Consider the following 288358-nt stretch of genomic DNA (forward strand, 5'->3'; position numbering starts at 1 on the left):
ACCCTGGAGTCCTGCGCATGCAGTTAATTGGTTGTTTGTTCTTCTTTTTTTCCAGCGTTTTCTTTTTGCAGCGTCTTCATCAGTAAACTTATATGTTAGACAATGCTCGTCCTGCGCCCTCTCTGCACCTTCGTCTCTTCTTTCGTTCTCTGAGCTGATTCAAACGCACGCGACCTTTCAGATTCACCCAGCCTTCTATACTCTACTATAATTTTTAAAAAAATGTAAGCTTCAAATTTTGGGGGTATGTCGTTGGCATCTTGATTTGGGAGCCAGCAGTGAAAACGTTTCGATTTGATATTTCGCCGCTTATGAGCGATGTCGTTTGCTCCCAGCGAACTCCGTAACTTCGCGAGTATTTCGAAATCAACTCTCGCCGGTTTCACTGCGCCCATTTGATGCTATTTGAACGTTAGCCAGAGAGGCACGGTTCTTATAATACTACGATTACTTCTTTATGTTTCGGACTCAAGGTTTACGACTCTTTATATATGAGTAATTCCCCCAAAGGAGCAATCAGGAGCCCGGCAATATTCATCGACAGAAAAAAGGAAAAAAAAAAGAGAAGGAAATTCGTACCTTGAAAACTCCATGCACGGGGCCGATGTGCGTGAAGGCATTCCTGCCCAACTTTGAATATTACCACACCTTTGCGTAAATTCCCGCTGAAACGGCCGCGAGGAACCAAAACAGGCTCGGGGAGCGATGTTGCGTGTCGCTGCGCGCCTATTTAAAAAGAACGGGAGAGGATACAGCGTCGCCTCCGACCACGTTCTCTACGTCCCACGTGTAAACTTTATTTAGGCGCGCTTTTGCTTTTTATCCTAAGCATTTAATCTCTCACAAAGTTACTCCGCATTCAGCGCGTCATCAACGTTGACGTGTTTACAAACGTAGCTTGGAGCGCGGCCAGCTATTAGAGTAACAAGGGAGCGAACAGAAGGAAGCGCGCAAGGTTGTCACTGCGTGGCTGTAACAACTGCCGATTATATCACGACTTTGCTGAAGCGGCATGCGACAGAAGAACGCGGCTCGAAGATGTTTACATATAAAAACGAAGCTTAGTCACCTAAACGAATGGGCCCTTCCCTTCCCATCGAAAAGTGGTACAGTGCGACCTCCGTTTGTAAATAGACACACGTGCCGTCCTTTAGACGTGCGTGAGCGTTTAAGCAAAGAACCATCCCGTTTTACTTTCAGCGCAGAATGATCGTCGTTGCGACCGGTATGCGAGTCGTACGGCTGCAACTTACAAGAAAGTGTACCGGCACTTATGATGAAGTGCCGGTGCCAAATTAGTGGCGGAGAAAAGAAGGTGGGTGAGAGTTCGCTCACAGCAGGTCTTCGGAAATGGAACAAAAGCAATCGTTCATTTGAGTGAGCCATAATCTAGAGAAGGAACACTCGTAGGGTTAGTTGTAAAAGCAAATTGTCATTTGATTTCTTAAACCAAGCTAGACTCTGTAGTTGATGCTGGGGACGCATCGCTAGGTATCATCGCAATTGTGAATCAGAGTAGGTCTGCAAATGTGTACAACTTTGAAACCTTCATTAAACATAAAGGGGACAACATACTTCTAGACCATGGACCACGGGATAAGATTACGTTATTCTCGGGCTAATGAGAAAGAAAGAAATCTCGAGACCTGAGCAGAACAACATTTAGCATTTATACAGCGCTCGGTGTTAAACAGAAAAAGCGAAATGAAATAGATTCGATTCAATAACGAAAAATGGTGTGGTCTAATTAGGTGTGTATCCCTGGCAGCGAGCATATTTGGGTGCACCGTTTGTGACGGTGGTAACAACTTTATTGAGAACCCCGGCAAATTCGTGGCCTAGGCCTAGGCCGCCCCCGAGTAGGTCCGATGTGTCGAGGCTGAATTCAGTAGACGAGAAAGGTGGTGACAGGAACATCTGTAATGGTTGTGCAGGGGGCCGTGCGATACGCCGACACGTTCTACGTTTGCTGTTCTCCGCTGAGCTATGTGCCGAATGATGACGTAGTTACTCTGCAACAGAAATCGACTGATATCCTAATATGGCCAGCGGCCGGCTTACACAATGTACAACGAAATGCGTATGTACAGGACAGCTATAAAAGCACACAACGCATACATACATACATACATACATACATACATACATACATACATACATACATACATACATACATACATACATACATACATACATACATACATACATACATACATACATACATACATACATACATACATACATACATACATACATACATACATACATACATACATACATAAATACATACATCTTCTCAAGATCCCCCCGCCCCCCTCGAAATCTCTGCTCCTAACGTGGTTTTGCACTGCTTCCAGGATCGGAGGCTTTGCAAGCTTTCTGCACCTCACCTGGCTTTGCACTGCGTCCGTGACTGGTCTACCTTTGACCAAGCGACGGTGTCATGTGGTGACGTCACTAAGTGACGTGACAGTGGCGTCGTGTGGCCTTTATGTTGACGTCAGAATTGTTCGCGACTTGTGACGTCATGACGACGTCATATGGGGAAGTCATCACGTCATGATGATTTTTTGCATCACTCCTGTTGACGCCGACACCGCGGGACGCCGACGGCCAATTTTCGCGTTTCACGAGGCATGTGAGGCTTTCGCCTTAATATATTTCATTAATCCACCCTGTATCGGCCTTTGGCTAACAGTATTAAATATTAAAATATATTCATGGAGCCCAACCTTACCACAACCTTTATAAATGCATCCCGTTTCCTCGTAATCAGCAAGACTGCGCTGTACGTTTGTCGAGTGCGTGTGGCCGACGTATTTGCGTCAGCATTGTAACGCACAGGTTAGGTTCGGCGGCGATTTGCGGAAGGCAAGCGTTGATGGAATATCAACGACGTACGTACAGTGCAACACGAAGATCTTACTGTCTTTTTAATCCTCGCACCTATTAACGCTGCATTACGAAGTCCCTATATAGGCTTCGACCAAGCAGTCTGATAAGAAGCGGGGACAGGGATCACGTCACAGCAGTCTGTCGACTGTTGCGCTATAGAAGGATGCCACGTGTAAGTGGAATAAGGGGAAAAGCCGGTTGTGAGGAAATCACCAACTGCACAATCAACCGCAAAATACCAGAATGAGAGAGAGAGAGAGAGAGAGAGAGAGAGAGAGAGATCTATATGTTCAGGTATATAGGCCGAAGTAAGATGGTGTCCTTGAATTATTAGAAATTCAAGGACACCGTCTAAACAGTGTTCGCGCAACGAAAGTCCACGTTATCTGCTGAAAACACGGTAGTTGCGACATTCAAGGCAGGTAGACTGAAGTGTTGAGGGGAAAAACAAGGACCTTCGAGACGTCGAGCGCTCAATTAACGATGTGTGATTTCGTGCACGCACGCATGTCGATTTCTCTGCTCAGAGACGTCCATTCGTGAGTGAGTGAGTGAGTGAGTGAGTGAGTGAGTGAGTGAGTGAGTGAGTGAGTGAGTGAGTGAGTGAGTGAGTGAGTGAGTGAGTGAGTGAGTGAGTGAGTGAGTGAGTGAGTGAGTGAGTGAGTGAGTGAGTGAGTGAGTGAGTGAGTGAGTGAGTGAGTGAGTGAGTGAGTGAGTGAGTGAGTGAGTGAGCGAGCGAGCGAGCGAGCGAGCGAGCGAGCGAGCGAGCGTGCGAAAATTTATTTGAATATAGTGGGATTTTTGTCACTTCGGTCACCATGCGTGCGTTGATAGCTTTTATCGGACCGTAGTAGTACCTACATGACTCGCAGAGACAATACGAGCCGCTTTGCTGGTAGAGACGCACGCCAAAGCAGAAAATTATTGCTTGAATGTAACCAGGAGGAGGAGGAAGAAGAGGAAGCAAAGGTAGGAAGGTCAACCAGACGCGCAAGTCCAGTTTGTTATCCTACGCCTGATATCCCGAAACCGATCCTGAAATCGGTCAGGACGTCAGCTGGCTCGAGCGACTGCGAAAGAAGCTAAGAGGTGGAGGCCAAATGATCCAATAAGCCTATTTACTATAAATTAGCACAAGTATCAAACAGTCCTCTTCACCGGCGCGCGAAGCTTCGGAAGGCGCGATTTTCCTTGAAGGCAAGGAAGTTGACACGCGTCATATATATATGCCGGGCAACGGAGCTTCCAGTGGATGCATTCTTCCTGCTTGACCCGGCTAGAGCGTGCGCGTAGCCTCAATCCTTTGGTCACGTAGCCAGCATACGCCGATTCATGAAGGTCAGTGATCAAGATATCACTGATCTGCTAGAGAAAATACGCGTGGGACACTCTTCATACGCTTTCCAGCGTGTAACATACGTATAGGTTATGCGTGGCCGAAACCTGGCAACGGTGACCCTCTTTGATGTTTACACATCAGACGAAGGCACGTGCCTCACTGCGTTTTGACTGTGCGTATACGCAGCGCACCTGCACACAATGGTAGGTGTTGTTGGTAGATTTTAATCCCTACTCGCAGTTCGTAGTCAAATGACAACCCTCCATCGGTCACTGGCTGAAGAAAGCAGTGAAGGTGCTCTTGTGCTTGTTGAAATAGACTGAAATTGGAAGGGCGCATTCGCATTGGTGGAATCATCGGATGCGGCTCTTGTTTGGATCGTGAAAGGGGGCGCTAATTTTCTACAGCTCATAACACCACGCGGCTCGGCACACGTGCGCGCCGTCGCCACCTTCCTCTTTCTGTATGCTTTTTGAACCATTGTTTTCCTCTTCCAGCCTTTGGTAGCCAAGCACCCGCCCCTCTGATTAATATACCTACATTTTTTTCTCTCTCTTCATACTTTCAAATAGCTGTTTTTAAGTGTTATTTTAAAAAAATATCACATTTGGAACTTACTGTGCCTGCTCACCTGTGTGTAACAAAAACACTCTGCAATATTTATTCGCATATAATGAGGCATGCCGTAATGAAGGGCTCCGGGAATTTCGACCATTTGGTGCTCTTTAACGTGCACTGATACCGCACAGTACACGGGCCTCTAAGCAGTCGAACTTTATCGAAATGCAACCGCCGTGGCTGAACCCGCGACTTTCGTGTTAGCAGCCGAGCACCGCAACCCCTATACCACCGAGGCGGACTGAGCCGCTTTACGGGAGAGAAACACATGTCAAATCGCCAGTGCGATACTGTCGCAACGGACACATTTACCGTGGGTCTTTTTTTCTTATTGCGTGGCTCGGCGCACTGATTAAGTCGCTGCTTTGACGAAGCTGCGTTCTAGAGAAAGGGTGGAGGGAGATGGGGAAGGTTCTGAGTTCGCGAGGGCACCGTGAGCGCTAAGATGAGACTCTTATGCCCGTAATCTTAAGTCCTATTTCTCTTCGACACAATCTGCCGCACAATCGACGTGCTTGTAACGTTCGTATGCCGGCGCCGAAAAGACGACCGGTCACTTATCATCTCCTACGTCACAGTATCCCCTGAGGCAACATGTATGTTTTGGTCACAGGTGCGCTAAACCAGCTGTGCTTACGTGTGGTGAGAAACGTGTGCGGCTGTGTAGTTTCACCTTGAACCGGTGCTATTGCAACGATAGCTCAGAGCGTTCAACTCATCTGACCCCAACAGAACCCGCATTCTCGCATAACTAGATTCCGTTACTTCCAGCGGTCACCGTTTATTTAATGTAGAGTGACTGCATGCTGCGAAAGCAAGACGCGAATTGCCCGTCGATGAAGGACGCGACCTTAGCTGAGCATAGAGGCAGAGATATCAACGCCCATTCGCCGTCTTATGCGTACACATTTCGCCATCTGACCACAATCCGTGTATTGCGTACAACCAGGGGCCACGCGGGAGCTTTCTTTCATGGTTCTACTCTTCTTTCAGTACCCTCATACTTCTCTACCAGTACAAGGTGGAAAACAGCGCCCCATTGGTTGACCGTTATCACTTTTTCTTGATAAGTATAAGAAGTCGTCGAACATCAAATGTCCCTGGAGCCAACGTTCAGACACGTGGACTAGTCTTCGTCAGGGAGGACACTGCTCTTCTTCGCAACATCTTTTTATGAACCCCTTGCTCAACCTCCTCAATCTTTACGGGGAACGAAGAGAAGAACCTGACCAAAACAACTCCCCTTGTCCAAACGCCGGCTCCAGTAACACTCCTAGTTCGACTATTTTTTATCTCTACACGCCTCCATCTTCCCCTGAATTTCTCGAGCTGTTTGCCTTTCGCTTATCACGTATCTCTCGAGAAACACTCATTTTTAGACACAGCTTGTTTGCTTGTTGCTGTTTTTTCGTTCGTCTCGTCAAAAGCAACGGTCTGCTTAGCATAACCGTCCTGTCTCCGATGTTCACCAAACAGCGCGCAAATCGGGTCGTTTATCACTCGCATTATTTTTGCGTAGCTCGGAGGCCATGCATAGCGCTCGCCCAGTCCTTGAGCGTGAAAGAGAAACTTCTCTCGTCGGACTAGTTCGCCTTCGTCTAAATATACACTACGGTCTTGACCTCGCACGGGCCCGTACCTCCATATATTTGCATCCCCCTGATGCCGCCGCGGATAAGAACGGCGACCGCGCATAACACTCTGCTCACTCGTAAAAGCATTTCCTATACCAACCTTCGCTTTCCTTTCTTCAGTTATCGTGGTGGCACACCATTGCAGTCACATGAGTGTTGTCTGCCGGCTTCGAAGAACTCCTGAAAAGAACACCTTCATTTTCTATGTAACCTTGTGTCACCAATATGGTCGCCATCGACGTAATACGTCCTAAATGATTCCCTCCCATTACCTAAAACAAAAAAAAAGGCTATGGCCCTAACGAGGGCAGTCATATACTTGTGCTTCGTCACAGGGCTGCGCCTGTAGCTGCTGCTCGTTCTCTTCACGATCCTTAGATGCTTATCTGGCGACCTTATAGCGCGCCGATCGTCGACGAGGTCTATCGGAAAGTACACACTGAATATGTATTCGCTCCTCGTTTACAAACGCAGACCCTGGGACATTTCCGGTAGGATCTTGCGGTCACAGCATCCTCCGTTCTTTAGGGCTACCGCGCGGTAAATAATCATATCTTTACCGTTATGCCATTGCATTTGTCACTTCACAGCCTCCCGCGACGTGCATAGCCGACCTAGTTAGATGACCAGATATTTTTGTAATACCTAATAAGCCATACCTACATACATATACGTCCGCAAGTTATCTCTTGAAGGAGCACGGACACAAAAATTTCGCTTCCTAATTTTTACAGCGAAAGCTGTTATGAGATCATTTCACCGGCCGTTTTTGGCGCCGTAGTTGTCCGCCGCCGCCGCCGCCGGTGTCCGTAACCAGTATCGCTCGAAATAAGAAAAAAAACTAAATAAGAAAAAAATTCCAGGATGGAATGAGGTTCGAACCTGGGCCCTCTGCGTGGGAGCCCAGTATTCAACCTCTGAGCCATGCCGGTGCTTGAAACTGCTTTGCAAAAAGGTGCTATACAGGCTTTATGTCGGGAAGGAATCACATTAGCATATGCAATATAGCGTGGTCGAAGAGTAAAATAAACACCAAGCGTCGCACAACGCGAATTCTGTAACCAGGCGTCACACAATGCGAATTGCGCAACGAGTAGGTTGTTGAATGCTTCCAACCCATTACAAAGGGCTCTGTCATAATTCTTCGTCGTCATCAGGCACAGCATCAACAAAGTGCGCATAATGCCATACATGCGTTTAGCAGGTACCACGGCTCTCCGTAGAATGACGAAAAATGGCACAGTGCCTGCTGCCCTACTTCTAAAAGATTACAATGATTTATAGCGTAGTGGGTTCCTCGCAAGTGCACTTGTATTGGTTGCCAAGGAAGCCCATAAGCGCATGATCCATTTCCTCGGGGTCTCAGTAAAATTACAATGATTTAGAGCATAGTGGGTTCCTCGCAAGTTGACTTGTATTGGTTGCCAAGGAAGCCCATAAGCGCATGATTCATTTCCTCGGGATGGATGGATGGATGGATGGATGGATGGATGGATGGATGGATGGATGGATGGATGGATGGATGGATGGATGGATGGATGGATGGATGGATGGATGGATGGATGGACGGATGGATGGACGGATGGACGGATGGATGGACGGACGGACGGACGGACGGACGGATGGACGGACGGATGGATGGATGGATGGATGGATGGATGGATGGATGGATGGATGGATGGATGGATGGATGGATGGATGGATGGATGGATGGATGGATGGATGGATGGATGGATGGATGGATGGATGGATGGATAAACTTTATTTCGGTCTCAGTAAAATTGCAATGATTTACAGCGTAGTGGGTTCCTCGCAAGTGAACTTGTATGGGTTGCCAAGGAAGCCCGTAAGCGCATGATCTATTTCCTCGGGGTCCCAGTAACGTTCTTCGCCCCCCCTCCGTATCTCTCCCACGTCAGCCTATGTTATACAGCATGACGGGAAAGGGAAATAGCGAGCGGGCGTCACCTAATGCAAATTACATAACTGGTGGGCCGTTTAAAGCTTCCAACCCATTAGAAAGGGCTGAGCCATAATTCTTCATCGTCATCAGTCGTCGCGTCAACAAAGTGCACATAATACCTTACAGACGTGTAGCTGGTGCCTCGCTTCTCTGCAGAATGACGAATAATGGCTTAGTAAGTGCTCTCCAACTTCACAAAAATTGTGATTTATGGCGTAGTGGGTACCTTTCTAGTGTACTTGTATTGTAGCCCCAAGAGAGCTTACAACGGGCTCTAGAAACGCCGCTCTTCCAGCTTTCGCTGTGACTGTGCTGCGATTTCAGCGCAGGCCTGGCGTTTTTTGTTGTCTCTTTTTTGTGTGTGATAGATAGCTAACGACCCACTTATCACGGCTGAAAAGCTCGTTTGCTGGATCGCGCGACGGTTAATTATTTGGAGACAGTTTTGTAGCGCTCAGTCGAAGTCTCGGTTTCAGAGAGCGCCGAATGAGGCGGGACCCAGAGTGGTTTTCGTGTAAACATAGCTGGCTACGTGAGCACACAAAACCGCTTGCACATGAGCACCGCGTTGACAACTCTTTTCAACGAAGGCCTCCTGGGTGCTGCTATAATCCCCTCCAAGGCGTTGTGACCCCCCAAAAATCCACTGCCGAGGCCAGGCCACTGCCGAGGCCACTGCCGAGGCCAGGCCAAATCCACAGCCGAGGCCTTTCTACCCCCGTGCAAGTGTGCCCCCATTTTCCGTTGAAAAGGTCTGCTAGGAGAGAGGGATCGTGGCAGCCAACACAAACCGTGACGGAGGGGGCGGTTGGTTGTTTACACAAAAACCACGGGCGCGTTGAGCGTGCAGTGGCGCGACACGGGCTTTAACATTGATTGTAAATATGTTCTAGGCTATGTTATCCGTTTATATTTCGTAGATGATGCGTGTGCATCCACACAAATCTATCCCACAAGATATCTCGTCTTCAAAATTTTGTGTCAGTACTCCTTTAACTGCTGACTCGAAGGTTGCGGGATCGAATACCGGTCGCGGCGGCCGCATTCCGAAAGCCGCATTCCGGTTCATGTGCGAGTTCCACAAAGGCGGCGATTCAGAGTGTGACGTCTTGCCATAAAGTTATTGCTGCGAGTCATTCATAGAGAGATAAAGCGAAGCAATGGGCACAGCTTTCTGATGCTATATGTATATTGCGGCAGTGCTGAATCGAGAGCAGCGAAGATGCATGCTTAATTGAGATGCATATAATATACAGGGTGTTTTAAGCTTTATGGTTTTCTTAAAATTCAGCACTGGGAAGAACGCAGAAACCACCTTTGAAGATAAGTTGTGTATCCATGGAGATACAAAGTGAAACAATAATTATCGCTGTCAGCCTCCCAGTTAACTAAGAATAAATAGTGAATTTTTTAGTGACTGCAGCAAGCGGGCATGTTTCTATTGAAAAGTTGGAGGCAGTCGCGCTTCTACACATTTCCGCTTGGAAGAATTCTTCCAGCATGGCTGTGCTCCGAGATGTACCGCTGCAAAGTTTAACTGCAGTTTGCATGATTACGCATGCAAGTCATTGAGCACTGGCGCCTTTGTGGAACTCGCATATGAACCAGAAGTTTTCGATTTGCCGTCGTATACCACTGGGTCAACAAATCTCAGTGTGGCATCGAAGCTGTAAAACCAGCAAGCACCAGCGGCTTACCGGAAGTTATCTGAGAGCGAGGAGAAGACAGTCGATACCACCGTGAGTGAAAGGGCCGCAGTGTGAGTGGGCGTGACTTGCATCTCATTACACATTGAACGCTATCGACTGATCACAATACGCGAGGCCCATTATTTTTGTGCTTCTATCGCAGATAATGCGATGCGGTAATTGTCGTAACTTATGTAATCGATTGCCAGCCAAGGTGAGGTACATTTTGAGTTGTGGCGCGGAAAAGCCCTTAGGAATATTCGACGTCCAACCTGCATACGAATAGTGACCCTGAGATGAAAATCTGAAAGGTCATATACGCAGCGCTCGCGTGGCCTCCGAACAGCGAACTTTCTCTCACACTTTCCAGAAACGTCAATGTTCAAAAGCGACGAAAGTGGGAACGCACGAACGATAACGTATAAGATAACGCGAGCGAACTAAACTTTAGGGTAGACGGTTCGGCCTTGTTGGTAACGCGTGGTCATGAACACTTAGCGCAGAAGCAACAGAAGGACGAAAAAGGAGTTCTGTCCCTCCTTTTTCGTCCTTCTGTTGCTCCTGCGCTACATATTCACGACTCAATTTCGCCACACTTCGAGATCCTTAGCGCGAGGAACGGATTACGAATCCTGGTGTCTATTCCAGCATCCCCCGCGCAGTCGTATAACCCGGCACAGAGCAATCTGTGTTAAATTATGTTAACCAACGAGGCATTAACAGTCATGGAGGAAGTGGAAAAGTAAGGAGAAACCATTACGCGACGGCGCTCGAAGCATGCTGTGTCATTCCAAGCAGGTGATCGAAACGCCAGAGCGCACGGTAGGCTTTAGTACGCCTGGTTTTGCTTCGTTTTCGAACCTCCTCCGTAAGCCGGCCGAACAAGCGCGCTTCGATTACTATATACCGAACACCAAACCCCAAAATCTCGTTAAATCTCGTCCACATGCCAAGGCTGCATGCGTGACGTAATGGTCCCTCATAAGTTTTTTTTTTCTTCCTCTATGACAACCGTACACCGTGAAACCATCAATTGGCTTGAAACGTTTCCGTGCGTTGATCAGTGGATACGGTCATGTAATTTTATACAGGGCTTCTTTTTCTCGACTGCGAAGCATCCGAACGCCGACTAGCGAGGTAACCCTGCGCGTGCGTGCGTGCGTGCGTGCGTGCGTGCGTGCGTGCGTGCGTGCGTGCGTGCGTGCGTGCGTGCTCTTTACAGCCTGTCTCCACGTCGAACGAAGGAGGCTCTTAGAGGAAGCAGCTGCGTCTGCTGTAACCAATTTAAGACGAAGGTGCGCCCATTATATAAGCTTATTTTTAATTTCTTTCTGGTGGAGTGCGAAGAGGAACTCAAACTACAAGAGCTCGGTGTATTAGTTCCTGCTTGCTACGCGGCGATGCAGCCGTTAAACGTAGCCCAACGAAGGTTCATTGCGAAACACTGTGTCCGCTGCAACGGAGAGACTGGAAACTAACTTTCCTGATCGCGGTTTTTTTTACGAGCCAGCATGCCGTGTCGGGTGAAGATATAAAAAGCAAGTCGTTAAATCAGGTTTGCGTCACAAGATGTTCAGAATTTATTCACGCCTCTTGCCCACACTATTATCAAACGAGAGGCCAAAATTTATTCTCAGCTCAATTTCAGCGGCTGATGAGCATTCATTCTCGCCTGTGCAAGGATCTACTGCCAGGTTTCTTCCCCCTCCGAAAGCTCCGAGTATTTAATAAATAACCACAGCGCAGCACTGAGTATTTAATAGTTTCATTCGTTCATTCATTGTTGCGTGCCACAAGCACAAAGTATTGTTATTTTCCTAGAACGCTAACCTTCTCCTTTCGTCAATCTCTTTACCAATTTTCCCCTTACAGCGTAATTAATCCGTCTAGTTATCCTCTCTTCTTTATAGCTTTCCCTATCTCCTTGGTCCTATGATGCAACACTTTCTGGCACGCAATTTTTAGGAGCTGGCTCGCCAGGTTCTTCAGCTGGGGCAAAGTCCCGCGCCGCACGCGTAACCTTAGTTCCATAGGCGACCGCTACAGGCGCAGCTCGCTCGAAAGAGAAGTTTTCTTCCTCTTGTTCTTCGGACGCCTTGCTGATGATATTAACGCAGGCAAAACCACATATAGCAGAGCCAACTGTAGCGTGCGCACTCTCGCGCGAAAAAGAAGTTTTCTTCCTCTTGTTCTTCGAGCGCCTTGATGATGACCTTAACGCAGGCAAAACTACATATAGCATAGCCAACTGTAGCATGCGGCGCTCGCTCCACTCCGGCAGTGCGCTTCGATACTAATAACATGAACGAAGAAGACAAGGCGGCGGATCGGAGGGCTCGCAAGGTAGCAGCAGTGCGGGCTCGCCGCCAAGACCCTGCGATGAAAGCTTGTGAGGCCGCGGAGAGACGTCAGCGTCGTGCGGACCCCGAGATACAAGCCCGCGAAGCCAAAACAGCGCGGAAGCGGCGAAGCGGTGGCTATCTGAAGTTGGTGGCACCACAATAGCTACTGCAACAACGTCTGACGTCTTTATATGACAATAGAGGAATTGCGGGGAACATTCATGGTTTACCAGATTATCTCTGAGCCAGCTTCTCAATCATCATTCACTTCGTGGATATGACGTGATTTTTTAAATAATGTTTTGTTTATTTTGCTACAGTGCCAGTCATAACGAGAACAATGTTGATGTTGTGTAAACATTTTTTTAAAGAAAATAAAGTTCTCGCGCAACACAGTATAGGAGAAATAAGAGCGCCTTATGTACTGAAACGATGACAATGTAACCCTTTTGGTGGCATAACAATTCTATAGTAGAGTGAAAATGTAGTACATTACTGATATTATACAGACAACGGCTTGCAAAGGGACCATAGCTGCTTCTGGAGGTGCGTGACTAATACACATAAAAAGGACGGCAGGGCATTAATGCAGGGTAATGCGGGTGTCGTACGGGGCGTCATCTGCGGTTTGCATTTCGAGAAGGTTAATAAAGGATCCTCGCATTGAAAGGTTCAGAAGAAATTGTAGGTCTTCGCCGAAGGTTAGAGCACGGGTCAGGCACATTTTCCTTGTATAGTTTCATTCATTTCAGCACTGAATGTCCTATAGAGCACGCTATACCTAAATTCAGCATCACTTCGATGATCACGAATGGGTCACGAATCCAAAAAATGCCATCGCAGTTGTTTCGAACATTAAGATTCAAGTCTGCTTTTCTCTATCCCCCAAAAATTTGGTTATCGCTTTTGTTTTTAACCAACAGTAAGCAATTCAGCCCCTCCTCTGCAGAAAGCGAACGTTGGGATGCGTTCAAGAATTTCGTGCTTTGTTCATATAAGATAACATGATGCTGTATCCCCAATATGTTCTATCGCTGAAGTTCTTCATAACGAGAGAGTTTCAGCCAGACCTGATGTTACAGAAAGGTGTAGGTGTGGGGGAATAAAGGAAAGGGAGGTTTACTAGATTTTGCCCAGTTTGCTACTTCGCACGTGGGAGCAAGAACGGGGGAATACGAACGGGGCAATAGGAGGGAGAAGACATGATTCTAGATAATTCACAATCATGGTTCGGCGCACTCCTAAAGAGTGGCACGTATGTGGAAGCTGAGATCACTTGAAAATTACTCTCAGTTGGCGACCAAAGTCAATGAAGCGTGTCATTGTGCTGTTAAAGAGGACGTGATAAAGTTTTACAAGGTCTACCGTGATACCGCGTAATCGTTGGTAACAATGTCACCGATGACGCAGCGCCCACGATGAAGCGATGACACTGCATGCTTATACCTTTATCAAGAGTAGACGCGGCAAGAAAATTTCGCCATATCACGCGCGATGTCTCGGGGAATCACTGAAATACTCCGCCGAACTCCAACCGTCGTCTATATAGCCTCCGTCCGTCATTACAGCTGCAATTGCCTATATTCCGCGTCATGAGCCAACACTTCTCTGTCGGCTGTGGGTAGGGGTGGCTTTCACCAACTCATGCGGCTGTCGCATGGGAATGGCTGATTTACCCGTGTGCTCTAACTGCAAATATGTAGATACCATCGGTCACACCTTGTTCCACTGTTCCCGCGTGGACAAACAACGCCAGATTCTCCAGTCTGACTGAGTATACCTGGTGATCAGCCTTTTAACTAATTAACCTCACGTGAGCTTGGCCTCACAGCTCATCAGCTAAGTAAGTCATACGAACCTTTCTGCAATACTTGAAGGCAACTGACTTGAGGGCTCGTCTGTATACCTACCCTGCACTGTGAATAATCTAGGCTATACGCTTTCGGTCTCATGCCCCACGTTCTACTCCCCATTTGTAGGGTAGCAAACTGAGCAAATTGATGTGGTCATTGGGAATAAGAGATGCAACCTCGCTGACTTCGTTCCACCTGTCTCTTTCTGGCAGCAAGGCCTAATATTCGATTGGTCGTGTACCATGTCTTCACGAATATGCCTGAACAAACCTCAGTGGCCTGAACTCATCAGCCCTCGAAGCTAAACAGCATTGGGCTTCCTCAGTCTTTGAGACAACAAGCTCGGGAGCGCTTGATACTAATGGATCGATCGATTTCACTCGCGAAATGTTCAGCATCAATCTTGAACGTGGCCCTTACGCTGTAAATATAGGGTGATGTTCTTGAAAATTTTCTTGCAAAGTGGTGGGTAATATGCAGGGGTGTGCGAATAGTGAAATTTCATCTCGAATCGCATTCGAATCGAATAGTGCCCAATAGTGGTCAAAAATGTCGAATGTCGAATCGAATATCGAATAGTATATTTACACGAAATGTGTACCGCCAGTTACGGCAAGACAAAGGAAAAATCAGGGACGCTACGGCGTGCTGACAGCTTCATTACGCACTTGTTCGGGAGTGGCTTCTGTTTCAGCTTTTATGGGCGCGTAAGCGTGTTGATAGGAGGAGGAGGAATAAATTTTATTGACAATAAATGGGAGCGGGAATGTTGGTTATAGAAGAGCCGCCACTCCAGTCAGCAGCGCCACTCCTAACCTCCTAACAGAGGGGCGCACGGCAGCTAGTTTTCTTTCCCTATGATCGCGCAATACGGCTCATCTGACAACGGTAATGTTGTGCTACTTCGCCATGTGTGCTCCGGGACCAAAAGTCTTCGGACGCCCGTTCACAGCAGCGTTTTAACTGCGCGCCGGAACGATGGGATTTTCTGAACTAGTGGTGCGGTGCGGCAGTGGCGAATGCCCAGCGTGAATAAATTTTTACATGCAAAGCCAATCACCGAGGGTTTCGCAGGCCAAAGTTAGGTCGTTTTACGGCGCTTGCGGGCATAGATGACCGATCTACGCAAGAAGTCCGTGCCTTCGTTTTTCGAGCGATGTTGTGAAGGATTTAACAGTTTTCTCATGTGTTTTTCTGCGTGCGAAAATGACATAATCTCCTTTAAGATCAGCATGCGCTCACTTTTGAACCAGGATGTCGGTGAAAGCTTAACAAACGGCGACGTAAGCGTTAGTTTTAGTCACCCCAGCCTAACCAAGATGCACCATTGGCCTTTGTCGCGTTTTAGATATTCGTCCTGTCGAATTATTCGAAACTTCGAATACTATCTATTCAAAAGTCCAATCGAATTATTCGATTAGGAACTATTCGATTCGAATTCGAAACTCGAATATTCGCACACCCCTAGTAATATGGCTTCACAAGAGCAAAAAAAAAAGAAAAAAGAAACAAGTACAGGTCGTTCTGTGCACTCCTTCTATAATTGTACTCGTGCCCCGAGCTTGCTGGAACCTTCTTACGTAGATTTTTTACAGCGAAAGCTGTTATCAGATCGCAACGGCAGTGGGGTAGTTGTCCGCCGCCGCCGCCGCCGCCGGTGTCCGTAACTACTATCGCGCGAAATAAGGAAAACTGAAATACATAAAAATATCCAGAATCGGATGGGATTTAAACCCGGGCCCTTTGCGTTGCAGTCGAGTATTCTATACCACAGAGGCACGCTAGTTTTTCTTACTTTATTTCCGTTCGTACGTCACACAAACGGGGACAACAGAATTATGTTACCAGACACAACAAACATGTAAGCACTCATCTGCCGTTAACCACTGCATGAACAACATTGCGATTTAAACTTTCATGGTAAGCAGGGGTTCTATCCCAGCCAACCATGAAGGAACACGCTCTTTTGTTTTTTATACCTCGATAAACCTGGCCATACTTTCTTGAAAATACTGTCTTGCTGGTCTTCTATCCGGGTCACAGTAAAATCAAGCCATTCGTGAGCGCCATATATATACTATACAAACCAATTATCATGATTAGGTCATATGATAATCCGTACTCATAGTACCTAATTCCATGAGGGTATAACGGAAATTATTTTCTTATTGTCCTCTGCAACACGTCGCGAAAGTATACTCCCTCCGAACAGTGCCAATTGCAAAGGAGTTTCAAGCACCAGCGTGGCTCTGTAACCAACCTGAAGCAATTGACCTCAGAACCACGCTGGTGCTTGAAACTTCTTTGCAAAATGACCCTATACAGGTGTCATATCGGGCTAGGAATCGCGTTAACATGGGTAATATACCGTGTCAGAAGAGTAAAATAACAACCAGGCGTCACACAATTGCACAACGAATGCGTGGTTTAAAGCTTCCCAACCACTACAAAGTGCTCACCCATAATTCTTCATCGTCATCGGCCACATGCAGCATCAACAAAGGGCGCATAATGCCTCACATATATGTAGCGGGTACCTGGCTTATCCGCAGAAAGACGAAGAGTGGCATAGTGCGTGCTTCCCTACTTCGCAAAAATTATGATTTATGGTGTAGTGGATACCTTGCACGCGTATTAGATGCCCCAAGAGAGTTTGAAACGGGCTCTAGAAAGGCCACTCTTCGAGCTTTCGCTGTGACTGTGCTGCGGGTTGTGCGCAGGCCTGGCATTTTTTGTTTGTCACTTTGATATCTACGTAACAGAAAACTTCGCAAAACTCGTTATACTGCAGGGGATTTCCACTCATCATCAGTAACCACTCATCTTTCCCACGTTTCGTCCAGGATGGGCATCTTACACGTGCCTTCAACCAACGCGACCGCATTGGCTGGAGTATGATGGCGTTTGGAAAGATGCCAATCCACGTGAGCGCATACGTCAGCATTTGCCGCATTTTCTGTCTGCTCTTTCTTTTTGTCTCTTTTAGCTTTTATGTAGCGCGTCTAAACACCATCTTCCGGTCGCGAAAAGTTCCCGCGACCTTCGTTGCGTTGCCTTAGCTTCTCGTGTGCAGACTTTTCACGGGGCAGCAGGCGCAACGAAACTGAAACTGTGGCTAGTTATAAAGAGTATGATTCGAGAAGAGAGTAAAACAAAACAAAAAGGGAGAATAAACGATTGGCGAAGAACTTCGCTTAGTATCATCTACATCGACTAATACAATGCACTCATTACCTAAGTTATCGAACATTTGCGCTATATATATTAAATATATTTCAAGTAAATATAGTTTAAGTTATTTTTGTGCCGCTGTATGCAAGATAAGCCCGATCCCCTGTTGTTTACACTCAGCCGTGATCATCTACATCCGTATTTCATGGCCTTTTTTTTTAGTGGGGCGGGGGGGGGGGGGGGGAGGTTATTGTCAGGACTGTAGGGCTCTTATTAATTGCTTAAGAAGTACCAAGCTTCCGAGACTGGTTTGGTTAGTTAGCTTAACGTTATATTTGGATAATTTAGGTTACAGTAGGCATACGCCTGAAAGGTGGTTGCTTTGTGCTACGAGGTAGTGGAGATTGGAAGTGGGTAATATTTTGCGCGCTTGTCGCCAAACGTATAGACAGTGGTAGAGTTACTAATAGGTGTACCAACTTCGGTTTTGTTTCAATAACGCAATTTTATACCATACTTTAAGTTTCTAGAGTTACCATTAGAACAAAATCGCAAGGAATCTGTGCATCGTGGTTACCACGAATCACGAGAAAGAAGCCAGGACGCGTATTCACAAAGGCATCTTACGCTCTAATCTTTCGTAAGTGAAAATTTCAGCCAATTCCTATGCTGCGCAAGTCGTTATGGAACTTCACAGACAATTTTATCGGGCTGGCATGTGCTTTGTCTTTCTTGTATCCGTCCTTCATAAAGTTTTGCGCTACCAATAACGACTGATCAGTATGGAAGCCGGCTGACCAATGGCAAATGTCACTTGCAAACAAAAACATTTGTGAATACTACTCCAGGCTAGCCAAACAAATAGTTTGCGTATACAAATATGATAAGAAGTAGTTCGTTGGTAGGTAAGTCGGTTTGCTTTATTTTCTCGAATCAGCCTTTCAATGTCTGTACATCGGTGGTTACCAGGAAAAGGACCAAAAATGAAGGCAACTGGAGGACCTTCTACGGGAAATTTCTATTGAAAACACGAACAACAACATAATTACGCTAAACAAGATTCCATTTCGAAAAGTACATGCGAGCCATGTACTTACACACGCGCGCGCCGAAGTGTGTGGCATTCTTTTTGAATCAGGCAAGAAATAATGTTTTTTTTTGTTTCTTCTATCACCATAGGCGTGCGCGGCAAGCACACCGACGGCAAGCACTCCGAAACACCTTGAGCAGACAGAGAGCGAAAGCGCAATGCAAGGTCAGTCGCGTGACCTTGGAGCTCGTGAGAGCCATCGGAGCGACAGACCGACCCGTGATCGAAGAAGTGGGCGGGCACAACCTGGCCGGAAGCCCGGTTCTCACGGCGCACGCTTATTAGTTCCTAGAAGGTTTGTCGCGCGTGTTCGACGGGACAGCGGCAACGTTTTCTCGGATAAGTCGAGTCTCACGACCTACCCGCGTCAGCATCCCGGGCTCCACACGTGTGAATCCTTTCCCCCTCCAAAACTGTTTCCACTTCTTTTCCTTCTCCTGTGCCTCGGTGTTGATTTTAGTCAATGCATCAGCAGCACAGAGCATTCAGAGCTTCAAGTACCTTCCTGTTAACTTCTTTATGGCGTGTATTCGATATCTTGCCAGTCAAGTTTGGTCCGATGAAATGCGTGTTCTGTTCGTTGGCTGCTGACCGGAGAGACTGCTAATCGGCCAGCGGCCCTTTTATGTCTGATTTCAGCGCTTACGAAGCTCGGAAAAGAGGCATCTCTTGCCGGCCTCGTCGAAAATATTGCAGTCTGCTTTGTTGTCCAAACAACATGGGGGCTGACCTTTTTCAAGCGAAGCTTGTTTTGAGCCAGTGGCGGCGTTGTCGTATGCGAAAACCCCGGCGCCGGCCCGGTACAGAAATTCGGCCCTCGAAATTTCGTCAGCCGGTCACATGCGTATATGTAGACGCCGTTTTCCAATAACTGATTCTCTCTCGATTGTAGGCTTGTCGGCGATCGGCCGTTTCTCACATGGCAATCTGATCTTTAATCGAAGTAACTTGCCAATTCGCGTTACCATATTTCATTCATTTCATTGTTGCCTGGATATAAAAGCATGACCTCACGTTCCGGCGCCGGCGCCGGACGGGAGGCATTGGGCACGATGCCAACCGCGTGGGCGCGCGTTGGCGCCACGCCCGCAACCAATCAGAGCCGTTCCGCTTCTGCCGGGGATGGAAAGAAAGAAAGAAAGAAAGAAAGAAAGAAAGAAAGAAAGAAAGAAAGAAAGAAAGAAAGAAAGAAAGAAAGAAAGAAATATAGTACGTCTAGCGCGCAGTACGTCTAGCGCCCATTTTCCAGATAGCAGGAGGGATCCTGATTTCAAAGACGATAGTCTTTCTTCGGGAACTTACACGCAGAAATTTTTGGCTGTCTGTCTGCCTGTCTGTATTTCACCCGATTCAGCCACCCGGCCGAAGTTTAAGCACTTGCTGAACGCCCAGCCATCTTGAACTGGTAGTTGCGTTCATACTTGTGAACATTGTCGATCAAAAAGCAAATATTACGCATATCTGAGGCGCAACGTCAATGCGAAAGTATTAGGTGGTGTGTTCCTTTACTAGAAAATGCATAGGTACGTAACTCTAAAGACCCTAGTGTTTCTTAGGTTGCGCTGAAACGGTGCAGAAACGACCGGCAGAAGGCTATCGTCTTTCGAAGACATTTCCAGCGTAGCACGCAGATACGCGGGCAATTTTTTTGTTGGCTTTCCTTATCTTGGAAACTCGACAGTATGATCGTCAGCTCACACGAAGACGTAGTCATACTTTCTTATACGATTAGCGCACGTAAACTAAACTGCATTGAGTTTTTCATAGGCTCGAACATGAGAGAAGGTAAAAGACAGTTAAAGCGCGTCTTTCTATTAGCTTTCTCTTGTCGACGTGGCATCGCGCTGCACACACGTCTACCAGATGTGTTTGATTCTCCGAGCTGTATTCAAAGATGCTAGCGCAGAGTGTCTTTGTTGATCGCCAGAGCTGGAACACACCCATTAAAGGAGCACTGACACAAAATTTAGCGACCGAGATAGCCGGCGGGATCGATTCCCGCGAACATGCGCATATCATTTACCAAATCTCAACAGCGAATATAGCTTGGGAGGTAATTTATATGAATTTTAAAGTTCATGTTCCACGATCCAGTGCTATACGCCGCATCTGGCGACATGGACATCATCTAATGTAACCTGGGGGTGACCCCCAACTTCCGAGACGTCATCACTGCTGCCGAGTTCCGAGCTGACGCAGCTAGTATGATGACGCCATAGTCGCTGCGCTTTTGGCGCGCTTGCGCCAGCAGGCAACTATTCGGCCGCAGCTTGCGAGCCCGTGCCTGCGGCGAACGTGCGGAAAGTGCGGAAGCCTCAAGAAAGTCGTTGCCAAGATACGACAATTATAACAATGACGGTGACGGCGCTGTACATGCGGCAGGCGAAGGAACGCTAGCAGACGATGCAGACAGCAAGGAAGTGCGTCACAGTTTCGTGTGCCATCTCACAGTCTAGATGGCGGTAGTATGCGCCCGGCGGCTTGTCGTTCTCTGAGCTTTCACAAACTGAAAGTGAGACTGGTCGATAACAAACAGACCGTAATTAATTATCTGTCACGCGCTGCAGCAAGCGATGTGCCTTGTTATGACTAACAGGCCCCCAGCAACGCATTGCAGCAAAAAAAAAAGACAGAAAAGAAAAGCGCCAAACCAAAATGTTTGTGTCAGTACCACTTTAAAGCGCCAATATGCATAGAATGTCAACCAGTCAGGAGTATGACCATTAGGATCTTCAGTACGTGACCCTCTGCGTCGAACTGTCGCTAGCGCAGTCCGTCCAAGTCTACGTCATCTTACATTCAGCTCATAAACCGTGGCGGCTTAGCGGTTGTGGTGTTTCGTTGCTAAACGCGAGGTCGTAGGATCAAATCCTTGCCGCGGCGGCCGCATTTTGATGGGGCCTAAAGGTAGAAACCGTTGTGTTAAATAACGCCGGGTGTCTAAAATTAATTCGGAGTCTCCTGCTAATGCGCGACTCACAATGAGTTTGTATAGTTCTGGCGCGCAAAACCATATAATTTAACGTTTCCCGGAAGTGCCACAGGCCCACTCGCGAAATCTCGATGATTAAACTTCCCTCTCGCGTATCGCATGTTCCATTGTCGACGTTTGAAAGCAACATATGATGTGCACAGTTTTTTACGTGTATACGTGTCTACATATTTATTTCTTTTTATTATCGGGTAGCTAAAGGGACTCGATGTCATTTCGAAGCGACGCCGCCGGCTACCCCCCTTTTTCCTCATGCTTTCACAACGCGAAAGAGAGACAACTCGAAAGGCGCGCATTCGCAAGGCACTACGCTTCCGGGTTAGAATTCACGACGTCACACCCGTTTACACATAGAGCAAAAGTGTAAAAATGCCTTCTGACGCAAACATCGCGTAAAAACTTAATTTATAGGAAAGGCAAGGGAGTGGGGACGTTACTCCAGTGGCCGTCGCTGCACGCTCAGCATGGTCTAACACACCCTTCTGGGCCTTCAGGGCAGCTTAAGCGATGACGGCCTCCCAATATCGAACACTCGTCGATTGCTGCAATGTGAACACCGCGGAAGCTGATGCTAATGCGTGCATTACATATACGGCAGCATGATCTTTCAAAATCCGGCGGAGGGCGCCTATATCTTCCAAACGTTCGGGCGTCAAAGCCGCCCTCACACCATTTGTTACCCGACCCCGAGGTCGAGAGTACTCCGCGAAGCGTAAAGATTCTATAGCTAGGCATCTGCAATCTTTGGACGAAATACAAAAGTACACCATCCAACAGGAAGTGCTCATGCGTGCTTAACTCGGACAGGCGATCGCTGAAAACTGCGTTCGGTCGAATTCACGAACGGCAAGACCTGCCGTAATTAAAACTGCGCACTGAATTAAGCAGACCGCGTAACGCCTCTGTTTAACCCCGTGTGGAAACCTGCATCACCCATTAAAAAACTTGGCAGACTCGACTGCTGCTCGGATCTGCGTAATCCGAAGTATTGCGAAAAAAATGGTTGCAGCACGAGACGCGCGTACAACTGGTGGGGCAGGCGACACTCGCTTTGTCATTTTCTTATTGCGTATAGACACGAAGGTACGCGCCCGCGGCCTAATCGAAAAACGCGCCATGCGTCTCAATGCGCTTGCTTGTACGCGGGAAATTCCTAAGGGTGTCCTATTCGTTCTGCTGAGGAATGCAACAGTGGCTCCAAGTCTTCAGTTAGATATATGTTTCTCTATCTATATATGTTTTTTACGGCGAAGAAGTATATGGCTAGGTTCTGGCGGATCGTGTCCGCGGACAAAATACGCGTGAACAACAATCTTTGACCAACCAATTAACTCGAAAAATTAGCGCAGATTGCACTAAGTCGAGCGAGGCTGGGTCGCCTCAGAGCTCGTAGGCACCTAGCTGGTCCTGGCTTGGCTAGGCTTCTACGCTCCCGCCTCTCTTTCCCACTGCTTGCTATTCTCTACTGTACATGGCTATGCGTGCTCTCTTTTTTATTTCTATTTTTTTGTTTCTTTCTATCTCTTTCTCTCTCTCTCTCTCCTTCTATCTTTTTCTCTACCTATTTCTCTCTTTTTCCTTCTATCTATCTCTTATTTCTCTCTGTACACATTCTCTCTTCCTCCTTTCCCTCCTTCTCACCCTCAAATTTGTCGTCCTCACCCTCGCTTCCCTTTTTCGCCATCTTGTTATGCTATACTATACTATACAAGGCTGTGCTATGCTCTGCTAGTGTGCCTGGATAGCCGAGTGGTTAAGGCGCTCGCCGTCGGATCGTGGGTAGGCGGGTGCGAATCTCGCCTCGCCAAGAAATTTTCTTCCTCAAGAATTTCTCTCGTTCTCTGTCTTGACCTTCCTTTCTCTCTCTCTCTCTCTGTGTACTCGTTCTCTCGCCCATCAATGTTACTGCGTCCCGCGCCAGAGAAATCGGCGTACGTGTTCTGGGAGCGAAACAGAAGATGAAGAAGAGGACGAAGAGAGCGCGTGTCGGTTTATGATGAAGAGAATTTCCCCGGGGCTGAGGCTTTATTCTTTTCATACCTCACAATAAAGAATGTTTGCACTACCCGGTGCAACGAAAAACTTAAACACCTCCGCTGTTAAAGTTCAGCATTTTTGCGTCGAAAAAAAAAAAGAACATGGCGTAAAAATAAACATAAAAGTGTATGATTTCACCCACATGGCAGAATGGCGTGAATAATTTTGCCTCAGAGGCAAGACCACTAGCATAACAAACGAACATCATGCCTTTTCTGTACTTTCGAAACAACGTACCCTCCAGACCGGTTCGGCCTGGGAGGAGGCCCCACTCACCGCTTGATCAGGTACAGGCTACGCTAACCACAAGAACGGGCAGTCGATTCCCAGAGTAAACTGTATTCGGGCATTAGGCTTCCTTCTTTAATGCAATGACAGAAACACACAGGTTTTGGCCCGCATCACCTCCCAGACGGAGAACATGCTTAGGCTTATTTTAAGGGTTTCAAACCGCTGGGGAGGGCAGAGGGAAAGTAATCTCCTTCGGCTCTACCACGCGTTCCTCATGAGCCACATTAATTACGTCGCATCATCTCTAAATTGGTGTAAACACGAGGAGGATAAACTCGACACTTTAATGCGGCGCAAAGTTCAGCACAGAACAAGACTGGGAGAGGGCTCTTAAAAGCCGCGAGCTCTCAGTCCAGCTGTCTTCTGTCCAGGAGGCCTGCGAACGGGCGGAGGGCAACGGTCTTCCAGCAACGGCGCGGGCGCGGTCAGCAACTGCGGTGGACCCCCCTTTGGCGGTTGTCTGATCGGGGTTCTCCAGGACCGAATAAAGTTCATTTCACCTTCGAAACAACAGGGTTTATATGTACTACAGGATTTGATATTGAGACCACCGTTGATGAGATCATATGCGTCGTGCGCAAGATAAACACCGGGATCTTTGAGCGTATGTCTCTTTATTCGCTCAATATAGTCCATAATGGTAATACATAAATTCACCATAGCAATGTTCACTACACCAGACCCACCATAGTCGCAGCTTCGCTGGCTTCCGTCTTCACAGTAGTGTAAAGGCTCTGAATTTTTTTTTTTATAGCGAAAGCTTTTATCAGATCACGACAACAGTGCGGTAGGTGTCCGCCGCCGCCGCCGCCGCTGGTATCCGTAACCACTGTCGCGCAAAATGAGAAAAAATGAAATGAGAAAAACAGATCTAGAAACGTCGGCCGCTCTTACTGACTATCATCAACCAAGCATTAGCATGGCAAGGTGCCGTGCCCTCAACCTCGCTTTTCAAGATGAAGCGCTGGCGTCAACCTGGGCGACAGATACAACCAGTGGTGGCTGTTATTCTTTGCTCCCACCCACCACCTAGCTAGCCATTCGTAAGTAGCTATTCTGTGCTCTCGGCCATGACTCTGGTGAGAGTGATGGCGTTTGAGGCCCTTATACACAACAGCGAAAGCTGTTATGAGATCACAACAAGAGCCGATTTTGGCGCCGTAGTTATACGCCGCCGCCGCTGCTGTTCTTAACCGTTATCGCGAGAAACAAGAAAAAATAAAATCAGAAAACATTCTAGGAACGGATTAGATTTGAACGCAGACCCTCTGGGTAGCACTCAAGTATTCTACCACAGAGCCACGCTGGTGCTTGAAACTCCTTTGCAAAAAATACCCTATACAGGTGTCATGTCGGTCAAGGAATCGTGTTAACGTATGTAATATAGTGTCGTAGAAGAGTAAAATCACAACCAGGCATCACACAATGCGAATTGCGCGACGAGTGGGTCGTTGAATGCTTCCGACCGATTATAAAAGACTCAGCCATAACTCCTCATCGTCTCAGCCACAGCAGGAACAAAGCGCATATAATGACTTACAGATGTGTAGCGGGTACCTCACTTATCCGCAGAAGGACGAATAATGGCATAGTGGGTGCTTCTCTACTTCATGAAAGTTACGGTGGTTTATGGCTTAGTGGGTACCTTGCATGTGTACTTGTATTAGTTGCCCCAAAAGAGTCTACAACGGACTCTGGAAAGGCCGCTCTTCCAGCCTTCGCTATGCCTGTGCTACGTATTCTGCGCAGGCCTGGTGATTTTTTTTTTTTTCAGATGAGATTAAATTGTCTTCATGGCACTTACTACTTTAATGATATTCTGCAAGGCAATTGAGGACGATATTTGACTTCTGTGTGTCTCGTGAACGCACCAAAGCGAGCAAAGAACATGTGGCGGAAAATTCATTTTAACAGAAAAAACAATGGCAGCATGACAAGAGCTTTGCAACACAGCGCACCTGCAGGAACATTATTACGATTCTCAATAAAATACACCACATACCACTTGTAGCAAAATGCTACAGGTCACTCTTATTACCATTATAATATATACAGGCGTTAGGTGTATGATTATGATGAAGGTAATAAGCTAAGCTATGCCGGCAGCAGAACATTGCTAATGTTTTTGTAAACACATAAAATGTTAAAAGACATGTCAGTTTAACAGATTTGGCGTGAGTGTTGAAGTGGCTTTGTCTTTCGGCACCTATATTTTCTGTCACGTGTACCTTGCGGTGGTTCTTGATGCTGCGCTTCCTCGTGTGGACGTTCTGTACGAGCTGGGTACTATATAGTTGGTTCCAAAGGCGTCTTCTGGCACGTGTACATTGTGCTGAGTTTTGATACAACGTTACCTCTTGTGGATGTGTACGAGTTGGCTCCAGAGGCGTATATTCCGGAACGTGCATCTCGTGCATAGTCTTGTTCCTGCGTTTGCTGAGTACTAGTTGAATCTAAAGGCGTTTTCTAGCGCGTGTACCTTGTGTTGGGTCTTGATCCTGCGTTTCCGCTTGTGGATATTTTGTACCAGTTGAATCCAAAGGTGTTTTCTAGCAGCACGTATGCCTTGTGCTGGCTCTTGATGCTGCGTTTCCTTTTGATGATGATGAGTACGAGCTGGGTTTAAAGGCGTTTTCTACCAGGTGTACCTTGTGTTGGGTCTTGATCCTGCGTTTCCGCTTGTGGATACGGTGTACGAGTTGGTTGGGACCAAAGGTGTTTTCTGGCATGTGTACCATGCTACTGAGTCGATTCTGCGTTATCTGTTGTGGATACGGGGTGCGAGTTGCGTCCATATGTGTTTGAGAGTTAGCCCGCAAGGCGCCACTCCGCCTGGGCTGCCGGCACGACAGAAAAGCCCGGATGGTATAGATCGTGTGGAAGGAAACGAGCGCGCCACCGAAGAGGCTCTCGTCCCCTTTGGTCGCAGTTTTACGTAAGCCATAGGTGTCTATAGTGCCCTTTCGAACGCTTCGCTCAACCGCAGCGATGTATTAGACTTTTGTTTGTTTTTACACTGCCTCGTCCTCCCTGCAGAACCCTTTCCGATGATCAACCTGGTTCGAGCTGTAAACAGACGCTGCTGAGGTTCGCACCTTCAGTCAGTCTGCCAGCACCTTATGCTGCGTCTTCGCTGCGTTTGACTACAGGCCGGTACTGGGTGCAAGTTGGATTCGAAGACGTTTCTCGGCTAAACTGTAAATTTTTCGTCCTTTTCTCCTAAGAATCCTAGGCCTTAAAACATGGTCTGCATCAAACTTTTGACGAGTTTCTAACTTTAGAAATGAACTTTTTTGTGTGTTTCTTCTGAACTGTCACGTTTAGATCAAATTTGTTGTGTCAGAGTAGCTGCTGATCTCTTTAAACGCACCCAATAAAAAAAATATAAAAAGTTGTTTACCGGACATGTTCTTACTGACATGACCTGTTCATGCGAGCAAATGAGAATTAATGGGCCTGTGGCGAATAGAAAACAGAGATGGAACAAATGTGGAATCGACGCTTCGCTCACGGTCAGCCACTGTTAATTCCCTAAAGTACTTGGAGATGTGCAACATTTCTTTTTAGGGTGGCCCAATGTGCCCTACAAAACTGAACGCTTTTGTTGACAGCTCAAAGCGAAAGTAGGCTCGTAACTTTTCACAATAGGAAGGTCTTAACGCGATAGCGTTAAAGAGCTCGTTTCACAGAAATTGCGGTGTCGGCGTCGGTGGCGGCGCCGTTGGTTGTGAGCGAAAAATCAGCGTTGTCCGCGAGCGAAAATTCGACATAGATGCAACTATATAAATAAAGAATCTTGGGTCCGAGTGAGAATCGAACCCAGGCCTTCTGGGTGACAAGCAGCTGTTCGACCGCGGGGCCACGCCAGTTTTTCTTTTCTTTCATGGTATTTATTATAATGCGTACTTGAAATTATCACAAACGTTATGGCGTAGTGCATCTGCGCACGCCACTTATCTGCGCACGCCCATGCAACAGGCGAACCTATCAATCCGGCAAATAGTTTTTGTGCCTTCTTTCTTTTCAGCCATTGTGCGTCTCTTCAGTTATTAGTCGGCGTCTGTGGTGTCCTGACTTCTTCCTTGTGTCCGTGTTTGCACGCCCTGTCTTTTTTTTTTTTTTTTTAGAATGAGCTATCACCATCAGCTTTAGGATTTACCACTCCACGACGTCGACAGTTGCGGAAATAGCTGCTATGCGCGCTGCACTTTGTTTGGTCAATCGGGAACCACCTCAATAATGTTCGATCTTCAGCGATTCAAAAGCAGCCCTACCATCTGTACTATCTGCTCTGCGTCGCGGACCATACGAACAGGTCGTATTCGAAATTCGATGTCTTCTCCATACTTCACATGAGAAAGGGCACCACGTGACGTTTCAGTGGCTTCCAAGTCACTGCGGCGTCATAGGGAACGAACACGCCGATACGCGCTTCGCCTGGTTTATTTTACCCCTGCTAGTATATTGGCGTTGTTCAACAGCGCGCTGTCGACTTGCATATCACGTTTTATCCTTACGCCACCTTTTGCTCCGGCTCCGTTAAGCGTTACGTTAAAGTATAACTATTGCCTACATGCCTCTTCAAGGCCTGCAGTTTCGCCTGCTGCTAACAACATCCTGTTTCTCCTCGCTCTTATTCCCTTCCTTTCTCATCAATAACAGTGACAACACCCGGTACGTGTCAAGCTTTGGCCTGCTGCAGCCTTGATTACAGCTTTTGAAGGCAACCTCTCGATGGGGCATCGTATTACAACAGAGGGCGACTGGAGGACGCCTATATATGGGAACACCGGTGAATGCAGCACCTTGCTCAGCTCATGACGCAGCAAGGTTCTCACAATGCGTGGGATCTGCTGGAGCTTTTTCTTGTCTCTATCTTAGTTACTTCGTCCCGCAGTAGCATATGACTGAGTTGCCTTGTGAGTTTTGTATGAACCGCTGCTAAACAAACAAAAAAAGAACGGCAAAGTGGCCTTGTGAAGTGGGGTGTACACTGTCACATGTATACCCCGAACGCTGAAAAAAACATGTAATTTTTATTCTTTCCTGCAATACAATGCCAAATGACGCCAGCGACGTTCCGACGGTTTATTTCGGATTCCTTGCTGCTTACTTATCCATTTTTAATTTTGATTTTGAGTGTTTGTTTTTCCGCCTTTTTAGGCGACCATGAGACGTAGCGATGTCTCATGGTTTGGAGGTCAGCTTGTAAATTTTTTAAAAATAAAGCGAAAGAAAGAAAGAAAGAAAGAAAGAAAGAAAGAAAGAAAGAAAGAAAGAAAGAAAGAAAGAAAGAAAGAAAGAAAGAAAGAAAGAAAGAAAGAAAGAAAGAAAGAAAGAAAGAAAGAAAGAAAGAAAGGAGAGCAATTCTATGCGTTGTCTTCTTGTTTTCCAAGTATCACGCTATACTGGTTGGGGAACAAAATAATTAAACGGGAAAAAAAACACGAATAGGAAACTCGCAGTTCCTCTTGTGTGTGTTGTGTGATCACAGGGCAAGCATGTGGACATCTTTATCTTCTTCATTTTTCTTTCTTTTTCATTCCAGATTTTGCGTGCGCGTTGACAAAAGCGGGGGCTAAGTAAACATCAAAGCAAAACTTAAGAGTAAGACACACCAGCGACAGAAAGTGTTCTGCTAAAATAATGATGCTATTGATGTCGTTCCTCCAAAGTGAGTCACGTAAGCTCTGTAACCTTGAAGCTAGAAGGAGATAAACAGTCTCCTAAGGCGACTCGAAGGCGAAAGCCATCTTTTTCTTCTTATTCGATATATTGATCCTGCCCCGCCACCCTCCAAAAGCTTTCTGCACCTAACGTGGTTTTGCACTGTGTACCCCCATGATCAAGGGCACCTCTCCTGGTTTTGCACTGCTTCCGTGATCGGCCCACCTTTGACCAAGTTACGATGTCATGTGATGACGTCATCATGTGACGTCACAGTGACGTCATGGTGATGTCTTAACAACGTCACAAATTTCGGCGATCTGTGACGTCACGATGACATCATCACATGATGATGATTTTTTGCATCACTCGTGCTGTCCCCGACGCCGACGGTCAATTTTCGCGTTTCATGAGGCATCAAAGCCTTTCACCTTAATTATAATGGAGCGGACTGTAATGAAGCTAAACAGTTTATTCGGGAGGAGGCATTAGGATTGCTGTCAGGCTGGAAAGAAAAAGAGAAAGAAAGAATGAGAGAAAGAAAGAAAGGAAGAGAGAAAGAAAGAAAGAAAGTGAGAAACAAAGAAAGAAAGAAAGAAGGAAGGAAAGAAAAAGAGAAAGAAAGAAGGAAGGAAAGAAAGAAAGAAAGAGAGAACGAAAGAAAGAAAGAGAGAGAAACAAAGAAAGAAAGGAAGGAAGAAAGAGAGAAAAAAGAATGAGAGAAAGAAAGAAGGAAAGAAAGGAAGAGAGAAAGAAGAATGAGAGAAAGAAAGAAAGAATGAAAGAAGCAAAGAAATAAAGAAAAGAAGGAAAGAAAGAGAAAAAAGAGAAATAAGGAAAGAAAGGAAGAAAGAAGGAAAGAAAGCAGAAGGAAGGAAAGAAAGAAAGGAAGAAGGAAAGAAAGGAAGAACGGAAGAGAGAAAGAAAGAAAGATAAAAGAAAGAAGGAAAGAAAGAAAGAGAGAAATAAGGAATGAAATAAAGAAAGAAGGAAAGAAAGAAAGGCAGAAGGAAGGAAAGAAAGAAATAAACAAAGAAAGAAAGAAGGAAAGAAAAAAGAAAGACAGAAAGAAAGGAAGGAAGAGAGAGAAAGAAAGAAATAAAGAAAGAAGGAAACAAAGAGACAAACAAAGAAAGAAAGAAAGAAGGAAAGGAAGAAAAGAGAGAAAGAGAGAGAGAAAGAAATGAATAAGGAAGGAAGGAAAGAAAGAGAGAAAAGAAGAGAGAAAGAAGGAAGGAAAGAAAAGAAGAGAGAACGAAAGAAAGGAAGAAAGAAGGAAAGAAAGAAAGAAAGAGGAAGAAAGAAGGAAAGAGAGAAAGAAAGAAAGGAAGAGAGAAAGAAGAATGAGAGAAAGAAAGAAAGAAAGAAAGTGAGAAAGAATGAATGAAAGAAAGAATGAAAGAAAGAAAGAAGGAATGAAAGAAAGAAACAAGCAAGGAAGGAAGGGAGGAAAGAAAGATAGGGTGAAAGAAAGAGAGAGAGGAAGAAAGAAGGAAATAAAGAAAGAGAGAAAGAAAGAAAGACAGATGGAAGGAAAGAAAGAAATAAACAAAGAAAGAAAGAAGAAAAGAAAAAAGAAAGACAGAAAGAAAGGAAGGAAGAGAGAGAAAGAAAGAAATAAAGAAAGAAGGAAACAAAGAGACAAACAAAGAAAGAAAGAAAGAAAGAGAGAAAGAGAGAGAGAAAGAAATGAATAAGGAAGGAAGGAAAGAAAGAAAGAGAGAAAAGAAGAGAGAAAGAAGGAAGGAAGGAAAGAAAAGAAGAGAGAGAACGAAAGAAAGGAAGAAAGAAAGAAGGAAAGTAAGAAAGAAAGAAAGAGAGAGAGAAAGAAAGAAGGAAAAAAAGAAAGAAAGTGGGAAAGAAAGAAAGAAAGGAAGAAAGAAAGAATGAAAGAAAGAAAGAAGGAAAGAAAGAAAGGGAGAGAGAAAGAAGGAAGGAAGGAAAGAGGGAAAGAAAGAAAGAAGCAAAGAAAGAAAGAAAGAAGGAAGGAAAGAAAGAAAGAAGGAAGGAAAGAAAGAAAGGAAGAAATGAATAAGGAAGGAAGGAAAGAAAGAAAAAAGGAAAACAGAGAGAAAGAAATAAAGAAAGAAAGAGAGAAAGGAAGAGATCGAAAGAAAGAAGGAAGGAAAGAAAGAGAAAGAAATAAGGAAAGGAAGGAAGAAACAAAAAAGGATGGAAGGAAAGAGAGAAAGAAAGAAAACAAGAGAGAGAGAAAGAAAGAAGGAAGAAAAGAAAGAAAGAAAGAAGGAAAGAGAGAAAGAAAGGAAGAAAGAGAGAGAGAGAAAGAAGGAAGAGAAGAAAGAAAGAAAGAAAGAAGGATGGAAAGAAAGTGAGAAAGAAAGAAGGGAGGAAGGAAAGAAAGAGTGAAAGAAAGAAAGAAGGAAGGAAAGAAGGAAAGAAGGAAGGAAAGAAAGAAGGAAGGAAAGAAAGAAAGAAAGAAAGAAAGAAAGAAAGAAAGAAAGAAAGAAAGAAGGAAGGAAAGAAAGAAAGAAAGAAATAATAGGAAAAATTCGGAAAAACTTTGGATGGTCTTTCACCCGACATCGCAAGCATTCTTCCGCTGAATTTATTGCCATTTTCCTCTTTTACGATCTTTTAGAGATGTTTTGAAGGTGCCTGTAACGGATACCTCGGAAAATGCATGCAATTAAAAGACACAAAGCCTTTCAATGTATCAATGATTCATACCCTCTCGTGGTACTCTTCCTCGTAGTATATCAATTAATCGAGCGTGTGTGGATGTTTGTTCGCCACTTCTTCACCTTCACGACCGGTTAATATTTTTCGCGCCAGTACCTTCGGCCAACGCACGATGCAGATAGGACGGCTGGACAATATCATTTCTCCAAATATTCCCCGCTTATGTTATCCGCATTTTGTTGTCGTTGCTTACTTATTTACGAGAAAATAGCCTGTTGGTTTTACTTCGTACACGAAAACTGTCACAAGATGCAGCAGTCTTATGCTGACACTGTTACGCAAGTTTTTTTGTTTTGTTTTGTTTTGTTTTTCTACAAAAAATTCAGTCGAGGGCTAAATCCACTAAACTTTTTGTTTGTTTGTAACTTGTTTTTCTCCATTTGTCGGCCACCTTCGCTACAAATTCGTCGCTCTATCAAGAATGACTGGAATTGTTTTTTGTTTTGTTTTTTTTTCCTTTCGTACTGGCAATTCTAGCTCTACAGCTTTCTGAGAATACGGCGGCACTTCAATTCTGAACCAGATTGTCATTTAAATATATAGTTCCCTTAATGATAGCGAACTAGATGAGAGGTAATAAAGCGAAGGTGAACGGGCTGCGATGTCGCAGACAGAAGACGGAATCGCGAAAGCCCCAACTGCAGCGTGGAAGAGCTGCTGCAGCTTTCATCACTCCAAAAAATTTTTTAAACATGTAGGCAAGGCATGCGCCAAAGTTAAGATTTAGCTTGGTGTCTTACAGGTCGCCGACCCGTTATAAATGGTAGGCTCACAGCATCCATCCATCCATCCATCCACCCATCCATCCATCCATCCATCTATCCATCCACCCATCCACACACCTTGCGCATCCGGATGCGCGCAGCCACACTATTCTGCATGCGGTCACTTGGACTGTTCGGCAAGCCTACAAGTGTTACGTTTTCTAGACCTTCACGGTTTTGTTTCTTAAAATTGAGCAATTCGAGCAATTTTATAGTAACGACATCCGATTTAAATGATAAGCTTCTTCACTACTACTTGAAACCCAGAGCCTCCGAAAAATGTACTTATGCATTTTCATGTATAGGTGAATGTACCGGCATTTTATTGCAACGTGCTTAGTATGCAGTTTCCGGACTTTAGTCGCAGTAGACACATGCCTCTTATCCGGTACGTATTTGCTTGTCCACATGCGCACACTAAGAAGAAAAAAAAGAAGAGTACCTGTGACTATTTTTGGTGAGACTTGACTAGTCAGTACATAACTCCCCTTAAAGATACACGTTAACTCCCTTTATGAGAGTCACGCCTCCCACGACACCCCGAATAGAGTATAATGATGTCCGAAAGAGAGTATTTTTAAATAGAGCTCTACATGTGTCAAGTCAGGGCCTACCAAGCAGAGTGAACGGACTACTTTCTTTTTTTTTTCCTTATTGTGCGGCCAGTTCGGCCTTCAAATAGCAAACAAATAGCGATGAATACTGTTCGTATAGCGAACGCAGTCAGCGCGTGAGCGCGAAGCCCTCCTTCGTCCCTTTCCTCCTAATCTGGCTCGCCTAATCTAGCTTTTCTAATCTAGTTCACTATACTTGCAGTGCACACAAGTCGCGTAGAACACAAACAACAAAACGTCACGTGTAACGTGTCAGGGCTACCAATATCGCCGTGGTTATTTCAGACGCAAAGGCAGCATTCGCCGACGGGGATAGTCTCTAATGATCAATGTTACGCGCTCATGGAGGATAGTTATACTAATGAAGCTAAATATTCCCGATGCTTGTATGAATTACTAAAGAAGTAACTGTATATGGCCACCCGGTTTACGGAAATGAGTAATGAACACGGTCGGTCCAGAGCGCTCTAAGAGAGAAAAAAATAAGAGCATGTGTTACACTTTTCAGTGAGATCCGGACTTGCCACGTATATGACTCTCTTTAGAGGGACGAGTTAACTCTCATTTGGTCCCACGACTCTCCTACGAGAGTATAACGACCTCTAAAGGGAGTTCACGTGTATCTTTAAAGGGAGTCGTATACGTGGCAAGTCAGGGCTCACAGAAACATAGTCAAAGGATTCTTCGTTTATTCTTAAAGTGAGTGTGTGTGGTGGAGGGGGGGGGGGTCCAGATGCCCTGGCCCCTCCATTAATTTTTGAATGTATGTAGGCACAGTAAGGGTGTTGACGCCCCATACTCACACAGCTTTGGCCCTCAGACTTACCATAAGCTGACCCCCGTCCACCCTCGGAAAAATCTGGTTATCTCGGAAACCCCGGTAATGAAGCGATCCTTAATTGGAGTGCGGACCCTGATCTCAAATGCAAGTTGGACGTCGACATTTCAGTGAATACAGAGGGGCTAACTTGTCGACTGTGAAGTTGGAACAGCTTTTCAGACGGCGAACGTCCTCCACGACTTGTTCTCGTGGCAACGATGCTGAGGATATTTTGCTGTCTATATCCGTCCTCGATTGCTTCGTATGAGCTAAGGAAAGATTCTGCTGCTATAGAACAAAAACTACAGTCAAGGGAACGTGGCTGACCTTTTCCTTATTCGTGAAATTGCTTTGGCCATCAAAAATATAACGCCGATTAAGACACTGCACACGCTTGAACATTTCTTAGCACAGACGCGCTTAAAAATTAAAGGCACCCTGAAACGGTTGAAGTTTTGTCAGCGTTTAGGCAAGAGCATCCCCAAATCATTCGCACCAGAAGTTAAGTGACGCACCGTGTACCAAGGCCGCTACGGACAATTATATCTATACCCTCCTCCTCACCACTGCCTTGCACCCTCAACTCACAGACACGCTGGCATCGCCGACTATCGCAGCGCTCTCATGAGCGCACTCGATGGTTTGAGCTAGAGTGGCTAGAATCCAAGTTTGAGCTTCGCCCAGTCGCGGCCTCCGATATTGCACGCCGACAGGTTGCGCAATATCGGAGGCCATGATACGCGAGTGTTGCCAGACGGCGTGCCCGGCAGCACGCTGTCTGGCAACACTCACGGAGTGGTTGATATCTTGTCCGACAGGTGCCGCGACACTACCAGCCGATCTTATTTTATTCTCCCGTACGGCGACAACCTGTGAAAGCATGCGGACAAACAAAAAGAATTCGAGAACAATCATCGATAAGCGTAAACTCGGGCAATGTGGTTGTGTCTTCAGGGGTGAAGTTACAGCCGCATACACGTGGATCGTGGCGTTGAACGGATAGCGAGAGCGCGACGCTCATTGCAGCGACAAGCTGAAGGGATTCCGCTCGCCAGATGTCTCACAAACATTGCACGATGTCGCAGCTTTACAAGTCACCAGTTGCTAGATGTATGGTACACAACACGGCTGCAGGTCAATTCATTGTGTCCAAGAAAAGAAACCTCGACATAAACATTTCTCTCAGCTAACGTCAACACGGAGTGCGTTGTAACACAGGCAGACGATGCTCGCTGCCCACAGGAGGTTCAGTGGCGTGTACTGGATATATCCAATCAGATCAGCCGCCTGCGTGACGTCGCGCTTCCAATACGACGCACACTGAAAGTGGACGGTTTGAAAACGCGTTTTGCTGAGCCGCTGTGATCGGTGGCGATTCGCAGCTTTAAAGCCTTGTAATAAATTACACAGTTTACGCACAGAGCTTAAATCGGTCTGTAAATGAACCGGCCCAATGTCTTCGTACCAAATCGTCAAAACCGTTTCAGGGTCCCTTTAAATGAAGCTCCGGGATTTCACGCGCCGATACCACAATATGAATACGGCTCACGTCGTCATCCAAATTCGCGGCCGATGCAGGGAATCGACCTGCGCCCTTTCGTGCTTAGCAGCGCAAGTAGGCGCTAAGCCAAACACGCCGGGTAGCGCGTGCTAAATTACACTAAACAGAGCGATGTATCTGTCCACTGCGAAGTATCACAAGACACCTCGAGACCTGTGGTTTCTAGTTTGTCCACTCTGTGGTCGCAGTACCTGGCAGTACCGCCCGTTGAAAAATGCAATATGTTTAAGGCGTCCAGTGGCTTGAACCTAGGTATGTTTGCAACCACAGCGCTCCCGTTACAAATTCCCTTGCCAATGGCTGGGTTTCATTTCACAACAGTAAGAAAAAAAATGCATCATTTGTGGGAGCCAGCAACCCACGTGTTTATAGGTGTTGCCGCAGGAGCTGCGCATCAAGCATTCCAGCGCGTAAGGTAAAACATTAACCGAAATGAAGTTTGTTTTGCAAGACCTGCGTTGGGAGACATTACTGAACACCTTGACCGGTTTACTGAAAAACACCCGAGCTTCCCTTTTTTTTTATTGAAATAAAAAATAAATGAAGGAGTTGTTATCGCCATTTCTTGACGACGGTTACCCCTTTCCACTTGGTGGTTAACCACAGCGCTCCCGTTACAAATTCCCTTGCCAATGGCTGGGTTTCATTTCACAACAGTAAGAAAAAAAATGCATCATTTGTGGGAGCCAGCAACCCACGTGTTTATAGGTGTTGCCGCAGGAGCTGCGCATCAAGCATTCCAGCGCGTAAGGTAAAACATTAACCGAAATGAAGTTTGTTTTGCAAGACCTGCGTTGGGAGACATTACTGAACACCTTGACCGGTTTACTGAAAAACACCCGAGCTTCCCTTTTTTTTTATTGAAATAAAAAATAAATGAAGGAGTTGTTATCGCCATTTCTTGACGACGGTTACCACTTTCCACTTGGTGGTTAACCACAGCGCTCCCGTTACAAATTCCCTTGCCAATGGCTGGGTTTCATTTCACAGCAGTAAGAAAAAAAATGCATCATTTGTGGGAGCCAGCAACCCACGTGTTTATAGGTGTTGCCGCAGGAGCTGCGCATCAAGCATTCCAGCGCGTAAGGTAAAACATTGACCGAAATGAAGTTTGTTTTGCAAGACCTGCGTTAGGAGACATTAGTGAACACCTTGACCGGTTTACTGAAAAACACCCGAGCTTCCTTTTTTTTTTCATTGAAATAAAAAATAAATGAAGGAGTTGTTGTCGCCATTTCTTGGCGACGGTTACCCCTTTCCACTTGGTTGTTAGGATAAAAAAAGTGAAGACAAAAACTATATATATATATATATATATATATATATATATATATATATATATATATATATATATATATATATATATATATATATATATATATATATAGGAAAAAGGTATACGCTTCTAAAAATCTGTTTATTTGTCGACGTTTCGATCGGAGACCGATCTTCATCAGGATGAAATTTACCAGGCTTCGATGCGCTTTTATATCATCGTTCTCCGAGCCGGAGAACGATTATATAAAAGCGAAGCAACACTATCCTCCTTCTATAGTCATCGACGCCATACGTAAAGGGGCAAACCTAGATCGCCAACAACTACTTTATCAGCAGAAAGAATTAACACAAGAGGGACGGAACAACTTGGTTCTAACATTTAGAAGCAACCCCCCTAACGTAAACAAAATTCTATAGAGACACTATAACATCTTACAACAGAGTAAACGACTATCAAGAATTTTTCCTTCCCCTCCGCGAGTCGTTCATAGACGCCCCAAAAACATTAAGGATTATCTTGTGCGTTCGAAAACCGATAAGCCACCTGTAACTGGATGCCAGCCATGCGGCAAGGCTCGTTGCAAGGTGTGCAAACACATACAGACAACCAACTTTGTTGAAAGCACACATTCCAATTTCAAATACTCTCTTCACTCAAACCTTAACTGTGACAGCTCTAACGTAGTATACCTTCTCGAGTGCGGAGTATGCAGTATTCAATACATAGGTAAGACAGACACGGCCTACCGCACCCGCTTTAATAACCATCGTTCCCATGTTAATTCGCTTCCGCACCTTCCTCTGTCTCAGCATATAAATTCCGAAAACCACCCATTTGATTCGATCAAGGTTACACTCCTGCAAAGTGGTTTCTCCAGTACAAGGGAGCGTGAACAGCGCGAATCATATATGATTTATAAATTTAATACATTGAAGGCTGAACTAAACATCAATCCGGGCATACTGTCTTCAATTCGTGCTCTGGAAGATTCAAGTTAATAATCTTAACCGAAGATCTCTCTCTTTTTTATTCTTTATTTTTTCTCTTTTTTATTATAGTTTATTTTATTATTTTTTCGGACATCGCTTCAGGAGCACGCCGTCGGACATACAGCATGCTCACACGCATTCTATTCTCCATTTTCTTCATAAGCATTAACTGGAGCCACAAACCGGAGATCGTGACCACCTGTTTTTTAGTGAATGTGCCTTTGTACACTCTTTCCGGACTTTTACTAAGCTTTTTGAGTTGACTGCCTTTAAGCGCTTATCCCTTCTTGTGAAGCTTCATCCCCTCACAGTCTTCAGGAGCAAATGTGAAGGGGGGGGGGGGGAGCTGAAGACGTGAGGAGTGACAATGGGCTGGAGGAATGCACCCATGTTGTGTTGGGGCTTCAAAGCATTGGAACTCGACTAGTGACTACAGGAATGCACCTCACCTGGACGATCTTTGTATATCAGCGTAGTTTTTGTTTTCTTTTTTTTTCTTTTTTTCAGGAAACACGTGTGTTTCGTAGGCCAAAGTATGTGCACGTGGGGTAATGACGACTTTTTTTTTCTTTTTTTTTTCAAGAAACACGTGTTATTCTTATGTCAGTCAAAGTATGTGCACAAGCGTATTCGCGACTCTTTTTCGTCAGGTTTCTTACTTCTCTCTCTCCTCCCCCCCCCCTTTTTTTTTTCTTCTGTATGTACTTTTAAATGCGAAGCATTTCTTAGCGAACTTCTGCGACTTTGAGCGTATCTATCTATCTATCTATCTATCTATCTATCTATCTATCTATCTATCTATCTATCTATCTATCTATCTATCTATCTATCTATCTATCTATCTATCTATCTATCTAGCCGCCTACGACTTTGTGCTCTCCTGGCCGTTTCGTTAATCGGATGTACACCAAAATTGGTTTGGTATGGCGTAACATGACTGTATGACGAACATAAAGGACAAGTCATAACATGAAAATCATGACACGCATGTCATGTACAGCATGATTTACATGCCACGCTCATGGTGCGCTGGCGGCCGTTTCGCTAGCTTGATATACACCAACCTTGGTATCTTGCTACGTGACTGTGTAACGAACATAAATAACACGAGTTAACATGAAAATCATGACACGCATGTCATGTACAGCATGACTTACGTGCCACGCTCATGGGGCGCTGGCGGCCGTTTCGCTACCTTGATCTACCCCGGAATTGGTATTGCGCGACGTGACTGTGTGACAAACATAAAAACACGAGTTAACATGAAAATCATGACACGCATGTCATGTACAGCATGACTTACGTGCCACGCTCATGGGGCGCTGGCGGCCGTTTCGCTAGCTTGATCTACCCCGGAATTGGTATTGCGCGACGTGACTGTGTGACAAACATAAAAACACGAGTTAACATGAAAATCATGACACGCATGTCATGTACAGCATGACTTACGTGCCACGCTCATGGGGCGCTGGCGGCCGTTTCGCTAGCTTGATCTACCCCGGAATTGGTATTGCGCGACGTGACTGTGTGACAAACATAAAAACACGAGTTAACATGAAAATCATGACACGCATGTCATGTACAGCATGACTTACGTGCCACGCTCATGGGGCGCTGGCGGCCGTTTCGCTACCTTGATCTACCCCGGAATTGGTATTGCGCGACGTGACTGTGTGACAAACATAAAAACACGAGTTAACATGAAAATCATGACACGCATGTCATGTACAGCATGACTTACGTGCCACGCTCATGGGGCGCTGGCGGCCGTTTCGCTAGCTTGATCTACCCCGGAATTGGTATTGCGCGACGTGACTGTGTGACAAACATAAAAACACGAGTTAACATGAAAATCATGACACGCATGTCATGTACAGCATGACTTACGTGCCACGCTCATGGGGCGCTGGCGGCCGTTTCGCTACCTTGATCTACCCCGGAATTGGTATTGCGCGACGTGACTGTGTGACAAACATAAAAACACGAGTTAACATGAAAATCATGACACGCATGTCATGTACAGCATGACTTACGTGCCACGCTCATGGGGCGCTGGCGGCCGTTTCGCTACCTTGATCTACCCCGGAATTGGTATTGCGCGACGTGACTGTGTGACAAACATAAAAACACGAGTTAACATGAAAATCATGACACGCATGTCATGTACAGCATGACTTACGTGCCACGCTCATGGGGCGCTGGCGGCCGTTTCGCTAGCTTGATCTACCCCGGAATTGGTATTGCGCGACGTGACTGTGTGACAAACATAAAAACACGAGTTAACATGAAAATCATGACACGCATGTCATGTACAGCATGACTTACGTGCCACGCTCATGGGGCGCTGGCGGCCGTTTCGCTACCTTGATCTACCCCGGAATTGGTATTGCGCGACGTGACTGTGTGACAAACATAAAAACACGAGTTAACATGAAAATCATGACACGCATGTCATGTACAGCATGACTTACGTGCCACGCTCATGGGGCGCTGGCGGCCGTTTCGCTAGCTTGATATACACCAAAATTGGTATCTTGCGACGTGACTGTGCCACGAACATAAATAACACGAGTTAACATGAAAATCATGACACGCATGTCATGTACAGCACGACTTACGTGCCACTCTCACGGAGCGCTGGCGGCCGTTTCGCTAGCTTGATCTACCCCGAAGTTGGTATTGCGCGACGTTACTGTTTGACGAACATAAATAATAGGAATTAACATGAAAACCATGACACGCATTTTCCTCAATGACATACAAGACGATGTATGCAGGTCTTTGCTGGCTGCTTCGCATTACATCGATTCCCACAATGCGTGGGATCTGCCGGCTTTTTTCTTAACCTTTTTCTCTCTCTCTCTTGGCTCGGAGAACGATGATATAAAAGCGCATCGAAGCCTGGTAAATTTCATCCTGATGAAGATCGGTCTCCGATCGAAACGTCGACAAATAAATAGTTTTTTAGAAGCGTATACCTTTTTCCTAATTATTTTACGGCAACCGAAGACAGACTCTTCATAATCTAAATCTACGTACTATATATATATATATATATATATATATATATATATATATATATATATATATATATATATATATATATATGCGTATATAGAGTCCCGCATTTGGTAAGTTCGAAAGTTATCATTTTAACTGGGCACGCACCATCGCAGCGCGCACGTTCAATGTACGCTTACATGCGATGACCACTTTGTGAACATCTGTCGTCCTTCGAAGTTCGTGCACATGTGGAGAGAGTGGAAAAAAACACCACGTGCTTATCGGCCCTCCGCAAAAAGACACCGATCCCGTATTAGTTCAACGAGGGCACACAGAAAGCGTGCAGAACGTGTTATGGCAGTACGTAAAAACCCCCACTAACTCGAAAATAGATTCGCACCTCGATTGTGGTCTGCTGTCGTCGTACGCGAACTCGAAGATCTGATACGCTATACGAGACACTGTTGATTGCACGCGCATGCTACACGGTATACGGGCTCGACCATGCGTCTGATCGCGACACGTGCACATTTCGTTTTATACCCTCGGCAGTAGATTCGTCCACTCGACACACTCACGGTGACGTGCCCCTGGAAGCCAAGGTCACCAGAATACCACATTTAAAGGTTGCTTCAGAGCGTATTAGCGCGGAGGACGACGTTTGTTAGCAACTGAAAATTAAAAAAAAAAGAACGCAAGCAATACTTTTTACACGAATAATTACAAAATAGAAGCATGAGCGTAAAATAAAACCATAATCCTTGCTATTTATGAGGAATATTTATAATGAACTTATTATGTATGCTAGCAGATCTTATATAATCAAGCTGTACCATGCTGCTAGAACCCCTACCGTTGCGGTCAGCAGTAATAATAATACTAATAATAATAATAATAATAATAATAATAATAATAAGAAGAAGAAGAAGAAGAAGAAGAAGAAGAAGAAGAAGAAGAAGAAGAAGGGAGGGAGAGAGAGAAAGAGTAAGGGAAAGACGGAGAAGAGAGTCGAGAGTGCTCTGAAGCTTTTTGTTCTGGAGTTGTTTGACGCAAGCCGAAATAATACCGTAGGAAAATATAAATATAGGAAGACATATAAGTACTCCCACAACCTATGGATGACAGATGGTCTTCTAAAAAGCTTAAGGACGAAGGAAATCATGTACAAGAAAACTAAACGTCAGCCCTTTAACACTGCGCTGTCTAAACGATATAACAATTACTGTAAATTATCGAACGTTTTGCTTAAACAGACGAAAAAAATACGTTCTACGAACGTAAATTTGTACAGAATGAGAATAAACCCCAAAACCAGTGGCAGCTACTAAACTCTTTCCGTAATAGGTCATCTGGTGGTGCCCCCATAATTTAAATGAATTATAATAGTCAAAGCCTTTCGGAGCCGAATGAAATTGCGAATGCTTTCTCGGACTACTTTTCTTCCGTTTATTCTAATAACAACCGACATGCGCAGTTGCGTAGCACTTTACGCCGCACGACACAGTCATTCTTTTTGTTACCTGTCGCACCAAATGAAGTGTTCTTCACAATTACTAATCTTTAAAAAAAACAGGGCCTTGTTTAGATAACATCCTGTGAGACATTTAAAACTAGTCGCACATTTCATCTCAGACACGCCCTGTAATATTAGTAACCTGATGTTTAAACACGGCTCATTCCCTTCTTTCTTGAAAAACGCCAAGATTATTCCTGTTTTTAAAGAAGGTGACAAGCAAACAGTCGCTCATTACCGACCTATTGCAATTCTTTCTTGCCTTAGCAAACCCATTGAGAAATTATTTGTTAAGCGTCTCAATAACTACTTAATAAAGTTGCACTTGCTAAAGAATAACCAATTTGGTTTCCGCCCTGGAAGTTCCACTACTCTTGCTGTGCTGTCTCTGACTACATTAAAAAATGCATCGATTCAGGAAATTTAGTAGGATCTGTGTTTTAGGCTTCACTAAAGCTTTTGACACGATTAACCATGAAGTGATATTCAGTAAACTTGAGTGTTATGGTATAACTGGTCCTGCGCTAAATTCTTAAAAATCTACTTACATGACCGACAGTACAGAGTACACGTAGCAAACACAATCTCGGCAACTAAATGCCGTTAACCAGGGTGTACCACAGGGCTGTTATAGGTCCTTCGCTTTTCGTTTTATATGTTAACAATCTTCCGGATTTTCTTAACTCCTGCAATAACGATCACTGCGTTTTATACGTAGATGACACTACCATATCTTCATCCGATAAATCTATTACTGCACTTACTTCAAGATTAAATACTGCATTGAGTAGCATTATGAATTGGTGTAGCAACAATTACTTAGTTCTTAATACGCTAAAAGCAAAATATATGCTGTTTAAGAACTGCTCAAAGGCCCTTATTAACGTTTATTCCTGCACCCGGCTTGCGGCGATGTTTCTTTTCGTGGCACATATCTTGACCCTAAACTTACATTTCGCCGTCACTTCCGCCATCTCAAACAGAAGACTTCGTTTTGCACCCGCGCATTAATCAAAGCAAAAAATCGCGCGATGCTGGTAAAAGCTCTGTAGTCGGGCAGTGAAAGAGGGGGGAGGGGGGGGGGGGGAGTTTGTTGGTGGTCGCAAGATGATGTTACAGGACTAGAACGCTGTCTGCAGTGGTGCACTCAACCCACCCCCCGCCGGGGCGCCACTGCCATTGATGGACAAGCGAAGGAAAAAAAAACCGTTGCGAAAGTTGTTTGTCACTGTACAGTTTCCTATAATCCAGCTAATATGGTTGCGCAAGTGGCAAAACATCGAAGATGAAAACCAGCAAAGAAAACACGCGGACAGGACAGAGTTGGACTCAAGCTCTGTCCTGTCGCCTTCTTTTCCTGTCTCCGTTGTTTTCGATGCTGGTACAAGCTGGCACAACTCTCGACATTGTAGGCGAAAGATATTCGTACTTGCGAGTGTATGTCTCTCTTATAGAGTCGCGCAATGCTTACCTCGCAATTTTGTTTTGGTTGGTGCAAAGTTGCATCGCTACTGGGGGAGGGAGGGGAGAAGGTAGCGTTGGCCTTAGATGTGTTAACCAGCGCCACTCGTAACCGAGGCGGCGAGCGTGGAATACTCGTTCTACACTGCACTGATGAACTCAGAACTCTCTAGTTCTCCTCGTTATACACTGCACTGATTTTGATGACCTTTGTTCCATTTATAGGGAAGTTATGATCCAATGACTTTACGATATAAACATTCAGATCTGTCATATATTCTTAGAAGACATTTTGGAAATTGTAAAATGAAAAGAAATAAAAAGAGTGCTACACTCAAGCATCAGGTTTGTAACTCAACTTCCCTGTAGAAGAGACACCAAATAAAATGCCAAAAGTGTAATTTGCCATTTTTTCACTTATACTCGAGTGACGCACTCACTTAAAAATATATATGTAGTCTTGACTTAGTAATATATTTTTGTAGCGTGCGTTCTTAACGAGACCGACAACCAATTTTTATGGTGCCCATTTTCTTTAGCGCAGCGGAAAGCTTACCGGTGAGAGTGTCTAATCACGGAACGGTAACGTGGAAAACGCCGTGAAACATTTGTAATCAGAATTTTTCTATCTGTGGTGGATATAAAGTCGTAAACACAAGTGACAACCCATGCTGCAAACAGTAAGCGTGAGAGCCGTTCGTGTTTGACAAGGATGATATATAGAACTTGCTGGAGTGGAAGCCGCCTATGCGCCCCTATTGGGGAGAGTGAAGCCGCGCCGAGCGCGCGGCGGCCATCTTGCCAGAGGCAGAAAGGAGCCAAGCGCTGCCGCACGCATGCTTCTTCGCGCTGCCGATGAAGTTGCTCGCGTTTGTGAAGCAATGAAATCAAGTAGCTCTGGGTGCAAACATTTATTTCCGACTTGTAAGCAGCCAAGTGACATATATAGAAGTTAATTCACCTGCACAGGCATTAGGTGGAGACGCGCTTAAATCAGACGCACGGTGAAAAAATTTGCAGTGGCTTAGCTCGGCTATGCCAGGATATACGTAGCGTTAGCAGAGGTTCAGCTGATTATTCTGAGCTTTCCAGATTGTCTAGGATTAGCTTGATTGTCATGCTTACTGGTGCTCCAATGACACACATTCGGCCACATCGTTCAGAACCGGTAGACCTGGCGGCATGGTCGGGTAACGATACCCTTTGGTAACGCTAAAGAGCGGAATGTTCTGCTTAACGAGAAAGTTCTTGCACGTTGTACAAACCCGCGCCACGGTTTCACCCAACTCAGGCGCCGCCACTAAACTCAACGTTTCACGCATGGCCGTCAAGTCTTTCATGTGCCATAGTCTTTCACACACGTCGCACACGTATCCAAAGGGATTGTTTACGAAGTCCGTCTCGAAGGACCAAGTCGCACTGGCGCTTTCGCTTAGTTTCACAGCATAGGCAGTCGATCGGCGAGCCTTGACGTCATCGACGGCGTCTTGTTGTTGCTGCTGCAGAGGTGGTCGGGCACGTCGCTCAGCATCTTGACGACGCCGCTTTGCTAGATGTTCCTCCCTTTCCTCCAGTGTCTGCGCAGCACGTTTAGCCTTCCTCTGTTCATTCTTCGCACGCTGAACCGCTAATTGCCAGGCAACTACTTCGGGATCCGATTAGATAAGCTTCACCGCTCTTCTGCGCCGTTGAGCAGCATTTGCGCTCTCCTTCTCCGTGGCGTTACCCACCTGCAAACGCCAGTCAGAGGCGCTATCAAGCGGCACCAGCCCATTGTCAGACGCCGACTGCACAGCGAAGGCGAATAGCTGCGCGCGCCATGGCTATTACGTCACCCCTCTCGAATGCGCAGAGCAGCAGCGGCGAGTCGCGCGCGCGGGCGCCAGTCTGTCTGCCCGGCTACGACGCCACTCCTCCCGCTCTCCGTCACCAGCAGCGGCGAGCCGCGCGCGGCGGTGGCGGAGTGCGCGTGAGATGCCGGCTCCACACTTATCCTTGCGCATGCGCAGCACGGCTCATGATGACCCACGCGAAATCGGCGCCGGCTAGGCAGGTGTAGCTAACGCTACAAAACATGATGACCGGTGCCGTATTGGTGATTGAAGATAATCGCCCTTGACAGAGGTGGTCTCACCTTATTATTGATCCATTCTCGATTTCGGTCCTTCGTCATGTGGCGTATGCTCACGTTTACGTATTCAGCGATTTGCGTGCACAAAGTGTAAACGTTCAAGCGGGTCAAAGTCAAGGATGTGCTGCTCCAGTTTATGGAACCACTTTTTCTCGGAGGAAGCTACCAGGACTTTCAAGATGAGGTGTTTTGCCCTTCGTCACCGTTAAGATGACATCACATTCAGCTTGTAGCCCCCCCCCCCCCCCCCTACCAGTCCTTTCTCTACTTCTTCACACATGCCAATGACGTCTTGCGCCGGTGGAATACTTCTACCTCTGCTTTTCCGTTTAATGAAAGGTGCAACTCACCTGAGTGCAGGGCTGTGATGCACTGCTCACATGTAGTTGTTGTACGAACTTTTCGAGCATTGAAGCCTGCTATGTATATGGCACCACGAAACCGGCAAAAGCAGAGAGGCTTTCGGCTCAGTATCGGCTGCAGGGCTGATGGTCTGCGCCTGTCAATGAACGTGCTTTCTGCATCTGCTATGGCAACAGTACAGCATTATTTATTTATTTATTTATTTGGTTTGAATACATAGAAAACACGAAGACACAGAGGAAATAGGGAGGGAACAGGCTGACAACTGCCACCTAAAGGGGCACAACGCCTGCCTGCTCATTTGGGAAAGGAGCATTAGTGGCTGCATTCAAGATGGAGGCAATGTCTTGAGAGCAGTTTCCTGAACTATAACTTCCGTCTGAACCAACGGGTGCTTGTGTACAGCCATAGGGTGCAGCTGTTGCATTGTTATGTCCGCCTCATCCACGTATTAACCCAAAGAGGTTCTGCCGACAACCTCGTCAAGTATTATTTCGGTGCTTGCCATATGCATATATGAAAATGCCAACAAATCCAGTTTTTTTTTTTTTTTTTCAGTTTTTCTGTCACTGCACTTCCTGCCGGATCTCTCATTCATTTACGTATGCTCGAGTCTCAGAAAAAAAAAAGAAACAGCTTCTAGCAAGCAGTCAAAGCAATCCGGCGCGAAGTGCACGGAGCATAAAGATGATCTTCGTCGTTCGCATTCCACTTTACACGGTGAACGGCCCTCTCCCACAGGCTCCGCACTGTGGGATCTTTAGGAAAACTGTCCAAAATGTCACGGCTACTATTTGTTGCACGCTCATACCGCGTCAGTTAGCACCCCTCAGTAACGCGCGCGGAATGGCTCAATCGAAGACGTTTTCGCGCACTTACGGGCAGAATGTGAGGCCACAATCTTTCTTCAGCCTGTTTGCACATCCATAAGCGACACAAGAAGCAACCATCGTCAAACTGTTGGTGTTTACATGCCCACAGCGTCAAATAACGCACGCAAGCCGTAGCGCGCGACGGCGTGGAGCGCGCTTCCTGCCTCTGGCAAGATGGCGGCGGCCGGCTTCACTCGACGAGAGGCCCCTCCACTCCAGCAAATTCTATGTATCCTCCTTGGTGTTTGAGAGCGGCGGTTTGCTGCGCATGCGTGCACTCCGCGCGCATGCGCCGCGGCTCGACATGTTCCACTGGCTGCCGCGAAGGCAGCGCCGCTTCTCACCGTGCAACTCCTTTTACCTCTTAGGCAGCACAGAACTGAGCGGGGGTAGGTAATAACATACATACTCTAATTTTCAGGACTAATTATGACGCGCATGACAGCATAAGACTACGTGACTACGTACAGAAAAAGTGATCGACTCCATAATCCAACTTCAAGGCTTTTCCGCTAGGCTGCGCGACATACCGGTTTTGTTACTAAAAATATAAACCCTACTCACAACGCGGAAAGGATACTGGAATCTGTCACTATATTTCGCGGTATTTTCATTTTTACCAGGCTCTAATCACACGTTGTGGTCAGTTGTCGGTTAGTTTGTTCCTTTCATACATATAATGCACATTCATAGGCGTGCGCACAGGGGGGCAGGGGGGCGGCCGCCCCCGCCCCTAATCACCTAAGAGGGGGACGCAAAATCTGCCCTGTACATTGACCCTTCTAGTCACCTATAAGGGGTGGGGCGCAAAATCTACCTCATACATTGACTTAGTGGGGGGGGGGGGCGCTGTGATGAACCTTCGCCCCTCCCCCCCTGATGGGGAACCCTGCGCACGCCTATGTTCACATTTCAATGCTCTTCGTTACTATTTGCCATCTGCTCTAGCATAAAGGTTCATTTTTCTGTTTGGAAGTATTGACAGGAGTCCTCGCCCTTATGTAGTCTTTGAGACCTCCTTCTTTAGATGTCTTCTTCTCTGTATTTATACTTTTTAACACGAAAGTGTTTTATGCCGGGGTCCACCAAGACTTCAGTGACGTATTTCCGTCACGGAAATGACGTCGAAAAAATGTACACGATCAGATAGCAAAAAGTTCCGTCAACGGGGATCGAACCCACGACAGCTTGGTCCGCAGCAACAGATGCCGGGCGCGCTGTCCACTTCGCCACCGTCACAGACTCTAGAGGTTTTACAAACGCGCCTTTTATATCTACCAGACTACCACTCTACCGGTCGGCGGGGTGGTGTTGCCCTCTGGGAGCGGCAACGTAATGTAATTCATCGATACTGTAGCCTCCGCGATTGGTATACCTGCAACGCGTTACACGTTCGTCCCATTCGGCACGTTTTCAATAGAAGTGCAATTTTACCAATGCCTTAACACACCGCGAGGCGGCGAGCTTAATGCAAGCGTCGTAAAAGCGTCGGCCTCGCTCATAGCATCACGCTAATCAAACCAAAAATAGCTCTGCGACGCGCGCCTGCCTCACCTGGCTGTAACAGCGCGTTCCCCCCTACGCGCTCGCCTCGAGAAAAATTACGGCCATGCTACCGGGGCAGCACGACGCGCTTTGTGTTTCCCTCTAGTGCGGCCGTGGTGTTCAATCATATTTTAACATGCCGCAGGATGGCGACCAAGTTCTGCGTCCAATATGCGACGCTCTTCTGGCTATCACAACTCGTTCTCTGATTACGCTTTCACCGTTAACTACTACAGCTCCCACAAGGGTTTGTTTAATCGTTGAACATGGACGTTAGTCGTCGGCATGGAGGTGTACCACCAAGCATCAAGTGGGTGTACATGGGCGTCCGGAGGGGGGTGCAAGGGGGGGCAGGTGCCCCCCCTTGGAATTTTGGATAATAATTTTCTATGCAGTAGCAGTAAGCTACACAGCTTGATTAGCACACTCCAGTCCCGCATATCCGCGTGAAACATCATTCAGGATTACCAGCCAACTTTGCACGTTACATACTGTCACGACAATGAAACAAAAGCTACCTATGCTGTATGCCCCCCTCCCCCACCCTCTGCTGATGCACCACCCTGGAAAAAGTTCTGCGGACGCCCTTGTGGGTGTATCCACGTTAAACGGTGCTATAGCTGCCAGACATCAATATACATTGTGTGCGAACTCTCTTACATCAATGCACAGTAAATATTCAGTTACTTCTATAAGGGCACGTTTTACTTTCGTGTTATTCCGATTCCTATGACGGAGGGATCAACCGTGTTTTTTTTTTCGCTAGCTTGTTTGCTTCGTAAATATTTGGATCAAAATAAATGAACATATCGCGCGCGTTAATTTGGAAACGTTATTATCGAAAACAATGGGGAGCGTGGCATTTACCTGGGAACAAGACAATAACACCTTGAAATAAGTTTCAAAGTTATTTATCCAATTTTCCTTTTCTAGCCCATGTGACATAACGGTTTCCGTTGTAATATCGATGTATGTGCACACTGTAAATCCTAGCTCGTCATTCTTGTTCACGAACATGCCATTTGGCTGTATCAGACTGCACGCCTTTGTGGTACGCTGCCTTATTCGTAAACCTTTGTCCGTTAGCAAAATCAGTCGGTGAAAAACCGTGACAAACATGTCCATTTCCTCCGATGGCGATAGCGCAACTTGAATTTCGCGCGCTGAGCAAGTGCTAGTGCGAACGTTTTTTTTTTTTTTACAACCAAACTGGTTACTGAGTTTTCTAATTTTATTATTTTTATCAAATTGTTTCAATAAAATTGCGGTTTGAGTTTGTTTTGTTGCTTAGTTTCTTTTGGTTCTTGTTGTTGTTGCGCGAGCCATTTGCTGTCAAGGCAGAGTCAAGATCAGCCAAGCCTGTCTGTCTTCGTGCCTGCTGCTGTTTACAAACAGCGGGCTACGTTGTTTCGCTTCTTCAATTAAGGCGCTTATGTCCTGCGCTTCGATGTGTACTGGTAATAACCAAAATGGACGAACGTAAAGCATTTTTCCATCGGTACGGGATAACGCCTTTCCGCCTACAAACGTTCGCCCGCATTTTTCTTCAGTAATCGGGCTCGCACTTGTTATCTCCGCTCGAGCGTCATTGTTGACAATCTGTTGCAGGTTCGTTCACCTCGATCTTAAGGGAGCCGCTTTCAAAGTTTCCTATTACGAGCAGGTAAGCCCTACTTTTGCAAGTCTATCGCCTTTCCAATTCACTGCATTGTTTACGTATTCTCGCTTCACAGCTGCTGCCGCTCATAGCAAGAATCGGGGCGACTGGTGTTCTGATCGAATATGAGGACACTTTTCCCTACAACGGTGACCTCGCAGACCTCAGGCATCCGGAGGCATATTCCCAAGAATGCGTTATGCAGATTATACAGATGGCCAAGCTTTCGAACCTCCTAGTCGTACCTCTGGTCCAGACGTTCGGTCATTTGGAGGTATGCATTCTCGTGCATTTTAGAATCGACTTCTTCTAAATTCGTGCCGTCCGCTTTCCATTTCTGCTTACTTTCGAATGTAGCCACGATGGGACTGTGAACCTTAGTAGCATCGTTGCTCCTCTAAAAGAGCATAGCACTGATTTTCTCATATTGATGCGCCGCTCGCGATTGTCTTTCAGTTCGTCCTGAAGCGATCAAAGTTCTTCGAGTTCAGAGAAGTTGCTCGGTACCCGAACGTTCTCTGCCCGTCTCACCCAAGTAAGTAATGAAAACATGCAAATATCGTGCTTTGTGCCACATCAACCTGATCTGTGTGCGCTCGTATATCATGCATAGGCGTGCGCACAGGGGGGGCGGCCGCCCACCCCTAATCACCTAAGAGGGGGGGGGGGCGCAAAATCTGCCTCGTACATTGACCCTTCTAGTCACCTAAGAGGGGGGGGGGGCGCAAAATCTGCCCCATACATTGACTTAGTAGGGTGGGGGGGCGCTGCGATGAACCTTCGCCCCCCCCCCTGATGGGGAACCCTGCGCACGCCTATGATGTCATGCATTCCTTCTTTTGCCATTCCAGAGTCGTCTTCCTTAATCGAGGAAATGGTGACGCAAGTAATGCAGCTTCACACAGATGCGCAGTGGTTTCATCTAGGCGCTGATGAGGTATGTAACTGCCTTGTTGTCACTGGTTAACTATAACTAAGTCACCACAGCTACTCTCATAATTGATCTGACAAGGGCATGTTCAAGATAACCTCCAAAACCTGCTCATCGAACTCTCCCAGATTACATTTTTCCGGATGACAAAATGTGCAGCTACTTAGAGCAGTGATGATGTTGAAATGCTCCATTGCACATGACAGCTTGATAAAGAAAACATGAACCCACGAAGCCTTGCTCCTTTAACGTGGCACCCTACATGCCATACTTTGTGTTTTTATACTTGGAGCCTATATGCATGATGTCATAGCACTAAGCTGCATCGCCCCTTATTACTGACAAAGCCATCAATATTGTAGGTTGGTACTAAACATTTGGGCACTAGAGGAACATTGTTCACCTTCTTGTCATACATTGCATGGCTTCTTTGCTTCCAGGTCTGGCACCTTGGCCAATGTGAGAGGTGTCGCACAGTCATGGTGGACAAGCAGTGGGGCAAAGACCACCTGTACGTGGACTACTTGTCACGAATTGTGGGCACACTGCACAAGAAGTACCCCATGCTGAAGTTCATTGTTTGGGATGACATGATGCGTGACATGGACCCACAAATAATCACTGGTTCGTGCATGTTTTCATCAACATAATTGAACATAATTGTCTAGCAGTAATAATTAGCAGCATTTGGAACTGTGATGTGGTGGCTCCGTGATGGCTTCCTGAAAGTTGGCTGCCATGACCTCTTTCAGAGACTGTGACAGCCCGTTGGATAGCGGGAACACCGTCGAAGCGGTGACCTTTCCAGCTTTTCTTGATCTTTTGGAACAGGAAAAAGTCTGCCAGGCTCACATCAGAGCTGATGCAGCCCTGATAGTGCCTTGATGTGAGGCCCAGCAGACTTTTTGAAAGTGTTTGCTGAAACACCCGATATATCTATATCTTTTTGCACGTGTCATGTATGCATGTATGTCAAGGTACATAGTGTGAAAACTAAAAAGATAAAAACATACTGTGGGCGTTTATCAGGCACTTCATCATCATCATTTGTACATGATCATCATCACATGGGGTTCTTTGTCATCATCACTTGTAGGGACTCATCTTGTTCTGTGCCTTGAATGTGATCGGTTCACCACGTCTCCAGGCCGTATTAAAGGCGTATCAACTGATACGTCACAAGTGGTGGAGGTGCTGGGTATCAATCCCTGTACCTCTCGTTTTACATTCTGTCCATCAGGTCAAAAGTTTGAGGATGCTTGAGCTTCGCCTCAAGAGTAGAACGCAGTAGTGCAATCCGGCCCCGTTTACATCGCGTTCTCAATCAGTAGCCTTGCTTCTTGGGGTACACCTCAACCGTGTTGCAAGAAACGAACGTCTGTGCGAGTAACATTGACCGTTTAAAAGTATCCTCTAATGCCTACTGCAAGCGTAGCTGCAAAGTGCCCACTAAGCCATAATTCTTCCTTTTGTGAATCAGTGAAGTTCCCACTATGCATCGGTAAGGCAACATGCAAACCTATGCAGCTGCTCACCCTGTTGATGCTTTTGCTGCTGCTGGTGATTAAATATGTCTGAGTGCTTTGTAATGGGTGGGCCTTTAAGCCCCTTACTCATTGTGCAATTCACAAGTCTTGATGCATGGCGCGATTCTACGCTTCTGCCACGCAACATTGCATGCGTTAAGGGGATACCTTGCATTACATGACATTAGCAGAAGGTTTTTGTCCGAAGCAGCTCCAAGCAATGGCATGGCTCCGTGGTAGAACACCTACTTGCCACTGAAGGCCTGGGTCTGATTCTTGCTCAAACCGAAGTTTTTTATTATTAGGGGCGAAGCTCCTCTTAGTCTAACCTTGTCACGCGTCCGGCGTAAGGCGTAACCGCCAGTATCTCCCGAACAGTATCTCCCATCACCGATTCTTTGCAAACTGCCCACTACTTCGTCTTTGCAAATATCCCACTATGATCCATCACCGATCCATTACTTCAGCGACCATAAAGCCGTTATAATGAAGAGGGAACGAAAGCCACCTTTGCAAACTGCCCACTACTTCGTCTTTGCAAACATCCCACTACGACCCATCACCGATCCATCACTTCACCGACCATAAAGCCGTTATAATGAAGGGGGAACGGAAGCCACGTCTAGCTACCACTTACAATTAATAAAATTTCTTGTATAAATATATACAGTGTTTGTCACGTCTTTGATGATGTACTGGGCTATCGCTTTGATTACTGCTGGGCGAAACCACTGAAGATTTTACGGTGTAACCATGATTGCTTCAGGAGCTTCGCCCAAGCTCTTCATCATTCATCCGTGGATATGCTGTGAATTTTTTATTTGCATCTGTCTCAAATTTTCGCCAACAGACAACATTGATTTTTCGCTGACACCTGAATTTATGCGAAGCAAGCTCTTTAACGCTATCACATTAATAAGTTTGTAGTTGCCGTATTACTTTTTTGTGTTTGCATCCTCCCTTTGTTTATGTGTCTTCAGGCCCCACCGAGTTGCCTATGCAGTTTGATTAAGAACTGTGTATTTGCAGCATTTATGGCTTGCTTATTTGAAGAGCAAGGAAAGAGGTATTTTTTGTTGCAGTATAAAAAAAGGCAGGAAGAACGTTTGGGAGCTGCTGCTCTTAGAACGTCTGTTCATGCTAGGATAAATTACGATATGATGCTATCCCGCACTCATTATCACCGAGTCAAGAGTTGCTTTGGTTCATTAAAGTGCAGTGAGTGATTTGTAAAACTTGTATTGTTATTGTGCCTTGTCTGCTTGCTTTTCCTATGCTCAGTGTAATGCTGCTGATTAATCAAGCTGTCAAATCGAGCATCTAACTCACACAGCAGTGTCTCTTTTGGTGTTGGAGATCTGTTCGAACTTCAGTGACATATACGAGAGTGCTGGATACAAAAAGACTGGAAAAGTGGTTCACTCGCAACTCATAGTTTGTTATTCTATCGGGTAAAGCTTTCTTGATGGTGAACGAGCAGTTATTCATGCAGTGTGGTGCAGTTGTGGCATATTTGTCACAACTGAATTGAAGGACTGAAAGATTCGTGGAGGAAGCATTTCTTACTTTTGTTCTTCCTCTCTTAGGTGCAGGACTGCATCATCTTGTGGAGCCCATGGTTTGGCATTACTTCCCTCAATCGGAATTCCGGCTCAAGCAATGTAAGTCGAAAATGCGATCCTGTTAATGGTCCTGACTTATGTAGCGACCACTTCTTGATGAAACCATCTAAGCATGACTTTAGCCTCACATTCACATTGGATTTTGGTGATGAATCTTCACAGTCTGAGAAGGTGTACTGATGTTGTACTTGTTGTGTTGTCATTGCTGTCCTCTCACTTTGCAATGTTGTCTTTGCGCTTTCTAAATGTATGCCTCGTGTAATCACAAGGTCTGACTGAGATCTATTCAACACTGCTTTCCTTTGGGATCAAGCTACTTTTTACACTTTCCATATTACTCTTGTGCTGTTTGGCTACTCTTAAAGTCATTGATGAAATGAATACTGCCAAATTCAGGTTAATTGCATTTTACATAAGCTATGCTTGTCTTGTAATTTGATAATAACATGTACTTGGCTTGCACCTCATAATTAAAAAAATTATGTCACGTCATCGTTATGTTGGTTTAAAGGGCTTAAAGAGGATTTGGCAGCTCCGTGTCACCAGAGGCCACTGTCCAAGTATTTTCGCATGACGATTTGCGCTTCCCTTTTCATCGGTGCTTTGATTATTAGGGATTAGGAGCTGCAATGACTATGTCAAGTGAACCCCCGATGCCAAAGTGAACTATATGCTAATTTTTTACTCACATCCAAGTCTGCTCGTAGTAAAAGTTTACATCATGATGTCTTATTACACTGGAGCACTTCAGGTTTCAGTCTATTATTACCGGGCCACCAGCTTCCTATCACTCAACAAAAACGATCCACGATACAGTAAAAGCTCGTTAATTCGGATTTCTAGGGACCGGAAAAAATGTCCGAATAACCGAATGTCCGAATTATCGAATGGTCGAAATAAACACAATAAATGCAAGAGTTTTTTCAACATACCTTTACTTTACAAGGTAATCGCGGATGCGTCTCTGTTTTACAGCGAAAGCTGTTATGAGATCATTTCACCGGCCGTTTTTGGCGCCGTAGTTGTCCGCCGCCGCCGCTGCCGGTGTCTGTAACCAGTATCACTCGAAATAAGGAAAAAAAAAAGCAAAATAAGAAAAAAATTCCAGGATGGAACGAAGTTCGAACCTGGGCCCTCTGCGTGGGAGCCCAGTATTCAACCTCTGAGCTATGCCGGTGCTTGAAACTGCTTTGCAAAAAGGTCCTATACAGGCTTCATGTCGGGAAGGAACCACATATGCATATGCAATATAGCGTGGTAGAAGAGTAAAATAAGCACCAAGCGTCGCACAGCACGAATTCTGTAACCAGGCGTCACACAATGCGAATTGCGCAACGATTAGGTTGTTGAACGCTTCCAACCCATTACAAAGGGCTCTGCCATAATTCTTCGTCGTCATCAGGCACAGCATCAATAAAGTGCGCATAATGCCTTACATGCGTTGAGCAGGTATCACGGCTCTCCGTAGAATGACGACAAATGGCACAGTGCCTGCTGCCCTACTTCTCATAAATTGCAATGATTTATAGCGTAGTGGGTTCCTCGCAAGTGCACTTGTATTGGTTGCCAAGGAAGCCCATAAGCGCATAATCCATTTCCTCGGGGTCTCAGTAAAATTACAATGATTTAGAGCATAGTGGGTTCCTCGCAAGTGCACTTGTATTGGTTACCAAGGAAGCCCATAAGCGCATGATCCATTTCCTCGGGGTCTCAGTAAAATTACAATGATTAGAGCGCAGTGGGTTCCTCGCAAGTGCACTTGTATTGCTTGCCAAGGAAGCCCATTAGCGCATGATCCATTTCCTCGGGGTCTCAGTAAAGTTCTTCGCCCCTCCCCCATCTCTCTCCCACTTCAACGTATGTTATACAGCATGACGGGAGAGGGAAATAGTGACCGGGCGTCACCGAATGCAAATTACATAACTGGTAGGCCGTTTAAAGCTTCAAAACCATTACAAAGGGCTGAGCCATAATTCTTCATCGACATCAGTCGTCGCGTCAACAAAGTGCACATAATGCCTTACAGACGTGTAGCTGTTGCCTCGCTTCTCCGCAGAATGACAAATAATGGCTTAGTAGGTGCTTCCCAATTTCACAAAAATTGTGATTTATGGCGTAGTGGGTACCTTTCTAGTGTACTTACAGTAGACTCTCAATAAACGAAAATCTCTTAAATGAAATTGCTGCTTAAATGGAACAACTGCCTCTAACATGATTGGTTTTGTGCTTGAATTATGCACCCCTTTTCATCTCTCAGTAAACGAAACTCCTGTTAAATGAAACATATTTTCCTGGTCCCTTCAGCTTTCGTTTAACAGGAGTCTACTGTATATTGTAGCCCCAAGAGAGCTTGCAACGGGCTCTAGAAACGCCGCTCTTCCGGCTTTCGCTGTCACTGTGCTGCGATTTCAGCGCAGGCCTGGCGTTTTTCGAGCAGAAATTCGCGCGGACACAACTTTTCTGAGCCCTTCAAGGTGCTCAGCAGCTCGCATGCTGTCTGCAGTGCCAAAACAAAATTCTTTAAGGACGACGAGGGCCTCCGCGGCTTCCTTCACAGTATGAGGGGGCCTGTGTAGCTCATAGTGTGGCTGCTCCTCTGCAGGCTCTTCGTTCTCGGATTCGTCGCCATGCATCACTTCCTTGGCGATTTGCTCATCAGTCAGAGAGCCGGCAGTGGCAACGCCATCAATGCCGATATAATCGTCGAGTGTCACTGCATCAGGCATAACACTTCCAAAATCCTGCCCGTCATCGGCACCGTCGTTCGGCGACACTTCGGCCACTGTGCCTGAAACAGTTGGCAATGGCGTGCGCAGGCGTGCTCTGCCACACATATGCGAAGAATGCTAACTGCGCTCAGAAGACTCGCGTCGTGTTGTTTGCCGACGTCATGGCACAGGAGCTACTTCTTGCCGGGAGAGCCCATTTTTCAGGGCATGCAAAATTTCTACTTTGGTGGTGAAGTCCTTGGCCTCGTACTTGGGCCGCTTCGCCGGCGTTGCCATCGGCGGAGAGTGCGTTCACACGAGAAGTCAGCACAAAAGCACCAGCAACGATCAAGCTAAAGGAGCCGTACTGAATTGTTCCTCGATAAAACGGCGTTCAACGATGCAGCACACCAACGGGAACAAAGCTACAAAAATAACACAGTGCCAAACCCACATGCAGGGCTGGGCAAAGATACCTTGAAATTGTATCGCGATACGATACAAGATACTACCGTACTAATTGTATCCAATACGATACTTTCCAATTGTATCTTAAGATACTTCGATACATTAGCAAATTTGTTATTATAGATCTATATAATGTAGCAGCAAACGCCAATGTACGAAAATATCTGCTTGAAATTTCTCAACTGTGACCAACTTTGTTTCATTTGAATGAAATGTCTGTTAGCATCTTAAAAGCTTTGTCCTTCTTGCTCAAAGTACATTACTTCAATCCCGAAACTTACCGAGGTTTGTTTAAGCTGCTTAACAGGGCATCTCTGTTAGCATCTTAAAAGTATTTTCCTTCTTGCTCAAAGCACATTAGTTCAATTACGAAATAAGTTGGACATCTCTTTATAAACTTCGCTGAGCTGTTCCTGCTTGTCCTTTTGTAATTGATGCGTGTCGCTGCTTTGCTTGCCGACCAGCTAGCCGGTTGCCATCTAATCACAAGAACTTCAATAAGAAGCCTTGTCACGATGGTGCAAATGTCGGCTTAGACTTTTTCCTTGTCCGTAAACCACCGCTACGCAATACTGCATCACCGGGCAAGTGCACAGCAGCAACAAAGCTGGTAGCGACATTTTTTTGTGACGCATAGTGTATACGTAGAGGACATAAAACAGAGATCGCTGTTCATATTCTATGCCTCTTCTAGTGTAAATCGTTCGTTATCGATATACTCACTAACGTTCAATTTTTGAACAATTTTTCTTCAACGAAAGAACATGTGCAACGAGGAAACGTGTCAGATTTATTGTATTGTCATGCGGTATAGTGACGAATAAGAAGGCGGCGGTCGAACTGTAGAAACGAAACTCTCTACTGAGCTAACTTGTGCCAAGAAAACTAGGTAACTGAAAGTACAAGCAAAGTACACCGAACGGTAAAGCGGCAATCACAGTCGTCGGTAATCCGGTCATCGGCGGACCGTGTCGTCTTTCATACATCAGGGATCAATCCTTCCAGCGTTATCACTGGAGCTCGCGCAAGCTCCCGATTAAACTAGACTACTTGCGTCCTGCGCGTAATTTTAACAGAACAATTGGAAAAATTTGCGAAGCTTCCGAAACATTGCGGGCGCGGCTTGCGCCGAGTGGTGCTAGCAGTTTTCTTGCGGAATAAACTAAATCAGACCAAAATAAATAAATAAGACGGCATGGCAGTATAGTTGCACAAAGCGTCGCAGGACACCTCCGCTATTCGCGCTATTGCCACTTGCAGCTCCGATTATTTGGCGGCTAGTAATAGGAAAAAAAAACTGGGAGGCTTAAAAAGGAAAAAAAAAGAAATTATAAGTAAAATAGAAAGGGGGCCCTGTATCAAACATTCACAGTGAATAAGTATAGAAACCCGATGTAGGCGGGGCCCCTATTAGCCATGCCAGTTAAGGATGAAGGATCTTCAACTTACCTGTTAGGTAACACAATAGAAAATTAATTGCCTATGGAAAATTGCCTCAAGATACACGCTGGGACGCTCATGAGAAAAACCATGCATTTGGTATAAATGTTTCTGGAATCCCCCATCTAACATCTTTAACATGGCTTCTACTAATTTCCATTAGTAGTATAATGCAAAATTAATTTCACTATTTTATTAAGCGGTAAGCAGAATGGTTGGTACACTATACACACAGAACCCACCGCGGTGGTCTAACGTATGGTTATGGTGTTCGGCCAGGAATCGATGCTCTGACCCCAAGGTCACAGCATCGATTCCTGGCTGCGGCGGACACATTTTCGATGGAGGCAAAAATCCTTGAGGCCAGTGTATTTAGGTTTAGGTGCACGTTGAAAAAACCCAGGTGGTCGAAATTTCGGACGCCCTCCACCACGGCGTCTCTCATAATCATAACGTGATTTGGGGACGTTAAACCTCAAACGTTATTATTACTGTATAGTCAAGGCACGCCCACATAACTATGTTTTCGAAATCTCGTTGGCGGAACAGTAAATTCAAGTGAAGTATAAATGTGTAAACAGTAGCAAATATAACGCAGACATTTAAAAGTAGCAGCAAGGCAGACAGCTTCTTTTGGCAGCCCTTTACAAAAGAGATATTGCAGCGACAACACCGGAAAAACAATAAAGAGACCGAGGTAATGTATGGTATCCAAAAGAAGGGCAGCTAAGAAAGCGTTTGTGCTAACAATGAAATTATGATTTCAAAAACTCTTTGAATAAAAATAGCAGGAAGAAAGAGATACGGTACACCGAGTTATCTTTTGTTAGGTAAAGGCTTGTTCTAATAGATCGAGCATCTGTATCGGTGGAGCTATAGTTCTTAGAACCTTATTTGCATATAAGCCATGCCATCGCATGTAAGGCAAACTTTCATCCACGAAGTCCTTCAAATCGCTGGTGTGTGAAAGCCACGAGACTCGAAGCAAATCCGTTCTTGCATGCTTCAGCAGATTCTTAACGAAGCACCACGCAAGAGAATCTTCAATAACGACACGAAAGCGGCATAAGAATTTCCGTGACAGATGCTGCGCTCAATAGAGTACGCGGCGCAGGACCGTGGCTAAGAGCAAGTGTCATGGAACTGACACAATAAAACGAAAAAAAAATTGAGAAAACAAAAAAAAACGCGGGCTGAGTGTAGACGTTCGCGCGCGGGTTTGTGTCGAGACTGCGCCAGCGCTGCCACTTGACTCTGTTCCACCAATAGGGACGCACAGGCCTCATCACCTGCCCTCACTGGAGGACTCTGGCGGAAATATTTTATGTCGCTGCCCTTAGTTTTATTCAGGGGGCTTAGTGGCGCCAGTACCAGCTTCAGAAGCGGAGTTCAGCCAGCGATAATTGTTTCGCACGGTGGTGTTGCGATAGCAGTATCTTGTATCTTAAGATACACGATACATTATTGAATGTATTGGAAATACAGATACAGATACTCGTTTTTCTAGACATATCGCGATACAGATACAAGATACCCAAATAGTATCTAAGGTAGTATCTAAGATACATGTATCTTTGATACTGCCCAGCACTGCCCACACGCTATCACGCGCGAAGAAAAGGCGTTCAACCAGTCTCAAGTCAAGCCAAGCCAATAATTGATGTCCATGGCAATGCTGTGTTTGAGCTTCACTTTTGTTCCAAATGCTTTTTTCGTTTTTGAGCCTCGCCAGCGGCCCACCCGAAAGTCGCCGAATTATCCGATTTGCAGTCAAATCTGTCCGAAATAACGAGCGCCCAGTCTCATAGAGTGATGCATATATTTACTGGGACCAGATGACGTGTCCGAATTAACCGATTTTCTGAATTAACGAGAGTCTAATCAACGAGCTTTTACTCTATGTTGTTTTGCCCACTCCTCTATGCTGCTAGAGCATAAGTTCAGGCTAGCAGAGTATTCGTGAAGGCCTAATCAGTGAGTCATATAACATATTTCTGCATGCACATCTCTTCTCTGTCGTGGTCTAAATTTTGCCCATTGCTTATGCGGGTGTCAAACTTAAGTGGCACTATACTGTCGTTTGCACCATGCAGGTATGTGGGACAAGTACCTTTCCATTTTCCCAAATGTGTGGATAGCCAGTGCCTTCAAGGGGGCCACAAAGATCAATCAGATGCTGACGCCTACGTCCTTCCATATCAGCAACCACGAGGCCTGGAATAAGGTCCTCATGGATAACATACAGCATGCGGGATCCTTCAGGGGCATAGCACTCACTGGCTGGCAGAGGTAAGAGGCTTCTGCCACATTGTTTGCATTTAATGTTGCTTTTTTCAGCTTCCGTCGTGCGATGAACATCTGCCTCAACCAGGCCACATTAATCAGTCAAATTGTGCTATCTGCCAGGGGCAGTTTGTGTGAAATCGTTTGTGGTGTTTTCAGGGGCGAAGCTCCTCTTAGTCTAACCTTGTCACGCGTCCGGCGTAAGGCATAACCGGCAGTATCTCCCAAACAGTATCTCCCATCACTGATCCTTTGCAAACATCCCACTATGATCCATCACCGATCCATTACTTCACCGACCATAAAGCCGTTATAATGAAGGGGGAACGGAAGCCACCTTTGCAAACTGCCCACTACTTCGTCTTTGCAAACATCCCACTACGACCCATCACCGATTCATCACTTCACCGACCATAAAGCCGTTATAATGAAGGGGGAACGGAAGCCACGTCTAGCTACCACTTACGATTAATAAAATTTCTTGTATAAATATATACAGTGTTTGTCACATTTTTGATGATGTACTGGGCTATCGCTTTGATTACTGCTGGGCGAAACCACTGAAGATTTCACGGTGTCACCATGATTGCTTCAGGAGCTTCGCCCAAGCTCTTCATCATTCACCCGTGGATATGCTGTGAATTTTTTTCTTTTCTAAAAGAGCCAAGTCCACTAAATGAAACTGAGAAAAATGCGGTTTTTTGATACTGACAGTATGGTCGGGCCTGCTCCAACAATGTTTTGCCAGTGTGCTCATGCCACCAAAATACCAGAAATCTATATTTCGGCTAAAATCTATATACAATAGGCCACTATCCTCGATATTCAGGAGTAAAATTTGAATGTGGCTCTTATAGATTGGAGTATTTCATTTAGGGCTTGAATTAGCTCGTTAAAGAAGTCTAAATCGCAGCGAATGAACGATATAGCCATATATTGCGACAAAATTAGCACCATCCCTGTGTTTCCGTCAGTGCCGTCCTTTATTGCATGGGCGAAATGGCTATGACAAGACTTGTAGAGCGAGTGGTCCTTCGGGGCAAAAGGCGCACCATTCTGGACTCTCGGCAGCGTTGGCATCCATTGAAGGCCTTCAAAAAATGCTTCAGCTCTTCTTCTTCTTAGCTCGTTTTATGCTGCGCCGTTTCAGATGATTTCTTCTTCTTCAAAGAATAGATCGGTGCCCAATATCTTCATTTCATTTGTCTTTATGTCAAATATACCATCTTGGAGCGAAAGAAGGACATCATACTGTAGCGGAAAGGCAGAAAGAATCGGGAAAGTTGGCCTCTTGCTCTTTATATTCTACTCTTGCTCTACAACATCATGTCCTTCAGTATGTACCAACTCGCTCAGGAAAAACTAATTGGGGAACGAAAGCACAATAGGAAAGCAACTAGGACACAAATGAAACAGATGTGGCCACGTTGGTTGTTTCGGTCACAATTGTTGATGCAGCACTTGTGTAATGGATCGGGCTCTGTTTAATTCAAACAGATGCAGGATTTGGCTCATTTTTTTTATCTGAAACTGCCTTTTGGAGTCCACGTTAGTATGAGGAATATCCCCCTTTTTAATTACCACTGTTTTAAAAATGAAAGATACTTTGGCTCACTTTATTACCCCGTGAAATTTAGCCCAGTTTCGGTCTTTTCGATTTGGCTCTTTTAGAAAAAAAAAAACGCCACATTTTTCCCCCATAAGAAAAATGCGAGTACGCCTTAATGGTACCGTGCAACACTTTACGAACATGGTGAGAAAAACGCTGTCAAACGGTAGTCGAGGCCCCTTTGAACATGTGAGCCAAATATTATGGCACTGCATGTGACAAGGAATTTACAGTTACGTTACAGAGACAGCTAGAAATTGCTCACTCTTCTCTCGGCAAATTCTGTGATAGACTGGCCAGACTACATCACAGGCAGAAGGATATGGCCATTGGCTGATTTGAGCATTTGTGTGCTGTATACTAATTGCCGCGGTGACTGCAGGGTGCCACCACGTACCCATGCCGTGCTCTATAGCGCTAGGATTACACACTAAGAATTACACTAGTGCACTCGTGATCGTGCCGAAAGTGAGCCAACACATTCAAAGATAAAACAAGACTAAATGCTCAAGGTCAAGGGATGTGCTGACATAGCTTCTTGACCCTTTGTCGTCCCCCCTGTGTCAGCAAGCTTGTTGCGGCGAAGAGAAAGTGCTTAAAGCATGGGACATATCCCTGTAATTCTATTCGCACTTTATGAATTCGGAGGATTCTCGCAGAAATCGATTCGTGAGTCGATAAACTCTGATAGTGAGATCGTTTCACATTATACTTGTGAAAGTGTTGCAGGGCTCCTTTTAAAAGATGTCTAACTTCGAGGGAACATTTTTGTGCCTTGTATATTACCTCAAATACTCAATTACCGAGCAACTTAAAACTTAGCTGTACACTCAAACCTCATTATAACAAAGTCACATCTGCCACGAAAATAACTTCGTTATATCCGAAAATTCGTTATAAGCATTTATTTGTAACACTGTAGCTATGACAAGACTATTTCCTCATTTACTTCGTTATAACCGATAATTTGTTATATCCGTGTTCGTTATAACGAGGTTTGAGTGTACTAACGAAACATTCTCCCCCGTTATGGGAAATTGAGGTCATCTTATGCCTGTGCAAGCATGTTCTGTTAATATTCACCATTACATTCTTTCTCTTCTCCGTTTTCAGGTTTGATCATTTTACTGTCCTCTGCGAGCTATTGCCTGTGGCCATTCCTTGCTTGGCGTTATGCCTAAAGACAATCATGGCAAAAACAGGTGAGTGAATGTGTGTTTAGCATTGCAAAGAAGTCCGAGAAACTGAAATTTTTCTATAGCTTTACTTCCGTACCATCTTTGAACCCTCTCCCTACGAGGGAAAATTTTCGTGAAAAGTTTTATTTTTATATCTGAGCACACCATAAGAGCTCTACATACCTGAAAGCCAGAAATTCTGCTCAGGTATGTTAAGCTGCAGCTGCAAACGTACGCATGTCCATTTGCTGGAATTGCTGGCGTGGCTTTTTCCTGTACCTTCAGTTTTCGTGACTTTGACAGGGTTGTGTGCATAAAATTTTCCTATCTACGAGAGTAGTCACTTCTAATTCATCAGCTAAGTGTCGCTTTTGCAATGCGTTCACCCATGCACTCTCTCTCATAGTCTCGCTTGCCTGTCGCGCACGATTGGCTGATTTCACCTCAAATAGTAGGTCTTGCATTGCGCATGCGATGGCACTTGTGTACAGCCAAAAAAAAGAAAAAAAGTGTGATGTCCTGATAATTAGTTCAATGCATACAGTTTTCATGTAAGAGTGCTGACATGACATATGTTGTAGTATGCACATGCCCCCTAAAAAAGCATGTGGCAAGCAGGAAAGAGCATTTATGGACAAAGTACTAATGAAGGCAAACAAAAAACCATTTTCTTGCCTGTATTCTCAGAGTGGTTTTAGGGGTACCCGTTGTTATCTGCAACTTTATGCTGAACAGATGTATACAATGTGGTTAACAGTTTTATTAATGTGGCAGTGCTTGCAGGCAACATAACATGATAAGTATAGATAAGGCAGGGGTATGCAGAGATGACCATGCTATCGTGTTGCAGTGCAGTTCAATTAACACTGTATTCCTCGTGACATAAGGTCCACTACTTATCACCTATTGTGGCAGCAAGTCAGTAGCCATTTGGTGAACAGCTCCAAGGGAATTCTGTTCTATTAATTAGGCATAGTGTCTTGCAGTCCTCCAGGTGCGAGAAAGAAATCTGAGAAAGAAACAAAAGTGATTTGCTAAAAACTAAGCTTAAAGGGGTTCTGTAACGTAAATCAAGCATGTCATCTTTATCGCTTCTTCTGGCACTGTGGAATGCAGTGATACTGTAGTGCAAGTAGGAACACCGAAAACAGAGTTTTGCTAATTTTATTTCAACAGAGAATCTACCTTATCCTTGGACTACAGTGATACACTATGGCGATTTTTGTGATTGGAAGTGACGTTTGATCATGTGGTAGTGTTGTCAGTGGCTGTACATTTTCATTGTCTGGACACACCAATATGTGTGTGATATTCGTATGGTCCCAGCTAGACCACACTGTTGTGCACTAAAAAAAAATGTCGTAACACTTTTTATATTACGTCAGGCGCAAAACGATTTCTGTTCTTAGATAACGTATCTTTAAAAGAGTTTCAACACCATACTGGGCACACTGTACAATTCAAACCATGAGACAATGCTTCCGGTATATCTATAAAAGAGGCACACAGTGATTGGAAGCAACTAGTGACGTCATTGGCTGAGTCGAACGCAAAAGGAAATGTCTTTCCTCATCATCTGCTCGGATCCTGAACTTTGAAAACGAATAACTTCATTTTTCATGCACCAATATTAATCATTCTTTTTGCGCTCGTCCGGGTATTCAATACTACACACACTCCAGTGCTACACAAGGCAGTCGAAAAAACATTGCAGGGACCCTTTAAGAAACCATAGCTTTCCTTACCATTACAAGTGGGATAGCACTGAACCATACAAAATATTTGAGCATCATAATTAAAACATTGTGTATTTCTGCCGGTAATGTGCATCCACCTGCCACGGTGGTCTAGTGGTCATGGTGCTCGACTGCTGACCCGCAGGTCGCAGGATCAAATCCCGCTCGTCGCGGCTGCATTTTTGATGGAGATGAAGATACTTGAGACCTGTGTGCTTGATTTAGGTGCACGTTAAAGAACCCTAGGTGGTCAAAATTCCCGGAGCCTCTCTCATATTCATATCCTGGTTTGGGACGTTAGACCCCAACAATTATTATTATTATTATAGAATGTGCATCCATGTTGCAGTTCTCTCTGTTCCAAAGATTTCTTACAATATTCTATTTTTAGATGCTCATTGCATTCTTGATTCCTGTTTTCAATATATGTCTTAAATTTTAATATTAAAGCCAGTGCCTTTGTTTTGAGGCTTTTATGTTGTGTGTATGTGTTTTTATTTTTTACGCAGCACTAGGGTTTGTGTTTGTGTCATTCTAAAGGTTCATATACATGCTGTACCAGCCTCTAAGCTCTCAATTTTTCCTTTTGTTCCAGGCCTGACCACCGAAGCTCATACTGAGGTGTCACAATCCATAGGCTATTTTGGCAACATTGAGATGGAGGTCTTTCCAAGGTTCCACCTTTCACATTTCTAGTGATCATTGTCAGAGTAAAGTATTAATACTGTATGAAAAGCATTGTAGACTATGTTTCACATTAGGAAAATTGTATAAAATAACTTAATGCCAATTTTGCTTTTGAGCCCAATTGTAACGTGCACAAAAGTTTGAGGGTTCGATTCGGTGAAAAAAGGGGAGCGTTAGAATCATGCGATTATGGTACATGTACTGTGTACCATCTGTTGTGTGGGTGCACTATTACTGGTGCATTTATTGTTGCTGCCATTACATCTTGGTACATTTATGATGCATATCTGTATAGGCATTGCGCAGAAGTCATAATTGGTCGGTCGCTCATGCAACCAAAAGGCACCGCAGCTATGTCGTGCACAGCACGAGTCTAGGGGCACCATTAGCTTTCATACAGCAAGATTTGATATTGTAGCGGTATGTTCCTTTGCGTTCACTCATGGTGTTTTTCCCACCCACCAGCAATATCTCCTTTCAAAATGTTGCCAGCAAAAGATGATTCTCTCTCTGCCAATGTTTACTCTTTTTTTGTCATAAAAGGACCAAGTGTGGGTATGTGTGACAATTTCGTTCAATTGAAGCAGCAGCACTATGTTACTTTGGTAAATTTTTAAAAAATGATTTCAGTGGAGCTAAAACTGGGAAATGAAATTGGCCCGCTACATCGCGAACTTTGTTAAAATGAGGCGTGTTATATCGAGGTTCGACAGTATCTGTATCTTGCAAATAATATTTTTATACCTTACATTCTCCATGTTCTACATCTGGATTTGTGCGCGAAATGTCACAGCTACAAGCGTTACTGAAAATGCTGCTGTAAACATTCTGCCCGTATTTTAAGAGGCTAGAGCTGCACTGGAAAGTCAGTTAACAGATAGTATGTCGACGTAACTTGTCAACCTGCACTGTTGTTGGTTGGCTATCTTATCTCTTGCCTTTTATTGTGCATTATGTATTTAACTAAGATCTCATTATAACAAAGTTACATCTTACACGAAAATAACTTCGCTATATCCAAAAATTCGTTATAAATGTATAGTCCTAACACTATGTATTGCAAGACTATTCTTCATTTACTTTGTTATAACCGATATTTCGTTATATCCATGTTCGTTATATCAAAGTTTCAGCGTACTGCCAATTTTGCTGCAATGCACATTTCAACATGACAGACAAAGTCAGAAGGCTAACGGTTTGGTTCGCATGCCTTTACAATGCGCTTTTTCTGAAACTGGACATTTTGTGGCATCTTTTTATGACAACATTAATAGCTAAGCTCTAGGTTGAATACACAATGGCCATTATTTTTATAGTCTGTAAACTGACATTGTGCTGAAACGTGCTGTGTTTCATTTTCAGACCACAGACAGTGCCGCCTGTGCCAAACTTCCCCGGGGGAAAGTTGCACGTGTCCGTGTTGCACTTAACCAATGTGATTGCGGAACTGGAGCAAGTGCTCCTGAACCCGAGGTGAACCGTGCTGCACTCGTCACCTTGCCATTAATGGCACCTTTTCATTAGTGAGTGCAGTGCACGCTATCGGCTCTCAATGCATCCATATGCCCATCTGTAACCTTCACTGCCAAACTAACCTCCCAATTTGCTTCAAGCGTCTGCACGAACATTTATTTTCTATGACATTTGTGATAGTAGGTGTAGAAGGTTAACTGTAGAGAGATGTAAATTCTGTGCAAGAGTGTTTCTTTTAAAACAGTGCTGTTACTGCAAAGCTGCCTTCTCTGTGCAACACTGAAAACAGTGTCATTCAAACATAGTAAATGTGGTCCCAGAAGTCCCATTAAGTTAAACGGACACTAAAGAGCAAAACGATTTTTCTCACATTAGTAAAGTAGTCTTCCACGATACCAAAAACACCACACTTGCTGCGAGAAGACGCTTAATAAGCGAGAAAACGCGCAAAAAGAAAATACAGATGACGACACCACCTTTGAATTCTCGCACCATTTGCCGCGATGTCACATACCGTATTTACTCGAATCTAAGCCGATGTTTTTTTAGAAAAAACGATGTGCGAAAGTGGGGGGGGGGGGGTCGGCTAAGATTCGTGTACAATGAATAGGTTTTTTTTTTTTTCTGGCCTTGCGAATTTCGGGGGTCGGCTTAGAATCGCAGCCGGCCTAGATTCGAGTAAATATGGTATTTTTGACGGCGCCTGCTTGGGCCTTTGTAGTTCCTAATCAGTTAAATCGAAGTACATAGTCCTCTGAGGGGGCCAGAGACTTGACATAACGAGTTTGTGGAAATTTCGTCGAGCCAGTGGCGCCAAAATACGTTAAATGCTCTTTTAAATCTTTTACGTCACGAATTACAAAGTTCGGTGCGAAATTTAAGAATGAAACTTTGAACTTGGTTTTCTTCTCTAATATAATAAACCTATGGTGGTGAAATAAACTACACAAGAGTTCTCCGAGCACACTTTATCAATCTAAACCAATTCATTGTTTCTCTTTAGTGCTGTTTCCCTTTAAAGAGGCCAAAAATATTTTGGCAAAACTTGCACTAAGTCACGCAAGGCTTGAAATAGCAAAAGTGGACGATTCTGAAGTCTAGCACTTGAACATTTTTGAAACAGCGCAATGACGACGTGGACAAAGAGAATAGAAGCACAGACCACAGCACTGACTCGCTTTCAATCCTTCTGAAGTCTCATCTGGTTCCTTCTAGGTTGTTGCTAGGCTTTAGGTAGGTTAGTCACGACACGGGTGTCCAAACTCCAGAGCTGAGCGTTCGCACCTCTCATAGATTTACGGGCACGTTGTCGTTGGCGTAGGGCTTCCATCATTTCGGGCTCTTCTCATACTCACCGTTTCCTTTCCTGTTCCCTAGTATGGCAGCTTTGCACTGGTTGTGCCAAGCCTTTCTATCTATTTATGTCTTTATTGCCATTATTTCTCTCTATTTTTCTCTTTCTTTCTATAGTTTCTCTCTCAGGGAACCAGTGGTGAGTAGTGGGATTGCCTCCTCCTCACCATCACATCTCTCTCCTCGCGCCTACCTCACTTTTCCACCCCCTTGCTACACTATACTATACAAGGGTATGCTATGCTCTGTTAGCGTGCCTGGATAGCCGAGTGGTTAGGACACTCGCCTTCGAATTGAGGGTACGCGGGTTCGAATCCGGCCTCGTGAAGAATTCTTTTTCGGCAAGAATTCTTCACTTTCTCTTTCTTTATACCTTTCTTTCCTTCTCTCTGTTAGTTTTCTCTCTCTCTCTCTCTTTCTTTCGATAGCTTCCTCTCTCTCTTTCTTAGTGAACCAGTGGCGAGTAGTGGGATTTGCCCAATTTCTGTGGTGCAAACCTGTTGATGATGAGAGTTTTCTAATAGGCTGCACAAATAATGGCCAGCTTAAACAGCTTCGCTGTTAAAAAAGCAATGAACATGTGTCCACTAAAGGGGATCTAAAAGGCCTTCTAAGTGTACTAGGTACACTCATATGTATATACATCTCTATATATTAGTGTGCATAAAATGTTGCCTTTGGCCACCAGAGTAGAGTTTCATTGCCACTATTAACAACAAGAGCTGTTGCACTGCCCTCCTGCCTCAAGCATGCTTGAGCTCACCACGACAATGTAGCGATTATAGCTATAAGACGTAATAAAAGCAAGGCATTACAAAAGCCACACGGGATACAGCACCTACTGTTAAAACACTAATATTCAGTTTGAACAGCCCTGTAGTATATGTTTTTCTTTATGTCACCTTATCATTATCATAGCAAGTTGTCTGCACTTACGCCCCAGTGACGAGTTCAGACATCCAACTTTGTCACAGGGTCATCTCTTTACACTCACTGCAGCACGAAGCGCTGGAACGTTACTTCTTATGATATTGGGTTGCTCATGACATCGTGTCAAAATAGTAATACGAATCTCAAGTGTGGCTTGTGTTTCTTCTTTGCTAATTTATTTCTTGTTCTTCTACGTCTAGCGTGCAGGGCGGATTCCACGAGTTTCTAGTGGCTCACAACAGGACGAATCCACTTCATGTCGACCAGTTTGTCAACACAGCTCGAAAGTATGTATGGCCCCATTGTGAAATGTATTGATCGCTTTCTTTTTTTGTACATAATCTTAGTACTAGAACTTTGCTGGTAAATCTGTACTGCTGCTGTGTAGTATCCTGCTACACGCCGTCTGTGCAACAAGCTTTATTTAATGAGATTTCTTTTGAACTGTTGTGGTCACGGCAGCTAACATGAACAAACTGGACGGGCTTGCCACATTTTGCCGAATAATAAGGAGCTTCACTGCTAAAAGATAATTAACCAGTAAGCAGAAACCATTGAGGAAAAACGGGCCAAAATAAAAGTACTACACCATGTCGCTCAACATATTTCTACTGTCAGGTTTAAAAGCATGATTCTTAGCTATAAAAATTTCTATAGTAAAATTGTCCATTACGAGAGTTGCACTTCATGTTGTCAGCCACGCTTAAAGGTACACCATGGAGAGTGCGTGTCTCGCTCGTATTAATAAATTACCCTTCCACAGTACCATTACATGTAGCACCGCTCTTTCTGTGGGAAGACGCTTGGTGAGCCAGACAACGCTCAAAAAGAAAATACAAGTGGCGATGCAGTGTTGAAGTTTTCGCACCTACTTGCCACATCATATCTTTTGATGGAGTCTGCTAGGGCCTACATAATTATTTATCGGTAAAAATGAGTGACGTTGTGTCCCAAAAGTTCCAGAGACTGAGCGTGGCATGTGTGCAAGTTTTAGGAAACTTTCTTGATCTGGCGCGACAAAAGTGGGAAAACGCAGAAATTTGTGACATGACTTTCACTTTGAGGTTCTGGAGTGTCCGCAAGGAATTCGAAAACGAAACTTAGATGTACATTTTCTCTTCTGCTAATTAACCTCTGATAGTGAAAAACGATGATAGAGTTCTCAAGAGTATAATTTATGCCTAAACCTATTTATCGTTTCACTTTAATGTCCCTTTAAAGGGGCCCTGCGGCACTTTTTCAGCATGATCAGAAAACGCTGCCACTCAGTAGTCGAGGCTCCTGAGTACATGCGCACCAATCATTATGGCACAGCACGCGGCCTGGAATTTACAATTCTCGAAGTCAGCTAGAAATCGTTCCCTCTTCTTTCTACAAATGATGCCATATTCCCACATGACCACGCCTTATACCCAGATTCACGGCCATTAGCTGATTTCAGCATCATGAGCTGCATAGTTACCGTGGCTGCCGCAAGTGGTCGCCTCATGCCCGCGCACATGTGTGCATTCACACTGATAGCAAGCCATGCGTTCAAAGAAAAACAGAAAAAGTACTCCAAGTCATGACGTGCACGTGACGCAACTTCTTTCCCTTGTGACATCCCTCCTTGCTTAACTTCTAGCGTGCTCGTTGGGATGAGAGAAGAGAGAAAGCAGTTACAGCATGCGACAAATATCTAACTCCGCTCGTACTTGACAAATTCTAAAAATTTTTGCGGCAGTCGATTGGTGAGGCAATAAACTCCTTTAATGAAGCCATTCGATGGTTACTTGGAAAAGTGTAGCAGGGCCCCTTTAAGGTAACTTCCGCAGAGTGCAATGTATCATTATACTGTTGAGCAGTTTCCAATGCTTCCAGTGCCTCCTCTCATGTGTACATTCGCAGGCTTCTGGTCAACATCGAGTCGCTATATCGAGACATTACAAAGGAACTGTCTGACATCTACTACCAAAGCACGGTTGAAGAGTGGCTCTCTACTTACGTCAGCCCGTATCGCGAGAAGCTGAAGAAACTCGTGAGCGATGCGGACTTGCAAATAGCCGTAAATGTGCCTATGTGATTTCCAGACACAATCGTAGGCGCCAAACATATGTTTCTTTGCGTTCACGTAATATTACCATTTTGCTGTGTAAGCAGTGCACCGAGGCGAGAGAAGAACAGCGTACCAAACTTGACTTAGTCACCAGTTTGACGGGCGACCTTATGTCATCTATTTCGTGCTCATCGTTGTTGGAACTGTAAGTAGATGTAGTATTCATTCGTGCGTCTAGTAGAATAGTGAAACCTACTTATTACGTAAAACGACTAAAATGAATAGTGAGACATGTTTGTTTAGCTTTAAGCAGACTGCGACTAAAGAATTTAAATAGCATTTGCGTGTGACTTCACTTCCTGTATTCTCCTGAAAACGCATTCTCATAAGTTCTTTGAGGTATTTTCCTCCCTATCTAAGAATTCGTTCCAGTTTCAAGAGAAAAAAAAAGAATGCAGAGCAGTTTTCTGAAAACTGCTCTGCACTCTTTCTTTTTTAAGGTTTTCCAGGGTGCGTCAAGGATCCATCCTCATGGCCCGACATTTCATAAATTACAAGGCTTGTGCTGTTCTCAATACAGAATTGTAGTGGTGAGGTTTTCAGAAGCCCACTATGAACATTACTAAGCATTTCTGTCATTATTCATGAAAAATTCAGGACACATCTCCTAACACACTGCAAATGCATTGACAACAGTGACCTTTACATGAAAGAGCTGATGCAGCAATTAAACTTGCCGTAAGCACATCAGTCTTAAAAACTGTATGGCCATGTACTTGCAAACTAACGTTTCAGGATGTTCTGGCTTCTCATACGAATGTAACACAACATTCAAGGTGCATTGGGATGACAAACCAACTCTAATGGTACGGTGTATGTGGCGTTTGTAATTGCATTGCATACGCAGTACTGAAACTCGCTAATATTGCTTCTTTACAGCCATAAGGGCGCATTTAGGCATGCTCGTTGTAAAACACAGTTCCAGGACTCAAATTGTCTTCGTCAGAACGCACTGAAGCAACATGTCCAAGCTGTCAGAGTTCACCCTAAAGGTGTAACAGATGTGCAAATGCTCTGAAGAGTTCCTGGAAATTCTGAATTTGCAGGTATGGCAGTGATGAAGAACAGGAATGTGCGCGTGCACAACTTATGGCAAATGTACTACACTCAAACCTCATTATAACAGTCACATATGCCACGAAATTAACTCCGTTATATCCGAAAATTCGTTATAAATGTTTATTTGTAACACTGTATCTGACAAGACTATTCCTCAATTACAGTGAACTCCCGTTAAGACGAACTCGGTTAAGACGAATTCTCGCTTATACCGAACAACACGGGGCCATTTGTTTGGTTTCCCATAGACCCTATGCAAAAAAAAATCGCTTAAGACGAACCGCCCAACTGTACTCTTCTGTTAAGACGAACTTTCGCGGTGATCGACAACGCTAGCGATTCTGAAAAACGAACACTGCAGTCTTGGTGGGGCATTCAGGCGACCGTGAAAAAGCAAAAAAGATGCAAAAAAAAAGCGCAGACTCAAGCAAGTCGCGACGCGGAGGGCGCAAGATAAACGAAGAAGACCGGTCAGCGGATAAAGCCAGTATACCCTCTCACCCCCAGCCTGTGCGTGGGGCAGGTGTGGGCTTTATCAGCAAAGAAAGCAACAAAAAGAGTAGGGGGATTTACAACTTGGACCCCCAAGCCATTGCGTCCTTTTGTATTTCCCCCCCGTTCTTCGGTTTCGCAGCTGGAGTACAAAGGAGAACAGAAGAACACAAGAGCTTGGAGCCCCTCCGCCGTGGGCAAACGCAAGGGGAGTGGGGGAAAAAAAGCAACAACAGGAACAAAAATGGTCTGTGCATTACAATCGAGTACGAAACCGAAACCACGATCGCGGCGCGCTCCCGTCAGAGGGGTCAGGTGCATTATCATCGCCATCACACAATGGCGGCCGAGCACGTGTATTTTGTGGTCAATTGACCATTTGCAAAAATCTGCAAGGCGGCTTTCCTGCAAGGTTGTTTTCCAACCAAAAACTCTCAAACCCCGACTGCTTTTCTCGCTCATTCTGTTTTTGCTTCTCTACCCGCTCCCCCCTCCCCCTTTTTTTTTCTTACGAACGACGGCTGCCTTGTCCACCTAGCGAAGGCTGAGGGTTTTGTCGTACTCGCGTGCCTTCACTGGAATTGGGAGCGGTAAAAGTACAATGAGCGAGAAAACCAGTCTGGGACGGAGAGTTTTTGGTTGGAAAACAACCTTGCAGTAAAGCTGCCTTGCAGATTTTTGCAAATGGTCCATTTGCGTTGGTTCGCGTAGCACCTGTGCGCGTTGTATCTGTTCCCAGTGAAGTGCAAATTGTGATGAGCCACTTTGATTATGGAAGCGCACGACAAAGGAAGGCTATTTTGCACAGTGAATAAAGCTGCGTTGTGTCTTTTTCGTGTGCGCGAGGCTTGTGACCGTGAGTAGCGCGATGGGATATCTTCAGCTGCACGTCGATCAGGAAAAGTTACTACGGGCCGAAAACGGGAAAATATCTGGACCTCGAAGAAAACCTTGCAGACTTTCTTAAGCAACTCAGCGTATAATGACTTTGTCAAGGCAACAACACGCGACCGAGGCGTATCCAGAAGTGATCTTAGAGCCAGCAGAACAGGCTCACGGAAGAAAAGGAACTGCCAGGACAATAAATTTTACGTTCTTTGAAGAAAAATTGTGCTTGTCTCTTAATTTTTTTTTTCTAATCGTGAACATAGGAGCGTGTTACAGTTTTATCATGTAAATGTGGTAGCACATATCTTCATGAGCATTTTTATTTTTGAACACGCGAAATCGGGTGCTCGTAAGATTCGTCTAAATACTCTGCTTGAAGGCATAGTTTTTATCTGTATGAGCCAAATAAATGTTTTTTCTTGTCTTTTTGCCCCCATTGTAAGTCTACTGCATTCAGTGTTTTCAAGTAACATTTGGATGCACTTGGCATGTTACATGTCTCTTTTTGAGGGCACTTCTGATAAGCCGAACTCCTGATAAGACGAACAGATGACCGCGGTCCCTTCGAGTTCGTCTTAACGGGAGTCTACTGTACTTTGTTATAACCAATAATTCGTTATATCGAGGTTTGGGTGTATTGCATTTTCTATACGCAGACAATGCTTGCTAAATATAGAATGCTTTGGGCGCAGGGCACGTTCTCATGGCCTGCTCATAAACAAAACACTGCCATTGTGTATGTTCTTTGTTTTTGCATTTCTGTGTCTTTTTTTTTTGATGATTTATTGTGTAGCAGGGTCAGCGAAATGGGGAATGCGCAGTTATGAACTGAGTCCAGCATGCCTACACATTCACTTAATGTACGACAGGCTACCGCCGATGTTCTGAATCAATTTTTTGTGCTTGTTTAAATTCTGCAATCTTTTTTTTTGCAGTAGTGTCCTTGTGCTGCTGCTTACTGTGTTGAATTGCTTAGGTCTTTGCTGCACCTGGAAGTTTATTTTCGGCTTTTAGTGCTGCGTGACAGTGTAAACGCAACACAGCCGTTTTAATGAAATGGGTGCCTAGAGGCTCTGTTCTGCACTAACTGTTGTTTCAGGATACCTGTTACGTAGAAGCCGGCTTTGGTTTGGAAAAGTGCGAATTGTACATGTCATGGAAAAATTTTGTTTATGGCAGAAACAAATGAACAAGTAGGCATCTACAGATGTCACGTGGTCATAATAAGAATGTTCACTTTCTTTCATTAATTTCTAAAGCTTTTGTAAGAAAATGGAGGCCTATATAAAAATAAAATTTAAAGAACAAATTAAGACCCAGCTTCCTTTATGTAGTGGAGGACCACTTTGAGTGCTTTATGATGTTCACTCAAACTGGTTTTGTTAGCATGTTTGCATTTGGCACGTAGTACTTGAATCAGGAAATGAGACTCGACTCAGAGTTATGCTTTGCCTTAATCTCTTCACTGGGTTCGAGCATTGCAAACAAATAAGCTTGGCACATAAATCGCTTGGTGGTGATTGTGTCTGCAATGCCTGCATTCACTGTGAAGCAAAACGGAAAGAATGAAAAAAAAAAGGAGGCAAGGCTCTTCACGTGAACAGACATGATAGCCTTCCTTGCCTCTGTCACTCGGGATAATGCAAGGAAGGTATGCCACTTGTAGACAATATCTGAGTCAAGGTGCGAGACTGTCTGCTTTGGCACTGAAGCTCATTTCCTGGAGGCACGGTTACTGCACAGTTTATTATCTTCTGACTCATTCGATAACAACTAGATTCAAACATTTTCTTTTGGTGAACTCCTCCCAAGACGGCAGCTTACAGGTTCTAGCGTGCATCGAAGATTTGCCTGCGAAAGGACCCTTTAATGTGTCACTGCAGTCCCACACTCCTTCGGCTAGGGTGCTGCCTACAAGACACGTCCGATACTTGTTTGCTGAAAGCCGTATGCACATTAATTTCACTGACTGAATTAGGTAACCTGCAATTTTGTCTCCTTTGGGCAAGCATGGTAGGTATAAGCACAGCCCTTCCAAGTTTGCTGCACCTACAGTCGTGAATGACAGAGCACATAACAGCCTAGAGTCACAAGTACTGAAGAAAATAACATTTCAAGTCACGCTGTGTAGATCATAAGAGCTCTTATCAGACACGTACAGCAACATTGTATGGATTGTAGCAGAGGACAGAGTCGACGACTGTCGTTTATGTTGTTGCTTTAGGCTCCAGTACGTGGTCACGTGTTTTTTATTGCGCATAGTTCTAAAGTAGACATCCAAAATGCGTGGACGTTTTAACGGGTGCACTGCAAACGCAATACTTTGTCACTTTTAATCTTATACACGAACTTTATTTCGCATGTATGAAAGTGGAGTCCACATTTACGGATGCAATGAGACATGATCAGAAATTCAGAAATGCAGATCTTATTTTCTGTCTGCTTTTTTGGTGATAAGTATGCAGATGTGTTTGTATTTTTCGATAGAGACACCGTGCATAACAGGAGTGTGTATATGTGTGTAGTTTGTGGAAATTAGTAAATGCACAGCTTGTGTGTTTGACAGTGGCACCAATGTGAATGTAAATCGGAATGCAAAGGGGAGGAGCCACCTTTGTGTGCTGTGTGCATGCAAGAATTCACATTCCACAGGGTTGGCGAAAGGCCTGGACATTGTCAGATGTAAAAAGGCAGTGTTGAGATTGGATTGGTGAAGGTAGCAACATCAAACATTGCTTGATTATAAAAAATCACCGCTTGGACTGCCAATTGAACTGCATTTCAAATCTCGCTGATGCTAGCCAAAAAGTGTGCCATTTCTTAGTGTTCCCTTTAGTGTTCCCCTTTTTTCTGTTCCTGCAAGCTCACTGGGAGAAATGACAAGCCAATGCTTACTTATCGTGATACTAATTGGCAGTCATTTTTACTTGCGTACTGTGATTACTGTGATTTTCGCTTTACAAGAGACTGATCTCGGCATGTGAAAAATTGCAGCTATATAAAAGCACTAATACACTAAAAATGTGTGTCTGTGATGTGTCTTCTCATGCACCATATCTTGTAGGCAAGTTGGAAGCTTTTTTTTCTTGTAACTTCTATTGATGTGTGTTTACATTGACAATACTTAAAACAGCCGCAAGAAATAAATTTGAAAAAGTGTACTTGGTATGCAAGTATTCCAACTGTTTCAATAAATGAAAGGCTTTTGAATAAAACAAAGAAAACTATTCACTTCCAAGCAACTCTGCAGTTAATGCAGATTCTTATACCAACTCACTCAAAATGCCTTAACATGCAACACCTTGCAGCTTCGCAGTCGGTCGTTTGACATTTGTTCTTTAACAATCTGCTCAATCAAAAATTTCTCACTATGTCGTGAACACAAGACCTTTAAAAGATTCTTATCAGTCTTCCTCAAAACTTAAAGGAGCCCTTCAGCACTTTTTCAAGTAACCATCGAATGGCTTCATTGAACGAGTTCATTGCCTTGTGAATCGACTACCGCAAAAATTTTTAGAATCCCTCAAGTACAAGCGGAGTTACAGGGGTTCGTCACACGCTTTAATAAGCACTTTCTCTCTCCTTTTGTACCAGCGAGCATGCTGAAAGCTGTGCAGGAGGGAATGAGCAGGGGGCAAGTCCGTTCATCAGTGCATGTCACAACCTTGAGTACTTCCTTTTTTTCTTCTTCGAATGCACGGCTTACTTTCAGTGTGATCGCAAGGAAGCGCATGGGCACATCGTGCCATCCCGTGGCGGCTGCGGTAACAGCAGCTCACGATGCTCAAATCAGCCAATGGCCGTGGACTTTGCTTTTATGGCATCATTTGTCGAGACAAGAGGGAGCAGTTTCTAGCTGACTTTGAGAATTAATTGTAAATTCCGGGCCGCATGCTGCAGTATAATGTCTAGCTCACGTGTTCTCAGGAGCCTCGACTACTGATCGGCAGCGTTTTCTGACCATGTTGAAAAACTGATGATGCAGGGCCCCTTTAAGAGAAGCTTGAGTGTCCATTTATATGCATGGTCCCCTTTAGCGGGAGATGGTGTAATTTTACAATCTATTTCATTAATCCATGCTGAGAACACCTGATAGTACAGACATCATAGTGCTCATACACCTGGCATTTTAATGCAAATCACTGCACACTCTGAACACTAGAGCATAACTTCATTAATAGTTGACCCACTTGTTCATGCATAGACATGCACAGGCAGTCTATGCAAATTGCATGTAAAAAAAACTGTATTTACAAAAGCAGGAAGGGGGCAGCTTTGAGTCAGCCATCTTCCAAAAGTTTAAAGAAAGATGTTTACAGGTTTTATATGAAAATATATATTTATAAAAATGTAAAAATTTGTTTTAATAAGCAAAAAAAAAGAAAAAAAAAATGGAGCAATTTTTTTTATATCCGGATTACTTCAACTGCAGTCTTGGCAGCCATGCTTCCAGTGTACATCTCCTGGTCCACAGGATTCACTAAAACACGGGCAAAACATCCTCCGACGACACCCTTTGTCAGGTGCTCAGGGTTCACACAGATGCAGCCATCCACGTCCTGCAAAGCAACATCGCACAGGGTCAGAATGAAACTAATACTATGATTATGAGGATCATTCGTCATCACAGCTAAGCACAAGTACTTGCAGTTAGAAGAGTTCTCTATTCATTAACAAATTCCTACTTTAAGGGGAGATGCTACTCGAAAAATGCAAGGTTTTTTTAAAATTACGCATTTTTGTTTTTACTTGTTTTGTCAAGCTTAGTTTCTCTACTTTCATGTAAGAAAAAATCACTATTGTATTTAAACTGGAAATCGGTTGAAATCACTTTTAAAGAGCACAAGGTGGCTATTAAAAACTGAAAAGAGCTCATTGTCTAGAGTCCCCTGGAAAACACCACCTGGTTGCTTGACATTGCATTTCACATGAGGAGTTCACCAAAGCCACATGTTCAAAATAACCATGATTCGCAAGCTCTCATGATGGAAGAAATAATTTTAAAAAGCATATCTTTGCCACATGGATGAGCTTTCATTTCTACCTTTAAAATGCATTTTTCTCAAGATGCAATTTTGGGCAACTACTATTAAGTTTGGACACCACATTTTTGGTACTTCTGATGGCCAGATCGGAACGAAACTTTCCCCACAGATTCCTTAAAGGAACATGTGAAGAGTGCAATTATCTCCTTCAAAACCTGATATCGCTTATATAATTATTACCAACTTAGGATAAAGAATTAGTATTGGTTGAGCATTTTAAGACTTCTCATATTATTTTTCTTGTTCATTAATATGTCTTATACGCACTTTCTGCTTAGTTAATTGCATTCTACAGTTAAGGTGGAGCAATATGAGTCATTAATGGCTCTTAACCATAAAAGTTTAGTGACAGAAAAAGTGTGCACAAAAAGAGCTATATTTTACACATTGTCATGGTACAAAATGAAAACTATGCAACTTACTATAAAACTGATTACATATTTAATATCAGCATAAAAAACTATGTAAACAGCTAAAATTTCATTGCCCTAGGCTACAGATTAAAGAAACTTTTTTTTCGAGTAGCATCTCCCCTTAAAAAGAGAGATCTGTGCTTGTGGTGGTGCTAAAAACAATGAACGCTTATGATCCCATCCGGTGTGGTTAAAAGCTTCAAGCTTTAGTAAACAGTGACAATGCCTTAAAGGAGCCCTGCAACACTTTTTGAGCATGGTCAGAAAATGCTGCCGATTGGTAGTCGAGGCTCCCGAGAACTCGCGAGCCAAACATCATAGCGCAGCAGGCAACCTGGAATTTACAATAAATTCTCAGCCAGCTAAAAATTGCTCCCTCTTCTCTCGACAAATGATGGTTTATACTCAAAATCACCGCGTCATATACTCAAGTTCCACGCCATTGGCTGATTTCAACATTTTGAGCGGAATAGTTACCGTGGTTGCCACAGGACGCCACTACGTGCCCACGTGATCACACTGAAAGTCAGCCGCGCGTTTGAAGAAAAAAAAAAAAGAAAGTGGTCAAGGTCACGACGTGCGCTGACAAAGGGACGCATCTTCTTGCCCTCTTGTCACCCCCCCTTCCTGTGTAGCTTTCAGTGTGCTCGCTGGTACGAGGAGAGAGAAAGCGCTTGAAGCGTGTGGCAAATCCCTGTAACTCCACTTGTACTTGACGGATTCTAAAAATTTTTGCGGCATGCAATTCGCGAAGCATCATGCGCTAATAGTAGGGGTGTGCGAATATTCGAAATTTCGAATATTTTTCGAATAGTGTTTGCTATTCGATTCGATTCGCACTGAAATTTTACTATTCGAACTATTCGAACTTCCCAAAGACAAATGCAGTCAACGTCCGGTTGAAAGTGACCCCTTCAGATTTTCAATATGCTTCACCTCATTACACTCTCGTATTGCGGCAAAGCTGCCTTTCAAACTCCGTTACGGTCGAATTTAGCCAAGAGACAAAGTCCGGTTGGAAGTGGTCCCTAGATTTTCAATATGCTTCACCTCAACACACCCCCGTATTGCGGCAAAGCTGCCTTTCAAGCTCCGTTACGGTCGAACTTAGGCAAGAGACAGTCAACGGCTGATTGGAAGTGGTCCCTAGATTTTCAATATGCTTCACCTACTCACACTCCCGTATTGCGGCAAAGTTGCGTTTCAAGCTCCGTTACGGTCGAACTTAGCCAAGAGACAGTCAACATCTGTTTGGAAGTGGTCCCTAGCTTTTCAATATGCTTCACCTCATCACCCCCCGTATTGCGGCAAAGCTGCCTTTCAAGCTCCGCTACGGTCGCAAATGTATTAACTCAAGAAAACGCTGGTTCCAATATGGAGATGAAAGATGTGGCAGAGTTGGGGGCTCAATTAATGCTGTTTTGGACCTGAAATTTGGGCAGGAAGTCCGAAAAATCGGACGCCGAAGCTTTTTAGCATCCAAAATTTCAGATGTTCTTATGTTCAGATGTTTCAGATGTTCAGACGTTTACGAGGCAGATTTGGAACTCCGGACTTCAAGGGAGCACTCCCTTGTCCGCCACATCAGTTGGGCTTCCACAGAAGTTGAAAGAAGAGGAGAGGATGAGGAAATGGCATCTTTGCCTATCACGTGTAAAGTGTTGTCGGCAACACTTTGGTTGCACCAAATGATGTACATAAATACAATTCGGCCTCTACATTGCCTCATTCTTGATAAAAAAGACAACTATGAAATATGACCCCGCCAGTGCTTCACCAACCTCGCGAAAAGAAACACTTTCATGTTGCTATCTCACAAGAACATACTTAGGGATTCTCTGCACCTTTTTCTGTAATTTCACTTCGAATTATTCGAAAAATGTTTGAGAAATATTCGAAAATTATTCGAAATTATTCTATTCGATTCGCACTCAATCTTTATTATTCGAATTCGCTTCGTACCCAAAATTTTGCTATTCGCACAGCTCTAGCTAATAGTGAGACTATTCCATTATAACTGAGAAAAGCGTTGCAGGGCCTCTTTAATAACTTCGTAAAGACAATGGTGAAACAATAATGCATTGTTTAGCCTTTTGTTTCCCAGCACAACAGGAACAGCATGTTTAAGCAAGTTCCCAGCCCCACATGTTGAATGTGCAAACGTGGTAACAGTCGTGCATCACGAAACTAGAATGAGTGAAGGTCCACTGTCAAGCAGCCTTTGTAGAGAATGGAAGTGCAAGATACTAAGTTTTCCCTAGCTTGCATTACATCACCAGTCAAATTCCTCTGTGATAACTAGACATGGTGGAATTGAATGACACTGTGCATCCATTTAGCAAGCAGCCTGCAATTAAAGTTATAGTAGGAGATTAGGGCTGTTAAGAAAAGTATGTACTAACTACCAGTATTTTGGTTTGTGCTGGCAGACTTGGGAATGGATTCTGAGAACACCATACAATATGCTACATACAGTAGACTCACATTAAACGGAACCTGAAGGGACCAGGAAAATATGTTCCAATTAATGAGAGTTCCATTTACTGAGAGATGAACAGGCGTGCAGAATGCAAGTACGAAACCAATCGTATCAAAGGCAGAAGTTCCATTTAAGAGATTTCCGTTTACTTAGAGTCTACTGTCGTTCCAAGATTTCTGATAAACAATACAAGAATTCACTGCTACCCAGCTTCAATTATGTCTTGACATGGACACCAAGCTACTCAAGTTGAAAAAGTAAATTAGAGGATTTTGGTATTGGCTAACCACTGATTGTGATTTGTTGTGCAATAGCCACCATGGTTAGTAGTTCCGGGACACTGAACATCAAATTACAAGGCTAAGGATTCAATTTACGGCCAGAGCTCTGCATCTCGATAAGGACAGAATGCGAAGAACGCTTGTGCTTTGGTGCATGGTAAAATTTATCCAGAGGCCTGCTTCACGGCAACCCTCGTTTCCTACTGAGAGATAGCCCACCTAAAATCAAGAAAAACTGCGTGAAAATACAAGGTGGGCTAACATTCAGTGTGCAGTGGAAAAAAACGAGTTGAAAAATGTATAGCAGCTAAAAGATGAACCTACGCTTATTAGCACAATTAATTCGTCATCCAAACCATCAAGCGAACAGTTGCTCCTACTGTCAAATGAAAGGTCGACAACCTTCTCACACACAGTGCTTGATATTGTTGGCAGGGCAGCGGAAGGGGGGAAACGCCAAAGCAAGCTGCTCTGAAGCTTTTCGTCTTCTGATCCATCAAAGGCGGTTGATATACCGCACCACATGACCAAGGTTATCACCGAAAGGGGTGATGCTGCTGTCAGAGGTATGATTTGGAGCTGTGCGAATAGCAAAAGCGAATTCGAATATTGAAGTGTGAGTGCGAATCGAATCGAATATTTTTCAAATATTTCTCGAATATTTTTCGAATACTTCGAAGCGAAATTGCAGAAAAAAAAGTTGCAGAGGATTCCGAAGCATATTGTTATGAGATAGCAACATGAAAGTGTTTCTTTTCGCTAGGTTGATGAAGTATTGGCGGGATGTTGTTTCATAGTTGTCTTATCAAGGATGAGGCAATGTAGAGGCCGAATTCTATTTATGTACATGATTTGGTGCAACCAAAGTGTTGCCGACAACACTTTACACGTGATAGGCAAAGATGCCATTTCCTCAGCCTCTCCTCCTCTTTCAACTTCTGTGGAAGCCCAACTGATGTGATGGACAAGGGCGTGCTCCCTTCGAGTCCGGAGTTACAAATCTGCCACGTAGAACTCGATATATAAGAACATCTGAAATTTTAGATGCTGAAAAGCTTCCGCTCCCGATTTTTTGGACTTCCTGCCCAAATTTCAGGTCCAAAAAAGCACTAATTGAGCCCCCACCGCTGCCACATCTTTCATCTCCATGTTGGAACCAGTGTTTTCTTTAGTACATTTGCGACCGTATCGAAGCTTGAAAGGCAGCTTTGCCGCAATACAGGGGTGTGACGAGGTGAAGCATATTGAAAATCTAGGGACCACTTCCAATCGGACGTTGACTGTGTCTTGACAAAGTTCGACCATAACGGAGCTTGAAAGGCAGCTTTGCCGCATACCGGAGTATGATGAGGTGAAGCATATTGAAAATTTAGGGACCACTTCCAATCGGTCGTTGACTGTCTCTTGGCAAAGTTCGACCGTAACAAGGCTTGAAAGGCAGTTTTTCCGCAATACGAGAGTGTAATGAGGTGAAGCATATTGAAAATCTGAAGGGATCACTTTCAATTGGACGTTGACTGTATTTGTTTTTGGGAAGTTGGAATAGTTCGAATAGTAAAATTCCAGTGCGAATCTAATCGAATAGTAAACACTATTAGAAAAATATTCGAAATTCCGAATATTCGCACACCCCTAGTATTATCCAAATAGGAAATCACGCCAAAAACTGGGGTAGGTTATCTTTTGGAGGTGGGGTATCCCTTGGAGTTTTAATGTAAAGCCTTAAATAAACCTTAGGATATTTAATTCTACAATTTAACTCTGTTGTTGTATGATAATAAGCTCTTCTTTGAGTAATCTATCTGAACTAGCAAAATTTGCCCTATATGTGCTGCAAATTAGTGATCGGTTAGTCTTCATGGCTTTAAAAAAAATGTCAAAGTAACGTCGACAGTATTTTTATACTTGCCTTGGCAAAACCTCTGAGATCAGATGGCAGCACTAACAGGTGGGGAGTCATGGTCAGACGACCGCTGTCATCAAGATGAGACAGATCAACGTTGACGTCTTCAGAGGGCGGGTAGAGAGGGTAAAAACTGTACAAAGAGATAAGTCGGGCCCCGTGAATTGAAGAAAATATCCCTGTCACGTAATAAAAACCTCTGCCAATTAACTAAATTAGTTTTATTAGTCAGGCACATAAAAAACTTTTTTGCACAACATCAGAATAAGAAATCAAATGAAATGAATTGGCTGATAAAACACAGGTGTGACATGAAACAAAACAGTGTGCCACCTCTAAACAATGGTCATATCATCGGCTTTCACACTGCGGAAAGAAGAACATAAGAAATTCATTCTCTGAATGGTCTGTACTTTGTACATCTAAAAAATTCGTTTCCACAAGGACGCCTGTATCTTCTGTGGTCAGTTACAGCTGTGAGATGGCATGTGAGCATAAAAAAATGGCAATATGCACTCAACTTTTGTAGCCCTGGCTTGACATTCTTAACGTTTGAGTAAAATATGTCACGGTTGTCACTCCTGACGTTTATTATAGATGAGACCCAAAACAAATGTGTGAGTGAACACACGAAAAAAGAAAACACTTCTTGATACACAATACCAAGTTGTATAAAGGTTGCATCACTGTAAAACAAACTTTCCTACAAGCATACAATAACTTCTCAATTCAATTAGGCTCAAGGTCTGAATCTAGCAAGGTTATTTACGACTTGACCAGTTATACAAATGCATCTTTTATACACAACTGAATCTTGCATTCTCTTCTCGCATACCATTGAAACTGCAAGCATCGTGTTTAAGCAGTGAACAATTTCGGAATACTTGACAACAGAGGTTCGGTTTAGTGCAAGCAAAACTGCATCTTGTATAGTATCATGAGTTACAGCAATAAGAAGCACGAGCAACCAACCTTAAAATTTTAGGCAACTGGCCCCACATTTGGAACCTGTTAAGATAGTTAGGGTATCAATAATCATCACCATCACACCAAAGAGCTGTAATACACGCAGCACACTCAGAGTCAACTTGTGGAATTCCCTTACACGTCCCATTGTTTGAACTTTCTTACCTCTGCTGAGTCAGGATGTGTTTTGCAAGACGAGACAGCCTATCGGACAACTCTGGAGAGCTGAAATATAGACAGAGCCCATTATGATGATAATTTCACATATATTTGCCATAACATAACAGCATCATATACTGTACCTATGCAACTAACCTGAAATAGCCTGCAGCACCAAATAGTATTCAAAAAAGATATACTACAGCGTAAAATTATGTAAATTTTGCCTTCACATGTGGTTTCACTGCAGTACGGTCCACAGTGCCACGAAGCCAAGCCCGTAGAAAAAACATGCAGTTTTATTTTTTTCTGATGGAACGTACAAGTGTAAGCTATATATGTGCAAGGAACTATGGCATGTCCCGCGGCTGCCCACAAGCACCTAGAAACAGATGCTAATTTACAAAAAAAATTTTTTAGCAGCAACACCAAGGGCTGGGCAATTGGGCATTACTTTACAAACCATGCAAATTAAATAATAGATACTAATAGCACTGACAGAACAAACGTGTGAATAAAGTGGCAACAAAGCCACTGAAACAAACTAAAATTTGCACGAACTCCATTTTTTTATACAGAAAAATTTTTTTTTATATATTTGTTTCTGCAGCAGTACTTTCATTCTGTGAAGTCCACATGGAACTTCTAGCAGCATCTGAAGAAATTTTAAATTTTATGAGTGGCAGGTATCAAGCAAAAAAAAAAAGATTGGACATCACTTTGCAACATGCTAACAGGCAAAGTGCAGGCAGAAGCAGACCTACAGAAGCTTAAAAAGGCAGGCCGCCTCTTTCAGCTGATGCCAGAAAACCTACCACAGCCAATGTTGCCCTATTTATACTTTAATTCATGACACTCCCATGTAGCAGAATCTCTGCTCACTCTTAAACATTTCCTGTCTATTACTACACAAACAAATACCAAATTTCAGCTGTTCCAATATATGCTAGCTAAAAAAAAAATGCTAGTACTCACCAGGATATCTCCTCCCTTCCCAGATGCATCAGTACATCTACGCTGGTGGCCCCAACAATGTATCCACCAATGTCGAGAAGGCAGGGGTCAGGGGCGCAGATGATTTTCTGCAATCAAGCAAATATGTAGCAGTAACGGTAGCGCAGCAAATATATTTTCATGATGAGTTGAGACACAAGAATTAGGGAAACGCCAAGCCAAGGCCCACTCAATACTTAATCTGCACTTGCAGACTATTTATGTTTATATGGACCAGTCCTAATGTCTGCATTGAGCGTTCATCACACTTTCGTGCACTGAGCTGCAACAAGTTCTCAGCGCTCGGAATAATGCTGATTGTGATACGTGGTTACTTTATTCTGTGAAGTGACAGTAGGTTTTGTGCTTTGTGTATGATGTGTATCTACGGTGTGCAGTGCGTATCGTTTAATTTTTTTCATACCCTTGGGAGTAGTATGATAGGCATGCTGCCAAGCACACCTATCAAAGATTCATTAGAGAGCTCCCTTCTCTTTCTGTCCCAAAATAACTGAAAGGACCCATTTTTCTTTTTGTTATTGGTAACCACACAACAGGTTTCATGTTTAAAGCAAAAGCTTTTTAAGCACACATAAAACGTCCTGTCAAATTCTTAGTTCTGTCCTCGTTTTATGTGCGCTTAAAAAGCTTTAGCTTTAAACATGAACGTTCACCAACTAGCCCATTTCGCTGTCTTGTTACACCAGGTTTACAGGCAATGAAGGCACGAAAATTATAGGAAAATAGAAAGCAAAGACAACAAGCCACTGGTGAGGATCTAATAGACAAGCTTCACATGATATGTGTTCTGCTTCAGCGATCCAGATGACGACAGGCTAGATTTACTTTGCTACATACAAATTGTTATACGTATCTGTGTTTGTTATACTGAGGTTCAACTGCAGATGCTTTCAACATGCTTGAAGGAATGCACACACCTCGTATTTCTTTCCAAGTCTGAACGGCGGTGTTGGGAAGACGTAGTCGTGGTGTACATCTTGATTAGAGGGCACCAATACAACTTGCGTTCTTGTTCTGCAAATAAAAAAAACAAAAGAAGACATGGTAACAATGAATTGCACCACAATGCATGATGTTACAAGAAGATGGCATCATGTGATCACTCACACAGATAACGAACGGACACTCTTTGTACTTGTCACCCTTGCATATAAATTTTCTGTGCTTTTTCATATTGTTACAAGTGCAATAAAATGCGATGAAATATAGAAACAGTTTTGGTAATATATACTATGAGTTGATAACAGTGTCAAAATGATGCTCCAGAACAATGCTTAAAATGTCCATAAGACACTTGTGAGAGTGGGTTATGGTGACATATTGTACATTTGCGCACGTAAGCGTTATCTTTTTATGTCTCAAACGTTTTTATATTTAGGACATGTGAGACATCTGAAACGTTTCTAGGGTTGAATATAAGCAGAACTGCAACACGTTAGGTATTTCACTCTCGGAATTCGGTACTTATCTCATTTAGACATGCGCACCTTTCGCGTTTTTTTGGTCCTTATGGTCTGTCTGGGCTGCCTTACGTTAACACTGGTGACTGCACAGTTCAGTGGCGTAGCCAGGTTTAGGGGTTAAACCTCCCCCCCCCCCCCCCCCTTTTCTGAAAAAAGAATGCTGGCTACACCCCTGGTGTACTTGGTTCTGTATGCTCGTCCATTCTATCCTTTGTGTAGAGTGTTGCGCCACATTCGTTACACCATGAAACCATGCTAGCACGTAGTTATTGCATTCTGCTTCTACTGGAAGGACTTTGAAGACCATACATATCACACTGGCCACAGTACTTTCGGCAGCAGTACACTACATTGACTAAGCTCCTCCATAAAGTGCCGCATTAAGTGCCGCATAAAATGCCCCATAAAAGATTTTTTTTTAAAAAGGTATCTCCCTCGGGAACGGAGTAGATGCTGAAACTCAACATGGACCACAGTCACCATCAACAAAACACCATGTAATAATGGTGAATCGAGAAACCTTCCCGAACCGAAACTGATAAATGAGCACTCTTAGCTGTGTTCTTTGTTTACAGCACAAGAATTCTGCACTAATTCCCACAGCGTCGAAAGGAAGTTGCATGGTCAGCACAAAGAAAGATCTTTCTGCTCAGTAACGAAAATGATCTGTGTTTTTCTTAAAGAAAATGACTTACTTTTGTAACGCATTAGCCAGTGCATCAATCTGGTTTTGGAATATTGTTTCATATGTATCGGGCAAGTTCCCTTTCTGAAAAGAAAGGAGACTGATGTTACCACGAGAACTGTAACATGAGTTGTTAATGATGAAGGACATGCTTAATCATTTTAAACACTCACACAAAAAAACGGGTGTACCGTCGAGACAACTAGCTGCATTTATGACGTAAGCCTTGGGCCACAGTGCATTATTTAGCATCTGTGCAATTAGTGAATTCATAAAATAATCAAACCTTTTTGGTTCGAGATTTGCAGCAAGAGCTAAGGTGAGAACATAATATGCAATGAAAAGGGAAACATGCCGTGTTGATAAGAAGCTCACTTGATCTTCTTACGAACATATAATTTTAATTTTGCTCCTTAAAAAACTTAGCTGGGCATGTAGATTTCCAGAATTAGGGCACACAGCACGATGTCGCAGGATGGTAGAGTCATTAGCAAGATTTTGCACTGAGAACAAAGCATACACAATGGCAGTATACGTGAGAATGCAGCGTTTCCCATAGTGTGCATGAGCAGTAGTTCTACACATGCGCTCTATGCAAAATGTGGCATTCTTACATACACAAGGCCGTTAAGGACACTACGTATGCAGTACTAAAGCTCGCTATTGATACATATGTACAAACCTGAATCAACTCATGACGGCTATCCACAAATGGTCCCATCTGAAAATAAAGAAAATAATCGTGATCATGTAGCCAAAGTAGAGTTTTGAGATGAAGGCATTAACTTCGTCTTGAAACTGCCAGCTGCAAGAACAGTAATTTGTCTACAGAACACTACAAACACTCGCTTCATAATACGACTTCCTTCTGCATTAAACTGTTGTGCACACTGTATTTTTACATAACTGTGTACAAAAATGAACAAACATAAGCTGTTTGAATAAAAGGCAAGAAATGGAACTCTGCGCTGCAACATAAAGACAAGCAGTGATGAGCACAAAACATGCTGCTTCTGAGTTACCTCCGCAGGCTATGTTTTTTAGAGCAGCACCTTTAGAACTTGTACTACCTATTAGAAGTACTGCTACTAGAATTACACCTTACTACCCTGCTACTTACTACGCCTCACTACAAAATGAAAGAGTGCAGAGGTTGTTTTTAAGCAAGATGCAGGTTAATGAACCCCAATGCTGTAGCATGCAAGATCGGCTGATATGCTGCAAACTTAGCTCAGGCAGCCTTATTTTTGCCAATCTGTCATGAGAAAGGAATGGTTGTTCAGAGTCTTAAATCAGCAATTCAAATTATTAATGTGTGCAGTAACTGTATGCCAGAGTGGGATTGAAATTAATTAAAATTTGTATATTTTTGCATCAAAAGATTTCATGCTTATGTATTTGCAGTTCATTACTAAAAAGCAAGCACAGAGCAAAACTGAAACATATATTCTGTTCCTCTTAGTCTTAAATACTAAATTAATAACTAAATGGTAGCAGCTTTATGCCTGTACAACACATATGTATAACAATAATATTATGGAATTGCAAATGCTCTAACCTAATTCCAGTGGCTTTTCTTCTTAGCCTAAATTGTATTCAGTTGTACTAATAGACACTTTCTAAGCACTCTTATCCAAGATGTGCCTAAGCAACATGTGGTACATACGATTTAAATAACTCTACGCTCCTTTCCATGTTTCTGTGCTTTGATTCATAGACGTATCAATTACATGAAAGTCTGAATGCACAAACATTCTCAGCCCTGTCATGTTTCTGTTAGAGGATCAAGGTAAATGTAAGTAGTACTAGTATTCTTGAGAAAATGAGTACATCAACACTCAGCTGCACACCATAATGCAGACGTGAGGCTGATGCTTGATGATGTAGGCTGTGAAGTCGGCCAAAGGCTCAAAGCTGAGGGTGTCAGACGTTGTGTATGGTCCGGCAGCAATCACCAAATGCAGAGGTCCTGAAATCATGTTGTGTCAATCATGTACATCATGTTTCTTTAAGTAAAACAATTAGTCTCATAGAAAATTTCATCACACTTAAGTTCGCTACATCAACATTTAGTTGCATGTCCTCTACGACAGTGTAGTCTCCTGCTTTTGTGTCTCTGATGTGAATTTGCCAAAAGGATTTTTTTTCTTACATAAGGCATATCTTCATAGATTCACAAACATGTCTTTTAGCCATTGAATCTGTGCCAGTGTGCATGAAAGTCTGAACCAGAAGGTAAAGCTTCAGTTAATTAAGATAGAAAGGCCACACATTTGCCTTCTAAGAAGTGGCGGCAAGAGCATATTTCCAGAAACGGCATGTTGTGTTAATTGAACGTAATAAATTGGGGCATAAAACCTCTTTATGAGACACGATCAAAAAATACAGCCTCAGTTCAAAGAGAAACAACATCATTATTTTATTGTTTTAATTTAGTCCCCAAGGAAACAACAATCATTTTTAGCAGAGAAAAGAGGCCAAACTTCCAATCTTAATCTTGCTGAATGTTTTAGTCAATAGTTAAGTAATAGTAATGGTACCACAAAAAAAAAATCATGACAGCCACAAGGCATAGAAAGCCAGCAGCTTACCTTTCAGAGTTGGTGAGTGGTTAGAAAACGGCAACATTCTAACCTGAAAAGAAAAAAAAATCTTGGCAATGTACAAATTAGTCATGCGACAACACAGCTGCTGTCAAACATGCCAGATCTGTAATTTACATCATAGAAGTGATGTGTACACTGTGGACAAGGCTAAGGAAACAAACACTTACATCAAACAACTCCTTTAGGATGAGGGTCTTCTGAGTTGGATTGGTCCCTTTTCCAACAATAACCTGTACCAATATGATGAAAAAAAAAGAGATGTTACACACCACTTCTTGGCTTGCGAGTGATCATACGAAAGCAGAGAAATATCTAAAGTGTCCCTGACCCAGCCCTGCCCGTCATTCCCTCTGTTTCAATCCTTTGGACTGTTTTGTCAACATGTCTGCACCTGTATGCTAAGTGTTTCATTAAAAGAGAGAGCAGTCATTAGCTGGTCTTTATCGAGCGACAAAACGTGGCACATTCAAAAAGGCACGTGCAGAAGTGAGGATGAGTACTATTGTTAAAGGAACACTGAAAATCTAGCTAGGAAGAAAGTTGAAGTGACAGGTGACGTAAAAAAAGGAGTGTGAGCTATTGATCTGCACTAAAAGATTACTTAATCACCAAGAAGTTGCGAATGAGGATGGCTAGTGTCCTGCTCGATAGTGCAAGGTAAGGTACGACAGCGGTCTTGCATTCCACCCCCCAGTGGCACTTGGCCACTGCTGCCAGATGTTGAACCCACAACATCGTGCTCAGCAGCAAACATTACAGCCAGGAAACCAGAGCGGCAGGTGGCTGTTGGTAGTGCGATTTACTTCACCCTGGCTAGAAGAGCTTTCAGCTTCTGTGTTTATGTGAATGCTATCCATAAATTCTGTTCCTATGCCTTTAGTGATGATAGTACAGACTCACCATTTCTCATGGGCAATTCTATGTGAACACTGAAAGGGCATGACATGGGCTACACAATGCGAGGCTTCATCAAAGCTTGTTAATTCAGCACCCTACTATAATGTGTGTCAGTTTTCATGGCCTGAACTACTTATGCAACAGATATCCTAGAGAATTCAAGGCTATATTTAAGAGGCACGGGTGCAGCCAGGATTTTATTTAGGAAATAAGGGCGTCCAACCCCCAATGTACATATGTGATTATGATTGCATGAATACCGCTCCCCCCTCCTGCCACCCGAATTTTAAATACTGGGGGGGGGGGGGGGGTGAACCCCTTTCTTCCCTACTGCACCTATGTCAAGAAATCTTAAGGACCCTTGAACAACCATCGTTCTAGAGTATAAAAAATATGGAGTATTGAAAATTTCTAAGGAGGTGTACAGACCCTGCTGAAGCAGGGTGTTTACAAGAAAGAAAGGAACTAGCAGGGCACATTATGTTAGGTTAGATTCGCAAAAATGCATTACAGCTCAAGATGGTCCTACACACTCAGAGCTACAGGTCGTCCAATTCAAGACTATCCACGAAATCAATAAAAATAAATGCCCACAATCTTGCTTTCTAAACAAAAGGTACACCAAGAACCACTGAATAGTATACCGAAGGTGCACGAGAATGTGACATTACCTGACCAGGAAATAGAGAGTACTGCGTCAACTTGGAAACGTCCAGCTTGACCGACTGGCCATTGCTGGTCTCACTGCCTTCGAGGATCAGCGAACTTGCATTCATCTTCCCGCAGCTATCGCACAGTACTCTTCCCGTGACAAAGCTCTCCTCCTGCAGTGTCAAACAGCAGAGGCTACACAAAGCTGCAATGAAAAACTCGCCAAAGGTAAGAGCCTTAGGTAACTAATCTTAGTAACTCGAAATTTCCTCCATAAGTTCCCAGGAGGCATGCAGTATCCCTATTTGAAGGTGAAAGATTGTCTAACCGACAAGGTGTGGCTCACACAGAAGAAGAAAAGAAAATCTACACTCGCGTAAAGCCACACTTTTTGCGTGTGTGTGATCTTGATGAGGCACAGCATTTGAACAGATCTAGGAATTTCATACCAGTTGCTGCCACGTATAATTCTCGTAATCCTTCAGGACTGAGCGGCAAAGTCTATTGTTTCAATAATGCAGCAATTTGTTTGTACACATGCCATGCATTACTTACCCATCTATTCATCACTGCTATGGCCATCACCACTACTTAGGGTCAGGTCAGATGAAATTAGGTTTCCTCCGCACCATTATATACGTCTCTGACTTTCAAGTCTCTTCACAACGTCCAAAGACACCGCAAGCAAAGTGCACAGAATCACCGATGCCACACAGTGGGAGCGCACGCACAGCAAACTTTTGCAGGATCCAGCCGTCACACGAGAGCACTACCAGATTTCCTGGGTTCCCTTGATCTGTTTAGACTTTTCGACAAAGTGTGTGGCTTTTAGGAGCCCACTAGGCTTTTCTCGATGTCTGCTACAACAGCAAAGAATTCTGGTGTGTAGAAGACTTAACATCCTTCTATTCATATCATTGGTTCAGAGGTTTGCAACTGCAGTCATGCCACTGAAAAATCGAGCACTAAGTAACTGAGCCAAATTTTTTTCTCATTGGTCGTGTTACAATGCAACTCGTATTTTGTTGGTCGTTTGTTTTGCAACTACCGCAACAACAAAAAATGACCTCAGACACATTAGACCAATCAGGTTGGTGCAAGCATGTTCCTGCCACTCTTTGTAAAAATTGCTACTCGTGGCATGCTGACCTTTTTAATGAGTTTTTCGTGCTAGCGAAGACACACCTAATTCACACCTGCACCTGCGACTAGCACTGGTTGTGCAACCATTTGCAACTGGCAACCAAAAAGTGGCTCAAGGCGAGTGATGTTCCCACCTGCGTGCGACCTATACCCATCCCCACAAAGCATTCGCATCTGCTCACGCTGCCATTGCCCCGTAAAATAAGCTGACGTCCTCTTCCTGTGCATCTCATTGGTTCAGAGGTTTGTGACTGCAGTCACACTACTGAAAAATCAAGCAGCGAGCGACTGAGCCAAAGCAGTCGCTTCGTGACCACAGCGGCCATTTGCGACCTCTTGCGACCAAACGCTTTGTGGCTTAGTACTTGGTCATTCAACCGGTGCCAGTCGCGAGGGTGAATGAGCCTTAAGCCAAAGCAGCCGCTTTGCGACAAAAGCAGCCATTTGCGACCGGTCACATTGCGACTAACTTGGTTGCATGACCAGTGCTAGTCACAGGTATGGACGAGCCTTTACCATAGAATGCTTCAACTAGCAAGCTTGCAAAGGCAAGTAAAGTTCAGCTCACCAGAATGAGTTCAGAAATGTTGACAAAGGCTTCCTTCTCCTCCATCTCTTCCTTCTGGTAGTGCTCAGCCAGGTCAGTGGCCGAGTCACACAGACACCCAGCTTTGTCCTTCAGCTTTTCGAACATGTACTTGACGTCAGGCTTGCAAACAGACCCGGTATAGGCTAGACCAACTTGCACGTCGAGGTCGCTGCTACAAGTCCACACGGGATTTTCGTGGTTATTTAGGTGTGCAACAACACCCCCTGAGGTAGAACGAGATGAGTACTTCACTGACTGGTTTATACTGAAACAGAGGGAGGGAGATACATTAGCCGAGTGAAGCTTTCATAAACTGTAACGTCGCAAATACTTCATTCAAACTTCGAATACTGCGAAAGAACAAACTGGGCTGTATGCTTGGAAAATTACCTTCTCTTCAATCCAAAAAAAGTCGCTTCTCTGGCCTAGCTAATATATTATCAGTAGAGATGGAGTACCTTGTGTTAAAAACGAGCCAAAGATTGAATGAGGCAAGTATCAAGAACACCAATTACTGTAGTGCAAATGCACAAATACAGTATTATTTCTCCTTACTCCACCTTAGAAGCACGCAATGTTGCCACAACGTTGAAGCAACTTTCTCAATGTTGCGGCAACACTATGTCAACATTTGGTGCTACTAGGGCTGCTCCTTTGCTTTACCCCCGCTTTTTATCCTATATTTAAATATATGTAACATAAAATCTCGACTTACAATCCACTGCCTCGTCTGCATTCTTTAGCAGTCTGTACACGCTGTACTGCATATGTAAAACAGATGAAATTTCTACTTAAGGCCTTAAGCACCGAGTACCACTACCTTGCATTTATGTTAGCGTTGGCGCAAGAGACGCAATATATGTTGAGGTGCAGAAGCTTCCGATTATATTAGAAGTGAACATGAAAAACACAGGCAGCCCAGGCAGTTCACTAGTTTGACTACCTTAAAAGAGCGCTGCAGAGAAACAATAATTCAGTTGCGACTCGTAAAGTAATCCTTCAAAATAATATGTTAGCTAATTTCATGCTAACAGGCTGATTATCAGAAGAGAAAATGGACGTAAAAGTTCATTATTTTGAACTGTGGCTCGCATAAGCTTGTGTTACTGCCTGCTATGTTCACCCTCTGGCTTTTTTTTAGAAGACACTGTAATCCACCTTTGTGGATAAAGAAATTCAGAAGGATGGGATATAGAAGACACTTAAAAAGTTTGAGTGTCAAGCTGAACTGGTAAGGGAGCTTCGAGATGGCATTGCCATGTGCCTTTCACTTTTGTACGTTTTGCAGCTTGCCAAGCCTCTCCGAACAGTAAGAGTGATTTTCTGGTGTTATAATAAGGTAATTTCCTGATGCAGCTGACATTATTTTGCTGTCTATTGCTCCTTAAAACTTCAACAATGCGGCTTTATAGATATCCAAGATTTTTTCGGTGCTTCACCATTTTGGAGAGAACGATGCAGGTGAGAAGACCACTGAGGGGCTCCCACTGGACGACACGAAGCGCTTACTAGCAGCCACTTCAGGAGTTCTTTGGTGCTTCTTCAAGCTCTAGAATAAAAAAAAATACAGGAATTGATAATATTTCATTCAATCATTTGAGGAGACAAGATGCCGTGGTAAAGAAAAAAGAATGATTCACCGAACCTCTTTGCTGGCACCATAGCTTTCCAGGATTTCATCACCAGCATCATAATTATTGCTGAAAAAAATTGTTCAAAGTATATTAAAGCATTTACAAATGAAATCCACATCGCTGCTGTGATGAACACATACAGTAAAGTAATGTGAACAATAGCGTTTAAAATTCGAAGCCCATGAAATACCCTGTATTAAAGTTCTATTGTGTAATTTTGACCACACTGAGGCACTTTAACTGTTGCCAAAATCCCAGCACAGGCAAATTTTTCTACTTTTCTTGCTTGATAACACTGCAGATGGATTTGTAAATCTGTGAATAAAAGTGCAGAAGGCACCACAGCTGCTGAACCACGACTCGACACAGTTGCAAGAACAATTTGTGTCGTGGTGCCCATAACGTAAGCATAATTCCTGGTACAAAGAGTCACAGACTACATGTCACAAATTTAAGCTTTTTAGGTGTGAGTGGTTTACCTCCATGTTAGCAATGCAATTAAACATGAAATGGCAGCCAAGCTCGCCAAGACTATATGCTACATGAATTTCATAAGGCATTATTGTGTCTCTCGTTGGCTAGTGCCAATGCGTGTAGGTGAAATAAGCAAACATTTCTTTGTAGTTAATGAAGTCTTAAGCTGCGGCTATGAACGTTTTGTCTAAGATGCAGGATTTAATACAGGAGCAGCAAAGTGTTTATTCCAACTTATTATGCACCCGCTCGATGTTCACCAGTAGATAGCGGCATCTTGGTTATAAATGGCGGATGGATCGCTTGATCTATCAATACTTGCGTACCTGCTTGAGTTTGCAGTGAATATCCTTGGTGCAGTCTTCCTCGAAACCGGCGTTTTAGCAGACGATTTTGAGTTGTCTTTGGCAAGAACCTAACACAAGGTACAGCGTGAGATAAAATCCGCAAGCAACAGGCAAATACTTCCCAGCTATGTGATTAGCAAAGACGATCTCAAATCGGGCGCTTACCTCTTGTTCCATTTGATCGAGCAGTGCCACAGTCATGTCGCCGACGTGGATGCCCTTCTTAATGCTGAAAGCAATCCACGATGACGCGATCGTCTCGGGTGCCGACTCGTAAACGAGACACAGCTCGCTCACTGCATGAAATAAGCACGACACAGAAACAAGACACCAAGTTTGCCGCATCGAAGAAGGCTTGGAGGTCCCCGTAAGAACGCGAAGGAAAGAACGGAGCGTACTCACGTTTCGAGAGGCAGCTGGGTGTGATTTCCTCTACTCCGAACACTCCTAATTCGTCCAAAAACACTTCCTTGTTGTCTCCAGAGCCACCATTTCCTAACGAGCTTCCAAAATTGTCGACAGACATAGTGTCAATACAGGGTCACCAAAGCGCGCCGAAAAACGAAACCTACACAGCTTTTTCCCGCGAATAGTGTCGCTGTTCATTGGAACGACCACAGCCACCACAGTGGCATCAGCAATTTTCTGAGTAAATTAGAAGCAAGAAATGTATACGTAGTAGCGTACTTCGTAAGTCTAATGCAGTAGTGCAGTTGGTCGTCTTTGTTAACGTACGTTACAGTAGCTCAAGTAGTCACAGTAGCAGTATTCGTGATTTACGTTATGTTAAACAAGCCACAGACAAGACAAGCGGAGACAGTTCTAGCGCCCATCTCATTTGTATGGTTAGAGTGACGAGCGTTTCTTTTCTCACAGACTCCATCCGGGTAACTTGCCATCTGGGGATATTTTCCCCGTTTGCTTCTTGAAGATCTCCCTATGTCTGGGTACTACCTAGGAACACGTGCAATGCTCTTTTTATCCCTAGGAGAGCTTTGCTGCTCGTCGTTTGCGGGTTGGCGCGCGAGGTTTTTGTTGTTGACGTTGGTGGCGGACGGCGCGTCCGTGCTCGCCGGGTGTGTATGATCTACCAATGCCTCGGATCTACAGTGTTCTAGTATGATCCCATGTAGCCCTGTCGCGCTATTGTAGCCACCATAGTCGCGCTGTCACTTACCGTCCGTCCTTGTCTTTAATCCCGTCGAACGCCTCGAGATGAGTTTTCTTTGTCATTATCAGTGTAGCTGAGAATATTGTGCGTTTTTGGAAATTGGCATGAACGAAAGCACTTCGCTGATCGTTATACCGGTTTCACACGGGCAATTGATCGCGATCACGACCGATCGGGATTGGGCTCGATCCGGATCAGGTGTACCTACACGGTCATTTTTAATTGTTTAATTGCGATCTGCGCATCGATATCTGGCTCCTAGATCGCGATTTGACTGATGTCTGCGTCAAACTCGATCCGGATTAGTCTGGACCGAGCAGCAGCAATGATTGATGATCGCGATCAAGAAATCCGGTCCGGGTCAACCTTGACTGCGATCAAAAGTGCCTGCGTGTCACCGGTATTACTTGCAATAGCTATTCTGCCCGCGCATGTGATTGAGTTTTAATATAAGTTGATGCTAAAAATCTAGGGCACGTGCACTCAAAGTAATGAAAGTGTCCATGCTTCTATAAAAAAAGAGCCGAGCAGGATCCTTAGACGTCAGGTGGTAATAAGAAATAATTGCAACTGCTGGTTACATCACATTGCTAGTGTTCAATATTTGGACATACAATGACAAGGATACGTCTACATGGTGAGTAAATAAAGAGAAGCGAAATGTTTTGAGAAGCAGCATGACTGCTTTCATTCATGTTGTCGCACGGGTGTATCAGTGGTGTGAATGCACCTGCAACTTTGTTTCTACAGTTGGTGGTTGGTAAAGGTGCACCTTTTTAAGACAAGTTTTCCTTTGGTCATGAGACTTTATAACTGGCTTAATGCAAAATGTGAAGTTAAATGCACCATTATTAGATTAGATGGTACATTTAGCTTCTAGATGGGTGACACACTTCTATAGGCATGGGATACTTAATTCATTTGGTTCAGTTCAGCCCAGCACTGGAACTTTCACCATTCCACGAATGCACCCCTTCAATTGCTACTGCAGTTTCTTCTACCTACAACTGCCGTTTGCAGACTAGAGCAGATGCACACAACCAACATTTGTAGCTGCAAATGCTTGCTCCTTTGTTATACTGAAATTAGTTTTTTTTTTTTTTTTCATGTGTTGCTCTTGTACTTGACATCAAAACAACAGAAATGGAAATGTCACTTGTGTTGTTTGGTTTGTTTCCTGACTGAGAACCTGTGACCTTTGACTATTGTGTTGCTTCATCCCTTGACCTTTGCTTTTGCGATGCTCTGTCGCAAGAGTGTATCTGCCTGTCTGTTGCCGATTCTGCATATGCTGCTTTAATGGTTCACAAAGTGACACACATGAATGGTTTACCGTGTACTTTCAGCATTTTTTTTACATTCACACAAGTGGAAAAATGTAGTTGTTTTCAAATTGCAGCTGCCCACCTACCAACAAAGCCACATATACCTGTACCCTCTAAACAAGGAAGCATGACGTTTCAGTTAATGAGGCAAGGACCAATGTTAATGGAGTGTGGAAATTTTTTTCTCACCATGTCTCCTTTCTTGTTGATTTCTCTTGTCATAAATGCTTGCATCTTAGCTGTTCTCACTTTATGTGTGCTTACTGGTATGAAGTTTATTTTGTGCTATTGAGAGCTGTTTTCACTGAATTTCACCCGTTTTAAGACAGTTGCTAATATTTTCCTGTGATAGCCAGCCCGAATGAGAAGTAGGAAACCATGCAGGACATGTGGTTCTTTTTCATTTGACACTTCAGTGAGCTTCGACAGCTTTTGGGAACCCGACAGCGGTGACTGCAATAACGATTTGTGTGCAGGAGGATCACCATTTGTTTTTGACTGCCTGCACGGGAAGGTAGGACGTAGTATATGATGTCACAAACACAGGGTGGTACGCATTCAAAGGTGTAATACGGGTCTCGCTAAAGAATGTTTAACCCTTTGAGGTGCGAAGCATGAGTTGGCAGTAAGCATTCCATCTTCGTCGTCTCTCTGTACCCTGTCCTCTTCGTGCTGCACCACCTTAATGAAAAATTTTGGCCGCTGTTCAGCCGCACATTAAAAAACATGCCCGACAAGCAATTTTTGATCGGCAATGGGAAGGATATAATTACAGAGCTCGTGCAGAAGTACAAGGAATCGATCAAAAAAAAAAAAGATCGGACACAGTGTCACTGACAAAGTACTTCAGAGAAGCACCCTTTTAGTGCGAGGTAAGGAGGCACGAAGGTTGCCCTAGTGCTACCTTAACTCAAGAGAGCACCAAGGAAGGCCTCAGTGAGGGAACCTTGGTAAGAAGCATTATAGAATACATGGCAAGGCATCCTGAAGCAGTTATGGCCTCCTCGCTGAGGCAAGGAGCATTTCAAAATACGGGCCTTACTTCAACATTAAAGGCTTGCTAATCTGAAACACTGAATCAGTTTTTATTGATAAAGTAATCAAGGACTTTTACTCGCCTTGGTTTCATGGCAGTATGTTATTAAGAGGGAAAAGAATGGTACAAATTGCTTTTTTTAACTTTGCACCAAAAACTATAAGTTCTTCAGTGTTCTCAAAACCATGTGGCCTGAATAGAAATTGCCACGAGCTCATAAATTATCTTGTTTTAGTGGTGTAACAAGTGATGCACTCATTCAGTTTACCATTAATATTGCCATGCTTATCTTTCACTGCATGCATTTCGGTCTTTCCTATAGAGTTGCCTGGTAGCTGTTTCGATGTCATCACCTTTTTCACTGCTCTTTGATATCATAATTCCATATGTCACTGGGCTTATATTTATTGATAGCTTTAATAGCTAAGCAAATTCTATTATCTATGCCCACCCACTTATCTGTTGTTTCTTTATCCAGTCTTTTGTGGTTCAAGAGATGTTGCTTACTTCTTGCATTGATGCTTTACCTCCAACTTTGACTACAGATTCAGAAATCGGTCTAGTTGTGGTTTCCTCTATGTCTTTTGTTTCTTCTTGTTCTAAGGTGTCGTATTTGTTTTCTAGGGGAATTCTAAGTATTCTGTTTTTTTCCTGGCTATACCTGGGTTGGCCTGTGCATTAGTGGTTATTTTTTTGTGTGTGTTCTTCAAACTGGGGGCAAGGATTGCACTCACTAGCCTATGATCGCTGCATTTTACATATCTATACCCTGTAGCTATCAGATGAATGAGATCACTAAGACATTTAAACACTTTTTTTTTTCAACGATCAAATGACTGGGACGAACTACCACCAGTCCACAAAGAGAATGAGAACTATGAATCTTGAACTGTAATACACCTGTATGGTTCCATGTCGTACATTTGTTTATGATGTTGGTGCATGTGAATGTTTTTATTGATCATTGTTTAATCTTATTGTGTATTCGTTAGCCTTGTGCTTCATGTGTTTATTAAACCAACTATTTTTTTTCTATGTTCATTACTTATTTACACACACACAACACACATGCACACACATCCACATATACCTAACAGAATGGCTGATTGGGTGAGTTGGCAATTCATGATACTTGAAATAGGGTGTTACTACACAGGAACTTAAGTATCATATATAACTACTTCTGTTCATTTTCCCTGCTGTTCTGGGCTCAAGGCCTGCAGTAACAGATAAAACAAAACTTCTACTCCATTTTGTGATGTGTTGATATCTGCTTACCTATTGCGAAGCAAGTTTTTACGAACTCACTGGAAAGGTAAAGAGCATGCTTGATACTGGCTGTTGGGTTTGTGCCCAATTCTTGCAGATTTATATGTTGCGTTCCCCAAAGCAACTCTGCCTACGCAAAGCCCCAAACCTTGCTTGTGCTTGTCTGTAATGTCGTTTGGGTTTTTCAGTACTCCCTGCAAGTCTGCATGGGCAACTTTTATGTTACACTAATATGAAAAATATAAAAGTCCTAGTTAGAGCATGTGGTGACAGCATCATGGTGTCAAATAATTTGCAATACCGATGCCACTTGTCCATTAAAATTTGTGCATGCTAATAAATGCATCAAAAAGTGTGTGATCATGCAGGGTGGTCATTTCAACACCTGCGGTAGGGCAAGTGATTTATGACTTTTACAAACCTTTACGAGTTGTGTGTGGCATGCAGCACGACATTCAGAGTTTTTTCGCACTTTTCCCTATTTCTTACTTATTCTGTTTCTTTTGCATTGCGCATAAAAAAAATGGGACGAGCCAGTAAATTTTCATCCTTCCTGAATCTTTGACTGTAAGCTGCATTAAAATCGAATAATTTGCAGGAAAACTACAGCCCAATGAAACAGGTCAGTTCTAAAAGAATGACCATGCACATTTGAATACATGTCTAGCTGGCATGATTTCACTGCCACGGCAATAGCAGCTTTGCTGGATGCATTAGGCAGCGTTTTGAGAATATGACACCGATTTCCTCACTCAGCCTTTTCAGACAAGAGGTGAAAAACATAATACCGGTGTCACACAACCCCTTTCGATCACAATCGGGCCTGATCCACATCGAATTTCTTGATCATGATTGGGTCTTTTACTCAAGCTGAAGAAGGCGGCCATCGCTGTTCATAAATTTAATACCCATAGGGCTCAAACGCGATGTAAAGGCGGTGTCTAGCGTTACGCCCGGACGTTACGATTAACAGTTGCTAAAGTACCGTCCAGGGTGTCGCTCACGGAGCGCACTTGACTCTCACTTCGCCAGCATACGTGGATTGTCACTCGGGGAGACAGTATCGCTGAGCCCGCAGCGCATTCACTGTGAACACGCGTCCCGGACGCAACACGTGCGCTCCGCCTCTACCCACATGCAAAAAGTTCGTCGTCTACAAGATCGACACCTTCAGAAATTGCGAGGCCCTTTAACTAAAGCAGGGGGCAATCTCGAAGCGTTCGATGGGTGTAAAAACTGGAACGGACGGAAAGAAACACACCTCGGCCGCAGATCACCATCCGCGCGCGCACACACTTCGCATTCGTAGTAACACGCGCCATCAACAAGTAGCCGAGTGGCTGGGTCTCTTAGGGATAAACAGTTGCCTAGGTAGTACCCAGACGTAGAGGGATTTTCAAGGAGCAAGCGGACGAAAAGTCTCCAGATCTCAAGTTACCCGGATGGAGTCTGTGAGAAAAGAAACGCTCGTGGTTAGAGTGTACTAGAGTGTACTAGAGCTTATAGTACACTCTAGTATGGTGGCTAGAGGGGCATATCATTTGCATGCATAGACAGCCTTGTACTGAACTGTTAACAGTCAATTTAATGAATATTGCGAGCTATGTCAGCTCTGCTGAGTAATGTATTATCGTTGAACAAACCTTTAGCATACCAGTTAATACGAGCATTAAGCCCGAACGAACTGTGGAGAAGCCTACGGTCGGTAATTCCGGACACCCATCTCAGTGCAACGTTCTCGCCTACATCGGCCGATGATCTGGTGCTCGCTTTGCAGAACAGTTTCGTCTCACTCGGTGACCTCGTCAAGTGGCTGGAACTTGTCCATGCCTTCGACGCTTTGCTCCTCTTGAAGCCGGACGAGCCCGTCGTTATACGAGAGCATCCGCAGCCGCGTCTCGAACTGGAAGCTAGAGCCGACGTGGTGCTCCGGCTGACGTGCCGTGCCTCGTCCTTTCCACCGCCGAATTACCAATGGTTTTGCGACGGCCAGCCACTCTTCTGTGACGAGTCGATCTACGCAAGCCCTGTTCTCGAAATCCGCAACCCGACTCCGGCGCATTCGGGAATTTACACGTGCCGCGCTTGGAGCGTACGGGGCTCGGAAAAGTTCTCCAAACCGTGTAAAGTCATCGTGAAGTGCCCAGCTTCGCGCGACAGTGCTTCCAGGGAGTTGGCGCCTCTTTCCGCGGCCGACAAGGTAGCCTTGATTATTAGCAACTCGGCTTATTTGGGCGGTGACACGCTGCCCCTTACCGAAAACGACGCGGAAAGCTTGGGCAAGGCGCTGGCGGCACTAGAGTTCCGCATCATAGCGTTCAAGAACCTGCGCAAAGGTGACATAGCGTACGCATTAAGCATATTTAGGCAGTTCCTCAAACCCGGCACGTACAGCGTTTTCTACTACGCGGGTCACGGATTTAAAGAAGACGGCCGGGACTACATTCAGCCGGTCGATTGCGACGACAACGCACCCGCCGACGACTGCGTCTGTTTCCAGGAGATTGTCGAAGAAATTAGATCCGCGCCGTGCAGCCTCAACTTGATTATATTGGACGCTTGTAGAGACACCCGGGAGCTGCCGAGTTCGTCCGCTGTCGGGTCGACTTCGCGGATTAGTGGAATGAAAGCGCAACACGTTAGGAGAAGCACAATCGTCGTTTACGCTACATCCCCTAGCACTTCGGCTGTAGAAGTGGATGGTCATCCAAACGGCCTCTTTATGGAGCATTTCAGTAAACACGTGGGTAAGACGGCCAGTGTTCACGAGGTGATCCTCCAGAGTCTAAAGGATTTTGAAAGGCACAAGCTTGCCAGCATGCAAGTGCCCGTGGTTAAGTACGACATTCCAGGTGACCACTCCCTTAGTGACCCCATCTTGGACAGCCCAGTGTACTACGAAAACAAGCGCCTTTGGTCACGCATTAGCCGTCTTCCGCAAAACAAGAAGTTTCAGATTGGCGACACTGAGCACACCCTACACGTTGAGTTTTCGTGTGAAAAAGAGGTGTTTTGCAACAGCATGGTAGTAGCTGCATCTGTCGTACCTCATATTTCAAACATTCATGTGGACTTGCAGGTAGTGGAATGCTGTGGTGGCACTGTGCTGCGTCACTCCACTTCTGTTGTGATCTGTGACTTGCAGAGTGTAACATCACGAGTGCACTTCAATGTTGTTCTAAGAGATCTAGACTCGGGACGAACCCTGTACTACAGGAACATTAACTGCGGTTGGCCTCTGGTTTCTGCTTGGCGCTTTCACAGTGATATTGCTTGTGTTGGCTGAGATTTTTCACATAGTGGCTCACTCAGGATGACTGAAGTCATATTCGCTTGTTCTGTTGCTAGCATTTTATGGATTTTGTGCTATTGTGGAAACTTGCTTTTTTGTGTGTGTTGTTACTATATTTGTATAGCAGTGCGTGTATGTTTCTGAAAATTCCTTTATTGCCAAAATGTACTCATATCACCTCATATTACCATCCTTACTCATAAAACAACTTATTGTTTATGGGGAAGCCAATGACAAGACACTTGCCATTGTTAGCAGTTTCACCCATATTGAGCTCACAGTTAGGCATGTAGAAGTTGTTTTATTGGAACACCATATTCTTGTGTCAGGGGGACAGCAGGGTTGGTGTTTACGAAACTCTTACAACATACTGAGTCACTGCCCATATACTTCCCTCTTTATGATAAATAATTTCATAAACGGGCTCAATGAAGTGTCTGGAAGCTCAGATTCCCTTGCAGGAGCATATGTAACTACACAAGCCAAGGATTTCTACTAGTATCCACAAGTGTCCTCGAACCTGAAGGTCCTATAGGAACCCATATTATTTTTTATTAAAAACTGCATTGCCTCACAGAATGGCCCTGACATCGCAGTAAATGGGCGAAAGTTTATCGAACACTGTTGACAGATACTTGCAAAGCATCTCAGGTATTAGAAAAACCTGGCATTCCTCTAGACTCTATAAATTATTTGTGCTTTTAACACAGACATCACCTGCCCCACTCTTTGAGCAAAGTTGCAGGCTTCAGCAGTGTCGGCAATGGCTTCGATATTGTGATAACAAGACCCTTTAGGTGCTGTGCCTGAGCATACTTGTGTAGCCGCTGATGCACACTGGGACCATGCCCGAGATAATTTGTGAATATTAAACATCCATAGCCTGGTTCTGCAATCTATGGACAAAGTTGGTTAAACTAAGTATCTATGGTAGGCTTTATTTTTATAGAACAGATGACACGACAAAGCTTAGTGACTGCGGGTGTTGCTCACATGACATGACAAGAACTTTATTAGAGTCCTGAGGAACTGATATTTAGGGGAGCCGAAGGCCCCCCCAGATCAAGTCGGTGGCTCCGCCCACAATGGGACCGGAAGTCGAAGTTCCGTCGCGATGTCGCGGGCCCTCTGGGTGGCCCCTCTCAATTTCCTTTTGCACTGGGAAAGATGCAAGCCACCACTGACCATCTGCATCGGATAGAAGTGTGTTCGTTGGCACATTCAACAAAAGAAACTGAAAGTTCTTAATATGGTTGCCTATGACTGAGATCATAGCTGAGCTCATTGGGTGGGATAAGAGGTGCCATGGCCTATTGGGTAAGGAGGTGGACACAAATTGTGTCTTGTAAGTTTAATTATTTTTCAGGCACTGCATGGAAGATCTTGTATCTCAGTTGAAATGACAGTGAATAACCATAAAGATGCTCTAAGTGAAATGCCAAATGCTACTGCAAGTGGGAAATGTGCAAGTTTATAGCTTTTTATGAAAGTGTTTGTTTGGCTGCTTGTGTCCACCTGCATTTCATACCTGCTTAGGAAAACACTTGGTTGAAAATCCTAGGCGTAGCATCCCAACTGCAGTCAATTGTCTGATTTGATGATTCATGTTTCAGCAGAAATAAGTCATGCAGTTTGTAGATGTGAATATTCTCTTCTTGTGAGGACACCTTGCACAAATTTTGTTGGATTCTTTTTAGGCGCAACATTCATCGCGCTTGCAGTGGTGAGACATAGAAAAGGACATTGCATCCTTAGCGAATTAAAGCGCTTTTCACTTTGGCATGAAGCTTTGACAACAATAAGCATGCTCACTGAAATCGAAAATGTGGTGTTAGCGTACATAAGTGTAGATTTATGGTTCAATTGGCCAGTTCTTTTCGAGTAGTGGGTGTAACACAATGGAGGTGTGGTCAACAGTGATGTAAATATTTCTCAACAGTTTTTCAATATTTCTCAACTCCTACCTTCGTTGCAAAGCCTGGTGCCACCATCCGTGATGTAAGTGCCTTGCTGGACTTTGTACCACACTCCACAACCTCCACCGTAATCCTTCATGCTGGCACTAATGACTTAGCATCGAGCACAGGGTGAGTCACTTTCAAGCGTTACCGCAAGTTCTTGAACCATGTCGCACGTGAACTTGCCAGCATAAACGGGTCTACACAACTTTGATCCTTCCACAATCATCGAACCGCTAATGACCCTACGAAAGTGAAAGCCGTGGTCTTTCGCTTCATCAAGAAGGCCTGCCATTTACACAGCCTCTCGCGGAACTTTTGTCGCCGGTCAAAAAAAATTTTTAGATTGACCATGGCATTGAATGGATTTCCCTGATGCGTCTTCTGTCGCTGACAGCCTGCATCTCGATTTGAAGGCATGGCAATCGTTGCAAGCTACATCAAGTGCATTTTTTTCAAAGCCACTTCTCTTGCACTGTACTACAGTTACGAAGCAAGCACTGATCCCACTTCGTGTCAACAGCCACGATATATGTATTACCTCGCATTTGTTACATTTCTTTGTTTACTTGTTTGAAATGTTGCTAACTTGAAGTGAAATGGCATCATTTATATATAGTCTGTATATCATGCTAAGGAATTTGATGTGCCCCGCCACGGTGGTCTAGTGGTTATGGCGCTCGACTGCCGACCCGAAGGTCGCGGGATCGAATCCCGGCCGCGGCGGCTGCATTTTCGATGGAGGCGAAAATGTTTGAGGCCCGTGTACTTAGATTTAGGTGCACGTTAAAGAACCCCGGGTGGTCGAAATTTCCGGAGCCCTCCACTACGGCGTCTCTCATAATCATATCGTGGTTTTGGGACGTTAAACCCCAGATATTATTATTAAGGAATTTGATGTGTTTCGGCAAATTATAAAACAGGGCTAGAGTCACTGTTTTCAACTAAATAATTACTAGTCGAAAACTTTTTACACTTTTTGCAGCACAGCAATGAGGAAGAAGAAATGGCTGAGGGGTCAGAAAGGGAAGAGAAGGAGTTGTGACTTCCAACTGATTTTTTCTTTCTAGGATGCATGAAATATACCACGGTACTCATGCTTACATATGTTATATATGCCATGAAGTGCTTTGTGCAGAATGATGTGTTTTGGTGTGTATACAGTATGGAATCTTTTCTGTAAACAGGCCTGTCATGTTTGTTTTCTTTGAGTTGTATATATTTCATACATTCTGCAACTAGAAACCAATTTGAAGTTCATGCTCTTTCTTGTCCTTTATTGGCCCCTTGACCATTCATTCCATTATTTTTCGTGCTATAAGAAGTCTGAAAATGCAACAACTCGTCCAGTTTTAAGCTCTTGACAGCAACATTGTCAACATTTGCCTTTATGTCATTCCACACCCTAAGGGCTTTCTTTTTGCCTTATTTACTGTGTGTGTGACATAACTGGCAAGATGAAAGTTCAGGTCAGGGTAACATTGAGGCCTTCAGTGATGAGAAATCGTTGAGAAATCATTATGAATGTTGCTGGACTCATCTTTCCAAGAGGAAAGCATTTCAACGAGAAGAAAAGTCCCCTTGTTGAAATGTTGCCTCCAGAAGCATAGCCTTCCTTGTTTGGCAGTTTCTTGTAGATGTCGAAATGCAGTTTGTTAGCTCTTACCACTGCTTTGCTAGACTAAAGTGAAAATTTTTCGTATGGAATGTAACTTTTGCCCGTTTCCTGTTGTATTACAATAGGCATTGTTTTCAAGTTACAATTAATAGTTACTCCCCATATCCTTGTTAATATCTCTCTCTGCTGTTTCTAATCCTTCCCACCTGCCATTAAGTAAAGCAAGCTTTCTTTTTTTAGTGGCATGAATTCCTAGTGACACTCTTTGCTGTCTTCCAGACCACCCTGTCAAACTCCAGTGCAAGTTGGCTTAAAACCATAACAAAAACAAAAAACCGTATAAGTGGGGATGGGATGGGTTAAGCTAAGGGTTGTATAAGATAGTGCGGATATTAAGGTATGTCATAAATTAAAGTTGGAGTCATATAATTAGTAGAAATCAGTATAAAAAGCAATTAGTGTAAAACCTTTGGCAAATTGGTATGAATTGGTATGGGTGTGATTCAAGTGAAGAGTGTTAAGGCAAAAACATTAGATGCCTCATCAAATGAGAGAAGTGGCCGTCGGCGTTAACACAATGTAAAAAGTCACGTGATCAGAGGTTACTGCTTGATGACGTCGTCATAACGTCACGCATCGCGAAAATTATGACGTCATCACACGAAATTTATATACGCATGGTCAAGAGTGTGCCAGTCCCGGAAGCAGTGCAATATCAGGTGAGGTGCCGAAAGCTCCCAATGCTTCCGATCATGGAGGCCGCGCTAAACCACGTTAGGTGCAGAACGTTTTTTGTGGGTGGGGTCAGTGATCAGTACATCGACTGAGAAGGCAAAGGAGAAGATATGGCTCACAGTTATTCACAAATTTATCAGCACAGACGGTGCGAGTGCCGCTCTCAGACCCCTAAGTCTTGTATTAGGGTCGATTTACTTTTCGATTTTTTTTTATTGCCAGTGTTCATGATCCACGATATACACGTTCGGCAAGCATGGGTGAAGAGCCTAGTTTAATGAAGTAAAAGGCGTATGTAGCCTACTAGGTCTAGTGTTTAAGTACCTCGCCTACAGAGCTGGCAGCCTTAGGTTTGAAACCTAGGGCGGCAAAGTTGGTGCGCCTACTGCTTACGCATATAAAAGCACCATAAGCGTGCGCAGGGTTCAGGGGGGACGGAGGGTCATTGCGGCGCCCCGCTCCCTATTAAGTCAATGTATGGGGCAAACTTTGTGCCCCCATTTTCTTAGGTGACAAGGGGGGCCGGCTGAACAACCCCCCCCCCCCCCCCCCCCGTGCGCACGCCTATGGCCATAATCCTGGAAACTACCTCCGAGGTTTCCTTGTGGCTCACGCTGTAAACTGCACAACAACGAAATAAAACGACAGAGCTTACCGAATGTCCTCAGCGCAAAAAATGTATGTTATAATGTCGAAAAGCAGTCGAAAAAGTTTAGGCCCTTATCGCCCATGATAAGGCTCAACTTTTGTCTGACGTCACACCTTGCAGCGATGGACCTTCTCCGCGTATAAGTGTCTTCCGAGCTAGATACTCCCCTGATGCGTTGGCTTCACCGCAGTATACATGTCGAAAAGCAGTCGGAAAAGTTGAGACCCTTATCGCCTATGATAAGGCTCAACTTTTGTCTGATGTCACACCTTGCAGCGACGGACCTTCTCCGCGTATAAGTGTCTTCCGAGCTAGATACTCCCCTGATGCGTTGGCTTCACCGCAGTATACATGTCGAAAAGCAGTCGGAAAAGTTGAGACCCTTATCGCCTATGATAAGGCTCAACTTTGTCTGACGTCACACCTTGCAGCGACGGACCTTCTCCGCGTATAAGTGTCTTCCGAGCTAGATACTCCCCTGATGCGTTGGCTTCACCGCAGTATACATGTCGAAAAGCAGTCGAAAAAGTTGAGACCCTTATCGCCTATGATAAGGCTCAACTTTTGTCTGACGTCACACCTTGCAGCGACGGACCTTCTCCGCGTATAAGTGTCTTCCGAGCTAGATACTCCCCTGATGCGTTGGCTTCACCGCAGTATACATGTCGAAAAGCAGTCGAAAAAGTTGAGACCCTTATCGCCTATGATAAGGCTCAACGTTTGTCTGACGTCACACCTTGCAGCGACGGACCTTCTCCGCGTATAAGTGTCTTCCGAGCTAGATACTCCCCTGGTGCGTTGGCTTCACCGCAGTATACATGTCGAAAAGCAGTCGAAAAAGTTGAGACCTTATCGCCTATGATAAGCTCAACTTTTGTCTGACGTCACACCTTGCAGCGACGGACGTATGAGTGCCTTCCGAGCTGAATATTCCCCTGATGCGTTGGCTTCACCGCAGGTGTTGTTATATGTCAAAAGCAGTCGAAAAAGTTGAGGCCCTTATCGCCTATGATAAGGCTCAACTTTTGTCTGACGTCACACCTTGCAGCGATGGACGTATGAGTGCCTTCCGAGCTGAATAGTCCCCTGATGCGTTGGCTTCACCGCAGTATATGTCAAAAAGCAGTCGAAAAAGTTGAGGCCCTTATCGCCTATGATAAGGCTCAACTTTTGTCTGACGTCACACCTTGCAGCGACGGACGTATGAGTGCCTTCCGAGCTGAATATTCCCCTGATGCGTTGGCTTCACCGCAGTATATGTCAAAAAGCAGTCGAAAAAGTTGAGGCCCTTATCGCCTATGATAAGGCTCAACTTTTGTCTGACGTCACACCTTGCAGCGATGGACCTTCTCCGCGTATAAGTGTCTTCCGAGCTAGATACTCCCCTGATGCGTTGGCTTCACCGCAGTATACAGGTCGAAAAGCAGTCGAAAAAGTTGAGACCCTTATCGCCTATGATAAGGCTCAACTTTTGTCTGACGTCACACCTTGCAGCGACGGACCTTCTCCGCGTATAAGTGTCTTCCGAGCTAGATACTCCCCTGATGCGTTGGCTTCACCGCAGTATACATGTCGAAAAGCAGTCGAAAAAGTTGAGACCCTTATCGCCTATGATAAGGCTCAACTTTTGTCTGACGTCACACCTTGCAGCGACGGACCTTCTCCGCGTATAAGTGTCTTCCGAGCTAGATACTCCCCTGATGCGTTGGCTTCACCGCAGTATACATGTCGAAAAGCAGTCGAAAAAGTTGAGACCCTTATCGCCTATGATAAGGCTCAACTTTTGTCTGACGTCACACCTTGCAGCGACGGACCTTCTCCGCGTATAAGTGTCTTCCGGGCTAGATACTCCCCTGATGCGTTGGCTTCACCGCAGTATACATGTCGAAAAGCAGTCGAAAAAGTTGAGACCCTTATCGCCTATGATAAGGCTCAACTTTTGTCTGACGTCACACCTTGCAGCGACGGACGTATGAGTGCCTTCCGAGCTGAATATTCCCCTGATGCGTTGGCTTCACCGCAGTATATGTCAAAAAGCAGTCGAAAAAGTTGAGGCCCTTATCGCCTATGATAAGGCTCAACTTTTGTCTGACGTCACACCTTGCAGCGATGGACGTATGAGTGCCTTCCGAGCTGAATATTCCCCTGATGCGTTGGCTTCACCGCAGTATATGTCAAAAAGCAGTCGAAAAAGTTGAGGCCCTTATCGCCTATGATAAGGCTCAACTTTTGTCTGACGTCACACCTTGCAGCGACGGACGTATGAGTGCCTTCCGAGCTGAATATTCCCCTGATGCGTTGGCTTCACCGCAGTATATGTCAAAAAGCAGTCGAAAAAGTTGAGGCCCTTATCACCTGTGATAAGGCTCAACTTTTGTCTGACGTCACCCCTTCGACCATGCGTATTTGTAGTTCCACAGCTGTCAGAAATGGCCCAAAATATTTTCCCACGGTCTGTGTTGTTGGGAAGCCAACTTCTTGTTCCTAGTGGTGGAGAGGGCGTACGCAGTTGCTGTTGTGCGACAGTCTCGCCACTTTTTCGCCAGGGAGCTGTTCTGGCTGCAGATCGTGCGTTGCGCCAGCTCACAGAGAACGCAATGTTCGGTGTGACGTCAGACAAAAGTTGAGCTTTATTTTGGATAAGAATCTCAACTTTTTTCGTTATGTACTGCGGTGAAGCAAACGCATCAGGAGAACCTTTGGCACGGAAAGCTCCTATGTAAAGAGTTGGCCAAGCAGGTGCATTAAACAGGGAATATCAAGGAAGGACGTATGCATATATTTGCTTTATTATAGGAACTGTGCTGATTGTATACTCATAGCGAAATCTATTACAACGTGATAACACATTTAGAGACCGAAATATAGAAGACTTTTCAAGCTTTTTTAGCCTTGTAGGCCTACGTTATTTTGGCAGGATTGCACCCACAATCAGTTGTATTAAAATGGAATGAAGTCTTCGAAAATCGATAAATACAGAGAGAAATAGAAATAGATGAAAAGGAAACGCAGAGAGGTTAATCTGGCGCGAGTGACCGGTTTGCTACCCTGCACAGGGTTGGGGAAATAAGGGTAAGAAAGAGGACAGAGAGAGAGAGAGATCAAATGAAAACGAAACACAAGATTTGCAAGGGCAAAGATGCACCCACAATCAGATTTATTAAAATGACATGAAACTTTCAAGAACCGATAAATACAAGATTTCCAAAGTCTATGCTTGACTTTTTGGTCAAAGATACACTCAAAATCAAGTTTATTAAAATGGCACGAAGCTTTCAAGAATAAAAAAATACAAGATCACCACAGGCTACAAGGCTGGCTAATGCATAGCTACGTGTACTCCCGTGAAACAATCAACGCATTGAAAACGGGCTAGGCTCCAACATCGCTAGTAGAACGCCCTGGGCCTGAAACTTCGATGTAGGAAGAGTGGGTTGAACGGTCCGAACGCTTCGTCGGCGGCGCTCTTCCAGTCGGACGAGTCGAAGTAGCCGTACTGCGGTGCTCCGGACGGTCTCCTGAGCGCCACGAGACCGCCGGCGGCGCTGTTCACACCGGGGTCCTTCAATATATCCCAAATGGACCGTTGCTTGCTCCAGCCCTTGCTGTCTTTGGAGGCCTGGATGGCCTTATTGGCATGCCTCTGCCACGCCGCAACGCTCGCTGTGGGCTCAGCTGGCTGCGGTGCGACCGACGCGCGCCGCCTTTGGTAGAGGTAGATGAACCAGCGCACGAATATCTCCAGTATCTCGAAGATGACCAAGAAGGAGAGGCCCAAGTACATGCCCATGAAGCCGCCGACGTTGCTCAACGTGGTAGCGTCCTGCACGTTAGAAAAAAAAATCGCAACAATTAGAAAGCGTTCGTGGCAATATAGTGCCTGGATCCGCATATACGAGGGCGCGTGCCCGACGAGGCATCTTCATAGGCGTGCACAATATGTGCCGTGCGCTTCATATGCACAAAGTATCGCTGGTTCGATTCCGTTTCTCAGATATGTTAAGAGTCCTGTGAACTGGAACCACTAGAAGCACGAAGGCAAAAGAACCGGCTCAAAGCTTTCTTTAGGATACTGCATAGACAACTAAAAATTAACAAAGATATGCGTACTTGAAACTGCCAGGGAAACGAAGCAGTCGTGTTTAATCACAATTATGTTTTACTACCATACTTCACTCGCAGTGATGCGTTTCCTGATCCTTTTTTCCCAGCTGTGATTGAACTTTGGAATGCGTTACCAAGCTTTGTGGTGAATGCAAGTGATGTTTGTCAATATGAAAAATCGTTCGACATGTATTTAAATGATTACGCTGCCACTTGATACACCTGTCTGTTTGGTTAGATTGTACTTATTCCTACACTCCCTGTAAGAACCCTGAAGAGGGTAGACAGTATTATTAAATGAATGAATAAATAAAAAAAGCGGGGGGGAGGCAATATTTCACCGCAGCGCCCCCCCCCCGTCACCGTTGGCCGAGTCCCGCCCCCCCTCAAAAAAAAAAAAAACAAAACAAAAGAAAACAACGTGTCTCACAATGGATGAAACAAAATTAAAATGAAGAAATGACATCCTTCTCGCAAAGGCCTGCTTTTGGTCCCTGGCTTTCCGGGAGTAAACGGTTCTTGCAACGCAACATCAGGGGTCCTCGATTACCATTATCGTCAAAAACCTTCATGACCCTGCACACTTCGAACAATGACGGAGCAGGTACGACTTAGTAGAGGTACGGAGCAGACCTGCCCCCCCCCCCCTTCCCCTGCCCCCCTCATGCGCAAGCCTATCGGTATATCTTGGCAAGTCTTTATCGTCAACTGTGCGCTCACATTCGCAAGTAGGCGACACTTCAAATCTGTGATGTAATCCCCCGCCGAACCGTCTCGAACACGCGTCCATCCTCCAGCAGCATCTATAGATTAGGCGAGTTCATTTGTGCGTGAAATGACTCTGCCTTTCAAGTTGCACTGCACCGCCTTGATATCCCTTTTAAAGTTTTCAAGCGCCGCGGACATTCGAAAGCAGGCAGACATCCTTGATAAGTCCGATGGGCTAAATCCATCTTAATATATTAAACTCGTTCCCCCAGTGCGTGTAATTGGACCTTTGCCGCGATCATATGTGAGGTTCCTCAGCGTTGGTATACCTTCTCATTAAACTGCAGCTCACACCGCATAAATTCCCCCTGCGTCACCACCAACAGCACGTGGCAGGGACTTCCTTCTGTGCAGCAGAATATAGATTTCAAGCTCCAATCACCATTTCCGAGGTTCGTATTCTATTGAGAGCCCGACGGGCGCTATCCAGAAGTTTCACTGCGCTGTTCAGAAACGGCTACCTACGAGTTCAGCAACTTTAGACGTTTGGCATAGACATCTTCAAAAAGGCGGCAGATAAGCGCGAAAGTTTTACCCCTCACTTCATCAATAACTGGCTGCCAGGAACCTTAAATGGATAGCTAGGTGGGCTAGTTGGTATCACATTATGATATGAAACACTGAGAGCAAATAAACGATGCAGGACGAAGAAGGGAAACACACACCACGAGTGCTTGTGGTGTGTGTTTTCCTTCTTCGTCCTGCGCCGTTTATTTACGCTCAAAGTTTCATATCATAACCTTAAAGGGGCACTGACACAAATTTTCGAAGCCGACTGTATATACAGAGACGGCTCTGAGCAAGTGTGAAGCTCACTATAAGTGTTGATAAGATATTTTACTTTGATTTTCAAGTCAATTTTCGCCATACCTTCAACCATACTTTATGTATGATCTTGCGTGCGTTTGTATGTGTGCGTGTGTATATACACACGCAAAATTGACAAAATTCCGTGCAACCCCTCCTCCCCCCCTGCTGGCTACGCCACTGAACGGCACGATATATTGCTCGAGCGCGTGACGAGAAGCTCATACCATGCCATGACGTCAGGGTAAGTAGGAACCAAAACTAGCTTTTATAAAAATATGTAATTAATTTTTCAGGGCGTCCTCACGCTTATATACCAGCACATTTTCTAGGCTTTTGAGGGCATGGCCTTTCGTTTGACTCAAGAAAGTGAGCGCACAAACGTATTCATGAAATAGAGCTCGCACTTGAATTCAGTTTCGAGCACTGCTTGCATAAGGGCGCTCATATGCTTATACGCGTCGCCAACTGCTGGTGTCAGCGACCCCGATCCTCGCGACGCGTGCCTCGCTAATGAGTTCAACGGCACAGGCGGTTCGTCACGCGAGCCCCTGCACATGGCCACTTTCTTCGTTCTCGGCCTGACTTCTCCGACGGAGCGAGAGCTCGTCGTTGGTTAAGTCGCGTCTGTTCGTGGAACAGCTTGAACAAACAAATGTCGTGGATGCAATAAATAAGTTGCAAGAGCGGAACCAAGGAAGGCGGTGGATGACCTCTGCCTCTCTCCTCCGTTATAAGAGATAACGCAAGCTTGCCTCGCAGCGGTTATACGGCATATAAATTGCTGAGAATGATGGGAAGACAGTCTGATGAAGGACGCCAAGAAGTGAGCCTGTGCACTTGATGCCTTAGGTTCTCGTCCGCTTTAGTATGGTGCGAGTTCGTGCGACAAAGCTTGCGTGTGGTTAGAGCCTTCGAAACATCTTTTGTATGCGTTCATTTGCAGATGTCTTTGGGCCGTTAACGTTGTCGTTTTGTGTGTGTGACAACTAAACGAGCGAAACTAGACAGTATATACTCGTACGCTTGAAAACGGCCGCACGGACAGACTCGGAGTTTTGCCTTATGTAATCTATACACCTATCTATAAAATCTTGTTACACGGATATAAATACCTCTATCTGTCGTAGATACCCCTTCCACAACTCATTTTGAGTCCCAACTGTATAAATATGATGCACTGTAACCTATTAAATGCGAAGCATTCCTTAGCGAACCTTTGGCACTTTGAGCGTTTCTTTCTATCTATCTATCTATCTATCTATCTATCTATCTATCTATCTATCTATCTATCTATCTATCTATCTATCTATCTATCTATCTATCTATCTATCTATCTATCTATCTATCTATCTATCTATCTATCTATCTATCTATCTATCTATCTATCTATCTATCTATCTATCTATCTATCTATCTATCTATCTATCTATCTATCTATCTATCTATCTATCTATCTATCTATCTATCTATCTATCTATCTATCTATCTATCTATCTAGCAGCCTACGTCCGGGTGGTCTCATGATCGCCTCAACTTCGTGTAGACCAAAATTGGCATGGGAGGCTAAGAGGATTTGACGAATATGACTTTCGGGTCGCGACATGAATAACGCGAAAATCCTGTCGCGTACGTCGTCAAGCCCTCTCCTCCAGAGACGTGTGGCACATACCCTTTTAGCCCGGGCCGCGGTGTACGGGTATGCGCTACAGGTGATTGACAGTTTATATCTACCCAGGAACGCGAGAGCGCTAAGAAAAACCGACATCGGCAGCATTGACCCGACGAATGGAAAGAATGAAAATTAGGCTCATGATACTACATGATACTCCTACGATGTGTACTCTTAATTACGGTATACAGGCGTCATATCAGACTAACGTCTGTGGTTCCAGTGTTGGCTCCGCTTTTATAGCAGTCTAATAAACATTACATTTGTATTCCTATGATCAGCATGCGCTACTTGTTCAAAAAGAATATATATTAAAAAATTTTGAGACACAGCTCTTAACTCTTGGTATTTTTGTTGATTTCAGCAAAGCCTTCGACTGCTTAAATCACGACATTCTTTTTGCGAAATTGGAGCACTATGGTGTACGTGGACACGCCCTTAACCTAATAAAGTCATACCTGGGTTCACGGTCTCAATACGTAGTCATTAACCATTACGCCTCACAGATTCTAAGCATTGCGAATGGCGTCCCTCAGGGTAGCATTTTGGGGCCACTGCTATTCAATGTATATATAAATTATGTTCCCAACATCAGCACTCATGCGAATTACATTATATATGCAGACGACACCAGCTTATTTTTTTCTTCCAATAATATACAACACTTAGCAGAAATCGCTAACGACGCGCTCTCATCACTTGCCATGTGGTCATCAGTTAACTCTTTGAAAATAAACAAAAAGAAAACGAAAGCAGTACTTTTCCTTCCTAAAAGAAAACAAGTATTTCTACGGCCCTCCTTATACCTAGGCGACACTGTGATCAAGTACGTAGACACCTTTAAATCATTAGGGATAACGTTCAGCAATACAATGTCATGGGATGCACATGTTAATAATCTTTCTTCAACACTCTCTAGAATCATAGGAATCACTTCGCGTAACAGATATATTTTTCCAACCAAACTAAGCTTACTTTGTACTATGCATTCTTTTATTCCCACATAAGCTATTGCCTGCTAGTCTGGGGCAATACAACGTTGTCAAACATACTAAAACTACAAACCCTGCAAAAGAAAATGCTCCGCGAGATTGTAAATGGGTCCTATGATTCGCCCACTAAGCATATCTTCCTATAATATAATATTGTACCTTAAACAAATTATTTGACTACAGATTTGCATGTTTTTATAAAACAATAACAAGAACAAATGACTCTTTTTCTAAAATTGTTCCACTTACGTTTCGCCACTCATCATATGACACCAGAGTACAAAGTAGTTACGTATTACCAAAGTGTAGAACAAATTATGGTTTTTCTATGTTGAGTTATACTGTGCCAAAGTTCTTGAAAACCTCCTTTTATGACTGCCTAAATACTATGCCTCTTTCTGCCATTCGCAAGAGCATCATTCGGCAATCTGTGCCTCCGTAATATGAAATGTTTTCATGTCTTCATACATTGTATCAATCTATGTTATTGTTTTACACTCACAGTACTGTTGCCAATTATGACACAGGTCTTTTTGTCAATATTATTTTTTTATTAGTTTTTTTTTTGCACATGCACGGATACTTACACGAACTCTCTTTACAGTGGTTGTTTCTGCTCTGTGCCTACTGCTGACATGTAAGGATGGACAGCAGGGGCGTAGCCAGAAATTTTTTTCGGAGGGGGGGGGGGTTCAACCATAATTTATGTAGTTCGTGCGTGCGTTTGTATGTGCGCGTGTATATATACGCAAGCAAAACTGAAAAATTTCGGCGGGGGGAGGGGGGGTTGAACCCCCGCAACCACCCCCTGGCTACGCCCCTGACGGCCAGGCTCGTCAAGCGGCGTAAAATTCGCTGCCTTTTTCTCGCCATCCCTAGTTTGCATGTACAAACTGAAATAAAGATTTGATTTGATTTGATTTGATTTGATTTTCTGTAGACTAGGCTACGTAGGCCGCATACGCCCAGGTAGTCTACGAATTCAACAAGCACCATCCACTGATGTTGGTCTACGTAGCACTATCCAGACCTACCAGCCTCGACGGCCTATACCTCGCTAACGCGAAGGGTGACTTCAGGTTCCGACATGTCGCCGGCTCTATCGACAGACAATTTGTCGACGAAATGACCGGGGCATCCACGATTTCGAACAGCTGTACTATACCTCATACTTCACTACACATGGACCCCTCGTCACCCCGATCACGACCGGATCCAATAACAAGTCATGACCAGCTGCTGGTGCTCACTGACCACGGTGATGATGACCTTGTTCAAGAACTGTCAAGAACCTCTTCTACACATGCACACGGGTTCGTGAAACGTGCGTGCGTTCTCCATCATAACGGACAAGTGTAAGCACTACATATCAGCTTACCGCTTCTGGTGTTGGTAATACCCACGTTGCCGTTGGCAGTGTTACCCAAATTCTTCAGCATATATGTGTGCGTATAAAATTTATACAAATCTTTAGCGTCCCTTTGTAACGTTTCGCTCAGTAAAAAGATTACGCCACAGTCACCTTCCCGTCGCATGCTTCTCATAACATCGACTCCCACGGTACGTGGGATCTGCCGAATTTTTTTGTTCTTGAATGATAGATAGATAGATAGATAGATAGATAGATAGATAGATAGATAGATAGATAGATAGATAGATAGATAGATAGATAGATAGATAGATAGATAGATAGATAGATAGATAGATAGATAGATAGATAGATAGATAGATAGATAGATAGATAGATAGATAGATTTATTGATTGACATACGGCCATGTTTATTTGAAGTCAAGGCACACTAAACTAAGAAACCATTCCTGTAAAAGCCCAAAGAAGGCGGCGCCCAGGAGTAAGAAATAACGTCTTCGAACGGGCTATAGGGCACCCAGTATGTACGGACGATGCTGCCGCGAAATCACCCCCTCGCCCCCCTCAGCTTTTAACATTCTCAATAGCCCCTAATGGATGACTCTGCGGCGCAGCACACTGCGCTCGGAGGGTAGATGCGGCGTAACTGCGAGCAACAAGACAATTTAGGCACAATTAGCGCTCGAAACAGTGCGGCTGAGATACGAGCCTACATGTAGACTTCCACACCACCGCGCCACGGCTGTCATCAAGTGAGCTTAAATTGAGCTGCCTCGAAGAGAGTCGATGCTATAGGACGCAGAGTTTTCAGCGGATCACACGCCAGACCGCGTGGAAAGTTAATTGTTCCGACAGTCGGATGATCCGGCCCATTGGTCTCCAACACTCTCTGGCTATTAGGCGAAGTCCGCAGGGGAAACGACGAGATGAGCTGGTGGCTGAGCGAGCTATTAGGAAGACAACGTTAATGGCATGGAAGACAAGCGCGTCTCGTCCCACAGATAGATCGTTTAATCTAACGGTTGGGACGTGGCTTAAGGGTGATCTTTGTCTGGACAAGCCAGGTAGTCCGGGGTCAATGGTCTGTATATACGTGTAATGAAGCCACCAGCGACGCGCCGACCACTTGGAGTGCATGATAGATTACCCGCTTTCCGGAGGTGACGTATAACCATATTTAATTTCAGTTAAAGAAAAGGTGCAATTACAAAACTAGCATTAGTATACGGGATGGTACTCGACAAATATGTTTTAAATTTGAAGAACTTTAGCTGAAATTTAACACAAACAACTACATCCTGCATACGTCGAAGCGGAACGACGTTTTTGTTAGTAATTATGAAAGATAGCTTAAGTTAATGAAAAATTTAGTTTTATTGGTTTATGTAATCTTATCGAGTGAGTGAGAGTGAGTGAGTGAGTGAGTGAGTGAGTGAGTGAGTGAGTGAGTGAGTGAGTGAGTGAGTGAGTGAGTGAGTGAGTGAGTGAGTGAGTGCACAAACACTCACTCGTGCTTGTAATTGCACAGAGTCTTCAAGTATTCCCATAACTGAAAACAACATGTGCTATGTGTAGAGAGATCAGGAACCAAGTAATCCATTGCCGTTTATATTGTTCTCGTGTTAACGGCTTGTGCTGCAAGTAGCTACAGCGAGGGTTTCTGAGAGATGAGGGACGAACGCGTGGTATACGATCTAGCATTATACATTTAATCAATTCCATACTTCCACCCTTAATGAAGACCGCTGTAAAACATTTGCACGACACAAATGCAACAATGTTATTGCCGTAAACGATGGTGTAAAAGTGGTCCTCACTTTTCCTTTAAAATGTGCTACTAGAAAAGTGCTACGTATAAACAGACACAACAAGGTCGTGCATTCCGTTTTCACTATATCTTAGCTCGCTTCATTCTATACTTACGCTGAGCTCCGGAACTTGCGTGATTTTTTCCACGATGATCGACTCGAAGTAGATAACGGCCTTGACCAGTGTTCTGCAAACAAGCACGAAAAAGAAAGAAAAAGGAAGTATTCTACACTCCGCAGAATTTTGCCGCTGGAAGTGTCTTCAGATAGAATTTTTTTTTTAATCATGCGTGCAAAAGTAACGTTTCTTCCATACCTTCTTTGTAATTGGCTTTCTTTACCATGAGACCGCTGAAAAAATGAGAAGAAAACGGTCATGCCGCACTTCGTCTTGTTTCCTTTCTTTAGTGGAAAATTATCAACAGAAAAATATTGCAGTCGAAAAATATACAATTTATAGGAGCGGTAAACATGTGTGACTGGCTTGTCATGAGTGAAGCAGTTAAAGAAGTAACAATGGACTGTTCATTCTGCCGTTTTATACAGGTGTCTACGCGTTGAAAACCTCAAGTAATACCTTGTACTGAACAAATGAATTAGGCATAAAGAGCCACCCAGTGCGGAGTTTGGTGCTTCCGGGTGTCAGTAGTGCGTACTTGAGAAACACAGTATGGTGCATGTTGTCAGCGCGCCGGGCAACCCGGCCGTTAGCTTCTGAATGTCGTTTTCACAGTCGTAGCAACTGCTGCCCACTAGAACAGCCGTTTTGTCTTAGCACGAATATATAAATATACCGCATTCATGCAGACTCAGTCGCCGTTGCAGTCTGTGAAACCATACTGAACCCACGAACTGTCAAGTACACTCTAAGAAAAAAGAGAGTCAAAAGAGGGTCATGGAACCGTGACTCTCCTCGGGTGTCCATCTGACCCCTTTTGGAAGGTACAGGCAGAAAAAAAGAGTTCGCATTTGGGAAGGAGTCACTGGACCCTCCTGAAGCGCGTTTCGATTGGCTTCGGTATACGGAAGAGCCGCCGTATACGCCATACATATCGCACGCTCGCCCTTTGGCGCCGTTGTGGCGCATTGCTCGGCGACGCAGACGGGGTTGGCGCCGGGGTGGCGCGCCGCTCTCCTCTCTCAGTCGTCTCAGTCTCCTGGTCTATTGGAATGCGTTGCGTGGATGAGTTGGTTGCGCGTCTTCGGTGGTATTGACGCCGGCTCCGTGCACGAAGTGACGCTTGGAGGGCGGAATATTCATGGAGCTGTGGATACGGACAACGGGCGCCAGTTAACGGTGAGTGTACTGCTTTCGTAGGCACTAATTATACAGCTTTAGCTGGGCGTCTGCAGCAGCTCTGCGGAAGTTATCTGCCAGCCATTTCCAACAGCAGCCTGTGCCCGCGGGGCTGTTGCGGATGGCCAACTATAGCTGTCAGTTAACGAGTTCCCACCGTTATGCGCGTTGCTGTACAAGCTCCCATAAAGTGAGCGATGCAAACAATAATCGAGAGTCATTTCTTGCTGATCGCACGTCGTGTCTGCACTACTGAAGGTGCAAGATGTCGTTTTGAGAAGCACTTAAGTCTACTTCATCATAACATTTCTATCTACCTTGAGTGTGCAGCGTGCTTCCACGCGTGGGAACGTGAAAAAAAAGAGCCTGTGTACAGAACCCTTAGACGCACTATATGTAATGGTTTTTGTTGGCTTAAAGACGGTAGTTTGAGGTGCAGATATAGTACGGTGGCTTCCAGAAAGTATGCGGTAGTCATTAAAGTTGGACACGCCTCGCCGGTGAAAGTGAAAAAGCTCTAGACTTTCGACGGCGCGCGTTGTTGCGGCCGCCGGCGTGCACTCTTTTCCCTCGTTTCTGTTTGCTGTTTTCGTGGTTTGCATACAGTGCGATGACGTTGGGCGCTATAACAGAATCGAGTGAGTGTACGTGATTGTGGGAGTTATGTGCGCTAATTCTAGCATATGACATGTCTGATCTCGACGTAGACGGCGTACGCACGCGCTGGGTGTCGTTCGGGCCCTAGTACTCGCATCTGTTTATCTGAGTATTTAAGGATGGGTTACGTTTGTAAAACGTGCGGTCAATAACCGCTCACGGCATGCCTCTGGCTGCCGGAGGATGTGCTTTGTTGTTTTGTTGTTAGCCTTTATTATGTCTGTGTGAACCACTTATATTGTGTAGGTTGTGCAAACGTTTACTGCAATTTCATTTTCTCATCATAATATCACGTTCTGCTTTTCAGATACCGTTTTTCATGGTGCTCACGCTGGACAGGACAGGAGCGACAACCTAGCAAGCCACAAGTCTGATGCTTCCAGCCGTCACCACTTTTTGATTTATTCTTAATCACAAGGAATAAATATGGAAACATGATGGCGATTTCTGCTGTTCATTTAGCACCATATGACACTGTGCACATCACAGTCACACATTTATTTGGCTATACTCATAGAAGCATGTAAATGAGGAATACCCAAACTTCTTAATTGGAAATCACAGACCATCTTTTCGCGCTTTCTATATAACGTTGTTGGAAAATATGTGTTGTTTTGACGAGTTTTTTAAAAATAATTATAAAACTGAACTATTCTTTTTTTACAGTCGCTGGGCAGAACGGCAAGTATTATTGGACTTGCTTAAAATGAATACTCCACTATTTTCAACAGTAGTCGCGCAAAAATAGAGCAAGGATCAAATGAGTAGCTTAAAATACTTGTGGAGTCGCTTGATGCTTTGGTGTGGGTCCCTTGACCCCCCTAGGAGCGTTACCGGCAAGAGTCGTCTGACTCCCTATGAGTGATAACGTGATCCTCCCGATGAGAGTCTTTGCACTCTTCCTAGAGGGTCAGGGGACTCTCCTAGAGCGAGCCGACCCTGACCCACCAAGAGAGTCACCGTGACTATTTAAAGAGAGTCGTATACGTGGCAAGTCAGAACTCTCCGAAAAGAGTCACGCATACTCTTTTTTTTCTTAGAGTGTATAATCACGACGCGTACACTCTAAGAAAAAAAAGAGTCAAAAGAGGGTCACGGCCGCGTGACCCTCTTCGGGTGTCCATTTGACCCCTTTTGGAAGGTACAGGCAGAGAAAGAGAGTTCGCAATTCGACTGGAGTCACGGGACTCTCCTGAAGCGCGTTTCGATTGGCGGCGCCGCCGTATACGCCATACATATCGCGCGCTTGCCCTTTGGCGCTGTTGTGGCGCGTTGGCTCGACGACGGAGGCGAGGCAACGCGCCACAACCGCCACAACGGCGACGGGGTGGCGTGCCGCTTCTGTTTTCCTCTCTGCCTCCTCGTCTATTGGAATGCGCTGCGTGTTGGTTGCGCGGGTTGTGTGTCTGTTCATGCGCGTCTTCAGTGGTGTTGGTGTTGACGCCGGCTCCGTGCACGAAGTGACGCGGTGACGCTTGGAGGACGGAATATTCCTGGAGCTGCGGACAGGAACAACGGGCGCCAGTTAACGGTGAGTGTACTGCTTTCGTAGGTACTAATCATACAGCTTTAGCTGGGCGTCTGCAGCAGCTCTGCGGAAGTTATCTGCCAGCGATTTCCAACAGCAGCCTGTGCCCGCAGGGCTGTTGCGGATGCCCAACTGAAGCTGTCAGTTAACGTGTTGCCACCGCTATGCGCGTTGCTGTGCAAGCTCCCTTATAGTGAGCGATGCAAACAATTATCAAGGGTCATTTTTTGCTGATCGCACGTTGTGTCTGCGCTACTGAATGTCCAAGATGTCGTTTTGAGAATACTTCATAACATTTCCATCGACCTTGAGTGTGTAGCGTGCTTCGGCGCGTGGGAACGTGAAAAAAAAAATGCCTGTGTACAGAACGCTCAGACGCACTATATATAATGGTTTTTGTTGACTTAAAGACGGTAGTTTGAGGTGCAGATATAGTACGGTGCTTCCAGAACGTACGCGGTAGTCATTCAAGTTGGACAAGCTTCACCGGTAAAGTGAAAAAGCTCTAGACTTTCGACGGCGCGCGTTGGTGCGGCCGCGGCCGTGCACTCTTCCCTCGTTTCTGTTTGCTGTTTTCATGATTTGCATACACTGCGATGACGTTGGGCGTTATTACAGAATCGAGTGAGTGTGCGTGATTGTGGGATCTATGTGCGGTAATTCTAGATATGACATGTCTGATCTCGACGTTAAAAAACTTGGTTCCTGACCATGCCTGTTTGCATTTGTTGTTTTGTTATTAGCCTTTATTATGTCTGTGTGAACCACTTATTGCGTAGGTTTTGCAAACCTTTACTGCAATTTCATCTTCTCATCACAATATCGCGTTCTTATTTTCAGATACCGTTTTTCATGGCGCTCACGCTGAACAGGAGCGACAACCTATCAAGCCACAAGTCTGATGCCTCCAGCCGTCACCACTTTTTGATTTATTCTTAATCATAAGGAATAAAGATTGAAACATGATGCCCATTTCTGCAGTTTATTTTGCACCATATGACACTATGCTAATCAGTCACACATTTTAGTTGGCTATACTCATAGAAGCATGTAAATGAGGAATACCCAAACTTATTAATTGGAAATCACAGACCAACTTTTCGCGCTTTCTGTATAACTTTGCTGGAAAATATGTGTTGTTTTGACGAGTTTTATTAAAATACTGGTAAAACTGAACTATTCTTTTTTTGCAGTCGCTGGGCAGAACGGCAAGTATTATTGGACTTGCTTAAAATGAATACTCCACTATTTTCAACAGTAGCCGCGCAAAAGTAGAGCAAGGGTCAAATCAGTAGCTTAAAATACTTGTGGAGTCGCTTGACGCTTCGGTGTGGGTCACTTGACCCCCGCAGAAGTGTTACCGGCAAGAGTCGTCTGACTCCCTATAAGTGGTAACGTGATCCTTCGGATGAGAGTCTTTCCACTCTTCCTAGAGGGTCAGGGGACTCTCCTAGAGCGAGCCGACCCTGACCCACCAAGAGAGTCACCGTGACTATTTAAAGAGAGTCCTATACGTGGCAAGTCAGAACTCTCCGAAAAGAGTCACGCATACTCTTTTTTTTCTTAGAGTGTAATGCATTGTTGACTTTCACAAACATACCGTATACTCGCCATTAGTTGCGGAGGTGTTCGGCATCACCGCATGACACATATACAGTGATCCACAGATTACACGAGAGATGGGATGATGATGATTATGATGACCTTAATCGGCATTCCCTTCGAAACGTTGCGGTACCTTATAGTTAACGATAACCTGCTTGAGCTAATCGGTCTTTATACAGAGCACCGTTTAGCATATTGCATATCTTTTCACGATCTTTTATCTCTGAAACAAAGCAGTCATCTCTGTACTGTACATTTACTTGTGCATGTAGTGACCCCTGCTCCATCAATCTCTTCGCTGCTTTTTTCTCTCACCAATGCTCCAAATGTCTAAACTATTGATAATTTAAAACCCACACAGAAGTTATCACTGTGAGATATCGGTACCGAACAGCCGCCGCAGTGCGCCTGTACTGAAGTGGATGAAGACGACATGGTTCCGATAACGCGATCATTCCTCTATACCCTCGGCGTCATTCTTGACTTGCGCGTGCTAATTAGCGCGTAACCTGACATTCTGTAACAAGTGTAATTTAAAGTAATAAATTTGACCGCATATTTTACATATGTGATCATTTTGAAAGCGACACTTACGAGGATCTGAGCCCAACCTGTCCTTGATATGGACGTCTTGTAAATTTCTTGGCTGTAATAGAGAGATAGAATGAAAAAGAAAATTAGAGATTAAACAGAGTTTGGCGTTCGGACGGCCACACCACACTGGGTCATGGTAATAAAATAGGGCAGGTGATAACGTGATGAGAACGCACGGGGGGAGGAAAAGTTGTACCCATCTGAGCAATGCTTTAAAAACAAGATTTGTTTACATTGATAAATGATACAATGTGATACATGATACAATAAGATACATGAAACATGATACTTGATACCAAGTGCTTGAGCAAATGGCACGTTTTCAGTACATTGAAGAAACACGTGCGATGTCTCGAACCGTTTATGACCACATACTCTAAAGAAACTTTAGCTTGCGGTGAATTCGAGATTGAATCAACCATTTGCACTGCGCTGAATCCCGCAACGTTAAATGCTATTTGACAATGCGGTATGAAAATAAAGAAAGCATGTGTTCAAAAGCGTAACCGTATAAAAAAAATTAAAAATGAGTCTGAAATGCATTTTTGCGCGTAATGTATAGGTAATGAATTAATGAATGTTTTTCGCATTCTAAGAAAGGTAATTAGGCAACGCCAGTCAACACAAAAGGTCTGGCAAAATGAACGAAAACAATTAGAAAACAACGCGGAATAAAATCGGTGTAGTTGAAATAACCTGCACTTCAATGGGCAGTCGCATTTCTTGAGGCTTCGGTAGGATGTGTCCGCCAAAATTTCTTCGGAGCATATTCTACCTATCAAAAGAGAAGATAAAAAGAAGTTACAAAGGAACCAATCAGAAGTGACGAGTACGCCCCATCATGGATAGATACAATCAGAAACGAAGTAAAAGAGATGACAATGCAAGGACGTTTGTAACACCGCATTTTTGCATTAATTTTTAATATATATAAGTTGAACAAATCTAAGCACTTCAATTCTGAAAAGAGAATCTCGTGTAAACGGGGGAAAATAAGTGACAATTGGCGTGCGTTTCAACCGGATACGTAGATAAGCCCACATCAGTATACTGATACCGACGAGTGGCTCAACAGAGGCGTGCTACAAATTCTTGGTGAGCGCAAAATATTGCGATATCAGCGAAACGATACGCAGAACTTATTGTCCTGGCCTAACAATGGTACCAGAAAGCTGATTGCTAAACAAAAGAAAAAAAGAATAATTAGTAGGATAAATATGTGCGAAGCACACTGATGGCTTCTGCGCAGAAGCGAACGCGTATTACATCGCACACCCTCCATACTTAAGCGGCTATGTCCGTATCTGAATATTCAGTGTTAATTGGATCGGGGATTCGTGACGATTAATTATGATTTACAGCGAAACTGTACGAGGCTATAGGGAACATGACATGACATGACAAGAACTTTATTGAAGTCCTGAGGAACTCGAGGAGTTCCGTGTGTTTTTCCCGTGCATCAACAAGAACGTATGTGCCACATAAACTGGGCAAACCCCATCACCCAGTCAACTAAGAATGAAGCAGGGAAACCCGGGCGGCAAACGCCAATCCGCCTCTTTCATTTTCCTGTGCTGCCCTCTGCCGTTTTGGTAGGGTATCGGTAGGGGCCGGGACAACCGGCATTGCCAGAAGCACAGCCTCAGAGATGAAGAGACGTTTCGCGACTTTTCCGCTAGGGGAAGGGCGCATGCGCCGTGGCATCGTGAAAAAAGGTGGATCAAGATCGTGCGCGAAACGCCAACGCATACGGCAGTCTAGACAAGATGACGCATGTCGCCAAACGGAGAATGCGGCATAAAGACGAATTATACCGCGCTGCCCCAAAATGGAAAACTACAAGGGCGCAGACGCTAAATTCCAAAGGAACTTTCTGGACAAACGTTTCGGATTTAGTTGCAGGGTGTATGATCAGCTATACGCTTCGAAACTGTCACCCCTGTGCTGTGTGCTAAACTGCTTCGCTGCTCATCCCCCTCCACAGAGTGAAATGGCTTACATTTGTTTTTAAAATTTTTTTCGATGACCTTCTCTGTAAGGCGGGGTGGCGACGGGCGATGAGCTAGCCTGATGATCTAATGCAAATTTCATTCCGGCCATCAAATGTCTATAGCATTTTGACATGACATGCACAACGAAGCCCTGCAATCGTGATGAACGTGCTTACTTTGCTCTTCGTTTCTGCACATTACGTTGGCCCAACCCGTGACATTGCGAATCTGCGGAAGTTCCTCGCTCATGCATTTGCATTTTTTGAGGATGAGAACTTGCGAGCATACCGAGAAGCACATCTAGAAAGAAAGCAAGAAAGAGATGAAGTCGCTCAGCGAAAACGATCGATGGTCGAAACAAATTTATTTATTTATTTATTTATTTATTTATTTATTTATTTATTTATTTATTTATTTATTTATTTATTTATTTATTTCAAAATTACTCCCAGCCCGAATGCTAGGCTTTAGGCAGAATTGTGTGGTACAAAACACTAAGGAAAGAACTAAGGGTACGTGAAACCCAAGACTGTAATAAAGAACAGATGTATAGCGCCTACGCAAGTAAGGGACAAAAAAAGAAAACAGAAAGGCATAATTAGTCGAGGAGGTAGATGCCACGTCTACCGCTACGCAAGTGTTTATTATAATCAACTATTGTAAGTCATCTATGATGTAATAGAATATGCTATAAAAGTACACATGTTCGCATGATATGTTTAAGAAACGGCCCGCACTTCCAGAGGGGTATATACATACATCCGTGCCATGTGGGCATGACCAACTGCTAGTTCACTTTTATCTTTTTGTTCGCGATGCCTGCATTCCCGTGCATCAATATTTTCCCTTATTTTTTACTTTTGCCAGTGTTCGTCTTTGCAGGCAAAAGCGTCATGAAATTTTCACAGAGCCCAAGACACGTCCACAGCAACCGCAATTTCTTGAAAAAGTTGCTGCCAATCCTATGGAACAATGGCGACGCCGCCGTGGCCTGATCAAACTGTACGTTTCGCAAATGCTGCTGCGAGTTACAAAGAGTGCAACAGCGATCACTCTGAAATGTGCACGGTGATAGATGCATAACCAGTGAACTAACTTGGTCTGTGAGATTGGTTGAGACATATGAGGACTTAAAATAAGTAATGTCTGTCACGTAGTAATGTCACGGACGAACAAAAAGAAGAGAGGACTTCTTTGTGCGCTACAGGTTTCGCCATGTATATTCGATGTCTTCCAGCGCATATACCAAGGACGACAGAAAAATCAGCACCATGTGTGTATTTTTATTTATCAATTTTTTGTCCTTCTTTGTGCTGAAGAATATCAACCAGCCCAGTCGATTCCACTCCTGCAGAACAATTCACAAAACTCCCTCGACTGCATTGATTCGGGTGAATAATTTGAAGTCTCTATCAGTGCGACACCGGCTGTTTTATAAACTGCAATAAAATGCGAAACGGTTTACATCTTAGATTCATCAGTGCGGAAACATACGAACGCAAAGGCACTGTTTTATGCATGGAGGTTGCAATGCATCTGGGTTGCAACCTCGCGTACAGCTGCAATTCTAACTGCAATTCGAACGTATTGAACTCGAACGTATTGCCTCAGGCAATAAAAAGAAATTCAGGACGCAGGGCGTCTATGTGTGTATATATATATATATATATATATATGGCGTCGAACCCTTGTCAAATAGTTACACTGTACGGTTAAATTTCTACTTGTCTCCGATAAGGATAATAAAATTGCGGTACACTGACCTGCTGGAAATAAGTCTGGTCTGGTGCGACGTACATCTGCCACATTGCGGGCCACATGGTGACGCAACGGTCTTTGTATGGAGCAGGAAGGCGCTCCATCATCCTCTGCATGCATGAAGAGTCGATCAGGTGCATGTCGGCAACGTGCTCCTATAGATATAGACATTATCACACGTTTCACATCTTTTTACCCATATTAGTATGAGAATTGGTATTGCGACGACTATCTAACCTGTTACAACGCTCATGCAATAAGGCCGCCGCATGAAATGCGCGTATAAACCGGCGGACAATAGTAAAATTTGCACGCCTGGTCGTATTCTCGCAAACTTGAAATGGCCAGGAAGAGTAAAAGCAGTTAGCATTCACGTAATAAATTTGACCATATGTTAGAATATCACAGACAAAATTATGGTAATATACAATTTAATAATTCTTGATAACTAAATTGAATGGCTACAATCGCACTTATTGAAAATTGAACTTTCTTAGATACCTCATGCAGACGACCATGCTCTTACTTTACTTTTGTCTTGCAAAGAAACGGAGTGTTTGGGAGTACAAACTTCACACGCCGTCAGTCCATTTTTGACACTGCACTTGTACAGCGGCGTCCGCCAGATGGCCTAAATAATAACAGTGCTCTTTTTTTTATGCGGCGCATTTAATTTATGATAGCTCTAAGATACAGGCAAGAGAGCAGATTCGCAATCATTGCAACTTCACAGTGATATGCCGGCCAAACTGCCATATGCGCCCGATGAAAGTCTGAAGGATGCCATCCAAGCATCGCCCCTCAAGCTTAACAGCTGTCATAATTGACAAAGATTACATTTTTGCTACTCTGCGTTTTTCAACGTGAGCGACACATGTCTCAGCGCTGATCGTCTTTTCATTGTGTTTCCGTAACGTGGCATGGATAAGTTAGCGATATCAAACGGCCGACACCAAAGATGGCAGCACAGTTAAACAGCTCAGATGTCGGAATCAAACGTGCATCAGGGCGCAGCAATGCTATCCTAATTAATGGTTTCTCAATTTCAATGCTTGTCGGAAAATGATGCAAACTCGGGGTTCGACTACAAGCTTCTGATTGCGCAACGTAATACCCTGCTCACAATAAAGGGAATTTTCAATCGCGATCGAGCCCCGACTGGGATATAAAGAGTCCCGTGTGGCCGAGGCACAATACAGCGCGAAAATAGATAAGCATGCGACAACGGTGAATACGTCCACTACGTCTGCGTGCCCTCGTTTAGCCGTTTTACGTTGCGCGTGCTTTCTACGTGTCTTACGTTTACGCAAAACTTTCACAAGTTTTTTTTTTTCAGTTCGCTAATTTTATCTCCTTAATTTTACACGTTAGATAAGGGGCGCCACGATCATCAAGCGACGGCTGTATACAATTAAGGCTCACCATTTCGATGCCGATGTAGGTGGTCATGTATGGAGACAAGTACATGCCGTCTTCGTTGGGGTCTGGGCTTACCCCGCGCCTGTGCACCATTACGATCATGCCCATCTCGCTGCTGGAGCGCAGGTACTCTTCCCTCTCGATGTCCAGGACCAGGGTCAAGCCTGAACAGAATGTTTAAGACACCGTACATCCGTGGCATCAGCTCTATGTCCACGAGGCCACTTATGATGGCGCATTCTAACACGTGCATTACATGTAGCTCACTTTATTTTTAGGAATTCACAGTTCTTTTTTTTAATTGAAATATAGGATAGCTGGAGGTGCTAAGAGCTTGAAATGACGTCATGGCTTGCTGGTGGACTTTTCTGGCTGCCTTTTCTAATAGTGTGTGCCGCATCAGGATTGCCAGTTTTACGCTGGTATCTCGTGATTTGACGCGATCGAGGATTGTGGAGGCGTGTGCGGAAGCGCGAAAATGAAGAACGCCTGCGTGAGTATGGCGTCCTTGAAGTTCACAGGTAAAAAGCAGCCGTTTCTTGATGTAACTGCGCGAATTGTGATTACTCGGGGATCACTCACGAACGATCATAAAACGGTTTCTATGCGTATGCGTCCTGTTTTCCGGACTTGAAATCTTCCTATACTTTAGGCCAGGCCCGTAGCCAGGAAGGGAGGGGGGGGGTGGCTAGCCCCCCCCCCCTCGGAAGTTTTGGTTGAAGTAGGTGTTTTAATTTACCAAAAATAAATAATGAAAATTAGGTGCTTTTCTCAAACAGTCAAGGTTTTCAGCAAGTGCCCCCCCTCCCCCTCGAAAAAAATTTCTGGCTACGGGCCTGCTTTAGGCATGGAACTGAACTTTTATTTGTTCAAATAAGTTTAGATGTGGTTTAATTAGCTCATTTCTGAGTTCTGCATGTATTCGAATAAAGCAGCGCAGCTATATTTTTTTGCACCCGCTCTCAAGCCTTCAGCCCATATCACCTCATTAAAAAAAGCTTTCTTTTTTTTAATTATACTACTACACTGTTTGAATAGGCGGAATCGGAGTTGACCCCGAAGTAATGTTTTCTCTAAAATGCAGTAAATGTTTTCAGGCTGAAGAAATAACACCTTTATAGTTCGCGCACCTGTCAATGGATGTTCTCCAAAGCTCTATAACTTACCTGGCTGGTGCGGCTGTAGTATAAGTGTGATAATTGACCAATGTCTACATTCCACTCAGCTGTTTTCTCGATTATGCGAACAGACGCGTTATCACCGGATAGCTCGCATCACGTGTGACACCTCGAGGCCCTTCGCATTGTCAAGACAGCTGGGGTCTTTTAATTCGAGAACAGGGTTCGTATTCACAACATATTCTTAGGCTACAAATTTTCGTAGGAGAAAAATTCCAACCAATCCTGATGCTGTACAAATCATAAGCGAAAGCAATCAGCCGATATCGAAGGGCGTTTACGAACGAATACTTTTGTGAATTCCGGCCCATATTCCGAGGTGCAGTCATTCATTTGTACACCCTTCCCATCTTTTTTTAACAGTATCGCGCGAACGCTGAGCGCCGGATATGGTAGTGCCTAATATTCTCTAAAGGTAACGAGATACTGCCGACGATGCGCTAGCGCACGGAGCACACTGAACTGCGAGCGCCGTCTGCTACGCCGCTTACTCCATCCGCTATTTTATTATTTTTCTTTTCTTATGAACGCCTTTCAGAGATGAATTGCCTCAGCGCTCGTGCGAAAAAATTGCAAGGGTGTACATAATAATAATAATAATTGTTGAGTGTGTAACGTCCCAAAACCATGATACGATTATGAGGGACGCCGTAGTGGAGGGCTCCGGAAATTTCGACCACCTGGGGTTCTTTGACGTGCACCTAAATCTAGGTACACGGGCCTCAAGCATTTCCCCAGGCTCCATCGAAAATGCGGCCGCCGTGGCCGGGATTCGATCCCGCGACCTTCAGGTCGGCAGTCGAGCACCATAACCACTAGACCACCACGGCGGGTGAGGCGTATATGTATTTACTTTCCAGTAAATACTGCACAGCAAATACTACACATGTGACACATATTCTGTGTCACGTGTGTTTGCGCAGCGTAATTCATTAAGTACATATTCCGTAATTTTCCAGTTTTATACTTGTCACTTCGTTCTCTAATTGCGCAGGCGTATCGGTAAGGTATCGCCCGAGGACAGGTTTTGCTCACCGTCAACCGGCAAGTTGCTCGCTTGATAGGAGATCTTGGAGGCGTTGAAGTTTGAGCAGAAGATGCAGTAGCACAGTCCGAAGGTGGGGTTCGTTGTTGTTTCGTACATGCTGCAAAAACAAGGGCGTCAAAAGGCCAATAAGACTCTGTAATAGTAGTACTATCAACACAAACAAACAAAAATATAAAGAAAATTTACATAAGTGAAATGAAGAATTCACCCCTTAGGAGGAGACAGCTCGAAAGTCTCATATAACGCCTCAATTTCACATTGTGTCAAGATGAACAAAGAAACATTCATTTTTAGAACAAGGAATCGCATTCGCAACTGCAGTTGAAAGGAATAAATAAATATATAGAAACTTGTGCGCGCAAGAAAGGTTTAACTTCCTTGATGTATACAAAGGATATGCATTATTTCTGTTATTTCCAAAGTGCACTTCAAATCCAAATTGTATGTCTACATCTACTCCCCTATCTCCCCTAATTCGCCAATACTGCCCCCTACTACTACTCCCCTACTCCCCTATTTCGCCAATACTGAAGTATTGTTTTTCTTTCGTCCGCATTGCTGTGCAGAATACAGGCCGAGTACGGCTTTGCTGTTGTTTCGCTGGACGCCTGAAGTATGGCGTTACGTACAAGTGTCTCACTTAAGTAGATACAACAGCGAGAAATCAAAAGGGGTGAAGCTTACACCAAGCAACATCAAGTTAGCATGATAAGTTCGAAGTGCAAACTATATTAGCGGTCTTCCATATTATCTATGCCGATTTCTAAAAGCAGAGCTTCGTACGCCTCCGACATGTGCACTTAATGTTTCGCCTATCGATCCGCCATGCTTTACGTTCAAGCTGCTATTACCACGGTTAACGCATTTGACTAAACGACGTGTCACCATTGTAGTTGCGCAGTGGTACTGGTCTGTAGCAATGTTTGGTATTTGATGCAGATATTTACAAGGTTCCCTTTCTTGTGTAGAGCGCAATGATGATCTCCTTTTACGCTACTACGCTTTTATAGGCAAATACACTTTCACGGCTGAGCTGAGGACGGGCGAACTTCAAATAAGTCGCTCCCATCGCCAGAATTTTTTCTGGCGCAAGAAGTCGAACCAAACATGCCGATGTCATGCCCCCAAAAGGACCTCTCTCTCTAAACCTAGAATTCTCCCAACTGGACGCCAGAATACCACCTTTTCACCAGCGATGCGCGCGGCCCGCCTAAAAGTCGAACTGCGCGAAAGGTAAGGAAGGAGGCGTGGTTCGGATACGCCAGAAAAAAATCAACTATCCGGTGCCACTCAACACTCAAAAGTTACCCTTCTTCAAGCTCCTATATATTCTCCAAACCGTGCACGGATCGCAAGTCGGCGCTTCTTCAGATGACATCGGTCTCCGCATTCTTCTCAGCGACTGTTCTTATTTTCCTCTTTTGTTTATTCCCAAGTCTATTTCCTGACGAATAACGCCTGATATATGTGAGGGGTGTGCAGAGTTGTGAAGAATGCAGTTCGCTGGAAAACGTTTCTGCACGTTGCCTATGCGGAGATATCATGTTCCACTTGAAGAATCGGTAAAAGGTAATATATAGTAGCCGGTGCAGATGAAAGGCACAAATATACTTTGAAGAGTCTGAATTCTTCAAATAGAAGGAACAAACGACTGCTTGGAAAGCGCATGTAAGATTTCGCATGGGAAGGAAGCCGAGTTCAAAGGAACATGGTGTCAAAGGCGCGCATTTTGTAGAACGCGTTTTTTTTTTGTAATACATATATGATGCCAAAAACATTAAAAGATAACGCCAAGGAACGGTGAAAGCACTGCGGGACGCTGTGTTGCACGGATGCAAACTTTCTTTTCGAAAAGCCTGCCGCTCCTTTGCAAGATCCAGTCATATTATCTAGCCTAAAAGTATGCCTTCAACGCGCGTCATGTTACAAAAGGCGGTACACTGCATAAAGTCTTCATCAAAGCGAGCACGACTTCGAAACTTTGAAACCGAGCGTTCCGAGGTATGCGGCATGCATCCTTCGACTAGCGCTATACCTGTTTATTATTCTCGCACATTGCTGTATTACAGACCAGTAGTGGCGCAACGTTGTTCTTTTTTTCCCCCTATGACTCTGTATAATGTTCTCATCAACCGGCCGCGCTGACCGACTGCATGATAATTGTGGCAACATAGCCGGACAGGGGCGTAGCCAGAAATTTTTTTCGGGGGGGGGGGGGGGGTCAACCATACTTCGTGCGTGCGTTTGTATGTGTGCGCGTATATATACACAAGCAAAATTGCAAAATTTCGGGGGGGGGGGCTTGAACCCCCCAACCCCCCCCCCCCTTGGCTACGCCCCTGTAGCCGGATTATACGCTATAGCCAGTAAATGTAGCATGTATTAGCGCGACATATGTAATAAAAGAACGACAATGCACACGAACAGACAGATATATGAGCATCAGCGCCTATCTATCTTTTCGTGTGTGCTGTAGTTCTTTATTATTATTGTATATGTGTAGCGCCAATACATGTTACATTTAGGGAACACCCACTCGCCCGATAAGCAACCCTCCTGAGCTATAGTAAATAACGACGATGACATAAATGTATTTAGAGTATACCGAATGAATGGTTTCGTTATTCCGATTATGATCGCCGGATTGGTTTCGTCCATGTTAACATCAAGGGCGCTTGCTGGCACTCGACTATAGCGTAAAGGGAAGATGTGGTCGTCATCAGTTGTCGTCATCGTTTAACCTCGGTCGCCGCGTCGCCTAATGCGATTTCGCTGCTTTTCCGTAATGACCATCGTGGTAATGACTAGCTGTGGCACAAACGAGTCCCTTTCAAGCTAGGGGGCCGCGCGCGGCCTCTATCGTTAAAGTTCTGAATTGTGGCGTCGTAAATCTCTTGCGTCATTAATCGCAGCTGCACGATTTGCGTGTTGCGCATCTACCGCGCAATATATATATATATATATATATATATATATATATATATATATATATATATATATATATATATTGTCACGTGGTCGTGACGTCGACGAAGACAACAGTCAGTACGTCCGAGATGAAACTGTTTATTTGGCCGAACTTGTGGCCGAGAAACTGAGAACTAGAACTACAGCAATACACGCTGTACAATGATAGCGGCGAACAGGGCGTCGTCCGTCGATCAACTGACAAGCAGTCAAGCGCGTCGGCTTTTATACAGGCGCCATCGAACTTTCCAGCGATATCGCTGTTGGCGACGTTATCTCTCGACAAAGCTGAAACATTCTCGTGCGGCGCGCAATCTTACGGATTGTTCCAAAACAATCGTGAAGCTTCCTACACATCACGGCGATGCCTGCGCAGCGCGTTGCCCACAGTCTTTGTGGGTGAAGCTTCAACTCATGAAATATAAGACTCGCGGCAATGCCCCCCTCTGAAAAAGCATCGTCCCGATGCTTAAAAAAAGAACATGAATACATGCAATACTAAAGAAAACTAATAAAGAAAGCAAACATTAGAGTCCTCAGGTGCGTTAACGAGCATAGTACGGTTTAAGGCGCACCACATGCACGACCTCGGGTCGAGCTCGGCGCCTCTGAGAGTTCGTGATGCCGTCGGGGACAACCTCGTAGTCGAGTGCGCCGAGACGTCGAAGTACCCTGTACGGTCCGAAGTATCGTCGAAGAAGCTTCTCGCTCAGTCCGCGTCGTCGTATTGGCGTCCAGACCCAGACACGGTCGCCGGGCTGGTACTCGACGAAGCGTCGTCGAAGATTGTAGCGACGGCTGTCGGTGTGCTGCTGGGTCTTGATGCGCAAGCGGGCCAGCTGTCGAGCTTCTTCGGCACGTTGTAAGTAAGCGGCGGCGTCGACATTTTCTTCGTCGGTGACGTTGGGTAGCATGGCGTCGAGCGTAGTTGCCGGGCTCCTTCCGTAGACCAACTTGTACGGCGTCATCTGCGTCGTTTCTTGGACGGCCGTGTTGTAAGCGAAGGTCACGTACGGAAGGACGGCGTCCCACGTCTTGTGCTCAACGTCGACGTACATGGCGAGCATGTCGGCGATCAGGGGCGTAGCCAGAAATTTTTTTCGGGGGGGGGGGGGGGGGGGGTTCAACCATACTTTATGTATGTTCGTGCGTGCGTTTGTATGTGTGCGTGTATGTATACGCAAGCAAAACTGAGAAATTTCGGGGGGGGTTTGAACCCCCCCAACCCCCCCCCTTGGCTACGCCCCTGTCGGCGATGGTCTTATTTAGACGCTCGGTGAGGCCATTGGTCTGCGGGTGGTAGGCGGTGGTGCGGCGGTGGCTCGTCTCGCTGTACTTGAAGATCGCCTGAGTTAGGTCCGCAGTAAAGGCGGTACCTCTGTCTGTGATAAGGACCTCTGGGGCGCCATGACGCAAAACGATCTTCTCCACGAAGAACTTGGCTACCTCGGCGGCACTGCCTTTGGGCAAGGCCTTCGTTTCCGCGTAGCGGGTGAGGTAGTCAGTCGCTACGACGATCCACTTGTTGCCGGAAGTCGACGTCGGGAACGGCCCCAGTAGGTCCATCCCGATTTGCTGGAACGGCCGGTGAGGTGGTTCGATTGGCTGCAGAAGTCCCGCTGGCCTAGTCGGCGGTGTCTTCCGTCGCTGGCAATCTCGGCAAGTCTTGACGTAGTGGGCGACGTCGGCAGCAAGGCGTGGCCAGTAGTACTATTCCTGTATTCTGGTGAGGGTGCGGGAAACACCGAGGTGTCCAGCCGTCGGGTCGTCGTGTAGGGCCTGGAGGATTTCTGGTCGCAATGATGAGGGCACGACAAGAAGGTAGTCCGTTCGAAGTGGCGAGAAGTTCTTTTTCAGGAGAACGCCGTTCCGTAAGAAAAACGACGACAGTCCTCGCTTGAATACCTTCGGAACAACGGCGGTCTTGAACTCGAGGTACTCCATAAGGCCCCCCAGTTCTGCGTCGGCTCGTTGCCTTTCGGCGAAGTCGTCGGCACTTATAGTTCCGAGGAAGCAGTCATCGTCGTCGTCTTGCGGCGGCGCGTCGACGGGGGCACGAGAGAGGCAGTCGGCGTCAGAGTGTTTTCGTCCGGACTTGTACACGACGGTAATGTCGAATTCTTGAAGCCTCAAACTCCATCGTGCGAGACGACCTGAAGGGTCCTTCAAGTTAGCTAGCCAGCATAAGGCGTGATGATCACTGACAACTTTGAAGGGCCTGCCATAGAGGTAGGGGCGAAACTTTGACGTAGCCCAGATGATGGCAAGGCATTCCCTTTCTGTTGTGGAATAGTTGGCTTCTGCCTTGGATAGTGACCGGCTAGCATAACTGATAACCCTTTCAAGCCCGTCAGTCTTTTGCACAAGGACGGCACCGAGTCCTACGCTGCTAGCGTCGGTGTGTATTTCAGTGTCGGCGCAATCGTCGAAATGTGCAAGTATGGGTGGCGCGTGCAGGCGTCGTTTAAGTTCCTCAAATGCTTGCACTTGCTCCGATTCCCACCTGAATTCCACGTTAGTCTTCGTGAGAAGCGTCAGTGGTTCGGCGATGCGTGAAAAGTTTTTGACGAAGCGTCTGTAATAGGCGCATAAGCCGAGAAATCGGCGCACGGCCTTCCCGTCGGTGGGAGGCGCGAAGTCGGCGATGGCCGCTGTTTTCCGCGGGTCTGGGCGCACTCCAGACTTGCTGATCACATGGCCCAGAAACAAGAGCTCGTTGTACGCGAATCGGCACGTTTCTGGCTTCAGGGTCAGTCCAGAGGCCTTGATTGCTTGAAGTACTGCCTCGAGCCGCCGGAGATGCTCGTCGAAGGTCGAGGAAAACACGACGACGTCGTCCAAATACACAAGGCACGTCTGCCACTTCAATCCGGCCAGTACAGTGTCCATGACGCGCTGGAACGTCGCAGGTGCCGAGCAAAGACCGAAAGGCATGACCTTGAACTCAAAGAGGCCGTCGGGTGTTATAAAAGCGGTCTTTTCTCGGTTTCTCTCGTCTACTTCGATCTGCCAATAGCCGGTCTTGAGGTCCATCGATGAAAAGTACGTCGCGTTGTGAAGTCGATCCAGGGTGTCGTCTATCCGTGGAAGGGGGTACACGTCCTTCTTCGTGATTTTGTTCAGGCGCCGATAATCAACGCAGAAGCGCGGTGTCCCGTCCTTCTTCCTCACTAACACCACGGGTGACGCCCACGGACTCTTGGACGGCTGGATGATGTTGTCGCGTAGCATCTCGTCGACTTGTTTCTTTATCGCGTCGCGCTCTCGAGTCGAAACTCTGTAGGGGCTCTGACGGAGTGGTCGAGAATTTTCTTCTGTTATAATGCGGTGCTTAACAAGGGGCGTTTGTCGGACCCGCGATGACGACGAGAAACAGTCCTTGTATTGCAGGAGCAGGGTTTTGAGCTGGTCTTGCTTGACCTTCGGAAGGCTCGGGTTGACGTCAAAATCCGGTTCGGGACCTCTATTCGTCGAAGCAGGTTCGGCAGCATCGAAGAGGGCGAAAGCATCGCTGGCGGCTACACATTCGTCGACGTAGGCAACCGTCGTACCAATGTTGAGGTGCCTATATTCGTGGCTGAAGTTTGTCAGCACTACCTTTGCTTTACCGTCACGCAGTTCGGCTATACCTCTTGCGACGCAAATTTGACGGTTCAGGAGTAGTTGCTGATCGCCCTCGATGACGCCTTCAAGGTTCGCAGGTTTTTCGGTGCCGATGGAAATAATGACGCTGGAGCGGGGCGGAACGGTCACCTGCTCTTCTATCACATTCAATGCATGGTTCCCTGGCGTCGCGTGGGGCGGGAGCGCTTTGTCTGAGGTTAGCGTTATCGACTCAGATCTCAGGTCGATGACGGCGCCGTGGTCACTTAGAAAGTCCATTCCAAGTATCACATCCCTAGAGCAATTTTGTAGGATTACAAAGCTCGCAGGATAAGTCCGGTTATTGATGGTGACTCTCGCCGTGCAGACACCAATAGGCGTTATCAGGTGGCCTCCAGCTGTCCGGATTTCGGGTCCACTCCAAGCGGTCTTTACTTTCTTCAGCTTGGTGGCAAACGGTCCACTGAGGACAGAATAGTCGGCTCCGGTGTCGACGAGAGCTGTGACGCTGTGGCCGTCGATAAGAACGTCGAGGTCGCTAGTTCGTCGTCTCGCGTTGCAGTTAGGTCGTGGCGTGGGGTCACGGCTGCGTCGGTGTGTTCCGTTGCTTCCATTTTGCGTCGTCGGGTCTTCTTCAGTCCGTGAGATTTCGTCGTCAGGGGTCTGTCTGGTTCGCGTCGTGTTCTGAAGGTTTCGTCGCGGCGTCGTCGTCGGCGGCGGAGGATCTTCGGTAGTTCGTCGTACAGCAACCGCACCTCCATCGGTTGCTGCCCTTAGTTTTCCGGATACGGGCTAGGCGACCGGCCCCGGTTTGGGCCAGTGTACGGCCGGCAGTGCGGTGACATGTAGCGGCCGGGCGACGGCGAGCGGGAAGGTCGTCGTTCTTGCCACTGTGTTCCGGTGAGGTAGTCGTCGATGTCGCGAGGCCGTTCGCCTGGTTGCGGGCGCGGCGCATTGACGGCGAATCCGCGTAGCCCCATCTGACGGTACTGGCAGCGGCGGTAGGTATGGCCGGCCTCCCCGCAGTGGTAGCAGAGTGGGCGGTTGTCAGGGGCGCGCCAAACGTCGGTCTTCCTCTGGGCGTAGCGCGGGGCATAGCGCTGGGCGACAGGAGGACGGTAGGGCGTTGGTGGTGGTGGCGGCGGCGGCGTCTGGCGGCCGAACTGCTGCGGCGGCGCGGCGTCTTGACGTGGACGAGGAGCGGGGGCGTTGCGTCGGGCTGCTGCAGCATAGTTCATTGCTTGCAGCTGCGGCTGCGCTGCATCGGGGGTGCCCAGCGACTGCTGGATTTCCTCGCGGACCATGTCGGCGATCGAATCCACTTGAGGCTGCGCTGAAGGCAACAGCTTGCGCAGCTCCTCCCGCACTATCGCTCTGATGGTTTCCCGTAGGTCGTCGGTGCCTAGCGAGTGCGCTTCGGTGTAGCCTGTCGACAGGGTTGAGCGGTTGTATTGCTTCGTCCTAATCTCGAGGGATTTTTCAATGGTTGTAGCCTCATTTAGGAATTCGATGACAGTTTTCGGTGGGTTCTGCACCAATCCTGCAAAGAGGTCTTGTTTCACTCCCCGCATAAGGAAGCGGACCTTTTTTTCCTCAGGCATGGCAGCATCAGCCTGGCGGAAAAGTCGCGTCATCTCTTCCGTGTAGATGGTGACCGTCTCATTCGGTAGCTGTGCTCTTGTCTCCAGCAAAGCAGCGGCCTTTTCCTTGCGGACGATGCTCGCGAAGGTATTAAGGAACGTCGTCCGAAAGAGGTCCCAGGATTGAAGGCTCGATTCATGGTTTTCGAACCACGTCTTCGCGGCGTCTTCTAAGTAGAAGTAGACGTGGCGCAGCTTCTCTTCAGTGTCCCAGTGGTTGAAGGCGGCGACTCGCTCGTACGTCTCCAGCCAGCTCTCCGGGTCTTCAAACGACGATCCACGGAAAGTCGGTGGCTCCCTTGGCTGTTGCATCACTACCGTTGTAGGTGGCAGGGGGTCTGTCATCGTCTCGGCGGTCGATGTGACGGTCTTCGGCTGCCTGGTGTTTTCGGGAAGAAGCCCGTACTCTGGTTGTAGTCCCTTCTGCCGGCGGCTGGTTCGAGGATCCGGGTTGTCCTTAGCGTCGTCTTCTTCTCGGCTTGGGCTTGGGTCAGCGTCCCGCGGTGGCGTCCGGATCATGAAGCAGCACCTCCACCAGATGTCACGTGGTCGTGACGTCGACGAAGACAACAGTCAGTACGTCCGAGATGAAACTGTTTATTTGGCCGAACTTGTGGCCGAGAAACTGAGAACTAGAACTACAGCAATACACGCTGTACAATGATAGCGGCGAACAGGGCGTCGTCCGTCGATCAACTGACAAGCAGTCAAGCGCGTCGGCTTTTATACAGGCGCCATCGAACTTTCCAGCGATATCGCTGTTGGCGACGTTATCTCTCGACAAAGCTGGAACATTCTCGTGCGGCGCGCAATCTTACGGATTGTTCCAAAACAATCGTGAAGCTTCCTACACATCACGGCGATGCCTGCGCAGCGCGTTGCCCACAGTCTTTGTGGGTGAAGCTTCAACTCATGAAATATAAGACTCGCGGCAATATATATATATATATATATATATATATATATATATATATATATATATATATATATATATATATATATATATATATGTTACAATCTCAACTGACGGCGAATAGGAAGGCATTGTGCACTGAAATCACCATATGCTGCGACCTCGACACGGCTGGATTCTGCAATTCGACGCTCAAGATTACCCCTGTATGGCTTGATTCATGGCTGCGCTAAAAACACGGACAATAGAAGAGACGTACACAGGACGGGCGCAAACTACCAACTTTTTGTGTACGTCTCTTCTGTTGTCCGTGTTTTTAGCGCAGCCATGAATCAAGTTACAAGTTTGCACCAACTGGCCCAAATGAAAGCATTACTGCCCTGTATGGCGTTGTCACAATGCAAAAACTACGGGCGTGCGACACACACACACGTTTGAGTATTTCCATTATTCATTTGGTTCAAGAGCACGGTCCCGTATGTGCTTCAGCACCCCGCACATTTCTGGCGGTTTTGACATCACAGTACACAGTATTTGAAATCTTTTTTTCCATCTTAAACAAGGTCGAGCGAGTGGTGAAAAACTAAAAAGTATGTTCGCGACGTGGCTGATCTCACCTGTCGTCGAGGCAGCTCTCTCCCTTGACGGTGCAGTTCAGGACCATCCTCTGCTTAGTGTGTCCAAGAGCGAGCAGTGTCTGGCTGTTGTTGTATTTCCGCGCGACGTTCAGAAATGGGTACAACTCCTCGGTCGTGAAGTTATGTACCGCGTTAATGTCCTGAAGTGAGGCGCATAGAACAGGTAAACAAGGTATGTGTCACATCGCGTATGTAGATATGAGAAGGCGATAAGCATTAACAAAAGACACATCCGAAAATTAACCGCGAATAACCATATCCACTCGCACTCTTGCAATGACCTTTTTTCCTTCTTTTTTTTTCTTGGAAGCCTGCAGTCATGCAGTAGCGTGTGCTAGCGAATCACCATCATCAGCCTCGTCATCATCCTGTCTTATGTCCAAGCAGGACGAAGGCATCTTCCAATGATCTCCAAGCTCCCATGCCCTGCTCGAGATAATGCCATTTTATGCCTGTTATCTGCTTGAAAGCGACGCAATAAAGTGCCGCAGAGCCTGGGGACAATGTTCATGAAGTGTAGATCGGTACGATGTATACAGTTCATTCTTAAGGCTCATTCACACCTGCGACCATTCACAACTGGCGAACAAAAAGCGACTAAATGCGACTGATGTTCACACCACGCGTGCGATTTATACCCGTCGCCACACATAATTCACGTCTGCTCGCGTATGGCTCGCATTGCCATTGCCCCATAAAATAAGCTGACGTCCTGCTCCTGCGCATGTGATTGGTTCAGAGGTTTGCGACTGCAGTCGCGTGACTGAAAAATCGAGCAGCGAGTGATTGAGTCCCAAAGAGGCTATTTGCGACCAGCCGCTTTGCGACTAATTTCATCACGCGACATGTGCTTGTTGCATGTGTGAACGAGCCTTTACAGAGCGAAAAAGGACGGGAGAAAAGGAGACAAGCTGCAACACAAGCCAGGCCCGTAGCCAGGAATTTTTTTCAGGGGGGGGGGGGGGGGGGAGGCACTTGCTGAAAGCCTTGACTATTTGAGAAAAACGCCTATTTCAATTATTTATTTTCGGTAAAACACCATGTATAATAAAAAATTTTTGGTGGGCGCCCCCCCCCCCCCCCTGGCTACGGGCCTGACACAAGCGCTGGAAATCAACTAAAAGAATTTTATTAGAGCGATAAATATAAACCAGAAACCACAGAAACTACGCAGGCGCACAACTGTTACAAAACATCTGAGCCAGATACGAAAACTCATCATCACGTAAGGCAATTGATGATGCGCTCGCGCACGTGTCAACCATTCTCTTGATATGGTAAGCCTCTACCACTTCCCTTGTTCATGTTAAAGAGACAGGGCGTGCAAACACGGACACAAGAGAGTATAGTCAAGGCTTCAAGTTCACTTTTACATACTTGCATTAACAGCGTAGCTGTTTTCTATATTTTCCATATTTTTAACAGCTGTTTTCTATATATGCAGGCGTACAAAACATAAACGATGGATGGCTGAATTGAGCAATGCTCTATAAAACAGTGACCTATTCGAGGAGCTTCACACCTACTCACCATGGGGCCTTCTTGGTCACACAGGATGTTCCTTATGGTACCGTTGATCATATCCAGCGTGTTGGGCGAGCATACAGCAGATTTCCTGAGCGGGTTCAGGTTGCAGAACGTGACAGCAGGCAGTTGAAGGCTGTTGCCTTCGGTCATCGATATGGACACGATGTCGCGGTATTCGAAGTGGTTCTGAAGCGTTTTTCCTGTAATGAAAACATACGGCGCGCTGAGAATTCAACTTTATTGCGTTCGCCTTAGCCGGAATGCACTTAGAGCTAGGGGGCGATCGGAGATCTGTTCGTTCCGCTTGTTCATTCTCCTGGGGAAGAACAAGCGCGCTGATTGGCTGAAGCGGGAGATGCCACTCAAGGCCGGGGGGGTGTCGCCATTTCTTTTTTTTTTTTTTTGCTTGAACTTTTCTTTTTTGGTGACGTCATATCGTGGCATAACGAGTGGGGTGATCGGAGATCTCTGTTCTGCGCCGTTCGTTCTGTACCCATTCTGGCGGCGTACGCGATTGGCCGAAGCCGGAAAAAACCACGTCTCTGAGGGGCGTAGCCATCTTTCTTTTTGCTTGATCTTTTATCCTTTGGTGACGTGATACCGCGTCATAACGAGCATGTCATCTGCTACAAACGAACGGAGCGCGAGACCGTTCGCACGCGTTCTCTCGAGCGAACAAACGGCTTCGCACGGCATGATGCGGCGGTTGCGGCTGCCGCAGCAGCTGATTTGCGCTTGCGACGTGTGCTTCTCTTGCGGTTGGAGGTGCGAGATGCGTTTGAAGACATGAGCGAGTGCGGCGTCGCTTTCTGTTCTCGAAACGAACAGTGCGAACAAAATGAGCGGGCCTGCCTGTGGTCTTACGCGCAGGGACTTCTTAGTTCAAAAGCGCTACCAGCTACTGCCACGTGTCGTCCCGGTCCTCACTCGTGAACGACGGCCCCAGTGGGCACGACGGCGTAGGTATCTGTGGGTGCTCTTTTACAAAAGCCAGCAGAAGCTCCTTTTGACGATTCGACACCCGGGAGCCAAGCCAGACATTCCGGTGGGACGACATCATGAAAAACTGCGCCAACCGCTACTTTTCTCTTTTTTTTTTTTCGCGTGCGCGACTTCACATAGCGAGCACGTTAGAAAAACTAACACCAATAAATATCAGCGCTCAAACCTATTGCTGTTTCAGAAACTGTTTGAACTTGAAAAGAAAAACAATATCTTTTCGTATAACAACTGTATTTATTAGAAGGCGAGAAACACTTCGTTTTGAAATATACGGTCCCCTTGCCGAGGACAAACGATGCGCGTCTACTTCCGGAAAGCTCGCCGTCACCACTTGACGATTGGCTGTCCTCATCCTCTCGGCGGAAGAGAGCTGCGGACCGCCCACTTTTGTGACGTAACACCGCCAGAACGAACGCGGAACGAACAGATATCTCCGATTCACCACCCCCCCCCCCCCTAGTGACATGCAATTCTCTGAGGTGCGACGGTTATTTTCGACGTTTAGTAAAGGGAGATAAAACAGAGTATCGGTCCGTGGATTAGCTTGACGAAGCTAATCTCCGGACGCGCAAAGGCTGAATGAAACTAGAGCCAACGAAGGTTATAAAGACAGCTTGATTCGCGCATTGTTGAAATGAACTAGCCCCGTTACAGTATAGTGACCAGGGGCGTAGCCAAGGGGGGGGGGGGGGGGGGTTGGGGGGGTTCAAACCCCCCCCGAAATTTTTCAATTTTGCTTGCGTATATATACACGCACACATACAAACGCACGCACGAACATGCATAAAGTATGGTTGAACCCCCCTCCCCCCCCCGAAAAAAATTTCTGGCTACGCCCCTGATAGTGACTTGCACAAAGCCAAGTAAAATTGATTGCTGGATATGTTGGATGGAATATAAGGCACACATGATAGCACGGCAAGAAAACAAAGAAGAAGAATTAAGAAGCAAAATGTTAGGCGTCGATGAATCAATGATTGATTAGCACCCGATCTCTTGCCTCCTACATTTTTTTTCTTTTTCTTTCTTAAGTATGCCTCGTCGACGTACCATGTGACACACGGGCGACAAGCACCAATTAAGATTTCCGGACAGACCACCTATAATTGAGAAAGACTTTAATGAAAGGTTGGCACTAACGCAGTGGTAAACACCGGTGCCAATCGTTTCAGATTCGCTGGTTAACCTTTTTTTTTTTTTTACTGTCGCTGCTCCACAATGTGACGTAAGTAGATCTAATATCGTGTAGCCCCGTACTACGCTGCTAAAAAAACAACTCCGAATAGAAGTATTAAGAAGGGTAGCGCTTAACTTATCGCTGGTGAGTTCCGTATGGAGCATATCACGCAGCAATATGGTTTAATCGACGCGTATTACGTTTCAGCGTTCGTCTTCTCTGCCCATTGCTGTGTGCCATCCTGATAGGTGACAATGATGGCTTGTTCCATGAAGCCAGTAATTAGCTAGCCCATCTTAGTTTCGCTCGTGCAACAATATCCCAATAAAAAAGCGCAGCGGCAGGTCTTGTGCACATTGTAAGAAAGGCTAATCGTAACATGACCACGTGTTCACCCGAATTTTCTCGGCGTTAATTTTATCACCGTCGCTCTCCCTCCAAGCTTACAACAGCCAACAATCATGTGTAAGTAACTCATGAAATAATAGCGGCCATTACTTCAAACGCGGCCTCCGCGATTAGACCAGGAAGCGCGCGGCGCACTGCCGCATCTAATCACGGAGGCCACGCTTCAAGGCCCGTGCACACAGCAACTGCACACGTACCCCGGGGTGGTGAATTAACCAGGTGGCGGCTCACCGATGCTGATGACTGTGACGACGAAGAAGACAACGTACACGGTGCAGAATATCCAGAAGCGACAGCGGTTCTCGATGACCACCAGCCGGTCGATGCCCGTGGTGGACTCGGCGAACAGCTCCTTCAGCTTCTCAAGGGGCTTCTTCTCATGGGCCTTGAGACGACACAGCCGCGCTGCCAGCCGGAACCGCAGAAGCAGGCGCCGCCGACGTGCCAGGGCCGCCTCGTGGACCTGGCTGCTGTCGTTGCATTCATCATCATCATCATCATCATTAGTAGTAGTAGTAGTAGTAGTAGTAGTAGTAGTAGTAGTAGTAGTAGTAGTAGTAGTAGTAGTAGTAGAGGTAGTAGTAGTAGTTAATCACTTTGAGGTAGTAAGCGCTTGTCACAACAGAGAGAGAGAGATAAGATTCTTTAATGAAATGCCCGGAGAGGTCAGCCTGGTTTGCCGCCTGGCTCGCTACTCCAGGTGTCGGGCGATTATGGTATATACAATGATCACATATACACCATATACACACAAATAGTACATACAGTCACAAACACACATATATACATAAGAAAAGTCCTTCGCAGGCTTTGGTTAAGCTGAGTGTTCCTCAAAAACGCCAACAGCGCTTTTGTGCTGCGCATCGCACAACTGCTGTCTTGCCACGGGCCGAGAAGGTGCCGCAGCTCCAAGCTCGAGCCGCGTTGCAAATGAAGTGCCTCCTTCAGAATCTGTCGTTCTGCGTCGTAATGGGAACAGTCGCAGAGTACGTGCTTTAGGTCTTCCCGAGTGTTACATGTGGTGCACGTGGGTGAGTCCGACTGCCTGATCTTGTGCAAATTGAAGTATTTCGTGTAGGCAACGTCGAGTCTCAGCCGGTGAATGCAAGTTTCATCTTGTCTGGTTAATCCCTGTGGCATATGAAAGCTACACGACGGGTCTATTCTGTGCAGCGGTCCGTACTGGTTATTGGCATCGCTCCATATTGTTCTCTGCAGATTACGCGCGAACGCAGACACCAAAATCGCTGCGTCTTTTCTTGAAAAGAGAATTTAAATTTCCTAAGATGCTGTGTCATGCGCAGCTCTGGCAGCGGAGTCAGCTAGAACATTCCCTTCGATGCCGCAGTGAGCGGGCAGCCACTGCAGTACTACATCGTGGTGTAGTTCATGAGCATTATTGCCTAGGCGCCTGATGTCTAGGACTAGTTGGTCTTGCGTACGTGGAGATTTCAGGGACTGCAGTGCGGCTCGTGAGTCGGAGAATATCACCCAAGAGTCGGGTCTCTGATCTTTAATATGTGCAAGCGCCCTCCGCAATGCAGCCAGCTCAGTAGCAGCGGCGGATGTACGGTGGCTGAGAGCGGCTGTGATGGTGACATTCGCCGACGGTATCCACACACCTATAGCAGATGATCCATCTGTGACAGACCCATCTGTATAAACGTGACGGCGAATTCCATAGTTGGTGTTAATGTGTTCGAGAGCGAAGTATGTCAACGCTAGCCCAGGTGTGTTTCTCTTGCTCTTGAACCCCGGCACTGTCGTGACTATCGTCCAGGAAGGAAGCTGCCATGGAGGCCCCGTCAATATCGACGGCTTTTCATACGTCGGGGGGAGTAACATTCGCACCTCAGAAATGCTGAGTGAAGCAAGTGGATGATCTTGTACGCTTGCCGCAAAACGCAGACAGACTCGGAGGAACTCTTGCTTCATTAGCAGGGCAGCCGAAAGACGTTTGCTTTCGGTCAAGGTCCCTATTGTCGATGTATTTTTCGGTAAACCTAGGCACACCCTCAAGGCTTTGGCTTGCATGCTCGTGAGCACCTGAATATTTGATTTGGTGAGGCCCTGTAGTGCAGGAAGACTGTACCGCAGCAGACCTTCACATAATGCTGTATACATTCGCAGTAGTGCACTCACGGAGCAGCCTTCAGCTTTACTTGACATCATGCGGAAGATGTTCGCGTATGATGCGAGCTTCTCTTTTAGTGATCGAATGTGAGGAGACCACGTCATGGATCTATCGAAGATCACTCCCAAGAATTTGTGACTTGACACGTATCGGATGTGAGAGCCCGCAATCTTTAACTTGTAGTGCGACATATCCCGTTTGGTAAAGGCAATGGCGGCACACTTGTCGGGTGACATGGATAGTCCACGTGTTCGTAAAAAAGTCTCAATGGATTTAATGGCCTTCTGCAGTCTTCCGCGTAGTACTCGACGGTTGCGGCCACTGCTCCATATGCAGATGTCATCTGCATATAAGGATATCTCAACCGATGCAGGGACACATTTTTCCAGACCAATGAGCGAAATATGAAATAAAGTCGGGCTTAATACACCACCCTGAGCGACCCCACGAGGCACTGTATGAAAAGCGGTGTCGCCGTCTTTCGTAGTCATGTACAGCGACCGGTCAGTGAGATAGTCAGAAATTCAGCTGTACATACAACCACTGACTCCTGCAGACCTCAAAGTGTGTAAGATCGCCTCGTGTGTCACGTTATCAAATGCGCCCTTGATGTCGAGGAACACAGCAATGGTAATGTTATGTGCAAGTTTGTTAAGCCTAATGCAGTTAGCAAGACTGATGACGTTATCTACGCTATTGCGGCCCTTTCTGAATCCCGACATATGTGGGGGATAGGCGTTAGCGCTCACCAGAACCCAATCCAGACGCATCAGCACCATCTTCTCCATAATCTTTCCCACACAGCTGAGAAGAGCTATCGGACGATAGGAGTTTATATCTGTTGGAGTCTTGCCAGGTTTGAGGACAGGGATGATTCGAGCCCGTTTCCAACTATGTTCGAGGCGGCCCCTCTTCCAGCTGTCATTGAAGATAGCAAGAAGATGCATCTTCGCCTTGTCACCCAGATGCGACAGCTCAGCATAGCTGATGGAGTCAGGTCCAGGAGATGATGTTTTGTTTACTGAAGCCAGGGCGCCAAGCAGTTCCTGGAACGAGAACGGCTCGTCCGTCACACTAGTGTCTACTGTCACAGCAGCAGAGACATTCTGTGCCAATCGTGGTATGGTTGCGATCTCCGTTGCTGTAGTTATCTTGTAGCAAAAAGCTTCTGCCATGTCCAACTCACTGACGTTGCGGGATAGTGCAACAGAACTAAAAGGATGCAGTTGTGTCGGCGGGATCCTCAAGCTTCGCGCTATATTCCATATTCTAGACAGAGGTTTCCTGGGATCAAGCTTGGAGCAGAAAGTGCGCCACTGTCGCCTGTCCAGCTTGTCTAGATGACGTTGAATGCGTTTCTGCGTTCGCCTGGCTTCGCGAATGTCGTCTGTAGATAGTGTCCTACGAGCACGCCTCTCAGATCTGCGGCGTATTGCTCGAAGTCTCTCGTACTCAATGTCAGCCGTTTTGCGATTCCCAGGCGGCTTGAGATGCTTAGTGCTACTGTGCTTTGTTTGATATAAATAAATAAAAAAATATAGCATCCACAAATTCGTCGTAGGTCATCTCATATGAGTATGAATCTTCGAGAGTTGCGCTGTACACTTCCCAGTCAGTGCAGCGAAGAATGTTGCCTTTTATATGCTGCAGAGGGCAGCCCAAAGAGATGTACGTTGGCACGTGGTCGCTGCCGTGACTTTCAATATCTGGGAACCAGGTTGCCGCCCGCGTGAGGCAAGAGGAAATCATGGTGACGTCTAGCGCACTGGCTCGATCTCCCTGGTAGAAGGTTGGCCGACCATCGTTGAGAACTACCAGGTCATTTTTGTGAGCTACTTCGAGAAGACGCCGACCTCGTGCAGACGATCTTCTGCCACCCCAGGCTGGGTGACGTGCGCTGAAATCCCCTGTTAAAATGTGCGGTCCAGGTGTCGCATCTAGTACTTCTTGCAGTCTGTCCACGTCAAATCTTGCTCAATGAGGTATATATGCAGCAATCACCGTAAATGTCAAATTGTTTCACTTTACTGTCGCTGCCACATATTCGTTTGACGTGTCAACTGGCAGGTAATGGGCATTAAAAGTCAGATCGTTGCGGACCGCCAACATGACTCTATTGGTATCCACTCCAGTCGACGAAAAAATGAGAGTGTATCCAGAAAGGCGAATGCTGGTGCGCACTCGGGATTCCGAAATTGCGATTACCGGGAAGCGGTGCTTGTGTACAAATTGCCTGAAGTCCGAGAGACGACAGCGGAGGCTGCAGGCGTTCCATGAAAGTTTCCACAACAGTTATCACCTATGTAGTATAACTGAAGGTAGTAACTGCCAAGTTAGTAACTTTACTACCCTGACAAGCGCAAATAAGAAAAGGCAGACCGCGTGGTATTGTCTCTTCATGCAATTACCCTAGCAAATACGCACCACTATAACATCCTCAGACAACAATGTATACAGAGGTACGAACGAACCGTAACCGAAAGCACGCACATAAACAGCACGCACGGAATATCGAGGCTTCTACGCGACAAACACTAACAGCAACCCGAAGGATATATATAGCCCTACATTTTTCGGGGGGTAATTTTGCACAGGTGAGCTAACCATGAACTCAAACTAACATATGGTGTCGAGGAGCGTGTGTTGGGGGGCTAGTTGGTAAGACGAACGCAGACTATTAGTCTGCGTTTGTCCGCACACCATTAGTGTGCCTTCGTCCTGCCTGCTTCTACTCTGGTGCCTCCTCCTAAGCGCAGTTTAAGTTTTCATAATAACATATGATGTTTTGCACCCGGAATTTATGCCTTAGTACTTGCACATACGTGTGCCACGACGTAGCATAAGACTTTCATTCCAACATAATTAAGATAATTATAGTTTGCATAAATTTTTTACAACACTAACAATTACAGCAAACATACCGCAGCCGACAGAGGTAGTAACGTTTACGAACTCGTCATGTACGCAAGTAGTAACCTCTACTAACCGGGTCATTCCACGCCAAACGTCCCAGACATTGCGCTCGACTCTCTCCAGTTGTATTGTAAAAAATTGTGGACGTTCATATCAATGCACTATTTGCCCTCGGAAAGTATTTTTAGGAAAAAAAAATTTTTCTTGTCTGTTACAGTGATTTGAATTTTGCCGTAGTGGGTGAAACATAGGTTGCGAAAAAATACTCTAAAAAATACAATACTTTATGGAACGCCTTAAATATCTGCTGTTTACTTGAAAAGGAATGGCACTATCTTATTATCACCCATTGTCGACCACTACTTTGTCTCACGATGTGCTTTGTGGTGAAGCAATGCTGCAATTCTGTGCCCAATTTGATTATTTTTTAAAAATTCGACGAACATTACAGACAAAATAGAACTATATCACATAGCTGGATAGTTGGCAGTAAGCGTGTCAAAAAAGTATTGAAGTCGATGACCGAGTAGTTTCGAAGTGGAAGGGGCGCAAACATTGAAAAATGTGTGAAATGCTCCACGTTCAGGCACATGTAGAGTGGTGATGCAGTCCAAGTAAAAATGCACGCTTGGTCTCGTTGGGAAGAGCAAACAAAGGAGATTTATTTGTGAAAGTTTCAACGGAGTGTTTTTTGTTTTTGGCGAGAAACAAAAATTTATGTTGAGCGTTCGCGGCGTGCCTGGGCGCCGGCCCGTAAGTCCGCTTCACTGCGCCGCCACTGTTCCTTGGGGCAACGGAAGTATGCAGCGCCCACGCGGGTGGCACGATCGTGTGCTGCTGTGAGTTTTCACGTTTCGACACGCATTCTTCGGCTTTCCGCAGTGCCGCCGACGAAGTGTCAGGGAAAACGAGTGATGGTTCGTTTAAAATATATTATATAATAAAAGTGGCGAACAGGCACCGGGAATACACTTATAATTCTTTTTTATGGGCAGCTCGCTTGAACGTGACTCGCGCCATTCGTGCCTCGGAGCCGAATGGTGCTACGTATTCTTACGCTCGGATCTTCGGCAGAGGTGAACTTTGTTCCGGTGATCGCGTCGCTGAACGAGCACGCGGCACTCGAAGGTTCGTCTTTCGGCCGCATCCCTTGGCAGCGCGTAAGATAAACATTGCGAATGGTGAGTATACTGCTATCGTGTCATATTTTAGATGGAGAGCCTGTACAACGGAAACCGAAAGCGATAAATATACAAAAGGACGAAGCCGCCTTTAAGGCGGCTTCGTCCTTTTAAATGACTATCGCATTCGCTTAGTGATCGCAAGGCGATTACTAAGATGAAAGCATCCCATGCAGCGTGGCAGAAAGTTGAGCTCTCAGCAAGGTTTGAGTCTACAATCTCCCTCAAAGGTACGCGCACGTTTCACCTTTTCGTGCCATCATCACTGACCGCTCTTAATGCTGGACTCACCATCTACTCAGCAACACAGGCATTTCAAGTGGCGAAGACCATACGTCGGCAACGGAAGTAAGAACTGCAACCTCCGCAGAGATCGAAAACACAACCCAACCTCTGCGCCTGTCGTACGTGTGCATGCAGTGACGTGGCAATGAAATCGTGCTGTGCTCCGACTACTAACCGGCAGCCTTTAGTGCCCTTCCGAAACATTCTGCCAGCCATATGCACTGTTTGCAAGTTTTCAGCAACATGAAAGCTCACAGCAGCACACGATCGTGCCCCCCGCGTGGGCGCTGCATACTTCTCTTGCCCCAAGGAACAGTTGCGGCGCAGTGAAGCGGACTTACGGGCCCGCGCCCAGGCACGCCGCGAACGCTCAACATAAATTTTTGTTTCTCGCCTAAAACAAAAAACACTCCGATTAAACTTTCACAAATAAATCTCCTTTGTTTACTCTTCCCAACGAAACCAAGCGTGCATTTTTACTTGGACTGCATCACCACTCTACATGTGCCTGAACGTGAGGCATTTCACACATTTTTCAATGTTCGCGCCCCTTCCACTTCGAAACTACTCGGTCATCGACTTCAATACTTTTTTGACACGCTTACTGCCAACTATCCAGCTTTGTGATATAGTCCTATTTTGTCTGTAATGTTCGTCGAATTTTTAAAAAATAATCAAATTGGGCACAGAATTGCAGCATTGCTTCACCACAAAGCACATCGTGAGACAAAGTAGTGGTCGACAATGGGTGATAATAAGATAGTGCCATTCCTTTTCAAGTAAACAGCAGATATTTAAGGCGTTCCATAAAGTATTGTATTTTTTAGAGTATTTTTTCGCAACCTATGTTTCACCCACTACGGCAAAATTCAAATCACTGTAACAGACAAGAAATTTTTTTTTTCCTAAAAACACTTTCCGAGGGCAAATAGTGCATTGATATGAACGTCCACAATTTTTTACAATACAATTGGAGAGGGTCGAGCGCAATGTCTGGGACGTTTGGCGTGGAATGACCCAACCCTGATACGCTAAGTAGTAAGGACAATATTTGCTACCTCTCATGTGTTTGCTGTGAAAGCTAACGGGACTTCGGAAAGCTTTGCAGTTCACCTAAAAAGCACCATTCTCGATGTTAGAATGAGGAAACGAAACAAACTATAGCAAATGAAAACGATGACCAAGAAGGCTACAGTGCTACGCAAGTGCGTAGCGGCTGACGCATTTGCTAGTACAAAGCATCCAGCAAGGGCGTTGTCATGTCCACGGCAATTGGAAACACTCCACAATGTTCAACCACGTGACTACAGGAACGAATGATTTAATTCGTGTCAATACAACATCTACAGACCAATGCAGTGTTTCTGCAGCCTACGTATAGGTATACGCGTGTCACGTTCCTTGTTCGCAAAAGAGAGAGAGAGAACTTCGAGGACGCTTGAGCTTCGCCTTCAACAGTAGAACGCGATATCGTGATCGGGCCCCATGCACATCGCCTTCGCAACTGCTAGCCTGGCTCCGGTTCTCGGTGCATGCCTCAACCGTGCCGTAAGGAAACGAAAGACTGTGAGCGTAACATTGGCCATTTCAAACTATCCTAGAATGCCTGCTGCAAGTACAGTTCTTGAGTGCCCACTACGCCATAATTCTTCCTTTTGCGAATCAGCGAAAGGCCACTAAGCGTCCGTAAGGCGACACGCGAACCTACGCAGCTGCTCACTGTTGTTGATGCCTTTGCAGCTGATGATGATAAAATATGTCTGAGCGCTTTGTAATGGGTGGGCCTTTAAAACATCCACTCGTTGCACAATTCACATGTTTTGACGCCTGGCGCGATTCTATAGAATGCGCTTCTGCCACGCAATATCACATGCGTTGAAAAGACGCCTTCTACTATATGACATTCATATACTGTTTTTTCAAAGCAGCTTGAAGCATTAGCGTGGCTGTGTGGTAAAACACCTGCTTGCCACGCGGACGGCCTGGATTCGATTCTCACTCGAACCTAATGTTTTTATTGTTTATTTTATTTGCATCTTTCTCGATTTTTCGGTCACGGACAAGATGATGAATTATCGCTCACAACCAACGACGCCGACATCGACGGCGGAATTTCTGCGCAGCGAGCTCTTTAACGCTGTCGCGTTAAAAATTACGTTAGAAATTAAATTAAGTTCGGACATTTCACGTTCCAAAACCACGATGTGACTATGAGGCACACCGTAGAAGACTCTGAACTAGTTCAGATCACCTAGACCCAGGGGCGTAGCCAGGGGGGGGGGGTTCAACTCCCCCCCCCCCTCGAAATTTTTCAGTTTTGCTTGCGTATATATACACGCACACGTACAAACGCACGCACGAACATACATAAAGTATGGTTGAACCCCCCCCCCCCCCCCCCCGAAAAAAATTTCTGGCTACGCCCCTGCCTAGACCTATAGGGTTCTGTGACGTGACCTAAATCTAAGCACGCGGGTGTTCTCACAGTACGCCCCAACAATATTAAATGCGGCCGCCATGGCTTGCTATCAAACAGGTGTCCTCCAGGTTATAGCAGCACATAAACTTATCCGCTAGGCAAAATACGGCGGGTCGTTGTTCGTGAGCACCAAGGGGTAAAATGAAATGTAAAAAATATTTTACACTTATGCCATCGTGTTCCTGGCCAAGGTAGCACAAAATTTTAAGTTATATATATATATATATATATATATATATATATATATATATATATATATATATATATATATATATATATATATATATATATATATATATATATATATATATATATATATATATATACTCCATTAAATTAGCTTTTATAATGCCACAAGCGCCATCTTGCTCCTTTTCAAAGTTACATGAATAAAGATTAGTTCTAAAACAGACAAGACACGCGAGAAGGCGCAGATGCATACCGCATCGAGAAGAATTTCTGTTAACGGTCAAAAACTTCAGTGATTTAGTAATACGAGTGAGAATTAAGGACTTCGTCCATGACACTGCTCTCGGTAAAGTACGCGAACCGTTGCACTAACGTGGTAGAGAATACACGCGTGAATCCATGTGAGATATCGGCATGTCCTGACGCGACCCAAGTTGGAGTCTGTGCGCGCAACGCCACAGTACGACAGCTGACAAATTTACGAAATCCTTGCCAACTGCTTTATTCTTGTTAGAACACCTTCTGGGGTGCGAATAAACTTATTAGTATTTTTTATCGTAAGCATCTGTATTACCATCATCATCATCGATTGCCGCCTAAACGTCAGATCCCCCCCTCCCCACCCTTCCACTAAAAAAAAAGAAAGAAACAAAAAAGGGAGGCCTGAATGGGCTTGCTCGAGCGAATATTCGTATCCCTACGGAACCGAGCATTCGAAGAGTCGCCTACGAACTTCGATACAGAAGGTACATTAATAATAATAATAATAATAAAAAAGCAGTGCACTCGAAGAAGAGTTACACTGTAACATAAAAAAAAGTGATCACACGTTTCTTCATAAAGAAACCGGGTTCACTGCTAGAACTCATATGTTTCACTTAAGTGCGAAGTTTTCCGACGGAAGCTCACCTGGTCAGAAACAATAAACAAATAATATAAAGTAAGAGCGTATAATAGAAGAGAGGGGGAAATAAATGAGTATGCGATCAGTGACAAGATGAAAAATGGTGTTTCGGTTCTGAAACATAATTTTTCATGCCCGACTTCGTCGGGCAGCTCCTTTTTTTTTTTTTTTTTTACGGCTACCAGGCTGTTAGTGTATGGTTGTGAGTGTGATTTACAGGTGACAGTGCCTGCTCCTTCCTTACCCAACGCAATATTAGAAGCTATAAGGTGAAGTGCCTAGAGGAAGCAGTGACTTCCAAGTAAATATGTGATGCTGAAGAAGCGAGGTGCGTTGCCATAACTCATCATTCCCTTTGTTTGCTTCTTGTGTGTTATTTCACATATTCATCTTCCCTGTACGAGCTCAATTAATCATCTACACAACTAGAGTTGTACGACGTGCACATGGCCACTACATATGTAGTGTGTCAGCTATATATATATATATATATATATATATATATATATATATATATATATATATATATATATATATATATATCCGCCACGGCGCCACGGTGGTCTAGTTATGGTGCTCGACTGCTGACCTGAAGGTCGCAGGATCGAATCCCAGCCGCGACGGCCGAATTTTCGGTGCGGTCGAAAATGCTTGAGGCCCGTGTACTTAGATTTAGGTGCACGTTAAAGAACACCAGGTGGTTGAAATTACCGGAGCCCTCCACTACGGCGTCCCTCATAATCATATTGTGGTTTCGGGACGTTAAACGCCCACAATTATACATATATGAATTCCCGTCAGTTGACCACGTGAACCTGAAGTGGCGGGAGTTGTATGGAAAAGTTCGAATGATATTGTCACGTGGTTTGCTGTAGGTAGATGGGAAGCCATGCTGCACAGCCCGAAGTCGCAAGACCAAGTCCTGGCCGTCCGATACGCCCCCGACAGGGCCCACAGGCTAGACCACAGGCTAGACCACAGGGCCCACAGGCTAGACCACGTGGGAATAGCCGGGTGGACGCGGTAGACGCTCTTCCCCACGTCTGTAACGGACCTCAATAAAGTTGTTCTCTCTCTCTCTCTCTCTCACGTGGTTGTGATGGTAAACAAAGCAGAAACGCAGCCGGTAAAGATGAAACGCTTTAATGGGCGAACTTGCGCCCAGTACAAGAAGCAACACTCAGGGTGCAATGAAAACGACAAGCATAGACTTCGGCAATCTGATCAGCGATAAAGCGCGCTGGCATTTACACACGTGGCATTGAACATTCCATGCCGTTATCGTTGGTGGCCGCGTTAGTTCCAGAATAAACTGTAATATTCACCATAGGCGTGCGCAGGGTTCCCCATTAGGGGGGGCAAAGGGTCGTCGCAGCGCCCCCCCCACCCTTCTAAGTCAATGTACGGGGCAGATTTAGCGCCCCCCCCCCCTCTTAGGTGACTAGAAGGGTCAATGTACGAGGCAGATTTTGCGCCCCCCCTCTTAGGTGATTAGGGGGGGGCGACCGCCCCCCCCCCGTGCCCCCCCCTGTGCGCACGCCTATGATATTCACGTTGTGCGCTTAATCTTACCGGAAGGTTCCGAAATAATGGGGAAGGTTCCCAGACATTGGGGCGCGGTTTGCGCCAAGCAGTGATTACACGTGTAACGGGCCGGTTACGTAACGATAGAAAAAATTGGGGGCCGCTTAAGCTTCGCATTTAAGAGTTGAACGCGATAGCGATATCCTGCCCCTGGTGCGCACTTCGAACACTACGAGTGTTTAACAGAATGCGCGAACTAAGGTGTGTGCCTTATGTAATGGGTAGCATGATTTAAACCAGAATTTTTTTCGAAGTTGCGATGCACCCACTACGTGGCCTTAAGGGAATACGCGCAGTAATGTGTGTGCCTTTTGTAATGGGTGGCTGTCTTTAAACCACCAAGTCACAGAACACTTAAGTCGTTAGAATATTGACATGGTGTGACGCCCGATGGCAATGTACGCTTGTACCACGCAATATTACTGCGATATTTGATCTCGTACTGTATTTTTGGGAAGCATGATAGTTACTTTCAGTGCAGCTCCAAGCAGAGGCGTGGCTGTGTGGTAGAACACCTGCTTGCCACGCAAACGGCCTGGGTTCGATTCTCACTCGGACCCAACATTTTTATTATCTATTTCATTTGCAGCTTTTTCGATTTTTCGGTCACGGACAAGATGATGATTTTTCGCTCACAACCAACGGTGCCGACGCCGACGGCGAAATTTCTGCGATACGAGCTCTTTAACGCTATCGCGTTAAAAGAAGCGCGCGTGGCAATATGGCGCTCACGCGCCATTGCCAACGAATTACAGTTGCTCAAATGTAAATTACTCACGGATTGAAACAAGAAAATTTAGAGCTAAGTAATGCACGCACTTTCGTTTCCCGCGCCTACAGATCGAATTATATGAGCGTAATTTTGATTCGGACAGTTACATTAGAAACCAGCGGCCAGATTTGCAGCGACAGGACGCGGTTATCACGAACAATCGCTCGTAGCGGTCGTTATACTAAAAAAAAATCATGTCGCATTTCAGTCCGTGAGTACTGTGCCTTGAGAAGCTGCAAAGTTGTTTATTTATACTTCTGCTGTTGTTATTATCATCACCATTATTGAAGTTCAGGGACTAGCCTGTATTGTTATTCAACCGTCATATGCAACGATACATATCGTCTTACGGCATCTCAAAACGAGTGGTAGCGGTGTCCACCTAACAATGTGTGTGTAACAACGTGTATGTTCTTGCGACCGCGTAATTACAACAATGTTACAACCGGCGCTTGTCGACACGTATACGCAGGACTTAGTTGACCCTGTGCTTTGCCCAAAGCTGACTTCGCCGGATACCATATTTTATGCACAGGTGAGTCTGGGCATCTCTCAGCGCGCGGCTACACTCAGAGCAACGAGCAACGACAGCTCAACGCGTATGTATCTGTAAAGCTACCTGAACACAGGAGAGGTGCCCGACTACGCGGTTCTTCCCCCTCAGCTCTGCAGACAAGCGTTCGCGTTGCACTTCCAAACCGCGTCAACCGCTAGCTAAACGGCAATCCTATAGATCTTTCCCGGGCGTCTGTGAATATGCATGCGGCTTTTAGGGCGCTCGGCGACAGCTGATACCAGAGACCATGGTGACGAATTTTTCTGTTTCGGCTTTCTGGTAAAATCGAGAAACTGCAGAATAATATCGTAGAAAAAGTTACGCACGCATGAGCGACATTGTTCGCGAACCATAACACCTATACTCCTAATCGCAACCTACGATCTTGCTCAATTCATCAACGCGCGTAAGGTCAAAGCCAAATAACGATGGCACCAAAGTAAGCAATAAACATGAAAAGCAGCGAAGCCAGCAAACTTCCCAAGCACACCACGGCTTTGGACACAATTCGCCAGATTACGAACTACTCCTTACCTCTGTGATGCCCAGACATCGTGGATACCCCTGCGAGGGCGAACGGCGCCATCGTAGTACCAATCCGCCTGCGTGCCGGGATAGGCCATCATTCTCCGAGAGCACGAGAGGAGGCAAACGTATAGACCCTCGGTTCCCGCTGCTGTCTTTCGGCTGGCCGGTCTACACCTGTGACCAAGAAAACCACGTCCAAAGCAAAGGCCGCTCGATGGAACGTGTCCTAGCAGTCGCGCAGAAGGCGTGGCCGAGCGCGCGATTGCGGCCGATCAATATAAAAAGAGCGTATAAACATTTACTGCGCATACAGGTTTGAAACGCAGCCCATATGCCTTCATTGATCTGACCCTGCATGCCGCCGCCGGAAGAAAAGGGGTTGGTGCGGCTTTATAGATTTCGCGCCTGCATTGGTATACCTGAGGTTCCTCCTCCAGCCCCATTCCCTTGAAATTCATGACGCCTTGCGATCTCCCGACACGAACATCAAGAACGCAACCGTGCTGGCACACTTCGTAGCGTGCGCGACTGGCACGCATTTTGTATTGTGTTTAGCGTATAAACTGTGAGCTTATCACCGCCGAGACGACAGTTGTTTCTAACATATCAAGTGCGATGACGCCGAGGAGGTTAAAAAGGCCAATTTTTATTGACGTGGGGAACACACCGCAATTTCAAATCTCCAAACCTGACTGCAGCGGTGATGAAGTGGCATACAGTGTCCGTCTCCAATTCGGGACGTACTATAGGTTCGATTCCTACAGTGCCATCGGGCACTCACAGGTTTTTCTGATGGGGAGAAAGTTACACCGACTTGGCTTCGAGGGGTGCGGGCACACGTAGCCTCTCCTTTCTGCTCTCTTCTATCTTCGACTCTACCCGTCACGGTTGTCCAGTGGTTATGGTGCTCACGGCCGCGGTGGCCGCATTTTCGATGCAGGCGAAAATGCTTGAGGCCCGTGTACTTAAATTTATAGGTACACGTAAAAAAACCCAGATGGTCTAAACTTCCGGAGTCCTAACTACGGCGTCTCTCATATTCATATCGTGGTTTTGGGACCTTAAACCCCAACAATTATAACTGTCTTGAAATCTCCCTCCGGCGGCATCGCGCGCTCCCGGCTCTTCTCGGCGACAGCGCATCACCTGTGGGCGCAGGCGGTGATGAGCCACTGCTTCTCCAAGAGGCTCTGCCTCCCTAAACGGAGCCTCTGCCCCTCTTATAGGAACGCTCCCTTTGGGAGCATATTCAGCGCTGCGAGGAAACAGCGCGAAGAACGGGACTAAGGGACATGATCTCCCCAGTGCTACTCACCGCGTGCTGACAGGAGGGCCTTAGAATGGGAACAGTTAGAGATACGAGTTAATGGAGAGTACCTTAGTAACCTGCGGCTCACTGATAACACCGCCTTGATGAGTAACTCAGGGGACGAATTGCAAATCATGATTACTGAATTGGACAAGAAAAGCAGAACGGTAGGTCTGAAAATTAGTATGCAGAAAACTAAAGTAATGTTCAACAGTCTCGGAAGAGAACAGCGCTTTGCGATAGGTAGCGAGGTACTGGAAGTGGTAAAGGAATACGTCTACTAGGACAGGCAGTGACCGCGGAGACGAACCATGAGAGTGAAGTAACATAGAAGAATGAGAATGGGGTGGAGCGCATTTGGCATGCATTCTCAAATCATGAACGGTAGTCAAAGGCGTGCGCACGAGGGGCCCAAGAAGGGGGAAAGGGGGGGGGGGGGAGCAGCCAGGCCCGTAGCCAGGAATTTTTTTCGGGGGCGGGGGGGGGGGGGGGGGGGGTCACTTGCTGAAGGCCTTGACTATTGTAGAAAAAACACCTATTTTCATTATTTCATTTCGGTAAAACGCCCCACTCCAGCAGAAATTCGGAGAGGGAGAGGCCTAAGCACCCCTGCCCCCCCTCCGCGCAGCGTTATGGCTACACTCTTAAAAAAAAGGTTGTAGTACTTACTAACTTCGGTTTACTAACTACTTGTCACATATGTTACTACCCTGTTAGTAAGTGCGGTTAGTAACGGGGAGGTTAGTAACCGTTACTACCCTCGCCATTACAAACGCACTTAGTAGCGGGTACTACCCTTCTCGTTGCTAACTAGTAAAATAGGTAGTAACGGTTACTACCAAAAAAAGTTAGTAACCGTGACCCTTTCACCTCACGAGTCTCTTGTTCTTATAACGGTCAAATTCGCGAGCATCAACATTGCGATATATCATTAGGTAATTATGCACAGTATGTCATGAATCAGAACAGCACACAAAGACAACGACAAGGCTACGCGACACGTATAATTCAAAAGTGTTTCCAGGAGTATATATAGCCCTACCTCTGGGGTACGCAGCTGGTGCCAGTGGACAGCTAGGCTTTAGGATAAATAGTTTAAGTTATGCGCCTCTATTTATATAGCGTACAATTTTATTAGGTGCGCGAGGTAATGTAGCGTAGAACTTTTAATCAAGCATATTAAAAAAGTCAATATGTTATATGTCTATTTTGCGTAATATCGTCTCAACATGACCTAATATACAAGACCCAAAATGGGGTACTAAGCTTACTAATATCGCCTCAATGAACTTCAATGGATCCCCGTGCTAGTGAATAGGTTGTAAAAAGCTCGTAATAATAACTTCTAAGATTCGTTTAACAAGTTCGTTTAACAGGAGCATGGCAAAAAGTTAGTAACGGTACGCAAGAGGTAGTAACCGTTGCAACTTTTAAGTTTTTGCTAACGTAGGTAGTAAAAAGGTAGTGAAAAATTAGTAATGGCCCAAGAAAGCTAGTAACAGCTGCTGTTACTAACTATTTGCTCGTGGTTACAAGCTTTTTCCTAACTTTTTTTTAAGAGTGTACCCATGTTTCTTTATGATAATGGCGACGCAGCACCACTGATGTTGCATTCAAACAACTGTTTACTCCCCACCTTTATCCCAGAATGCCGTGAACCAATGGGCCTTCGTGGGAAGCACGTCATCGCTTCATTATCATTTTTGCATCGATTGTGGAACTTGTTTTCTTTCGAACTCGACCAGCGGGGGGGAGGAGTGCGGTAAGACTTGGCCTCCTTTATCGGAGAACCCTGCGCACGTCTATGACGGTAGTTAGTTTATCACTATGCCTCAAGAGAAAGGTATACAACAGCAGCATCTTACAGGTACTTACATACGGAGCAGAAACCTGGAAGCTTACGAAAAGGATTAAACTTAAATTGAGGACGACGCAGCGAGCCATGGAAAGGGAAATGATAGGTGAAGCCTTAAAGAGCCCCCCAACCAGTCTCTGAAGATACAAAAAACGAGAGCATTAATATTATCTCCTGGATTTTCTTTTCTTTCTGGCGCACTTCGTGACGCAGAACAGTGATTCCCGTGACGTCTATATTAGTACATACTCTCGATTGGTCCATATACGCGAAATATCAGATGTGAATTGTCTCCTGCACTGCTTTGCCATGCAGTCGCCCATCCGTTCTTCTTCTTGCCTCGCATGACTATCGTGTGCGATCAACTGATTTCACTTCATTTTCTGTGTTTGCGACTGCGCAAACGGAGATAACAGCGCGTAGCCGACAAGCGCGAAATCTTGACAGGGTCAACGCTTAGTGCTGACATGGTATATGTGCTTTTAAGAAATAAGTGGTGAGTGGGAGATATGGCGTGTACGGAGCGTAGCGAAGACGAGGAGGAACCCACTCCCTCGTCTTTGAACGCGGGGTGGTGAGGGGCCCTTTAAGAAGAGAGCAGGGGTGCAATCGCGGAACGATGCTATTTCCGATTCCGATGCCATATTCTATGCTATTCTTATCATCCACCACTCGCGGCTGGCTGATCGCGTTGATAACGCGGACGGACCGTCGTTCTGACCACTGGCCAAGCACGAAAAGCACGAAAAGCATTGGAATAAAGAATAGAATCGTTCCGCGATAGCACCCCAGATTGGGTCATGGAACAAACGGCTGTTAAGGACATATTGGTCGATATCAAGAAGAATTGAAATGGGCATGGGCAGGGCATGTAGCGCGTAGGCAAGATGACCACTGGTTACTAAGAGTAACTGACTGGATTCCAAGAGAAGGCAAACGCGCGAGGGGGGGGGGGGTGCAGAAGGTGAGGTGCGAAGATGATATTAAGAAGTTTGTAGGTATAACGTGGCCGCAACAAGCAAAGGACCGGGTTGATTGACGAAACATGAGAGGTTTTTGCCCTGCCCCTGCAGTGAATGCAGTCAGGCTGATAATGATAACGAACACTGATATAGCGAACTATCGGTTATAGCTAACTAAACAAGAACTTTTTTGGTCACGCTTCAGTTCAGTTGCATTCATTCTTTTTATAACGAAGCCGAAAACGCGAGAGCCGCCGCGATATCGGCTGTGATGAAGAAATTTCTAGCTCGCGCGAGGCTGACTCAACTTTCGAAAGGTATAACATAAAAAGTGAAATAAATACTGAAAGACGATTCAAAACCATATTTTCTAATCGTTTGAAAAAGCTGCGAAAATTTGGTCACCCAGCGCAACAAAAGCGCATCTGACTGATTGCGTCACCGTGTGAACCGAAGCTTGAAATGCCACAAGGAGACAGGTAACGATCACCTCGTTTGAGCCTAGAGTAATGATTTTTATTGCGACAGCAGTTATATGGACAGTCGCGGCTGATTTTTGCCGTCGCCGCCGTCATGCTGCGTATATGTATAATTATGTATATATATATAAAAGTGCCAAAGAAAAATAATTCTGAAAAAAAGCTCTCGTAGCGCGGAATCGAACCAGCGACTTCTCGATCTGCAGCGCGTGGCGCTAACCACTATGCTACAATGCGCATATCTTCCAGCTGGCTAACGGCGAGCGTTATATACACACCCTTTACGCAGTACTCAGAGACGGCAGGCGCTTATAAGCGTTTCTTCATTACCAGCGAGATGGCGCTAGGAGCGCAACGGGCGCACTTAAAGGCGTCGGCCAGCTCGCCCCGCTCCTGCGAACGCTGTTTCTCTTAGCCCTACAGGGCGTGGTCGTATTCGTGCGCTTATCCGAGGAAAGAAGGGGGCGGGGGTTGTCTGTCATGTGCTTTCCCCGCGATGTGCGCGCTGAAGTCACAGAGCGTACGAAGGTCTCTTCGCTCGCTACAGCGGCCGCGTTTGCGAAAGGAGCGCGCTGTTCAAACAGAAATAAGTAACAACTGTGACAGTTCGCGCTCGTCCTGTGTGTACCTGTTCGTTCGTTTCGTGCGTCCGGCTTTATGTTTGAGCAGTGCGCTTCAAGTGTCGAGCTGTGACGCATCATAGTTCGCGCTCGTCCTGTGTGTGTTCTTTTCGTGCGTCCTTTGCACTTGAGCGACGCGCTGGAAATTTTGAGCTGGTTTCCGTTCTTCGCGTTACATTCCAATTTGTTGCTATCGCATTCATTGCTTCGCCGTTGCGGCGAAACTGTGACTTTTTTGTATATATAATGCTTCGCGAGCCATGTTGCCGATGTATTACGGCTGGTTACTATAGCTACTGTTACAACGAATACCGGATATAACGAACTTATGGTCCCGAGGCTTCTTCGTTATATTGTATCGCTACTCGCCTACTCCGCTTTTATTGTTATATGCTTCCGTTATATCTTCATCCGCTTCCTGTCAGTCTTCGATGTGATCTGCCTTCGCTCGTTGACGTGGACGCGAAACCCCCGAACGGGCGCCCGAGAGCTGCGCTCTAAAATTAAAAAAAAAAGAAGAGTATTTGTCCCTGAGAATGAAAAAAAGCCGTACTACAAGCGGTAGCCTTTCGCATGCTACAAACGAGATCGTACCTATCACGGGGCCGACTGAGTCATTACAACACAGACATCACTCCCCAATGCCCAGATTGCACAGAACTTTACTGTTAACTCTCGCACATGCTCTGGCAATGTCCCGCGTTACCTCAGGGACCTCTCACCAGTGAGTCCGACTGGGAAGAGGCACTCAGGAGCTCCGAGCTCCACCACCAACTTAAGGCAGTCCAGAGGGCCCAAGAACTGGCGGAACGTCATTACGTTCCCGCCCCCTACTCGGCGTCGCCTACGGTAGCTGCTGCTAGGGTGCCCCCCCCCCCCCCCATGGATCCCCCGGCGGCTTAAACTCCTTAGGACCTATTAATAAAGTTCTTGACTGACTGACACAGCTGTAAGCGTACGTTCTCTTTCTTCAGGTTTCTTCGGCAACCCGCGGTGGCCTCCTCACGCGCAGCTTGCGCGAGAACGTGTGGCATCAAACGTGCTACCAGTCGAAGCTCTTGCGCATCTTCCTCAGCATAGCAAGCTGAGCATGAAATGTAATATGGAGAGAGGCCGGGCTTTTGTTTCAGTGCCGATGCCAAGATGACGTTTGACCGTGAGATTGCAAACCACTTGCGATCTCATGATCTAACATCATCCTCAGCCGGCCTCAGCTGCCATTGTTTAGAAGACATGCAAATCTTGCATGTCCATTCTTCCGAGTTTTATTACTCTTCGTCGGAGTGGCGCAAACGTTGCTGTACGGTGTGGGACAAGAAAGACGCCCATCATGTGTGGTGCACACTTTCAATCACTGCCGCATGGGCCCAGTCGGGCCATGTTTGCCTTTAGCCGTGTAATCTAGGTCAATTTCAATATTCTCTTAAATAAGGTAATAAGCGATAAAGAATAAATGTCACGCAACTGTCATTTGCACATCTTTATAAAGGGGCCCTTCAATACTTTTCCAAGTAACTATCGAATGTATTCATTAAAGTAGTTTATTGCCTTACGAATCGACCGCCGCAAAAATTTTTAGAATCCGTCAAGCAGGCCGGTAGCCTGGGGAGATGCCCTAGGGCCCAGGCCCCACCCCCCCCTCCGAAATTCTGGAGAGGGGTGTTTCACCAAAAATAAACAATGAAAATTGCGTGTTTCTGAAATAGTCAAAGCCTTCAGTAAGTGCACCCGCCCTCCCTCCCCCCTCCCGAAAAAAAAAAATTCCTGGCTACGGGCCTGCCGTCAAGTACAAGCGGAGTTAGAGAGATTTGTCGTACGCTGTAAGTGATTTATCTCTTCTCTCGTCCCGACTGGCACGCTGGAATCTAAGCAGGGAGGGATGCCATGGGGGGGAGAGAAGTTGCGTGACGCGAGCGTCATGACGTTGAGTACTTTTTATTTTTTTCTTCGAACGCACGATTTATCTTCAGTGTTATCTCGAACGCACGCGCGAGCACGTGGTGGCGTCCCGCGGCGGCCGCCGTAACTATGCAGCTCACGATGCTGTAATCAGCCAATGGCCGTGAATTTGGGTATCTGGCGCGGTCATTTGGTTATATGGCATCATTTGTAGAAAGAAGAGGGAGCGCTTTCTAGCTGACTTTGAGAATTAATTGTAAATTCCAGGCCGCGTGCTGTGCTATAATGATTGGTGCGCGTGTACTCAGGAGCCTCGACTACCGATCGGCAGCGTTTTCTGACCACGCTGAAAAAAAAAAAAAGAGTTGCGGGGCCAGTTAAAAAAAAAAAAAAAAACTGCTCCAATGACACACCAGGTTACGTTTCTGCTTTGTTGTCATTACACGTTTCTATGTGATCACTAGAGGACGGATTTTTAGGCATTAAAAAAGCGTGTTTTAGGCGCCAAAAATAGGCAGGTAAAACACCATTATAGACCTCTAATAACGTAAATATAGAGGCCCAATAAATTTTTACATAAATGCAAATAATTTCAAAGGAAGACGTGCGCGACGTCTATTTACGACAGGAAAACAAGAAATGTTATTGTTTAAGGTGGCACACAGGCACCTACAGCACCACAGTTGAACGTAGACGCGTGCAATTGTCCTTTGCCACTCACGCTTTGGAGAGCACGGTATCTCCACTTATTTTGTAGCATGGTGAGCCTAAAATCCCTAGATAGAGAAAAATCTAGGGCCTTTAGGTGAGCCCAGTGTCCACTGTCGAATCAACACACACCTCTGTGCCTTTCTTTCCGGCATGACTGAGTGGGTAGAGCAGGAGCAGACATGCGGATCGCTGAAAGACCAAAAGGACGGGATTCTTTGGCCGGGTCGAATGGCGTAGAACCAATTTCTCCCCAGGCGGTGAACACTTTAACCCGTTCCCTACCGAGTATTTTAAACCAAAAACGATACAAAAATGCTGATTTTTTTTTCTTCGCTGATTTTATTCTACTTGTCTTGAAACAACTAAAAATTAAAGGCGATTTATTCGCAAGATACAAGCAAAATACAAAATAATTTTTTTTAATATGCAGAGGATTGGCTTCACTGCACTGCACCACGCAAAGTGCTCTAATCTAGAGCACTGCACGGGCCAGGCCGTCCGAAGCGTTTTCCGGCGGGCCCGGGCTGGGCTCGGGCTTGAGGCTGCGGGCCGGGCCGGACTCGGACCCGCTCATTAAAAGGCGTAAGTCGGGCCTTCGAGCACACGCGAATGTTATGCATTCCATGGTCTAAGGTATACTGTGCCAAGCTGAAGTGACACGTGTATATATATATATATATATATATATATATATATATATATATATATATATATATATATATATATATATATATATATATATATATATATATTAACAGCACTAACAATGGGCCAGATCACGGTTGTTCCCATGGGAGGCATAAAGATTTCGGTCTTTTATTCGAGGTTGGCACATACGATACATTTCATTTATATTCCTTAGTATTACGTGCCAAAACCACGATATGATTACGAGGCACGCCGTAGTGGCACCGGATTAATTTCGACCACCTTGAGTTCTCTAACGTGCACCTAAAGATAAGTATATAGAGGGGTGTTCATGCATTTCGCCCCCATCAAATTGCGGCCGCCGTGGCCGCGGGAATCGCACCCGCGTCCTAGGACTTAACAGCGAAACAGCTTAACCGCTGAGCTACCACCATGGGCAAAGCAAGATTTCGATGCATGTACACACCGGATTTTCCGTCCGATCGCCCGCTACAAAGCGCACGGCATCATTAATAATCATCATCAACTAGTATCCTCTAGCGGGCCCGGGTCGAGCCTAATTTTCCTCAACCGGGCTCAAACCGGGCTCAACCGGGCTCAACCGAGCCTAAATTTTCCTCAACCGGGCTCACTCGGAATCAGACTCACTAGACTTTTTCCAAACCGGACTCACTCGGACTCAAACTCACGCAAGTATTACTCAGCCGGACTCAGACTCAGACTCACGGCTTGACCTGAGCCCGAGTGAGCTGACTCATGAGTCCGTCACCTTCAATTTAGCTTTTTCGATGCTGGTGTCAATACTCTTTAACGCCAATATAGCTCATAATTGGTGCTCTACGATACGCCTTTTATCTTCTACCTTCAAACACGAGTTATCAGTGGCTCAATCCAGTAAGGACATTTTTATGAAATACGCGTCACTCGAGATATATTTATGAAGAACTTGTCATAGCTTGCTAAGGGAGGTCATGGCATCCCTCGCCCTCTTCCCCTCCCCCTAACTCACGCCTCTGATCAATAAATATTGAGGTGGCGCATGAACGCTAATGCGCTGAGATATGTGTGAATAGACTTGAGTATAAACGTAAGCCGATATAAGGCTGATAGTAATGTTGAAGATGAGTAGATAGGAGTCCATAGTTCGGCAATAAAAAGTGGAGCTCACTCAGACTCACTCATGAAATATATTTTGCGCTTCGGGCTCACTCGGACTCAAACTCACCAAAATATTACTCACCCGGACTCACTCAGACTCACGGCCCGATCTGAGTCTGAGTGAGTCGACTCATGAGGTGAGTTTGCCGACCTATGCGTACAACAGCGCCCGTGGAAAAAAAAGCTTTGGACGCGTCGGGGAAGGGGGGGGGGGTGTTGTTTCCACCGGTTGTTCTCAAATGAGATTCCGCAAGGGTTCCACGACGCCATCGCCCGCGAAAAAAAAAAAGTTTTCGGAGGCGAGTTTTGACCTATTCCCACTTCCAGGTCTTGCTCCACGAACTACAGCAACATTCTGAACATTCCAAACTTAAACCTGCTACATCAGGCTTACGTTAAAGCTTAAGCATGCGTCTAATTTTCTCTGCTGCTAGCGGTTGTTTCCGGGAGTCGGTTGAACTATAGGACAAGGTTGAATCCCATAGAGTTCCGAACAGTCGATATTGCGCGGTAAAATGAATAACGGGCTCAATCTGCACCCGCAAGGGAAACCTGAGGCTAAATAGTGTTCATACAGGCGACAATTTTGAAAATAGGCATTTATAGGCACTTATAGACATACACTCAAACCTCGTTATAACGAACACGGATATAACGAATTATCGGTTATAACGAAGTAAATGAAGAATAGTCTTGTAATAGCTACAGTGTTACAAATAAACGTTTATAACGAATTTTCGGATATAACGAAGTTATTTTCGTGGCAGATGCGACTTTGTTATAATGAGGTTTGAGTGTATAGGCAAGAACACCAAAAATAAGCATTTATAGGCATTATAAGAACACTATAAAAGCCCTCCTTAGCCTCTAATTCATGCTCATATATCAAAATGGCGCGATAGGAGCCTAAGGAACAAAGTAAGAATTTGCCTGAAATCCGGTCTCTAGTGATCACACGCGCATGACAAATGCGCTATACACATAGGCGTGCGCACAGGGGGGGCCGGGGGGCGGCCGCCCCCCCCCCCCTAATCACCTAAGAGGGGGGCGCAAAATCTGCCCCGTACATTGACCCTTCTAGTCGCATAAAAGGGGGGGGGGGCGCAAACTATGCCACATACATTGACTTAGTAGGGTGGGGGTGCGCTGCGATGAACCTTTGGCCCCCCTGATGGGGAACCCTGCACACGCCTATGGCTATACACACCTTATTATGCCGCATTGCGGGCTAAAACCACTCATGTTTTGATGTTCTATAGTAATTTTCACAAAATGCGCAATATATTGTTTGTCACTCATTTTCATCACGGTTCGTGAAGGAGTATTCATTGAACATGTGTAAACCACTGATTGAACCAATGAATCCCGGCAAGCTTGTTTTACGAGTGCACTCTTATCTGATACATACGAAAAAATCTCAGTGAATGGGCTAGGTGTTGGCACAGAGACCAGCAAAATAAGTACAAGCGCAAGTGAATGTCTGCTCATTGTCGCATTTCATTCAACAGTTATGGCACAAAGGAAGAAGCACACAGAAAAAATCTGGGGGTGCAGCAACTACCGTAAAGCAGAGTTAACAGTATGCATTCAACAGTGGCACATCTTCTAACGTTTCTGTACTGCGAGTACAAAAGGTGGCTATCTGATGAGAAGGTCAATGTGAGAACTCCACAGTTGCCAGTACACTAACTAGAGCAGCTTTATTCAAGTGTGTATGCATGCAGATTTTTAAAAAGCGAGGATCTAGTTTAGCATGTCCAACTTCAGAGGGACACGGTTGTGCTCGGGCTTCAGATTTGTTCTGGCCATCTGGTATTCTTTAACATGCATCTAAAGCTAAGTCGTTTTTGCCTAGAACCTCTGCTGACACACAGTAGGCCATAAAACAGAACTGAACTGTTGCATATGCTATGTGATAAAGCCTTGAAACAACAAATGGCTCGGCACAGGATGTGTGTGTCCAGCGAGTCTTTCTTGTGTCCTCGTCTTAACCAGCGCTAACCACAGTCATTGAAAACAGCACAAGCACTATCAGTTTATAGTTAACGAACTAGCCGAAGAAAAGCTCAAGTTCCAACGCATGGGTTTGAACCACATTTGTGCGTCTAGGAAAGCTGTTGCAACTGTTTTCACATGTTCGTTGCAGGATGCCACGCCAAACACAAAATGGCAATAGGACCATCAGGTGATGGGCAGTTGTGTTTTCAAGACACGGGCACACGTCTGTTACATCTAAAAGTACACACATGTATTATAATCTGCATGCTGAATGATAAAATGTTTGCTGCTGACAATCACAAAAAATGATCTGCAGCATTTTATAAAAGTTTAATGTGTGGTGTGATCAACATAACAGTCCAAACGAATAATATCCGGGGTTTAACGTCCCAAAACCACCATATGATTATGAGGGACGCCGTAGTGGAGGGTTCCGGAAATTTCGACCACCTGGGGTTCTTTAACATCTAGGTACACGGGCCTCAAAAATTTTCGTCTCCGTCGAAAATGCAGCCACCGCGGCCGGATTCGATCCCGCGACCTTTGGGTCAGCAGTCGAGCGCCATAACCACTAGACCACCGTGGCGGGGCATAACAGTCCAAATTGTAAACATATCAAGCTATATTGAGATTCCTATGCCTTGATTGCGTCTTTTAGCCAGATGACACAGGAAGGTACGAGAAATTTACTGCTGCATGTGCTGAACTCAAGGGCGAGAAATTCAGGAACCAGCTTGTGCAAAAAAGGCATAAATCATAAAAGACAAGGCATGCAAAGACGTGTAAAGTACATCATTACGCAACAACTGCCTGTGGCAGAAAAAGATTTATTCACATTAATTTGCCTATTCACATAGGAACACAGATTCAAGTACATAACACAATGCTGAGTAACACAAGTCCATGGCTTTATTATTATTATTTTTGGCTCCACACAGCAGATGAAGGCACTTTGTATCTGTATATCACGAAGAAAGTATGTAATCCTTGAGCATGCAAAATTCCTACTCTGCTAAGCGACGAGACAGAGGAAGACCACAAATTTTTTTAGCTAAGAAAGAAATTGAAACGGCAAAGCTTTACACTTAGGTGGCATAACTTAACATGAAAGTTCACGGCTTTGTGTACCAAATGCATAGAGCCATAACAAGTATGAGTGGAAATTTTAGCTGCAGGAGAAAACACGCACTGTGAAGCAGATATGCTACACCTAGCACACAATTGTGACAAGGTTGAATTCATTTGCACATGTACAAAACACTCACACTGCAAATTCCATGAGTGTACAAGTCCAGTTCCATGAAATTACAGTGAAAAAAAGTTCCCTGTGGGTGTACAGTGAATATGTACTGGGTGGTGCCACAACACCTGCATTCGCTGCCCTTCATTAATGTGCAAAACAGTGCTAAACTTAGCACACGGTAATACACAACCTCACTCCATATAATATCTTGCAGCCATAAAGAATGTTTTGCTTTTGTGCACTCCATTCTCCAATAAGCAATGGCATAACTTGTGCCACCAAGCACACTGTTACAGAAACACATGAATCCTCAATAATGTATGCAACACAGACATGTAGCAATAAAAACACCTAGTGTGTGGCTACATAAAAAAAAACATTTTGTTCAGCCTTCTTCAGCCTATTACAATATATATCATGCCTGCAAATTTTTTTGTACACATCATAGAAAATAAGACAGCATTAACTGCCAAAAGCAGCTTATTTGGGATTCAGCTTTAATACTAGTATAAGTAAAGGAGAAAGAAAATATGGTCCAAAAAAAAAAGTTGCCACTGTATCAGAGCACTAAAATATAGTATAATAAAAGTGAGTTACAACATCAGTGGATGTTACAGACCAGAAACGAGAAGGAAATCAAGAATGTCAGCAGCGTTTGAAACCAGTCAAAGAAATGAGACACTTTCAGTGCAAAAAGTGGCTTGTATATTAATAGCACATGTAAAGCTGCTTCAAAAGACTAAGTTTGTAAATGTTGTATATAAGAGTCATAGAAAAATAGACTATATAGTACATACACCCCCTGAATATTAGCAGTACAGCACTGCATGCACCGCATGCACGATGAGAATGTAACCAAATAAGCAGCAGAGAGGTGAGCAACACTGCATGATATAACACCAATGACTTGTGAAATATGGAACTAAATCTCTTATAAGGTAGGAAAAAGATGCTGTACAGACAAGAGTATGCTGACAAAGTTTCTATGAAAGGAGCTATTGTGAGACAATACAACAAACACAATATGAAAAAGAACTTGCTGTATATCAGAGATTATATTAAGTCTCACTACCTATGCTGTACACAGAACTGCCCATCTCTGTCTCTGTTCCTGACCACCACTAAAGCAAGCGACACACACATTGTCCAGCGGTGCTTTCATTGCATTAAAAACAACACATTCGCTAACACACACCTAAGTATAACACTTTTCTATGTCTTTTGATCCCACATTTGTACAGACACAAACACACAAGACATAGAAATCAAAGACGGTTGAACACCAAGCAAAATGCTGATGCATCAACGAAACTTGTATCTCACAGCATTCAGGTGGTACCAGTGTGTGCTCTCCCTTGTCAAATCCATACGTGACAGATCTATGATGGCCGCTCCCAAGAACTCATTTTCTTGGACTCTGTCATGGTCCCACGCAGACACCTCCAACACCCTTTCCGCTACGAATGCGTGTGGGTAGTTGTACTCGAGCATCTCCATAAAGGTTGGGTGGTTGTTCTTGAACACCACTTTGGTCTTCCTTTTGGTTACCTTCTCCGGGTCTGGGTGAAGGTATGCCTTAATGTAGCAGTCTGGCAAAGACTTGCGCATACAAGCCAGGTTCTCTGCATGCATTACCATGATGGACAGGGCGTTTGCCTTGTAAACGATGGACAGCTTTATTCGGCCAACAATGCCCTTAGACAGATTGACCCTCTGGCTGATCTGACGGAGGTTGTCACACTCGTTCTCATCCTCAGCCATACCTTCTTGGTCACGCAAAAGAGGGTGGAAGAAAGTGTACACCAGGCTGCAGTGGGACACCTCTTCTGCCATCTTGGTGAGGGATGTAAGGAATGCACCCAGCTCCTGCATCCTCCGCTGCGCCACTTCGCGTGTGTTGCTGCGGCCCACCAGTGATCCCTTGGGCAGGGGATAGAACTTGGCCAATGGAAACATTCGGACTAGCTTTTGGTAGAGCTCCAGAAATTCAGGGTAGGTTCTAACAACATGCATAGGCTCTGCCTGGCATTCCCTGCCAACACGGACAACATAGGTGTAGTGTTTTTCTGGCTCGTGGCACTTCAGGTAGCGAACCACAGTGAGTGACACAATCCTGCCATCCGAATCCTTGGAGAATGTCCGAGGAACAAAGGAAAGCAGCAGTCCATCGTTGTGGTCCCCAGTGAACCGAAGCTGTGCAATGTTGTGAATAAAGAAGTTCAGCTGCGTAAACCGTGAACGTAGGCTCTCTTCAATAAGCCTGGTGAAGTGTGCAGTTGCTTCTCCTTCTGAGCTGCCAAGTAACAAGGACTTCTGAACAAAGTTGACAGCATCTGCGGTGACCCCAGGGACTCCGGATGTGACCATCAGCTCAAAGAGGGTGATGAAAATGTTGCTGTTACGGCGAACAATATTAAATGCTTCACAGCACAAGTCAATGAAAATCTGGAACTTCTTGGAAGGTTTCTCGCCACCATTGATGACATACACCATGTCAGAGGTAAGAACGAACGGTGCTCTGTCACGCCTGAAGTTGCCAAACATCTGAGAGTCACCAAGAAACTTCCCAAAATCAATGTGAAACATGTGTCCAGATGTTTTCAGCATGATATTGTCATTGTGGCGATCACAGATTCCAAGGATGTATGTGGCTACACAGTAGCCAGCACATGACAGTGTAAAGTTCTCCACAGCTTGCTGGTACTCCAATTCAGACGTGTTGTGTCGTTGCAACCACTCAGCAATAGGCCTGTCCTTGAATGAACCAGTGAGCCCATGCTCCGTTTGGATCCTCCTCAGTGTCTCTGCTTCAGTAACCATTTCCACCATGCCTTTACGCTTGCCAGTAGCAACACAGTTGAAGGTTATAATTTTCAGGTCAAGGCCTTCCTTCAACCAGAACTTGTCCATTATCCGTATCATCTGAAGTGTCAACATGTCCTGCCTGAGGTCATCTCCAACCTTGTAAATCACGTGAATGGGCTTGGCCCCTTGCTCTGAACTCTTGTATGCTATCCTGAGGGGAAGCGTATTGGATGTAAAGTAAGAGCAAGACTTGACGTCCACACCACAAACTTCCATTGCTGGGTTGAGCGGAAGGCAAGAAGGGTTGTCCTCGATCATACTGTGGATCTGTGCCATGTCTTGCAAAAGCTTGTCCAGGCGAAGTGACTCACGTGTGTCTTTTATGCTTTCAGCAATGATGCAAAGCTGATTTAGATGCTCTTCTTGTTTCTCTATAATGTCTCTGAAAGACTTGCCTACAATGACTAGCAGTGTTTGAATCACAAGCTTCATCCGCTTAAGTGTGAGTGGATTGTCAAGGTTTTGCCTGAGCAGCCAGAACATCTGGTGGGCAACGCGCACACTAGTCAGAGAACGTTCCAAGAGGAACCATGTGATAGGTGCATCTTCCCATGTCTCGAAGCGCAATGCCTGGATTAGTTGTGGTAGATGATCACAGAGTTCGTCACTGCCAATATTCTTGATACAATTGACTGCTGTCTTTCGCACTTCATAGTCGGGAAACAGTGGCAGCAACAAAGTCAGTGCATTAATGGGAGAAGCAGGGCGCCATTCTGTCAGAAGGAAGTACAGATCAGGCAGAAAAGGCCAACTCCAGCTGTGTGCAGACAGAAGCACCTTAGGAAGGAGGTGTGGAACTTCAAGGATGTAATGACGGTGCTCCCAGAATAATTTTTTCTCTTCAGAACTCGGAATGGTGAGAGGGTCCTTTTCAAGTACATCGGTGAGTTCTTGGATCACCACACTGTCCAGAGCATACGTGGTTGCCTTGCAAGTAGTAATGATATCCTCTGGCACTTCCGGAAAGACTACAGTACAGTCAAATTCTGGGAACTGCAGACGAAGAACCGGACAGGAAAATGCATCATTGCTCTGTGGCGGACCACTGTTCTCGTCCACTTCTGGTGACCAAAAACCAAGAAAGAGACTTCCCTGAAGCAGCTCGCGCCGACTGTTAAACAGCGCCTGCCCAGTCCATGCCAAAAGCACTCGTTCAGATGCTGGTGTCTCTGGTGGCCTGTTTTCAGCTGATGGCTTCACACCAAACAGTGCGAAGTATATAGCAGTCTCCCGTGGAAGGTTCCTCATAAATGCACTCATCTCAATCCACTCATCAAAAACTACAAGTTCAAAAAAGTTTCGACTTGCTTTTACACTTCGAGTTTCCCCTTGGCACAATATATGCAAGCCATAGCGAAGCTCACAAGATATGATAAACTGCTCATAGTCTGAAATCCAGTGTGGTTTCAGTTGATGTACGCTGCCAATGTTTACAAGAAAGGTGTCATGAAATGTAGTGACTGGGCGTACTTCACACTGCGGTTTGCTTTCACTAGCCGTAGTTAATGAAAAGTCAACACGAAAGCTGCGGCAGTAGATTTCTACAAGTGTGCGCAATGCAGACTGCAACTGTAGTAATGAGTAGAACACAACTTCTGCAACACGGTCACAATTTGTGGGTGCTGGATTTGGTGAGTCTTCTGCCTTGAGATAGCTGTCATGAAACCCATTCACCTCAGGCATCTGACTGCAAATGTGCTTTAACCCTTCCACAGCATGCAAAATCTCCAATATTTCAATCCTTGAAAGTGTGGAACAAATGGCCTTCACAGCCTGAATAGCTCCATTTGGCTGCAAGCAACCAGCAGAGGCTCCCATCTGTACCTTCTTAGCCTCTTTGTGGAAGGTTTCAAGTAATATAGACACTGAATCAAAAGAAACTTGTCCTGATGGCTGAGGAAGCAGGCTTGATGCCTTGACATCGTAGAATTCACTGTCATCCCTTGATGTCCGCGCCCACGGCTTACTGAGGTCTTGGACCTCTATAAGGGTCAGGCAAACTGGCTTCATAAACTTGCAGCATTGGTGAACATATTCATAGTCTTTCAATGCGGAGTCACGTGTAAAATATTCTGCAAGCCCTTTGACTTTCAGTACGTAACTTTCCAGTGCAGTGTCCGATAAATCGTCCTTCAAGGAGCACACAGTGTTGCTAATTACATGCTCCACGCTGGTTCCTACATCACATGTGAAGCAGAAGGGCCTCTCTGAAAAGCTTGTTGTGATTTCCAACTTTATGCTGAGGCTTTTTCCCCACTTGTTTTTCAAAGTTGGGCTGATGACAAGACCAGCATTGGTATGGTGATCATAAAACGTGAACTCTGATCTTAGCTGCTTAGCTTTAGCCCAGAAAGCTTCAACCTCCTCCCCTTGACACACTTCATGGCGGACTACCTTCAAAGTGCCAAGTTCCACGCTCGGCCCTTTGCTTGTAGCACCCTGTTTGGAAACAGGCCTTTCGACAGTCGAACTCCTACTTGCTGGCAAAGATGGCGGCTGTGTTTGTGCCGGTCCCCCATGTTTTGGAGGGATCTGGGGTGGTGTCTCTACCACTTCCATCTTTCCCTCTGGAGGACCCTTTGGTGGTGACTCTTCAGGAGTTGAAATTTCTTCAAGCTCGTTCTCTCGTAGTGGATCAAACAGGTCAAGCAGGTCATTCAGCGAGTCCCCAGCTTTTTTAAGGGTTTCCCGCTTTCTCGCCAGCTCTGCATCTACACCAAAGTCAATGAGGTTGTTGTCCTGCTTCTTTCGAAGCACGCTGAACATACTCCTTTCAATCTCTGTCCTTGAAAGCACCGACGAGCTTTGACTTGCTGTGTGGATAGGTGAGGGATTACAGCTGGAAGACAGATTGTTGAAGTTGGGTGCAGAGTTACTGTGAGTCATCTCTGTGCCAGCGAGTGAACCAACGCGGCCTGGCAGCTGACCAGCAGCTGCAAATGGGAATGGCTGAGAGGCAAATTGCGTGGACACGACTGAACTAGTTGTCAACGAATGGTGCCGGAGTGTGGTGCTCCTAGAGCTCACATCCTCGAGGAAAAGGGCTTCTATTGACTTTATGCTGGTTTTCGTGTCCCCTTCTCTGCCTGGTTGGTGCATAAAACTAAGAAAATCTGAACTTGTCCAAGTTGATGTGGAAGATGGAGCTGGTGGGACAGATGACAGGTCACCAGCCCCGTTGCATTTACCAAAGAAGACGCTTCGGCGTGGCGGCAAAGGAGGTGGTTCTGGAAATGAAAGAAGAACACAGGGTCCACATTAAAACAAGTATCCTCGTGAAATCCACTGCAAGCCTCCGATTCTCCAGGTATACCTGCAGAGTGCAAGCCTCGTGTATGTGTGACAACTGACGCATTAAAGGTGGGAGGGTTCAGTGACCTAGGCGGTAATGCCCTAAAATGTTGTCATAAAGTAATCTATCTTTGGAGGTGAATGCTGGAGGGTTACCACTGGCGTCTGAACCATCTCCTTATCTAGCCTGCAATTGAAGTATGCTTCGGGCACCAATGTTAGTCCATTCTGCGTTTTAAAATCATGCCTTAAACATTTCAAATGGTGCATCGCCTTCATGTTAATTTGCACTGCTTTAGAGAAACAAGAAAGTTTCTAAGTGTTATTCTGCCTTTTCATGAAATATGAAGACGTGGTGAACCAAAGTTAATTAAGATGCGGTATTGGAGTCAAACAAACACCATTACACTCCCAATCAATGTGGGTGTTTTGGCTGCGAGGGTATGAAATAGATACTTTCATATGAGTACTACAGCTTTTTCTACAAGGATGTCTCTATGCTCACTCTTCCAGATTTAACAAAGCTGAAAGCAGCACCTGAGATAAGATGAAGAGGACCCTTATGAGACAACAAGGACGGGGCAACACAACAATGCTTATATGAGGTCTACACTCAATTTTATACCTAATATTTGGTAATTTTCTACGACTGATGTACTGTGAACCCAATAAATTTTCAGTGGCACAGACAGGAAACACGTGAAATGTGCATGCCTGTGGCACCGTTAATAACTATGTTCTGTGATTTTACGTGCCAAAATAACAAAGTTCTGAGGTAAGCTCTTAGAGACCTCATGAAAAATTGCTGCCATCTGTCGGAGGTTTCACCAAGCTACCGATTCGGTGCCATGTTGGAGGCCTGTGTCGGAATCGTATTGCTGTTGCTGCTATAATGTCTTGCTTGCATCGCCTTTGATGGTAATCAATCGGGGCATAAAAATGTCATATGAGTGTCTAAGGACCTGTACATGTTACCGGCATTTCCTAGTCACTGCGTTGACAGTTATTACGTGTAAAGGACTGCCTCACAACGAGATCAAAGGTAAGTTTGTCACCAAGTCACATGTAGGCCTGCAGTCATTGAGAATGAAGCTATGCGCCAGGTTATAAATTTTGCCTCTCTGTTTTCAGTGTAGCGAATAAACCGTTGTTAGCTATCTGAATATCCTGCGTGTAGTGTAGGGTGGTTGGGAAGAGGCTTTAGCGGGCGACACGACTACGCGCAGCGATGACGGTAAGTAAGAAAGTGCTTTTGACCCATTTCAAAGCATGTTTCATAAGGGCCACCTACGTCCTGAAGTATTGTGTATTTAATATTAAATAAAAACGTTGTCCTCTTTTTAAAATCTTTAAATAAAAAATATTTCACTGCTGTAGTCACCGACGTAAGTTATGTATAAAATTACTGTACGATTTGAATGTAAAAAATTTACGCAGCTCATCCATTTGAATAGACAACATGAAAAGCGTTAGTTGCTCCAAGAAGTAGGGGCCGTTAGCTGGCATTTTATGCAATATCCTTCCGACATGTGCTTGTAAATGACACTATACGCCAATAATATTCGCGTTGACATCGTCGGTTTCGGAGCCTACTGGCGCCTTACAATTTCAACCCGTTTCAGCAAGACAGTTTTGTGTCGCTGAGTGAACGCTTGTGAAACCACCTCCACACGTGTCCAACCATGGTGCACCCAGGTCAAATGTGACCCATTTCTCGGAACAGCACTTTTATTGCGATAGCAATTATATGGACAGTCTCGGCTGATTTTTGCCGTCGCCGCCGTCATGCACCGTATATGTCTATATATATATATATATATATATATATATATGTATCAAAGCCACAAAGAAAAATAATTCAGGAAAACTTTCCGACGCACGGCGTTAGACGGTTAGGCCACGAAGAGCCCCGTCTTTCAGCCTGCTAACGGTGAGCTATTTATATACACCACTTACATCAGTATGCTTTCTGAGTTACCACGTAGATGGCGCGATGTCCGCGCGTGGCGCGGGTGCGCTTATCTCGAGGAAAGAAGGGGGCGGCTGGCGGGGGAGCGGGGGGTTGTATGTCTTTTGCTTTCCCCGCGATGTCTGCGCTGAAGTGACAGAGCGTACGAAAGTTGCTTCGACGCTGCAGCGGCCGCATTTGCGAAAGGGGCGCGCTGTTCAAACGGAAATAAGTAACAACTGGGACAATTAGTTCGCGCTCGTCCTGTGTGTACCTGTTCGTTCGTTTCGTGCGTCCTGCTTTATGTTTGAGCAGTGCGTTTCCAGTGTCGAGCTGTGACGCATGATAATTCGCGGTCATACTGTGTGCGTTCTTTTCGTGCATCCTTTGGGCTCGAGCGACGCGCTGGCAATTTCGAGCTGCTTTCCGTTCTTCGCGTTACATTCCAGTTTATTGCTATCGCATTCATTGCTTCGCCATTGCGGCGAAACTGTGACTTTTTTTTCAGTTTCATACGAAAGTGTCACACACTTGAAGCATCTGTTAACATTTCGTAGTAGCACACAGGGGTGGATACAGGACTTTTCCGAAGAAGGATCAGCTTTTGCGAGAACCTGATATGTCCTTTCCTTCGCGTATAAATTAAAGAAAATAAAGGGGGGGGGGGGGGTCAGGACATCTTGATCACACCTCTGAATTTGCCAGTGATAGCACATGAAATGCTTGAAAAATACACACAGTGAAGCAATACGTGCGCAATGCATCCCACGAAATGTTACTTTGTTAAAATCCCCAATCGAAAACAATTTACAAACAACACCCTCGGTCCATTTGCCAACAATTGACGACGCGCACGTGCTACCTGTCTGACATGTAACTGTTACCGCAATGTAATAAACAAAGTTATGACGACAACAGCAGTGCAGGCATGCACGAGTAGCCACGATGCAGCTTTGAAGCTTGCACACGAAGCCGGTTTGTCTGTGCCTGCAAGCACATGGCGCGAAAACTGTCCAGCATGACACGAAAGAGTGTTCTTTGATGAATGCTGATGCTGTCACATATCGCATGTATTAAGAACGGCGAACGAAAACACTGCATTAGTGGTACACAGAAGCCAAAGCAGTGGAACGATCTGATGCTTCTAGTCGGCTGCGAGAAAATCTAATAACATGGAGGTTAGTTTCCGGCAAACCCTTTTTTCAGCATCTCAATTTCCTCAATCTGAGCAACATGGCACACAAAAATATTTATTTATTTACTTATTTATTCAGAAATACCCTCACAGAGTCAATATGTCGACATTGCCGCTCCTATTAGCCGCCACACGTTCATACGTACGCTACATGTGTGCACGTGCGGAGCACGCTAGCCCACAACATGGCGGAGATGCACACGGCTGCTAGATGGCAGCAGATTTTGCATAAGGTCTATAGAGGATTATTTTGACTACTCTACAGTTCTCAAAACATGCATCTACATTTAAGTGCTCGAGCATTTTTGGATTTTGCCCCTGCTGAAAAGCGGCAGTTGTGATTGAACCCATGACGTTAAGCACCAATACCCTGCCCAAAGTATGACACAATGATCTATATAATAACCAAAGACCAAAAGAACAAGCTGTAAGGATAGCACACATAAATGCTATGTGCACACTACATAGTAAAATAATTTTACACTTAGTACATATACCATGAATGTCGTATACACTTGCATGTCTTGGCATGGATACTAATGAAGCCCTCTCGAAGAAATATGCAACATACTTACGACTACTGCTAGTCATTGCTACAGATTGCAGGTGCCTAGATTTAAATGTTACTACTCATGAAAGCAACTTACTTTTTTTTGCAAGGTTGTCACAAATTATAGCAGGTGCTATAATTTAAAGCAATCTTCAACAGCTAGTCACAATGCTAGGCCTGAGTGCCTGATAGACGATCTGCGAAGTGCTGATTGCCTCTGAAACAAGTTTCCTGCAACGAGACGCGTTCGCAGTCACTTGGGGCGGTGTCGGTGCGAGCCAGGTGTGGAAGCGCACCTGGCTTGCACCAACGCTTAGACGAGTACTGACACAAAATTTTGAAGCCGAGATAACTTGTGGAAAAAAATTCTGTGGACACAAATGCATCAACTACAAAATATCAACGGCTAATATAGCCTAGAACATATTATTTAAAATCAATTTTAAAGTGCGTGTCGTGCAACTGCACACGAAACGCCCCACCTCCCGACATCGACGCCATCTTGGTCTTAATGTAAACCAGCCACCTGCATCACGAGTTTGTGTTGGCTGCCATGATCCCTGTGATACCTCTCTCCTAACAGACCTTTTCACTGGAAAGAGGGGGCATCTCCTTTATGGACTTGCACGGGAGTAAAAGGGCTGATATCCTTGCCTGGGCAGTGCATTTTTGGAAGGGTACGCACATTTACAACATCCCAGAGTGGATTATAGCAACATCAAAGAAGAGTTGTCAATGTGGTGCTTATGTGCACACAGTTTTATGCGAGCCAGCTACGTTTACATGAAAAGCACTTTGAGTCTCGCCTCATTCAGCATTCTCTGAAACTGAAACTGCGATTGGGTGCTATAGAACCATCTCCAAATAATTATCCATTGCACACGTGAGTAAACGAGCTTTCTAGCCATAATAAGTGGGTCGTTAACTACTTATTGCAACAGAAAAAGCAAAATGTAAAATTTTTGTGTCAGTGCTCCTTGAAGACGCTAAAGAGAAGCACCATATTTATTTGTACTGATAGAATACGTTGAGGAAATTTGATTCTTGCTCTCTTCACACAAAAGAGGCTGCTTACTAGAAAAAGGCCAATCTTCCATAGAAAGACGAAAGAAAGCTGTGGTGAAAACTCTGCAATGGCAGTCAGAGTCAAGTTTCAAATTTCAATGTGTACTTTCTCATACTTTGGATGCAGTGACTAAATAAAAGCTTTTAAATTTTGCCAAGTTGAGTGGTTGGCTCTTTGAGCACACAGTGCAGTCCATCTTTATCAATAAACAATTGTCCAGACCAACACAAATGGTGCAAGAAATCATTACACCATAGGCTGGTACAAGAACTTTGAGGGGTTGTCCCTACCCATCTACCCCAATTTCTTTTTTTCCTTTTTTGTTGTTGTTGTACTTGCCAAGCCTGCCGTCAGGGTACCTACAGCTTTTTCGGTATTGCATAAATGAGACTGTGGAAAAGTCCGAAGATGCAATATGATGCAGATATGCTGTCGATGTCAATATATGACGCACATCAAGTTTACTACACAGCTTGAAATCTACGCCTTCGGCTTTGGACACACACGTTGCATGGAACTACAGGAACCCTAGGAAAATAAATCTTCGACCTGAAAAGGGAATTTGTATCAAAGACCATGAATTCCAGCACCTGTCAGATTACAAGACCCAACAGCACAAACTACAGACTTCAGTCACCTACACTACCATTTTAATATTTGTCTCCCACCACAGCAGAATCTCAGCCCTTCAAGCAGCAAACGTTCAACCTTGTCGGGCTGCCTAACGTTAAGCTGTGACTATTATTCTTTGTTACTGAGGCCTGAAACACAAGCACGTGCTTAATAAAGATAGAAATGTGCTTGGTATTGTGTCACCATGACATACAAAGCATATCTAATCTGCACTCCCATAAGTCTTTGACGAGACAGTTACGAATTATTTCCGTATGTGGCCTTTCAAACAAGGCTTTCCACTAGAAACGGAGAGCGTGGTGCCTTCACTAGCCTTCGGCACTGATTCATATACCATTTGCTTCCGTTTTTCTTTTCACCGTAGAAGCAATGCCTGCACGAGAAGCCTCATTCTTCGCTACAAAGGTATGCAATTCAGTACTTGCTGGGATAGATCCAAGTGCCCGGCTAGATCCGCCTACTTGATGACAGAAGCTAATCCACCAATCACCCGCAGTGAATGTATACACTACAAAGAAACTGGAGGCAGCACTGCGTGAATGCAAGACAGAGGAAGGGTAAAGAGGACAACTAGAAGAAAGCATGGTTTGCTACCCTGTGCTATTAAAAGAGATAGGAAAGGTAAACGAAGAGATTAGAAATGGAAATTGGTACACGTCACTATCACAGTTTATCTCGCAGACCCTTATAACGTTAGTGTTAAAAGTGACAGAACAGTCAGAGTAAACAGTTTATGCACAATCAGTGAACCGTACCCACTGTTTAACTTCGCGGACTGGTTATCTGATGCACAACACAGACAACACACGCTAACTACAACAAAATTTTTATGTTCCATAGATACAGAGCAGTCTGTGCGGAAAAAAAAGTCCCACAGAGATGTATGCCAGACTAACAAGTGGTACATCAAAGGCAGTCAAGCTGTGTAAGTGTGTTCAAAAGATTTTCGAAACACTACAAGAGTGTTTGTTGGCTCATGGCCTTGCTTGACTGTGGCTGCCGTGGGAAGTGCAGTCGTGGCTGCCTGTCCTTGGCAACAGTCCGGAGGCAGGCCGCATATTGCATCACAGAGTCAGGTTTCACTGCTGCAACTGCATAATCTCTTAGCCGACCTAAACGTGGAGCTAATGTAAGGCGATCCGAGAAACAAAAATGCCAAATCATTCACTGAAAACAAATACGCATAAGCTGTTGCCTAACCAAATAAAACATACACAAGGCAATGTTTATTTTATAATCAGTGATCCTTTCACTTCATACCTTGTCACAAAAGTCTTTGTAAGAGATTTATATTGTGTTAGTTTGGTATAAACTGCACCATTGCATGCTAGCCCTTACTAGATAAAACCTGTTTAAAGACTGACAACAAGAAAACTGCACGATGAGCATGGCATGTGCCAATTTAGCCATAACGAAATATCCTAACCCATTCACAAGCAATTACACCAATATCAAATGTTGAGGCTGGGCCCGTAACTGTTTGTCAAATGAAAAGGGCTTTAAGTTGCCAATAAGTAATAAAACAAAATTGTCTTGGCCTGTGCTATCATTGCATTATTCCAAACCTCTGTCACATATACACAGCTTCTGACTTGCGATGATCAGTACTGCTTTCATTCAACAAGATGAATGACTATGCTACAGTGAAATGAAAGTATCAGTGTTGAAAAAGAGGTGACGTGTTGTTAAATAAGTGGTTTCATTGTTTGCAAAAGCGTCAGTGCATACTATCAACAGGCTATTATTGTATCTGCCAAAGTGAATTCATACCGTGCGTTGGATATATGTTTTGTTGCACTCTATTCTTGCGCTCTTTGTGCTAGCCTACTGATTGTACGTGTGGGTACTCGAACAGGAAACAAACTACCCAGCTGTTAGAGCATTGTCCTGCCATCCTTCCATTGTCTCATTTTGATGAAGTTTCTAGTTTCAGTGAACCGACTGGCTTAAATATCAGCTATATGAAAACTGCGCTTGCAGTTAAGCTAAACGTTAATTAATACAGTTATGTTAGGATAGCCTATAATGTTTCTTCAATGTAGGGAAGACATGCGTGACCGGCAGTAGATACCTTGCTGCACACAATCAGAATTAAGCTTCATAAAACAATTACCTTAATTTGTATCATAAATAGAGACCAACAACTTCGAGCCACTTTAAGTAATATAGTAAATAATCTGAAGCCTATGTGAATTATTTTGCAACTCACTCTAGTTTTGTTTCTGTTATATTATCTGTCTACTGTTACCACTCCCCTCTGTAATGTGATAACTATACAAAGCTAGTTCTAAACACAGCCCGGTATATTACATATCAATGACAGCATGTATACATTCTAGTCACTGTAATGAAAATGCACACAAGAGTAATGAATGAACTGGCTTAATCAGTCATACTGAATAAAATCTTTACCACTTGGAAACAATGTTTCTTTAAGCTGTAAGGCTTTTTTTTCGAGAAAGTGTTCAAACTTTCTCTGAAGCTTGGCAATGCTTTTCGTCCTTAACAATATTTCCTTTCGTGATAATCCCAGCACCTCGCACACACGATTTACTGACACTTCGTTGGACAAAGCTTGCTGTCAACTATGGCATTATCAACAAAATTAGATGTTAAGTTCGCACACTCAAACTTGCATATTACGTTGATACAACCACGCCGCTGCGCCAACGCATTCTTTCCGTTAATATGTCATCTTGGACAAATGTTTCGGACATCACTGTAACGCAATGTCAATGTCTAGACGCTCGAACGGTGGGCAGCATTTTTCTTTTTACAGCAGTCGTAGGTCTTTCCTAAGGCTCACCGCCCATAGTTCAAAAGTGAATGTAACAGGCCATGCACTCGTATCACACAAGTGTTTTCGATCGAGAGAAGCGCAACGCGTCGAAACGCTACGCTACAGCAACAGTGCGGCGCTAAAACAATGCAAGAACACCGCTGCCACGTGAGCACAGCTGTCATAGCTGCCACGGCGAGGCGTCGCCGGACTCACCCGTAAGCGAAAACATTGCTGACGACCTCGACCCTCCGATATTGACGGAGAACGCCTTCGGTGGGAGGTTCGGCGCAGGAAAGTCTCGGCCCCCGTCAGCCATGGCATCGACGTCGCGAGCTCACATAACGAACGTCATGGTTTTTCCGGCCTGAAGGAAAGCACGACACAGCTGAGATCAACAGAGGTTCACGCGAAGCAGGAATATAGTATAACCTTTGACGCGCAGCGAACCAGGGGTAATTTATTCATTACTTCGTTCATGCATTAAACGACAATAGGCTCTTAAAACGACAAACTCTTTCACGACGTCGCGCCGCTGATAAGGCCGTAAAGGTGACATCTGAGCACAACCACTGAGATACGCGTAAGTGTGACCACTGGCGTGAAGTTTCACACTATTAAAAACTGAATGAGAGACACGTCCAATAAACTCAAACGGAATCGGTCTGGCGCATTGAAGCCCAACTGGCTTTAGTAATGCGGCGAACGATACAAACCCAGACATAGAATCACTGGTAATGAACGCTTAGGGGCGACGCGTAGTAATAATGACGACGAAATAAGCACAGCTAGAGTACCACCGCACACAAGCGTACTTTGAATGCTGAAAAGCTTAGGCTTACATCACCACAGAAGCAATCCTCCTCTAAGAGAAGACGCGGTTTTTGCCGCCGCGTAACTCTTTAAGGACGTGTTAGTCAACTGCGCCGTTCATCGCGGGTAGATCACATGTCCATTCAAAGATGTCGAAGCGGCTCCAAGTGATCTTGATTCAAAAGCCTTGCAACACACCAACCCCCAAACCACAACACTTCCCACAAAAGCGATGCTGCCACAGATGCTTGCCTGCTTGCTCACTGAAAAGTTGCAAACACAAAAACAAAAGATTAGGTGCACATAGTGGCCAGCGCAGCTTCTGACTTTCGCTAAGGGCGGCGGCTGACTAGACTGCTGAACAGCAATTCTTTCGTAGATGAACTTTGCGCAGAAATATCGAACCTTGGTGAAGCACGTCCTCGTTCCCATTTGCAGAGGTTGTTCTTGAAATGTTTGTCTTGTAGCGGAAGAAGAAAGAAGAGTTTGTTTTAATGAAAAAGCAGCGTTGATCGCGTTTTGAGTGGAAACAGCTTGACTATGTTAGCTTATGTTTCGAAATTGCTTGCAAGTTAGATAACCTTCTTGGCGAATTTCTTAGCCTCCCTCAATTTTCGTAATTCTTATTGTGCGTTGGCGTGCACACTTCGCGGTTAAATCTGTGATCGTTTGACGGTCTTCCTCGCATGTCGGCAAATATCCAGAGCCCAGTGATATCCGTAAAGAAGGTCATAAAGAGGTTGTGAAAAAGGACACTAAAGCCATAGTCCCTCAATACTATGCTAAAGCCAAAAGTCGAAAGAAAGATCGCTTCGTGACAGGGGCGTAGCCAGAATTTTTTTTCGGTGGGGGTCCATACTTTATGTATGTTCGTGCGTGCGTTTGTATGTGTGCGTGTATATATACGCAAGCAAAACTGAAAAATTTCGGAGGGGTTTGAACCCCCCCAACCCCCCCCCCCCCCACCCTTGGATACGCCGAGCTGTGGCCTGCCACCAGGGACGTTGCCGAAAATTTTTTTCGTGCTGGTTTAAACCTTTGTGCCGTGCGTGCCCATGTATGTGCGCGTATATATATATATATATATATATATATATATATATATATATATATATATATATATATATATATATATATATATATATATATATATATATATATATATATATATATGTATATATATAAATTAAAAGACCAACATGATGACAAGAGGAAGCGAGGCCATATTTTGACGACAATGCAGTCCGCGCCCTCACCTTCCGGTGGGAGGCCACGGACGGCATTTCTGACGTCCTTCCTCGACGTTTACTGTGTTAAAGGAATTGGCGGGGTGGGGACTGAGGGCCTTCAGCGTGTCGGCGTGGGTGTAAGATCTGTAGAGACCGGTAGTTGGGAGAGAAAAAGAGGTAGAAAAAGATAAGGGGTGTAAAGGAGAAAGATGGAGTAAAAGTTTGTTAGTGTAATGACAATTTAAGCACAGTGCTAAAGGACGTACACTACACTCTACGACGTCCGGGACCACTTTGTGCACGCCGGCTGTGATTGAAGCGGCAAATGAATCCTAGATCTTGAGACGCATAAGCTTACGTCTTCACCAAGGAGCGGTATCATTCAAAACATTATTATTCTCGCAATGGGCGGCAAGGGGCCGCGGACTGATTAGAGAATGGCGTTTGCGCATTTTAATGATCGTAATGCGGAGAGGGTGCCTGGGTGTACATTTATTCCGTTTTTCATCTTGTTGAATTTTTAGATAAATTAAGACGTTGTTCCTATTCTCTGGTTGTTCGAAAATTGTTTTCCAAGAGTGTAACTTTGATACCATCAATCACAACTTTGATACCATCAAAGTTGTGATCTTTCAATGCGATATGTTTAGAAAGCGGAAGCCCAGGCAGGGACGGTACATGCGACCGATGGTTGTTGAACCTAATTCTAAAAGGCGTGTCTGTCTGGCCTACGTATTGCATGTTACATATACTACATTCCAAAAGGTATATGACGTTACTTGAGTCCCAGTTGAGTGCACCACTTATCCTGTTCTTAAAATTTGAGTGTGTGCTTTCCGCCACAGTTGTTCTCTGCATGTGTTTGCATACTTCCTTTTCCGCAAGGGCGACACCCAATTTGAGGCTTTGTATACTTACCTTTGAATTTATTAAATGATCCTTGATACTTCTTGGCCGCCTGTATACCACACCCGGAGGGAAAGTGAAAATTTTGGATAGTCGCTTGCTCTGTGCCAATATGGGATCTTGTTAATGTTCGGTGGTTTGTTTGTGAAAGTTAAGTCGTCCCGGACGTCGTACAGTGTAGTGTACGTACATCGTATAGCACTGTACTGAAACTGTCATTACACTAACAAGTGTTTACTGCATCTTCTTCCTTTACACCCCTTCTCTTTTTCTACGTCTTTTTCTCTCCCAAAAGAGCCAATGCACTTAACGAATATTGACGGCGCGGCAACACTACCGGCCTCTTTAGATCTTACACCCACGCCGACACGGTGAAAGCCCTCAGTCCCCACCCCACCAATTCCTCAAACACAGTAAACGTCGAGGTAGGACGTCAGAAATGCAACCCGTGGCCTTGCACCACAAGGTGCAATACTAGACGCGCGGGGTCACTACATTGTCCGTTTAGGGGAAGGTGGGGGCGCTGAGGCTGTATTGTGTCGAAATATGGCATCGCTTCTTAAATATTAAGCAAAATGATTCTTATTGACCCTTTTGACATCCTGTTCCTCTTTTATTTGTTAGTATATATATATATATATATATATATACTAACAAATAAAAGAGGAACAGGATGTCAAAAGGGTCAATAAGAATCATTTTGCTTAATATTTAAGATTAATATTTAATTTTAATATATATATATAATTTTTTGCCTTCCTTGTTACGTTCCTCTTTCCGTCCTTTCCCTCTACTCTTAATATGGTATAAGAGGATACACACACGCTGTAAATATTGTTATATCTTGAAGAAGACGGGGCTCCCGTCGAAACGCCGACAAAATAAACAGTTATTTTTATGAAGGCGCATCTCCGTTTATACTTACAATCTTGCGGCAACAGAAGTTACTCTCTCTAACTCTCTCTCTCTCTCTCTCTCTCTCTCTCTCTATATATATATATATATATATATATATATATATATATATATATATAAATGAAGGAAAGAAGTGTTAATTTCAAGGGCTCGTTTTCTTTGTTATACACAATATTAATGAGAACTAACAGACAATAATGCCAAGGAAAGTATTATAGGGGATGTTTTTAGTAGTAAATGTAAGGTAAATGTGAAGAAAGAAAAGTGGACGAAAAGATAGCTTGCCGCGGGCAGGGACCGAACCTGCGACCTTCGAATAACGCGTCCGATGCTCTATCAACTGAGCTACCGCGGCGGCCATCCCCCCGTCCACTTTATAGGGTATATATGTACATTAAACGTGGGAGCGTGAGTCAGCGCCGCCAGTAGCCATGACGGCGAGTGTGGAACACTCTTTTTCTGCCTGTTGGCGTCACGTAGCACGTGAACTTATTACGAGCTGGCAGCTGACCAATAATCCCTCGCATACTACCTGAAAGCATCAAGTCTGCCAGAACGAGGCCCTCGCTATGAATGAAGGAAAGAAGTGTTAATTTCAAGGGCTCGTTTTCTTTGTTATACACAATATTAATGAGAACTTCTTCACATTTACCTTACATTTACTACTAAAAACATCCCCTATACTTTCCTTGACATTATTGTCTGTTAGTTCTCATTATATATATATATATATATATATATATATATATATATATATATATATATATATATATATATATATATATACGCAAAACAGGCTTTTTTTTGGGGGGGGGGGGGGGGAGTTGAACCGCCCTCCACCCTGGCTACGCGAGTGGCTGCCACGTGTGCCGATGCACGTTTCACGGCGAGACAATTGCCAATCTTGCGTTTACCTCGTTCGAGCCTTGTTAGCAGCGACGTTGTGCCATGGACGTCTAGTTCAACGAAAAAGGATTAGCACAAGTGACCGGTGGCCGGAACCGCAATATCGCGACACGCGGCGCTGTTGTTCACGAGCACGCCGATAGCGAGATTGCCAAGCACGTTCCATTTTCCCAAGCAGGGGTGGCCGGCGGAAAGCAGCCCCTCTTGCTGTTGGCCGATCCGAACGCCCATATCTTGAAGAAACGCTTGTTCATTGCTTAACGGTAGATGTGGCTATGCGCATGGTTTCTGTTTTTTCTTTTTTTTCCCTGCAGTTGCGAGCAACCGCACGTCTCTATCGCAGTTGCCTCGAAAGGCTGTTTGTTGGAGTGCTTTCCGCCGGCCACCCCTGCTTTGGAAAATGGAATGTGCTTGGCACTCTCCATATCGGCGGGCTCAGGAAAAACAGCGCCGCGTGTCGCAATCTTGCCGCTCCGGAAACCGGTCACTTGTGAAAATCTTTTTCCGTTGAGACTGTGCGTAATCGTGCTTCTACATTGCTAGTATTACGTCCAAGTATATGGCTTCTACAAAGACGACGGGGTTTCTAGCTTGATCGAAAGGCTGCGCTAGCTGCACTACTCTAGCATAAATGCGTCCGCATCTTGAAAGGCGATGCCGGGTGACTTCCGAAATTTGGGAAATGCAGAGTTAAACAGATAGATTACAGCAATTCAGAGCTCACAGAATTTCTTTGCAAGCGCGCCTTACTGCGAACTTGCTCAACCAGGCATTCTGCTTTGATCACGAAGGTAATCGCCAATGCAGATCGATCTGACCGTGATCAAAGCTGAACGTAAAATGGACTTTAGTATGGTTACATTTTTATTCGTTTAAACGTACCAAAGGAATCCTGATTACAGTTTTATCCGGTCAATGAATGCCAGTGGTCACGCGCTTCTGAAATTGATCTAAATTTGTAAGTGCTAATTAAAATTAAACTCCGCTTTTTTACGGGCCAAAGCCGTGATCTGATTATGGGGTACAACTGGTAAAGGTGCCGTCAGTTTGGCTTTATAAAGAATAGAACATTGCGGGGTCAATATAAACCAAAATTACAACATATATTACGGAAGGAAAGACGATGACTTTTAAGGGCTCGTTTCTCAGTTAGACACAATATTAATGAGAGCTAACAGACAATAATGCCAAAGAAAGTATAGGGGATGTTATTCGTTGTAATTAGGATAAAGTGTGAAGAAGGTAAAGCGGACGAAAAGATAAGTTGCCACCGGCAGGGACCGAACCTGCGACCTCCGAATAACGCGTCCGATGCTCTACCACTGAGCTACGGCGGCGGTCATCCTCCCGTCCACTTTATGGGGTATATATGTTCATTTAAACCTAGGAGTGTTAGTCAGCGCCAGTCGAACCTCCCCTCCCTTCTGCGCGAGGTCGAGGGAATACACCACACACTATATACTGGCGATATTACAATTGGGACTAACACCGGCTCCCCAGCGCAAATAGAAGAACGCCTGCAAAAGGCTGCCCTTCTGGTGGACACCTACGCTGCCTCGTGCGGCCTGGAGTGCTCTCCAGCTAAATCGGCTCTTCTCTCGGTCTCCCGCTTACCACCACCACAGATTTTTCTTCCGTCCGGTCCCATCCCGGCAGTCAAAAACATACGGATTCTTGGGCTTCACCTCACATCATACTTGGATCCCAAGGGCACAATAGCAGGCACCAGCAAACTGGTGAGCCGTACGATACGGTGTGTCTCTACCAGGCGCGGTGGCCACCGCGGGACCCAGTCCCTGCGGTTGGCCCACGTGTTTGTGACTAGCCGTGTCCTCTACGCCTCGCCTTATCTTCGCCTGCGTCGTCACCACGAGCGCCAACTGGACGTCCTCCTCCGTTCAGTGTACAAACGCGCACTAGACCTTCCCATTGCCACCTCCAAAAGCCGATTCGCGGCATTGGGAGTGCACAACTCCATTGCAGAGCTGCGGGAAGCTCATCGCGTTAGTCAAATCAACCGTCTGTCGCAGACGGCTTCAGGGCGCCGTCGGCTACACAGGCTTGGCCTGAACGCGATATCTGATCTGGACACTCTTACACCGATACCGGAACTCTGGCGTCAAAAACTATGGGTGAAACCACAATCCCGCAACATGAACCCTGAGCTACATCCCGGCCGTAGACTAGCACGCTCCGCGGCCCTTCAGGCGCGACAGTCCGATCGTCCTGGCGTTTTCTACGTGGACGTCTCGGGCCCGTCCCCCTCGGGTCACTTCACGGCCGCCGTGATCACAGAGGGAAAACACGTCGATGGCCTCTCTTTTAGAGGCGACACTGTAACGCAGGCTGAGGAGGTTGCCATTGCTTTGGCCGCCTCGCATCCCACCTCACGCACCATCCTGACGGACTCGCGCTCGGCCTGTTCTCAGTACCTTCAGGGTTCAATCGCCCCGCTGGCGGCTCGCCTGCTTCGGGCAGCCTCTTGGCGCTTTAAAGGGACACTAAAGAGCAAAACGATTTTTCTCGCATTAGTAAAGTAGTCTTCCAAGATACCAAAAACACCACGCTTGCTGCAAGAAGACGCTTAATAAGCGAGAAAACGCGCAAAAAGAAAATACAGGTGGCGACGCCACCTTGGAATTCCCGCACCATTTGCCGTGACGTCACATATCTTTGACGGCGCCTGCTTGGGCCTACGTAGTTCCTAATCGGTTAAATTCAAGTACATTGTCCTCTGAGGGGGCCAGAGACTTGACATAACGAGTTTGTGGAAATTTCGTCGAGCCAGTGGCACCAAAATACGTTAAATGCTCTTTGAAATCTTTTACGTCACGAATTACAAAGTTCGGCGCGAAATTTAAAAATGATACTTTGAACTTGGTTTTCTCTTCTAATAATAAACCTATGGTGGTGAAATAAACTACACAAGAGTTCTCCGAGCACACTTTATCAAACTAAACAAATTCATTGTTTCTCTTTAGTGTCCCTTTAACCCTCACCCCATTCGCATAGTATGTACCCCAAGCCACTCGGGCCTGCCCGGCAACGAGGCGGCGAATGCCGCTGCCCGCGCTTCTCTCACCCGGGCCGTTGCCCCTCCATGTCCCGAGACGGAATCTGGCAATACGAATTTGACGCGCTTCCGCGAAATTCTGGCTTATTACCGTGCTTCGCGCCGCCTCTACCCAGACGCCGCACGTGGTCTGGAGAAAGCGGACGAACGACTGCTACGCCGCCTCCAGACGAACACCCATCTCAGTCCGGCGGTCGCCAGGCACTTTTTGCCGGAAATCAATGGCACCTGCTCGACCTGTCAGGTCCTCGCTGACACCTATCATGTAGCTTCATGCCCCTCCAACCTACTCATCCCCTTTCCCCATCCCAACTAGAGAGGCTTGGAAGGAGTACCTGCTCGGCTGCTCCACCTTGGATGCTCAACGCTCCTTGGTGACGCGCGCTCGGGCAGCGGCCAGCTCCATTGGCGTCCCAGAATAGGGTCTGGCCACTCAAGCATGTCGTGTCTCACACTGCAACTCTCTGAATAATTTTCTCTAATAAAAATGTTTTCTACCACCACCACCATGGCGGCGAGTGTGGAACACTCTTTTTCTGCCTGTGGCGTCACGTAGCACGTGATCTTTTTTACGAGCTGGCAGCTGACCAATAATCCCTAGCATACTACCTGAAGGCATCAAGTCTGCCAGAACGGTCCCTGCCGGCGGCAAGTTATCTTTTCGTCAACTTTGCTTTCTTCACAATTTATCCTAATTAAAACGAATAACATCCCCCATACTTTCTTTGGCATTATTGTCTGTTAATTCTCATTAATATCGTGTCTAACTAAGAAACGAGCCCTTAAAAGTCATCGTCTTTCCTTCATTAATAGCGAGGGTCTCGTCCTGGCAGACTTGATGCCTTCAGGTAGTATGCAAGGGATTATTGGTCAGCTGCCAGCTCGTAAATAAAAAAGATCACGTGCTGCGTGACGCCAACAGGCAGAAAAAGAGTGTTCCACACTCGCCGCCATGGCTTCGACTGGCACTGACTAGCACTCCTAGGTTTAAATGAACATATATACCCCATAAAGCGGACGGGAGGATGACCGCCGCTGTAGCTCAGTGGTATAGCATCGGACGCGTTATTCGAAGGTCGCAGGTTCGGTCCCTGCCGGTGGCAAGTTATCTTTTCGTCCACTTTACTTTCTTCACACTTTATCCTAATTACAACGAATGACATCCCCTATACTTTCTTTGGCATTATTGTCTGTTAGCTCTCATAAATATTGTGTCTAACATATTAAGGAGCTACATAAAATTGACCGTGATTAGAAAATTGACACAGAAGTCCGAGCTACGAATGGCGTTAAACTATAATTGATTAAGGTTGCTCTATTATGTTACATTCAATAGAGAATGACACTGTGAAGTCGAGTTATATCCCCTTTCATGATGAATTTTTGAGACCTTTGAAGTAAGAAACCAGGGATGTGGGCAGAATTTTTTTTCGAGGAGGGGTGGGGGGGGGGGGGCACCTCCCACTTCTTGTTTTATTTTGATATGTTCCGGTCTGACCGGCAAGGACGGTTATCCACGCTTGACGCTGGCCGCGAAGCAGTGTTCGAGAAGCTTCGCGATTGCAGTAGATCGTTTTGTTAAGATTGCGCGCCGCACGCGAATGTTCTAGCTTTGTCGACAGATAACGCCGCCACCAGCGATATCGCTGGAAAGTTCGACAGCGCCTGTATAAAAGCCGACGCGCTTGACCGCTTGTCAGTTGATCGACGGTCGACGCCCTGTAATGCTGCAAAACTGCTCCAGGGATATGATACTCGGAATGGACTTCCTAAGTGACCACGGCGCCGTCATCGACCTGAGGTCTGAGTCGATAACGCTAACCTCAGACAAAGTGCTCCCGCCCCACGCCACACCAGGGAACCATGCATTGAATGTGATAGAAGAGCAGGTGACCGTTCCGCCGCACTCCAGCGTTATTATCTCCGTCGGCACCGAAAAACCTGCGAACCTTGAAGGCGTCATCGAGGGCGGTCAGCACGTACTCCTGAACCGTCAAATTTGCGTCGCACGAGGTATCCGAGCTGCGTGACGGTAAAGCAAAGGCAGTGCTGACAAACTTCAGCCACGAATATAGGCACCTCAACATTGGTACGACGGTTGCCTACATCGACGAATGTGTAGCCGCCAGTGATGCTTTCACCCTCTTCGATGCTGCCGAACCTGCTTCGACGAATAGAGGTCCCCAACCGGATTTTGACGTCAACCCGAGCCTTCCGAAGGTCAAGCAAGACCAGCTCTAAACCCTGCTCCTGCAATACAAGGACTGTTTCTCGTCGTCATCACGGGTCCGACAAACGCCCCTTTCTAAGCACCGCATTATAACAGAAGAAAATTCTCGACCACTCCGTCAGAGCCCCTACAGAGTTTCGACGCGAGAACGTGAGGCCATAAAGAAACAAGTCGACGAAATGCTACGCGACGACATCATCCAGCCTTCGAAGAGTCTGTGGGCGTCACCCGTGGTGTTAGTGAAGAAGAAGGACGGGACACTGCGCTTCTGCGTTGGTTATCGGCGCCTGAATAAAATCACGAAGAAGGACGTGTACCCCCTCCCACGGATAGACGACACCCTAGATCGACTTCACAACGCGACGTACTTTTCGTCGATGGACCTCAAGACCGGCTATTGGCAGATCGAAGTAGACGAAAGAGACCGAGAAAAGACCGCTTTTATAACACCCGACGGCCTCTTGTTCAAGGTCATGCCTTTCGGTCTTTGCTCGGCACCTGCGACGTTCCAGCGCGTCATGGACACCGTACTGGCCGGATTGAAGTGGCAGACATGCCTTGTGTATTTGGACGACGTCGTCATGTTTTCCTCGACCTTCGACAAGCATCTCCGGCGGTTTGAGGCAGTACTTCAAGCAATCAAGACCTCTAGACTGACCCTGAAGCCAGAAAAGTACCTATTCGCGTACGACGAGCTCTTGTTTCTGGGTCATGTGATCAACAAGTCTGGAGTGCGCCCAGACCCGCGGAAAACAGCTGCCATCGCCGACTTCGCGCCACCCACCGACAAGAAGGCCGTGCGCCGATTTCTCGCCTTATGCGCCTATTACAGACGCTTCGTCAAAAGCTTTTCACGGATCGCCGAACCACTGACGCTTCTCACGAAGACTAACGTGGAATTCAGGTGGGAAACGGCGCAAGTGCAAGCCTTTCAAGAACTTAAGCGACGCCTGCAGACGCCACCCATACTTGTGCATTTCGACGATTGCGCCGATACGGAAATACACACCGACGCAAGCAGCGTAGGACTCGGTGCCGTCCTTGTGCAAAAGACTGACGGGCTTAAAAGGGTTATCAGTTATGCTAGCCGGTCCATATCCAAGGCAGAAGCCAACTATTCCACAACAGAAAAGGAATGTCTTGCCATCCTCTGGGCTACGTCAAAGTTTCGCCCCTACCTCTATGGCAGGCCCTTCAAAGTTGTCAGTGACCATCACGCCTTATGTTGGCTAGCTAACTTGAAGGACCCTTCAGGTCGTCTCGCACGATGGAGTCTGAGGCTTCAAGAATTCGACATTACAGTCGTGTACAAGTCCGGACGAAAACACTCTGACGCCGACTGCCTGTCTCGTGCCCCCGTCGACGCCTCCGCTTACTTACAACGTGCCTAACAAGCTCGACAGCTCGCCCGCCTGCGCATCAAGACCCAGCAGTACACCGACAGCCGTCGCTACAATCTTCGACGACGCTTCGTGGAATACCAGCCCGGCGACCGTGTTTGGGTCTGGACGCCGATACGCCGATGTGGGCTTAGCGAAAAACTCCTTCAGCGATACTTCGGGCCATACAAGGTTCTTCGACGTCGCGGCGCTCTTGACTGCGAGGTCATCCCGGACGGCATTACGAACTCCCAGAGACGCCGCGCACGACCTGAAGTCGTCCATGTCGTGCGCCTTAAGCCGTTTTTTGCGCGTTAGCGAACTTGGGGAGTCTGCTTTTTCCTTTGTTATTGTAATTTATTTGTGTATGCACTTGTTTTTCTTTCTCTTCTATGTTCGTTCACAAGCATCGGGACGATGCTTCTTCAGTGGGGGGCAATGCCACGCCCACTTCTTGTTTTATTTTGATGTGTTCCGGTCTGACCGGCAAGGACGGTTATCCACGCTTGACGCTGGCCGCGAAGCAGTGTTCGAGAAGCTTCGCGATTGTAGTAGATCATTTTGTTAAGATTGCGCGCCGCACGCGAATGTTCCAGCTTTGTCGAGAGATAACGCCGCCACCAGCGATATCGCTGGAAAGTTCGATAGCGCCTGTATAAAAGCCGACGTGCTTGACCGCTTGTCAGTTGATCGACGGTCGACGCCCTGTTCGCCGCTATCAGTGTACAGCATGTATTGCTGTAGTTTGAGTTTTCATTTTCCGGCCACAAGTTCGGCCAAATAAATAGTTTCATCTTGAACACGCCTGCTGCTGTCCTCATCGACGTCACGACCACGTGATAATATGTACATCCAGCCTAAAATGGACGAACACAAGAAACGGTGACAAGGACAGGAAAGAGGCTAGATTTGTTCTCTATAACTGTTGCTATTGCTCGTCTGCATGTTTCAGTTAAAGATCAGACAACCAGCAACAAGAAATAATTTAGTTGTCATGCAATATTTCATATCGAAAACGTTAAAAAGTATTAAGAAAAAATAAAGGACACATATATGTGCATACAAATATCAAAGCTAACGTAATATAACCAGGAAGAACTGGGTAAATGTTTTGGTGCTATTTACAAAAAAAAAGAACCTCTTATCGTGGCAGGGTTGCAAGATACTGGCGCCCCATGTAAGCTATCACGGTCAAGGCCTGAAACGAACGATGTCCAGCTGCACGCATATGAACAAGCTGATTGCGATGAGCAGGAACACGAATATCACCGTGCGCTTAGTTATCGGCAGGGCACAGAGCTTCGCCTGCATCCTCAGCGACGTCGTGAAGAGGAGGAACGAGTCGAGCTCGGACTGCGGCACGTCGCGATAAACGAAGGGCCGCGCCGTCAGTTCGGGGCCCAGCTCCCGCACGTGACGACACGTCGAGCTGAGCCGGCTCGCCTGGACCAGAGGGATGAGGACGAGGGAGAGCCAGACGAAGACGTTGAGCCAGGCGGCCAGGAACCGAATCCAGTGTGTCCAAGGGGTGCCCAGGAGCGCGTAGAAGCACACCACCATCCTCGAGGTCACCCAGATGGTCTGCACCGTCACCGCAAAAGCCTGCCTCTGGTTGAGGTACCGGACGCTCTTGCGCGCCTCCTCGACGCCGCGGAAGAACTCGAGGAAGGTGATCCTCCTCTCGCGCACGGCCTGCGACATGTTCTGCAGGTAGACGAGCAGCAGCTGGCAGTGGATGGCGTAACTGGTCGCTAAGGTCATGCTCACGACGTCGCGGAAGAGAATCATCGCCACGAGAGCACCGAGCAGGAAGTAGTGCACCTCCTGGTCGTCTTCCGCGACGTACATCCACTTGAGCTTGAGCGTGCCGCCGGCGCAGATGTTGAGCACCTGCGAGGCCAACGACGCGACGATCCAGAGGACGCCGGCGGCGTAGACGGCGTGCAGCCGGCGCGTGATGCGTTTCTTGGCGACGTTCCAGACGTCGGTCGGTGTCAGCTGGAGGAAGACCTTCTCGACAAGAGACTGGAACTGCTCGTTCTCGTGCGAGCGCGTGTGCATCAGGGCGACGACGTACGCTGCCATCTGCATCATGGCGGGTAAGACGTACACAGCGAACGAGCTGCTTCCGCACGTCTGCAGCGAAAAAAAAAATAAATAAAATAAACGACCGATATGAAGGGGAAAAGTTTATGGCTAACACAAATTCATTGAGTTGGAAGCGTTGTTTACTCATTTATATGTAGTGCGCTTGTGAACCGCAGAATTGAAGCAAGTATGTATTACGTTCCTCCGGTCTAGAGCTACATGCATTCAGCACCGTCGTTCTTTTTATAGATCGAATGGCGTTCACACAGTATTATATTAAAAAGGTATAGGTCGCGAAAATAAGTCAGGAATGTAATTACACACAATCTCGCATCCTCTCTGATTGCCCTGGTTATCGTGCAGAACGACGGACAATTACCATTGCAATGACCGCTTAATTTGGACGACTGTCCCCAGAACATTCGAATCAAAAGAGTACAGGAGGGCGTCAAACAACGTTTCGTAGCAGTCCAGCCACGGTAAATTGGTTCATAACGTCTGGCATTGGTCGAACCTTTCGACCCTTAAAATATTCTAAAAGTTCACTTTACATTATGTCGGCCACCTCTCAGACAGAAACGTGGATCGCTCTTAAATGACACCTCTCAGACAGAAACGTGGATCGCTCTTAAATGCCACCCCTCAGACAGAAACGTGGATCGCTCTTAAGTGCCACCTCTCAGACAGAAACGTGGATCGCTCTTAAGCGCCACCTCTCAGACAGAAACGTGGATCGCTCTTAAGTGCCACCTCTCAGACAGAAACGTCGATCGCTCTTAAGTGCCACCTCTCAGACAGAAATATGGATCGCTCTTAAGTGCCACCTCTCAGACAGAAACGTGGATCGCTCTTAAGTGCCACCTCTCAGACAGAAACGTGGATCGCTCTTAAGTGCCACCTCTCAGACAGAAACGTGGATCGCTCTTAAGTGCCACCTCTCAGACAGAAACGTGGATCGCTCTTAAATGCCACCTCTCAGACAGAAACGTGGATCGCTCTTAAATGCCACCTCTCAGACAGAAACGTGGATCGCTCTTAAATGCCACCTCTCAGACAGAAACGTGGATCGCTCTTAAGTGCCACCTCTCAGACAGAAACGTGGATCGCTCTTAAGTGCCACCTCTCAGACAGAAACGTGGATCGCTCTTAAGTGCCACCTCTCAGACAGAAACGTGGATCGCTCTTAAGTGCCACCTCTCAGACAGAAACGTGGATCGCTCTTAAGTGCTACCTCTCAGACAGAAACGTGGATCGCTCTTAAGTGCCACCTCTCAGACAGAAACGTGGATCGCTCTTAAGTGCCACCTCTCAGACAGAAACGTGCATCGCTCTTAAATGCCACCTCTCAGACAGAAACGTGGATCGCTCTTAAGTGCCACCTCTCAGACAGAAACGTGGATCGCTCTTAAATGTACTGCTACGACAATTTATGTAATCCGAGGGTGAATTTAGTAACCACAAATAACACCGCTCGTGGCATGTTGAACGATTTCAAATTAAAAACACTTAAAAATAACTCATTCACGACTTCAGATTATAGTGCATGAAATTCCTACGAGATGAGTACAGGCCAAGTGAACTCAGCTGCACTTTCTCTCCCTAGGACCACATCCTTTAGACGTTTTAGTCTTGTATGTAATCTCTAATCACATAAGAATGGCTTACTGGGCGTGTTGGTTCAGCGTATTTCGTAGTGAAAGGGGCGACGACGACAGCGGACGAAAGGGAGAGTCATACACACACACACACGGAGGCGCTCCGCGTGCGCGTATGACTCTTCCTCTGTCCGTTGTCGTCTTCGCGCCTTGCACTTCAAAATAACCGCATCATTTTCGCTGACTTTTGCTAAGGAAATTCAGGGAGCCGCCATAATCACCATGTCCTTTCCCTGGACAAATTCGTTGCGCGTGATGGCCGAGTCTAACGCTTGCGACCTGTAGCTGATCATGCCGTCCCTACGGAAGCAGGCCGTGTATTGAAGCACGTGACCCAGGACTAGGACAACGAAGACGACGACGTTGTGCATGAAGTTGAGGGTCTGCAGCACCGGCTGACAGCGCACGTGCTCGCTGGTGTCCACCAGGGGCCGCCAGCCGACCATGGCGAGTAGACGGTAGTATTGGCGGAGCACGTTCTGCTGGCAGAAACTGAGCACCACCGACGTAGACACCTCCATGGGAACGTGCATGTCCAAGAAGACGCTCGGACGCACGGCCACGTAGCCCGCGTTTCCGCACACAATCGGGAACGAAGGCGAGGCGCGGCTCGACTCCGAGGAGAGTCGGAACTCGTCCTTGAGCTCCTGGCCGTTTGTCGTGGGCACATCTTCCTGGACAGATGTCGCGACCAGCGGTGTGTCCTCGGCAGGAGTCACGAAGATCTCCATTGGCTCTACCGCGCAAAGAGAATGTAATGAATGCATCATTAAAGGGGCGGTTCTCAAAATTTGCGGTTCTCATCGAAACATAGAAGGAGAGGGTCTTTTGTACCTCTACCTATATGAAAAATGCACTGTGCAGTAACATTTCAGTACAAAATAAGCCGTAGAAGTCGCCGGCTTTAAACCCCGCCCACCGCCGACGACCGCCATTTTGCCATGGCGTTTGTGACGTCATGTGTAGCGTGGAGCGGAGCTGTCGTCATCCACCCAAATTTAAGCCACTGAAAACGTTCAACTTGAATGCCAAGCTGAAGAAAACTGAAATAGCTCGAATGCACGCGCAGCTTACCACGGAACAAAAGCATTCGCCGGAATGCAGGCGTTCGCACAGCAAGCAGCTTGTTACGTCGCGGCTCACAAGTGCGTCATTGGTTCCGGGCTCAGGCCGCTCACGTGTTTATAAATATGTTCAATTGTAAATTAAGTGCTCGATCAAATGCTCTAAAACTACGTCAGCTTGTTTGTGAACGCACAAGGATTAACGCACATAACACAGATTACGATCGAACATTGAGTGTCATGGCCCCTGTAAAGTGTTTTCAACTTTAGCTAACGGTGGTCTGTGGCTCGAACTAGATGCGAGTGATAGAAAAAGAAATGGGATAGGAGTAGACATACTGTTGGTGGCGCATTCGGGCTCGTCGTTAGAAATGTACGCGACACAGTTCAAGTGAACAGTTGGAGATGCATTACGGAACGAGCAAAGTATATGACGCTACAGACGTATGATGGCTCGGATTTTCTCAGGTACGCTTAAGCATTGGATCCTATCTCCTATACAGAGGAAATCGCACCAGCGCAGCGTGCTGCGGTCATGCACTGCCCTGCAGGTATTGCTAACGTTCCTAGTTTACCAACGCCCTACTTAAGCGAAAAAGGAAAAAAGAAAGAACATATGTATCGGAGGCTGATTTTCGGATTTCGCATAGAACGAAAAATTTGTAGCCTTATAAGAACTTTGTTTCCTATTGTTTTTCCCGCTACTACTCAGTGTCACACACACACACACACACACACACACACACACACACACACACACACACACACACACACACACACACACACACACACACACACACACACACACACACACACACACACACACACACACACACACACACACACACACACAAAAAGAAGATCGAGTGGAAACTAAAAAAAAAAAGGAAAAAGACTTACGCGTTCAATTCGCATGTCGATAGGCGAAGAAGAGACAGCGACAGGTTCTCAATCTGAGTGCAGGCTCAGGTTGAGACGCTGTAATTTGAGCATGCGTTAATCAAACAAACGTGTTGATCGGTATTCTCATGTTCTTTGAGGGGCAGCCACCTTTGGCGAAGGGGTTGCGGATCATTGGGAACGAACAACGGCGACAGCGTCCGGCATATCCTTGTCGCAAGTGTTCGCTCCCCATAAGCTGCTAGGCAACGAAATGTACAGTTCCTGCGCACCGAGAGGTGATCACTGGGCTCAAGAATGTGTATGATTGCTCTAAGCGCGATTGCGATAGTAAAGAATCTATAGAAATTACAAAAGAGGCGGCAAGCGAAAAAGCACGTCGCCTAGGAGACGATACGAGAAATCGCACTTCATATCGCCATGGCGAGGTGCGCAGAAAGGACTATGACCTTAACACGCACCCTTCTTCCGCGTTGTGAGCTGACGTCGAGTTAAAGTCTTGCGATATATAATCAACACATTCGTGCAATCTCCCTCGAAGATCTGTCGCAAGCGAAACGTTAAAGGGACACTAAAGTGAAACAATGAAACAGTTTAGACTGATAAATTATAGTTTGAAAACATTACCGTCGTTAATTTTACAAGCACTGGTTTGCTGACAGTAGAGCAATCACGTCCAAAATTTTATTTTTAAACTTCGGGCCAGAATCTTCGCACGTGACGTCACAGATTTCATAGTGTACTTCCGTATTTTGACGACATTGGCGCAACGAAAGTTCCTGAAACTTGAAAGTGGACAATGAGCTTAATTTTTTTCAATTAGCAACTACGTCGGCCCTAGTAGACGCCATCAAAATCTATGATGTCACGGCGACTGGTGCGGGAACATCGAGGTACCATCGCCACCCGCTTTCTTTCTTGGCGCGTTTTTTCGCTTACCAAGCGTCTTCTCGCGACAAGCGTGGTGATTTTGGTATTGTGAAGGAGTAATTTATTAGTACGATAGGAAAGCCCCGATAGGAATAGAAAACATCAGGTCAGAGAACTTCGACATGCCAGGTGAGGGTACAACTCAAGGAGCTATCCTCTCGCCCCGTTTATTCAATTTAGGCGTGAACAGGCTACAGCAAGGCGATTATGGCAAATTCCAGACTTATAATTCTCGCTGTATGCGGATGACATCACCCTGTGGGCGACAACAGGCCCTCTACAGGTACAAAGAACAAGTCTTGCAAGAAGGAAAGATTACTTTTAAGGGCTCGTTTTTTCTTTGTTAGACACAATATTAATCAGAATTAACAGACAGCAATGCCAAGGAAAATATAGGGGTGTTATTTGTAGTAATTAGAATATAAATGTGAAGAAAGTAAAGTGGACGAAAAGATAACTTGCCGCCGGCAGGGACTGAATCTGTGACCTTCGAATAACGCGTCCAATGCTCTACCACTGAGCTACGGCGGCGGTCATCTCCCCGTGCACTTTATAGGGTATATATGTGGATTGAAACTTAGGAGTGTAGTCAGCGCCAGTCGCAGCCATGGCGGTGAGTGTGGAACACTCTTTTTTCTGCCTTTTTGGCGTCACGTAGCACGTGATCTATTTACAAGCAGGCAGCTGTCTTGCAGAAGTCTTGCAAGAAGCGATAGAAGCAGTAAATGATTTTGCAGAACAAAGTGGCATCTCCCGCGCACCAGACAAATCCGAATGGATAAGGCTACACGGCAGTAATTATCGGAAAGACCAAAGCGTTAGCCTGTGGTTAGGCAACACGGAAATCCAGGAAAAACAAAGAATCCGAATCCTAGGTCAATGGATACAAGAAAACCGCAGAGCAGACTTCATTATTAAAGTGCTGAAAGCGACCATCGAACAAATAGCTCGCATGATAAACAGAGTGCCAAGAAAAGGCAGAGGTCTAACGGAGACGGAAGCCATCCGACTAGTACACGCGTTTATTATCAATAGGGTCACATACAGCCTGCCGTATCAAGAGCTCAGCCCTAGCGAAACCAAAGAAGTGGAAGTGATCTTACGGACGGCCTATAAAGCGGCATTGAGACTCCCACACAGCACATCCACTGGGAAACTACTAACGCTCGGACTTCATAATAGTTTCGAGGAGCTGAGGGCAGCGACTGTGCTGGGGCAAAGGGAGCGCCTAGAACGCTCAAAAGCAGGGAGGCGGGTCCTCGCGATTGAAATTTACCTCTCCGACCCACTACTGCGAGGAGGACCTCGTTTCTGTACCCGAGACTTTACGGAAACAAGTGATAGTTTCTCCGATTCCGAAGGACATGAGTCCACTCTACCACGGCGCAAGGCGCGCTGCTAGAGCGAGACAACTCACTAAAAATTTTGGCGGGCACCGTGGCGTCATTTACACGGACGTCGCCAAGTCCGATCATGGTCACATTCTAACGGCAGTAAATGACTCCAAACACTCAAGTATAACAATCTCGGCCTCAGTGCGCACCCATTGTACGAGCACAGCTGAAGAAACTGCAATAGCTTTAGTAATTAGACAAGCAGACGCAAGCGGGAACTCGATAGCAGTCATGACTGACTCGCAAGCGGCGTGCCGAATGTCCATAAACGAACGTCTACCGCGCATAACCCTGAAGCTACTACGCGAATTACTCTGCGAATCACACAGCATTAATAATAATATCTGGGGTTTAACGTCCCAAAACCATGATATGATTATGAGAGACCCCGTAGTGGAGGGCTCCGGAAATTTCGGCCACCTGGGGTTCTTTAACGTGCACCTAAATCTAAGTATACTCAAACATTTTCGCCTCCATGGAAACTGTCACCGCCGCGGCCGGGATTCGATCCCGCGACCTTGGGGTCGAATCACACAGCATTACATGATGTCCGGGACACTCGGGAGTCCCAGGAAACGAACGGGCAAATGCACTAGCTCGCGAACTAGTGAACCGAGCAGACGCCGCGGCGAGTAAAATGCCAAGAGACCCCAACCCGCAGACACCCTGGAGCACCAGCGTCGCGAGCGACAAATCTACGCGTCTCCGCATCCGCAGCTCGGAGTAGGAGGTGCTCGGAAATACAGAAAAATCCAGACAAATACCTATCCGCACTTGGGACCAGTGGCGTAGCCAGAGGGGGAGGGGGGGCACACTGGGCCCGTGCCTCCTCCCCCCCCCCCCCGAATTTTTTTCTGCCATGGAATACAGAGCGCAAAATGACACTCGACCACATTTACTTGCCCGGACTTCACGTCGGATCAAGGGCGTGCCCCCCCCCCCCCCCCTCCCCTCGAAAAAAACTTTCTGCGTACGCCACCGCTTGCGACTATGGCACGCAATGTGGCCAATGCCGGTCAATGTCCATTGTGCGGGGGGCAGCCGTCTCTTCCCCACATTGTGTGGGAATGTGTATCTAGGCCAACAAACAAAAGCTCCCCTCTGGCACAGACCTTACTCAGGGAACCTTGGGAGGCCGACCTCGCTCGAGCTGACTTGAAGACCCAGAGGGTCTCTTGGATCAGACTGGGCGTACAGCAACGGCCACTGGAGTCCTGGACTAGGGACCCGCCCTTGCTGCTCCCTTATCTATCTTAGTTATAGAATAAAGTTTTTCAATCAATCAATCAATCAATCAATCAATCAATCAATCAATCAATCAATCAATCAATCAATCAATCAATCAATCAATCAATCAATCAATCAATCAATCAATCAATCAATCAATCAATACGAGAAAAATTCTTTTAACATGAAAGTGTTTTATGCCGGGGTCCACCAAGACTTCACTGACGTATTTCCAGCACGGATATGACGTCGTAAAATGTAAAATAACAGATGACAAAGAAAAAAAACAAGAAAGAGTTCCGTCGTCGGGAATTGAGCCCACGACCACTCGCTCCGCAGCGCGCGGCGCGAAACCACTCGACCACAAAGCCCACGTTCTTCAGCAGACTAACGGCGAGCTATGTATATACACCATTTACCGCTGGCGGTACGCGGAGCTTGGAGACACTTGTTTTCGTTATCACCAGCGAGATGGCGCGAATGGTGCGCTTTAAAGGCTGTCGCCCCGCTCGTTGCGATGCGCGCACGCGTCCACCTGTACTTTGACTTACAGGGCGTGGTCGGCCGTGCGCGCGCGCTTATCTCGTGATGGGGGCGGTTTATACGTCTTGTGCTTTCACCGCAATTTTACGTTGAAGTTACGCAGTGCGCGAAGGTCGCTTCGCTCGCTGCAGCGGCCGCGTTTGCTAAAGGAGCACGCTGCTCAAACACGAAGAAGTAACAACTGCGACAGTTGTTAGTTCGCGCTCGTCCTGTGTGTGTTCTTCTCGTGCGTCCTTTGTGCTTGAGCAGCGTACTACAAGTTTCGAGATGCTTGCCGTTTTTCGCGTTACATTCCAATTCGTTGCTGTCGCATTCGTTGCTTCGCCCTTGCGGCGAAATATTGCACAATAAGCTCTCACCTACTTCTGTGAAGGCACGTTTCACTTGCGTGTCGATGAAGTGGATGCGCTTGAAAGACGAGGACGAAGAAGAGACGGGACGCACACTGCGCAACTTACAACTTGTTTATTGGAAAAAAGGGGTAGCGTCACTTATACACACTGAAGCACGTGACACAGGGCCTGCGCATTGCACGTTACTGAGCACTCAAATATTCAACCTCTTGCTCAGACAATGTCAGTGAAGCTATGCTGACACACGATTCTGCGCGTTGTAAAATATATTTTGCTTCAACTACGAGCCTCGCCGATTGATTATAGTTGCGAGATATGACTGTGCCCTGCTCAAATTTCGGGGTGCAGGGGCACCTTTGGCAGTGAGTTGCGAGATGACCGTTGTTACCGTTCCTGACATTATTGCTGTGTTCTCTTAGACGCTCGTTTAGGCAGCGCCCAGTTTGTCCTACATATACCTTTCCAGGTGAAAGTGGAATGTTGTACACAACACCGTTCTGGCACTTCGTCCTCGTCTTTCAAGCGCATCCACTTCATCGACATGCAGAACCAACTGGCCCAACTAAGTGCCCTGACAGATTCACTTGCGTGTTATACCGATTTCTATGACAGAGGGATCAGCCATGTTTTATTTTTCTCTTTGTGTCCCTCTAAATTATAGTTACATCGGTATGGTGCGATAGGCAAGATACTGTGTTTGCGACAGGTTCTAGGTTATAACAAAGGTGCTCAACCGCCATTTCTGCTTACCCTCTCCTTTCAAGAACAGGCCCACACTACATTATAGATAGGTGTAAATAAATGAATAAAACGTGGCAACGACGGCTCCTTTGTCAGAACGTATACATAAAACGTAAACTCTTCGCTATAGTTTGTATTGGCAGGAAGCCAAGGCTTTCTGAAAAAGAAGAAAAATCTAAGCAAGAACAGATAGCGTTCGACGTGCTCGCTCAAGTAGTCTGTTGCCCCGACCTCACAGGCGCTGCCATTTCCGTGTTCGCACAACACCGATACGGAACGTCTTATATGTTCTTTCGTTTGCTTTTTTCTCTTCTTGAGGCTGCAAGGTCTTAAGTACGTACAGTCGAGGAAGCAGATATAGACAATACCAGCATGAACGGGGCTTTCGCTTGTGAATTATTTCTTTCTCCATCCCTCAACGGAAGTCTTGAGGGCCTGCGAGCGCTAGCTGCCTGCGTTCCATGAATGGCCGATATCAAGACGAAGTTCACTACGCCAGCTGTGCAGCTGACAGAATAATACCGGAAATTCGTATGTTCACAAATGCGTTCCCAATTGAAGTACCTGCGCAAGCGCACTAAGCAATTCATGGAGGAAACTTATAAACGCTGTGGAGCGAAACCGTATCTTCTGCCTAAACTTAATCGACTGACACCTAAGCGTTAGAAAAATTAAATTAGGGAGTTTGATGCGACTAAACCACGATATGGTTATAAGGGTAACGGGTTACTCTAGATTAATTAAAAATGGCTCTCCCTCAGCCAGAATGGGGGAGGAGTGAAGGCCATGGATAGTCGCACGCCTATCGGCACAAATCTGTACAAATCATAATGGGCCCGACCACGCGCATCGCTGATGTCTTGCTGTCGTTTTGCGAAAAGCCTTTAGCTACTGGTCCACTTACTGCTGGCGTGTCACAACGACTTTCTTTTGTTTCGCAGGAAAGTTGTTCGTTATGCCCCATATTTTGTAAAAAACAAAAATTGCGACAATGTACGCAGGTGTAAGCTTCAGCAGCGCACATAGAAATAAAATGAAAAGACTGTTTTCACAGTTTCAAAATGCTTTCGCCGCCCTGAAGTTATAGAGTACCTAAATTTGGTGGGTTCTTGTTTTCGAAAATGTACAGTACGAGCAGTGAGATAACATTGCTGGGCGTAGTAAACGATAAAATGATATCACGAAAGAACCATTAAAGTCCGATAGATATCTGATATCGGCTAGGATGTGCGAATGAATATGATGAGGTTGTAGGACATGGCCACTGACTGCAATCGAGGTCAGTTTCCGTAGGTTGCAGGACCATGAAGGTTCGGACTGGCGGCACTCGTGTGAGCTTTGACCGAGCTTCATATCGTCACGAAGTGGGCTGAGAAACTATATTTTATGTCCCTTATTGCGCTTGAAAAAAAAATATTGGCCGCATCTGTTATTCTTGCTGCGTCTTTTTTTGTTCATAGCTTCGCGTTTTTGTTATTTCAGACTAGCTTTCCCAAAACAGACGTCACCAGAACAAGTGTTACCAACGCTATCTGACGTTTTTCTGTGCGGCAGATTTTCTAGAAACAAGCGAGGAGCAAGATTTGAAAATAATGATGAACGCAGTAATTCTGCAAGCAGTATATTTTATGAAGCAAACAAACCTCTTTTCGCTCGAAACGTTTCACGAATAATCAAAGTGATGCTTAGATTCAAACTATATTAGAACTTAAAAGGCACGTTATTAGTCAACATGGAACGTCAGCCCCAATCTTAGCTGTTATAGCGAAGTAAAAATTAAGGCAAAACCTTAATTTCGTCAAAATTATAAATGTTGGGAACACAAGCTGGTCCTTTCAAGCGCGACTGGTTCTTTACTAGCTTTTCTTAGTAATGTTTTCAATAGTTAGTATTATAGGATTGTGAAAACTTGTGCTGGGTTGGCTCATGATCATCGTGTTATATTGTGCAGGGGAACGATGTCAAAAAGAAGGTCTTGACATTGTTTCTGTCGTCTCTACCGTTCGCAATACAACACGATGATTAGTATCTACGCCTGCACACTAATGACTTTGCTCGCAGTCTTACAGACTGACAGAAGTTGGATACCAAGCGTCTTGGTTGAAGATTTGTTCTTTATTGTTATTATTTCAGGTTTCTCTCGTGATTCGCGCCGAATCCGAAGCAAGTTAAATGTTTAGAAAGCGGTATTCACAATGGGCTTTGGCAGTAAAGTTCTTTCTGTATTTTATGACATCTTCAACTCTAGAATCTTCCTAGAAGTTCGTCAATAAAGCTGAAAGGTGTTTACTGGGCTTACTGGTATACTGAGCTTTGGCGCATTTCCAACGCTTAAGCGTAACAGAAAAAAAACAAAAACAAAAAACGTGCAGACACGGAAAGTTTTTAGCGTTATTACTGTCCATTTTTCTTTCCGTGTTTGCATTTTTTCCCCCTATATGTTTAAGCGCGGGAGATGCATGAAAGTTCGCCAATGAAGGCTGTTATACAAATCTACGCTGAGGTAAGATTAATCGCGAGCGCATACCTGCGAAGCGAAAGTAGCGAAGTTTCACATAACCTCGATCTGCCCTGAATGCCCTCGCACTCAATAGCTGGCTTGGCTTAACGAACAACGTACCCGATCTGGTCGAGTGCGTATGACATCCGTGATCCGATGGGGCGCAGCCTTTGCTGCACGTCGAAAGCGACACCGCTGAGACGTGCCCGCGTTACATATGTTTAACGAGGTATGCGAATAATCAGCGGGCGGCTAAGCCATTAACTGCGGCGCGTGCGATTCCGGAGGTCACGCGAGTTTGGCTAGCGTGGCTCGTCAACGCTGCCGCACTGCGTGTAACGACGTGGGTGAACGAAAAGAATACTTACCCTTGCTTTCTGGTGCTGGCCGCATGATGCGCGTAGTTGCTGTGGTAAGGCAAGAGCGAACGAAACGGGAAGTAATTAGCGACTTCGCAATTTAAACTGGCGTTCCTGGTTTGTGAAGCTTCTATTCCAGGCTTACGTTAGCGTGAGGCATACCTAAGTTTCTACGTTAGTTCGTAAGGGACGGAAAAAAAAAATGTCTGCGTCTGAAAGCATAATATCGAAGAAGCACCCGGCAAACTGAACGTAACTGGCTGCTCGCAGAATGACAGCATGCCGTCGACAGAGCGCTGTTTCAAATGTCGCGCGGTTGCCGATACTGAGTTAGCGATATAGCGTCACAAATAGTGAAAAGAAAGCGAAGCCGAACCGTGGTACGAGTTATCTGGATTAGAACGTGAAGACTACGGTGCCATCGAGATATCGTGGGGCCTCGCATGGTTACATACCTGTAGACTAAGAATTTCGAGTACAGGTAGGCAATCACGAAATGCGCAGTTGCCCATCGCAGTTACGATTTACTACGTATAAAAATGGCGAGCGCGGAGTTTTCGTTAAATGGACGTCCGTAAGAAGAGCACAACAAAAAAGTGCCAGAAGAACCGGCTTTGTGTACTTCCGTCTGCAAGACGCAGCTTTGTCGCATCCGGTGCCGGGGGGAGGGGGGGGGGTAAAGGGGGGGAGGAGGTGCTTCCCCCCTGCCCCCTTGTGCGCACGCCTATGTGTTTCTATAGGGTACGCGGCGTTTTTCTTATTTGCTCGTACTTTGAGCAAGATGGCGTTTCTGTCGAGCGATGTAGCAGGCTTCGCGGGTTAGCGATCAGCAACTGAGTTTTGAATGAACCATAATAGGGTGTACAATAGCTGACGTTTAATAAATTTTAATGTCGAGCTTCTGGGCAGAACGGAGGGGGGGGGGGGATTGGAATACGTCACGGTGAGGGAATTAATTAATGCTAGCTACCAAGCTGCCCCTGCAACACTTGCTTCGTTCAGAACATTGCAGCTCAACCGCGAGAGGAGCAGCGATTTTCTGTTGCAAACAGTATAGTATAGGTGACGACTGGATTGGCTGCGTAGGAATCCGATGACGTATGCCGAACATTGCAATTATACGGTTGCAGGTCGCACCATCTGATCCTTGTTGCCCTAACGTGTTCGAGAGTGCGCTTGCTAACCCGAACATTTCGTAAACGAATCATTATTTCGGGGGAATCGAGGCGCATGGCGGCGCACGAAGCCATGCATCCCCGGATGTAATATAAGAGTCGACGTGTCAGTTGATTTTGTACTCTTGCTACGCATGCGCCCGACGCTGCGTGTTTTCTGCATGAGTGATACTTCCCGAGCTGCTAGCGTATAACGTGATCAGACAAGCTATAGTGCGCGTTTGTTTATTTACTTATGTCTTTTTTTATGCTGCTGTGATTATGAAATGGTGCAGACGGGCAATACATCCCGTTGTTTTCCAATAACGGGGTGTAACTATATGTCTAACCAGGCGTGAATTTTGAAAGTTCCGTTCGCAATTGTTGTACACCGTTTCACGGATACGCAGCTCTGAACTTCAGAAGCCGCTGTCGCAGTTAAGCAATGCAACTGTGCGCTCGACGTCTGGAAGGATTTATCCTAGCATGTATCCAGCTGAATGTTGCAACGTGATGTTTAAGGAGGAGTGAAAGTTCAAACGACACGTTTCGGATAATGCCGACCCCTTTTTTTTGCACGCTGATTAAGTACGTCACCAAGCGGTACAGTGTTTTAACTCGTGCATCTTGTGTGACTGAGGCGAGACGATATATTAAAGGTTGAAACTATATAGTTGTATATACAAGTAGAAATAATTGCCACGCAGAAAAAGCGCCGACAGAAGAAAGGACACGACAGACGAAGCGCTGATTAACAACTGAAATTTATTGACGGGATACAACAGATTATAAGGGAGCCGTGACAAAATAATAACAATAAAAACATAACGCAATATGGTGGGACGAAGCCGCTCCCAGCTAACGCGGGAGATAGTGGAAGCCAAAGAGATTGCCAGATTGCGTCCACAATGTGTAAGTGTGGTATTTGTTGCTTTGACTAAAAAACAGCTCGTGTTCTTGTCTCGCGCATGACAGTCACAGATGATGTAGGTATTTCTTGTTATATTTTTATTGTTATTTATTTATCACGTCTACTTTATAATCTATTGTATCCCTTCAATAAACTTTCGTTATTAGTCAGCGCTTCGTCTGTCGTGTCCTCTCTTATGACCGCGTTCTTTATGCGCCATAACTATTTCGACATGAACAAACATTCCGCCCGAGGAATCGCACTCCTAACTAGACAAGTTTAATGCTCCTCTTTTGATGACGAAAGACAGCCTTTGCGCGCGGCAGTAAGACAACTGCACGGTCGTTAACAGAACGAAAGAACATTCGGACCATGGATTCGACCGTCTATGGTTTTGATAAGGTAGATCTATGGTCGGAGACAGTCTTAGAGTGTGCAGTAAATGCGGCTAAGATTTTTAGATTCTGAGGTTTTACGATTCGGAAGTTTTCTTCTCTCTCTCACGAAGTGAGATAGAAGAAAACCTCAGTTCATGAGAGAGGAGAAAACAACAGACGATAAGGGCGATGTGATGTGTTATAAATGAATTAAAAAAAAAAAAACATCTTTCTCCCGCATACAGTTGGAAACCGGGCTAGTGTGTTTACGCTAATAATCAAGGCTTACGCACGAAACAAGACCAAGGTAATCGCATCGTGATCTCTGGATTCCTTAATAATAATATCTAGGGTTTTACGTCCAAACACCACGATATGATTATGAGAGACGCCGTAGTGGAAGGCTCCGGAAATATTGACCATCGGGTGTTCTTCAACGTGCACTGACATCGCACAGTACACCGGCTTCAAGCATTTCGCCTCCATCGAAATGCGATCGCGCCTCAGCCGGGATCGAACCCGCGACCTACGGGTCAGCAGTCGAGCACCACGACCACTGCTCCACCGCGGCGGACACCATTCGATTCCTTCTTAATCTGCTTCTTTTACTTATAAACTAAGAATGTATCTTATGAATACATCAACGGATACGCCTAAAGTAAGTATTTCAACGGCTACACATCATGACTTAATTAAGCAAACCGCTGAGCAGCTGTGTTGAGAAGGTTTGTTGAAGTGTATAAGCTCATCAGGCGAAGATAATTTCTAGCTAGCAGGAAGGATTACAAAACAGCATTATCGCGTGTCTGTTAGGTGACGGAAACATGAAACTTTTAATAAGTAATCTTGGCGGCTGTGTGCTCTAGTATCTTCTCGCTAAAGCACGGAACCGCTTGGCTAACGCCCACCCCATAGGTTCGCTTTAATCGTGCGCACAACACCCCTGACGCTTTCAACGAACTTACCCGACTGCACCATTATTTTTTGCACAGCAGCAATACGTGCTAGAGGTGTGCACGGGCTCCGGGTAGCCCGAAAGCCCGAGCCCGACCCGGCCCGTGGGCCGTGCTCGGGCTCGGGCTCGGCCATTGTTGCTGGCATGAGGCCGTCTACTTGTAATTTGTAATCTGTGTAATAGAGATTGTTCGTCGCGTGTCGTTTGATCATATTTTATTTGCTCAACAAAATGCCAAATTACCGGAAAACGATGTTTTGTTTTCGCAGCGAACCTTCAAAAAACCGGGCCGGGCCGGGCCGGGCCCGGGATTGTGTTTTCGTACGTCGGGCCGGGCCGGGCGGGCTTGCAGCCCTTTGCCGTCGGGCTTGGGCGGGCCTTCGACAAAGTCAGCGGGCTCGGGCCGGGCTCGGGCTCGGAAATACGGCCCGTGCACAGCTCTAAATTACGTGCCTCTTACAAGCCGTCGAGCATGCAGTTTGTTGCCGCTTAAGGCGTAGCAGATAGCGCAATATTTACTTTGAGCGCATTGGCCACTTTTTTGTATTAAGTGACAAAGAATGCGCGGACGTTATCAAGGGTATGGGCTCGTATTTTCTTGTGCCCCTTCTTTGTGTGGCTTCGTTTGCTGCTGTTGTGTGCGCTTTGCTTTCTGCACTTGCACTGCGCAAGCAGCTGATGTTAGTGCAGGCCGGATAATAACGTGCAGGCTGATGCCACATATCAGCTTCCTGTTCAACAACGTAGAGAGTGTCGCCATACAGAGAACAAAAATGTATTTCATTATCTACTGCGCGGAGAGTAACTACAAGGTGGTCCGTCGTTTGATATCGAGGTGGGCTTAGTTGAAACAAGAATCATGCTGAGTAACTCATTCACGAAGCCTTTGGAGTAACACAAGCTGGGTCAATAGTTTACAGGGTGCAAATTTTGCTAACTTAAGTCGAATAACAACGCAGTTTCAGCTTGCAGCCATTGAAACACTAAATCAGTATTTTGTTCGCGCACGCTATACAGTACAAGTAGCACATTTGAAATCCTAGCTGGGTTCTCAGGCTCAATAACTGCGCTAATTTTTTCAACATTCTGCGCTCCGCGAACTTTCGACCCAGCCTGTGTAGTATACAAGTGATACTGCTCAACTGCAAAACTATCCGACGCCCGATCGGATGCAAACTGTCTCTGCCACCCTTTAATTACAGCTTTCAAGAGTGCACACTGCTGTTCACTATGGGCATTAGTGGACAAATGACTGGACAGAGAACACAGATTTAGATGTAGTTTTACTATTTTATTATAATTGATATTACTCGATGCGAAAACACATATAGGTATACTATGGAGAGATGGACAAATTAAGGGTGAGCAGGCTGGCCACATGGTCAGAAAAATGCAGAAAAATGACAGACAGACAGACAGACAGACAGACAGACAGACAGACAGACAGACAGACAGACAGACAGACAGACAGACAGACAGACAGACAGACAGACAGACAGACAGACAGACAGACAGACAGACAGATAGATAGATAGATAGATAGATAGATAGATAGATAGATAGATAGATAGATAGATAGATAGATAGATAGATAGATAGATAGATAGATAGATAGATAGATAGATAGATAGATAGATAGATACTGGTGATAATGATGATGGCTTTAGCTGTAGCTGGGGAAAAAAACTGCACATGACAGTCTGCAATCAGAAACTCAAGAGAAAAGAAGAACGTGAACACACTTGTACTAAACACTAATTACAAGGTCATTTTGAGAGTCTCACGGAAGTAATTGAAGTTTCACCACACGTACCAACACTCTGCCACTCTCCCTATACACGAGAAAGACATTTCTTCCGTCTCTGTCGGCGAGCACTGCTTTGATCTTCTCAGTGTCACCTACTGAGCTTATGGGTACATCTGTTGCCGACTATCACTTTGTCATTAGAGGTATACCCTTACAAAGGACGGTCTGTATACTTTGCGCAATGAAATCGTTTGATGTTGGACGCATGCTCCCCTCGTCCTTCGCCCTTGTCTTTCCGTGTGGTGCGGTGCGCTTTTATGTAGCCGTTCCTGCATGTAACACCGCACAGTGATTTGTACCGAATGCATTTATTAGAGTATTTAACTCCATTTCGGATACTGCGTTGTACGATATCATCTCGTAGGCGTTTATAAATTCGGCATTTGCACGTGTACGTATTGATCTGGCTCGCGTTTTTTTACCTGTTTGTAACCTGCGTTGTGCGTCCCGCTGCAGCTGTTTCATGCGAGCTGACTCGAAAACGACAGCAGTTGCCTTTCTTAACTTGAGATGAGAGAGTTAAATCAATTAATCCCATAGTTACCCATAGACAACTTGATTATTTGTATGCCTTTTTGCCAATTAGGCAGTTCCTTGTCATTTTATCTGTTTGCCGCCAGTACTGTTGTTCATATTGGTCAAAATTTTTTTGCGCTGAGCAGTGTAATAATAGAATACCAACTAGCCCAATCCCACACTTTACTTTAGTTCATATTGTAATAGCTCGTGCTCAGTACGAATATGTCGGCCTTGTTGTATCCGATTGGCCATAGGCCGTTGAACGAAGAAGTGCAATTGGGCTCTCAATCGAAACTCGTGTAACCGTGAATCGTGCGGTCAGGGCTTTCTTCTTATTCTTTAGCAATGCAGACCATAAACGTAGTGTTGTAAATGGGCCCTGCAACTACGGATACGTACACGCTCTAGCGCCTGTCCTCATTATCGCTCCTTATAACCTGCCTGTGATCCTGCAGCCGCGAGGAAGCTGTCGATCACGTTCTTTGCCGCTGATCCTCGCTACACCACGCACAGGCATTCAGTCTCTTGCGACCGTGTTCGCCCTTATTGAAGACAGGTTGCATTCGGAGCACGCAACCCTGGAAGGTCGACCTAAACTGTCGTCGCATCAGAAGTACCTCAAGACACTACTGAAGTTTTTACGCAGCTGTGGCTTGATTAGATAAACTTTATTTCTCCCGTCCCTTGCCTCTTGTATATTATGTTTCGCGCGCCTGCTTTTGGAGATTGCTGTTCCTTCCGTCTTTCTTTCACCCTTTCCTTTCCTGTAGGGCAGCGAACCAGAAATGTGTCTTCTCGTAAACTTTCGTGTAATTTCCTCATTCGCGCTCTTCTTCCTCGGCAGGGCCTTTTCCCACATTACATCAGTTTAAACAACCACAGCAACCAACAACGAGTTCTACATAGAATGCGCTGTCATGTTCTTGGTCGTCCCGACGGGCCTGACGTCGAGTACGTATTTGCTGACGGCGTCCCGAAAGGCGGGCCAAGCGTCGGCCAGCCGTCGCTCTAGCACGTCCTCCTTGCGGCCGCCGACGCTGGTGGTGACCGTCTGGGGCACCGAGGAGCCCCCCGTCAGCAACGAGAAGAGGTGCATCTTGGCGATGAACAGCAGGCCCAACATGGGCAGCGCCAGCGCCAGCCCCACGAAGAGCGCCACGAGCGGCGCCGCTGTCGACATGTCCCTGTTGGTCATGGCGCAGTCTGAGCTCGACGGCCACCTGGACGTCGTGTCAACCTGCACGCATTCGCCAGAGGACTAGCAGTAACAGAATTTGCTTAGTGTTAAGGCGAAAGCCTTACATGCTTCACCAAATGCGAAAATTGAACGCCGGCGTCAACAGGAGCGATGCAGAAAATCATCATCACGTGATGACGGTACCTAATGTTGTCATCATGACGTCACAGATCGCCAAAATTTGTGGCGTCATTATGGCGCCACCATGACGCCACTATGACGTCCCATAATGACGTCATCACACGACATCGCCGCTTGGTCGAAGGTGTGCCGATCACGGAGGCAGTGTAAAATGAGCTGGAATGCAGAAAGCTTGCAGTACCTTCGATCCTGGAGGCAGTGCAAAACCTCGCTAGGTGCAGGAAACTTTCGGAGTGGGGCGGGGGAGGATCAAGACATCGATTTAGAAGAAAAAGACAAAGGTGGCTTGCCCCTTCGAGTCGTCTTAGGCGAATGAATAAGGGACCCTGTGAGTTTTTGCTAGCACATGCGATGGGAACAACCCGTGACATCGAACCCGTGACATTGAGATAGATAGATAGATAGATAGATAGATAGATAGATAGATAGATAGATAGATAGATAGATAGATAGATAGATAGATAGATAGATAGTAGGTATTATCTACGGTTGCGGTGCCTGCAGCACTTCACACTGCACTCGTTTCGCGAGCCAGAAACCACCTCAAATATGGCCAATACCGACTGGATGGCATCACTGCTGGATTGCATCACTGCTGCGACTGGATGGCATCACTGCTATCAGCCCTGCGGCGTGGATCACGCGAATAACAGGCATTATAGATTAGAGTATTTATTCATAGCTTGGCTATGAACGGAAAGGTGCACGCGACACTTCAGTGGCTTCCAATAAGTGCGGCGGCATAAGAAACGACGACACTTACTGATAACACTGCTTGGTAAACTCTTCAAGGCAGGAAGGGCGATTCAATAGCGTTATCAGTCATGTGTCACTAGAATACTTCGAGTGGTCGCACCAGGTATCACGCTCTCTATGAGAAACCCCATCTTTTCAAAATAGCCGGATGCATCGCTAGGACTCTGTGCGCTACGCCTTCGCGTTCCAACTGGACTCCGCCACGACGCGAGGCCCAACTATTATGTTAACTGTCACAAGAAGTAGCCTTGACGGAGTCTCTTGCTATTCGTGCCTAAATGACTGACAACGCCCCAAGTGATGAAGGTGGTGGGGTGGAGACCCTCTAACACGCTTTGTGTGTCAACACGCTATATACTGTGTCTTCGCTACAGTATACCGAAACTATAGCTCGGAATAGCGATCGAGCACAATCGCGCTTGCTCCCTTTCACCAAAGACCACTGTCAGAGCAAATAACTGTGGAAAACCGACTTCATAAGCACTAACAGATGAGGGCTACGAAAACACTGCAGCAGTTTTGAAGTACAAGAGACCTCTACAAGCGGGCGCAGCCCGAGTTGGCGCTCGTTGTGCTACACATGACCCTGTGCTTATATAATCTGAAATAATATAGCGACAGGCATTTATTATATCGTGTCTCCACTCTCCCTCTTTCGCTACCCTTATTACTTTAACCTCTCCCTACTACATCGCCTCGTTTAGGGTAGCTGACCGGATTTAAGTTTCTACTGAGCCTTTTAACCACTTCCCTTTTTCCGTCTCTCTCTCTTGATAGGATGAGCAGAAACTACCAACTGAGTTTAATATCTGACAATGTTCCTCGACACCATTCGTAGCGCGCATGCACCGGCAGAAGGTGGAAGCAACAACTAACAAGCAGCACAAAGCGGGAAGTGTATCTCACAGTTGAATGGAGATATCGAGTTGTCGTTCACGTAGTCACTTTCAGTTTTCATAATGTGATATTTTCTTGTGTTTTCACGTGTCTATTTTCCACTAGTTCTAGCGCGTCGTTATAATAATTTTTGTCTAGTACCCAAGTTGTTAACACATGTATGTCACGCTTGCAGTGCAGCACAGCTATTTCGCTCAGACTGTCGTACTAACATGCGTATGTTGTATGAACAAGCCGAAGTGCACTGACCAGCCCACTTTGTCCTTGCGACCTCTCTACCGTCTATCTAGTCTACAAATATATTCGTCTCTGTCTTGTATTTTCACCGCCTCTATTTCGGATAAGCTGTAGAATGTACGGACTGTCTAACTTTTAAGTGATCTCCGTTGAGGGGTCTCTGTTTTCGTCGCCCCTAACACGAATGCTGAAGCCTCGACTGACCTGCATCGGCGTGTGCACGATGGCGTGGAGAGGCATTTGCTGCTCGTAGGATTCGCCACCCCCCGCCGTTGAGAACGCGTGCAGCCCCACGTTTCCCGCGTGATGAACGCCTCCACCAACAGAGCCCCTGTCGTTCGCTTGGTGGTGGTGATGGTGGATGACAGGCGGCGGTGGTTGCGGCGGTGCCACGGGACCGAAGCCTCCACCGTTGCCGCCGCTGTGGCCTCCTCCGTTGTCGGGCAGCAAGTCTATCTGCCAGATTTCGGTCTTCTTGGTTCCCGATGCACCGGAAGCCGATGGGGACGGCCGAACACCACCCGCTGCGCAGGAAACCGTCGTCACCAGGAACAAACCGACCGTGATTAGCGGAAAAAAGACAGCCCGGAAAGAGAGCCTGCAGTCTTCCAGTCGAGCCATCGTTCTCCAATCTCTTATGACCTGCAACTAGTAAAGAAAAATGATAAACGTAGAAAGATAGAAAGCAAGAAAGAAAGAGACAAAAGCGTTATACAAGTATGTCGCACTTGGCGCGTCACGACGATGGACAGAAGATGGTACAGGTGAGCTCAACGATGTCCTTCGTTCAAGTCTGAGGTTCAACTTTATTGCTGTGGCTAATAAAATTTGATAATTGCTGTATTACTCAGTAGAAGCTCTCAGAAACTGCGAAACGCCAGAATCGCCAATCAGAAAATGAGGTTAGTGCGATTTCTTGACATCAATTGTTGATGCAGATTCGAGGCATTGAAAATCAACGACGCCATTGAAAAGGTGTATACAGAGCTTCTACGGAGTTCTGAGACCAGGGTCCTGGTGAAGACAGTAACCTTCTTCTTTTGTCTTACGACATTTGAAAAGAGAAGTAAAAATGCTGGGTAACGATACTAATTTAAGGGGATTACTTCTTAACAATGCGATCACTGCATAACATAAAACGCATATCCGTCGTAAGAGAGGTACGTCCTAGCTAGATATGACAACATTGTGCGCTTCAATGCGCATGAACTTTGCCGCCTGGATAATATCGCTTCTCTTTTTCTCAGAGAGTTGCAAAAGATATAAAGTGCAAACTGCGAAAGCGTCGTCAGCGCATCCATTCGTTATCTCAATCCGTCATCATGTTTTTTTTTCCTTTCATAAAAGGATATACTGCGTTGTACACAATGCACAGAACGGTCACAATCCTTTCACGCTTTTGGGAGCTAAGCTTGCATTGCATGTCTGATATTCCCGTTGCCCTTGCTTGTCGCAACCAAATACCTCCCGCGAGAGTGTCTTGCGAAAACGGAGTGGAAAATCGTTATTTGTAAGCTCCCAGCAAGCATTATATTACAGCTTATAAGAGCTTTATGGTGTTCCTTATAGTAAGCACTCGGGGATTATGCAAACAACGGATTATGGAGCTTTGAAACAGTCTATAGATGCGCTAAGTTAAGGATGTTCACCGAATGATAGCGGTCGCTTAATTAAGCGTCCTCGATCAAAACTAAGTTAACGAGAGTACAGATTATCGCCATGTAACTGGTTAATTGCGAAAAGAACAGCCATCGGTGTAATCCCAGCGACTCAGTCAGGACATTACCATGGACACTTGTTCCAGTTTTGGCGTTACTTATAGTAACAATATGTTGATAAATTGACTTTAAACGTTTTGAATATTTTTCAGAATACAGCCCCTTCCATACCAAATGCAAGATAGAGAGAGAGAAAGAGAGATAGGGAGAAGGTTGGCAGGTTAACCAGGTTGCATTCGGTTAGCTACCCTACACTGTGAAATACGAGGCAGAAAGAAATGACACAAGGAATAGTAATAAGGAAAGTGCACACGCCCATAAGGCTGTGCATTGAAACGCTGTGCTCATAACGCTGTTTCACTGTGCATTGAAAGGCGGCCGCCCGTTCATCTATCTTTAAGGTGCATTGGGTGGCTCTGATGGCCCGTCACTGAGTCCATGGCTCCAGTATCTTTTCATCAGTAGCCCAGTCGGCTTAAAGAGGTAGGCAAGGTCTGTCTCATCATCAGACGAAGGGAAGAAGATCAGCTTATGAGATACGGCCTCGTATCAATCCGATAATTCGCACGACGCATTGTACACCATGTCAATGCGATAGCAGCTAGCGCTTGCTTTAACGACGCCCAGCCTTACTCGACAAGGCATAATGCTGTCGTAGCTGTAAACGAGCTGTGACAGCAGATACTGCTGGCTGGTCGCAGGGCGGCAGAAAGCGAGAGAGAAGTACCTACATGCTGCCGAGGTAAGTCGGGGACAGAAAGCCCCTGAAAAGGACGGGAAAGGAAGGAAAAAGAGAACAAAGGCAACGGACGTGATGGTTGTAAGATAGACGTGTTAGAGTTTATGAATTAACCCTTTCCCTGCCGTTGACGAGTATATACTGGTCATGAGATTTTGTACCAAAATGACCGATGACGACTGTACTCGTCATCAACAAAAATTGCTCCCACATGGAACCAATGACAACTACACTCGTCATAGTTGTGTTTAACAATGTGCTTGATTGGGCTGGTTGGTGCTGCATGGTAGACGAAGAATAAAAAACAGCTCTAAACACGGGACGAGAAGAGGACACATCTCCTTGACGCTAGATGGCCACACTTGCCCATGTTGTGCCGTATTCGATCTACCTTTTTTACGGAATTGGTTAAATAAAGGAACCCCATTCAGTTGAAATAACGGTACCGTTTTATTAAAAAAAAAAAGCTCTAGAAATTCAGCGCAAAAAGGTTCCGGTAAATTTGGCACAATTTTCTTCTTTTTTTCATGGTAAGGAAAGGGTTAAGGTAATGTTCAAGCAGCTTCAAAGGAAATTTCAAAGCTTCACGTTTCTGCGAAGGAGGAGACATAGGATCTAGCGTTTTTCTGGGATATAGCGGTGCTTGAGAATCTGAAGTCGTTCGACTGTAAGGACAGGTTCCCTTATCTATTTAATATGTTTCACTGTTTCTAACGCACCACAGTGCGTTAGCAGCTTACGATAAATTGTAGCTATACATTATTAGACACAGCCCTGCTTTTTTAATAACCGTCACATTTTCTATACATTTGTCAAACAACGAAATTAAACGAGAGGCAGCCTTTAGTGCTTTCAGTAATATTCTATATTTTCAAAGCGGCACTGCCTAATTTAGTGTTTCTTAGAACGAGGGTTCGATTTTCGCCCTCGCTGAGGTCGCATCTCTGTGGAGGTGAAATGCAGGAGCATCCGTGTACTTCGATTTAGGCGCACTGTAAATGAACCTAGCTGGTCAAAAGCCTTCCGGAACCCCCAGCTATCATCGGGTACAACTTTTAGACGTCTGCGTCATTTACTCATCAAAAGAGGACGCACACAAGCCTGCACCAATGGGCGTGCGCTCCAGGCTGACGTCATGAGCCGGGCGGCCGGTGGCCCCTTCTTTTGGAGAACATAGCCGAGTGCATGAGCGGGACTATTTCTTTAGTCGCGGAGGCGGTCGGCTGCCGCACTTCGGTCATCTGGGCGGGGCCTCTCCAAATTCTTGAGTTGTACCTGTATAAGCTAAAAAGCGTGCCTCACTATCATTTCGCGTTTTCACACTTGTCCACTGTGAGCAGTTGCACCTGTACTCCCGCCAACGTGGCCTCAGCCTGATTAATTCTTCGTGTTAAGTACACAACCGTGGAATGCAACCCGGTTTTTGCTGTGTGTGTGGCAGTTTGACGATCCCTAATCAGCAGGCTATTTGCATCATCGTGAGACGTCCCTACCACGTGTAATATATGATTCTTTCTGTCCCGTTCGATTTTTCACTGGGTACGCCTCTCGTATAGCCAGCGCAGTGCCCTTCGATTTTTACCCTGTAAACATGCCTGACATATAAAAGAAAACCAACCAGGTCCCTTGAGATCACCAATCACTGTGTTTCTGGGACGTTATACGAGAGTAAAGATAATTTCACTTGTTTTTGCTTTAGGTCCTCCTAGCGAGCCTTTTCTGAACTCGTTCTATAAGGCTTCCCTTTACGCTGGATAAAGCATGCGCGCGTCTGACGTGGGCGAGCCGACTTTTCGACAATCGAACGAGACAAAAAGAAAAGCAAGAAAGAACTACGCGCGTGGGGACCCGGTTTTGTAAGCGCCGAATATAGTGACGCGGTAATGTGACCCACGTGGCCCCGATCGGGGCACGGGTTTCTTGTGGCCTCAATGTAATATCGGGTTACCGCGAACAATGGGCGCCGGCGAAGGAAGGTGCAGTGAACAATATGCGTCACTGTCGAAGCAAGGACAGTTCAAGGTTGAGAGCAGCGCTGTTATATACGCATTACGCTCACTCTTCGGTGTCTGTATGTACGCGGAGCGCGATCCTCACGTTCTTACTATTACCAAATGACCCGATGCAACTGCGTTGCGCATTGGCATGTGGCGTTCTGTTACGAGACACAAAGGCCGTCCGTGTATCCCGGTCACCGAGGCTTAATTTGTGAGAAGATAATGACGATGGCGATTCTCGAAAAGAAAAACAAGAATTGTTATGAATTTATTCCGCCTCTACTGACGTACATTGTGTTATGAGTTACACTTTAACCAAGAAACTTAAAAATACGTGGAATTAAAGTTACCCTAGAACATTAGTAACTTAATCAGTATAGCACAAAATTGTACAAAGAAAGTGTAATTAAACTGTGAAAATGTGTGTATAAGTGTACAAACCTCACAGGGTCCCTTATGCAGTCCCCTAAGACGACTCAAAGGCGAAAACCATCTTCTTCGCTTTCTTTTCAGTCAATGTATTCATATTCCCACGCCCCCCTGTGAAACCTTCCTGCACCTAACGTGGTTTTGCACTGCCTCCAGGATCGGTGGCATTGCAAGCGTTCTGCACCTCACCTGACTTCGCTCTGCCTCCGTGATCGGCCCTGCCTCCGTGAACGTCATCATGTTACGTCACGTTATGTGACGACGTCATATGGCGACGTCATCACGTGATGTTTTTTTTGCATCACTCGTATTGATGCTGCCGACGCCGCCTCAGTTCAAAGACGAAATATTAGGGAGAGGGGCGGGGCATGCCCCCTCTCTCTGCGTTCTGGTCGCAATAGCCTCAGTGAGAAGGGGTCCGGCAGAGCGGGGGGTGGGGGGGGAGGGTGTTTCGGGGCCCTAATGGAACACCTTTCGCACACCTACGTGTCGTATGTGACCTGTGGTATGCCCTGTAAACAGGACGTGGACGTCGGTCAACTGAATTGCTCGCGCTCATTATTGAGGCCTCCTTCCATTCATTACGGAAAAGTGTGAACGAAAAGTATTGCGGCGAGTGGCATCACGAGGGCTGTTAGGCGCGCTACGTTGGAAGAGATAGCGTGTTGATTGGAGGATAAGCACACAGAGGTGATAGTGAGGACGAGAAGGTCACGTAGTACGCAGTGCCGATAACCGATAATATTCAGAAGCGATTAGATTAATGGCAAAAGAGACAAAGCTCAAGGCGATGCTCCACTGGATGGAGAGAAGCGGACGTTTCTAGGCATCGGGAAAGTTAACGTGACGAAACACAGAACACAGGGATTAACTTATGAGACGAATTTTGCTATACGCTGAATATCGAAGCGGGCTGATAGTGATCACGAATAAATATATATCTTAACACGCATCTCAAAAGTTACGGGCGGGATTTATTGATAAGAGAGAGCAGCCGGTGATGTAATTCAACATTTTGGGAAGAAATATAGTACTACTGCTGGCTGTTGAATATCATCTCCAACCATTCGTTAAAAAAATTCTGAGAAGAAAGAGAGCCATATAGATAGATAGATAGATAGATAGATAGATAGATAGATAGATAGATAGATAGATAGATAGATAGATAGATAGATAGATAGATAGATAGATAGATAGATAGATAGATAGATAGATAGATAGATAGATAGATAGATAGATAGATAGATGAGTGGTTTCGTAGACGTGGAAGAATGTCTCACCTCTATGAGTTCCCCAAGGCGGTCGTCTATTCTTTCAGCGGTGTGAAATATCACAGCGCAACGTGCTGTCTATGGCGTCTGCAGTGCAAAGTCATTGGATACGCCAGAGCGGCAGAGTGTCTGGGCACGTTGACCCGAGTGTTGCAGCTGCGAATAAAGAGTAAACAACAATAGTACCGTCGTCATCAGAACCAACAGAGCTGTAAAACAAAGGACGTTGAAATAGTGCTAATGCTATCCCGACTTGCCGTCCGGACGACAGAGCGCCATACCATACATTAAGGCTCTAACGCGCGCGGACAGCACCGCAATCACCGCACTACGTTGTAAAGAAAAGCAATTACGAGACACCCACGCGTGAGGAGCACTCCGTTTTACTCAAGAGTTGCAACTACCATATTTACTCGATCATGACGCGCACCTTCCTTTTTTTCTTTTTTTTGGAAACATTTACTGAAGTATGCGCATTACAACAACATTATGCACATCAGAAGAAAGCACGCAGCCAAGCCTGGTTAGATAGGGTGCCCGAATCGTACTCATACCCTGTATGAAGGGGTGGGAAATAGTTGAAGGTGGATGGTGTATCGTTTCGACAAGTGTACTTGTCTTCCTTAAGGCAGCCACGTCTGTGTTGTTTGGATTTCTGCATCCAATATGTGCTCTGTTTCAAATTCCAAACGTCGCCTTCATAGGCGTGTGCAGGGTTCCCCATTAGGGGGGGGGGGCAAAGGTTCGTCGCAGCGCCCCCCCCCACCCTACTAAGTCAATGTATGGGGCAGATTTCGCCCCCCCCCCCCCTCTTACGTGGCTAGAAGGGTCAATGTACGGGGCAGATTTTGCGCCCCCCCCTCTTAGGTTATTAGGGGGGCCGCCCCCCACCTTCCCTCCCTGTGCGCACGCCTATGGCCGCCTTATTACATACTGCGGCTGTTATGGCCTCGTGAGCTCCGCGGGCCGTTGCTGTAAACTCCAATGCATTTGAAATTTCGTTCTAGCTCTACACAAAATCAAGTCGTTGTGAAGTACGTAAATCGATGCGAACGTTACAAGACGCGTGGCGGTTATACTCGAGTAAGCACGGTACCTTCATGCCCTTTTCTTTAGCTATGTGCACTGTCGCACGAACTTTTGCCTGCGTGGCGGGTTTCGAGAAGGTCGTGTTACCTATTAAGTTGACACGAGAGAAGCGCGAAACCGAATCGTTCGTTGTTTCGCCAGCTTGGCGTGAGTTTCGCGAAAGACGTTGCGTCGCTGAGGCTGCCTTGACTTGACGCTAATAACACGAATGAGTTCCAAGCAGTCCCTCAACTTTGTTTCTTCACTTGCGCAATCTGTACACAATATGGCGTGGTACAATGAACGAATGCGCGTGAATAATATACCTGTATTAAATGCAGCTTTAACATCGCAGAGCGCGATGTTATAGCAACACCATCTCGAAATTCGATTGTTTGACTGCATCGTGAGAGTACCGTTGGCTTGCTTAGTTCCAGATACGAATTTCCAGACACCAACACCGCCGCCACAGGAATTTACGCGACACGGGCTTATTAACGCTGCCGCGTTAATACCCCGCAGTTCGAAGATGCTTCAGAAATTATCAATCTGCGGAACCTTTCGCAGCTTTGCTATGAAAGCGCCACACCGGATTCTCGGATGCAGCACTTATCGAGTCTTCGATAAATACGTTGTATTTTAGACTATGAAAGAGAGAGAGAGAGAGAGCTCTTTATTGAAAGGCAGAGAATTTAGCCTGCGTGTGTAAATTCGCTGGCTTGCTACTCTGCGTGGGGAAGGGGATTGGGGACTGAAAGACACAAAGAGAGAGAGAGATAGAAAAAAGATGTAAAAAGTTAAAATAGAATAAAAAGGAGGTAAAAACAGAAACTGAGTTGTTTGTCTCTTGGGCGGGGAGGTGTGCTGACGGTGACTTATTAAGTGCTTTCAAGGTGCCATTAAAGTTTGTCGAGTTGGCCGATGCTCTCTAAATATCTGAATAGTAGTTTCATCGCTTGCCTCTGTTGCGTGGCGCAGGGTAAAGGTCCCAAGACACAGTCATTTGATAAAGTTCTTTTGGTCAGCATATGCATGTAATGTGCTTATGGAAACAGTTTACGGTACCGCTTCGGTCAAACCGAAAGTCCGTACTGTAATAACTGTGGCTCCATAGAAACTGTCGAGCATATTTTGTTTAAGTGCCGAGCGTATGCCGAAGAGCGTGCGCCCTATGAACATTTTAGACTACGAATCATTTCGTGAAGCAGCTTCGGTACTTACGTAAATGACTACATTCGGAGAATATCGGCGATGTGAAAAGATGTCTGAATAAGTGACTTTTGATATGTTCATCTTTGCAGCATCTGCCTCACCCGAAATTGGCTAGATAGAACTGCAGTGCTTGTGCGCGCGCACGTAATATATATATATATATATATATATATATATATATATATATATATATATATATATATATATATATATATATATATATATATATATATATATATATATATATATATAAGTATGAGAGGTGGCACTTCAAGAAAACTTCATTTATTACGTCGACGTTTCGGTCAGAGCCTGACCTTTCTGGTTAGGCTCTGACCGAAACGTCGACGTAATAAATGAAGTTTTCTTGAAGTGCCACCTCTCATACTTATACTTATACGGCAACCACTCCTTCAACTATATATATATATATATATATACTAAGACAATAGATTATTGCGGTTTTCTACAATGTATCCGATCGTGTCGTATAACAGTCCGTTGCTCGCGATATGAGTTCTTGATGCGCTTTGCTGTGGCACATGTGCGATTAAACACCCGCATGCAGCCGTCTTCTACGATGATGAATATTTCGGCATTTAACATTTTTGAGCTGGTACAGTTCACACTAATATTTACACTCTTCGCGTGTATTTTGTAGCTACAGCTTACATGCCCGGAATGTTCAGGTCACGAACGTTGTGCGCGTCATCAACGCCTCATTGCGCTGCTCTCGACAAGAAAGTGACAAGCGCAGAGGTTTTTTGGAAAAGGAAACGTTAGCGAGAGCGATGACATTTGTAGTTTCGGAATAAGTTATACACACGGGGTGCACACTTTTGAATGAGAGTGTACTCGTTGAACAATATTCCTGCGATATTATGTAGCAAAAGATGCTGTCGAAGTAAGTAGTGAATGAAAGAAAAAATATTGCGCCGGCTTGAAAGCAAGGACGAAATGGGGAGGAACTCCCAGAGTTAGCCTGTAGAAATACAGTAATAAATGCCGGCATTTCACGTTTCAAAACCACGATATGATTATGAAGGGCGCCGTAATGGAAGGCTGCGGAAATTTAGACCACCCGGGGTTTTTTTAAGTGCACCTAAATTTAAGTAAACGGGTCTTTAGCATTTCGCCTCCACGGAAATGCGGCCGCCGCGACCGGGATTCGATCCCACGACCTTCGGGTCAGCAGTCAAGCACCATAACCACTAGACCACCGTGGTGGGTCAACCTGCAGAAATACGAACAAAAAAAGAAACTAACAAAAAAAAAAAAAACACTCGTCAAGCATTTTCAGACAAAGCAGACTATGCAACAATACTCATTGTCCTGCTTTTTTTTTTCTTCTTTCATGTCGTCATGACGAACGCTTTCTACATTGCTGTTTCTAGAACTTGGAAACATCTTGACTAAGTAACACCAACGTTCAAATTTGCCACTTCGCACATCTATTTCCATACGATGTCTAAATGCGAGAAACTGCCCTGTCACATCTGATGTTCTTCTTTCGTTTATAACCTGTCAGCCCAAACTTTTCAGCGAAGCAAGTCTTAGTTCCTTTTCCACTAGCGCTTCGCTTAGAACCCGAGTGTATTGCGCAGTAACTGCCCATTGTTTGCGTATACACGACTAACCTCTATACTGTGCATCCTTGTGCCGGCGCGCAGTGAAAAGCGCCTTTTTGTCATAACGCGTATAATACACCGCAGCATGTATACAACAAAGGCTGCATCGTGTCAGTTACACCGAGACACTAAGCTTTTCATCATACGAGATGGCGGGTGCACAACGTGGTTTCCCTGTGAATCCAGTAAACAGTGTGACATTGCATCGCACTGCTTCAGGTTTTCACGCCATGACTCTCATCTGGCAATTCATAGGCGACAGCCACGCACAAGAGGCGCGTATGTATTATTTGCGCACGTACACGACTTATTCCGGCTCCCGCATTCGGCGAAGACATCCTTCTAGGCTCGCGTCCTTGACGTCTGCCTCGAAGTTGCGCGATTAAAATGACGCCCACTGACTGCGAATCGCGCAAGGAGGTTCCGCGGCAGGCGGCCAAACTCGTGGCTTCACGCTTATGCAAAAGGGACTCGCATCGTAGCATTACGCAATGCCGACTCATCGCCGCTAACGACGCAAGCTTTACGACGGTGGGAGAGAGCGGCGGTGCTCCTCAAGTACTCCGACCTTTGAGCTTCTCCTCAAGTTATGAGAACGGGGTGTGTGGGCGAATTCATCAGGAAGCGTTGGTGTTGCCATTCATCAGTCATATAGAATCTTCGCTTTCAATTTAAGAGCCGCTATCGTAGGAGCCGTTTTGTGATTTGTGAACTTCGCAGGACCTATTTCAGAAGGAATGCTCCAATGAACGCTGATTATATTATAGGCACATTGGCGCGCCGTAGTGTTCATCTCTCCACGTTGTAACTGTCGTCAGCGTTCGAACGCGAGTGCCGATGTTACGTTGAACTGTAAGGTGCTAAAAGCTACTAAAAGCCACTAAAAGCTACAGCTACTAAAAGCTACTGAAAGTATAGTCTACAGGTTACTGTTGGAGAAATGAGACCCGTAGTTGGGGGGGGGGGGTGGCTGCCCCCCCGCCCCATAGTTCTGAAGGAGGGGGGTGTTATACCGAAAATAATAAAAAAATAGGTGTTTTTCTCGAATAGTCAAGGCCTTCAGCAAGTACGTCGTTCCTTTCTTTCTTCCCCTCACCCCACCCCCCCTCGGAAAAAATGGATCACGTAGACATATATTCGGAGAACAAGCTGGTGCATACACGGGAAGTTACGCAGGGCTGGAAAGGAACTTGACGTTGCGATATGGCCTGAGATTGATAACAATGCCGAGTTATACAAATAATTCACAGATAACAATGTTTCCGAGATGAGATAAAAAGCTTGAAAGAGTTGAAGCTTGGGAAAGTTGGTATGGATCCACTAGAAATTATTGACGGCCCACACAAGAATAGGAAACGGTACGGAAGAAAGCGAGGCTAAAGGGGCACACAGCGCTATTTGCCCCTCTTTGCTCCGTCCCATTTCCTTTTCTTGTATGCGCTGTCAATACTTACTAAGAGATAATACGCACGCGCGCGTGTGAAAACTCTCCTCATCTCTCCCTGCAGAATAGCAGGTAGGCGAATATACGCTGCAGAAGGGTTTGTTTATGTCCCGCTCTTTCTGTGTTCCGTTTGTTTGCGCCGCCAAAATTTCACAATGAATATACGCGGGCCGAACTTTCTGCTTTTAGCAAAGAGCCTTCTACCTCTCCGAAATCGGGCTTCTCACATGTTGGCTTACTTGTATGCTAACACGAGGCGAGGTAGTTTGCACATCCACGCAGTCGTCCGAGTATAGGCTTGCGTCGTTTCAAAACGGGGGGGGGGGGGGGGGGGCAGATAGGGGAGGTTTTCGCAAGCGGCATAATTAAATAACTGCGCCCGGCGCGCGCGCGCGCACACACGTCCACTTACCGTAGCGAATGTGTGCCGTCGTCCTCGGTGCTGCGGCCATGCAGCTAGCCATGCAGATGTTCGAGTCGTTTCTGGGCGCGACATCGCCGAGTGGGCGGCTTTTATGAAAGCTAGGGTCCTCGCCCCTTCGACAATGGCGGCTGGCCGGCTAGGTCGGTCACCACGACACCCGGACCTCGGACGCAGCGGCCGTGAAAAAGCGTCACGTTTGTACCGCTTGATGCGCGCGCGCACGCACGCACGCACGCACGCACGCACGCACGCACGCACGCACGCACGCACGCACGCACGCACTGGCGGGCACAAGCGTGAGAGTGAAGAAGAACGGCCCGTGACAAAGTGAAATAATGGCGCTCTGTTTAGTTTTTACGGCAGCTGTAGGTTGAAGCTTCAGCGGCACTAATTATTCGACTGCGTAGATGTGTATTGACATAGGTCTATTTCGATGGGGCCCGCTCGGCGCTACATTTCCGTTGTGAAATGAAATCTGTAGAAGACGTTGTAAAGGAGCAGTAAAGATGGCTTGGCAATGCGCTTACGGTAGGGAGATGCTACGAAGGACAGACTAAAAAGAACACAGGTCACAATAAGATAGGTTACCACCTTCAAGAACGCATTTCTTAAAAAAAAAGAAAAATATTTTTTTTTTTTGGAATTAACATTTTCAAGCTCCCTGACTACTGAAGAATATTTAGTAAAAAGAATTATGTAGTATCTTGAGCCGTTCGAAAGTCATCACCGTTTTTTCAACTTCTCCTAGACACATCCGAAACCAAAACTGAAGGTTTCTGATTCCACAACACCTGTGATCTCGTCATAAATGTCTGTTCGTATACATATTACGTAATGCCAAGTTCTCTAAGAACATTCTAAAGCTTGTTGGACATGATCATAGGTCGGCAAAAAAATTGGAGATCACTCAGACTCACTCAAGAGAGAGAAGAAATATTACAGAAGGAAAGGCAGGGAGGTTAACCAGTATAGGACAACCGGTTTGCTACCCTACAGATGGGGACAGGGTGGGGGAGATTTAAAGATGGACAGGAAAGAGAGAGAGAAAGATAGCACATAACACAGCACACACAGAGTCAGTCACAGTCGGTCACTCTTGCGTGGTACGCGACATTTCTGTCACAGCCGCTTGTCCAAGTTCGCCTCTCTTAAAAATCTCAGCAGCGCCTTCGTCGCCTTCAGCTGTGATGTCTTCTGTTGACGACATGCAAGAACTATTTCAACAGGCATTTGTCTACTGTCAAGGCGCGCTAGAACGGACGCCAGTGACTGTCTCTGAACATTATAGGCCGGACAGTCGCACAGGACGTGGTGTAGCGTCTCCTCGCAACGACATGCATCGCAAAGAGCGTTGTCGGCCATTCCAATCCGAAAGGAATAGGACTTCGTAAATGCCACCCCTAGCTATAAGCGATAAAGCAGTGTGGCCGCTCTTCGGCGGAGTCCAGTTGGCATACAGAGATGCATCAAAGAGGACAGGTGGCGTGGACGATTGGTTTTATACCATTCCACTTTCAAGGTCTGACGCTGCCAGCAGTCTTTGAGGGCTTGCACACGAGATAATGCTCGCTCTATGGTGCCTACCAAGCAGCCGAACCAACCAGACTCACTCAAGAAATACATTTCGCTCTGAGGGCTCCCTCGAACTCACGCTCACCAATATTTTCCTCAACCAGACTCACTCGGACTCGGACTCACTAAAGTCTTCCTCAACCGGACTCACTGGGACTCAAACTCACCGAAATATTATTCTCACGGACTCACTCAGACTCAGACTCACGGCTCGACCTGGGTCTGAGTTAGTCTGTGTGAGTCGACTCATGAGTGAGTTTGCCGACCTATGGACATGATGTTTTCAATTTATTTTAAAATATCCACTACACAGTTGCGGCACTCTGTTGTTTAAGCGGCTTGCGTTTTCGCCCGGCTGTCTGTGCTTTTTGGTACGTCATTTCGCGCTCTTGGACTTAGTTCTGGCCTTTCAAGGAGAAAATTATAGCACTTTATGAAATATGGCAAAGTATATGAAGAAAGGGAAGCGTCAACGCGAGTTAGGGAATCAATATACCGAACGTGGACCCACTGTGGAGCACGTGGATGAGAGTCAGCTGGAGACGCAAAAGGAGCTAGAAAACAAAACAAAATGCTTCAGATCGCTCAAAAGGAGATTGTGCTGCTTCAAAGGAGGTCCAAAGCTATGAGCGCGGTGAATTTAAGACATTTTGAATGTTTCTTTAGTACATGGACATTCGGTTCAAATCTTTAAAGCCATTTTTCTCAAAACATGATTTTTTGCATCCTACAGTTACGCGAACAGCGATAACTTTCTTCCTAATAAATATTTTCACATAAAATATTGCATGCTATTTCTTTATAGGTGGAACTGTGCATTCAAGCAGAATGATTGAAAACGAGCGGTGACTTCTTGTACTATGGCCAACTGTTTGCAAAACAAACCTGACAAATATAAACTTTATCAGCCTTTTTATAATAACGCACCTAAGCTTACAGAGGTGGTGATCGCGGAGATTAGATGCACAGGATACTGTCCTCACTACGTACCTGCCAAGTCGCGTTCCATCACACCAACCGTTATGTAGTTATGACTGTTGGCGCAACAAGCAAATTTTGGCACATTTAGAATTTTATAAATTTTATTTTTTACATTTTTAGCAATATCATCATTTTAAAGTTTAAATTTACCTATAGATTTCAGACTATAATTTATCTGCCCAACCTATGTTATTGTTCCACTTTAGTGTCCCTTTAAAACGAAACTTTGCACTACTCAGTAGCATACATACTTGTTGGTATATCCCGCGTACAGTTATCAGCAAGCGGGCTTCTCTATCAGGAACACAGTCAGAGTTTTAAACATGTAATCGGTGAACTTTATTTTCCTCACCTGTTGTCATTTCTCTAGGAACATAGAATATCCTGCTAGCTTTCTTTCTTTTGCGCGTGCTATTCAGCCTTAGCTCAAGCGGAATGTGAAAATCAAGAAGGCCCAAAAGAAGTGAGGAGGCACTCGACAGGTAGCCTCACGCACTGCTCATGTCTTCAGACCACACAGCGGTGGACCCCTCTTAAGATTACTGTTTTTACGACTCCCTAGGCGTATTCAGTGATCTTCCACCTTGGCCTGAATCGCACGCCCGTGTGCAAAACTACCAGTAGGCTTAAGCCCCTGAAACTGAAAGTGAGAACGACGTTGCCCACTCCCCATCCTTTCACGCTTTGCTATAGTTGTCATTACGTTATCTCGAACTGGCTGAATAAATGCGCGCAGGCCTATATCCTGTGCGCAAACTGGAGCGAGCACTCTTGGAGTGCCCTTGAACGAAAATCGAATTTGACTGTATTGTTGCGAGTGCATTGTTGCCAGGCCTGCTGCGACAGGATGTCGCTAGAGGCAAGCTCGCTGGGCGAACTTGCTTTCTCGAGCGCAGAGACTTCGTATGACGTAAGCATCTGACGTAATTTCGAAATATTTGAATCACTGCGCGGACACTCTACAAAAATACTGCAACCCACAAAGCGAACGAGAGTGTAGTTGAGTTGATTTTCGGCCAGCCGTACAGACACTGCGACTGCTTCGTTCTTTTTTTTCTCTTTCTTTCAAAACCAACGAAACTGCGACCACGACGGTCGTCAGCGACTCGCCTCGCCGACGTCTCGCATCGCTCTGCACAAACAAAGCGGCGAGCGCGCTGTCCGCGCGCTCTTTTCACAACGCAGTCGTCGTCGTCAACCGTTCTTCGGCAAAGGACGACACAGGGAGTCTCTCTCTTTCTCTGTCCGTGTGTCGCTTTCAGTGGCCGCACCGAAAGTGGTCGTGCCGACCGAAACGCGCCCGCACGCACCCACGCGGGCTGGCACACGCCTTGCACGCACGCCATGCGATGTCCTTTTCGGCGCAGAGACAAGCATCTCGTTCGGCGTGCTCGTCGCCAGTCGGCGCATCTTGGACATGTTGAGCGCTGTGCCGCTCTAGTGTCCGCTTCTTTCTAAGCTACTCGCCCTCTTCTCCCATTCTATCTCTTTCTTTAGTTGCTTTAATTTGCGTACTTCCGCGACGACAGACTTTCGTCTTCGGGTGCAGCAGCGTCCGGGGTGCATGCACTGCAGAGCGATATGCGGGTTGAATATAGACTCGGCTTGTTGCTTTGTATAGTTCCTTGTTCTTGTATACAAGTGGACGCTTCCCAATCGATCTCCCCGTACTAGTCCGTGCAGCGCACTTGTAAGTGCAGGTGAAGGGACGGCATGCGAATATAAAGAGCACTGGCGTGGCCAGAGGGGTTCAACCCACTTGGGGTGGTTCAAACCCCCGAAAAAAGATTTTTGGCTACATGCCCCTGATAAAGAGACACGACCGATCCCGGACCGACGGACCAAAGTTTTTTGATCATATAAATAAAGTTTATAATTAGTACGACTAGCTGCCTTCTGAGTCAGTCGTTGCGATCAGCCGTTATCTTGTTTTTAAAGTATCATTGTAATTGCGAGTGATCGAGGATTTGTTTTCGCTTGGAGAAGTGTGTGTGTGTGTGTGTGTGTGTGTGTGTGTGTGTGTGTGTGTGTGTGTGTGTGTGTGTGTGTGTGTGTGTGTGTGTGTGTGTGTGTGTGTGTGTGTGTGTGTGTGTGTGTGTGTGTGTGTGTGTGTGTGTGTGTGTGTGTGTGTGTGTGTGTGTGTGTGTGTGTGTGTGTGTGTGTGTGTGTGTGTGTGTGTGTGTGTGTGTGTGTGTGTGTGTGTGTGTGTGTGTGTGTGTGTGTGTGTGTGTGTGTGTGTGTGTGTGTGTGTGTGTGTGTGTGTAAGCAGCCTGTGCACAATGGCAAAGCTGCTCAAATAGCGCCTGACAGAGTATGTTCATTTCGGCTTCGGACCATTGATTGTCCTAATATGCAGTTAGTTTGTTACAATTCACCGGTGAGCACAACAGAGTGAAACCATTCGAGTTCGAGAGATAAAAGTCTAATGACAAATTAACTGGATGCCAGGGAAACAAAGCGAAAAAGAAAGAAAAAGAAGGAAGCAACAACCATGGTTTCGTTGGTTATAGTTTCATTGAGCAACAAAACAGAATGAATGAATGAATGAATGAATGAATGAATGAATGAATGAATGAATGAATGAATGAATGAAAGGTATTCCTCAGTAGCTGTCCTTCACGGGGATGGAAAATAAGGGGACCGAAAACGAAAGCAGGTGAGCAACAAAGCGCCGTGCGTACAGAAATTTAAACTAAATTTTTCAGCCACCTAAGGTGCATCAATTCCAACTAGCCCAAGAAGCAGCACGGCCCTTGCTGTTTTTCGCTGACTATAAGGCGCACACCACATATCTCCTCTAAGACCTACGATCGTTCGTTCGTTCGTTCATTCATTCATTCATTCATTCATTCATTCATTCATTCATTCATTCATTCATTCATTCATTCATTCATTCATTCATTCATTCATTCATTCATTCATTCTAGAGAGAGAGAGAGAGAGAGAAATAATTTATAGCAAGGCAGAGAGGGTGGCCTGAGCTAGTGCGCTCTAGCATGCTACTCTGCCCAAGGGGAAGAAAAGGGAGCGATGAGGGTTGATGATGGAGAGAGAAACAAGTTATGCGTATATATAATAACCACGTAACGTACTGGTTTCGCTAGAGTCTAGTGCGCAGTCCTGTGCTTTTAAGAAAACCTATGACAGCCCTGATAGCAGTTGTTGATTTTGTCTGATCGCACATGGCTGTAAGTTGTGCAAAAAGCTGGTTGTTAGCCGCAACGGCCTTGCTCATTGTCGTTAAAGTTCACTTATAAATGCAAATGAACGCACGGGATATTTTTTATTACTTCGTGCGAGGGTACACGGAACAATGAATCACAGAAAAGCAAGAAAATAGTCACGAAACTTTTTGAGAGGGAGTATAGCGAGCTGACTGGGCAACGACCGCACGTGCAACAACTGTAGCAGGCATCAGCAGCGAAGCGGCAACAACGCCAATCGCAGCAACAGCATCGGGCGGCCGGATCAGCAGAAACAGAAGCGGCAGCAAACAGAAGCAACAGAAACAGCGGCGGCGAAAGTGGATCCTGGCTGCGACCGTGAGCGCCGCTCGACTGCCTCTGTTTGTCCTCTCATGCGGATTCCGAATACGGTCATTCGTGATGAAAACCGGTCAGCCTCCGCGCATAACCGCCCGTTCTCCTATGCACTGCTTCTTTTTCTGCTACTTCTTCTTCTTCTTTGAGCACGCGCATGTCCGCGGCGGCAGGTATAAAGCCGGTATATTGGAGCTCTGTCACGCATGCCGCGGACGGGGGTGAGGGTGAAAGGGTATGGAGGAGAGGGAAGGGATGGCCGACGTCGGTATAGTGTTCGCTGGAGCGAAAAGTCCTGTCCCTTTCCCGCGTTCACCCGCGCCCTCTCATTCTCTTCTATAACCGACGACGCGACACAGCCGTACATGCGAATAGTGTTGTCAACCTGTGACATCGCTGAGAGACCCTGCATCACATTGGTACTCTCTTGATGCGCAGAGGTCGCTTTGGGCTCGGGCTTTTGTTTAGAAACGAACGTCTTCTAATGACTGAGCCAAAGAGAAGAGACAGTCTACCTTGCAACACAACACCTAAATACCGCAAATCCGAACATAACATTGATTAATAATCACTGTTATAATGATAGGCGGCAATAATGAATAATGAAGGGATGGCTGATGAGAGCCATGCCACTCCACCCCCTTCCTCCCTTTCCCGATCGCCTCTCCCACTCCAGTATTTATACAGTGAATGAACTGTCGACAACACATCCCCCTTCAAGAGCATTAGGAGGGTTGTTCGCCGAAAAAATCTAATACCAAATGGAGCTTCAATCTGATTGGCTCAATTTCTTGATCATTATGTGACGTGCTGCGTAAAGCGCTCTGATCGCGGAAAGAAAATATTTGCTTTCTGCGCATCAAACGCAGGGAAGGGGAGGGTATGAGTGCTATGCACTGCACTGACGTAATGGCATTCGATAAACTCGCCTAAATCACTATCCTTATCTTTCTTCTATTGATTTGTCGTTTGTCGTTGCCTCTCTTTTAGGGACAACAATGTATTTTCCTTTATCTGTCATATGTGTCGACGCTACAGCATACAAAAGTACTGTGCCTGGAGTATAGAGTCACGCCGCTAGGTGCTAGAATTGGCTGACACCACGCTCTGCAGCTTAAAGGGGCACTAAAGGGAAAAAATATTTTTCTCTTATTAATAAGTTACTCTTTCGCAATACCAAAATCACCACGCTTGCCGCGAGAAGAGGCTTGGTAGGCGAAAAAACGCGCGAAAAGAAAATGCGGGTGGCGACGCCACCTTGAATTTTCCGCGCCAATCGCCGTGACGTCATAGATTTAGCTGCGTCTACTAGGACCTACGTAGGCCCTCATCGGCGAAAATGAAATTCATTGTCCTCTGAGGGGCCAGAGACTTAGCACACCAAGTTTCAGGAAATTTCGTTGGGTCATGGTCGCCAAACATATTGAAAGTCGTGACGAGGCGTGCGGAGATATCGACGCGAGATTTAAAAATGATATTTTGACCTAGGCTTTTCTCATCCTTTAATAAATCTAACGACAGTAGAGTTCTCAGAGCATAATTTATTAGTGTAAACTGATTCATTGTTTCACTTTAGTGTCCCTTTAAGAAAATTAAAATTTTTGGGATTTACGTGCCAAAACGACGACACCATTAATAGGCATGCGGTAGAGGGGAACTACGGATTAATTTTGACCACCTGAGATTCCATAAGGCGCACTTAATTTTAAGTACACGGACATTTTTGCCTTTTTGACTCATATGAATACGCGGTCATCGCGAGAAGGAATCGAGCTCGCGTCATCGAGATTAGCATGCGCAACACCTCAGGCGCTGAGCTACCACGGTGGCTGCACTGTAGCGTACGAATATAAACAACCTGCCGCCTGCGCCGGGGCGAAAGCGCTTCAACAAAGCCAGCAGTAAGATGCGAAATGCGCTATGGGAAGCAGATGAGAAAACCGTGTCTTTCCACATCGCAACCAGGGGGAGCCACCGGACAACGAATGAGCTCGTTTTCGTTGAATCTGATATTTCTTCGTGTGTGTCTGTGAACGTTCTACACCAACTCGTACCGCACGAGGTTTTGCAACAACACAGTGTCTTTTATCGTTTTGCGAATAAAACCTGTACCGTTACCGAGGTTTATAACTGTTGATGTACTCTTTGTAAGTGAACAAATTGAATTGAAACATCGCTGCCGATGAGGGAGGTAGTAGGAAAAGCGAGTGTAAACTGGATTACCTCCATCTCAGAAGAGAACTACATTACACTTCTTTAAATTGAAGGGTTAGCTTTATCGAGACATTCATAATCCTATATAAGAGACAAGAGAAAAAGAAAACTATGGTAAAAAATAAGTACCGGAGCACTTATAAGAGCTGAAACAAACTGAAATCAAATAATAATACATGTAAGAGAAAATACGGAAATGCACTGAGAGCAAGTTCATTGTGAAAACAGAAGTTGGTTAAACCATATTACGGGATACCCGAGACGAAAATTTGTGTTGTTTTTCCTTTGTCATGAGAACCTAATTTTATATCTTTATTGGGGCACAAATTTAGTACTGCTGGTAAGGGGAGACGTGACACCTTCTTCTGCAATAGTATTTGGGCTACCTATCAGCAGCGTTTCTTGAATTTTCATACCATTTTTAATGGCGAAGTGCTGTACTGTGATAAGTTGTGAATTTAAGGTACCGGCATTATCTCAACTCATTCTTTTTTTTTTTTGAAATGTTATGCCGAACGGCCATGATAAGCTACATTGTATATACGTTTATACATATTCCCTAACATGTTTTTGAATTGCAGAAAGTTTCGTGACAAATGCCAGCCAGGGACCTGTTTAACCGTATTAAATGACAACGATTACTATACCCATAATGCAGTGTGTTACACAACAGAAGCTGCACATAATTGAGTGACGTGGGCTTATTTGCGAAATGTGATTCTATTATGCGAGATTCTTTCTTTGTTATGCGCTCAACACGGAAATTTTCATGTCACCGTTTCAGGGAAGCGGACGCATAAAGTTTTAAAAGTTGACTGTTTATATTTTCGCAGCATAATACTATCACGTCGTTAACGCACGCGATATCGTTTTCAGCAAGCTGAAGCCTTGGCTTTGCTTGTGATAATATTTAAAGCATTATACTAGGACCATTCACGAACGTGCATGAGTTATAAGGTGTCGTTAGCTGTAGTGGTTTATTATGAGAAGGTTGTAGTGTAAAATTCTAAGACGGTATCCTCGATTCATATACCAATTTTAATTCATCGTCGATGTGTGTGGTATTATTCAAGCGGTTAGTTATGAGTAGGGCTCCGCGTTTTCGGTGTTTATATTTCTTGAAAATCGGCGGATGTTTATCGGAGTTTATATTTTTGGCGGAAATTCGGCGTTTATCGGAGTTTATTTCTTGTAAATCCCAAATTCGCCGAAATTCGGAGTTTTGCATTATTCCTAAAACCCCCAAAATTTTAGATCAATTCACATCTGAATACAAAACCATCAAAGCGCAAGAAGCACATTTTATTTTTTCTAGAAGGTTTGAATGCACAAAACATATATGCACAAGCAACACGAAACACCTGTATTTGCGCGTATAACAACCTTAGCTTAAAGCTTAAAACACACAAGCATACTTTGGGAGGTTGGTGTCAGTGATCGAAGGGCGCTCCTTTCGATTGACGACTCTCATCTTTGACAATGCCCTTTCAACGTTAGCGCTAGAAACAGGAAGCGCCAGAAGACGCAGCGCGCAGCGAGAAAGCACTGGCCACTGGACATTGTGCAGCCTCCAAAATGACAGGGGTTCAACCATAAGCGTGCGCAGGGTTCCCCATTAGGGGGGGGGGGGCAAAGGTTCGTCGCAGCGCCCCCCCACCCTACTAAGTCAATGTATAGGGCAGATTTTGCGCCCCCCCCCTTCTTAGGTGACTAGATGGGTCAATGTACGGGGCAGATTTTGCGCCCCCCCCCCTCTTAGGTGATTAGGGGGGGCGGCCGCCCCCCCTGCCCCCCCTGTGCGCACGCCTATGGGTTCAACAATGTCACATATTCATAGCACTGGTAGTTCGCAAAATCACTCAGGAGCTGGCTCATGTCGTCAGTTTCAAGAAGCACTTATTCAAAAATAGGCGCATAGGTTTGGAACGCGCAGGGCAGCTCATGCTTCACATTTGTATTCACAATTTGAGCACAGTATCAAAACGATTCTTTGCTGTACTGGAGTTGATCGCACAGGCTCCTCTCAGATGTCTGTCTCCACTTTTCGGCGACGGCAGCGTAGTATCGTGAATGTCTGCGACAGTCGTTAAGCGGTCATTCTCGTCAAGGAGGTCGAACAGACTTGTGACATCTGATGCGAAGACCTCGGTTGGATCACGCCATTGACTGATGAGTGCGTGCAAACGAACCCCCAGTATGGGACAAACTTCATCGTCACAGGATAGCGCGCACTTACAACGGGGACAAAGGGAGAAGAACACGACAACACAAGCGCTAAGGTTCTTCTCCCTTTGTCCCCGTTGTAAGTGCGCGCTATCCTGTGACGATGAATACATACCAACTCGCCCAGTTTTCTGCTTTGTTATGGGACAAACTTGGTGTGCTAGGGTACTCTCTGCCTCAAGGTGCTTAATGATTGAGAGCACGGCACACGAATTGGTCTTCAGAAACCTCATATTAACGAGCAAGTCGTGTACAGAAGCACACGTTGTTGGGCTAGTCGGTTCATGTTCTTTCAGAGGCCACGGATGTGGCTATTTCGCGCAAAGAAAACACAAGGGGAGGGTTAAGGGGAGCGCTCCCCTTAACCCTCCCCTTGTGTTTTCTTCGCACGAAATAGCCACATCCGTGGCCTCTGAAAGTCGTGTACAGCTTCAGGCGATGAAATAAGGCTCTTGAGCTTCTCACACTTCATTCCCTTGGCTTTGTCGCTTCCCAAAAAAGACAAAATGGCGCGCCAGTAGTCCAAAGTATCTTCTAGAGCTTCATTAAAAGAGAACCACCTTGACGGACATACGATTTTCAGCGACTTGATGGACATACCCATTGTCAAGCACACAAGACCAAACTTGACCAAGCACAATACAGCTGCGTCGCCTAACACGGTGAAACCATAAGATGTATCAATGAGCACTTATACAACAATTGCCCTTTCGATAAAGAACTGAACCAGTATAATAAAAAGTTGGGTGAGTTGGTGTTGGTCCAGGTCATATTGGCCCTTGAAATCGGAGTTTATCGGATAAATCCGAATTGTCAAAAATTTTACCGGCGAATGTTTATCGGATTTTTTCGGATAAAACCGAGAACACGGAGCCTTAGTTATAAGGGAATCACCAAGAACGCTGCCATGAGAGACTCGAGATAAACTTGGTTCAAAATGTCATCTATATTTGCGTAGTGTACGTGCTGTCTGTATAGCTTGGCCAGAATATTAGGCAACTGTTTTGGCACCAGTTCTTTTTAAAGCAATATAAATCATACTAGATCAAGAGCATTTGTAAAATATACGTAAATCCCAAGCACGTGTTTGTAATGGTCGAATGAGATTAAAATGAATTTATTTTGTTCTCGTCTCACCCCTGAAAAAAAGCTGCCGGACCAGTTTTCCCTAAAGTACTTTCTCCTCTTCTGTAATAATGCGAGTTCTGTGCATAGATGCCTTAAGAAACCATGTTACGTAGCTTTTATTACGTTATGGTGCTTTCATATAAAGGACATACGAGATAGTAACAATATCAGAACAGACAAACAATAAACAATATTCGAACAGATTGGTAGCTTCCAAAATCGGAACATATACATTTCCTTATTCCCAACTGCGAAATGTGTATTAGTTACCTTTTATCTTCTCGATTTTAAGTTAACAACTTTGTTTCGATTCATTTTCCCGAAATCGTTTATCTAAACTGTTGTGTCGCTTGTCTAATGGCTGATCTCACCGAAGAGTTGTGGTATTTTACAGAGGAATAATTAGCCAATCGTAAATGACCTGTTTAGAAACACCATCTTGAGTTAAAATTCACAGATAGATAGATAGAGGGAGAGATAGATAGAAAGAAATAGACGGAGAGAGAAAGATATAGAAAGAAACAGGCACAAAAAAGAGATAAAGAAGAGAGCAAGACAGAAAGAGAAAGAAAAAGGAAGAATCAAAGAAAGATAGAAAAAAGCAATAGAGAGAGAGAGAGAGAGAGAGGGATAGAAGGAAAGGGGGAGCTAGAAAGAGAGAGAGAAAGGGAAGAAAGAAAGAGGAAAATGAAGAGAAACAAGGGAGCTATGTGTGAGGGCACAACGCAGTCGTGCCCCAATTAAAATGGGGTGGAAATTCTTCCAGACCTCAATAAAGTTGATTAATTTCTATTTACTATTAATCTGTAAGCAATCTTTGGTGAGTCCTACAGGAAAAAGCGTTCGTGGGCGTGTAACAGCGTGACGGAGTAAGAGAAGACCCTTGTCGCAGAAAGAAAGCAGGTCACTGCCGTCGCTGTGAGGCTGCTGTCCTGGCCGCGTACATTTCACTCGCATGCTAGAGGCGCTGGTTAGCATCGGCTAACGGTGTCTTAGTAGTGACTAATGTCGGCTTGTGTGGGGCTAATGTCGGTTAAGTGATGTAATGCCAAATGGTGATTAAGCTTTATTTTGCTTCTTTTTCCAGGGTGGGAGGGGGTTTCTACTTCAATGTTCTTTTTTTGTTGCATCTTGCCATTAGTCACACCAAGATAACTTATTAAATAACTGATACTGCTTCTCTATAATAATGACACCTTCGGCTATGTTACACTGCAAGTACGGTGCGCTCCCTTAAGAAGCCCCGCATTACACGTATATGTTGATGTAGATCCTTAGGCTGTTGGCTCGCAACCACTCTGGGGGATTGGCCATAGTTTACTTCGCCTGACCGCTTTTGGTTCCTCAAAACTATGGCATGTACCCACTCTGGGTGACTGGCCGAGAATTCATATCTTAACATTTTTCCATTTCTTTTTTTTTTCTTCCTTACCACAGTGCTGAAGCGAATAAGCGAGAGAACGTTGCACATAGTCAAATAAAGATTCATTCATTCATTCATTCATTCATTCATTCATTCATTCATTCATTCATTCATTCATTCATTTAGTTGCTTTCTTCTTTTCCTCCCCAGTAATCTCTGTATGAACACAACGTTCAAGGAGAAAAAAAAGAAGGCTGCGTTGACAATAGAAGGCGACTGGTAAATCATTGTTTCACGACATAGTTTACGTGCTTTTTGAGCGTCTAATAACTTTCTGTAAAAAAATGTGATTAGTTCGGACCTTGTTAAACCAATAAACAAATATTTGCGTTCGCGACTGACAGCGCGAACGTGCGTTGAGGTAGAGAGACAAAAGAAAAAATGCAAGAGAAAGACTAACTACTCTATAATTCATTAGTCATAGAAATCATATGTGGCCACTTCTACTTTAAATTAATCGTTTCTTGGCCAATCCCCCAGAGTGGGTGTGAGCCATGCATAAAGGGAATCATCATCATCATCATCAGACTACGCGGCTCGAGTGCACGCCTGCACGAGCCACCGTTCCAGGTGGCGAGAACGCGCTTTCTTACTGCAAGGCGTTTCTCGACTTGTCCTCTCCATTCCATTCATTTGCGGGTAACGCTTGACCCAGTCTGTTAGACGCAGTACGCAACGGGTCGTTAGAGGCATGGATCCAAGCGCCGCCAAAGGAAATCAGCCCTCGCGCGAAGCCAAGAAGGTCCCACCGTCCCTGTCCGGCTCGAGTTCGGATCGCGGGAGGGAGACCTCGAGCAGCTCGTCGGACAATCTCTCGAGCACTGGCACTTCTCCGACCCAGCGTCACGGTAGCCCCCAGTCTGGTCGGGGAAGAGGAACTCCAGCGGCCCGGGCGGAGGGCGCAGCCCCGCAATCTGCAAAGGTGACCGCTCGAGCTGCGCACCGCAGTCCTTCCAGCGGCAGTCGCGTTGCCTTCCAAGTCCTAGGACCGGAAGACCTGGTCGCCGCGTCGCGAGAGTGCCTCGAGGGAGTGCTGGACGAGCTGAACATCTCCACGTTGGCAGCCACTGGACGTGGCAGCCCCGACAGCGAGACAGGCGCCCTGAAGGCGTCGCCATCGAAGACGTCGCTCGGACACTTGGACCACCGCGTCTGCTTCGGCGTAACGTCCGTATCCGAGGAGAAGTTATCGACGAGTCGGATGGCGAGTCCCAGCACGGGCGCTACGGACGCCAAGTATTCGGGAGTCAGGACGCCGCCCAAGGAACGGCCGATGACCGACGAATTCGATATCTCCGTGACTGAAGAAGTCGACTTTATGCTGGACGAGGATGACGACTCGCTGGATCCCGAGGCGCGCGCTAGACGTCGTCGTTCCTCGGCGGCTTCGGGCACCTCCGCCATCAGCGACGAACTGGACGCGCCCATCTTCGCTGGCAGGGTGAAGCCGCCACTGGGCTTGCTCTCTGCGACGTCGACGCCGCCGGCAGAGGATCAGCTCGCTGCCGCTGCGAGCCAGAAGGTCGCGGGGACGAAACAGGACGCCGCCGGCGCCAGATGCAACACCGGAGGTTCGTCGGTGGACGAGGGCAAAGGTTCGACCCTTGCCTCGCCAAGGAGAGGTAATAAGCCCCTCGCAAGCGGCATCATTGGGCGCTAAAAGTGTGAGTTCCCGTGAGAGGTCGTCTTGTGCGACCGCAAGCCCGGCCTCGAGTCCTTGTAAGCACCAGTTGCAAGGCGGTGAGGTGAAGAACGGTGAGAGGCTGTTTATGGGAAGCACGGTATCGGCGCTAACGACATGAAGTCACTATAGTGCGAATGGATGTGCCGCTTTCTTTTGCAAGGTGGGAGTAAGCCTCAGCGGCTTCTTTTTGCGCCAGCGTAGCCTAGCTCAGTAAATTCATCGAACTTTTAAAATTTCGACAATAAATGATTTTATACGAAGTTCTCGGAAACACCACTTTATTTAACACTACAATGAAACTCGGAAACACCCTTTTATTTACTACTACAATGAAATCTCAAATAAAACGTTTCAGCCACTGTGACGCAATCGCTATTGGAGTACACCTTCAGGTCCAGGTATAGCAAGCGTTCTTTCCAGAGTCTGTACGCATGATCTTTCAAACTAGCTGCAGATATCTCTTCTAAAGGGTTTGTGTTGAAGCCAAGAAAAGAAAAAAAATGATAAGGATTGGAGTGAACGATAAGACCTTCAACCAGAGAGAGAGATAAAATTCTTTAATGAAATGCCCGGAGAGGTTAGCCTGGTTTCCTTGCGCGATAGTCTGTGAAGGCGAACGCCAGTGTAGACTTGGTAGACGAGAACGGCAATTTATGAAAGACTTGCAATGCGCAGGCTCCCCAGTCGCGGTCATCAAGAGCATTCCTCACAGCGTAAAGGCTGCGAGTGAAGTACACCATAACCCCAACTCCACACTATTAATGTCGCTAGGCCGATGGGCTAATGACATTGTCATCATTTCTGACATACAACAGTACTTAGATTAATCTTTTCTTACAAAATTGTGCAACTCTGTCAGACGTGGGGTCCAACTTGACGTTTTCAGACGCGCGTCCGTGTAACGACTGTGCGAGGCACTTTTTTCATGAAACCATACGGACGATACGTATCATACGGACGATACGTATTGCATTCACAGAAAGCAATCGGTTTGTGTGACGAGCTCAGAACCCTGTAAAGTGCATACATATTTACTTATTTATTCCATACTGTTGCCTCACTGTCCAAGCAGGGTGGACGATACGTATGAAAACTTAAAGGGAATTCGAAACCATTGACTACGAGACATGCCACGAGGTTAATGTGGCGTATACCTGCAGTTTCTTAAAATGCGCCCAGATCAGTTATAAGAGTGTTTTTGTACAGGTACCATGAAAACGTTGAAACCATGAAACCATGAAACGTCGTTGAAAAAGCGTGAGTAAGCTGCAGAGCATGACGCTCTTATTCAGGACGCCATGAATGTGTACATATTCAGGGATGCCAGTGCAGTTCCCTCATTCAGCTACCTTGAATAAGTAAAACGCTCCATGGGCTCAAAGCTACGAATTCACTGCTAACAAAAGAGAAGTGCAGTGGTGCGTAATTCAATATTACCTGAAACGATCATGTAGAAACATTAGAGGCGCATATGCTGTTCTTTTTTTGTTACGGAGAGCAGGCTATTGATTTCTAGATGCCTTCGTCGAGTAGTAGTATTAGTCAGCCTCATAATGTATCGGTGCCGTTAGGTAGCGGGAGCTTAACGTTTGCTCCTTGCCTGACATTCACGTATGCGCCTCGATTTTTAATGTTGGTTATGTAGCTAATCAGTAAAGCAAATCAGATTATTCCCTATATAAACGGTGCGCCACTGTCATGAATGATATGGGCAAGCGAAACGCTAACAAACATATGCAGGGCGCTTAACATAAGTAGAACCAAGCAATTAAAAAAGTGGTCAACCGCAACTGAATGAAACCAACGACATATGGCTTGCCGTCATGTGGCGCACGTTAGGGTATCTTTATCTTGCGAATAATTGGTTAATTAACTAAGATCAGTTATGAAAATATTTTATAATTCACTTTAGTGACAAGTGCGTTTCGTTACGTTGTAGAGTACATTCCAAAACGACCGATTCAACTTTTGTGGCAACATACGAGCTGCGTGATTTTTTCCGGCGTTTAAAGAAAGCCCGCGAAATATGAAATAGAACTACATGACCGCGCTCATGCGTTACCGTATTGCCGCATTCTCAACCATGCTTCGAGCAAAACAACCGTGGACACGGACCACCAGCCTATCTCTTTGTCGGAGCCGACGGCGCTATACTTGCCGTGTGCCGCCGTCAAAAATGCTGACGCGCTGTGAAGCCGATGCCTAGCGCTGCGGCAGCTCATTTCGCCACTGACCGCAGAGATCGTGGCGGAACAGTAACTGTCGTTATCAGATTACTAAAAAAAAAAAAATTAGGTGGCTGAAGGTAGACGTCACTCCTGACGATTTCCTTGTCGTAGTTTAAATCGTACTCGTAGTCCCGTTTGTTACACTCACTCCACAGGCGCGAGCATGAATATCAATGAGTGATGACGGACGTGAGTGGATATAAACGGAGTAAGTGAGACAACACGGACAAGGACGAACAGAATCACAAGCGGTAGCGAGCGTGAGCGTGTCAAATTAGGTGCAGTCGCAAGTGGACATGTCTGCGAGTGTGACTGTATAGCCGGAAAAAAATCAGTCGGTCAGTGAGAGTGAGCCTCAGTTTACTCTGACGGTAGACCTAGCTATGCTGTCGATTTTGTCCTCAACATCAGGAACAGGCTATAGACTTCATAACTAGGAGCGATGGATATGCAATGTGCGCCTCAATGCACAGACGTAAGGTAACTTTGTGTCGCAAGCCGAGTGATGAGGCAATTTTTTCCCGAATATGGTGCAGTGTTGTATGTTTAGCATAATGACTTGAGCTCCTATCGTATGTTTGTGTGGTGATAACGTTCACCGACGCCATCTCAGCAGTGTCGAAGCCAGGAATTTCGTTCGTAGTCGGCACGTCCTTGGCGGTAAAATGTGGCTGAGAAATAGGTGTCGTAGCTTGTCGTTTTATACTCGGTATCTTATGGTAGAAAGATTTCTGGCGGGGTTCGTTCTTGCTGTGCCAACCCTTGGCTACGCCCCTACATTACAGTATTTAGGATGTTTTCGAGCTTTGTGGACTTTATTTGGTGCTTATAGCACTTATAGCGCCTTTAGCTATTAGGGAACCATGAAAATCGTGATGAGATTGTGTGAAGTTCTTTAATCTTCACTCTCCTATAAATTCTGCAGAACAACTGCACAGCCAAGGTCAAGGTGTCCACGGTTCCGGGAGTGAACTGCACAACGAAAGATCTGTCAAAACAGTGCTAGGCATTCCCGAAGTCAAACCGGAGCTGTCAACGTCGTTGCAGCGAGTAGACTCGGCGCACGATTTGCTCAGCTCCCCCGTGATAGGCTCCATCAGTACCGAAGAAGGGGGTGCGAGCAGAGGCGTACGATCTATCGGATCGGAGGAGCCCGGGCGGGAGATGTTCAGCAGCCGCTTCACGCAGTCCCTATCGGCAGTTTTGCGCAGTGCCATCGTCATCGCCACGTCGCGCCGGTTTTACATGCTGGCCATATATTCCGCCACGTCCCTAGTCAACGGGTTCCAGTGGATCGAGTACGCCATCATCGCGAGCGTTGTGCAGGAGTACTACGGTGTCTCGGAGGTCGCCGTGGCCTGGACGTCACTTGTTTACCACATCGGATGCGTCACGCTTGCACTGCCCTCTTCCTGGATCCTGGAAAACATGGGTCTTCGTGTGTCGGTGATCCTCGGCGCTTTGGGGACTTCCATAGGGTCTTGCGTCAAGATATTCAGCGTGCATCCCGACAGGTTCGTCTACGTGTTGGTCGGTCAGACATTTCCCGCCTTCTCGCTGGCCTTCATCGTCGGCGTTCCGTCGCGCCTCGCATCCGCCTGGTTCAAGTACGAAGAGGTGTCCACCGCCTGCTCCATCGGAGTGCTCGGCAGCCAGGTGGGCATCGCGCTGGGATTTTTCGTCCCGCCCTACATCGTGGACCCGAAGAACGTCCAGGCGACCCTGATGACGCTGTGCGTGATCGTCGCGGTCGCCAGCGTCGCGTGCCTGCTCGTCACGATCCTGGCGTTCGAGGACAAACCCGAAAACCCGCCGAGTTTCCCCGAGATGCTGAACCGCTACGCCGAGAAGAAACCCACGTTCGCCGAGGCCCTGTGTCGTCTCATGAAGGACCGGGACTTCTGCTTGCTTCTCCTCTCATACGGCATCAACACGGGCGCCTTCTACTCAATCTCGACGCTTCTCAATCCGGTCGTGATGCGCTATTTTCCCGGAGAAGAGAACTTCGCCGGCTTGCTGGGTGTCATCATCGTGGTATCGGGCCTGCTGGGCTCTTGGGCTGCCGGCTGGGTCCTGGACAAGACTGGCAAGTACAAGGAAGTCTCCGTGGTCACGTACGCCTTCTCGACGTTGGGCCTACTCGTGTACACGTTCGTGCTGTCGCTTCGCTCGCGCTGGCTCACCGGAACCGCCTGCTTTTTCCTGGGCTTCTTCCTCGCCGGCTACATACCAGTCGGCTTGCAGTTGGGTGCTGAGATCACGTACCCGCTGCCCGAGGGAACGTCGGCCTGCGTGCTGAACATGGCATCCGAGTCCTTCGGCTTCGTGCTCATCCTGTCCTCTACGAACGTGCTGCGCAAGTACGGAGACAGGGTGTCCAACTTGGCCTTATCGGGTATGCTGCTCGTCGGCTGCATTTGCATTGTGAATCTTCGCGCCAAGCTCAAGAGGCAGTTGGCCACGCTGAGAGTGCAGCGCAAACGCTCGGCGTCGGCTTGCGGTGGCCTCCGGGCATCGTTGAGGTCGCCAGCTTTGGCGGCGCCCACTTAAATTGTGCGAGCAATTGCCGCTAATTTAGCACAATTTTTTGTTTTATCACCTTTATTTTTGATGCACGACTCTCTCTCATGCTATGTACCTTATCGATTCACTCGTTTTATGATAAGGACCTTGCTTCTAGTTCGACACTATCGCCAAGGATATTGCGTTTTTGTCCACGTTCCTTTGTCACTACAATGACGGTATGCATGAAGATGGCTGTCACGTCCGTATTACGCTCAACTGATGTCTTTTCTTCAGTTCATATTTGCTAGTGTAGCGCTAGTTTACAGTTGATGAGTCAAGCCTGCGAAATCTTTGGGCTTAAGATCTTGCGTTGGTTGTGCAATGTTTTAACAGAAGGCACTGCAAATGCCTTTGTCTTAGCGCTTGCCAGAAAGCAGCATATATAGGTGCGCACACTTAAATGCCCGGCGTTCGTCGTTTGTTATTTGAAAATCGCCATGCCTGTTTATCGCGGAGCTTTTGATTAAGCAAGAAAACACTCACCTGCTCTGGGATGATGTGAAATAAGTAACGACACGAATGATATGAACACTTCTCATTTTCTTAAGTTTGTCCAGGATAAGGAATTACCATTGGTTGCCTGCGGCCCGCTTGGTTCTGATGTGCTCTAACTGCGCGTGACAACGCGACGAATAACGATTGGACGAGAATAAGAGGCACCGATACACAGCCACACGATTGGTGGTAACAACTTTATTGATAACGCCGGCAAACTCGTGGCTTTGGCCTAGGCCACCCCATAAGGAGTTCCGGAGAAGCAGTCTCCTCTCCGCCTCATGAGCTTGCTGCACACACATTTGTGCAATTTTTCTCAGTCTGTAATTTTACAGCGACGCTGCATGTAACTAAGTCATTTGTTACTCCGCGAACAGTGACCCTCTCAACAGAAAATCCTAGCAGGTATGTGCCACAAAAATTGGGCAAACCCCACCACTCGCTACTGGTCCACAAAAAATAAAACAAACAAACAAACAAACAAACAAACAAACAAACAAACAAACAAACAAACAAACAAACAAACAAACAAACAAACAAACAAACAAACAAACAAACAAACAAGCTAACACAAACAAATAAATAAATGAATAAATATTAAATAAATAAAAATAAATAAAAAAAAGAAGCGTGCTGGACTTCCGGCCCACGCAAATTGAGGTGGAAGTGTTTTAGATGAGCGTGCGCTAAATTCAAAAGCAACTTTCTGTACCTTTCTGCAGCTTTCATCAAAGTTCTGTGCCTCGCTGTGCCACTGATCAAAATTCTGTGTCATCTCCGTGCCGTGTGCTGCAGAGCTTCGCGGGTCATCGACATTCACATTCACAGAGTGGAATTGGTCATGAATATTTTGCATGATGACTTATTTCCTCGGCAGTCACACGAAGAAATCTGCAGTGGCGGAACGACGCATAAATGTGGGGCTAATCTTCGAGCTGAGCTGTTCTTATATTAAATATGGATCGAGCACCGTCAAGCACGCACCTCCCACACCCCGGACACCGAAAAAAAAGTGGTGCCACAATCAACCGATGACTTTTGAAACCAGAAAAATTGAACAGCAGAAACCTAGGCGTGTGCCACACACTCGGACAAGCTAGGCACGTTGAATAACCTGAGAAAAGAAGCTTGCTTTTATTAAATGCGAAGCATTTCTTAGCGAAGCTTTGGAACTTTGAGCCTATCTATCTATCTATCTATCTATCTATCTATCTATCTATCTATCTATCTATCTATCTATCTATCTATCTATCTATCTATCTATCTATCTATCTATCTATCTATCTATCTATCTATCTATCTATCTATCTATCTATCTATCTATCTATCTATCTATCTATCTATCTATCTATCTATCTATCTATCTATCTATCTATCTATCTATCTATCTATCTATCTATCTATAGTGAAACCTCGGTGATACGAATCTCACGGGACCTCCAAAAATATTCGTATCATCCGAAATTCGTATCACCAGAAAGCATGGAAAATTATCATGTGACAAAAAAAAAAAAGCTGGCTTACATTTTCGATTATTGTTTTTCAGGGCCGCAGTGACGTCAGGAAGAACCCTGAATGATTGTCAGTTATGATTTTAGATGTCGGCACTCATACGAGCCCTCGTAAATATACTGCCCGTACGCGCGTATTTCATTAATGAACCAGGTGCGTTGTGACCCGCGACAGCAGTAGCCCTTTCCAAATTTTAGTATGCTTTTTTTGCATGACACCGGAGTACTGCAGCGAAAGTAACAAAGGAAGCGCTTTGACGCGATGGATCAAGGCCACAAAACTTACAGAACCACGGTCCTATGTTAGGATTTTGTTATCGCGGAGGTGTTGGAGATGTTTTTTGAAGATTTACGGCCGTGCCCGCACAAGTTCAACCTCAATGGTCATACATGTTGACGTTGTGAGGCCTGACTCCTTCGCCAAGACCGTCCTCGCCTTCTTTCGTTCCTCGTCCACCTTTCATAGGATGTCTGATGCACGAGGCAGGCACGTGTAAACACAGTACAATGACCGCAGTCCGCGTCTACGCGTTACAAAAAAAAGCATGGCACTAATGCCCTCTGTAATCTAAACGCGAAGGCACGCGGAGGCATATAAGAGCCTCAAAGATTCGCGCACACAATCTCAGAGGGCGTGACGCGTCTCTGAAGGTTTATTCTGACCGTAAGAAAAGTGTCTTTCTTACACCGTGGTTCTGACGATTTGGCGGTGGGGCGCGCATGCCTACGCTTGCGTTCCCGCGCTCGCACGTGCTTGGCGCGTCTTCCGCGACAGCGCGGACAGCTCCTTTTCGTACCTGGGCGGTAGCGTACGTTCGTATCAAACGGCGCTGGGTGAAAATTGGTTCGCAACAACCGTACTCCATTACATTGCAGGCCAATGGGCCTTGGCCGGGGCAAACGCAAAATTCGTATCACCCCGAAATTCGTATGAGCTGTGATCGTATCACCGAGGTTTCACTGTATCTAGCCGCCTACGTCTGAGTGCTCTCATGATCGCCTCCTTAACTTGGTGTGGACCAAAATTGGCATTGGAGGGTAAGAGAATTTGACGAATATTACTGTCGGGTCATGACATGAACAACGTCAAAATCCTGTCGAGTACGTCGTCAAACCCTTTCCTCCAGACACGTGTGGCATATACCCGTTTGCCACGGGCCGTGGTGTACCAGTATGCGCTACATGTGATTGACAGTTTATATCTACCCAGGAACGGCGAGAACAGACATTGGTAATTTATATGCCAGAGCGTTGAGAAAAACCGACATCGGCAGCGTTGACCCGACGAATGGAAAGAACAAAAATTAGGCTTCCAGCAGGAATCGAACCCAAGCATTCTGCGTGGCAATCAGGTATTCTACCACAGAGCCACGCCAGGTCCAGAAATTGCTTTGGAAGAACACACTATGCAGACGTAATGTCGTTGCAACGTCAATTGTGGTGGTGGTGCTGGGTATAGAAGTTTATAAAAAAGCAATAAACACTACATATGTACCCCTACAATAGCGGCGTCATGTCAGGTTAACGTCTCTGGTGCCAGTGCTGGTTCCGCTTTGATAGCAGTCTAATAAACATTACATTTGTGTTCCCATGGTTCAGCAAGCAATATTGAAGCATTGTTCGACCCCGGAGGAATACATTAACGAAAGTTACGTATGATATTCCCATGACTGTACCGTAAAGTGCACTTAGTTTCGATAATACTGACGTATGTACTCTAACGTGAGGGCTGACGTTACGTCGCGCCATAAGTTACACTTTAAACGCCAGTGTTGTAGACGTGCCTGGCAAGATGTGCACACAGCTACTACACTCACAAAAACACGCTGATCCACCTCGTAACGCTTGGCTCAAAGCCATAAAATACAGCATAGAAGTACTCGCTCACTGCTTCGCATGAAACCAATTCCCACAACGCATGGGATCTGCCGAATTTTTTTATTTCATTCATAAGCATCTCCGTCAGAAGATGTTTTCACACCCAAATGTCATTCTCATCTGAGGTACGCGGAAAGCGTGTAAATGCATTGATTATAGTGCGTGGATGTTAAAAAAAATGCTACAGTTACAAAGTAGTAAATTGACTTGTTAGTAAACAGCATATATTTAATCGTACTCTGAAACATTTTCTGTTAGTAGCAAGGCTGATAAATTTACACTGCTAAAGCATTTACTTTAAAGCAACGCAAGTCGGAACATAGAAAACTCGATTTTTTTTTGTGCACTCCTGGCCGTCTCCTAGGCGGGGCCATCGGCCCGCCCCACCAACTCGCAGGACTCGGAGAAAAGTTATTTCCGCCTCCACTAGACAGCCAGAATAAATCCTCTCAGCAGGGTTATAGTAAGCGCCACATTTTTCCTCGTATTTTATCTCGTATTTATCGTAGTACCAGAAAGCTGGTACTCGTGCAAATTTACTCGGATATAGAATATTAATTTTCACGTTCCAAACACTCCCACGAGGCACAATATTTGTTGTGTTGTAGACATAAAAGGGCCCGAAAAACACCTCCTTAAATAATGCTACAATGGTTCGTAGGAGTAGGCGTGGGAGATGCAGATATATGGTCGAGAGTTTAGTGGCACACGCTCGACCAGTGGGATGGACCATTCGTTTGTTAATGATTGGGGATTTTCGTACGAAGGTCGTGATTTTTTTAGCCGTACAATCGAAACTAGCACTGAAACAGTAAAAAAGAGTCCCACGGTCTCTTTTGTATTTGCCTAAGACGACAGGTAGGCGAAAACCATCTTCTTTGTTTTTTCAGTCGATTGTATTGATACCGCCCGAAAGCTTTCGGCACCGAACGTGGTTTTGCACTGCCTCAGAGACCGGAGGAATTGGAAGCTTTGTGCAACTCGCGTGGTTTTGCAGCGACTCCGTGATCGGCTTACCTTTGACCAAGCGACAATATCATGGGATGATGTCATTGTGTGACGTCAAATGACGTCATGATGTAACAGATTTTGGCGACCTGCGACTTCATAATGAAGTCATACAGTGACGTCCTCACGTGATGATTTCTTTTTTTCATCACATGGTTTGACGCCGCCGACGCCAACGGCCACTTTTCCCGTTTGATGAGGTGTTTATGACTTTCGCCTTGATATGGTAGTCACGCGCCTTGCGATTCACTCACTAAAAAACAAAACATATTTCAGCCTCATAGTGGATGTAATGCCGATCCAGCAGAAAGTGGTTTATTGATCGACAAGCAGATAAACATTTGGACTCGTCGATGTCCATGACTAGGCTGAAGAACGTAGCGCTGTGGTAGCCAACATGCTCCTTTGCTTCGTTGTGCGTTTCGTTTTCACAGCATATATAGTAGATGCGAAGCATCTTACGAACGAGCCTGATCCGGTGGCGTCCACGCTGCACTGCGCATGCGCCTACTCTCTCCCACTCTCCTCCTTTACGCAGGTGTTCGGTCGCCTTCTCTCCTCTCCTCCCCCGCGCTGCAGCCGCGGCGCAGCCAAATACAGCCTGTAACCCACTCTCTCCTCTCCCTCCCCCATTTCATGTGTATATAAGCGCGTGCGCTCGGTCGGCTTCAGTCATTCTCGCTTCGCTCCTGTTCAGATGAGTTGTAACGTCAACGTCGGCGTCATTCTCGCTTCGCTCCCGTTAAATTAGTTGTAAAGTAAACGTCGGCGCCAGTTGCAGCAGCACTCCAACCTCTGCCGAGATCGAGATCGTCGCGGAGCAGCAGCAGCACAGGGCTCGCTACGTAATGATAACACAAACACTAAATACAAACCGCACACACTAACGCAAACGCCGAGTGGGCGTAAACGGAAACTTGGTGTGCACCTCCAATGCTGCTTCGCATCCCTTCATGGTTCCCTTTAGTGGGAGATGGTGTAATTTTTCTAGTTGGCTATTCCTTCTGTTCTTGACACTGCAGAAGAAAGCCGTAGAATAAATAAGATTTTCAATTGTACCGCAAAGTCCTGCGCTTCTAGGCAAGACGTTTGCATTTGGTCTATACTTTAGTAATATAGCTCAAATTCGAAAAATCACAGGGTCCCTTGCGCATTCAAAAGCCATCTTCTTTTTCTTCTCAGTCGATGTATTGGGGAGCCTATATGAACGGCCGGTCATGTAGGCTCCCTAGATGTATTTATGCTGCCCCGCCACCCTGCGAAAGCTTTGGGCACCTAGTGCGGTTTCGCACTGCCTCCAGGATCGGAGGCACCTCACCTGGTTTTTGCAGTGCCTCCGTGATCAGCCCACCTTTGACCAAGCTACGATGTCATGTGATGACGGCGTAGGCTTATGCCACAGGAGCGAAGAAACGAGTCGGCTGAACCAGAATCGACGCCAGCAGGGAACACGAGCCGTGGCTTCACGTGCCACTACGAAGCGCCGCCTTCATTTTCTTCTCTTGAGGTCGCACGCTCTCCGGTTTTGTTCCCCGCCGAAAGGAAGGCGCTACAACGGTATTATGTGGCGTTACGTCACACGACGCCACAACAGAATTTGTGACGTCATGATGAAGTCATGAATTTTTGCGATGTGATGATTTTAAATGCGAAACATTTCTTAGCGAACTTCTGCGACTTTGAGCGTGTCTATCTATCTATCTAGCCGCCTACGACTTTGTGCTCTCCTGGCCGTTTCGTTAATCGGATGTATACCAAAATTGGTGTGTCATAACACGGCCTTATTACGAACATAAATGACAGGTCATATCATGAAAATCATGACACGCATGTCATGAACAGCATGATTTACATTCCACGGCCTTTGGGCTCCCTGGCCGTTCCGTTAATCGGATGTGTACCAAAATTGGTGTGTCATAACATGGCCTTATCACGAACATAAATGACAGGTCATATCATGAAAATCATGACACGCATGTCATGAACAGCATGATTTACATTCCACGGCCTTTGGGCTCTTGCGGCCGTTCCGTTAATTTCATATATACCAAAATTGGTACGGCGTGACAAGAGTTCATGACCAACATAATGACAGGTCCTAACATGCAAATCATGACGCGCATGTCATGTGCAGCATGATTTACATGACATGGTCTCGGGGCGCTCGCGGCCGTTTAAATGAAGGGATACATACGAAAACTGGTATGACGAGACATTTCTGTATGACGAACATAACTGACACGTGGTAACATGAAAATCATGATATGCATGTCATGTATGACATGATTTACATGCCACGCTCATGGCGCACTCGCGGCCGTTTCGCTAGATTGATATACACCAAAATTGGTACTGTGCGATGTGACTTTATGAAGAACATGAATAACAGGTGGTAGCATGAAAACCATGACATCCATGACATGTATGTCATGATTTACATGCCACGCTCATGGTGCATTCACGTCCGTTTCGCTTGCGTGATATACACCAAAATTGGTGTTACGCGACACGACAGTATGACGAATGTAAGTGAGACGTGGTAGCATGAAAATCATGACATGCAAGTCATGTACGACCTGATTTACATGCCACGCTCATGATGCGCTAGCGGCAGTTTCAGTAGATTGATATACACGAAAATCGGTATTGCGCGATGTGAGTGTATGAAGAACATGAATGACAGTTGGTAAGATGAAAACCATGACATGCATGCCATGTATGTCATGATTTAATTGCCACGCTCATGATGCATTCGCGGCCGCTTCGCTAGTTCGACGTACACCAAAATTGGTATTGCGCGAAGCGACTGTGTGACGAAGGTAAATGAGACGTGGTAACATGAAAATCATGACATACATGACATGCACGACATGATTTACATGTCATGCTCATGACGCACTCGTGCCGTTTCGCTTGCTTGACATACACCAAAATTGGTATTGCGCGACGCGACTGCATGACGAACGTAAATGAGAGGTGGTAACATGGAAATCATGACATGCAGGTTATGTATGTCATGATTTACATGCCGCGTTCATTGTGCATTCCCGGCCGTTTCGCTAGCTTGGTATACACCAAAATTGGTATTGCGCGACGCCACTGTATGACGAACGTAAATGAAAGGTGGTAACATGATAATCATGACATGCATGAAATGTACGACATGATTTACATGCCATGCTCATGGCGCACTCGTGGCCGTTTCGCTAGATTGATATGCACCAAAATTGGTATTGCGCGATGTGACTGTATGAAGAACATGAATAACAGGTGGTAACATGAAAACTATGGCATGCATGCCATGTATGTCATGACTTACATGCCACGCTCATGGTGCATTCGCGGCCGTTTCGATAGCTTGATATACACCAAGACTGGTATTGCGCGATGAGACTGTATGATGAACATTAGTGACAGGTGGCAACATGAAAAACCATAATATTCATGTCACGTACGGCATGATATACATGCTCTACTATTGGTGCACTCGCGGCCATTTCGCTCCTTTGATATACACCAAAATTGGTATTGCGCGATGTGACTGTATGACGAACATAAATGAGAGGTCTTAACATGCGAATCATGTTATGCATGTCATGTACGGTATGATTTACATGCCACTGTCATGGTGCGCTTCCGGCCGTTTTGTTAACGTGATATTACCAAAATTGGCATGGCATGACAGGAGTGCGTGATGAACATAAACGACAGGTCATGCATTTATATACCAGAATATGCGTTTCATTGGCATGGTGTACACTAGATTGTGCATGCATGCGTGCATGGCAAACGTGCGATATATGGTGGACTAGATGCCATGGCATGAATGATTTCATTTGGCTCAAAGACAAACAAGGCGATGTATGCAGCTCTTTGCTGGCTGCTTCGCATTACATCGATTCCCACAGTGCGTGGGATCTGCCGAATTTTTTTGCACCTCAGGTCCCCGACGCCGCAGGACGCGAGACGCCGCCGACGCCGCGGGACACCGACGGTCAAATTTCGTGTTTAGTGAGGCATATAAGGCTTTCGATTTAAAAATAATCTTCAATTCATTGTTACTTCAGCATTAGTGTAATGCGCAGTAACAGCAAATCCAAGTTAAGCAATCACACGTGAAAGATATTCTATGTAGCGCAAAATTCTTCATGCTGCTTTCTTTTGAGGCAGAGGAAGTAATCGCACTAAAGAAATTAGCGGCGTACGCAACACCACATGGAGCATTGAAATGACTAAGCATATCAAATACAACATTGGACTATTCCTGATGCGACTGAAACAAAAAACGGCTTTGGCAACAGATTAGCCCTACATGCGTGTAAGTTGGTCTGTACTTCGAACACAACTTGCTTGCGTAGCCGAAATGCCATGACTGGGCAAGGCGAGGCGAATGCACTGACCACTACAACGAATGCGCGCAGCCGGCTGGCCGCCTGTGCGAGCGGGTATCCTTTACTAGAGTTACTGTATATGGCTCCCTTACTGATGTTCAGCGCCACTGCGGAGGGAGCAAGAACAAGCGCGATCACCGGCGCAGAGGAGCGTTCGGTAGGCCGCACCTCTTTTAAAGACGATAGTCTTTCTTGCGAAACTTAAACGCAGAAATTTTGGTCTGTCTGTCTGTTTGTCGGCACGTCACCAGGCCCGAGGCATGATGGCAGTTTGGCGTCCGGGCCATGGGGCGGCGCTACCGTCGAAACGATTGCAGCGAACCTGGTACGGGCGGGAAGTGAAGGCCTCAGTAAGCCTAATTAAAATAAAATAACGCGGCCACGGTAGTACACAGTAGTAAATAAAAACGTGCTTCTGCATTAAACTATAACCAGCCACGAATATTACAAGGCAAAGTTTTAAAGAAGTTTTGTAAACATGACTGTGCGTGGCTCCGCTAGGTACCGCCGCCATCACGCCTGCGCAGCGCACAAGCAGACGACGTGCAAGCACGAGAGCGCATAGAAACGCAAACTTCACCACCGCAGCGAGGAGCAGCGATGTCGCACCTTTATTGCGGCGTGAAGTGGTGCGATTCCTCGGGGAATGAAGGCGAACACTTCTTCAGAATCCCTGCTGACCACAGGTATTTATACGTTCACTATTATATATTTCCCAAGATGTTCACAAAGTTTTGATTTGACTGTCGTTGACCGTTATGATTTGAAACTGCTGAATGAACAGCGAATGTTCTTGCTGCCATTCGTTGCTGCAGCTATCTGTTTGAGAAATGGTTACGATAATAAGTTAAAATTAGTGGGCGGGCTGCAGTTTGTGGCTCGACGCGGCGTCACCTCTCAAAAGCGGAGCTGTTCGCTAGTTATGGTTGCTCACGTTAGTATATATGTGCGTGCCTCAGTGCCTGACGTTACCTCTACTATCTCATGAAAGCTAACCAATTTGGATTACCGTGTCATGCAACCGTGTCTTCAGAGTGTTTTGTTACGTGTTACTTTAACTTATGCGTGCTAGTAACATTAACGGAGTGGGATGGTTGTTGTGCTCGCTGCAGCTCTTTTTTTAAGCGCTTTAATGCGTGCGTATACATCACGTCCGTGTAGTTTATGGGTGGTGCTCGCAGCCGACGAAAGTATCGCTCGCAATGTTATTGCGGAGGCCCTAGTAGCGAACTCGGGACACTGCCCTCAGATTCGAATGTGTGCTGCGGTGTTGCACAAGTGAAAACCACCGCGTTCCTCATCTGTGTGTCTGTTTACACACCGACCGCCTGCTCGGATTTTTGTCGCCGTAAATTGTCCTCATTCCTTCCCTTCGGCGTACCTTGCCGCGCTGCTCGACGGGGGACCTTGAACCAAGCGTGATACCCACCTGCCCCTTTTCGCTCTCGGGAAGCTCCCGGAAACAGTTTCGCTTATCTCTTCATTACTCCCTCGTGATGCTTCCAACGGGCGAAGGCATGGCCAAGCTCGGTTTTGGATGTTCATGAAACAGGCCGCGCTTATCGAGCGGGGCCACTTTTTTTTCCCTCTCTAATCGGGACCCAACCCCACCGCCGCCCTTTCACTTTTCTGTATTTTTTTTCAATGCGCTGTTTGCGCTTAGCGTTTACACACCATAATTCCTTATAAGCTTACAATATCGTTTCGACTCGCAAAAGCAGTGGAAAAACAAGAACTCGATCGAGTTGTGTTTCATATATCAAGTTTTAATTCAGAGAATATTGTCGGGATATATGTGATTATCTGTAATTATAATTTAGTGGAAATTAAAAACAAGCACATTTATTAAGCTTAGTGTCATGCCTTTAAAAGCTTGCAAGTGTATTTACTCTACCAGCTGTTTTTTCACCGTAGGGTGACTAAGTTCGAGTACTTTAATTGCAGACAACCAGTTTACTGCAAGCGAGTTGCCGTCCCTGCTGCTGAGACTGGCCCCCTAGTGTGGAAGGTAGGTGTACCGAACAAGGATCTGTTTCACCTTTCTGCTTGGAATGAAAGGGTACAGAATATTTGGTTGGTGGTGCCACTGTAATACTGCACGAATAGCTTGCAAAAAAATAAAAACAAAGAGCAGTACTATTTTGTATTCTACACCTGCACACTCGAGCAGATTGTTCTCTGAAATTAGAACAGTAGGTAGAAATGCCACAGCTGTTTTTCAATTACCAGTGCTATGAGAACAATTGCTGTACGTAAACCTTAAATGCAGGAAATGTACTCTAGGGGGAAAAAATGTTGTTAGCTTGCGCTCATAGAGTAGCATTTTGCATGCTTTCCAGTAAGAATGTCTGAGTGCACTGTGTACATGGTATAGATGAACTGATCGCATGCTGCACAAACGCAAAATGAAGAAACGGGGAGATAGAGCAGCGAAAATGGCTTTTGGCATCTCACAGTATAAATAGTTTGTACTCTGTCCTGTTTCCGTCCTTACTCCTCTAGTGTTTGTGGAGCTCGGTATGAGTTCACAACAAACCAACCTCCCTGCAAGAAAGCTTTGTTGCGTGGTATAGATATCTTTTCTTTTTCTACATGAATGCATAGACTCGGTGCTTTCTTTGTTGAGCTCATTCCATAGAGATGAAAACACTGAGTAGTTTTCCTCAGGCACATGTGAAAATTGCTCCATAAGTCTGTTGCTCAGTATTCACACGTGCAATGAAAAGTGAGGGTATTAAAATACCTGCTTGCCAGCCTTTTATAGCATATTTATTTATTTTTCAACAGCCGCTTCGCCAAGCACACCCACAAGAAGGCCCACACCACCGTCACAGGTTTCACCAAGTGATGGTAAGTGCAAAAAGTGAGAGAGAGAATTATTGCAAAGTACACATCCTGCATCTGCATAAGGAAGTATGGACCAGTAGTCTTGATGCTTTCCTAGTAGATATGGACACCTAAGCCTGTGTAATATGGTCACAACCTATAATGTTGACAAAACCATACATATAGTTCAGGCCTGCAACCAGTGATTTAGTTCACGCAATTATTTATATTTCAAATATAAGGTGGGTGCAGTTGGACCTACATGGTTCACACTGAAAATTGTGCTGTCCGAGTTGTTGTGATGAGAGTAGCTCTGCGAGATAGGCCAGCGAAATATGATGCACAATCAAGGTGCGCATTCATGTAAATGTGGCTTATGCAGCCCGGATAGCTATTTATGAGATGAATAATTCAAAATCCTCCACTTTGTAAATGTCATTGCCTCTGTTCAGCATTTCATGAAATGTTCATTTTTGCAATGCTTTGTGATATTTCCTTAATCATGGATGATTCTTTGAAGATAAAATGCTTGGAATGTATAAATCAATTATGATTCCTGTCTCAGTCGCAGAATACACATTGCTTCCAATGAAAAATGGCATGGCAGCACATAGTGGTCCGTATATTAGTAGCCCTGTGATTGCGCCCTGATAGCTTAATCGTGATTTTTTTCTTTCTCTACAAGACTGATGAAAGCCTATACCTTCGCATTCTTCCATGTCTTTTTTTTTTCAGCTGAGCCTGGTCCGAGCGGCCCCCAACTTTCCAAGGAGGGCAGCAGCGCGGAGCAGATGCAAGAAACGCCAAAAAAGTGGACGAAGAAAACGCAGCTTTGTGCACACCCTTCGCACCAAAAAGAACCTGCTAACACTTCAGTCATGAAGTGACAGGTACCGCAAGGCAGTCGGTCAGATGAAAGAAAGGGACGAGGCGAGGCGAGTAACGCAGCAGGAGGTTTTAAACAAGCTTGAACCGGATTTGTCAAAGGGCCTTTTTTGAACTGCTTAAAGCACAAATCAGGCTTGGTACATTCCCAAAATAAAAAAAAAAAACATTGGTCCAAATGGATGAAACAGTTCACTCGCAATTCACGCTTCCTCAGAGAAATCCTTCACTTGCCACATGTGCGGACACTCAGGTGCTGGCTGGAAGACATCGCAATGACACCTGGTATCATTCTAGGTGCCATGGATGCAATAGAATCAATCATTAAAGCTTGGCCTCTGCAAGACAAAGCATGCTGTCTTTTATTCGATTAAATAGCCTTGAAAAGACATTTGATGTACGATCAATCAAAAGATATAGTGATTGGCTACACATATGACGGAAACACAAGGACTTCTCGTGTGGCAAATTCAGCTGTTCTATTGGCTGTGTCTGGCATATAGAGAATTTGGATGCAGCCAGTAGCCTTTGCAGTGTCCCGCAATGCAACATCAGCTCTTGCAATGCACAAGCTGCTATTAGGTGTAATTATGCAGCTTGGAAAAAAAGGTCTTTTGGTAAAAGTGGTCATCTATGATCAAGGGTCAAACAATGTCAGCCTGTCAAGAATGCTGATCCATTCTCTTCATGAACCATGTTTTACTGTCAACAACTGCAAACTATACTTCATGTTTGACATCCCACACCTGATAAAATGCACGTGGAATAATTTGAGAAAACACAAGCTCACGATTGGCTCCGAGGTTGTTGACTGGGCGTACATTGAAACCTTTTACAAAAATACTCGCAAATCACGCCTCTAACACACCAACTGAACATCTAAAAAAGAAAGATTGCCAAGGAAGCTCAAAGAGCAACATATCGACAATATGCCCTTTGCTGACATAAGAGTGAAGTATGCCACACAAGTATTCAGTGAATCTGTCTCTGTGGCACTCCTCACCCTCATTACCGTTCAAGAGCTTCCTCTTGATGCTAAATTTACAGCTCAGTTCACAGAAAGAATGGATAAGATTTTTGACAGCCAGAACAGTTCGACCCTAAAAAATCAGGACGATAAGTTGCGGTATGCAATGATTGATGGGTAGGAACACCGTGCTTCCCTTGAGTCATGCATCAGTTGGATTGCCCAATGGCACTTTGGTAGTCCTCGGGACAAGCAACCGCGCACTGTTAAAGGTTGGCAGATTACAATCAAAGCCTTGTGGACTGATTTAAAAGAGGACTTTGATTTCACTCATCTTTTCACACGTTGATTGCAGCAAGATCCCCTAGAAAACTTTTTTGGAATCATTTGTCAAAAACATGGCTGCAATGAGATACCAAATGTGTACCAATTCGTGGCGGCTCTAAAACATATTTGGATTGGCAAGCTCTTCAAGCTTTCTCAAGGAAACTGTGAGGTGTCAACAATTGCTTTCCTCAACAACTTGGAGAGTGCATCTGCATTGTTGTCACCTAGCAGCACACCAACCACAAGCCACAGCACGCAGCAGGCCTCTGATTCATCTGATCTGCAGGCATCTTCACAGATGCCACCGACATGGTGTATGAAAATGTTGTGTACCATGTCGCTGGTACTCTTGTGAACAGCTTTCTTGAACTGAGGACTAGTGAGTGCATATGTGAGAGAACACTCCTTGAAGTGGATGGTGGCTCTCTCAATGGACGACACCAATTCTTTGCACTACTCAAGGAAAGTGGTGTACCCGAGAAACTCCTCGGTTCCATTGCAGTAACCTCTGAATCATGTCTGAATTACATAAAGGAATTAGATTCGGCCTTCAGACATGAAATCAACTATTGTGCACATTTTTCCAATGTGTGCAAAAATCTGGTGGAAAGGATGCCAATCCGTCAAGCTATTTTCTGTTCAGTTGGCTGCACTGAGAAATTTCTTAAAATATTCTGCTGCACAAGGCTACATTGGCACATTACATTTGTAAACAAAAACACACAAGAAACAAAGTCAAGGCACAGTGCTGCTGCCAGCAAAAACAGTAAAGTAGCAGGCTAAATTTATCTGTGCCTTTCTAGAACATGATTATGTAAATTGGATTTCTAGTGCAGCCTTCTGCACCCATTTCCTATCCATTTTTTAGATGTGTTGCACTATTTCTTTTTTATGTGTATATGTACGTATTTTTATGTATATATGTATATTTTATGTAGGTATATATTTATATATGTGTATTTATAATTCTGCTATGGTTGTATGTAATGCATTGACTACTTTTGCTCCTGCTGCGTTACTTTGTATTATACAAGTTTAACCGACTAACTTTTTTTGGAAGCCTTGTGTGCCCCTATCAGCATGAGTATTACAACCAGAGGTTCTGGATTGCTTTAGTATTGGGAAATGCCAACACTTCCCAAAATGCACTGGAAAACCCTGCTCGTTCTGCTTTCTTTCTGTTTGCTTGACATGGTTTGGAAGGCAATCAAACATCCAGCCTCCCAAAAAATGCCAAAATTTATATAATACTGACAACTCGTTTTACACTGAAGCAGTCTTTACAAACAGTAACAGTGTGATTAATTCACAATGAACGTTGCAAAAATAGGTTGATTAATAAAAAATGTGGGGGTTTATGTCCAAAAACCATGATACGAATATGAGGCATGCAGTAGTGGAGCACTTCAGATATATTGAGCACCTGGGGTTTTTTTAACGTGCACCTAAATCTAAGCAGATGGGCCTCAAGCATATTGCATCCATTGATATGCAGCCGGGATTCAATCCCACTACGTTCGGGCCAGCAGTTGAGCACCGTAACCACTAGACCACTGCGACGGGCCACGAAGGTTTAAGCATGTATGAATTCAGGTGCTCACCAAGTCCAAAAGATTTTCAGCACCCAGGGGCTCTGTCACTTTTCAAGTTACAAACCTCTGGTCATGACTGTTGTGCCACTGCAAAGAACTGATGGTGTCAGCTATTCACAGACATAAAAGATACATTGATGAAGTGCTCAGCTCTGTGAGGATTCCAGAGGGGTTTGTGCAGAAGCTGTGACTCGGTTGACATGCATGTTAGTTTAAAAATAGAAGCAGGCATCCATACTCACTGAAACTATTCACAACGTACTGTTTGTGTAGAGCAATTGTGTTTCTTGTTTAACTAAACTCTGCAAACTCCGACATTCCACTTCCTGAACCAACGAATGACAAGCGATGCAGTTCTAGTTAGTGACACATTATGATGAAACTGTGCAGCGTTCTCCATCTGCAATTTAAGTACTGCTCAGAAAATCTTCTGACATTGTGATGAATGCAACATGATACCTGGTAGAAAAATAATAGGGAAGCTGCGTTCAACTTTGCACTTTACTTACTTATTTCTTTGATAAGATGCTTATCTTCGTGTATATTTCATGTTACCTTGAGTATTTCGCACCACTTCGAACTTAACTAATGACCTGTGATCATTCCTGTTGTTCACCAGTCACAACCACAATGTTTCCACAAATTTCAAAGGTCACCTCTGCAACTGAGTTTAGACCATTCTTCGTTGCGTTTTTCTCCCTTTATTACTTGAAAATTAAAGCGTCGCGTGTCTTGTTCACATCACGTGAGCTTGCCTGCAACACATTTACCTGGAGGAAAACATGATCAGGGATAGCTGAGCCAAATGGTAGATTTGTCTCACTGCTTTTACAAAATAATATGCTGTAGCACTGCAGCATATTATGACATTGATCTACTTATGCTCCATGGGTTCGTCTACATGAGCCAAAGGCTATGACTGTTAGGTGCACTTTCTGTGTACATATATGCAAAAGTATGTGTGTGTGTATATGTGCAAAAGGCAATGACACAATGCAGGGCAATAAAAAAAAAGTACAGGAAAGGGTGTTTTTCCTGTACCCCTTGTTTTCTTCGGCTTGCGTTGCGTCATGATCTTTTGCACAGTATGCACCAACCATTCGAACAACTTGTTTTGTTATGATATATTTCAATGCGCGGCAATGTTTCGCTTCATGCTGTTAGTCATAATCTGTACAACTCGTATGTGTACACTTATTTACGCTGATGTAGCACTTCTTTATATGAAGTGCTACATCAGCGCAATTGAAGCGCTACATGAAGCGCTACATCAGCGTCATAATCTGTACAACTCGTATGTGTACACTTATTTACGCTGATGTAGCACTTCTTTATATGCTTACCCTGCTTATGTGATTGTATTATGCTGTAATATGCGTTTTCGTATCCTATTTATATTGTACGCGTGCTCGATGTACGCATTCCTGTATTCAGGTTTTACGACAGCAGTATTTCGAATCTTTTTCGTTTTCTTTTGTTATTATTACCGATATTATAGCCCAAATATTGCCTAAACGTGCAGCAATTTACGTTTCCTTCAATAAAATGCCATGTGAAGAAAGTTATATGCGCTTTGTGCTTCTCGAGCGAGCGCCGAAAGCGGCTGCTATGCAGCTGCGACGGCGCCGCTCGCCACCATTCGCCATGCTACCACAGAGGCTACAACGAAGCAGAAAAACAACTATACACATTACGTACGTACATCGGCAATAAAGAGAGAAGACAGTGCAGCAGCAATTAGTGCGCAAACGCTCGAACCGACGTCGCGGCCGCGGGGCCAGCGGCACCACGAGCGAGGAAGCGACCGCCAACGGGCGCGGCCATATTGGATTTTTTCCTTTCGGATTGGCTCGCCTCCACAAGAATTCCGAAATCCAGTCAATCCCCGCCGCTCCCAGGAACCGCCACCGTCGCCGGAAGCGGAAAAACGTCCCCATTGGCCCTATGGGTATGTCACTCCACTGACGTCACCCGATTCAGCCACCCGGCCAAAGTTGAACCACTTGCTTACCGCCCACCCATCTTGCACTGGTACGGCTGTTCATACTTGTGAACGTTGTCGATCAAAAAGTAAATATTACGCATATCTGAGGCGCAACATCATTAGGTAAGTATTAGGTGGTGTGTTCCTTTAATAGAAAATACATAGATACGCAATTTTAAGGACCCTAGTTTCTTAAGCTGCACTGAAAATGCGACTGCGCTGAAACTTGTCTTCCTCCGTGCCCTCTGCACAAGCTCATGTTGTGTTTCGGTTTCGGTTCAGTATTGCATTGTACGAATGACAGGGGGCGCCGCTCTGGCATTCCTGTTTTACCCAGGCGACGTGTAAATAAGAGAGTTTGTGGAGAGTACTCGTTGAGTGCGGACGTTTCTTCTCCTTCGGCGCATCGCGCCAAACAGCGTGTTCGGGCTGGCCGGCGTCCCCACCGGTCGCGTTGGTCACCGCCGGTCTTCGCCTGCCGCTGCGCCTGGACTACCAGCCCGCAACACAGCACTCATGTTTCCCGACGTATTGCCAGATGGCGTCCATATCTCACGCAGCGCCTCTTCTATCGTCTTTAGACGACATTTGCAGCGAAGCACGCAGATACGCGGCCAATTTTTTCATTGAATGGCCGTGGCCTGCCCTTCAGAGACGCTCGCGTTCACGGGCAAGCGCGCTGGCGTTCCAAACGTGCAGCCTGCTCGGCGTCTATGGCGGGAGAGGAAACTTTCAATTGCGATGCAGTGGCGCCCTCTACCCTCCTTTCCCTCCTCCTAATCTTCACACCACTCCTCCTCACCTTCACTTCCCTATTCCACCCACCTTGCTATACTTACTGATAATAATAGTTGTGCGGCTTTAACGCCCCAAAACCACGATATGATTATGAGGAACGCCGTAGATGATGACTCCGGAAATTTCGACAACCCGGGTTTTTTTAACGTGCACCGAAATCTAAGCACAGGGGCTCAAGTATTTTCGCCTCCATCGAAGATGCGACCGCCTCGGCCGGGATACGATGCCGCGAGCTATACTATACACGGCTATGCTATGCTTTACCCTCCCTCTCCTCCTCACTCTCACATTTCTCCTGATCACCATCACTTCCTTTTCCCACCCCCTTGCTATAATACTGTTTTATACTCTCCTCCTCCTTCTTTCTCTCCTCCTCAGCTGCACTTCTGTTTCCCGCTCCATTACTATACCATAGTATAGATGGCTATGCTATACATGGTTTTGCTTGCGTGTGACAAACATGGCTTCGTCATGCTTTACACCTCTCCCCTCCCCCTTTCCCTCCTCTTCACCCTCACCTCCCTCTCCCGCACCTTTACTATACCATACTGTACATGGCATTGGCACGGATATGCTACGCCTTACCCTCTCCCCTCCTGCTTTCCATCCTCCTCCCCCTCGCTTCCCTTTCCGGCACGCTTGCTATACCGAAGATTTGGATATGCACTGTTTGAAAGAATAACAACGGAGAAGACGCAGAGACGGACAGAGGTTAACGGTACAAAGCGCAACTTTCAACTGTTTTATTTCGTGCGTTGTTCCCATAGATATAGAGAGCGATGCACATGTCAGAGCAATAAAAACATAACACCCTCCCCAAATCATTATCTGCCTTTTGCGTTTTCGCCACGGTTTTCACCACCAGATGTGTAGGGGAGGTTGCTGTGTTTTTATATATCGAAATCTTCGACATGAACCAACTATAGCCCCCGTCATCGCCTTACTTACTATACCATACTATATATGGCTGTGGTATACATGGTTGTTTTTCCTGCGTGGTGCCATACATGGCTATAGCATGCTTTACTCTCTCCCCTCCTCCTTTGCCTCCTCCTAACCCTCACATCACTCCTCCCCACCCTCACTGTCCTTGCCCGCCCCCTTGCAATACTATGCTATACATGGCTACGCTATCCTTGGCTATGATATACATGGTTTTGGCTGCGTGACGCCAAGCGACGCCATGAGATGACCGCATAAGATGACAGCATAGGACAGCCCGAGCCACTAAAGTGCTCCGCGCTTAATAGATACCTTAAAGCTTGCCCCAGAACTTGGCTGAGTGAAACCGCACGTGCTTCGGAGCCTTCTCTGAGGGTGAAAAATAAATCCAATCTTCGCTCGCTATTTAGAGCGGATGATAACGGTTTCCACTGGGGGGAGCTGAACTCGACTCCTTTTCGTGATCAATCTGTGTAGCGATCGGCGAGAGATTACGACGACAGCTTCGTTCGGTTCGACAACTCACACTCCGGTTGAGCGTGACACCAGCGGTAGAGGGTCAGTCTTTGAACGAAGAGGTCGGCGATAAGAAACAGAGGCCAGTAGCCTCTGTCTTTTTTGTCTTTTTGTGTGTTTGTGTGTTCACGTTCGGTTGCTCATAGTAGGACCGGGTGTCAGCTTCCTCTTAGTTCCGACGAGGACACGCCAATCAGCTTCACCCGTGAGTGCGCACAGTGCCACCGTTCGTCGTATGTCAACGTCGTCGTAGACCCCCACCCCGAAAGGGGTGCAATTTTAGAGAAGGGGTTCTTCAGCTCGGCCTGCTCCGCTGGCTGCTTCTCAAATTTTTGATCGCTGCCGTCACGCCGCCACCATCGATCAGCTCCGCTGTCGAGGAGCGCTCGCGCCAGCCTCGTCGTATTGACAGAGTACCGCGCAGGAAGCTCGAAATCGGGATCGACGAAGACGACGAGCGAGCGAAAGTGCGTTAAATGGGGCGTCCGATAAATTAACGGGACTCGGAAGGGGGGGGAAAGAAAAACTGGGCCACTGCAGTACTTACACGGGACGACTGACGCGTAACACAGCCTGCCGGCAAAAGTGCCCTTCCTCGATATAGAGCCGCCGTCTCTTGGAACCCTGTAATCTCTTCCACGAAACGAAAGGCAGCCGGCACTGACCTGGGAGAAACGGTGTTCCCTTCCATTGGAACTTGTCTATTAAACGCCGCGGCCGTGTTCTGCAGGAGGTGCGCGCAGAAAACCCAATGGCACGTCTCTCACAAAATAGAGTGAGCAAGAAGGGTAACAGTTCAGTGCCGATAAGAACGGGCCTCTCCACACTGTTCCCTTCAGATTTTACACGGACGAGCGGCGTAGGTTCAGGACCTCGGACATGTTTGACCTTGCACGTACAAAAAAAAAAGAAAGAAAAGTAGCTATTACTATAGAGAACATCTTTTCTCGCCGAAAGAAGCTTATAGGTTTGCTCAAGGCCGATGGTATCGGGACGTTATATGAGCGGAGTAGGGCGGGCGTCATAAAGCGCTCTACCAAAAAAAAAAACAAAAACAAAAAATACACAAGTTATTACGCTGCGTAAGGATCGCTGATTATGTGATCAAGAATGCCGTAGTGGAGGTATAAGCCGTGTTTCTCTCATACTCTTTGTTTCTTTTACGTCTTTTGTTCACCTCGCAGTTGCGCCATTGGTTTGTAACGTCAGCCGCGGTGAGCTGCTTCGAAGTGCTACTCGTGAGCGCATATCCGAGAGCCAGCTGCGGACACTCTGTCGCGTTCATGTTTTATGCATGTGCCAGCCTTGGGTTGTAGGTGTTACCGCGAAAGGAAGGGGGAGGGGGGGATGCGGTGTGATTTTCCCTTCCAGTATGTTATGAAGCACATTTTCTTATTTCTTTTAAGTGGACTATATCGAGTATAATAAACGGAAAGGCAGCGGACAGCTAAGTGGTTGTATAGCGTGCAAAATTTGGAACCTATACTTACAAAGATGTCTAGTGGTTTTTCTCTAATACGTATGATTCCTGTTCTTCTGTTGCTACAGCTTTCAATGAGTATATATGCTATAATAAAAGTAATAATAATATCTGTGGTTTTACGTGCCAAAACCAAGATATGATTATCGGGGACGCCGTAGTGGATGGCTCCGTAAATTTTGACCATCTAGTGTTCTTCAACGTGCACTGACATCGCACAGTACACAGGCCTCTCTAGCATTTAGCCTCCATCGAAATGATATACCGCCGAGGCCGGGATCGAACCCGTGACCTTCGGGTCCGCAGCCGAGAACGGTAACCACTGTACAACCGCGGCGGGCTACATATGGTGTAGGTAATCAATGACAGAGACATATGTTGCTACAGCTTTCAATGAGTATATATGCTATAATAAAAGTAATAATAATATCTGTGGTTTTACGTGCCAAAACCAAGATATGATTATCGGGGACGCCGTAGTGGATGGCTCCGTAAATTTTGACCATCTAGTGTTCTTCAACGTGCACTGACATCGCACAGTACACAGGCCTCTCTAGCATTTAGCCTCCATCGAAATGATATACCGCCGAGGCCGGGATCGAACCCGTGACCTTCGGGTCCGCAGCCGAGAACGGTAACCACTGTACAACCGCGGCGGGCTACATATGGTGTAGGTAATCAATGACAGAGACATATCTACAAGCTTAGAGAGTAAGAGATATCGCGGCATTCCGCTGTATTGTTAAAATACTAAGATGGAGCTTGCCACTAGGAAACCTGATAAAAGTCAACATACATATTAAAAGCAGCCACGTTTGCAACACGCACTCGCGGAAACATGCATACTTCGGCTTCAAGCTAAAAGCACGGCCATTCTGGTGCCTACACACTCTGAACACAATGTTCAAATAGTAGTGCCGAAGAGTGATGGTCCGCTGGCACTCGGGCAGTTTGGCGAACGCATAGAAAACGCAAAAGCACTAAATGTGTTCGCAGAAAGCGGACGCAGTCATCGACGCGGAAGAGAAACTACGAGCCACGGATGAAAAGAATCAGCACCGCGCGCGAAACTCGCAGATGCAAACGAAGCCAGCCGGCGTTGGCTTGGAACCGCGCTCGCCGCCAAAGTGAATGAATGCGGTGCGCTGGAATGAGCCGTGGTCATTTCTCACAGTGAACGCTGGGCCCGTTTTTGCTTAAAGGGGATTCGCCGAGAACCGCTGCGCCGCTAACGCCGCATTGTAAATTGCTGTTGCCGCCGCCACCAAAAAGCAGCGACGACGGCCGGCAAAAAAAGCTTCTCAAAAGTGACAGAAAGGCGTGTAAAGAGGAATAAAGAAAGAAAATGATGCGAAGAATGGATTATTCAATGTGTTTCGGCCCCTCCCCCTCCCGCCTTTTCTTCGTACACGAAAATTTGAGTAAGGAACGGAGGTCATAAATTCAAAGCAGGACGCTGAGAATGTGGCAAGCGGATGTTAATGCGATTTCATGAAGTGTAGGAAATAGCGGCAACGTACAAGATGTCTCCTATTAGAGCCTCCTCAGCGATATCGTCGCTTTTTTTCTAATCTCTTTCTAGCTCGTATTCGCACCCAAACTCCATAATAAGACAAACAGGCATTTCTTTTTCCTTTATTCTGATGGGGTAAAATTTGTCGACGAGGGATAGGTTGTGAACATATTCCCTGCGACATTGTGCCGCTCTGTACCGAAATTCTTCCGTATATTCGGCTAAGCGTCAAGCATGAAAAAGGGAAACGTAATCACCACTCGGTGAGAGTGCAGAGAACGTAAGTCAACCCACTGTGGCACAAATAAACAATATCAGGGTCGCTTATGCATTCACTTAAACGTCTCGAAGGCGAATGCCATCTTGTGTTTCTTTTCAGTCGATGTGTTGATCTTGCCCCGCCACCCATCTAAAGCTTTCTGCACCTAACGTGGTTTTGCACTGCCTCCAAGATCGGAGGCACCTCAGCTGGTTTTACATTGCCTCCGTGATCGAACCACCTTTGGCCAGGCTACGGTGTCTCGTGATGACGTTATCATGTAACGTGACGTCATGATGACGTCATAATAACGTCACAAATTTTGGTCTGTGACGTCATCGTGGCGTCATATGAGACGCCACCACACGATGATTTTTTTCATCACCCCTCCCCGACGCTGTGTGATGCCGACGCCGACGGTCAAATTTCGCGTTTGATGAGACGTTTAAGGCTTCCTGCTTAAAAAACACCGCTTAATGCATGAAGCTGTTGGGCTTTAAATGAAAGAAATTGTAAAGGCGTTTATTGAACGCTGGCGTAAGAGGGTCGTCCCCTCCTTTCTCCCTAATACTTCGTCTCTTCACTGCGTTCTCATCATAAGGGCATCAATGGGAGGGGGTCAGGAGGAGCGAGGCAATGGGAGGGGGTCAGGAAGAGCGGGGGTGGGGTACGGGGGTGGGCGAGGGCCCTGCAGTGAGACTCCCCCCCTCTTTCTGCTCTCACGGGAGCATGCCCATGCGTGGAGTATTCCCGCCTGATCAGCAGTTTTGTGACACTAGCTATTGCAAACTATTTCTAAGGTAGCGGAGCGCTGCTGTATGTGTACAGTACACAGGAATTGAAACAGGACAATCTAGGTCTAAGTAAAGCACACTTTCGTTTCCGCTGTCTTCAGTTCGGGTCATATCAGCGTAATTGCGACTCGAACGCGTAGATCAGAGCCAACGTTATCTTTAGAGACCAGATTCGTCGCGACATGGCGTGGTTATCTCGAGCAATTGCGCATACCAGTCGCTGTACCAAAAAATTTGATGTCTCGTTTGAAACCGTCAGTACTTTACCTATGCGGAAGCGAATATTCGCAATGCCCATAGACTGTCACGCCGCCAAGCGAAATTCAGGAGCGTCCTCTCGAGGAGGGTTAGTAGACGACAAAATGGCAGCACTACGCAGTCGCTGCCTTGTTCGGTTGTGCTAGCCTCAGTGTTAACGCGTTGGCAAGAAAGGAACACCACGACTTTGCATGTTCCCTGCACAGTGAACAAACCGGGTCCTCCGTGCCACGAGAAATCTGATTCGTTCTTGCGAGACGCGAAGTTTTCGTGAAAATACGTGGCAACTCACGCTTTCAAGGCTAGCACACAGTGTACACATACTGTCAGCTTCGCGAGGCTTTCTGTAGCCACGTAGGTAAGTTAAATGTTATCGTCTGACATATTCAGTTGAAGCTCACCCCGTTTTACTTGCATATAGCATTGGTCAGTGTTTCTTGTAGTGCATGAATCCCATAACACTGTACGCGGGAGGTAACGCGGGCTCTCACTGTGCTCTTGTGTAACTGAGCGATCTCAAGTTGGCGATACATTAAAATAGGGCCTCTATCCTTTGTCAGCAAAGCGCTGTTACGAATCGTGCGAGCGACGTTTCAATAATTCGAGGACGCGTCTGCTCGACGCCTTTCGTGGAGCGAACGCTTTCCACGCCGTCCTTCGCCAGTGTGTTGGTTTCATAGCCAGCGCTGCGCCGCTTGTTTTTGTACGTTTGTTGATAGGTGGCAGCACACTACAAGCGATTTGCTTGTTGACCGGTCTGAGAGCAAAATGTAACGTTCTCCGCGCCCAGACGTGTCTCTAATAAACGTGGTGACGCGGAGTGGTCGAAGTCGTTCGGCGGAGGAAATTCTTCAGATTGTTTTCAGCAGTGATGTTGAAGGAAACCATCTTGACGACGAGGATTTTCCACTGGACGTAGAAGACTGTGAAAGCACCGAGAGTGACAGCGACGATGAACGATCAGCTGCTAACTCACGAGGAGCGAGTTGCACTTCACGTCTCTAATGTTCTTTCATGCTCGTAAGTCACTTTGATTGTATTTAATGTATACTATCCTTGAGCGAGATTAAAATAAAAGCATAGTTCCTCTTGTGCATTGCATCTATCACAATTATTGTGGATATTATGGAGCGCCACATGCCGCCAACACGCTCGAGCTCGACCAGCGAAGCGAAATGGTTAGAGTGATGGAACGTGCAGTCACGGCCACAATCCTCGCCTCTCGGCTAATTTCTTCGACGTTGCGAAAAGCATACGTGTGCATTCTTTTCGATATTCATGTTTCGATCGTGCTGATCGACCTGCAACATGCGAGTGAAGTGAATTGCACACGGCTAAAGTCTCAGCATGGCTGTGACACAAGCGCTACTGAATGGGATGTTAAATGCTTGTGTTCCGTTGAAGACGTTACTCCGCGTTCCCGACTGCGCAAGTAATGACGACGGCGTATTATGCTTGCAAACCATCACCACGCGCAGCAGCGTTGGCGCTACTCGCTGGCGGCCTAGTACTTCGGCAAATCCGTCAGACAGGCTCGGTACGTACTACCTTGGAGTGCCGTTCAGCGCATCCGTCAATTCTAGTTCATGATGTAGCACACACAGGATTTCGCAAAGCATCGTTATGCACGGTAACGGAGCTGAAATATAACCTTTCACACTGCAGCAAATAATTAGGTGGCGAGTACTTAGCACTTTCCATGGTTTGAGAAAGTATTTTAGTCTCATATCCATTTCAGCGCAGCTCATGACTTCATCCGGTGAAAGTGGCATGGGCCGTACGTCCGCACGTCCTATCTGTTCCTATGCTAACACACGGGTTGACCCTCCTCCTGGCGCCATCTTGAAAAGCACGGCGCGCCACCTATAGTTCGTGGGCATTGCGAATATACTCTTTCAAACCAATCTGAGCGCTAACGCGGGCGCTCCTCGCATCGGTGGTGAAAAATGAAAATCTGACCACCGATCACCAACCAAGAAAGCGCACAAAAAAAGGACGTAAAGCTGGGCCAATATGTACGCAACAATACGTAAACCGAGCCCTACATAGGTAAATATAGAGACAAGTTCAGCAAGCAAGCCGCCGCGCTCGTGTCTCTAGCAAAAAACTACACTCTCAATAACGCACGTATGCTGCTGCATCCGCTGCACTGAGGCCCAAAGAAAAGGAAGTATTTGACGGCGGGCAGCATGGCATGCTTGTAAATGCGAAGCATTTCTTAGCGAACTTCTGCGACTTTGAGCGTATCTATCTATCTATCTATCTATCTATCTATCTATCTATCTATCTATCTATCTATCTATCTATCTATCTATCTATCTATCTATCTATCTATCTATCTATCTATCTATCTATCTATCTATCTATCTATCTATCTATCTATCTATCTAGCCGCCTACGACTTTGTGCTCTCAAGGTCGCTTGGTTCATCGAATGTGCACCAAAATTGGTATGGCGTAACATGACTGTATGACGAACATAAATGACAAGTCATAAAATGAAAATCATGACACGCATGTCATGTACAGCATGATTTACATGCTACGCTCATGGTGCGCTGGCGACCGTTTCGCTAGTTTGATATACACCAAAATTGGTATCTTGCGACGTGACTGTGTGACGAACATAAATAACACGAGTTAACATGACAACCATGACACGCATGTCATGTACAGCATGACTTCCGTGCCACGTTCATGGAGCGCTGGCGGCCGTTTCGCTAGCTTGATCTACCACGAAATTGGTATTGCGCGACGTGACTGTGTGACGAACATAAACACACGAGTTAACATGAAAATCATGACACGCATGTCATGTACAGCATGACTTACGTCCACGCTCATGGGGCGCTGGCGACGGCTTCGCTAGCTTGATCTACCCCGAAATTGGTATCGCGAGACGTGACTGTGTAACGAACATAAATAACACGAGTTAACATGAAAATCATGACACGCATGTCATGTACAGCATGACTTACGTGCCACGCTCATGGGGCGCTGGCGGCGGTTTCGCTAGATTTATATACACCAAGATTGGTATGTTGTGACGTGACTGTGTAACGAACATAAATAACACGAGTTAACATGAAAATCATGACACGCATGTCATGTACAGCATGACTTACGTGCCACGCTCATGGAGCGCTGGCGGCCATTTCGCTAGCTTGCTCTACCCCGAAATTGGTATTGCGCGACGTGACTGTGTGGCGAACATAAAAACACGAGTTAACATGAAAATCATTACACGCATGTCACGTACCGCATGACTTACGTGCCACGCTCATGGGGCGCTGACGGCCGTTTCGCTAGCTTGATCTACCCCGAAATTGGTATTGCGCGACGTGACTATTTGACGAGCACAATAACACGAGTTAACATGAAAATAATGACATGCATGTCATGTACAGCATGACTTACGTGCCACGCTCATGGGGCGCTGGCGGCGGTTTCGCTAGATTTATATACACCAAAATTGGTACGTTGTGACGTGACTGTGTAACGAACATAAATAACACGAGTTAACACGAAAATCATGACACGCATGTCATGTACTGCATGACTTACGTGCCACGCTCATGGAGCGCTGGCGCCCATTTCGCTAGCTTGCTCTACCCCGAAATTGGTATTGCGCGACGTGACTGTGTGGCGAACATAAAAACACGAGTTAACATGAAAATCATGACACGCATGTCACGTACCGCATGACTTACGTGCCACGCTCATGGGGCGCTGACGGCCGTTTCGCTAGCTTGCTCTACCCCGAAATTGGTATTGCGCGACGTGACTATTTGACGAGCATAATAACACGAGTTAACATGAAAATAATGACATGCATGTCATGTACAGCATGACTTACGTGCCACGATCATGGCGCGCTGGCGGCCGTTTCGCTAGCTTGATATACACCAAAATTGGTATCTTGCGACGTGACCGTGTGAGGAACATCAATAACAGGAGTTAACATGAAAGCCATGACACGTATGTCATGTACAGCATGACTCGCGTGCCACGCTCATGGGGCGCTGGCGGCCGTTTCGCTAGCTTGATCTACCCCGAAATTGGTTTTGCGCGACGTGACTGCGTGACGAACATAAAAACACGAGTTAACATGAAAATCATGACACGCATGTCATGTAGAGCATGACTTACGTGCCACGATCATGGCGCGCTGGCGGCCGTTTCGCTAGCTTGATATACACCAAAATTGGTATCTTGCGACGTGACCGTGTGAGGAACATAAATAACACGAGTTAACATGAAAGCCATGACACGTATGTCATGTACAGCATGACTTGCGTGCCACGCTCATGGGGCGCTGGCGGCCGTTTCTCTAGCTTGATCAACCCCGAAATTGGTTTTGCGCGACGTGACTGCGTGACGAACATAAAAACACAAGTTAACATGAAAATAATGACATGCATGTCATGTACAGCATGACTTGCGTGCCACGATCATGGCGCGCTGGCGGCCGTTTCGCTAGCTTGATATACACCAAAATTGGTATCTTGCGACGTGACCGTGTGAGGAACATAAATAACACGAGTTAATATGAAAGCCATGACACGTATGTCATGTACAGCATGACTTGCGTGCCACGCTCATGGGGCGCTGGCGGCCGTTTCGCTAGCTTGATCTACCCCGAAATTTGTTTTGCGTGACGTGACTGCGTGACGAACATAAAAACACGAGTTAACATGAAAATCATGACACGCATGTCATGTAGAGCATGACTTACGTGCCACGCTCATGGGGTGCTGGCGGCCGTTTCGCTAGCTTGATATACACCAAAATTGGTATCTTGCGACGTGACCGTGTGAGGAACATAAATAACACGAGTTAACATGAAAGCCATGACACGTATGTCATGTACAGCATGACTTGCGTGCCACGCTCATGGGGCGCTGGCGGCCGTTTCTCTAGCTTGATCAACCCCGAAGTTGGTATTGCGCGACGTGACTGCGTGACGAACATAAAAACACGAGTTAACATGAAAATCTTGACACGCATGTCATGTAGAGCATGACTTACGTGCCACGATCATGGCGCGCTGGCGGCCGTTTCGCTAGCTTGATATACACCAAAATTGGTATCTTGCGACGTGACTGCGTGGCGAACATAAAAACACGAGTTAACATGAAAATAATGACATGCATGTCATGTACAGCATGACTTACGTGCCACGATCATGGCGCGCTGGCGGCCGTTTCGCTAGCTTGATATACACCAAAATTGGTATCTTGCGACGTGACCGTGTGAGGAACATAAATAACACGAGTTAACATGAAAGCCATGACACGTATGTCATGTACAGCATGACTTGCGTGCCACGCTCATGGGGCGCTGGCGGCCGTTTCTCTAGCTTGATCAACCCCGATGTTGGTATTGCGCGACGTGACTGCGTGACGAACATAAAAACACGAGTTAACATGAAAATCATGACACGCATGTCATGTAGAGCATGACTTACGTGCCACGATCATGGCGCGCTGGCGCCCGTTTCGCTAGCTTGATATACACCAAAATTGGTATCTTGCGACGTGACCGTGTGAGGAACATAAATAACACGAGTTAACATGAAAGCCATGACACGTATGTCATGTACAGCATGACTTGCGTGCCACGCTCATGGGGCGCTGGCGGCCGTTTCTCTAGCTTGATCAACCCCGAAATTGGTTTTGCGTGACGTGACTGCGTGACGAACATAAAAACACGAGTTAACATGAAAATAATGACATGCATGTCATGTACAGCATGACTTACGTGCCACGATCATGGCGCGCTGGCGGCCGTTTCGCTAGCTTGATATACACCAAAATTGGTATCTTGCGACGTGACCGTGTGAGGAACATCAATAACAGGAGTTAACATGAAAGCCATGACACGTATGTCATGTACAGCATGACTCGCGTGCCACGCTCATGGGGCGCTGGCGGCCGTTTCGCTAGCTTGATCTACCCCGAAATTGGTTTTGCGCGACGTGACTGCGTGACGAACATAAAAACACGAGTTAACATGAAAATCATGACACGCATGTCATGTAGAGCATGACTTACGTGCCACGATCATGGCGCGCTGGCGGCCGTTTCGCTAGCTTGATATACACCAAAATTGGTATCTTGCGACGTGACCGTGTGAGGAACATAAATAACACGAGTTAACATGAAAGCCATGACACGTATGTCATGTACAGCATGACTTGCGTGCCACGCTCATGGGGCGCTGGCGGCCGTTTCTCTAGCTTGATCAACCCCGAAATTGGTTTTGCGCGACGTGACTGCGTGACGAACATAAAAACACAAGTTAACATGAAAATAATGACATGCATGTCATGTACAGCATGACTTGCGTGCCACGATCATGGCGCGCTGGCGGCCGTTTCGCTAGCTTGATATACACCAAAATTGGTATCTTGCGACGTGACCGTGTGAGGAACATAAATAACACGAGTTAATATGAAAGCCATGACACGTATGTCATGTACAGCATGACTTGCGTGCCACGCTCATGGGGCGCTGGCGGCCGTTTCGCTAGCTTGATCTACCCCGAAATTTGTTTTGCGTGACGTGACTGCGTGACGAACATAAAAACACGAGTTAACATGAAAATCATGACACGCATGTCATGTAGAGCATGACTTACGTGCCACGCTCATGGGGTGCTGGCGGCCGTTTCGCTAGCTTGATATACACCAAAATTGGTATCTTGCGACGTGACCGTGTGAGGAACATAAATAACACGAGTTAACATGAAAGCCATGACACGTATGTCATGTACAGCATGACTTGCGTGCCACGCTCATGGGGCGCTGGCGGCCGTTTCTCTAGCTTGATCAACCCCGAAGTTGGTATTGCGCGACGTGACTGCGTGACGAACATAAAAACACGAGTTAACATGAAAATCTTGACACGCATGTCATGTAGAGCATGACTTACGTGCCACGATCATGGCGCGCTGGCGGCCGTTTCGCTAGCTTGATATACACCAAAATAGGTATCTTGCGACGTGACTGCGTGGCGAACATAAAAACACGAGTTAACATGAAAATAATGACATGCATGTCATGTACAGCATGACTTACGTGCCACGATCATGGCGCGCTGGCGGCCGTTTCGCTAGCTTGATATACACCAAAATTGGTATCTTGCGACGTGACCGTGTGAGGAACATAAATAACACGAGTTAACATGAAAGCCATGACACGTATGTCATGTACAGCATGACTTGCGTGCCACGCTCATGGGGCGCTGGCGGCCGTTTCTCTAGCTTGATCAACCCCGATGTTGGTATTGCGCGACGTGACTGCGTGACGAACATAAAAACACGAGTTAACATGAAAATCATGACACGCATGTCATGTAGAGCATGACTTACGTGCCACGATCATGGCGCGCTGGCGCCCGTTTCGCTAGCTTGATATACACCAAAATTGGTATCTTGCGACGTGACCGTGTGAGGAACATAAATAACACGAGTTAACATGAAAGCCATGACACGTATGTCATGTACAGCATGACTTGCGTGCCACGCTCATGGGGCGCTGGCGGCCGTTTCTCTAGCTTGATCAACCCCGAAATTGGTTTTGCGTGACGTGACTGCGTGACGAACATAAAAACACGAGTTAACATGAAAATAATGACATGCATGTCATGTACAGCATGACTTACGTGCCACGATCATGGCGCGCTGGCGGCCGTTTCGCTAGCTTGATATACACCAAAATTGGTATCTTGCGACGTGACCGTGTGAGGAACATAAATAACACAAGTTAACATGAAAGCCATGACACGTATGTCATGTACAGCATGACTTGCGTGCCACGCTCATGGGGCGCTGGCGGCCGTTTCTCTAGCTTGATCAACCCCGAAATTGGTTTCGCGCGACGTGACTGCGTGACGAACATAAAAACACGAGTTAACA

The 288358-nt window shown here is 45.8% G+C and overlaps 7 protein-coding genes across 9 annotated transcripts; 2 read left to right on the forward strand and 5 right to left on the reverse strand.

Annotated features, from left to right (window-relative positions):
* The first annotated feature begins 50541 nt into the window (after positions 1 to 50541).
* Positions 50542 to 73454, forward strand: LOC119383433 (hexosaminidase D). Its single transcript, XM_037651562.2, has 13 exons — positions 50542 to 50693; positions 50804 to 50858; positions 50929 to 51126; positions 51309 to 51387; positions 51704 to 51789; positions 52224 to 52407; positions 54896 to 54970; positions 61641 to 61836; positions 64553 to 64641; positions 66949 to 67027; positions 68403 to 68513; positions 70997 to 71083; positions 72684 to 73454. Exons 1-13 carry the CDS (start codon positions 50665 to 50667, stop codon positions 72856 to 72858), a joined length of 1443 nt encoding a protein of 480 aa, XP_037507490.1. The 5' UTR covers positions 50542 to 50664; the 3' UTR covers positions 72859 to 73454.
* A 6007-nt stretch (positions 73455 to 79461) lies between these two features.
* On the reverse strand, positions 79462 to 98675 carry LOC119383434 (DNA polymerase alpha subunit B). Its single transcript, XM_037651563.2, has 17 exons — positions 98482 to 98675; positions 98245 to 98375; positions 98059 to 98147; positions 97270 to 97324; positions 97064 to 97173; positions 95604 to 95889; positions 93913 to 94065; positions 92512 to 92574; positions 92330 to 92372; positions 91589 to 91707; positions 90421 to 90459; positions 89749 to 89822; positions 88508 to 88604; positions 87552 to 87658; positions 86583 to 86642; positions 85458 to 85584; positions 79462 to 79889 (listed from the first exon to the last, which is right to left on the reverse strand). Exons 1-17 carry the CDS (start codon positions 98603 to 98605, stop codon positions 79737 to 79739), a joined length of 1830 nt encoding a protein of 609 aa, XP_037507491.1. The 5' UTR covers positions 98606 to 98675; the 3' UTR covers positions 79462 to 79736.
* Positions 98676 to 104365: 5690 nt separating this feature from the next.
* On the forward strand, positions 104366 to 109986 carry LOC119383435 (mucosa-associated lymphoid tissue lymphoma translocation protein 1 homolog). The gene has a single exon (XM_037651564.2). It carries the CDS (start codon positions 104484 to 104486, stop codon positions 106164 to 106166), a length of 1683 nt encoding a protein of 560 aa, XP_037507492.1. The 5' UTR covers positions 104366 to 104483; the 3' UTR covers positions 106167 to 109986.
* A 4284-nt stretch (positions 109987 to 114270) lies between these two features.
* On the reverse strand, positions 114271 to 163646 carry LOC119383436 (acid-sensing ion channel 1C). The gene is made up of 13 exons (XM_037651565.2): positions 163134 to 163646; positions 149834 to 150072; positions 147019 to 147215; positions 145468 to 145628; positions 135715 to 135824; positions 133505 to 133665; positions 132088 to 132192; positions 130501 to 130624; positions 129030 to 129108; positions 128334 to 128385; positions 122969 to 123003; positions 122768 to 122840; positions 114271 to 114955 (listed from the first exon to the last, which is right to left on the reverse strand). Exons 1-13 carry the CDS (start codon positions 163223 to 163225, stop codon positions 114521 to 114523), a joined length of 1863 nt encoding a protein of 620 aa, XP_037507493.1. The 5' UTR covers positions 163226 to 163646; the 3' UTR covers positions 114271 to 114520.
* Positions 163647 to 175603: 11957 nt separating this feature from the next.
* Positions 175604 to 191430, reverse strand: LOC119383438 (phosphatidylinositol 4-phosphate 3-kinase C2 domain-containing subunit alpha). 3 transcript variants are annotated; one of them, XM_037651567.2, is made up of 3 exons: positions 191179 to 191430; positions 190553 to 190703; positions 175604 to 182101 (listed from the first exon to the last, which is right to left on the reverse strand). In XM_037651567.2, exons 2-3 carry the CDS (start codon positions 190653 to 190655, stop codon positions 177312 to 177314), a joined length of 4893 nt encoding a protein of 1630 aa, XP_037507495.1. In that variant the 5' UTR covers positions 190656 to 190703; positions 191179 to 191430; the 3' UTR covers positions 175604 to 177311. The 3 variants fall into 3 exon arrangements, with proteins under 3 accessions (XP_037507495.1, XP_037507496.1, XP_049268468.1); XM_037651568.2 differs by lacking the exon at positions 191179 to 191430 and adding an exon at positions 185956 to 186089; XM_049412511.1 differs by lacking the exon at positions 191179 to 191430 and adding an exon at positions 185956 to 186075 and having other exon boundaries at positions 190553 to 190668.
* Positions 191431 to 202919: 11489 nt separating this feature from the next.
* LOC119383439 (uncharacterized) lies at positions 202920 to 206261 on the reverse strand. The gene is made up of 2 exons (XM_037651571.2): positions 205752 to 206261; positions 202920 to 203923 (listed from the first exon to the last, which is right to left on the reverse strand). The coding sequence occupies exons 1-2, from the start codon at positions 206259 to 206261 to the stop codon at positions 202979 to 202981; spliced, it is 1455 nt and encodes a 484-aa protein (XP_037507499.2). The 3' UTR covers positions 202920 to 202978.
* A 15189-nt stretch (positions 206262 to 221450) lies between these two features.
* Positions 221451 to 225260, reverse strand: LOC119383440 (uncharacterized). Its single transcript, XM_037651572.2, has 2 exons — positions 224736 to 225260; positions 221451 to 222500 (listed from the first exon to the last, which is right to left on the reverse strand). Exons 1-2 carry the CDS (start codon positions 225150 to 225152, stop codon positions 222162 to 222164), a joined length of 756 nt encoding a protein of 251 aa, XP_037507500.1. The 5' UTR covers positions 225153 to 225260; the 3' UTR covers positions 221451 to 222161.
* Between the last annotated feature and the right edge of the window lie 63098 nt (positions 225261 to 288358).

This window comes from Rhipicephalus sanguineus, chromosome 2 (assembly GCF_013339695.2).
Source record: "Rhipicephalus sanguineus isolate Rsan-2018 chromosome 2, BIME_Rsan_1.4, whole genome shotgun sequence".
NCBI lineage: Eukaryota > Metazoa > Arthropoda > Arachnida > Ixodida > Ixodidae > Rhipicephalus > Rhipicephalus sanguineus.

Bases quoted from the DNA above. Each gene is read 5' to 3' on its own strand.
- LOC119383434 (XM_037651563.2), bottom strand. From the start codon at position 98,605: ATGTCTGTCGACAATTTTGGAAGCTCGTTAGGAAATGGTGGCTCTGGA. The intron at 98,148-98,244 runs GTAAGCGCCCGA...ACCTTGTGTTAG, and splicing joins TCGATCAAATGGAACAAGAG to GTTCTTGCCAAAGACAACTC. The intron at 79,890-85,457 runs GCAAGTATAAAA...GTTGCTTTGCAG, and splicing joins ATCTCAGAGGTTTTGCCAAG to GACGTGGATGGCTGCATCTG.
- LOC119383436 (XM_037651565.2), bottom strand. From the start codon at position 163,225: ATGATGGCCTATCCCGGCACGCAGGCGGATTGGTACTACGATGGCGCC. The intron at 147,216-149,833 runs GTGAGCCGCCAC...TTTTCATTACAG, and splicing joins CGTCACAGTCATCAGCATCG to GAAAAACGCTTCAGAACCAC. The intron at 132,193-133,504 runs GTGAGCCTTAAT...TCATGCATGCAG, and splicing joins CCTACATCGGCATCGAAATG to AGGATGATGGAGCGCCTTCC.
- LOC119383433 (XM_037651562.2), top strand. From the start codon at position 50,665: ATGGACGAACGTAAAGCATTTTTCCATCG. The intron at 52,408-54,895 runs GTTCGTGCATGT...TTCCTCTCTTAG, and splicing joins GGACCCACAAATAATCACTG to GTGCAGGACTGCATCATCTT. The intron at 54,971-61,640 runs GTAAGTCGAAAA...TGCACCATGCAG, and splicing joins GGAATTCCGGCTCAAGCAAT to GTATGTGGGACAAGTACCTT.
- LOC119383439 (XM_037651571.2), bottom strand. From the start codon at position 206,261: ATGGAGATCTTCGTGACTCCTGCCGAGGACACACCGCTGGTCGCGACA. The intron at 203,924-205,751 runs GTGATTATGGCG...TTTTCGCTGCAG, and splicing joins TTGTCCAGGGAAAGGACATG to ACGTGCGGAAGCAGCTCGTT.
- LOC119383440 (XM_037651572.2), bottom strand. From the start codon at position 225,152: ATGGCTCGACTGGAAGACTGCAGGCTCTCTTTCCGGGCTGTCTTTTTT. The intron at 222,501-224,735 runs GTCAGTCGAGGC...GAATGCGTGCAG, and splicing joins TCGTGCACACGCCGATGCAG to GTTGACACGACGTCCAGGTG.
- LOC119383435 (XM_037651564.2), top strand. From the start codon at position 104,484: ATGTCAGCTCTGCTGAGTAATGTATTATCGTTGAACAAACCTTTAGCA.
- LOC119383438 (XM_037651567.2), bottom strand. From the start codon at position 190,655: ATGGCTGACGGGGGCCGAGACTTTCCTGCGCCGAACCTCCCACCGAAG. The intron at 182,102-190,552 runs GTGAGTCCGGCG...TTTCATTTCCAG, and splicing joins AGCAATGTTTTCGCTTACGG to AACCACCTCCTTTGCCGCCA.